The sequence below is a fragment of the Salvelinus alpinus genome, chromosome 15 (assembly GCF_045679555.1).
Source record: "Salvelinus alpinus chromosome 15, SLU_Salpinus.1, whole genome shotgun sequence".
Classification (NCBI taxonomy): domain Eukaryota; kingdom Metazoa; phylum Chordata; class Actinopteri; order Salmoniformes; family Salmonidae; genus Salvelinus; species Salvelinus alpinus.
Genome location: NC_092100.1, coordinates 58290642 through 58578999, shown reverse-complemented (window position 1 = coordinate 58578999; position 288358 = coordinate 58290642). Strand labels below are relative to the sequence as shown.

Below are 288358 nucleotides of genomic sequence, written 5' to 3'. Positions count from 1 at the left end.
AAAGCTATCCAGTCAGTTATTTTCCTCCATTTCTCTCCTAGGCCTCGACAGATAATACTTCCAGTAGCACAATTGCAGGTGAGCAGCTGTTCCTTTGAATCTGTCGGGTATGTATGGCTCTGTCTCAAAGTTTAAACCTTTCCACGTATCCTATCCTCTGCTGATTACTGATCTGGCAGAACATGGCAGGTGAAAGCAATATAGTGGAAACGAATCTTTTCACCTCTGTGTTCATGAAGGGAAGGATATGAGGAGAATAAGCCATTTTAGAGTACTGAGACAGCCTAAAGGGAATCTCAATCATGATTCCTTCCATCCTCTTTCTCATTCTCAAACACATTTGATAAAAAGGTTCTATGGGAGGCGGCGGCGAAGAATCAAGAGATACAATTTAAGATTTACGTCTTTACACACACACACACACATTATGTTCGGAAAGTATTCAGACCCCTGGACTTTTTCCACATTTTGTTGTTACAGCCTTATTCTAAAATGGCTTAAATAAATGTAAAAAAAGTCCTCATCAATCTACACACACTCCTAATGACAAAGCAAAAACAGGTTTAGACATTTTTGGAAAAAAAAATACCTTAATTTACCTAAGTATTCAGACCCTTTGCTATGAGACTTGAAATTGAGCTCGGGTGCATCCTGTTTCCATTGATCATCAAATCATATTTTGAGTCGCATGCCGAATGCAACCTTACAGTGAAACGCTTCCTTATGAGCACCTAACCAACAAAGCAGTTAAAATTATAATCTGGATAAGAAAAGTAACAAATGATTAAAGAGCAGCAGTAAAATAACAATAGCGAGACTATATACAGGGGGGTACCGGAACTGAGTCAGTATTAAAGTGACTATTAGAGGTCGACCGATTAATCGGAATGGCCGGTTTTAATTAGGGACGATTTCAAGTTTTCATAACAATCGGAAAACGGTATTTTTGGACATTTTGGATTTATTTAATCTTTATTTAACTTTATTTAACTAGGCAAGTCAGTTATTGTCAATGACGGCCTAGGAACGGTGAGTTAACTGCCTTGTTCAGGGGCAGAACGACAGATTTTTACCTTGTCAGCTCTGGGATTCAATCTTGCAACTTTGCGGTTAACTAGTCCAACGCTCTAACCACCTGCCTCTCATTGCGCTTCACGAGGAGCCTGCCTGTTACTCAAATGCAATAAGAAGCCAAGGTAAGTTGCTAGCTAGCATTAAACTTATCTTTATAAAAACAATCAATCAATCATAATCACTAGTTACCTACACATGGTTGATGATATTACTAGTTCATCTAGAGTGTCCTGCGTTGCATATAATCGATGCAGTGCGCATTCACAAAAAAGGACTGTCGTTGCTCCAAACGTGTACCCAACCATAAACATCAATGCCTTTCTTAAAATCAATACATAAGTAATATATTTTTAAACCTGCATATTTAGTTAATATTGTCTGCTAACATGCATTTCTTTTAACTATGGAAATTGTGGCACTTCTCTTGCAACAGAGTCAGGGTATATGCAGCAGTTTGGGCCGCCTGGCTCGTTGCGAACTGTGTGAAGACCTTTTCTTCCTAACAAAGACAGGCAACTTCGCCAAACGGGATGATTTAACAAAAGTGCATTTGCCAAAAAAGCACAATCGTTGCACGACTGTACCTAACCATAAACATCAATGCCTTTCTTAAAATCAACACAGAAGTATATATTTTTAAACATGCATATTTAGCTAAAAGAAATCCAGGTTAGCAGGCAATATTAACCAGGTGAAATTGTGTCACTTCTCTTGGGTTCATTGCACGCAGAGTCAGGGTATATGCAACAGTTTGGGCTGCTTGGCTCATTGCGAACTAATTTGCCAGAATTTTACTTAATTATGACATTGAAGGTTGTGCAATGTAACAGGAATATTTAGACTTATGGATGCCACCCGTTAGATAAAAAACGGAACGGTTCGTATTTCACTGAAAGAATAAACGTTTTGTTTTCGAAATGATAGTTTCCGGATTCGACCATATTAATGACCAAAGGCTCGGTATCGGCATCGCTTTTTTTGGTTCTCCAATCGGTATCGGCATTGAAAAATCATAATCGGTCGACCTCTACAATAGAGACTGCATTTTCTGTGGATCTTTTGGGGCGGTATGCAAATTGGAGTGGGTCTAGGGTTTCTGGGATAATGGTGTTGATGTGAGCCATGACCAACATTTCAAAGCACTTCATGTCTACAGACTTGAGTGCTACAGGTCGGTAGTCATTTAGGCAGGTTACCTTAGTGTTCTTGGGCACAGGCACTATGGTGTTCTGCTTAAAACATGTTGGTATTACAGACTTTGAAGAGGTTGAAAATGTCAGTGAAGACACTTGCTAGTTGCCCAGGGCATGCTCGCAGGACACGTCCTGGTAATCCGTCTGGCCCTGCAGCCTTTTGAATATTGAGCTGTTTAAAGGTCTTACTCGCATCGGCTGCGGAGAGCGTGATCTGTCTTCCCAGACCAGCTGGTGCTCATATGCATGTTTCAGTGTTATTTGCCTCACCGCGAGCATAGAAGTAGTTTAGCTCGGAACCGTTGTAGTACGATTCGATCTTAGTCCTGTATTGAAGCTTTGCCTGTTTGTTGGTTCGTCGGAGGTCATAGCGGGGTTTCTTGAAAAGCTTCCGGGTTAGAGTCCCGCTCCTTGAAAGCGGCAGCTCTAGCCTTTAGCTCAGTGCGGATGTTGCCTGTAATCCTTGTCTTCTGGTTGGGGTATGTACGTACAGTCACTGGGGACGACGTCATCGATGCACTTACTGATGAAGCCAATGACTGACATGGTGTACTCAATGCTCGCAAAACAGTCCTGTAGCTTAGCGTCTACTTCATCTAACCCCTTTTTTATTGACAGAGTCACTGGTGCTTCCTGCTTTAATTTTAGCTTGTAAGCAGGAATCGGGAGGATAGAATTATGGAGGGCGAGGGAGAGCTTTGTACGCGTCTGTGTGGAGTAAAGGTGGTCTAGAGTTTTTGTCCCTCTGGTTGCACAAATAACATGCTGATAGAAATTTGGTAAAATGGATTTAAGTTTCCCTGCGTTAAGAACCCTTTCCTAATATTAATTTGCACCCTCCTCTCCCCTTTTTGCCCTCAGAACAGCCTCAATTCGTAGGGGAATGGACTATACAAGGTGTCGAAAGCGTTCCACAGGGATACTGTCCCATGTTGGCTGGATGTCCCATGGGTGGTGACCCATTCTTGATACACACGGGAAACTGTTGAGCATGAAAAACACAGCAGTTCTTGACACAAACCGGTGCGCCTGGCACCTACTACCATACCCCGTTCAAAGGCATTTAAATAATTTGTTTTGGCTATTCACCCTCTGAATCGCACACATACACAATCCATGTGTCAATTGTCTCAAGGCTTAAAAATAATTCTTTAACTTGTCTTCTCCCCTTCATCTACACTGATTGCAGTGGATCTATCAAGTGACATCAATAATATATCAAGTGACATCAACTGTTCTGCCTGCGGATATGGAACCCTGACCTGTTCACCGGACGTGCTACCTGTCCCAGACCTGCTGTTTTCAACTCTCTAGAGACAGCAGGAGCGGTAGAGATACTCTTAATGATCGGCTATGAAAAGCCAACTGACATTTACTCCTGAGGTGCTGACTTGCTCCACCCTCGATAACTACTGTGATTATTATTATTTGACCATGCTGGTCATTTATGAACATTTGAACATCTTGGCCATGTTCTGTTATAATCTCCAACCGGCACAGCCAGAAGAGGACTGGCCACCCCTCATAGCCTAATTCCTCTCTAGGTTTCTTCCTAGGTTTTGGCCTTTCTAGGGAGTTTTTCCTAGCCACCGTGCTTCTACACCTGCATTGCTTGCTGTTTGGGGTTTTAGGCTGGGTTTCTGTACAGCACTTTGAGATATCAGCTGATGTACGAAGGGCTATATAAATACATTTGATTTGATAAGGGATCATAGCTTTCACCTGGATTCACATGGTCAGTCTATGTCATGGAAAGAGCAGGTGTTCTAATGATGTACACTCGGTGTATCTTTAAATGCAGTCATCTCAGGTTTCATTTGAAGCATCTTTTTATCCTTCGCTAGTTTGTGTCAGTTGCAAAGACATTGGCAATTTTGTATTTGTAGTCAACTTCATTGTGAAGTTATCGGCAGTCACAGAGAGACAGATAAACATTTGAAGTCTATGTAAAGCGGAGATCTTCTGTGTATAATGTGGGAATAACGCATCTAACGAGGCACTTAGCTGTTTTACGAGTGGTCTGAGGCAGTTGGTAAACAACAGTCGTTTTCAAGTGTAACTTTATTAACGATGGTTTAACGATGCTCCTACAAAGGTTCTACACTGCAAAAAGTGACATTTAAGTAAGCCTAAATATCTTATATTGAGCGATAATTCACTTAAAATGTGTTTTTCTTAACAAGCTAAATTGTCTAACTGGCAGATACTTTTGCTTATTTTTTACCTAAAGAAGGTTTAATACAAGTAATGTGTCTTATTTCATGATATTTTACCTTAATAAGACGATTAAGGTAAAATATATTGAAGAATATATTGAAATAAGGTAAACTACCTGTTGTTTTTCTTACCAAACTAAATGATCTAAAGACATTGGCAGATACTTTTGCTTATTTTAACCCAACGAAGGCTTAATACAAGTAATCGATCTTGTGTCAATATATTTTTAAGCGATATACAAGTACAGAGTGATATTGTTTCAGTTAAATGATCAACAGACATACAGTGGGGCAAAAAAGTATTTAGTCAGCCACCAATTGTGCAAGTTCTCCCACTTAAAAAGATGAGAGAGGCCTGTAATTTTCATCATAGGTACACTTCAACTATGACAGACAAAATGAGAAAAAAATTATCGAGAAAATCACATTGTAGGATTTTTAATGGATTTATTTGCAAATTATGGTGGAAAATAAGTATTAGGTCAATAACAAAAGTTTATCTCAATACTTTGTTATATACCCTTTGTTGGCAATGACAGAGGTTAAAAGTTTTCTGTAAGTCTTCACAAGGTTTTCACACACTGTTGCTGGTATTTTGGCCCATTCCTCCATGCAGATCTCCTCTAGAGCAGTGATGTTTTGGGGCTGTTGCTGGGCAACACGGACTTTCAACTCCCTCCAAAGATTTTCTATGGGGTTGAGATCTGGAGACTGGCTAGGCCACTCCAGGACCTTGAAATGCTTCTTACGAAGCCACTCCTTCGTTGCCCGGGCGGTGTGTTTGGGATCATTGTCATGCTGAAAGACCCAGCCACGTTTCATCTTCAATGCCCTTGCTGATGGAAGGAGGTTTTCACTCAAAATCTCACGATACATGGCCCCATTCATTCTTTCCTTTACACGGATCAGTCGTCCTGGTCCCTTTGCAGAAAAACAGCCCCAAAGCATGATGTTTCCACCCCCATGCTTCACAGTAGGTATGGTGTTCTTTGGATGCAACTCAGCATTCTTTGTCCTCCAAACACGACGAGTTGAGTTTTTACCAAAAAGTTATATTTTGGTTTCATCTGACCATATGACATTCTCCCAATCTTCTTCTGGATCATCCAAATGCTCTCTAGCAAACTTCAGACGGGCCTGGACATGTACTGGCTTAAGCAGGGGGACACGTCTGGCACTGCAGGATTTGAGTCCCTGGCGGCGTAGTGTGTTACTGATGGTAGGCTTTGTTACTTTGGTCCCAGCTCTCTGCAGGTCATTCACTAGGTCCCCCCGTGTGGTTCTGGGATTTTTGCTCACCGTTCTTGTGATCATTTTGACCCCACGGGGTGAGATCTTGCGTGGAGTCCCAGATCGAGGGAGATTATCAGTGGTCTTGTATGTCTTCCATTTCCTAATAATTGCTCCCACAGTTGATTTCTTCAAACCAAGCTGCTTACCTATTGCAGATTCAGTCTTCCCAGCCTGGTGCAGGTCTACAATTTTGTTTCTGGTGTCCTTTGACAGCTCTTTGGTCTTGGCCATAGTGGAGTTTGGAGTGTGACTGTTTGAGGTTGTGGACAGGTGTCTTTTATACTGATAACAAGTTCAAACAGGTGCCATTAATACAGGTAACGAGTGGAGGACAGAGGAGCCTCTCATAGAAGAAGTTACAGGTCTGTGAGAGCCAGAAATCTTGCTTGTTTGTAGGTGACCAAATACTTATTTTCCACCATCATTTGCAAATAAATTCATAAAAAATCCTACAATGTGATTTTCTGGATTTTTTTCTTCTCATTTTGTCTGTCATAGTTGAAGTGTACCTATGATGAACATTACAGGCCTCTCTCATCTTTTTAAGTGGGAGAACATGCACAATTGGTGGCAGACTAAATACTTTTTTGCCCCACTGTACATGTAGAGGACTATACAGTACTTTAGGGACTCATCATCTTTCAGCTTAAAGGGTGGTTAAACTTCCTGATTTGGACTTGTTTTTTGTCTTGCTATCAGGGATCCTTGGGATATCCTTACCCTAACCCTTACCTTAACCATTTGAAAGTTCAACTTCATTTTGGGTAACATCAGAATTGGGCAATTCTCAAAGTGGAGAAAGCTTTGGGGAGTCGCGAGTATGAAACTGAATGGGAAAAATACATATTTTTCATACATATTTTAAGTGGCTACATATGCTTACCACTTGTATTATATATTTATACCTTTGCCTAGTTGATCTGGTTTCGAACATAGGCTTACAATATTGCACCAAATTATTGTTTAATAAACATCTAATCTGTGCTTCAGAACCAAAAAGTTGCCTGTCTTGATTGTAGACCATTATAGTCTGGGTGGTTCGAGCCATGAATGCTGAGTGGCTGTCAGACATGGTATATCAGACCATATACCACAGGTATGACAAAACATTTGTTTTTACTGTCCCTACTTACGTTGGTAACCAGTTTATAATAGCAATAAGACACGTCGGGGGTTTGTGATACATGGCCAATATACCACGGCTAACCACGGAATCTTGTTTCTCATGGTCTGAGTCCTTTAGGTGCCTTTTGGCAAACTCCAAGCGGGCTGTCATGTGCCTTTTACAGAGGGGTGGCTTCAGTCTGGCCACTCTACCATAAAAACCTGATTGGTGGAGTGCTACAGAGATGGTTGTCCATCTGGAACGTTCTCCATTCTCCACAGAGGAACTCTGGAGCTCTGTCAGTGACCATCAGATTCTTGGTCACCTCCCTGACCAAGGTCCTATCTCCCGATGGCTCAGTTTGACCAGGCGGCCAGCTCTAGGAAGAGTCTTGGTTTTTCCAAACTTCTTCCATTTAAAAATGATGGAGGCCACTATTCTTCAGGACCTTCAATGCTTTCGAAATGTTTTGTCTCGGAGCTCTACGGACAATTCCTTTGACCTCATGGCTTGGTTTTTGCTGTTACATTATATAGACAGGTGTGTGCCGTTACAAATCATGTACAACCTTGTTGAAAGTAAATTTTGTGGAATTTCCTTTCTTTCTTAATGCATTTGAGCCAATCAGTTGTGCTGTGACAAGGTAGGGGTGCTATACAGAAGATAAAAGACCAAGTCCATATTATGGCAAGAACAGCTCAAATAAGAGAATTGACAATCCATCATTACTGTAAGACATGAATGTCCGTCAATACGGAAAATGTCAAGAACTTTGAACATTTCTTCAAGTGCAGTCGCAAAAACCATCAAGCGCTATGATAAAACTGCCTCTCATGAGGACTGCCACAGCTTTCCCACCTCATCCCTACCGCTATAGAAATAGATTTACTAGAAGGGACTACCCATCAACTAACTGTCAACACAGTAACTGAGGCATGGCTGTTCAGCTGGGTTTGTTTCTTTTTTCCCATCTCCAAGACCAAGTGGAACCCTTCTTTGATTAATGCAGTTGTCGTCAGAATCTGATTGGCTCGCTGCCTCTCCCCTTGTGGTCTGTCTCCTTTTATTTTGTTCGAGGCTTTAGTGGTTTGTCACAATTAATCTCCTCCCGCATCCTGTGTGGTCTCTCTCCCTCTCTCATCACTGGATGAAATGCCCCCCTTACCACATAGCCAGATATGGAAATAACTTGGGACTGTGTAGACTGGGTGTATTCGTGTGAGAGGTTGTTTGTGTGACAGAGTTGGTATGTGTGGGTATGCATCAGACAGACAATCAAACATTGGATTCTCATCTCTGTTGCTCTTAAGCCAATAGGGAGTCAGGCCCAAAAACAATGAGAGAAGAGCTCTGTTGCCAAGTGTACTGCAGAGCTTTCCAAGAATGTAACAAAGACTTTTAGTAGGGTTTACAGCAGTGGATCCTGGGCTCATTGTAATGGCTGGAATGAGATGACCGGGAACGGTATGAAACACATCAAACATGTGGAAACCATGTTTGACTGTTCCATTTATTCCGTTCCAGCCATTACATTGAGCCCATCCTCCTATAGCTCCCCCTACCAGCCTCCACTGGTTTAGACATGTAATGGCTAACCCGCCCATTAGCTTGTGTTCCAGTCCAATGTGTGTTTGTTTGTGTCTACCCAACAAGGCTTTTCCTAGAACGGAACAGCCAGCCATGACAGTGGTGTCCTTAAAAGATCAAACCATGATGTTCCCAAGAAGAAGACACCGAAATTATTTTAATCATTTTTAATCCTAAAGACTAACTCATAAATTCTAAACTATATTTCACTATGTGATCATTCTCTTCCTACCAGACATTGCTGATAGAATCCGGGCTTCTTCAAGCTTTAAATAAAAATGTATACAAGGGGCATGTTTTTTCTCATAAGAAATGGGGAACAGAATTCCACTCCCCTTTTGTATCTAATTTATACCTGTAGGGGATTACTGTTTGAGTTCTTGTTGACTTCCTGGTGACTGCTCAGAACCGAGGACATTAACTGACTGGTGTGTGAGGGTCAGATTACAGGGCTGTGATCAGAGCATAGAGATATCTGGTCTCACTCTGCCCTCTGAACACCGGACCACACCTAGCCACATGTCAAATACAGGCATTCTTTAACCCTGACATTCATAGTTAATGTTCAGAGGTGTACCAATTTGCTCTGCCACAGCTGAACGATCCCCAAGGTTATTTCCCATCCCTGAGTTGTTTGTTCAATAACTTGACCTAGTCAGTGATACTTATGCGTGCGCATCTGTCATGTAAGGCAATATGACAGCCTGTCAACCTGCCTCCCAAAAGACAGGCCAGGTGTTAAAGGGGGGGGGGGGGGGGTGATATAGTATGTACAGTGCAGAGATGTACTGCTGTTGTGCTATGGTGGAATATGACTGAGATGCCTCTCCTCTCTCTCCTGACTCTCCTGCCTCTTATCCCTCTCCTCACTCCTCTGGCCTGTAGATAATGAGTAGATGAGTGGAGTGAGCGAACTATCCCTCTGGAAGAGGACACACACACACACACACTGCAATAGTTAGTGCTGTTCAACAAGATCCTTTTACCTTCTTTGTTTTATTGGTGATATATTCCACTTTCAACATACAGAGTGAAATTTAAGTTCACAAGTCCTCATATGAATGTTGAACTGTATACATATACATGGTAAATAGGCTATAATAATAACACACTCATGAATTAGCCATGCCTTGGGGTTAAGGAGTTCTAGTTAACCCTAATGTAGTTAGTGGTCACAGGTGCTAGAAGGTTAGAGGTCATGCTTCAATGTACACGTCTGTATCGATCGGTTTCAACTAGTTACCACAGCCACAAAGTCTAAATTGGCTATATCGTAAAACTTAATGAAAACAAAAATGGGCTTTTTGGTCTTAATTTAAGGTTAGGGTATAATAGCAGTGTGGTAATGGTTAAGGTTAGGTTTAAAATCAAATTGTAAGGAGATAAATTGTAGAAATGGCCAGGGTTTATTACTTTGTGGCTGTGGTAACTAGTGAAGATAGTGTCTATCAAATTGTTGACAACAGCAAGAGAGCCCAAGAATAAGCACTGTCATGCAATAATGGGTAGCCTATACAAGTCATCATTTCCATTATCCCCATTTTATCATAATCATCGGAGACAATATGAACATTATATGGACTGATGATTTAATTTGACATCATTTCAACAATAATAGGTTACAAAAAGAGCTTTCACATTGAAACAATAATTACAGATTATGCTTCACAATAAACTACAGTATTTCATGGTATAAAAATAACTTACAAATCTGCAAAAAATATTTACAACAATGTCTACAAAAAATGCCGTATGTTACTTTCTACACAATTAAACTATTTCTTTACGCAGTTGTGTATAACAACCAAACCATAGTTTTAGTAGTACACTTAAAATCCTTTATACATGTTTTTCTTTTCAAGTTTAGCACTTAATATAAAACATTCATTACCTTTTAAAGAACAGAACCATTTTAAATGGTTAACCCACTTTCACTGCAGACTGATGCAGTGGTGAGTTTAAAAATACAGAGGAAAGCGGAAACATTCTCTACTCTACCCAGAAAAAGGATGTAACATCTCTCCTCTGTCCAGGGTCCCTTCTGCTCGTCTCCTCCTTTCAAGGAACGACAGACGTAGAGGCTCCCATATAGACCCACATCCTAAGAACAGGAGTTCTTCCCTTCTGTAGTCCTCTGTCCACAGAAGACTCCTTACAGACTGCAAATAAGGAAAAAGATGTGAGATTGTAGGCTGTAGGGACAATGAAAGGATCAGCTCTTGACATGTAATGCTTACCTTCGCTTCAGCTGCTTCTGTGGTAACGGTCTGAGGAGACATAACAGAGCGTATGTGAAGACATTTACATTTTAGTCATTTAGCAGACGCTCATATCCAGAGCGACTTACAGTAGAGAGTGCATACATTTTCATACTGGTTCCCAGTGGGAATCGAACCAACAACACCGGTTTTGCAAGTGCCATGCTCTACCAAGTGAGCCATACAGGGGAGGGAGGGAGAGAGTGTGTCAGATTGTCTTTATCAGGCACATTCATACTGAGTCAGACGACATTGTCCGGAAGTCTTTTTTTTCTGTCGCGCCATCATGCAAAGTTAAAATCATCAGTACCTGTCCCCTCTCTCCCTAAAATCGATGGGACAGGACTGGAGCCGTGCCTCTGTTGCGTGCCATATATCTCCTGATTTATGACCGTTTTGTTATTTTAGGCACATTGTTTCAGTAATCATTTTCAGTCTTTTATGGCAGGTCATAATCCTAACCTTATTTTCCATTACCTTGCCGTGGCTATGGAAGTACGGCGCATTGAAGGATAGCCCTGCCCTACACAGTGCTGCAGAGATCTTAATATAATGGATACTATGAGGGGGATTCAAGCTGCTAGCCTGGTCACTCTGAGGGGGCTATATTGCCTTCAGGTCTTAGCCAAAGCCACTTGACCATGCATTATCATGGTGAACCTTGCCCTTAGTTCTAATGGCAGTGTGCTTATACCTCACCTCATATTCCTCTCCAGCTTTAACTGCAGCCAATAGCATTGGAGAAGGCTGGGACAGCATTTATGAGCATAGGACACCTGCCTCTACACATACACAGAGAACACACATCTCACATGGGAAATGGCAGTTTCATTACCACTTCTCTTTTTTTAGGCTTGACATCATTTTGTTCTTGGTGAGTGGTGTGAATGTGAAGAGGCTCAATAATGGTCATTTTAATCCATAGAGACGTGAAGGAGAAGCTCGTCGGATGTTGATCTCTTTGCGACCTGGTTTTCTAGAGGGGAAGTCAAGGGTTGGCGCCACCTTGTGGGTAGCAGTAATGTGCAGAGAGATGGCACAGATCACGGACAGGGGCGCATCTTTGGCCACTCAGAGCTTATGGTATTAAGGCACTACATGGCCAAAAGTAGTACGCTCGTTGAACATCTCATTCCAAAATCTTGTGCATTAATATGGAGTTGATCCCCCCATTGCTGCTATAACAGCCATTTTTCTGGTAAGGCTTTCCACTAGATGATGGAATATTGCTGCAGGGACTTGCTTCCATTCAGCCACACGAGTATTAGTGAGGTCGGGCACTGATGTTGGGCGATTAGGCCTGGCTGGCAGTCGGCGTTCCAATTCATCCCAAATGTGTTCTATGGGGTTGAGGTCAGAGCTCTGGGCAGGCCAGTCAAGTTCTTCCACACCGATTTCGGAAAAAACTTTTCTATATGGACCTCGCTTTGTGCACGGGGGCATTGTCATGCTGAAACCAGTGGAGGCTGCTGAGTGGAGGACGGCTCATAATAATGACCTGAATGGAGTAAATGGAATGGTATCAAACAAATCAAAGACGTGGTTTCCATGTGGTTGATACCACTCCATTCCAGCCATTATGAGCCACCCTCCCCTCAGCAGCCTCCACGGGCTGAAACAGCAAAAGGCCTTCCCCAGATAGTGAAGCGTAGTTCATGACTCCAGAGAATGCGTTTCCACTGCTCCAGAGTCCAATGGCGCCGAGCTTTACACCACTCCAGCTGACGCTTGGCATTGCGCATGGTGATCTTAGGCTTGTGTACGGCCATGGAAACCAATTTCATGATTCTCCCGACGAACAGTTCTTGTGTTGACGTTGCTTCCAGAGGCAGTTTGGAACTTTGTAGTGCGTGTTGCAACTGAGAAAAGACGATTTTTACGCGCTATTCGCTTCAGCACTCGCGGTCCCGTTCTGTGAGCTTGTGTGGCCTACCACTTTGCGGCTGAGCCGCTGTTGCTCTTAGATGTTTCCACTTCACAATAACAGCCCTTACAGTTGACCGGAACAGCTCTAGCAGGGCAGAGATTTGACGAACTGACTTGTTGGAAAGTTGGCATCCTATGACGGTACCCCGTTGAAAGTCACTGAGCTCTTACGTATGGGCCATTCTACTGCCAATGTTTGTCTATGGAGATTGAATGGCTGTGTGTTCGATTTTATACACCTGTCAGCAACGGGTGTGGCTGAAAGAGCCGAATCCACTCAAATGGAGGGGAGTCCACATGCTTTTGGCCATGAAGTGTACTTTATTTTGGGGGCATCCAGATTTTACTGTGATCACAACTTATTGATCAACGCACGCACGCACACTGACCTGTAGATGTTGGGGTCTAGTAGCATAGCGGTGTCCTGTGGTAGCTGGGATAAGTGAACCACTTTAGTCTTCAGCTGAGAACGCTCCGTCTCGTTCACCCACACATCAGGCAGGCTGCAGGACGACACACAAACACAGAGGGAGAGAGACACAGAACATGTGGTCAGAGCATGGGCTTTGTTAGAACATGTGGTCGGAGAAAAAGAGAGAGAGGGGAGAAGGAGAGAAGGGGTGATAGATGGTAAGCAGGTAAGAGGAGGAGGAGAAATATGGCGGTGCAAAGGGGAAGGGAGAGTTGGCAAGAGACGATGGGAGGGGGGGGGGATCTCCACTAACCGAAGATAATTGTATGGATTTTCTTTCTAGAAATAATGTCAAATTAACAGCTGTACAGAAAGACTTGTGTGAAGGCCAAATTACAGAGGAGGAACTTCTTGATGCAATTAAAGCCTTTAAGTCTGGGAAAACTCCAGGACTGGATGGCATACCAGTGGAGGTATACCAAACCTTTTATGATATACTCAGAGGACCATTATTACATGTTTTAACCACTCCTATATCAATGGTAGATTATCTGACACTCAACAAGAAGATTGGATGTAATTATTACTGAAACAGGATACAAGTGGGAAATATAAAGATCCAGTCCTTTTATAAAATTGGAGGCCTCTTACATTTCAGTGTTGTGATTCAAAAATTCTAGCAAAATGCATAGCGCATAGAATTTAAAAGGTATTATCGGATATTATTCATCCATGTTTTTACATGGACGATACATTGGAGATAATATAAGACAAGTACTGGAAACATCAGAACATTATGAAACATCAAGTATGACTGGAGTTTATATATTTTCATTTATTTATTTATTTTACCTTTATTTAACCAGGCAGGCCAGTTGAGAAAAAGTTCTCATTTACAACTGTGACCTGGCCAAGATAAAGCAAAGCAATGTGAGAAAAACAACACAGAGTTACACATGGGATAAACAAACGTACAGTCAAAAACACAATAGAAAAATCTATATACAATGTGTGCATATGTAGTAAGATTAGGGAGGTATGGCAATGAATAGGCCATAGTGGCGAAATAATTACAATTTAGCAATTAAACACTGGAGTGATAGATGTGCAGAAGATTAATGTGCAAGTAGAGGTGGGGTGCAAAGGAGAAAAAATAAATAACAACATGGGGATGAGGTGGTTGGGTGGGCTATTTACAGATGGGCTGTGTACAGGCGCAATGATCGGTAAGCTGCTCTGACAGCTGATGCTTAAAGTTAGTGAGGGAGATATAAGACTCCAGCTTCAGTGATTTTTGCAATTCGTTCCAGTCATTGGCAGCAGAGAACTGGAAGGAAAGGCGGCCAAAGGAGGAGTTGGCTTTGGGGATGGTCAGTGAAATATACCTGCTGGAGTGCGTAGTACCGGTGGGTGCTGCTGTGGTGACCAGTGTTCTGAGATAAGGCGGGGCTTTACCTAGCGAAGACTTATAGATGACCTGGAACCAGTTGGTTTGGTGACAAATATGAAGCGAGGGCCAGCCAGCGAGAGCATACAGGTCGCAGTGGTGGGTAGTATATGGGGCTTTGGTGAAAAAACAGATGACACTGTGATAGACTGCATCCAATTTGCTGAGTAGAGTGTTGGAGGCTATTTTGTAAATGACATCGCCGAAGTCAAGTATCGGTAGGATAGTCAGTTTTACGAGGGTATCTTTGGCAGCATGAGTGAAGGACGCTTTGTTGCGAAATAGGAAGCCGATTCTAGATTACATTTTGGATTGGAGATGCTTAATCTGAGTCTGGAAGGAGAGTTTACAGTCTAACCAGACACCCAGGTATTTGTAGTTGTCTACGTATTCTAAGTCAGAACCGTCCAGAGTAGTGATGCTTGACAGGCGGGTGGGTGCGGGCAGCGATCGGTTGAAGAGCATGCATTTAGTTTTACTTGCATTTAAGAGCAGTTGGAGGCCACGGAAGGAGTGTTTTATGGCATTGAAGCTCATCTGGAGGTTTGTTAACACATTGTCCAAAGGGGGGCCAGAATTATACAGAACGGTGTCGTCTGCGTAGAGGTGGATCAGGGAATCACCAGCAGCAAGAGCGACATCGTTGATATATACAGAGAAAATAGTCGGCCCGAGAATTGAACCCTGTGGGACCCCCATAGAGACTGCCAGAGGTCCGGACAAACTGAACTCTATCTGAGAAGTAGTTAGTGAACCAGGCGAGGCAGACATTTGAGAAACCAAGGCTGTTGAGTCTGCCGATAAGAATGTGGAGATTGACAGAGTCGAAAGCCTTGGCCAGGTCGCTGAAGACGGCTGCACAGTATTGTCTTTTATTGATGGCGGTTATGATATCGTTTTGTACCTTGAGCGTGGCATGACCACCTCGGAAACCAGATTGCATTGCGGAAAAGGTACGGTGGAATTCAAAATGGTCGGTGATCTGTTTGTTAACATGGCTTTCGAAGACTTTAGAAAGGCATGGCAGGACGGATATAGAGCTGTAACAGTTTGGGTCTAGAGTGTCTCCCCCTTTGAAGAGGGGGATGACCGCGGCAGCTTTCCAATTTTTAGGGATCTCAGACGATACAAAAGAGAGGTTGAACAGGCTAGTAATAGAGGTTGCAACAATTGCAGCGGATAGTTTTAGAAAGAGAGGGTCCAGGTTGTCTAGCCGAGCTGATTTGTAGGGGCTCTTTCAGAATTTCTGAACATCAGCTATCTGGATTTGGGTGAAGGAGAAATGGGGGAGGCTTGGGCAAGTTGCTGTGGGGGGTGCAGAGCTGTTGACCGGTGTAGGGGTAGCCAGGTGGAAAGCACGGCCAGCCGTAGAAAAATGCTTATTGAAATTCTCGATTATTGTGGATTTATCGGTGGTGACAGTGTTTCCTAGCCTCAGTGCAGTGGGCAGCTGGGAGGAGGTGCTCTTATTCTCCATGGACTTTACAGTGTCGCAGAACTTTTTGGAGTTTGTGCTACAAGATGCAAATTTCTGTTTGAAAAAGCTAGCCTTTTCTTTCCTAACTGCCTGTGTATATTGGTTCCTAACTTCCCTGAAAAGTTGCATATCGCAGGAGCTATTCAATGCTAATGCAGTATGCCACAGGATGTTTTTGTGCTGGTCTAGGTCAGTCACGTCTGGAGTGAACCAAGGGCTATATCTGTTCTTAGTTCTGATTTTTTTTAATGGGGCATGCTTATTTAAGATGGTGAGGAAAGCACTTTTAAAGAATAACCAAGCATCCTCTACTGACGGAATGAGGTCAATATCCTTCCAGGATACATAAATGCCTGGAATATAAACATTTCAGAGAATCTCTTATAAAATGGGTTAAAGTTATGTATAGTAACCCTAGGTGTAAAATAGTAAATAATGGCTAATTCCCAGAATGTTTTAAACGGTCAAGAGGAAAGTAAAACAAGGTTGTCCACTATCGGCATATCTATTTATTATTGCCATCGAAATGTTAGCTGTTAAAATCATATCCAAAAATAACATCAAGTGGTTAGAAATCCAGGGCTTTAAAACAAAGATGTCATTGTATGCTGATTGATGTTTTCTTTTAAACCCACAATTTGGATCCCTCCACAGCCTCATAGAAGGACTAGATACATTTTCTAACTTCTCTGAATTACAACCAAATTATGATAAGTGTACAATATTACATATTGGATCACTAACAAATACAATTTTAACATTACTGTGTAGTTGACCAATAAAATGGTCTGACGGTTATGTGGACATACTCTGTATACATATCCCGAAAGAAAGACATTCTCAATCCAATACATTTGTATAAAAAGTTAGCAAAAATGAAAAGATTTTGCTACCATGGAAAGGAAAATACCAGTCTATTTGCGGAAAAATAACCCTGATTTACACTTTAGTCATATCCCGGATGACCTATTTGCTTATGGTCTTGCCTACACCTAGCAACCTGTTTTTAAAATTTATGAGCAAAACATTTTCATTTTATTTGGAATGGCAAGCCAGACACAATTAAAAGGGCCTATTTATATAAGGATTATGATTACTTACAAGCCCTTAACCAACAATGCAGTTCATAAAATATTTACTAAATAAAATAAAAGTAACACTAAAATGGCATATCAATAACGAGGCTATATACAGGGGTTACCGGCACTGAGTCAATGTGAGGGAGTACAGGTTAGTTGAGGTCATTTGTACATGTAGGTAGGGGTAAAGTGACTATACATAGATAATAAACAGCGAGTAGCAGCAGTGTAAAAACAAAGGTGGGGAATGTCCACCAGAGCTGTTGCCAGTTGGACAGTTCCCGAAGACAAACAATACACAACTAGCTTTATACTAAGTGAATCGTACATAGCTCGACGTGAGATCTTGGAGACAGAGGACCCATGTCTGTGACATGCTAGCCTCCCTGACATGTTGACCCCAGCTCTCCTGGGTGATGCCCATCCAGGATTTTAAAGGATAAGTTATTTTTTACAACCAAATCTCTATTTTTGATGTGAATGGAATGTCACAGAAAGGTCCACACACCTTTTTTGTTACTTCAATTGTTTTCGAGAAACATACCCAAAGCAAATCAATTCTTCATCCTTATTGTGTAATATGGGGGCCCTGAAAAAACATGAACATAGGCTTCAAAAACACCCAAATACGTCCTTTTGATAACGGCAAAGAAGGTCTTTAGATGTTGTACACATAAAATTGTATCATTGCTACCTTTATCCGCAACATCATATTCCATTTTGTTGCGACTAAAGCGATACCTCTCCATCCATTTTACAGGGAACTCCTAAAATAAAGGAAACACTTCAGTAAATGAGGGATACAAAGTACAGTGCATTCAGAAGGTATTCAGACCCCTTGACTTTTTCAACATTTTGTTACGTTACAGCCTTATTCTAAAATTGATTCAATAGATTTCCTCATCAATCTACACACAATACCCCATAATAATGAAGCGAAAAACAGGTTTTTAGACATTTTTACAAATGTATTACAAATAAAAAACACCAATACCAAAAATCTGTTTCCATTGATCATCCTTGAGATCAACTTGATTGGAGTCTGTGGTAAAATGTAAGATGGCGCCGGAAGAAATGGCAGTAATTTTACAGGCGCCCAACCAATTATGCTATTTTGTATTTTTTTCTCTCATTATTTGTAACTTATTTTGTACATAATGTTTCTGCAACCTTATCTTACGGCAAACAAGAGCTTCTGGATATCAGGACAGCGATCACTCACCTCGGATTAGACCCCAATTTTTTTTTTCAACAAGCAGGATGCACAGGACATTCTCCGAACACCCGACCAGGCCAACATCCCAGTTATTTGCAAGAGGAAGAGACGCAGGTACAGAGGACACAGAGCAGGATGCCTTGTAAGGATCCGCAGAAGGCGAGTGGAAAAGCTGCCGTTACTGTCAATATTTCTCGCCAGCGTGCAATCATTGGACAATAAATTAGATGAGGTACGATCACGAATATCCTACCAACGGGACATAAACTGTAATATCTTATGTTTCATGGAATCGTGGCTGAATGATGACATGAATATTCAGCTAGCGGGATATACGCTGCACCGGCAAGATAGAACAGCACACTCCGGTAAGACGAGGGGGGGGGGGGGGTCTGTGCATATTTGTAAACAACAGCTGGTGCACGAAATCTAAGGAAGTCTCTAGATTTTGCTCGCCTGAAGTAGAGGATCTTGCGATAAATTGCAGACCACACTACTTGCCTAGAGAGTTTTCAGCTATACTTTTTGTGGCTGTTTATTTACTGGCACTAAGACCGCATTTAGTCAGTTGTATAAGGAAATAAGCAAACAGGAAACCGCTCACCCAGACGCGGCGCTCCTAGTGGACGGAAATTTTAATGCAGGGAAACTTAAATCAGTTCTACCTAATTTCTATCAACATGTTAAATGTACAACCAGAGGGAAAACAATTCTAGATCACCTGTACTCCACACACAGAGGTGCGTACAAAGCTCTCCCACGCCCTCCATTTGGTAAATCCGACAACAATTCTATCCTCCTGATTCCTGCTTACAAGCAAAAATTAAAGCAGGAAGCAAACTGACTCGGTCTATAAAAAAAGTGGTCAGATGAAGCAGATGCTAAACTACAGGACTGTTTTGCTATCAAAGACTGGAACATGTTCCGGGATTTTTCCGATGGCATTGAGGAGTACAACACATCAGTCACTGGCTTTATCAATAAGTGCATCGAGGACGTCGTCCCCACAGTGACTGTATGTACATACCCCAACCAGAAGCCATGGATTACAGGCAATATTCGCACTGAGCTAAAGGATAGAGCTACCGCTTTCAAGGTGCGGGACTCTAACCCGGAAGCTTAAAAGAAATCATGCTATGCCCTCCGACGAACCATCAAACAGGCAAAGCGTCAATACAGGGCTAAGATTGAATCGTACTACACCGGCTCCGACGCTCGTCTTATGTGGCAGGGCTTGCAAACTATTACAGACTACAAAGGGAAGTACAGCCGCGAGCTGCCCAGTGACACGATCCTACCAGACGTGCTAAATCGCTTCGAGGCAAGCAACACTGAGGCATGCATGAGAGCATCAGATGTTCCGGATGACTGTGTGATCACGCTCTCCATAGCCGACGTGAGTAAGACCTTTAAACAGGTCAACATTCACAATCTCAATTGCACTCCACACTGCCCTTTCCCACCTGAACAAAAGGAACACCTATGTGAGAATGCTATTCATTGACTACAGCTCAGCGTTCAACACCATAGTACCCACAAAGCTCATCACTAAGCTAAGGATCCAGGGACTAAACACCTCCATCTGCAACTGGATCCTGGACTTCCTGACGGGCCGCCCCCAGGTGGTGAGGGTAGGTAGCAACACATATGTTCACCCATGACTGCATGGCCAGGCATGACTCCAACACCATCATTAAGTTTGCAGACGACACAACAGTGGTAGGCCTGATCACCGACAACGACAAGACAGTCTTCAGGGAGGTCAGAGACCTGGCCGGGTGGTGCCAGAACAACAACCTATCCCTCAACATAACCAAGACTAAGGAGATGATTGTGGACTACAGGCAAAGGAGGACCGAGCACACCCCCATTCTCATCGACGGGGCTGTAGTGGAGCAGGTTGAGAGCTTCAAGTTCCTTCGTGTCCACATCACCAACAAACTAGAATGGTCCAAACACACCAAGACAGTCGTGAAGAGGGCACTACAAAACCTAGAGGAGACTGAAAAGATTTGTCATGGGTCCTCGGATCCTCAAAAGGTTCTACAGCTGCACCACCGAGAGCATCCTGACTGGTTGCATCACTGCCTGGTATGGCAACTGCTTGGCCTTCGACAGCAAGTCACTACAGAGGGTAGTGCGAACGGCCCAGTACATCACTGGGGCCAAGCTTCCTGCCATCCAGGACCTCTATACCATGTGGTGTCAGAGGAATGCCCTAAAAATTGTCAAAGACTCGAGCCACCCTAGTCACTGTTCTCTCTGCTGTTGTTCTCTCCGGTACCGGAGCACCAAGTCTAGGTTCAAGAGACTTCTAAATAGCTTCTACCCCCAAGCCATAAGACTCCTGATCAAATGGCTACCCAGACTATTTGCTTTTCCCCCCCACACACACCCTCTCCCCCTCTTTTACACCGCTGCTAATCTCTGTTGTTATCATCTTTGCATAGCCACTTTAATTAACCTCTTGGTGCTACAGGGGGTGCTGTTTCAACTTGGACATTTATCGTTCCCAAATTAAACTGCCTCGTACTCAATTCTTGCTCGTACAATATGCATATTATTATTACTATTGGATAGAAAACACTCTCTAGTTTCTAAAACCGTTTGAATTATTTCTCTGAGTGAAACAGAACTCATTCTACAGCACACTTCCTGTCAAGAAGTGAGATTTCTGAAATTGAGGTCTCTGTTCCAGGGTCGGTTTATAAATTCCCTTAAAAGCTATGGGGCTACATGCACTGCATACGCCTTCCCCTAGATGTCAGTAAGCGGTGAGACTTTGAATGGAGCGGATAGCACCATCTGGGGGAGTATAAAACGTCTTGGAACGGAAGTACCGGCCTTTTCGACCGGGCGCCTGACGCAAGAAGTACATCGGCATGGCTTCTTCAAAAGCTTTCGGTTTAGCAGTTCTATATCTCCGGCTCTGATTTCATTTGTTTTTTGTCTTAAAAACTTCATAAGGTAATTAATTTAAACCGACTTATAGCAGTTTATAGCAGTTTATTGCGATTTTCCTGGATTTCTTTGTGATGCGCTTTCACGAGCTGGACACCTCTCCAGTGGGTGGCTAACGTTAGCGGCTATTTCGACAGGACAAGAGGACATCTTTCAACCCAAAGACGATTGTTCTGGAGAAAGGACACCTTGCCCAAGATTCTGATGGAAGCTCAGCTAATAGTAAGCCGTCTTTATGCTGTTAATTCGTACTTATGTTGACAAATGTCAAATAATAATTCCGCCATGAATTATGGTGCGGTCTCGCTTTAGCGCACGCTGTATTGCGCAGTAACGTTAATTTTCAAAATCTAACGCAGCGATTGCATTAAGAACTAATTTATCTTTCATTTGCTGTCCAACTTGTATTTTTTAGTCAAGTTTATGAATAGTTTTCGATTAGAATAGGTGCCTCTCCAAGATGGCGCCGGACAGATTGCCTGATGTTTTGGTCACTAATCACATTGTATAACCACGATTTGTGCCGCTAAATATGCACATTTTCGAACAAACTCTATATGCATTGTGTAATATGATGTTATAGGACTGTCATCTGAAGAATTCTGAGAAGGTTAGTGAAAAAATTAATATCTTTTGGTGGTTTATACGTTATCGCTATGTTCGGCTTGAATCAATGCTGTTGTGATGTTTGCTATTGTGGTAAGCTAATATAACGTTATATTGTGTTTTCGCTGTAAAACACTTAGAAAATCTGAAATATTGTCTGGATTCACAAGATCTGTGTCTTTCAATTGCTGTACGCTGTGTATTTTTAAGAAATGTTTTATGATGAGTAATTAGGTAATACACGTTGCTCTCTGTAGTTATTCTAGTCGCTTTGGTGAGAGTTGTGATGGTGGCTGCAATGGTAAACTATGATTTATACCTGAAATATGCAAAAAAAAATAACAAAACATATGCTATACAATAAATATGTTATCAGACTGTCATCTGATGAAGTTGTTTCTTGGTTAGTGGCTATTTATATCTTTATTTGGTCGAATTTGTGATAGCTACTGATGGAGTAAAAAAATGGTGGAGTAAAAAAAGTGGTGTCTTTTGCTAACGTGGTTAGCTAATAGATTTACATATTGTGTCTTCCCTGTAAAACATTTTAAAAATCAGAAATGATGGCTGGATTCACAAGATGTGTATCTTTCATCTGGTGTCTTGGACTTGTGATTTAATGATATTTAGATGCTAGTATTTACTTGTGACGCTATGCTAGGCTATGCTAGTCAGCTTTTTTACTGATGGGGGTGCTCCCGGATCCGGGTTTGGGAGGAATTAGAGGTTAACCTCTCTGGGATCGCGGGACGCTTGCGTCCCAACAGCCTGCTAAAATGTAGAGCGCCAGATTAAAAAAAAAATCAATAAAATCAAACTTTATTAAATTACACATATAAGATACCAAATTAAAGCTACACTCATTGTGAATCCAGCCAACATGTCAGATTTCAAAAAGGCTTTTCGGCGAAAGCATAAGATGCTATTATCTGATGATAGTCCAAAGGCTACACTCTCTTTGTTGACAATTTCAACCATGCCGGCGCTACTCAAAACGCAGAAATAAAATATAAAACATGCATTACCTTTGACGAGATTCTTTTGTTGGCACTCCAATATGTCCCATAAACATCACAAATGGTCCTTTAGTTCGATTAATTCCGTCCATATATATCCAAATTGTCCATTTATTTGGCGCCGTTGTACCAGGAAAAACAGCGTTCAATTTGCGCAAAATCACGACAAAATATCTAAAAAAATTACCTCTAAACTTTGCCAAAACATTTCAAAGTACTTTTGTAATACAACTTAAGGTATTTGTAAACGTTAATAATCGATCAAATTGAAGACGGGTCAAACTGTTTTCAATACAGGATATCAACAAACTCACGGTACTTTTCAAGTCTTGCTCAACTCTCAAACATAAACACACGACGTCACTCCACTTCCGGGTCAATATCTTTCTCAGTTCACTATTGAAAAACCTTAACCTTTTTCCATACAATGGCGACATCCAGTGGAAGCAGTAGAAACTTCGTGGATAGTGATTAGAATTCTGGTTTGCCCATGACAATCCATTGAACATACAGGAACTTAACAATAAAAAAGTTAGTCCTCAGGGTTTTGACTGCTATAAAAGTTCTGTTATACTTACAGATATGATTCAAACAGTTTTAGAAACTTCAGAGTGTTTTCTATCCAAATCTACTAATAATATGCATATCTTATATTCTGGGGATGAGTAGCACGATGTTGAAATTGGGCACGCTATTTTTCCCTAAGTGAAAACTCTGCACCCTATCCTCAAGAAGTTTTAATAACTCTACCTTCATGTATATAGTCTCACTATTGTAATTTTACTGCTGCTCTTTAATTACTTGTTACTTTTTCTTATTCATATGTTTTTTTTCTCCTGCATTGTTGTTTAGGGGCTTGTAAGTAAGCATTTCACTGTAAGGTTGTATTCGGGCGCAAGTGACTAATACAATTTGATTTGAAACAAACATGAAGTCAAACTTTTCCCTGAAAGCGACACGAACACACAAACACATTAACACCGTCCCCTACAGATCCACATTACTACAGTTCAGTAATAGATCCACTCACACTCCCAGAATGGACTGAAGATTATGCTGATCTAATATGGCCACCCTCTCTCACTTCTACCGTCTCAGTAAGTGATATCTCCTCCCTCTCAACTCTCCTCTATAGATAGACCGATAGACAGTGATAATTAATAATGCCAAATGCCACAGCACTATTACAGTACTGCTCTGCTGCTCAGAGAATGTATGACTCAATGTAGCGTCATTGACTCTCCTGCACAGTCAGAGTGAATTGGGACCTAGGTCCCTTTCCTAGGTCCCTGACCTCTATCCATCTGTAATTTCTCTCTCCATCTCTCTCACCTTCTATGCCATCTCTCTCTCTTGATCTCTCTCCATCTATTTCCAGATGAATCAGACGAAAGAGCTAGAGGGAGAAGGGTAGATACTGTATCGGAAGCTGTCAGTTACAATACTTCATATTAAATCATCCCGCCTCTTGCCCTCCTCTGGCCTCCCACTCCGTCTCCTCTCCTTCCATCTCCATCTCTCTTTCTGCTCCCTCTTTCTCCTTCAGTCCTATCCCCCTCAATCTCTCTGGACCTTCACTTGCTAGCTCCCCCTCTCATCTGTCTTGCTCCATCTGGCTCTTGTTACCTCACTACATCTTTCTCACTTTCTTCCCTGCCTCTGTCTCTCCATCTCTCTCTCTGTGAAACTCTTCAGAGTGTTACGCCTGCTCCCGCTCCCCCTCCCTGGCGCTCGAAGGCACCAGGCTACCCGTCATCATACACGCCTGTTACCAACATTACGCGCAGCTGCGCTCATTGGACTCACCTGGACCTCACCTGGACTCCTTCACTTTGTTGATTACCCCCTGTATATCTGTCTGTTCCGTGGTTGTGTTCCCTGTGTCCGCATTATTCCGTATTGTGTTTGTTATGTGTTCCTGTCCAGACACTGTTCCGTTTCATGTCCGTCAGCTAGTAAACCTTCACTTCCTGTACCTGCGTCGCTCCCTTACACAGAGAGGCAGGGTGAAGGCAGGGCAGTCCCTTCAATGGAGGTTCAGTCACTCAGAGGCACAGACGGAGTCAGAGGACAGAGTTCACCTCCCCAAGGCTACAGGCCTGTCCTGCTGTGGTTCACCATGTCACTGTTCAAGTAGACCTATCTCATTAACAATACAGCACAGTCCAATACAGAGCACCACCAATCTAGTTTAGTTTAACAACACAGCAGTACTGGCCTGGAATTAGTTGGCCAGGGCTGAGATGGGTTGCCACACTTTTAAGTCACTATTAGAAAGATTGTGAGAAAGACAGAAACCCAAATTTGTTTTCGTTGTACTGGACTGACAAGAGCCAACCGGATGCATGGGGAAAGGAGGCAGACTTACAGAGCGAGGTTTAGGACTATTCCAACTCTGCCTCTAAAAGGTGTCCGGCTGGGGTTCTGGGACTAGCTGGATTTTCAAGCAGACCACTGAGTGATGGCATTGACTGATTGTGGACTCCATTTCTCTTTCAGTGGAGAGACCAAGACAGGACTCAAAACTGTGACCAAAACACTCGCATTTGAGACCCTTTGAATTGGGTCTCATATTGGTTGCTAGAGTGCCAGTGAAAATAATGTAGCTGGTTACATTTAGTTTTTTAAAAGTATTATTATCAAGATGTATTCAAACAGCAACCAGTCTGCAACAATGGGTATGCAGACCAGGTAGCACATTCAAAAAGTTTGGTCGAAGTCTTGGTTGAATCTTTGTGATGTGCAATTCAGTAATCATGCACTGTTTGAATGAACATTTATTTTTTATTACTTTTCTTTTTTCTTTAATTGTTTTCTTCCCAATTTCGTGGTATCCAATTGGTAGTAGTTACAGTCTTGTCTCATCGCTGCAACTCCCGCACGGACTCGGGAGAGGCGAAGGTCGAGAGCCATGCGTCCTCCGAAACACAACCCAACCTAACCTAGGATGTGCATTGACACAATGCACACCCAACCCGGAAGCCAGCCGCACCAATGTGTCGGAGGAAACACCGTACACCTGGCGACCTGGTCAGCGTGCACTGCGCCCGGCACAGGAGTCGCTAGTGCGCGATGAGACAAGGATATCCCTGCCGGCCAAACACACCCTAACCCGGACAACGCTGGGCCAATTGTGCGCCGCCCCATGGGCCTCCCGGTCGCGGCCGGCTGCGACAGAGCCTGGGCTTGAACCCAGAATCTCCCAGTGAGGAGTTGCCAACTTGTTGTAGTATGGAGGAGGATGGAAAAGACATGCATAAAAACATCAGCAACAGATACAAACACACACAAACACCATTGCCTGCCCATCAACCAATTTCTTATGTTGCTTTATTGTGAATTTTTCTGATTTATTCAATGTGATGTTTTTATGGATGCCTCAAACAGCCAGGGCTGTTGCTAAGTGAACTCTCCTGGTTACACAAAGACAAATTGAATAGACCATAATACTCCCTTCAGAGTCAATTAGGGTGTCCAAGAGAGTCCATACTACTTACATGTCCTCTGGAGTCCAGTGGAGCAGCACCTTTACCTTCCCAGAGGCCTCTTTCCTCCTGGCTATCACCTGGTGAATGGAGAAGATGAGTCAGGAATGCTGTAATATTCATTAGATGATTAAAATAATACCAAAACCCAACACTGGTGGAGCAAAATGTTGACTGAGATAAATGACATTCAGCAGAGCTGGGGCACAGTGGAGAAGATGAGCAAAGACAGACGGAAGTCGAAAGTCTAATAGTTTGATAGGGATGAATGAGTGAAGTGAAGACATAACAGTTCTATTTTGGAATGGAATCTCTTCTACATTCCCCTTTCTGTGATGTACAGTACAGTAAGAAGCACATGGCATTCCACAATCCAGACAGACAGAAGCCAGAGATCTTGGAATATCTCAGGTATCCATTCCAGGGCTGATGCTAAAAGATTTCTTATCACATAGCTCCCATACCACGGTGCTAGAAACAGACGCAGGAATCTAGAGAGACAGTGAGCAGTTAGCCTCATAAAAAACTCTGAGGTTTGTGGAGAATCTCAGTCCTGTAGAGTAGATACTTCAAATGGGTTTGTGGGTTCAAATCCCACAGGGATCGCACACACATACTGTCCTGGGGTTAGGGACATTTGAATTTGGAAAATATAAATTGACTAATTCATCGTGTTTCAGCCTACTGAAGCCAGACGTCTATAGCTAGGAACGAGGTCTCTTTGAATTGTCTTGCCATCTCTGTTTGGTTTGGCATGACAATGACCAAAAAAAGTTGGCAAGACGCCACAAACAGATCTAAGACCAGGCTAAGAAATCCATCGTCCCCCCAAAAATACAGTCAATCATACGATTTGTTTGAACATTTGGCACATTTTTCTTTGTAAAAACACTAGATCAAAAGGACTCAAGTTTCCAGTAACAGTTCTGAAATCTGGAATTCACTCACCCAAACATTGTCAGTGGGGAGTAGGCTGGAGAGGGAGAGTAGAAGAACAACTAGAATTCTCAAAAATAGTTGCAGATATAAACTCTTGCGTCAAAGTGTTTTTTTTTTTATTCGGTTAAGTCTTTTTATAGTGTTGCTCATGTGAAGAACTTGTCCTAATCACGAGAATATTTGAAATGATTCTCCCCACCCCAGGGAATGGCTGAGGCATTCATGCAAACTGGTTGAAGGACAGGAGGGAGAGAGATATAAAGAGAGAGGGGGGAGTAGAGGGAGAGAGAGAAGAGAGAGGCCCAGAGAGAGAGAGAGGGGGAAGAGTGAAGAGTGAAGGAAAGGAACCTAGAATCTCTCTCTCCACACTCCTGTCTTCACATCTCTGCCCACCACAGAGTACCTTATCTTAGCTTCTCAATGTTTCCTTTTAACAACCATGTCCACCTCTTCCTGTTTTTTTTTCACTTCCTGCAACTCTCCCTCTCTCCGCCTCCCCACCTGGCTCTCACTTTCCCTCTCTTTCACAACGTCCTGTACACTTGTCTCCATCCCCCTCTCTAGCCTTGAGTGCCCAGACCAGACTCAGCAGCTCTCTCTGTGTGTAGTTCTGCATAAATTGAAGCCATAGCTCTCAGGAGGCCACAAGCCAACCTGAGGTCCTACTGTTTGCCTGTACAAAACCAAAGGTGGCTATCTTTTTCATGGTCCATTGAACTGGATAGGGACATTGCCTCCTCATTTATTTCTGTCAGGCTGCAGACTATCAAGCTCCTTCTAGAACGAACTGGAACGCTCCATTCATTAGGCTAAGCCTTCTATGTCTGGGTTGGAGTTTGGGACAGGGATAACCAGTTTGAGGAATGCCCTGTTTGCTGAAGGACTGCTACGGTGAGGGATAGAGGCACACTGAGAGAGACACTAGACACCACAGCCTGGAAGAGCACCATGCCAGGAAGTTTTGGAATTGGTTTGGGACGGTAATGAAGGAGGATTGCCCTGTTGGCTGGAAGATTGCTGGGAGACTGCTGCAGTGGGAACAGGGTGGCAGGAACCAAAGTGGCACACTGAGACTGACACCAACTAGGGTTGTGCAGTATCCAGATGTTCATATCATCATACCATCCTTCTCTCATCCCGGGATTTACGGTATTACCGGTTTAGTACACAAGGCACAAAAAAGCCTATTGGGCGTCTATTACCAGAATGCTAACAAAATTAGCACAAGTAATAACAATTTCCATGGAGTCTGCTAGCTAAATATGCTAACGAGTGCAAAAAAAATTATTGCAAAGACAGGCAGTCGCATTCATAAAGTTATATGGTTTTCATTGCAAGTTAAAGCGTACTGTTAGCTAGCTAGTGCACATTAGCTTGCTGGCTCGCTAGCTAATGTTACATGTATAATATGTGTAGTAATATTATTTGTATCAGAAAGCCATTTGCATTGCTAGTTATAGCCCAATGGTATCTATCTAGCTAACATTGAACCTAGTTGGTTAGCTTTAGCTACCTGCAGATTCATACTACAGGTATGACAATCAGTTTGCGTTAGTGGTAGTAGTATGAGTTGGGACTATGCCATTTTATTGTTTAGCTAGCTAGCTACATGTTGAAACAAAATACTCCACTTCTTCAGATGATTACATGACCCATCAAGTTAGCCAGGTTTGGCTGGGGGTGAGTACGGCCATCTATTGTATTTTACACGTGTAAATGTCTAGACAATAGTGACCCATTCACTTAGCTAGATGTGGCCGGGGGTGGTTACAGCATTTCTTTCACATGACCAATCAATTTAGACAAGTGTGTCTGGGAAAGCGTCATCAAATAATATTATATATTATATATTTTTATATTAATATTAATATATATATATTAATATTATATTATTATTATTATATATATTAATATTATATATATTATATTATATATATTATTATTATAATATATATTAATATTATATATATAATATATAATATTATATATATATAACATATTTTTATCTGGACACTTTCTGTTTTTGATATTGCTACTATGCAAATATGCAAGTAACTATTTTAAAGTACCGTTCACACCTTCCATACCCTGTGCATGTGACAAATAAACCTAGATTTTATTGATATAGTGTGTGTTTACCAGAGACTAATGTGAAGAACAACACGACCTGCACCAAAGTCAGATTAGGATATATGCCAAGGACTTGGTATTTTTACCTGGAGTTTTTCCTTATTGTAGGCTACTACTTTCACCACTTTTAGTCTTGAAATCTTTGGTTGTTTACTACACTACTCACTCTGTTTAGCACAGGGCCTCACAAATGAATCCTTAAAAGAGATGGGTGGGGCTAAGGATTAAGAGGGTGTGAACAAAGGCCAGTGATCTAAACTGTATCCATTTGAAATTCATGCTGTAACACTACAACATTTAGAAAAAGTCAAGGGGTGTGAATACTTTCTGAAGACACTGTAGATGGGACAAGATGGTGCCAATAGACATAGTCGCCTGTTACCTGGGCTCCTAAGCAACTTTGCAGTATTTTTATTTTGCTACATAGGACCGAATCCGTGTGGTGGGTCACATATTGCACAGCTCAATGCAGATATTTACTTAAAAAGTAGCAACAGATATTAAAATGTATATAAAAACTTTAAAAAAATAGTTTTAATGGTATAGAAAAAACATCCTGTGGGTATTTCCAAATACCCTGGTATACGGTATACTACCCAAGCATAATACCAACCAGACACCACAACCTGGCACAGGCCCATGCCATGGAAGACAGGTGTTGTGACGAGGGCCCACGAGGAGGACATTTAAAATGTCACATTCAAACAGGAACCAGGGTCACCCTTCCTACCATTGGGTTACAAGAGCTGGAATGTGCTTCATTATATGAAGGGGCCATAAAGGCCACCAAAGACCATAGCTCATCTGTACCCGCCCCTTCCTTCACGACCTTGCTCCCTGGAAAGGGCACAAGAAAAAATGCAGAGTCAAAAGGATCTCTTGTGAACAAAGAGAGAAAAGGGCACCATTAGTGGCAGAAAATATTAAACACATTTCTTATCAATGTATTAACTGAAAAACTCACATGTTTTGGAATGAACCCAATATGCATTTTGATCAGTGGCAGTCGGTGCCGTTTAAGATGAGGGAGGATGATAATTATTTTGTGAACATGGCCTTATTTCTATTACAGCATATTCTATGACCGTCAATCATGTTCCATTCACCCTGTTTAATGTCACTTTGATATGTTTAGGCTACTACAGTTGAGGTCGGAAGTTTACATACACTTAGGTTGAAGTCATTAAAACTCATTTTTCAACCACTCCACAAATTTCTTGTTTACAAACTATAGTTTTGGCAAGTCGGTTAGAACATCTACTTTGCTCATGACGAGTCATTTTTTTCAATAATTGTTTACAGACAGATTATTTCACTTATAATTCACTGTATCACAATTCCAGTGGGTCAGAAGTTCACATACACTAAGTTGACTGTGCCTTTAAACAGCTTTTAAAATTCCAAAAAATTATGTCATGGCTTTAGAAGCGTCTGATAGGCTAATTGACATACTTTGAGTCAATTGGAGGTGTACCTGTGGATGTATTTCAAGGCCTATCTTCAAACTCAGTGCCTCTTTGCTTGACATCATGGGAAAATCAAAAGAAATCAGCCAAGACCTCAGAAAAAAATGTAGACCTCCACAAGTCTGGTTCATCCTTGGGAGCAATTTCCAAACGCCTGAAGGTACCACGTTCATATGTACAAACAATAGTACGCAAGTATAAACACCATGGGACCACGCAGCCGTCATACCGCTCAGGAAGGAGACGCATTCTGTCTCCTAGAGATGAACGTACTTTTGTGAGAAAAGTGCAATTCAATTCCAGAACAACAGCAAGGGACCTTGTGAAGATGCTGGAGGAAACAGGTACAAATGTATCTATATCCACAGTAAAACGAGTAAAACGATCAATATAACCCGAAAGGCCCTCAGCAAGGAAGAAGCCACTGCTCCAAAACCACCATATATAAGCCACACTACGGTTTGCAACTGCACATGGGGACAAATATCGTACTTTTTGGAGAAACATCCTCTGGTCTGATGAAACAAAAATAGAACTGTTTGGCCATAATGACCAACGTTATATTTGTAGGAAAAAGCGGTCGCTTGCAAGCCGAAGAACACCATCCCAACCGTGAAGCACGGGGGTGGCAGCATCATGTTTTGGGGGTGCTTTGCTGCAGGAAGGACTGGTGCACTTCACAAAATAGATGGCATCATGAGGTAGGAAAATGATGTGGATATATTGAAGCAACATCTCAAGACATATGTCAGGAAGTTAAAGCTTGGTCGCAAATGGGTCTTCCAAATGGACAATGACCCCAAGCATACTTCCAAAGTTGTGGCAAAATGGCTTAAGGACAACAAAGTCAAGGTATTGGCGTGGCTATCACAAAGCCCTGACCAAAATCCGATAGAACCTTTGTGGGCAGAACTGAAAAAGCGTGTGCGAGCAAGGAGACCTACAGACCTGACTCAGTTACACCAGCTGTCAGGAGGAATGGGCTAAAATTCACCCAACTTATTGTGGGAAGCTTGTGGAAGGCTACCCGAAATGTTTGACCCAAGTAAAAAAAAATGTAAAGGCAATGCTACCAAATACTGTTTGAGTGTATGTAAACTTCTGACCCACTGGGAATGTGATGAAAGAAATAAAAGCTGAAATAAATAATTCTCTCTACTATTATTCTGACATTTCACATTCTTAAAATAAAGTGGTGATCCTAACTGACCTAAGACAGGGAATTTTTACTGGGATTAAATGTCAGGAATTGTGAAAAACTGAGTTTAAATGTATTTGGCTCAGGTGTATGTAAACTTCCGACTGTATATGATACTCACTGTATCCATCATGAGGTTGCTACAACCTAGCCTATGAATGAAAGTTTAAAACGTAGGTGCACAGGTCAAAATAATTTTGAGTAATCAAGTTGACAGACAGTAACACATTCAATACTGCCCTGCACAATCTTGCATGCATCTAGCTAATCATTAGTCCAACAGTTGCAAATTAGAGTTTCTATTAGACAAATTCAGGCATATTTATCCCCGTTTCATTCAGTTTGCTTCAGTTTAAGAAACAGAATCGGCGCAATGAATACACCCCTGATCACATACAAACACAGTTCACTTTCATACTGGACACATACTAAAAGTTTCTTGTATATATGCCGCGTTCAAACAACTGGGAACTCTGAAAAATATGAGGTCAAATCATGACGTCAGTGATCTTCAGGTCGGAAAGTCCAAGCTCTAGAAACAAGCCCATGTTCACGAGTAGGAATTCTGAGTTGGATGACCGTTCAAATCGATTTTCCCCAGTCGGAGATCATTTTCTTTCTGAGTTCCCAGTTGTTTTGAACGCACTGTTGTCGTAAGTCCGAGATTTTCAAGTTCCGTGTTGTTTTGAACACGGCAAGATAATTCCGTCTCACGTCTATCTATGCTCTCTCCTCCTCTCACCTTTTCCATCAGCTATCTGTGACCAGGCATAAAAAACTTTCCAAGCTAAACATTCATATCATGGCCGCTAACCGCTGCACAAATCAAATCAAATTGTATTTGTCACATGCGCCAAATACAACAGGTGTAGACCTTACAGTGAAATGCTTACTTACAATACTTACTTACTTAACCAACAATGCAGTTTTTAGAAAATAAGAGATAAGAATAACAAATAGAGAGCAGCAGTAAATAACAATAGCGGGGCTATATACAGGGGGTACTGGTACAGAGTCAATGTGTCAATGTGTGGCGGCACCGGTGTCGAGGTAATTATGTACATGTAGGTAGAGTTATTGAAGTGGCTATGCATAAATAATAACAGAGAGTAGTAGCAGCATGGGGGGGCGGGGGCAATGCAAATAGTCTGGGTAGCCAATTGATTAGCTGTTCAGGAGTCTAATGGCTTGGGGTTAGAAGCTGTTTAGAAGCCTCTTGGACCTAGACTTGGTGCTCTGGTACCGCTTGCCATGCGGTAGCAGAGAGAACAGTGACTAGGGTGGCTGGAGTCTTTGACAATTTTTAGGGCCTTCCTCTTACACCGCCTGGTATAGAGGTCCTGGAAGTCAGGAAGCTTGGCCCCAGTGATGTACTGGACCGTACACACTACCCTCTTTAGTGACTTGCGGCCGGAGGCCGAGCAGTTGCCAAACCAGGCAGTGATGCAACCCGTCATGATGCTCTCGATGGTGCAGCTGTAAATCTTTTTGAGGATCTGAGGACCCATGACAAATCTTTTTAGTTTCCTGAGGAGGAATAGGTTTTGTCGTGCCCACCTCATGACTGTCTTGGTGTGTTTGGACCATGTTAGTTTGTTAATGATGTGGACGCCAAGGAACTTGAAGCTCTCACAGCCTACATCAGCCTACATCATTGTCACGTCATCATCAACATAGCTACTACCTACAACTAACGTATTAGTAAACCCGCTACAATCATGCAGTACAATGTAGTCAGCAGCAATCAGTTTAGCAGTTACACCCGCGAGCCCCGGGGTCAATAAATTAATAACATCAAAAGCTTACCTTGACTTGGAAGAGTTCCAGTATTGGATAGCCATAGCTAGCAAGCTAACATAACATCCCTCTGTTAGAGTAGGCTGAACTAGCTGGCTGCATTTGACACTAGCTAAGTAGGTGAAAGTGAAAAAAATACACTATGAAATGTAGCTCTCTCACTCTCTTCCTTAATTTTGGAAGAAATTAATTTGTTCAAAACTGTCTCTCTCTGAGCCAACTACTCAACGCATTTTATGCACTGCAGTGCTAGCCAGGTTATGCTTTCAGTACTATATTAATTATCTGATCCTTTGCTTGGGTGGACAACATGTCAGTTCATGCTGCAAAAGCTCTGACAGGTTGGAGGACGTCCTCCGGAAGTTGTCATTATTACTGTGTAAGTCTATGGAAGGGGGTGAGAACTTTAAGCCTCCTAGGTTTTGTATGAAGTCAATGTACCCAGAGGCGGACAGAAGCTAGCTGTCCTCTGCCTACACCATGATGCTACCCTACAAAGTGCTGTTGAAGCTACTGTAGACCTTCATTGCAAAACAGTGTGTTATAGTCAATTATTTGGTGACGTGAATATACAGTAGTTCCTCCTTTAAAAGTTGCGAGCTTACACCGCAGACTTAGAGGTACCCAGCATCACGGCTTCATTGCTCCAGACCACCACAAGTGGGAGTTATAGCACTCATTATGCAATTGGGTCCCAAGGTTTTTATATGACCGATCGAGTGGTTCCAATGACGAATTTGACGCGGGCCACCCGTCCCTGGTGACTTCAGCAAAGATGGCTGACAAAACATTACGGGGAAGCAAATGTATGTAGTTGTAACGTCATAACGAGTCAAGCAAAAAATGTACAATTGAGAGGAATATGTTAGTTAATGTAGAGACAAACGATTGTGCATATTTTTTTGTCATAAAGTTAATTTGAAAAAATATCTATTTAGCAAGTTTTTTTTCAGCCATATTCAAAATCAAATCAAATCAAATGTATTTGTCACATACACATGGTTAGCAGATGTTGTTGTCCGGCACCGACAGATATGGCTTCGTGTTCTCAAGAAACTATGCAGTATTTAGTTTTTCTATGTATTATTTCTTACATTGTTACCGCAGGAAATATTACGTTTTATTACATACAGCCGGAGGAACTATTGGATATATGAGCAATGTCAACTTACCAACATTACGACCCGGGATGCGACTTTTCCGAAGCGGATCCTCTGTTTGGTCAACCACCCAGGACAATAGATCGAATCCCAGCTGGCGACCCGAAACAACGGCGCCGCAGGAGGGACAGAAGAAGCGGTCTTCTGGTCAGGCTCCGTAGACGGGCACATCGCGCAAAGCTCCCGAGTTTACTACTCGCCAACGTCCAGTCTCTTGACAACAAGGTAGACAAAATCCGAGCAAGGGTTGCCTTCCAGAGAGACATCAGAGATTGTAACGTTCTTTGTTTCACGGAAACGTGGCTCACTCGAGACACGCTATCGGAGTCGGTACAGCCACCTGGTTTCTTCACGCATCGCGCCGACAGAAACAAACATCTCTCTGGTAAGAAGAAAGGCGTATGCCTTATGATTAACGAGACGTGGTGTGATCATACAACATACAGGAACTCAACTCCTTTTGCTCACCTGACCTAGAATTCCTTACAATCAAATGTTGACCGCATTATTTTACCAAGAGAATTCTCTTCGATTATAACCCAGAATGAACTTCCTTGGACTCGATGTAAACTGGAAACCACATATCCTGAGGCTGCATTCATTGTAGTTGGGGATTTTAACAAGGCTAATCTGAAAACAAGACTCCCTAAATTTTATCAGCATATCGAATGTGCTACCCGGCCGGAAAAAATCCTGGACCATTGTTACTCTAACTTCCACGACACATACAAGTCCTGCCCCGCCCTCCTTTTGGAAAATCTGATCACGACTCCATTTTGTTGCTCCCAGCCTATAGACAAACTAAAACAGGAAACGCCCGTGCAAAAGTCTGTTCAATGCTGGTCCGACCAATCTGATTCCACGCTTCAAGATTGATGGCAGTATTCGTGCAAAGCTGAAAGCGTGAACCACTGCTTTTAAATCAGGGCAAGGCAACCGGAAACATGACTGAATACAAACAGTGTAGCTATTCCCTCCGAAAGGCAATCAAACAAGCTATGCGTCAGTATAGAGACAAAGTAGAGTCACAATTCAACGGCTCAGACATGAGAGGTATGTGGCAGGGTCTACAGTCAATCATGGACTATAAAAAGAAAACCAGCCCCGTCGCGGACCACGATGTCCTGCTCCCAGACAAACTAAACAACTTCTTTGCTCGCTTTGAGGACAATACAGTGCCAACGACAAGGCCCGCCACCAAAACCTGCAGGCTCTTCTTCACTGCAGTCAACGTGAGTAAAGCATTTAAATGTGTTAACCCTCGCAAGGCTGCCGGCCCAGACGGCATCCCTAGCCGCGTCCTCAGAGCATGCGCAGACCAGCTGGATGGTGTGTTTACGGACATATTCAATCAATCCTTATCCCAGTCTGCTGTTCCCACATTCAAGAGGGCCACCATTGTTCCAGTTCCCAAGAAAGCTAAGGTAACTGAGCTAAATGACTATCGCCCCGTAGCACTCACCTCCATCATCATGAAGTGCTTTGAGAGACTAGTCAAGGATCATATCACCTCCACCCTACTTGACACTCTAGACCCACTCCAATTTGCCTACCGCCCCAGTAGGTCCTCAGACGACGCAATCGCAATCACACTGCACACTGCCCTAACCCATCTGGACAAGAGGAATACCCATGTAAGAATGCTGTTCATCGACTACAGCTCAGCATTTAACACCACAGTACCCTCCAAACTCATCATTAAGCTCGAGACCCTGGGCCTCGACCATGCCCTGTGCAACTAGGTCCTGGACATCCTGACGGGCCCCCCCCCGGTGGTGAGGGTTGGAAACATCTCCACCCCGCTGATCCTAAACACTGGGGCCCCACAAGGGTGCGTTCTCAGCCCTCTCCTGTACTCCCTGTTCACCCATGACTGCGTGGTCATGCACGACTCCAACTCAATCATGAACAACACTACAGTGGTAGGCTTGATTACCAACAATGACGAGACGGCCTACAGGGAGAAGGTGAGGGCCCTCGGAGTGTGGTATCAGGAAAATAACCTCACACTCAACGTCAACAAAACAAAGGAGATGATCGTGGACTTCAGGAAACAGCAGAGGGAGCACCCCCCTATCCACATCGATGGGACAGTAGTGGAGAAGGTGGAAAGTTTTAAGTTCCTCGGCATAAACATCACGGATAAACTGAAATGATCCACCCACACAGACAGCGTGGTGATGAAGGTGCAACAGCGCCTCTCCAACCTCAGGAGGCTGAAGAAATGTGTCTTGTCATCGAAAACACTCAAACCTTTACAGATCGAGAGCATCCTGCAAGGCACTCCAGAGGGTAGTGGGTCTGCACAACGCATCACCGGGGACAAACTGCCTGCCCTCCAGGACACCTACACCACCCGATGTCACAGGAAGGCCAAAAAGATCATCAAGGACAACAACCACCCGAGCCACTGCCTGTTCACCCCGCTATCATCCAGAAAGCGAGGTCAGTACAGGTGCATCAAAGCTGGGACCGAGAGACTGAAAAACAGCTTCTATCTCAAGGCCATCAGACTGTTAAACAGCCTTCACTAACATTGAGTGGCTGCTGCCAACATACTGACTCAATCTCTAGTCACTTTAATAATAAAAAATTGGATGTAATAAATGTGTCACTTTAAACTATGCCACTTTATATAATGTTTACATACCCTACCCTACTCATCTCATATGTATAAACTGTACTCTATACCATCTACTGCATCTTGCCTGTGCCGTTCGGCCATCGCTCATCCATATATATATATTTGTATGTACATATTGTTATTCATTCCTTTACACTTGCGTGTATAAGGTAGATTACTTGTTAGATATTACTGCATGGTCGGAACTAGAAGCACAAGCACTTCACATGTGTATGTGACAAAAACAATTTGATTTGATGCGAGTGTACGAAATGCTTGTGCTTCTAGTTCCGACCATGCAGTAATATCTAACAAGTAATCTAACAATTCCACAACAACTACCTTATACACACAAGTTATCCACATTATGGAGACAAGTAATTGGTTCCCCATTAACCACGCCATCCCTTCACATGGTTTAAGAATAGGTAAAGACACATTCACATATGAAGACAATGTTCCCTCCTGTCCTCTTCCCTTTCTGATATTCTGCATAGCACCAGGGACATGTGAAAGACAAGCCTGACCTCTCCCCTCTCTGGGCCCCAGGTGACTGAGCCCCAGCTGAGGGAAGAAGTGCAACTGCCAACACCAGAGTCCGAAGGGATACATTCTAATAACAAGTATATCACATAAGCATTTTGTGCAGATAAGACATCTTAATTATCTATGTTACACAACTAATTCTGATTCTTCCGCAACAGGAGTAAGGACAGTGGATTTACCATTATCATGTTTGGTTTGTAAATAATACTTTGTGATTGCTGATTAAAATGTAGCATAATGAATGCTAACGAAATATACACTTTATTTTCCAGAAGAGGGGGTTTCATTATCTCTCGTTGGAATGTTTCCTGAGGCTATGGTCTTGGAAGAGGGGTTAGTAAAACACATTTTAGGTATAAAAGTATCCGGATTCACTGGTAAAGAGGAGTTACCAAATTAAATAAGGCCTGGCCCTTTTTGTTTGTTTTTGCCATATGGTTTACCACACACACACCAGTTATGAATATGCGTTACTGGTGTTAATACTGTGGGATTTATTTCGGATGGGGTCTTTTCAATTCAGTTTTAAATTTGGTATGCAGAAGGATGGAAATGTTTTGAAAGGTATTTAAATGTTTTCAGAAGGTCAGGGAAAGAAAAGGGAGAGGAAATATTTTAATAGGTGTCGAATGCCCTCTATCCTGACTTTCTGAGGCCTGATCATTCTCACTAGAAATGATCGAATACAGGTGGAATTGAATTATTAAATGAATGAGAAACACCAGTCTCTATTCAAATTGTACCATTCATTTATGAGACCTAGGGAGGCTCCAGAAACCTTATCTCTAAGTGTCCTCCTACAGGTTGTTTGTTAGAGAACTGGATGACAGCTTGGGTCAACCATTAAGTTTTTCGTTTTCTTTTGTTTTACGATGCCATCAGCATTTTAATGTTAAATCACATCGATACATAGATATGGCTGGTTGATACGGTACAATTAATTGCATACAAGGCTCATAGTCTGTGTTTTGCGATAACACCCAAGGATTAAGACGAAGGAGAAGGCATAGAGACCAGCATAACATGGGCATAGAATGTATCGTATGGACGTTTTATCCCCCTAGTTTTAGTCGCATCACTAAGTGGCATGAAGTTATTAAACATGTGTTTATTTAAAAAAAAAAATCTTTCCTTTTCAAGTCAATATGTTTTTAGGTTTCGTGGAACATAAGAGTGACCATTGTTCCAGAGGAGGGACTGATGTATATTGACTAACTGGTTTGAGAATGTTTTAGTATGTTTATAACTGTAGAAGTGCATTAGGAGTAGTGACTAGTGTGTTATGGGTTAGATGGAATGATATATGTGCAAATGTATCTGTAGCAGGAAGGGAGGTGTTTGAGACAGAATATTTACATAGGGCTGTTAAGTGGGATGGAATGTGACTGCAGTGGAGATCTGTGGGGGCTCATAAATTAAGGTTGTGGTGATGTGGTGAGAGAAGTGTCATTCCCAGAGACTATGTATATTGTTACAGGAGATAGCTCATAGGAGAGCTAACTGTGCACAATATAGGGAGTTAATAGAAAATGACACATACCCATAGCATGGTGAGGGTAAAATAGATAGTGGTGGCATTTCAGACACTATGGTAAACTTTCAAGAAACCTGTGACTCAGACTTTTGTTAAGTTAGATATTCTTCCAACTCATTAATCTCTTTCCCAATTTCTAACAGCCGGCGAACACTTGACAGATTACATGCAGGAGTTATTCTCACGGCAGTCGCTGTAGGGACCGTAATTGAGGCATAGGCATGGGCCATGTTAGTAGTAGCAGGGGTTATTTTAGTAGCATTGTTGGGATATCAGTTTATGAAGACTTCTGCCACATGGCTTGGTAACTGGGACACCGATGGGAGTACAGGGGGGGCTGTTATTTAAATATCACAAATTAGTGATCTTGCCATTGGAGGAGAGTCTATGTTATCAGGAAATGACCCATGTGTTGCAGTGTGTATAACCTCAGGTGAAAGCAGCACATAAGTAGCCAGAGATAACCAAGGGCATGGGCTGAATTCTGGAGATTGAGTGTACATCAAGATACACCAGGCGGGGGGTGTTGGGACAGCGTTGGTCTGGTCCACACACAGTAAACCTTACAGCACCTGCAGCGGTAAAGATCGTCATGTCTCTCCTCGGTGGGTGCATAGTTCTCACGAGAAGTAAGGTCCAGCTACATAATGGGTGAGTTTGAAATGAAAGAGGAAGCTGAGCTAAAGAGAGAGAGACTAGATTCCACTGTAGACATGCAGATGTGTTGGGTCTGGGAGCTACTTTAAACATCATAGTTGGGTTGGGTTAGCTGCTTTATTGGTTAATGCATCAGATGATAGAGGATAGATGTTGGGGTAATTGTACTCTAAACAACATTTTGAAGGCATTTATGTGAAAGCATATGCAGTGCCGAGTTACCTCAAGAGAATGTAGCGTTGATTAGGGATACGCACTTGCCTATCAGGTGACGTGCCTATCAGGTGGCAATGGAGGAGATGGGGAACAAAGTGACATGGCTTGGGAACACCTCTCGGAACCTGAGGCCGGAAAGGGGAAGACTGGTCGAAAGCATGAGGAGGCTTTTTAGGGCCTTCATTTGTGTGGGGTCCAGCATGAAAAGTATCCTGGAGGTATAGAGTCAGGTGAAGAGAGAGTGGGAATTGTCATGGTCTCAGTCTTTGGTTTTCATGCATATATAATTATGCATAGCTTACCACATTGTTAATACTGTTATGTTTTGTGTTTTTCGTTGCTTTCCAAGACTTATTATGCTACCAATCTCTTGGGAACCAGAAGGAGAAAGTGGAGAAACTAAAAGCAGCTCAGCTGAAAGGAAGGAAGTCACCAGCTTCAGCTGGAATGTCATTTTGTTGTGTGATGAGAGATGGAAATAAGATTGTCTGTGGTATAATCATAGAACAGAGGCCATAAGTCTCAGAGTTTGAAAACCTCACGGAAAAAAGGTGTGGTTCTGCGTCCGGTGATCCCAGGGGACCAGGTCTTCATCAGAGTGTTCCGGAGGAAGTGGAACGAGCCAAGGTGAGAGGGTCCCTACAAAGTGGTCCTAGCAACACCAACAGCCGTCCAGGTGACAGGAAGCACTACATGGTACCATTTAAACCACTGTACCAGAGTTCCCGGAGGGGATCGGCGAGCGACCATCGAGCCATGAGGAGGAAGAGGATGCTGATACACCAGGCAGGAGCTTGGAGGAAACAGAATGAGAAGAGGACCAAGGTGCATCTCCCAATAGCCAACAGACACTCTCTGTGACATGCCTGTTACTCCTGATGACATACCTACTCTGGCAGATATCCCCGACGGAGGCGCTGTCCAAGGGGACAGAGAAATAACAACAGGAGAATGGGAAGGAGACTTTCCTACCATCTACTTCTCTGCCCTCACATGGTCTTCCTAACAGACAGTGGAAACCAGGACAGATGAAGAACGATAGAATGGCCTTGACAGCAACAGCAGCAAACCTAGAGGAAATGGTAAAAACACCTCCCACTAGCACACCAACTAAGACAACGGCAACACCACAAGAAAGTGGGTTGCTACAGAAAATCTGGACATCTGGGGTAGCCACAATGAAGAAACTACCCCAGAATCAAACATTGACCCAAAATTGAGAAAAGCAACAAAAAATGGCTGGTATAAGTGGGCCAGCCCAAAAACATAGAATGGACAATTGTATACTGTGTAGCAAATCCCCCGTGACAGGTAATGTTTGAGGTTTGTGCAAATGGTGCAAACTAGATGATGTGAAACTTGGACATTTTCATCATGCGGACCCAATTTTCTGTGCCATGTGCCAAAAGGGGGACTGCCCCTTATGTTGGGATAAGGACTGTGTTTAAAGTATGCACATAGTATAACAGAATATAACCATGTACTCAATGTAACAGTTGCTGAATGATAAATTATGTTAGATCTTCTGAATATCTGTTCGCCTAGACATGTATGTGACATAGGGTTTTCCAGTTACAAGAGTCCACGGACCATGCCCTTAATTCTTTAACAGGTTTTTTCACTTATGACCAAACAGTTGTTAGAGAGGTGTCTGTGAGGGAGGGCCATATGTTTAGGTGTCATATTGAGAACAATGTTATAAGGGTTTATGAGGTTTAGTTTATTATTTTTTTATGTTGTTATTCTTATATTTTACATAACTGAGAACCTCGGGCAAGGCTAAAAAATGCATGCACATGCTTTTACACTGTATGTTAAAGAACAATTGGCTTGAGGGATCTTTTACTTCCTTCTAGCTATATGTGAAAGGAGATGTTTAAATAAAACAAGATCGTCAGCAATCGACACACAATTCCCCATAATAACAAAGTGAAAACAGGTTTTAAGAAATATCTTATTTAAGATTTCAGAACCTTTGCTATGAGACTCGAAATTGAGCTCAGGTGTATTCTGTTTCCATTGATCATCCTTGAGATGTTTCTGCAACTTGGAGTCCACATGTGGTAAATTCAATTGATTGGACATGATTTGGAAAGGTACACGCCTGTCTATATAAGGTCCCACAGTTGACAGTGCATGTCAGAGTAAAAACCAAGCCAGTAGAGCTCCAAGACAGGATGGTGTCAAGGCAAAGATCTGGGAAAGGGTACCGAAAAATGTCCTTAAAAACAGTGGCCTCCATCATTCTTAAATTAAATAAGTTTGGAACCACCAATACTTTTCCTAGAGCTGGCCGCCTGGCCAAACTGAGCAATCAGGTCAGAAGGGCCTTGGACAGGGAGGTGACCAAGAACCCAATGGTCACCCCGACAGAGCGCTAGAGTTCCTTTGTGGAGATGAGGGAACCTTCCAGAAGGACAACCATCTCTGCAGCACTCTACCAATCAGACCTAAATGGTAGAGTGGCCAGACGGAAGCCACTCCTCTGTAAAAGGCACATGACAGTCCGCTTGAGTTTGCCAAAAGGAGAAACAAGATTCTCCAGTCTGATGAAACCAAGATTGAACACTTTGGCCTGAATGCCAAACGACACAACTGGAAGAAACCTAGCACTATCCCTACAATGAAGCATTGTGGTGGTAGCATCATGCTGTGGGGATGTTTTTCAGAGGCAGGGACTGGGGTACTAGTAAGGATCAAGGTACAGAGAGATTCTTGAACACCTGCGCCAGAGAGCTCAGGACCTCAGAATGGGGCGAAGGTTCACCTTCCAACAGGACAATGACCCTAGGCACACAGCCAAACCAACACAGGAGTGGCTTCGGGACAAGTCTCTGAATGTCCTTGAGTGACCCAGCCAGAACCCGGACATGAACGCTACCGAACATCAATGGAGAGACCTGAAAATAGCTGTGCAGCGACGATCCCCATCCAAACTGCCAGAGCTTGAGAGGATCTGCAGAGAATAATGGGAGAAACTCCCCAAATACAGGTGTGCCAAGCTTGTAGCGTCATAACCAAGAAGACTTGATGCTGTAATTGCTGCCAAAGGTGCTTCAACAAAGTACTGAGTAAAGGGTCTGAATACTTATACCACAGTTCAAAAGTTTGAGGTCACTAAGAAATGTCCTTGTTTTTTTTTTAAAGAAAAGCACATTTTTTGTCCATTAAAATAACATCAAAATGATCAGAAATACAGTGTAGACATTGTTAATGTTGTAAATGACTATTGTAGCTGGAAACGGCTGATTTTGATCAGCAACCATCACTCCTGTGTTCCAATGGCATGTTGTGTAATCCTAGTTGATCATTTTAAAAAGCAAATTGATCATTAGAAAACCCTTTTGCAATTATGTTAGCACAGCTGAAAACTGTTGTTCTGATTAAAGAAGCAATATAACTGGCTTTCTTCATACTAGTTGACTATCTGGAGCATCAGCATTTGTGGGTTCAATTACAGCCTCAAAATGGCCAGAAACAAAGTACTTTCTTCTGAAACTCGTCAGTCTATTCTTGTTCTGAGAAATTAAGGCTATTCCATGCGAGAAATTGCCAAGAAACTGAAGATCTTGTACAACGTTGTGCACTACTCCCTTCACAGAACAGCGCAAACTGTTTCTAACCAGAAAATAAAGAGGACTGGGAGGTCCCGGAGCATAACTGAGCAAGTGGACAAGTACATTAGAGTGTCTAGTTTGAGAAAGAGGCGCCTCACAAGTCCTCAACTGGAAGCTTCATTAAATAGTACCCGCAAAACACCAGTCTCAACTTCAACAGTGAAGAGGCGACTCCGGGATGCTGGCTTTCTAGGCAGAGTTCCCCTGTCCAGTGTCTGTGTTATTTTGCCCATCTTAATCATTTATTTTTATTGGCCAGTCTGAAATATTGCTTTTTCTTTACTGTTGACGTTGAGACTGGTGTTTTGCGGGTACTACGTAATGAAGCGGCCAGTTGAGGACTTGTGAGGCGTCTGTTTCTCAAACTAGACACTCTAATGTGGTTGTCACTCTGGCCTTGGCCTAACACGCCTGAAACCAATACTGAATGTTTCACTCATCCTAAAGCTGAGTGGGGTGTGTTGGGTAGGGGCGCTGCAGGGAAGTGGACCCTAGGGCAGGCTGGGGCGATCCAGCTATTTTGTGTGCAAGTAGCACCTGAGCACCTGAGGTGCTGCACCCTCGACAACTACTGTGATTATTATTTACCATGCTGGTCATTTATGAACATTTGAACATCTTCTGTTATAAATTCCACCCGGCACAGCCAGAAGAGGACTGGCCACCCCTCATAGCCTGGTTCCTCTCTAGGTTTCTTCCTAGGTTCTGTCCTTTCTAGGGAGTTTTTCCTAGCCACCGTGCTTCTACACCTGCATTGCTTGCTGTTTGGGGTTTTAGGCTGGGTTTCTGTACAGCACTTTGAGATATTAGCTGATGTACGAAGGGCTATATAAATACATTTGAAGTAAAAAGAGCTACAGTGCTATTAGGCCTATGATATGAATTACAGCGCCCGCCGTAATTATTGGGACAGTGAAGCATTTTTTCTTATTTTGGTTCTATACTCCAAAAGTTTGGATTTGAAATCAAACAATGACTATGCAGTTAAAGTACAGACTATCAGCATTAATTTTAGGTTATTTTCATCCATATAGGGTAAACCGTTTACAAATAGCAGCACTTTTTGTACATAGTCCCCCCATTTTAGGGGACCAAAAGTATTATGTAAAATTCACATGTATGTGTATTAAAGTAGTAAAAAGTTAAGTATTTGATCCCACATTCATAGCACGCAATGGGTACATCAAGCTTGTGACTCTACACATTTGTTGGATGCATTTGCTGTTTGTTTTGGTTGTGTTTTAGATGATTTTGTGCCCAATAGAAATTAATGGTAAATAATGTTTGTTTCAGTTTGTTTAGAATGTTTCTTATGATGCTATCCATGATTACGTAAAATCCTGAATAAATCTTGAATAATTATGAGTGAGAAAGTTAGATGCACAAATATCACACATACAGTGGTTCCTCCTTCAAACGTTGCGAGTTTACGCCACGCGATTTAGAGGTAACTTGTGGTTCAGTACGGTACCCTGCATCACCACTTCATTGATCCAGACCAGCGTAAGGGGGAGTTAGAGCACTGATTATGCTTTTGGGTCCTACTGTGTCTATTACAATGAATGGGTGACATAAACCTAAATAGAAACGGATAATTGTGCACGACTTCAGTATTACTTACCAACACTGTTGTTACGCTAAGGTTTTTATTATTTTGTTAGGATTATTTTGCTCTTACTGTAGGCCACTCCTGACCGGTCACACTGTACAGTGCCTGAGTGGTGCAACGGTCTATGCTGGTTCAATACCCGTGCCGGCCTCGACTGGGAGACCCATGAGATGACTGTAGGTTTTTGGTTTTTCTCCCTCTAAAAACAGAAATAAATCTTTTGAAATAACAAACTGGCTTTATTTACAAATTAGTAACAATGTCTCACCCCATGTTCAAGAATGGCCTTTTACTTGCTCATTTTAAGTTATTTGAAAACAAAATCATCTCCAAAATATTATTTTTAAACAAAGCGATTACTGTCATTATTATCAATTTAGAATTATATAAAATCTCATTGGATATTCTCACAGATATATTATTAACCCTGTTATTAGCAGGACAATAAATATTGGTCATAGCTCCAGAGAGGCGTACAATGGGACTGCCTTGCAGTTCTCCAGCTGTATCCACTGAAAGCGCGCAAGGTTCAAGGCATGAGGGCAGGGGGCTCGGGATGGGCCGCAGAGCCGTGCAAAGAAGACCGACGGAGCCCATGGGGAAGGGAGGAGGAGGAGGTGGACCCCACCCCACTGGCAACACTTTAAGGGGCATTGCATTAATAAATGGCACTGACTAGAGAAATGTTCCCGTTGTTCTGTTCTTAGTGCCAGTCTGCACATTCAAACAAAAATAATGTAACTATGGCATCTTTATGCTTTCATTTATAAAATAATTATAAAATACTCTTTCAAAATGCCAATGTTTATTTAGTTATGGATCCCCAACAAATTACTATTGGAATAAATATCACTGAACTACAGAAATATCCTCCAACCCTCTATATGTAATTATTGGAAGAGAGTCACATCATATTTTTCTATATACTGTAGGCCTACAGTAGCCGACATGAGTCTCACTAGTGTTGAGTAATGTGCTGATAAAAGTGGTGCAGGTCTTATTTATTTAAAGAGCATATTGAAGTTAGAATCAATAGAATTTGAAGCAAAAGCCTACAACTATTTTAGCCCCGTTTCGCGCTGCTCTGAGACAAGCATGGGAACTGGTCTTGATATATCAATGAGATGTTTATTTTCACTGAATCTCCGTTTGGGTATTAGTTAGACTAGAATATTAGGGTGTAGAAATGTTACGCTCTTAGTGTAACCTTTATTTAACTCGGCAAGTCAGTTAAGAACAAATTATTTTTTACAAGGACAGCCTACTGCTTCCTCCCCATCTGGGAATTGAACCCTGGTCTCCCGCAGGACACTGGACTCTTTAGCTAAATAGCCCAGTACTGTACTCCCGACCGTCATGCTGAACAGCGCCATATTTTTAGTTTTCCTTGGAATAGAAACCCCATAATATCAAATTAATCCCAAACTCTAAAAGTAATTGGAAAGGTAGATACAAATAATTTGTGATGTTGTGGTTACAATGAAGAATGGAAAAAAAGAGTGTAAAATAAATTTTTATTGGTCACATACACATGGTTAACAGATGATAATGCGAGTGTAGGGAAATGCTTGTGCTTCTAGTTCCGACTATGCAGTAAAATCTAACAAGTAATCTAACAAATTCACAACAACTACCTTATACACACACATAGACACAAATGTAAAAGGGATGAATTAGAATATGTACATTTGAATATATGAATGAGCGATGGCGTGGGGCATAGGCAAGATGCAGTAGATGGTGTTAAATACAGTATATACATATGAGATGAGTAATGTAGGATATGTCAATATTTTTTAAGTGTCATTATTTAAAGTGACTATTGATACCTTTATTAAGTCAGTTTATTTAAGTGGCCAGAGAATTGAGTCTGTATGTTGGCAGCAGCCTCTCTATGTTTGTGATGGCTGTTTAACAGTCTGATGGCCTTGAGATAGAAGTTGTTTTTCAGCCTCTTGGTCCCAACTTTGATGCACCTGTACTGACCTCGCCTTCTGGATGATAGCGGGTGAACAGGCAGTGGCTCGGGTGGTTGTTGTCCTTGATGATCTTCCTGTGACATCGGGTGCTATAGGTGTCCTGGAGGGCAGGTAGTCTGGAGAGCCTTGTGATTGAGGGCGGTGCAATTGCCGTACCTGGCCGTGATACAGCCCGACAGGATGCTCTCGATTGTGCATCTGTATCTGTGTGGCTGGACCATTTCAGTTTATCCGTGATGTTTATGCCGAGGAACTTAAAACGTTCCACCTTCTCCACTACTGTCCCGTTGATGTGGATAGGGGAGTGCTCCCTGTTTCCTGAAGTCCACGATCATCTCCTTTGTTTTGTTGACGTTGAGAGAGAGGTTATTTTCCTGACACCTCACTCCGAGGGCCCTCACCTCCTCCCTGATGGCTGTCTCGTCGTTGTTGGTAACCAATCCTACCACTGTAGTGTCGTCTGCAAACTTGATGATTGAGTTGGAAGTGTGCATGGCCATGCAGTCATGGGTGAACAGGGAGTACAGCAGAGGGCTGAGAACGCACCCTTGTGGGGCCCCAGTGTTGAGGATCAGCAGGGTGGACATGTTGTTTCCTACCTTCACCACCTGGTGGCGGCCCGTCAGAAAGTCCAGGATTTGTCTGGGAGCAAGACGTCGGTGTTGACGGGGCTGGTTTTCTTTTTGTAAAATATTTTAAATGGTCACAGAGAAATGGTCACGACATCTCCGATGCACTTGCTAATAAACTCGCTCACTGAGTCAGCGTATACATCAATGTTATTGTCTGAGGCTATCTGGAACATATCCCAGTCCACATGTTCGAAGCAATCTTGGAGCGTGGAATCCGATTGGTCAGACCAGCGTTGTATTGACCTGAACGCAGGCGTTTCCTGTTTTAGATTCTGTCTATAGGCTGGGAGCAACAAAATGGAGTCATGGTCAGATTTGCCGAAGGCAGGGCGGGGGAGGGCTTTGTGTGCGTGGCAGAAGTTAGAGTAGCAATGATCCAGAAAGCTATCAGCTCCAGTCACGCATTCGATATGCTGATAGAATTTAGGAAGTATTGTTCTTAGGTTAGCTTTGTTAAAAACCCCAGCTACAATAAATGCAGCCTCAGGATGTATGGTCGACGAGGGATCTGCTTGGGGGGATATACACGGCTGTGACTATAATCGAAGAGAATTCTTTTGGAAGAAAATTGAGGCCGGCATTTGATTTTAAGAAATTCTAGGTCGGGTGAACAAAAGGACTTGAGTTCCTGTATGTTGTTGTGATTATATCATGAGTCGTTTATCATAAGGCATACACGCCCACCCTTCTTCTTACCAGAGAGATGTTTGTTTCTGTCGGCGCGATGCGTGAAGAAACCGGGTAGCTGTACCGACTCTGACAACATATCCCGAGTGAGCCATGTTTCCATGAAACAGAGAATGTTACAATCTCTGGTGTCCCTCTGGAAGGCAACTCGTCCCCTAATTTCGTCCAACCTTGTTATCTAGAGATTGGACATTGGCGAGTAAAATGCTCGGAAGCGGTGGATGGTGTGCTCGCCTTCTGAGTCTGACCAGTAGGCCGCTCTGTCTGCCTCTCCTGTGGTGACTGCGCTGTTTTGGGAAGGCCTCTGGGATAAGATCGCATGTCCAGGATGGAGGTCTGCTTCGGGAAAGTCGTAACTATGGTATGTTGACATCGCTTTTATTTCCAATAGTTCTTCCCAGCTGTATGTAATAATACCTTTCTGGGTTAACAATGTAAGAAATAATGTAAACAAGATGCTGTGTTTAATTTACAGTAGTGATGGACAGCTGGTGGGTTTTTAAAAACAGGTTTTCAAACACTTGTAGCCCGATTAGCAGGACAATAGACTCTTTATGGCTACTGTAGGCTACTACAGTAGCCTACTGTATGCTTAAGTACTCTTGTGATAATGTTGCGTTAGGAGGTAGGTGAAGGAGTCAGGCGCAGGAGAGCAGAGATGTCTGAGAAGCGTACTTTAAATTGGCAAGTCCACCAACACAGGTATGGCACAATCAAAAAAGTAAAACGCCCTTGACAACAGAGAACCCGCACAAACGCACGGAGGAACAAACAAAGCTCCGACAATAACACACTCTTATTAAATCCGTGAAAACAAGAAAATGGCATAACCTCATCGAGCAAATCACAATAAAATAATAATCCCGCACAAACCTAGGCAGGCAACAGGGTAAATATACACACACAGAAATGAAGGCAAATGAAACCAGGTGTGAAAAGAACCAAAGACTAAACAAACAGAAAAGGAAAAAGGGATTGGTGATGGCTAGTAGACCGGCGACGCCGAGCGCCACCCGAACAGGGAGAGGAACTACCTTCGGTGGAAGTCGTGACAACTCTGAAGTGTTACATTTCTAACTCAAAACAGCAGTACAGTATTTCTTCATCAACATCTTTATGCGTTTGTTAATAAAATAATTATAAAAATAACTCCTTCAAAATGCTGATGTTTATTTAGCTATGGATCCATAACGAATTACTATGAGAATAAATATCACTGAATTACAGAAATATTGGAACAAAGGTTTTTTTCCTTTTTTTTCTTAGATCAGGTAGATCAGCTGGATCATAGCTGATCATAGGTGGATCAGCTTAATATTGCGGAAAGAATGCTGCTTCCATCAATGTAATTGTCTGCATATAATATTGGAACAAAGTTGTCTAATGAAGATAAACTAATTGTTGCTTACTGTTCTTTCAAACACAAGGTCACGTTGTACAGCGCCATTATGGCTATTAGCAGGGCTATATTTTGGCCTTTATGGGCGGCGCACAATTGGCCCAGCATTTCTCTCCCTCTAAAAACAGAAATAAATGTTTTGGCCTTTACAAATATTATTATTTGGGCCTTTATTCAGATTACAATCGCTCTCTATCGTTTTTTTGAAGGCAAAATAACCTCCAAAATATCGTTATATATTATCAAGTTGATGACACATAAAGCTAAGTGACTCACTCATTCATGGCTATGGATCAAAATAAATAAGTACCAACATTCTTTCTGATAGTTTTAATAAAGAAATGTTTTGTTTACCCTGACCAGGACACCATGAACATTATTATAATAGCCATTTTCCTTCACAGAATATACATTAGTGCAACACATTCGGCAGAAAATAGCTTAATTTTCATCAGATGACAACAGAAGTGTAATGATATTTATTTGGAAAAACGCAGAATTCTGCATAAATGTGACCCCTGGGTGCCAGTACTCCTACTATTTTCTATTTGTCAAATGTCTTACTTTTTTAGTAAGCATTTCACAGTAAAGTCTACACCTGCACATTTGAGTACTGTAATGAGAGCATTACAAGAATTTCGCTACACCCGCAATAACATCTGCTAAACATGTGTATGTGACAAATACAATTTGATTTGGCTTGATTTGAGTGTGAGAGTGTGTGCAGGCAAACTCCCTGATACATGGGTGCCCTGTGATACTGCCCAGTGACAAGTGCCATTCCTCTGCAAACTAGGAATCACTCAGCTCCTGGTGAGCGATAAAATAGCACAGTTGATTGTGATACCCTTTGCTTTCCTCTGCTCTTAAAGGAAGAGACCAACCAATCTACAACAATTTTAATGAAGGGGACAAACTGCCCTCTAGTGATGCCCTACGATATTACAGACAGTCATTCACAAAACTCAGCCCACCATTCAGTATTCACACTGACAATCACTATTCAATATGCATCTATTAATACATGGCTGAAAAAGTCAACCAATCGCCACACAAGAGGAGAAAGCCTTAGTCAGCAAAACAGAAACAGCCTTATCTGGTAATTTTTTTTAAATAAGGAAATCAAAGAAGTGCCTAGGTGAGGTCGGTCCACTCAACTGCATCTCAAATGGCACCCTTTACCCTATATAGTACACTATTTTTTAACATAGCCATATGGGCCCTGGTCAAAAGTAGTGCACTATGTCGGGGATAGGGTGCCATTTGGAATGTAACCCTTGTCCCCCGGAGGCAGTAAAGTGCTAATGCAGTTATAACTCATTCATAATATATTACTTAGCAACAAGCATCAAATAACAAAACAGACCCATTGTCTCTCCTGTGTACCCAGCTAGGAATTCAAAAAGTATTGAATCAATCCTAGGGGCGTTCACAAGGTTCACTGCAAGTGCATGGAGAACATCTTCAGTGAGAACAGAGACACTTTTGTAAAATGTTGGTCTCTGACGTCCCCTAGGGCTAAAGTGAGAAAGACTGATCCATAAACAGCACAGACGGATGTGAGAACGCTTTCAGGATGAGAAAATCTCTACTAACTCTGAATCCCAAATCAACCATTAAACCCTAATGCCCAGACACTTGTGTAGATTTCCGAGGATTGGATATGTCTAAGTAATATGGTGGTAGCTCCATCTTGCCCTTGATAGTCCAAGTGGAACTGTTGCCATTTTGCAGATTCCTATCCAATCCTCTCAGATCTACACCAGTGCCAAGGGGGTAAGGACTAGGAGGTTCATTTGGGGTTATGTACCAGGCCTTGTGGCCAGGCCTTGTGGCCAGGACTGGTGTAGCAGGATCCCAAGGGTTAATAGACTAAACGTGCTGTTAAAGACCACACTGTGTCCGTTGCCGGTGCTCTCTGTGTGTGTGTGTGTGTGTGTGTGTGTGTGTGTGTGTGTGTGTGTGTGTGTGTGTGTGTGTGTGTGTGTGTGTGTGTGTGTGTGTGTGTGTGTGTGTGTGTGTGTGTGTGTGCGTCTGTATGCCCTTTACGGACTAACCGTGCTGTGGAACACCACACTGTGTCCATTGCCTGTGCTCTCCATGTGTGTGGCCAGGTTAAGGCAGATAGCCCGGTGTCTGATGGCGTCCATGGTCTGGGCATCGAAGAAGTCATGGGGCCTCGCTGGTGGGAGAGGAGACACTGGGATGAGAGCAGAGAGAGTCTGGGATGAGAGGTGAGGAGACACCATGTAGACAAGTGAGACAGCAGTGAGACCAGGCCAGCACCAACACTACCCTCTCCTCACAAAGATGATTACTATGAAACAGTGTGAAATAGGACAACTTGTTGAGTGGTTCCTTGCTGCTTTATTACTGTATTACTACTATGAGCTGAACATATTATTCTAGAGAGCAGGGATATAGTTGAGAGAGAATGTGTTGGCTGGCTGAAAATTAATCAAGGGCATTTTCATGTCAAAAGATATTTAGAAAAGTGTTGTCTGTCCTACTCTCACATTTCTCTCTCTCCTGACAAAGAGCCAGACACCATCCAAACTTCCTCCCAAGTGCTGTTCCGAGTGAGAAGTAATATTTTGACACATCTTGACTTTGTATGGCCCTTTATCAATCTTTGTTAGAAGTCTAGACGAGCTCAAAAAGCCTGTTTGCCCGAGAATGGCACATTCAAGCTGAAGGAGTTACCTGAAGTAACAAACCATTCCAACCCCTCAGTACCTAGGAAACCTGCCTGCCTGCCTGCCTGTCTGTCTGTCTGTCTGTCCAGTGCCTTCAGAAAGTATTCATACCTCTTGACTTACTCCACATTTAATTTTGTTGTGTTTCAGCCTGAATTCAAAATGGATTAAAAATAATGATAATTATCACCCATCTACACACAATACCCCATAATGATAACATGACAAATAATGTTTTTAGAAAGATTTGCTAATTTATACAGAAATATTTAATTTACATAATTATTCACACCTCAAAATCAATATTTTTGTAGAAGCACCATTGGCGGCGATTACAGCTTTGAGTCATCTTTGGTATGTCTGTATCAGATTTTCTTTCATTTTTCCTTGCAGATTTTCTCAAACTCTGATAAGTTTAAAGGGGAGTGATGGAGAACAGCAATCTTCAAGTCTTTCACAGATTCCCAATGGAACTCAAGTCTGGGTATTGGCTGGGCAATCAAGGACTTTCACATTCTTTTTCTGAAGCCATTCCAGCATTGCTTTGGCTGTATGCTTAGGGTCATTGTCCTGTTGGAACGGAAATCTTCACCCCAGTCTAAGGTTGTTTGCACTGTGAAGCAGGTTCCATCCAGGATTTACCTGTATTTGGATCCATTCATTGTTCCCTCTATCCTTACCAGTCTCCCAGTCCCTGCCACTGAAAAACATCTCCACAGCATGATGCCGCCACCCCCATGCTTCACGGTAGAGATGGTGTTAAACGGGTGATGAGCTGTGCCTGGTTCTCTCTAGACGTAGCACTTTGCACTCAGGTCAAATACTTACATTTTTGTCTCATCAGACGACAGAATATTTATCCATATGATCTGAGTCTTTCATGTGCCTATTGCAAACATGCATTTTTCTTAGGTGTGGCTTCTCTCTGGCCACTCTCCCATAAAGCCCAGATTGGTGAAGTGCTGTAGAGACTGTTTTCCTTCTGGCAGGTTCTCCCATCTTAGTCAAGGAACTCTGTAGTTCTGTCAGAGTGGTCATTGGGACATTCGGTTCTTGGTCACCAAGGTCCTTCTTGCCCGGTTGCTGAGTTCTGTCAGACGGCAAGCTCTACATAGAGTCTGGGTAGTTCCATATTTTTTCCATTTCCCAATGATGGAGACCACTGTGCTCGTGGAAACTTTCAACACTCTAGAAATTGTTTTCTACCCTTCCCCATATATATGACTCATCACAATTATATCTCAGAGATCTAAGGACAGTTCCTTGGACTTTATGGTATAGTTTCTGCTCCGACATGCACTGTCAACTGTGGGACTGTCACACCCTGATCTTCTTTCTAAATCAATTGAATTGGCCACAGGTGGACTCCAATCAAGTTGTAGTGACATTTCAAGGATGATCAAAGGAAGTTATTGACCTAGACCTACTGTGTTATTGACTTGTTTATTGTTTACTCCATGTGTAACTCTGTGTTGTTGTCTGTTCACACTGCTATGCTTTATCTTGGCCAGGTGGCAGTTGTAAATGAGAAGTTGTTCTCAACTAGCCTACCTGGTTAAATAAAGGTGAAATAAAAAAATTAAAAAGTTGGATGCACCTGAGCTCAATTTGGAGGGTCGGAGCAAAGGGGTGTGAATGCTAACTTCTGTATTTAATTTGCAATACTTTTGCAAAAAATTCATTTGGTCATTATAGATGGGTGAGAAAAACATACATTTCTTTGGCTAACCTGTACCCCCACACATTGACTCGGTACCGATACCCCATGTATAGGAGGAGGAACGGGTACAAAAAAAAGTTGTTTAGTTACGAGAACCAAGCTATCATAAGTGCTTTATATAGGCCTATTATGCATTTTGTTTAAACAAATAGAATATTTTATAATTCTGGTACAACAAAGGTAAACTATTTTTTTATTTTACTAACCTGTACCCCCGCACATTGACTCGATACCGGTACTCCATGTATATAGCCTCATTACTAACCTGTACCCCCACACATTGACTCGGTACCGGTACTCCATGTATATAGCCTCATTACTAACCTGTACCCCCACACATTGACTCGGTACCGGTACTCCATGTATATAGCCTCATTACTAACCTGTACCCCCACACATTGACTCGGTACCGGTACTCCATGTATATAGCCTCATTACTACCTCGTACCCCCACACATTGACTCGGTACCGGTACTCCATGTATATAGCCTCATTACTACCTCGTACCCCCACACATTGACTCGGTACCGGTACTCCATGTATATAGCCTCATTACTAACCTGTACCCCCACACATTGACTCGGTACCGGTACTCCATGTATATAGCCTCATTACTAACCTGTACCCCCACACATTGACTCGGTACCGGTACTCCATGTATATAGCCTCATTACTAACCTGTACCCCCGCACATTGACTCGATACCGGTACTCCATGTATATAGCCTCATTACTAACCTGTACCCCCACACATTTACTCGGTACCGGTACTCCATGTAATATAGCCTCATTACTAACCTGTACCCCCACACATTTACTCTGTACCGGTACTCCATGTATATAGCCTCGTTATTGTTATTTTATTGTTACTGTTTTATATTTCTTCTTAAAACGGCATTGTTGGTTAAGGGCATGTCAGTAAACATATCACAGTAAGTTCTAGACCTGTTGTATTCGGCGCATGTGACAAATACAATTTGATTTAATCCATTTTGAATTCAGGCTGTAACAGCATGTGGAATAAATTAAGGTGTATGAATGCCTTCTGAAGGCACTTTATGTGTGTATGTGCAGTCCAATTCTAACCTCTCTTCCCAGAGGACTAAAAGGAGGCTAAAACATCTCTTTTAGAGTGACACACACACAGCAACCACTTGCACACACAGCAACTACTCACACACACTAATAAATAAATAAGTCCACTGCTATTCCTTAATAAAGTTTACCATGTATTCTACTTCAATAAAATAGATCAAATATAAAGTAGGCTATAACTAGTTTTTAGAAAATGTACATGAAGGCATATTGTAGTAAAACATTTTCCAGAACACAAACACACACTGTAATGGGTACATACGTAGGGAGCGCCTGCGTTTGTTCATCAGGATTCGTTTCTTTCTCTTATTAAGCCCAGCCTTAGACGGTGACTCCTCCTTCAGTCTGCCCTGACTGGACAGCTTAGAGGAGCTCTGCTGGCTGAAGTGGGTTGGAACATGGCGCGCTAGCCCCCCCTGGGACGCGAAACTGGCATTGCAGCCCCCGACCACACACTACAGTGGGAGAGAGAGGAAGAGAGAAAGAGAGCAAGGGTCAGTGACAAGCAGGTCACCATTCAGTAAACCACCTGCCCACCATCTGGTAACAATGCTACAATTGCTGCAGGGATCGCATGCATATACAAAACACTATATGCATTCACTGTACTTTGGATAAAAGTGTCTGCCTAGTGGAATATATTATTACATTACCTTGAAGGGTTTGTCTCCGCTGTGTGTCAGCATGTGTCTCTGGAGCCAGCTCTGACTGGTGGAAGGGGTGTTGTACACCTTACAGCCCTTCCACAGACACACAAACACCTGGAGGAAGAGTGTGAGAAAGAGAGAAAGAGAGAGCGAGATGGCATGAGGAAGAGAGTTGAGAGAGAAGAGAGAGAGAGAGAAAAGAGAGGGAGAAAGAGTTGGATATGGTGGAGAGATAAAGATCAGACAAGCAACATTTTTCTTAGAAGAAGTCGCTTCTCCAGACAGCCGTTTGCTGGCTAACAAGTGGGTCCAAAGAGGAAGAGAGAGGGAGAGTGATCCCACAGAGACATACAAAGCTTAAATACTTGTAGCCTACAGAACAGCCTGTATTACCCTGGTTCTACCCACCCCTCCTCTTTGTCCATCGACATGCACGCCCCTGATGTGTTCAGCCAGGTCAGGGCTGCAGGTGAAGCAGAGGCCACACTGGTCCCAACAACAGGTATAGCCAACCGCCTGGCCCTTGGTAGTGGAGTGGCACTGGGCGGCACTGCCCTGTCCATTCATCATGGCTGGGGTGGAACGCCCGCTGGATACTGTGCTCTCCATGTCCATTAGGGTACTGCTGACACTGAGAGAGAGCAAGAGAATGAGAAAAATAGTGATTGAGAGGTTAAAGAGATGTTACAATTAATCACTGTAGCAAACTGTCCAGAGCAAAATAGTCCAGCAGTTCCAGTAGCCTCCATCTCTATATTAACTCTGTCTTTAGACTGTGATCCACTACTAAGAATTAAGAGTGCAAAAGAAGTAGACATCTGTATTCTATACAGGACAGTAAAGAACAGGTGTGTAAAGATTGACAGTAGGGTGGAGCATTGTTTCTAATGGAACAGATTGCCTGTGTCTGTGTGTACTCAAAGCTGTACATGCACCTGCTGCAGTGGCTGATCTGATACACATGCCATTTCTGGGGGTCTTAGACATGCATTATGGTCAGGGCATAACATGAAAACCCGCCACCCACCAAATGCGGGTAAATTTAGGTATTGGCTGTTAAGAACGTCCATTTCACAAACTGGGCTGGTGGTCAATTTTTAGGGCTCTACAGTGCGAGCATTACAATCATAAAAATGAAATAGAGTAAAAAGTAAAGTATGAGTTGTGATCAAGTATGAGCATACAGTGGGGCAAAAAAGTATTTAGTCAGCCACCAATTGTGCAAGTTCTCCCACTTAAAAAGATGAGAGAGGCCTGTAATTTTCATCATAGGTACACTTCAACTATGACAGAAAAAAATGAGTTAAAAAAATCCAGAAAATCACATTGTAGGAATTTTAATGAATTTATTTGCAAATTATGGTGGAAAATAAGTATTTGGTCAATAACAAAAGTTTCTCAATACTTTGTTATATACCCTTTGTTGGCAATGACAGAGGTCCAACGTTTTCACAAGGTTTTCCCACACTGTTGCTGGTATTTTGGCCCATTCCTCCATGCAGATCTCCTCTGGGTGAGATCTTTTCGTGGAGCCCCAGATCGAGGGAGATTATCAGTGGTCTTGTATGTCTTCCATTTCCTAATAATTGCTCCCAAAGTTGATTTCTTCAAACCAAGCTGCTTACCTATTGCAGATTCAGTCTTCCCAGCCTGGTGCAGGTCTACAATTTTGTTTCTGGTGTCCTTTGACAGCTCTTTGGTCTTGGCCATAGTGGAGTTTGGAGTGTGACTGTTTGAGGTTGTGGACAGGTGTCTTTTATACTGATAACAAGTTCAAACAGGTGCCATTAATACAGGTAACGAGTGGAGGACAGAGGAGCCTCTTAAAGAAGAAGTTACAGGTCTGTGAGAGCCAGAAATCTTGCTTGTTTGTAGGTGACCAAATACTTATTTTCCACCATAATTTGCAAATAAATTCATTAAAAATCCTACAATGTGATTTTCTGGGATTTTTTAAACTAATTTTGTCTGTCATAGTTGAAATGTACCTATGATGTAAATTACAGGCCTCTCTCATCTTTTTAAGTGGGAGAACTTGCACAATTGGTGGCTGACTAAATACTTTTTTGCCCCACTGTATATGTCCCATGATTTTCAAAAATGGTTACTCATTACCTTACAGCTCAAAAAAAATATATGTATATCTTGTGTGTGTGTGTGTGTGTATATGTATACTGCCTTGTTCAGGGGTAGAACAACAGATTTTTACCTTGTCAGCTCGGGGAATCCTTTACATGTTACGTGAGGGCAGCAAGAAGCCAAGGTAAGTTGCTAGCTAGCATTAAACTTATCTTATAAAAAACAATCAATCTTGACATAATCACAAGTTAACTACACATGGTTGATGATATTACTAGTTTATCTAGCGTGTCCTGCGTTGCATATAATCGATTCGCCTACTTCGACAAAACGGTGGTGATTTAACAAGCGCATTTGCGAAAAAAGCACTGTCGCTGCACCAATGTACCTAACCATACACATCAATGCCTTTCTTTAAAATCAATACACAAGTATATATTTTTTAAACCTGCATATTTAGTTAATATTGCCTGCTAACATGAATTTCTTATAATTAGGGAAATTGTGTCACTTCTCTTGCGTTCCGTGCAAGCAGTCAGGGTATATGCAGCAGTTTGGGCCGCCTGGCTCATTGCGAACGGTGTGAAGTCCATTTATTCCTAACAAAGGCCGTAATTAATTTGCCAGAATTGTACATAATTATGACATAACATTGAAGGTTGTACAATGTAACAGCAATATTTAGACTTAGGATGCCATCCGTTAGATAAAATACGGAACGGTTCCGTATTTCACTGAAAGAATAAACGTTTTGTTTTCGAAATGATAGTTTAGGTCCATGATTTGATAGAGCAGTCTGACTGAGCGATGGTAGGCAGCAGCAGGCTCGTAAGCATTCATTCAAACAGCACTTTTGTGCGTTAGCCAGCAGCTATTGCGTTGTTTATGACTTCAAGCCTATCAACTCCCGAGATTAGGCTGGTGTAACCGATGTGAAATGGCTAGCTAGTTAGCGGGGTGCACGCTAATAGCGTTTCAAACGTCACTCGCTCTGAGACTTGGAGTAGTTGTTCCCCTTGCTCTGCATGGGTAACGCTGTTGTCGATGTGTTCCTAGTTCGAGCCCAGGTAGGGGCGAGGAGAGGGACGGAAGCTATACTGTTACACTGGCAATACTAAAGTGCCTATAAGAACATCCAATAGTCAAAGGTATATGAAATACAAATCGTATAGAGAGAAATAGTTCTATAATTCCTATAATAACTACAACCTAAAACTTCTTACCTGGGAATATTGAAGACTCATGTCAAAAGGAACCACCAGCTTTCATATGTTCTCATGTTCTGAGCAAGGAACTTAAACGTTAGCTTTCTTACATGGCACATATTGCACTTTTACTTTCTTCTCCAACACTTTGTTTTTGCATTATTTAAACCAAATTGAACATGTTTCATTATTTATTTGAGGCTAAATTGATTTTATTGATGTATTATATTAAGTTAAAATAAGTGTTCATTCAGTATTGTTGTAATTGTCATTATTACAAATACATATACAGTGGGGAGAACAAGTATTTGATACACTGCCGATTTTGAAGGTTTTCCTACTTACAAAGCATGTAGAGGTCTGTAATTTTTATCATAGGTACACTTCAACTGTGAGAGACGGAATCTAAAACAAAAATCCAGAAAATCACATTGTATGATTTTTAAGTAATTAATTTGCATTTTATTGCATGACATAAGTATTTGATACATCAGAAAAGCAGAACTTAATATTTGGTACAGAAACCTTTGTTTGCAATTACAAAGATCATACGTTTCCTGTAGTTATTGACCAGGTTTGCACACACTGCAGCAGGGATTTTGGCCCACTCCTCCATACATACCTTCTCCAGATCCTTCAGGTTTCGGGGCTGTCGGTGGGCAATACGGACGTTCAGCTCCCTCCAAAGATTTTCTATTGGGTTCAGGTCTGGAGACTGGCTAGGCCACTCCAGGACCTTGAGATGCTTCTTACGGAGCCACTCCTTAGTTGCCCTGGCTGTGTGTTTCGGGTCGTTGTCATGCTGGAAGATCCAGCCACGACCCATCTTCAATGCTCTTACTGAGGGAAGGAGGTTTTTGGCCAAGATCTCGCGATACATGGCCCCATCCATCCTCCCCTCAATACGGTGCAGTCGTCCTGTCCCCTTTGCAGAAAAGCATCCCCAAAGAATTATGTTTCCACCTCCATGCTTCACGGTTGGGAGGGTGTTCTTGGGGTTGTACTCAACCTTCTTCTTCCTCCAAACACGGCGAGTGGAGTTTAGACCAAAAAGCTCTATTTTTGTCTCATCAGACCACATGACCTTCTCCCATTCCTCCTCTGGATCATCCAGATGGTCATTGGCAAACTTCAGACGGGCCTGGACATGCGCTGGCTTGAGCAGGGGGACCTTGCGTGCGCTGCAGGATTTCAATCCATGACAGCGTAGTGTGTTACTAATGGTTTTCTTTGAGACTGTGGTCCCAGCTCTCTTCAGGTCATTGACCAGGTCCTGCCGTGTAGTTCTGGGCTGATCCCTCACCTTCCTTATGATCATTGATGCCCCACGAGGTGAGATCTTGCATGGAGCCCCAGACCGAGGGTGATTGACCGTCATCTTGAACATCTTCCATTTTCTAATAATTGCGCCAACAGTTGTTGCCTTCTCACCAAGCTGCTTGCCTATTGTCCTGTAGCCCATCCCAGCCTTGTGCAGGTCTACAATTTTATCCCTGATGTCCTTACACAGCTCTCTGGTCTTGGCCATTGTGGAGAGATTGGAGTCTGTTTGATTGAGTGTGTGTACAGGTGTCTTTTATACAGGTAACAAGTTCAAACAGGTGCAGTTAATTCAGGTAATGAGTGGAGAAAGGAGGGCTTCTTAAAGAAAAACTAACAGGTCTGTGAGAGCCGGAATTCTTACTGGTTGGTAGGTGATCAAATACTTATGTCACGCAATAAAATGCAATTTAATTACTTAAAAATCATACAATGTGATTTTCTGGATTTTTGTTTTAGATTCCGTCTCTCACAGTTGAAGTGTACCTATGATAAAAATTACAGACGTCTACATGCTTTGGAAGTAGGAAAACCTTCAAAATCGGCAGTGTATCAAATACTTGTTCTCCCCACTGTATATATATATTTTTTTAAATCAGCCAATTAATCGGTTTCGGCTTTTTTTTGGTCCTCCAATAATCGGTATTGGTATCGGCGTTGAAAAATCATAAATCGGTCGACCTCCACAATAAAGTCCCGTGTGGCTCAGTTGGTAGAGCATGGCGCTTGCAACGCCAGGGTTGTGGGTTCATTCCCCACGGGGGGACCAGGATGAATATGTATGAACTTTCCAATTGTAAGTCGCTCTGGATAAGAGCGTCTGCTAAATGACTTAAATGTAAATGTAAAGATCTGTGAAATTATTTGGATTTTTCCCGAATTATCTTTGAAAGACAGATTTTTTTGTGCAATTTAGGGAAAATGGAATTTAAGCATCTAAGCATCACTCCAGTCAGAAGAGGCTCTGCAAAGGTTTGTTTCAATTAATTTGCTATGGCATCGCGCTAGTGTTCCAGCTCAGCCATTTTTCAGCCTTGGGTGAATTTTGACTTGTTCTATTGTCCAGCCTGAAGCAGGACTACTTTAACCTGGTGGAGAAGCAGTATGGGGTGCAGCCTAAAGCTCTGATGTGCAGGGCTAATGATTTGAAGGAGATCAGTGGTTGTGTCAAGCCACAGACTGGCAGCGATTGGGATCGCATCCTGACGAAGCCCCTGGGAAGAATTGCTGTCTTGGTTGCTCTGGGTGTTGTCTAGGTACTAGAGGGCTGGGGTCCAAGTCCATACGCTTTGATCACACCATTTTGCATTTTGGAACACCAGAATGACATTAATTTCCAATGAAACGCTGCTTTTGCCTTGCAACATTGTGTTGCAGTGCATTCGGTGTGGTGCATATGTTGGATTTATCGAACGAATGCGTCAAACTGTATGTGTAGACGGCTTGACAGAAATGGTAGCAGAAGGTGAATGTTGAACTTTTGTTGCATACTTATCCAGATGATGCTGCATACTATTTTGCGCAATGACGCCGTAGGCGTGTTCAAAGCGTTATTTCATCTCCTGAAGTTGTTTACACCTTTCGGCTCTTATTTACGCGTGTGTGTATAGACAGATGGATAACTCGATTCAGTCAAAGTAGAAAGATTGAAGGACTGCTAGCTAGATGGAGATGCGCTCTCCACCATATTCTGGTAAGTGAAGTTTTTGGGGCTTTAAAAAAAAGAATCCCCCCCCCCCTTGTGTGAACTACTGTGAATACCGTGTATCCCGGGATGACACAGGCACAGTATGAAGGTATGGAAATCTGGATAACACCCAACCCTACAGGACACAGACCTGATGAAGATCACCACTCAGGCAGAAAACCTCAGCAGCCTTAATCACACGATGGCACACACACCAAGCAGAACTTAAGAGGTTCCTAAGAGGGGCCCAGCCAATACATGTGTATTAATAATCCTATCAAATAAATCCAATGCATTTAATAGAGTAATATTCTTTCTCCTCTTATCTATTTTCCTGCCTCCTTGTCTTCTATGTGGTGATGTAAAGAACTTTACTAGTGATGGGAATTTCAAGTCAGCGTCAAACAGCTCTGGACTCAGACTGACATTTTGATAGTTCAATTACATGTCTTATAAAACTTGGGCCTCAAAATCCGCACCTGAATGAAGCCTACATAACCTGTTTAGCTTCACAAATCATTTATAAGTACATTTCTTTAGCACAAGATGTGACATGGGAGAGAGGGCACTGGATACAATGTACTGGATCATGAATGCGCCAGCGTATTCGCAGAAAAACTTTTCTTATAGTATTCGTAGCCGCCCATTCACTCAATATGATTAGGGCTCTAGTTGAGTGTGAAATCAAAACATATGCCGATGTTTGTCTAGACATCTTAGAAGAACCAACCTGTCCTCTGAATCCATCCGGCTGAGTGGCTCTCCGTCCGAGGATGACATTTCTACACTGGCTCTCCTCTTGTCCCCAACCGCAAGTTCCCCGCCTCCTGTGTTTGTTTTCTCTTCCGCAGACTCCGGGGCATCCTCACTGGTGGCTTTTCCTTTCACGCAACTCACTATAACAGGCAGCTGGCGCTCTTCTCTCGGCTCTTCTTCTGGTTTTATTTCTAATTCCTTTACCGTATCGTCAATAATATTATCACTAGTATCAACATCGTCCTCCGGGACCGGTCTATCTTCCTCTGATTTGGTAAGTTGGCATCCCACCACCACGTTATCATTCGCGTCCCTTGTTGCTGCTGCGACTGTTGTTGCCACTGTCACCACCACTACCGCTTCCGCAGCCGCTACCGCTCCGACAGCCACGGCCTCCTCCTCTGCAGCAGGTTTCGCATCCCCTACTTCTCCGTCTTGCACGCACTCCGCAACCGCTTCCGCAATTTTCAGCGGTGCATCTACACAGCTATCACCCGCCTCATCTTTCACTGCTTCTGGATCTTGCTGCTTTTCCTTTTCAGTCTTTTCTGTAAGCATTTCGCTGTTTTCCTCGCTCAATACGGGAGTCACCAACTCAGAAGCATCGGTAGCCATGTTTGCAGAACACCAATGGCTACGTTCACGATTTCCACAGCTATTGCTGTACTGCCCATCGTCATTTGTCGCACGACTGGCCTAGTGTAAACATTGGACAGAAGCGTAGCGGGGCGGGGATAAATAGTGACGTCATATTTTCGATCCTTGACAAATCACGTGTGTGAGAAATCACAACGGGATTGCAAGGCTGCCTGCAGATATTTGAGATTGAACGGATAGGTCAATCGCCGATACATTGCACAATTGTATCTCAGTTGCAAATGGTTATAATCACGGATCTAAAAATGGGTAGCAGCCTGCCAATCCAGAGCTGTTTTTATCTGTGACCACACGGGGGAGCCATTGCTCTAGTTTTAAACCCTCCGTTCTAGGTGTTTCCTTTGAACTTCACCTTACTATACCAGTGACATTCCACTGTTATATGCCTAGTGCAAAAACGACAAACATCTCATTTAAAGTCTTATGGAAGCACATGCAGATTGTGATCACTTTTAAGACCTTCATAATGGTCTCCTGTAGCAGTTTTACCTCTTAGGCCACAACGTCAGTGTTGGTTTGAGATCCATGCAGTTGTTTATGGATCATCCAAGATCACCTGTGCCTGAGTTTCTTATTGTTCTCCAAGCAACTGGAAAGTTTAAAAAAAAACACTATCTGTGTGTGAAGGACATAACGCTGCTTGTTTAGCGAGGACCACTTCATCCCGATTCGCCCTTACCTGGCGTGAACTTGGGACCTCTGCACAAACACATGACTGCTGTACACAAGCATCTTAGCTACCACGCCACCTCAAAAGATAGCTAACGAGGCGATGCAAGAGGGACACTTAAGGTTGAGAAGGAAGTTTCCAACATCCCCATGTGCATATTTTGTTCAATACTGTATTGTCTAACAGCCCTCAGTTAGGATAGTTAGGTGTCCATACTAATCATTTCCAATACAACTCTATATGACAGAATAGTAACCACCACCAAAACGACCACTGTGTATTATCAGAAACATTTAACATTATATAAAACAGATCATGTGCAAATGTTCATATTCCAACTAATAATAGCAGAAAGGATTCAGACCCATTCCCTTTTTCCACATTTTGTTACGTCACACCCTTTTTCTAAAATGAAAAAAATCTATTTAATCAATCTGCACACAATACCCTATAATGACCATGCCATTTTTTTTGCAAATGTATTAAAACTAAAAACATACCATACTTACATAAGTATTCAGACCCTTTGATATGAGACTCGGAATTGAGCTCAGGTGCATCCTGTTTCCATTGATCATCCATGAGATGTTTCTACAAATTGATTGGAGTCCACCTGTGGTAAATTCAATTGATTGGGCATGCTTTGGAAAGGCGCACACCTGTCTATATAAGATCCCACAGTTGACAGTGCATGTCAGAGCAAAAACCTAGCCATGAAGTCGAAGGAATTTGCTGTAGTGCTACGAGACAGGATTGTGTCGAGGCACAGATCTGGGACAGGGTACCAAAACATTTCTGCAGCACTGAAGGTCCCCAAGAACAGTGGCCTTCATAATTCTTAAATGGAAGAAGTTTGGAACCTCCAAGACCCTTCCTAGAGTTGGCCGCATGGCCAAACTGAGCAATCGGGGGAGAAGGGCCTTGGTCATGGAGGTGACCAAGAACCAATGGTCACTCTGACAGAGCTCCAGAGTTCCTCTTCGGAGATGGGAGAACCTTCCAGAAGGACAACCATCTATGCAGCGCTCCACCAATCAAGCCTTTATGGTAGAGTGGCCAGACGGAAGCCACTCCTCAGTAAAAGGCACATGACAGCCCGCTTGGAGTTTGCCAAAAGGCACCTAAAGGACTCTTAGTCTGATGGTGAAACCTAGATTGAACTCTTTGGCCTAAATGCAAAGCGTCACGTCTGGAGGAAACCTTACACCATCCCTACAGTGAAGCACGGTGGTGGCAGCATCATGCTGTGGGGATGTTTTTCAGCGGAAGGGACTGGAAGACTAGTCATGCTCGAGGGAAAGATGAACGGAGCAAAGCACAGCGAGATCCTTGATGAAAACCTGCTCCAGAGCACTCAGGACCAGGTTCACTTTCCACCAGGACAACGGCCCGAAGCACACAGCCAAGACAACGCAGGAGTGGCTTCGGGACAAGTCTCTGAATGTCCTTGAGTGGCCCAGCCAGAGGTCGGACTTGAACCCGATCGAACATCTCTGGAGAGACCTGAAAATAGCTGTGCAGCAAACGCTCCCCATCCAACATGACAGAGCTTGAGAGGATCTGCAGAGAAGAATGGGAGAAACTCTCCAAATACAGGTGTGCCAAGCTTGTAGCGTCATACCCAAGAAGACTCGAGACTGTAATCGCTGCCAAAGGTGCTTCAACAAAGTACTGAGTAAAGGGTCTGAATACTTATGTAAATGTGATATTTCCTTCTTTTTTTTTTACATTTGCAAACATTTCTAAAAACCTATTTTTGCTTTGTCAATATGCGGTATTGTGTGTAGATTGAGGGTAAAAACTATTTAATCCATTTTAGAATAAGGCTGTAACGTAACAAAATGTGGGAAAAGTAGAAAAAGTCAAGGGTTCTGAATACTTTTCCCGAATGCACTGCATACCCTACATCCTCTCATCTCATCCATCTGTGCCGTGTACCATAGTACAGTATATACACATAACTTCTTGGTAATTACATTTTGTAGACCAAAAAAAAGTGTATGCGTCTGAAATGGCACCTTATTCCCTACATAGTGTACTTCTTTTGACCAGTACCCATATGGGTCTGGTAAAAATATACATTCTCTTTTCTTCTCAGAAATAGAAAAACTAAACAAAGCATATTTTTAAAGCCAAAACATTTGTGCAAGTCGGCAACAACAGTACGACAGGGTGTTTGTCCCAAATGTCACCCTATTCTCTATATAGTGCATTACTTTTGACTAGACCCCATAGGACCAAGGTCAAAATTAGTGCACTTCATAGGGAATATTGTGCCATTTGGAACAGCCAGGGAATGGCAGAAAAACCGACATATAAATATAATTACACCCAACCAGAAAAAAAGTAGGAATAAACTGCAGTAGGAATAAAGTGGGACCTTCTTTGAATTATAAATCAAGTATATTTCTTTCTTCTTATATATTTATACTTTTACACATAAAACATAAATGGTTTGTGTTCTGGGATTGAACTAAAATGTAAACTCAATACAAACTAAAATATGAACTGAAATGCAATAAGAGTTAATAAAACAATGCTGAACAATGGAACTTTTAAACTATGAAAGAATCAATGGCATAACAGTGTGCCATCCTCATCACAGCAGGGTTCAGTCCATATATTCTTGACACACACATCAGCCATATTCAAACAAACTCCAAACAATATAAATAACGGCAATGAAACTACTCTAACAGCAACCAACAGTATCGATGTCTTATTATTGTGTTTTTGTTGCCAAGTTGTGATCCCATGGGGGAAGGGCGGGAGAGGGGAGGTTGTGGTGGTGATGACGTCAAAGGGTGATGACATCACAGGAAGTGACGCCATGGCACAGGAGGATGTGATGTCACAGTGAGGCATAGATTGAGCAGACAGCATATAAGGCCCAGCGCATGGCGTGGTCCAACTATCTGTCTGTCGGGTACAGTTCTCTTGGTCTACACTTTGTGCTGGGTGTATCATGTCCTTGTGTAGAGGTCTTCGTTACAGCAAACAGGAGCCTCCTCATCTCTCTGTGTCACATCTCTCACCTGTAGGTCTTCACTGAAGCCAGGGCCTGGGCTAAAACGAGAGGGAGAGAAGAAAAAAAAGAGCGAAATAAAAATTGTGTGAGAGAGGGAGAGAGAGAGACAGGTCAGACAGAGAGAGAGAAAAGTTGGAGAGATGTGTGTCAAAAATGTTGACAGCAATTGAAAGCCTGAGAGACGGCAAGTGTAAAGAGAGTCTGAAGAGAGAGGAGGGGCTGTGTAGAGATGGAGGCTCTTACGGGCAATCCTACACACAATTACTGATGCTACTCCTGTTACACACACATGAAGTGGGACCCATCAGTGAGCTGGGGTGGTGGCTGTGTGTTAGGAGGTGGAGACGAGGAAGGTTGGGGCTCAGGAAGAGGTGAGGAGGAGGACAAGCTGCGCACTGCAAACCACACAGGACCACACAGGAAGCACGTGGACCACACACACATGATCACACACGCACAATGGCAGAAACAAACAAGTTGCGGGAAGTTAATGAATGATAAAACAAGTAAAGAAAATACATTTGATCTAAATCAAATGAATACTGTTATAAGTAGGATGATCATGGATCGCTTATTATGAAAAGAACTGGACAGATTAAAGAGGATTGCAATCATTTGTGATTCAAAGGTCTAATCTCCACCATCTTTGTCACTTAGTTTAGTTGGTCCTGCTCTACCTCCTCCCATACTCCATACTGTCCTGTGCTGTGCTGTACCTGCGACCAGCTTGCTGCGTTTGGAAGCCTCGGCAGCCAGTTCATAGGAGATGTTGATCATCTTCTCCTGCTCTTGAGCTGTAGCCTCCTCCTCAGCCTCCTCCTCTGGGCTCAGCACCCCACTGGGAGGTGAGAGCACATTCTGCATACTGGGCAGACATATGGCATTTAGCAGACTGTTTTATCCAAGGCGACAAAGTATAGTGAGTACATGTGAGTTTGATCTCGGCAGGGATCGAACCCACAGCCACAACCTTCCCCATTTTACCAAGAACTGAGACACACAGGACCTTGTTTGTTACGCACACACACTTCAAATTGGTTAATTTCTTGTGTCTGACATTTAGAATGTGGAATGTAGAATGTAGCTAATGGAAATAGCATGGTTTTTCTATGCACTGATCTGCATAGAAAGACCAGGAAGGAAGCATGTGTGGTGGGGACTCATTTGAGCCTGCCTGTCCAGCTATTCCGGAGAGAGCACTCGTTACACAGAACTCTCTTTCTACACTGTATATAGTATTTGCTGTGGCCTGTGCACTGGTAAACATCAACCCTGACCAGCTGTAATAAATGACCTTACACAGGGTGATTCAGATACCTGGGAAAGATAAGTAGATGTGGTTGAGTCATAGGTCACTTTTCTTTACTACAGTAATACCCTTTTGAAACTACTGAGCCAAGCTGAGCCAAACTGTACTGTGTTGGTCTGAATGCACATCCACCATAGTACCTGCAACCAAACTGTCAAGGTCAAAGTGGAAAGTACCTGTTTTTGGCGATGAGGGCTTTAATACGGTCCACCTTCTTCTGTTTGTCAGCCTCCTGCTCTGGGCTGAGAGCCTCCTCTGGATCTGACTCTACATAACGCTCTGGAATCAACACCTTCTCAGGGACTGACAACTAGAGCGAGGGAGAGAGAGAGAAAATAGGATGGTGTTAGAGATCTGATACAGCAGATGATAATGACAGACACTACGCCCTGTTCAAATTTCCTCTCTGCCCCTTCCCCTTGGCCGTAACCCTTCAATAGAGGTAGATCTGTAAGGTTGAAGCGATATGGTGTAAGCTCCACCACTACACTGCTTATACCAATCCAGACCATTCAGATCTACAGATCTTAGAGCCAAGGGGAAGGGAATGATTTGGGACCAGGTGACAGACATTAATGCCCCCCCCCCCCTTTTCTACCTCTCTGTCCATGTTGTAGTGGTCAGTGTGCGAGGCCTCTTTGAGTCGTGCTATTTCCTCGGCAGGTGTCTCCTGCTCTCTGAACACTTCCGTGTCTCTGAGTGACGCCTCCAGCTCCAGGATGTCACTGCTCATCACCTCGTCACGCTGACGACGGTTCTGGAACACAACATATGCCTGTGAATTGTAAATTCTAATTATTACAGGATATTAAATGAGCCCTAGGTTCTTTTCATTAAAGCTCCACAGGATCGGTGCCCCCCCCCCCCCCCACGCGGGGGACGGTTGAGCTAACGTAGGCTAATATGATTAGCATGAGGTTGTAAATAACAAGAACATTTCCCAGAACATAGACATATCTGATATGGGCAGAAAGATAAAATTCTTGATAATCTAACTGCACTGTCCAATTTACAGTAGCTATTACAGTGAAATAATACCACACTATTGTTTGAGGAGAGTGCACAGTTACGAACTTGAACATTTATTAATAAACCAATTAGGCACATTTGGGCAGTCTTGAAACAACATTTCGAACAGAAATGCAATGGTTCATTGGTTCAGTCTAAAACTTTGCACATACACTGCTGTGGTCAAAATCTAAATTGGGCCTGGGCTGGAAAAAGACATTATTGTCACGCCCTGACCATAGGAAGCCTTTTTATTCTCTATGTTGGTTAGGTCGGGGTGTGACTAGGGTGGGTGATCTTGTGCATTTATTTCTATGTTGGCCTGGTATGGTTCCCAATCAGAGGCAGCTGTTTATCGTTGTCTGTGATCGGGGATCATATTTAGGCAGCCATTTCTCCACTGTGTTTTGTGGGATCTTGTTTCTGTGTAGTTGCCTGTGAGCACTGCTTGAGCTTCACGTATCGTTTATTCTTCTTTGTTGTTTTTGTGAGTTTCATTTGATTAAACATGTGGAACTCTACGTATGCTGCGCCTTGGTTCGTTCATTCAGACGATCGTGACAATTATGTCTTGTATTTCAAAATTGATGGTAAAAACAAATAACCCAAAACGTTTTTTTCTATGTATTATCTTTTACCAGATCTAATGTGTTATATTCTCCTACATTAATTTCACATTTGCACAAACTTCAAACTGTTTCCTTTCAAATGGTATCAATAATATGCATCTCCTCGCTTCAGGTCCTGAGCTACATGCAGTTAGATTTGGGTATGTCATTTTAGGCGAAAATTGAAAAAAAGGGTCCGATCCTCAAGGTACCCGTAGCAAACGGAAGATGAAAATGTCTTATTGGATAAGTTCAGAAATGTCTCTGTTTCAGATATATCGTTGTCTCAGTAAGTCTCTGTTTCTGAAAGTTTTCACCCGGAAACTTGGTGTGTGAACCAACCTTGGGCTCAGGTCAGATATGTATGCTTATATTGTGCATCCTTGTGCATCTACCTACCTGCAGGCTATGGAAGGGGTTCTCTTTGGTGAACGAGGTGCTTCGTGAGGGTGTTGGTGTGTTACTGTGACTGTGTGGATGGCTGTGTGTGTTGTCCTGCAGGCCTAGCTGCCCCTTCTTCTTCTCTCTTAGCGCCCCCTGTTGGTGTTTGCTGATTCTCTCCAGCTGCTCCTCTACACTCATCCTGGGCCTGCCACTCTCCTTCTCCACAGGCCCACCACACAGCTGGTCTACTGCACTGCGGGGACGCTCCTAGAGGGGAACAGGAAATTGGTTAGAAAGGGACACAACATACATGTAAGAAACTCACATGGACGCATATTATACGACACACAGCTGCTCTACCACACAGTAAGGTCGCTCCTTTGGGGAGTGAATAAAGAGGCACTCACAGTAGGACACAGCATATGGCACACATAGGCACGAGCGCACACACACATACACTAATGTGACATTAATGCCTGCCAACCCTATGTCACCAATGAGCGATGACCCAAGAGCACGACAAGATGCAGAACTTCATGGACACAGTGGATTTAAGTTCAACACTGTGAAGTGTATGCATGCATGCATGACTGTAAAATTGCTAAATGGCATTAGGAACACCGGCTCTTTCCATGACAGACTGACCAGGTGAATCCAGGTGAAAGCTATGATCTCTTATTAATGTCACCTGTTAAATCCACTTCAATCAGTGTAGGTAAAGGGGAGGAGACCAGTTAAAGAAGGATTTTTAAGCTCAGAGATAATTGAGACATGGATTGCGTATGTGTGCCATTCAGAGGGTGACATTCAGAGGGTGAATGGGCAAGACAAAATATTTAAGTGCCTTTCAACAGGGTATGTTAGAGGTGCAAGGTGCACCGGTTTGAGTATGTAAAGAACTGCAACGCTGCAGAGTTTTTCCCGCTCAACAGTTTTCCGTGTGAATGGCGCAGGAGGGGATAGCTGTCGTTTTACGGGCTCAAAACCAACTGTGCTATTTTGTTAGTTTTTACGCGTTGTTTGTAACTTATTTTTTTACTTATTTTGTGCATAATGTTGCTGCTACCGTCTCTTATGACCGAAAATAACTTCTGGACATCAGAACAGCGATTACTGGGTGAAGATTCTGTTCTTTAACTAGTCCGACGCGAAGGATATACTGTTTTCTCGGGAACGGGCCTGAACCACCTTCATTTGCGTGAAGAAAAGACCGAGAAAAAGGGGGAGGAGGTCGGGCTGCCTTCTGAGAATTCATAGGCAAGTGAGTAAACCTCCACTTCCATCCGTTCTATTGGCCAACGTGCAATCATTGGAAAATAAAATGGATGATATATGACTATCCTACCAACAGGACATCATTTTTTTTAAAATATATTATGTTTCACGAGTCGTGGCTGAACGACGACACGAATAATATAGAGCTGGTGGGATTTTTCATGCACCGGCAGGACAGACAAGCTACGTTTGGTAAGACGAGGGGCGGGGGTGTGTGTCTATTTGTCAAAAACAGCTGATGCACAATGTCTAATATTAAAGAAGTATTGATGTATTGCTCGCCTGAGAGAGTACCTTATGATAAGTTGTATGCCAAACTATCTACCAAGAAATGTCTCATCTACGTTATTCGTAGACGTCTATTTACCACCACAAACCAATGCTGGCACTAAGACCGCACTCAACGAGTTGTATTCCGCCATAAGCAAACAAGAAAATGCTCATCCAGAAGCGGCGCTCCTAGTGGCCAGGTACTTTAATGTAGGGAAACTTAAATCCGTTTTAACTCATTTCTACCAACATGTCACATGTGCAATCAGAGGAAAAAAACTCTCGACCACCTTTACGCCACACACAGATGCGCATACAAAGCTCTCCCTCGCCCTCCATTTGGCAAATCTGACCATAATTCTATCCTCCTGATTCCTGCTTAAAAGCAAAAACTAAATCAGGATATACAAGTGACTCCCTCAATACGGAAGTGGTGAGATGACGCGGATGCTACGCTACAGGACTGTTTTGCTAGCACAGACTGGAATATGTTCCGGGATTCATCCAATGGCATTGAGGAGTACACCACCTCAGTCATCGGCTTCATCAAAAAGTGCAACGACAATGTTGTACGTACATAATCCAACCAGAAGCCATGGATTACAGGCAACATCCACATTGAACTAAAGGCTAGAGCTGCCACTTTCAAGGAGCGGGACACTAATCCGGACGACTACAAGAAATCCCGCTACGCCCTTAGACGAACCATCAAACAGGCAAAGTGTCAGTATAAGATTAAGTTTAAATCCTACTACACCGGCTCTGATGCTCGTCGGATGTGACAGAGCTTGAAAACAATCACAGATTACAAAGGAAAACTCAGCTGCGAGATGCCCAGTGACGCGAGCCTACCAGATGAGCTAAATACCTTTTTTATGCTCGCTTCGAGGCAAGCAACACTGAAGCATGCATGAGAGCACCAGCGCTGTTCTGGATGACTGTGTAATAACGCTCTCAGTAGCCGATGTGAGCAAGACATTTAAACAGGTGAACATTCACAAAGCCGGGGGGCCAGACAGATTACCAGGACGTGTACTCCAAGCAAGCGCGGACCTACTGGCAAGTGTCAGTGACAACCTCTCCCTGACCAGCTCTGTAATACCTACATGTTTCAAGCAGATCACCATTGTCCCTGAGCCCAAGGAAGCGAAGGTAACTTGCCTAAATGATTACCGCCCATTAGCACTCACCTCGGTAGCCATGAAGTGCTTTGAAGGGCTGGTCATGGCTCACATCAACAGCATCATCCCGGATACCCTAGACGCACTCCAATTCGCATACCGCCCCAACATAACCACAGATGATGCAATCACACTCTACACTGCCCTTTCACACCTGGACAAAAGGAACACCTATGTGAGAAAGCTGTTCATTGACTACAGCTCAGCGTTCAACACCATAGTGCCCACAAAGCTCAACACTAAGCTAAGGATCCTGGGACTAAATATCTCCCTCAGCAACTGGATCCTTGACTTCCTGACAGGCCGCCCCCAGATGGTAAGGGTAGGCAACAACACATCTGCCAAGCTGATCCTCAACACTGGGGCCCCTCAGCGGTGCGTGCTTAGCCCCCTCCTTTTCTCCCTGTTCAGCCATGACTGTGTGGCCAAACACGACTCCAACACCATCATTAAATGTGTTGACGACACAATGGTGGTAGGCCTGATCACCGACAATGATGAGACACCCTATAGGGAGGAGGTCAAACACTGCCAGGACAACAACCTCTCCCTCAATGTGATCAAGACAAAGGAGCTGATTGTGGACTACAGGAAAAGGCGGGCCGACAGGCCCTCATTAACATCGACAGGGCTGTAGTGGAGCAGGTTGAGAGTTTCAAGTTCCTTGGTGTCCACATCACCAACGAACTTTCATGGTCCAAACACACCAAGATAGTCGTGAAGAAGGCACAGCAACACATTTTCCCCCTCAGGACACTGAAAAGATTTGGCATGGGTCCTCAGATCCTCAAAAAGTTATACAGCTGCACCATCGAGAGCATCCTGACCGGTTGCATCACCGCCTGGAATGGCAACTGCTCGGCATCTGACCGTAAGGCGCTACAGAGAGTAGTGCGTACGGCCCAGTACCTCACTGGGGCCAAGAGTTTCCTGCCATCCAGGACCTATATACTAGGCGGTGTCAGAGGAAAGCCTCAAAAATTGTCAAAGACAATCCAGTCCCCCAAGTCATAGACTGTTCTCTCTGTTACCGAACGGCAAGCTGTACCGGAGCGCCAAGTCTAGGACCAAAAGGCTCCTTAACAGCTTCTACCTCCAAGCCATAAGATTGATGGACAATTTACATTGACCCCCCATTTGTTTTTACACTGCTGCTACTCGCTGTTTATTATCTATGCATAGTCACTTTACCCCTACCTACATGTACAAATGACCTTGAATAACCTGTACCCCCGCACATTGACTCGGTACCGGTACCCCCTGTATATAGCCTTGTTAGTGTTATTTTAATGTGTTACTTTTTATAATTTTTTACTTAAGTTTATTTGGTCAATATTTTATTAACTCTTTCTTGAACTGCATTGTTGGTTAAGGGCATTTCAGTAAGCATTTCACGTTAAGGTCTACACCTGTTGTATTTGGCGCATGTGACAAATAAAGTTTGATTTGATTAAGAATGGTCCACAGCCAACTTGACACAACTGTGGGAAGCATTGGAGTCAACATGGATCAGCATCCCTGTGGAACGCATTCGATACCTTGTAGAGTCCTTGCCCTGACGAACTGAGGCTGTTCTGAGGGCAAAAGGGGGTGCAACTCAATATTAGGAAGGTGTTCCTAATGTTTAGTACATTATACAGTACCAGTCAAAGGTTTGGACACACCTACTCATTCAAGGCGTCAAAACTATGAAATAACACATATGGAATCATGTAGTAACCAAAAAAGTGCTAAACAAATCAATATATATTTTACATTTTGGCAAGTTATTACATTCACTGGGTTTATTACATTAGCAATAGAAAAGCAGTGTTATTACATTTACCATTGTTACAACCTGCTTTCCATGCAGAACCAGGCACATAATGACTAGCCATCTTTTAAATTAACATGCCCCTGCGGGGCTTGATATTCAGATAAATGTTCCAGTGGCACACCGGGAAAGTGAATAATGTGTGCATCATTTAAATGTTATCTTTCATTTGTGGGTTAAGCAAGTAGCCTATAATGACCTACTGTACCCTCCATACACAAATAATGATATTTTAACTTGACAATACCATATTTAGATTTTCTTCCCTCCAAACAATCAAACCTTTGCGCAATCTCAAAAAAGGCTGTTATTGTTAGCAATTTTGGACAGTCACTCTACAGTTGCAGATAAACTCAGTTTTATCTTTTGGTAAAAAAAAAAATGTTTTCTAGTTTTTTCAGGTTTTCACTCAATCACAAATTTTTATAGAAAAACTACAACAATTGGATGTTTTAAGTTCACAACAATGCTTAAAACACATAAGGAACAATAACAATTAGATATAATTTGGAGGGTATTGTTGCCCTTTAATTCAATTGCGCAGCTTGCAATATGGGTGTACTGTGTAGGGTACATGTGATGGCAGAGTTCGCAAAACAAATGCCCGGCAATTGATACAAGTCATGATGATATCATTCTGCCAGGTAGGTCTACTTTGCAGTCAACATTTAAATGTGAAGGTTTTTTTCGGAAAGCCTTTAGAAATCGTCATTGTGCATTGCAAAGATTCAACCAAAACTTCCGACTAAACTTTTTGAATACCTGGTTTGTATACCCATTGTTGCATACCCATTGCAGTTGTAACACATTTTTTTATATTTAAAAAATGTATTCATTTATTTTCACCCCTTTTTCTCCCCAATTTTGTGGTATCCAGTTGTTACTGTCTTGTCTCATCGCTACAACTCCCGTACGGGCTCAGGAGAGACGAAGGTCGAGAGCCATGCGTCCTCCGAAACACAACCCAACCAAGCCACACTGCTTCTTAACACAGCGCGCATCCAACCCGGAAGCCAGCCGCACCAATGTGTCGGAGGAAACACCGTACACCTAGATCAGCGTGCACTGCGCCCGGCCCGCCACAGGAGTCGCTAGTGTGCGATGAGACAAGGATATCCCTACCGGCCAAACCCTCCCTAACCCGGACGACGCTAGGCCAATTGTGCGTCGCCCCATGGACCTCCCGGTCGCGGCCGGCTGCGACAGAGCCTGGGCTCGAACCCAGAGTCTCTGGTGGCACAGATGCAGTGCCTTAGACCACTGCGCCACCCGGGAGGAGGTTGTAACACATTTTGATAAGAAAAAAAGCTAATTGTGAAGCAAAAACGAACATGACCAGCCCAACATTTTTTACTGATGTCACACTGCCAAGTAAAAGGGTAGCTTATGCGAGTAGTTTGGTAGCAGTTTTGAGCCCTGATACTAACACAGCTGGCACACCAGTGAAGTGGGCACACACTCCGCACAAAAGGTAGCCACAGCCATCCCTGACTATCCTAATAACATGGTGAGTCGTTTTAAGTGGAGTTGTGGAGGCCTTTGGTACTTATAACTGTGTGTATAAATCAAGGTTTGCTATATTTGATTCCAGTCCTGTAGGAAAGCATGAGTCACAGACCCACCCTAGCCACAGTGTGTGTGTCACACCCTAGACCACAATATTAGGGGCTCGCTCTGCACCCTGCCCTCCTCCACATCAACAAAAAACGACACAAACAAAGCCACTATGAAATGTTTCCACCACTGTAAAGGCTGTAGAGTAGATACTGAAGTCGTGGTGGCCATTTTGCCACTCTACACACTAATGATCCATCATGAATTACAATGGTTGTTATCACTAACAGGCTGCCTGCAGAGTGAGCAATGACATTGGGCCAAATAAACTATAGGCAGTGTATGTACAGCTGGAAGATATTGAATGGTTCTGGATTGTGGATTGTTAACCCTATGCCTAACCTTAACGCTTAGCCTAATATCACCCACTTAACCGATTTCACTTAAATTCTACTTAGATATGATCTAATATCCAACTCCTTAACTAGGTATATTGATTATGTCCATACATCTCAGATACACTCGCCATGCGTGGGTCTGGCCTACTGCCCTTCCTCTGGGTAACTACACTGATCATGCCATACACACACACACACACAGTGGCACTCACCATGTGTGGGTCTGGCCTCATGCCCTTCCTCAGGGTGACGCAGGACGCGATGGTGGAAGACTCTGGTATTATTGGAGATTTGGTTCTGGGGGGAACGATGCCAACAGGAGATTTGGTTCTGGGGGGAACGATGCCAACGGGGTATGACAATCCTGGAGGGAGAACAGAAATATTAAAGTTATGTAACACATCTGAGCTCATACAGCTTCTGAAAGGTGAAGCTAGTTCTGCTAATAGTTTAGTAATGCAGCTAACAGAGTAGCACCTCTATCCAGGGTCGTGTTCATTAGGGCATCCGGTAAATTTTTTAAATCTAATTGGACAAGGTAAAATAGTCCCTCCCGTTTTCATTCCATTTGGGAGTGTTTTCTACTGTGTACCTTTGGTGTCAGAGGGGTCTCTGTCAGACTGTTCAGATCTGTCCTCTCCGTTGGTCTCATCCACCTCAGCTACAGTGGTGAGCTCTGGTTCACTCTTATACAGCCTGTAGTCTGGACCCTACAGGGGGACGTGAGAGAGAGAGATCAGTCAGTACATAGAGATACATGACAGGTGAAAGATCAGTACACGCACTGACATCAGAAGAGATGGGTGAAGAAATGATTTATTCACAATAAAGACATGCTGACAAGCTCAAAATCAAAAGGATATATTGCCATGATCTGCTAAAGAAATGGACAATAATGTGTTCATAAATCACAAAGCTCAAAATGAGAAATGAGAGGACGACAAACCAACCAACCAAACAATATAAACAAAATCAGTGTAGTTAACTGAAATAACCTCCAAAACGACAAACTAATCAACAAAATAAAACAAAGAAATGTGAATGATTCACAAAGAAAGCTGATGAAGCCTCTTATGAAGAAAATAAAAAGAACCAAAAAATACATCCACATTTATGACGAGTAAAGTTTGAGGGAAAACTCAAAAGAATCCCAAAATAATAATAAGTCCACCAAAATAATATTTAAATAATGAAATGGAAAGAGGCGACATCTGGATGATTCACAAAGCAAGCAGATGAAGGAACTTCATAAACATATTGGTCCTTATGATGAGGAATATTGAAAATTATCAAAAAATAAGCACCAAAATGACACTGAAAAAAAACAAGAGCGGGATCAATGTGATCATGTCTGATGACAGCCCAGCATGGGTAATGACATAAGTCAGAGATCAACAGCTTACGCTGTGTGTTCCGTTCCTCTGGCCGGCTTTCCGTTCCCTATCCTCGGGACCCCGATGTGGTGGCTGTGACGGTCGCCAGATGGTGGTAACCGGAGAGGGCAGGGGGGGTAAAGCAGGGAGGTTGGGCTGGTTCGGCTCGTAGGCCTGGGGTAAGGGTGGCCACGGGGGAGCTGAGAGGTTCTCCACTTCCAACTCCTCCTCCTGGAGATGTTATTTAACCTTTATTTATACAGGATGTACTCATTTTTGTGTGATCAATTTTGTTATTGTTATGACAGGTACACATCATACACATGAACAAAAACCTGTGACAGGACTAACTTTTTCACTCCCACAGGACTTCCACAACCCATCGGTGTCAGAAGCTGACAGGCTGGACTCAAACCGGTTTGAGATATCTTGTTCACAAGAGAGAGCTGTTCAACATGGCAGCGCTCAGCAACATCACTTAAAATGATATAAATACACACAGTGCATTCGGAAAGTATTCAGACCCCTTCCCCTTTTCCACAATTTGTTAACGTTACAGCCTTATTCTAAAATATATATTTTTTTAATGTCCTCATCAATCTACACACGATACCCCATCATGACAAAGTGAAAATGTTTTTTGAAATACCTTATTTACATTACCCTTTGCTATGAGACTCGAAATTGAGCTCAGGTGCATCCTGTTTCCATTGATCATCCTTAAGATGTTTCTACAACTTGATTGGAGTCCACCTGTGGTAAATTCAATTGATTGGACATGAGTTGGAAAGGCACACACCTGTCTATATAAGGTCCCAGAGTTGTCAGAGCAAAAACCAAGCCATGAGGCCGAAGGAATTGCCCGGAGTCCGTAGAGCTCCGAGACAGGATTGTGTCAAGGCACACATCTGGGGAAGGGTACCAAAAAATGTCTGCAGCATTGAAGGTCCCCAAGAAAACAGTGGCCTCCATCATTCTTAAATGGAAGAAGTTTGGAACCACCAAGACTCTTCCTAGAGCTGGCCGCCGGACAAACTGAGCAATAGGGGGAGAAGGACCATGGCCAGGGAGATGACCAAGAACCTAATGGTCACTCTGACAGAGTTCTAGAGTTCCTCTGTGGAGATGGGAGAACATCCAGAAGAACAACCATATCTGCAACACTGCCAATTAGGCCTTTATGGTAGAGTTGCTGGTTTGGACAGGACCTCCGATCTCGTTATAAAGAGTCACAGTACATCACCCAAGGATAAGGTCACTGACTTACACTGCACATGACAGTGCAGTGTTGACATTTACACTGACATTTACACTAATGTGCATGTGTCAGCATATGGTCTCACAAGGGCTCTGAGGATCTCATCTCGGTACCTAATGGCAGTCAGGCTACCTCTGGTGAGCACATGGAGGGCTGTGCGGCCCCACAAAGAAATGCCACCCCACACCATGACTGACCCACCGCCAAACCGGTCATGCTGGAGGATGTTGCAGGCAGCAGAACGTTCTCCACGGCGTCTCCAGACTCTGTCACGTCTGTCACATGTGCTCAGTGTGAACCTGCTTTCATCTGTGAAGAACACAGGGCGCCAGTGGCGAATTTGCCAATCTTGGTGTTCTCTGGCAAATGCCAAACGTCGTGCACGGTGTTGGGCTGTAAGCATAACCCCCACCTGTGGACGTCGGGCCCTCATACCACCCTCATGGAGTCTGTTTCTGACCGTTTGAGCAGACACATGCACATTTGTGGCCTACTGGAGGTCATTTTGCAGGGCTCTGGCAGTGCTCCTTCTTGCACAAAGGAGGAGGTAGTGGTCCTGCTGCTGGGTTGTTGCCTCCTACGGCCTCCTCCACGTCTCCTGATGTATTGGCCTGTCTCCTGGTAGCGCCTCCATGCTCTGGACACTACGCTGACAGACACAGCAAACCTTCTTGCCACAGCTCGCATTGATGTGCCATCCTGGATGAGCTGCACTACCTGAGCCACTTGTGTGGGTTGTAGACTCCGTCTCATGCTACCACTAGAGTGAAAGCACCGCCAGCATTCAAAAGTGACCAAAACATCAGCCAGGAAGCATAGGAACTGAGAAGTGGTCTGTGGTCACCACCTGCAGAATCACTCCTTTATTGGGGGTGTCTTGCTAATTGCCTATAATTTCCACCTTTTGTCTATTCCATTTGCACAACAGCATGTGAAATTTATTGTCAATCAGTGTTGCTTCCTAAGTGGACAGTTTGATTTCACAGAAGTGTGATTGACTTCGAGTTACATTGTGTTGTTTAAGTGTTCCCTTTATTTTTTTGAGCAGTGTATGTTCCGGCCCCCCGATCATCAGCTCAATAAAAAAATTGTCTCGTGGCTGAATCTAGTTGATGATCCCTGCTCTACAAGGTGTCGAAAGCATTCCACAGAGATGTTAACTTCATTGCGTCCCACAGTTGTGTCAAGTTGGCTGGATGTCATTTGGGTGGTGGACCATTCTTTATACACACGGGAGACTGTTGACAGTGAAAAACCCAGCAGCGTTGCAGTTCTTGACACACTCAAACCGGTGTGCCTGGCACCTACTACCATACCCCGTTCAAAGGCACTTAAATCATTTTCTTGCCTATTCACCCTGGCACAAATACACAACCCATGCCTCATCCCATTTGTTGGAATCGGCTAAACTTTGAACATTGAGATATTAAATTAATGATAGGAAATGAAAGAAACTGGGTGTTATGTTAGAAGTTAATGGTTCTCTGAAGAAAGACAGAAGGCTTTGGAATGTGTTTGATGGAGGAGAGGAGAGCGAGGGGTTGATATAGGGAAGACAGATGGACATCTGTGTATTAAATGAAAGAGGGTTGAGGTCAGAAGGTGAGGACAGATTCTCTTAAGAGAGTAATACATGTTTGGAATCCTGTTACCCTCTTTATTAGCTTCCTGTAGAGCCATAAAATGTAAGGATTGGAGAGAAAGAGGAGTGTCTTAAGTGGGATGTATATAAATTGTGATGTCTGAAATGTTTTGCTGTCTGGTCACAGCTGTACAGAACCTTTGGGGATGATTAAACTTGGTTAACTTCTTGACGCTAGGGGCCAGAATTTTTATTTTATTTTTAATAACGTTCCCAACGTAAACGGACTATTTCTCAGGCCCAGATTGTAGAATATGCATATCATTTACAGATTAGGATAGAAAACACCCCAAAGTTTCCAAAACTGTCAAAATATTGTCTGAGTATAACAAAACTGATTCTGCAGGCGAAAACCTGAGGAAATCCAACCCGGAAGTGCTTCTTTTAAAAGAAATCTCTGTTCTGTTGCCTACCCCTCCTCCATTTAAAGGCGTATCAACCAGATTCATTTTCCAATGGCTTCCTCAGGCTGTGACCAGGCTTTAGACATAGTTTCAGGCTTTTATGTTGAAAATGAGCGAGATTTCTCAAAACGAGTCAGGTGTCCTTTGATTAGTTCCTGCGCGCGAGAGGGGTAGCTCGACATTTTTTTTCTCTCTTTTATTGAATAGGTTACCGTCCGGTTGAAATATTATCGATTATGTATGTTAAAAACAACCTGAGGATTGATTATAAAAAACGTTTGACATGTTTCTACGAACATTACGGATACTTTTTGGAATTTTCTTCTGCCTTTCAGGACCGGAACGAGCATGTGGTTTTCTGACCATAACGCGCAACCCAAATGGCGTTTTTTTTTTTATAAAACTAATATTTATCGAACAAAAATAACATTTATTGTGTAACTGGGAGTCTCGTGAGTGCAAACATCCGAAGATTATCAAAGGTAAGCGATTCATTTTATTTCTTTTCTGACTTTCGTGACCAAGCTAATATAAGGCTAACTGTTCTAGCATTGACTGATACACTCACAAACGCTTGGATTGCTTTCACTGTAAAGCATATTTTCAAAATCTGACACGATAGGTGGATTAACAACAACCTAAACTGTGTTTTGGTATATTTCCCTTGTGATTCCATGGTTATAAATATTTTTTGGATTATTTTTGAATTTGGCGCTCTGCAATTCAGTGGTTGTTTAGGAAAATTATCCCGGTAACGGGATCCGTAGCGCCAAGAAGTTAAAGCTTCTCTAGTGTCAGTTAGTCATTTACTCTGAAAAATAAGAACCTAACACATTAACGGGATTGCTGCCATAAGAAGTTAATCTACACTGATTTTAAGTGGATTTAATACATCTTCTTCAGGCTAGGGTCTATTTTTCTCCACAACCTGTCTGATAGACAAATCCAAAGTAAACTGCCTGTTACTCAGGCCCAGAAGCCAGGATATGCATATAATTGGTACCATTGGATAGAAAACACTTTGAAGTTCATAGAAATGTTAAAATAATGTATGAGACTATAACACAATAGATATGGTAGGAGAAAATCCAAAGGATTTTTTTTTTGAGAGCCCATGCTCTTATATTGAAAAGTAATTCCAACTCCCAGATTGCAATTCCTATGGCTTTTACTAGATGTCAACAGTCTTTGTTCAAGGTTTCAGGCTTGTTTCTTCAGAAAACGAGGAAAAATTTTGAGTTTTGGTACTGGGAGTCAGAGTTGGAAATCAGTCTGTGCACCCACGACGAAGAGGACATGCACCTGCTAATTTTACTTTCCTATTGAACATACTTCTTTCCGTATGAAATATTATAGTTTAATTACATTTTAGAGTACCTGAGGATTAAATAGAAACATATTTTGACGTGATTTAACAAAGTTTAGCTTTTAGGATTCCTTTCTTGAGCAAGTGGATTACTCAAAACGATGGCGCCAACTAAACAGACTTTTTGGGATATGAAGAAGGATTTTATCTAACAAAATGACCATGCATGTTGTAGCTGGGACCCTTTGAATTGTAAATCAGAGGAAGATTTTCAAAAAGTAAGTGAATATTTAATCGCTATTTGTGATTTTACGAAGCCTGTGCTGGTGGAATAACATTTTGATGTGGGGCGCCGTCCTCAAACAATCGCATGGCATGCTTTCGCTGTAAAGCCTATTGTAAATCGGACAATGTAGTTAGATTAACAAGAATGTAAGCTTTTAACTGATATAAGACACTTGTATGTACCTAGATGTTTAATATCCATCATTTGTATTATTATTTATTTGAATTGCCCGCCCTCCTATTTCACCGGAAGTTGTCGACAACTGTGCCGCTGGTGGGACGCCTAGCCCTAAGAATTAGCAGGTAACACCAATAAGGGATCACAGCTTTCACTTGGATTCACATGGTCAATCTATGTCATGGAAAGAGCAGGTGTTTTTTTATGTTTTGTACACACAGCACATGTGTGCTCCTCACTTCACTCTTGTGTTTGTTGGAGATGGGCGTGGAACCATAGTATCCCTGTGTGTCTGAGCTCCTCTGGGCCTTGTTCTTGCTGAGGGCTTCCATCACGTCCTGGATCCTCCACAGCTCCTTCTGGATGTGGACATGCTTCTGGCTGGGGGGCTCCGTCTGACAGAGAGAGAGATACATGTAAAAAGAGTGGCTCTGTCTGAACACACACACAGACTATAAAATAACTATAACAGTTGAACAGAAAGATAAACATAGTTTGAAATTAAAAGAATAGGAGATGATAAAAGTTAATGAGAGAGAGAGAGAGGGGAGAGAGTAAGGCTGACAATGCTCCTTAACAAGTGAGACCTTTTATTAGCCTTGTGGCTGAGGGATAAGAAAAGAGAGGAGCAGATAATGAGCCACTCCCTGCTGATGACATGCCTGTGTGTGTCTATGAAGGGCACTAAGGCTGTATTAATGAATCTGGGCTCTGGGCTCTGATTTACAGATTTATTTGTTATAACACTTCTATCAGCTACAGGATGGGGGAGAAATTGAGAGGGAGTGAGAGATTGAGAGGAGAGATTGAGAAGTCACACAGGGTGTGCCCCAGGGCTCTGTGCTGGGACCCCTACTCTTCATAATCTGCATACTCCCACAGAGTAAGGCAGAGTAATGCAGGGGTTAATGGTGGTTGTTGTTGTTGTTGTGTACCTGAGGGCTTCCCAGTGCCTTTAGTTGCTCCAGCAGGTTGTTCTTGGCCAATGAGACGTCTCTCTCCATCTTCTCATACTTCCTCCATGACCGCTCCAACTCCTGGGGAGAGGAAGAGAGGCAATGACATTGCTTAAAATCATACAGACTCTTCTCTCAGGCATGCAGTGTGTGTGTGTGTGTGTGTGTGTGTGTGCGCGCGCGCGTGCGTGTATCTGCATGTAGTGTATACATATACTCACAGTGTTAACTCTGAATAGCTCTCTACAGGTACTAAGCAGGCCACTCTGTAGCACTTCACTCTGCTGGATGACACCGTGTACAGTGGCTGGGTTTTCAAAGCTCATCTCTATCTCCTGACTGGCCGACAGCAGGGCCATCTCCAGGGTATGCTGTGGAGGGGACCCCCATTAGAGACAACAACACACAAAGCCTTTCCATCTCTACCAGAAGAAGGTTATTATTATCATCATCGCTAACGGCTACACAAAGTGTAGACATGCACACATGGCATACATACAGACGGGCATTCCTTTGCCGTTTCAGAAAGTTGCGGGAAAATACGAATCACTGAAAATTAAAGCATTTTCTAATCAGTTCAATACATTTAGTTGATTTCCTACTAAGTCCAATACATTTTTAAATATTGTTGAATTCCATTTCAATGTCTGGATTCTGTGATCCAATCCGCAACATGGATTTTACAGGGCCATAAAGTGTCAGGACACCTCTATAGTGGGCCCACTCCATGTGTTAGGCTTTGTTAAGTAAGTGGTGAGGAGACAGCACATCAGCAGGGTGTATTGTAGACAGATCCATTACCTTCTCTCTGTGTAGCTGCTGTAGCTTGTCCTCCTGCGTCCGGACAACCTTGTCCTGTTTCCACAACCTGCTCAGCTTGGCCTGAGGAGGAGAACAGAAACAATCAGATCAGATACTGTACACTGGCACCGCAATGAGAAGGCAGGTACAACTATGTGCTTAATCAACTGCATTGTCAGACTGTCAGGGCACCAACTATGTCTGGTGGTTGTTGTCCAACTGCCATCATACTTTTAAAAGGTCAGTCTGCAAATTCCAAAAACAATGGTATCCCTGCTACTTGGTTTGCCAAGTGTAACCGCTTATTTCTTTAAAGTCTAAGCCGTTATGAGTGAGGGGGGTTCTAAGCTGACATATGCAATTGTTTTAAGAAGGTCATCATTTAGCTATTTGATTTGGAATTTTAGGACAGCTCCTAAAGTATAAAAAAATATATACAGCAAATGATTTGATAAAATTCTGAATTTGGCCATTATTACTAAAGCCCATAAAAATTAATTGAATAAACCATTCACAAATGACAAAAAAAAGACAGTCAAAAAAATAATAATAAGGAAAAAGGTTTGGAAGTGTCTGTGCTATATCTAGGACATATAAGAAAGCTCTGGAAATATTTTTGTTTTTTTAACACACAGTATTTAACATAGGCGGATGCGAGAGATTGAGACGCAGCCCATGCAAAACTGATGTCTTTAGCTTAAATTGACTGATTTTGATGTTTTTTTGGATGGATTTGGAGGAGAACAGAAACAATCAGATGAGATACTGTACACTATATGAAAAAAGTAATGTGTTTGTCGAACATCTCATTCCAAAATCATTGGCATTAATATGGAGTCAGTCCCCCCTTTACTGCTATAACAGCCTCCACTCTTCTGGGAAGGCTCTACTAGATTTTGGCACCTTGCTGCGGGGACTTGCTTCCATTCAGCCACAAGAGCATTAGTGCGGTCGGGCACTGATGTTGGACGATTAGGTCTGGCTCGCAGTTGGCGTTCGAATTCATCCCAAAGGTGTTCGATTGGGCTGAGGTCAGGGCTCTGTGCAGGCCAAATTCTTCCACACCGATCTCGACAAACCATTTCCGTATGGACCTCGCTTTGTGCACGGGGGCATTGTCATGCTGAAACAGGAAAGGGCCATCCCCAAACTGTTGCCACAAAGTTTGAAGCACAGAATTGTCTAGAATGTCATTGTATGCTGTAGCGTTAAGATTTCCCTTCACAAGGGGCCTAGCCCTAACCATGAAAAACAGGCCCAGACCATTAATTCCTCCTCCACCAAACTTTACAACTTTACACCACTCCAGCTGACAATTGGCATTTCCCATGGTGATCTTTTTTAAATGTTTAATTTACCTTTATTTAACTAGGCAAGTCTGTTAAGAACAAATTATTATTTTCAATGAAGGCCTAGGAACAGTGGATTAACTGCCTTATTCAGGGGCCGAACGACAGATTTTTACCTTGTCAGCTCTGGGATTCAATCTTGCAACCTTTCAGTTACTAGTCCAACGCTCTAACCACTAGGCTATCTGCCACCCCATCTTAGGCTTGTGTGCGGCTGCTCGGCCATGGAAACCCATTTGATGAAGCTCCCGACAAACAGTTCTTGTGCTGAAGTTTCTTCCAGAGGCAGTTTGGAACTCTCTAGTGAGTGTTGCAACCGAGGACAGATGATTTCTACGCGCTACAAGCTTCAGCACTCGGCGTTCCCCTTCTGTGAGCTTGTGTGGCCTACCACTTTGCGTCTGTGCCGTTGTTGCTCCTAGACGATTCCACTTCAAAAACCAGCAGGGCAGAAATTTGACGAACTGACTTGTTGGAAAGGTGGCATTCTATGACGGTGCCACGTTGAAAGTAACTGAGCACTTCAGTAAGGCCATTCTACTGCCAATGTTTGTCTATGGAGATTGCATGTGTTGATGTTATACACCTGTCAGCAATGGGTGTGGCTGAAATAGCCAAATCCACTTATTTGAAGGGATGTCCACATACTTTTGTATATATTGTGTATATCTTTGCAGAGTCAACACAACACAGGGGAAAGGTCAGAACAGGCTGTACATGGTGTACATTATATAGTCCAGTTAACTATAGGAGATCCATATTTTTCTTGCTTACACCATACCTAAGACTATCATACCCAAGACAGTCCACAGTATTTCCCATAGGAAAATCTGTCACAGTAGCCATACATGAGTGTGTTGGACTTACATCAATGTCGACTTCCTCCGGCCTGCACATGCAGGAGTGTTCCCTGTATTCCTCTGGGCTCATCTGTAGAGAAGGACATGCTGTTACAGTAGAATCAGAACTAATGCAGCTTCATAAGGTCATATTATGACCTGTTGTATTAACTAAGTGTATGTTATTGTCTTTCAATCTGTATCCTATGCCTGCCAGAAATAATTGCACCTCTGGGATAAGTAAAGTTTATTGAATTCAATTGTGCTAATGGTTTGTCATTTCTCATTGAACCAGATACATCTACATTTACAAAACCACCAAACATAAGACGGATAGCTACCAGGACAACAGGCAGTCTAGTCTAAACAGCCTGTCTATTCTGAGGCTTCTGGTGCATTCAACACCCAGAGGGATGTGTCTTCCTCAGCAGAATACAGTGGTTATAGAGGGCACCGCAATGAGAAGGTAGGTACAACTATGTGCTTACTCAACTACATTGTCAGACTGTCAGGGCACCAACTATGTCTGGTGGTTGTTGTCCAACTACCATCATACTTTAAAAGGTCAGTCTGCAATTCCAAAAAATAATCCCCTGCTACTTGGCTTGCCAAGTGTAACCGCTTATTTCTTTAAAGTCTAAGCCGTTATGAGGGAGGGGGGTTCTAAGCTGACATATGCAATTGTTTTAAGAAGGTCATACCATGGATCATTTAGCTATTTGATTTGGAATTTTAGGACACCTCCTAAAGTATCAAAAACAAAATACAGCAAATGATTTGATAAAATAGGGCACATAAAGCACATAAAAATGAATTGAATAAACCATTCAGAAATGACCAAAAAAAGACAGTCAAAAAAATAATAATAAGGAAACAGGTTTGGAAGTGTCTGTGCTATATATAGGACATATAAGAAAGCTCTGGAAATATTTTTGTTTTTTTAACACACAGTATTTAACATAGGCGGATGCGAGGGATTGAGACGCAGCCCATGCAAAACTGATCTCTTTACCTTAAATTGACTGATTTTGATGTTTTTATTTATTTATTATGTTACTTAGATTAGGGGCGGCAGGTAGCCTAGTGGTTAGAGCTTTGGGCCAGTAACCGAAAGTTGCTAGATTGAATCCCTGAGATGACAAGGTAAAAATCAGTCTTTCTGCCCCTGAACAAGGCAGTTGACCCACTGTTCATAGGCCGTCATTGTAAATAAGAATTTGTTCTTAACTGACTTACCTAGTTAAATAAAGGTTAAATAAAAAATCGAATAAAAAAAGATTGAGACACTGGTGCGTCAATAGACTCTAGGGGATATTATAGGCATAAGTGATATGCATTTATGATATTCTTCTCGAATAAATAGGACAAACGGCATCTTTCATTCAAAATAACAGGGTGTGCACCAAGGCAATGTGCTGGGACCCCTACTCTTCATAATCTACATACTCGCACTCCTACTCCCAGGCATACCCCAGATTGGGCCTTTGCCACAGATAAAGTCTTCAGAGGAATCTGTTTGTCTAGTCTCTGTGGTCTTGGCTAGTGTTAGTGTTACAAAACAGAACAGATGAAACGTGTCCCAAACTGACACACAGACCACAGATTATATAGATAGAGAGCCAAATAGAGCTATAATATTAACAATGCTAAGAAAAATAAAATGCCCCAAACAGGATTGGTTTATTTGAGACAGTGACTGAAAATTGGGCCAATAGTTGACTTGACTTGTTCCTTTCCTTTTAGCTCCTAGTGAAGTAAAGAGTTTCATTGGGACAAAAGTTTGGCCTTAATAACAAGGGAAGAGGTCTGAGGAAAGGGTTTGAGGGTTGTCCCTCTGCTAATTAGTGTCACTAGTACCCCATCTACTTCACAACCCATAATGCATTGTACTGACAATTGCTTTTACTCCAATAGATTGAGCAAATTCTAAATAATTTTAAAGAAAAACTAATGTACTGACAATAGATTGAGCAAAATCAATCTAGGTCATTCCTTACAGAATACATTAACATAAGTCAGTCCATGTAATGGTCCTGTGTGTAGCTGGTGTAGAGAGTCAGGCGCAGGACAGCAGATATTAGTAATCAACGTACTTTACTCAAAATACACAAATACAAACCAATATAGCGAGCCCACAATAACGGACCGATTTACAACGAACAATCACTCACAAACAAACATGGGGGAACAGAGGGTTAAATAATGAACAAGTAATTGGGTGAGTGAAACCAGGTGTGTAAGACAAAGACAAAACAAATGGAAAATGAAAAGTGCATCGGCGATGGCTAGAAGGCCGGTGACGTCGACCGCCGAACGCCGCCCGAACAAGGAGAGGGACCAACTTCGGCGGAAGTTGTGACAGTCCAGACAAACAGCACTCTTTCTCCTTCTCTCTTACACACACACCACACACACACACACAGTTTTCTGTCAGCACCACACCACAGCACGCACACACACATACACAGTTTTCTGTTAGCACCACACCACAGCACAAAGAAAGCATGTGGACCAGGTGGTATGTTGGTGACATTCCACACGGAGCATGCAGGCTCTCTGAAATCACAGGGAGTTTTAGCCTGGGAGGGGGGGGTATTTTCTCTGACAGTCAGGTGTGGATAGTGGATATGCAGCAACCGCTGTACTGATATGGCGACAACATATGGGGACAGAGGAAGACAGCAGTAGTTTTACACTTTCCGAGGTGTTCACAAAAGTGGCAGAGAAGTGGTGTGCAGCGTCATGCAATCGTCACAAAAAAACAGCTTCTCCTGCAAATACCCACCTGCATAGTAATTTAGAAAGCATGAATACATAGGCCACTTTACACTCTCGAGGGAGCAAGCAAGGGAGGTCTAAAATAACAAATTAGTGTCAGCCCTAGTAGTTCATGCTATCAAAACAGAACAACAATGACATGTGACTTGTTTAAGGAAACTAGGCGTATGTCGCACATCACTAGGAGCAGCAACATAAACATTTATTTTTTATCAAAATGCTTTTTTTGGCAGAAATGTCTTCTGGAACATGTGAACTTTCATGTGCCTCAAAAACAAACCTGTATTCCATCCATAAATACAAATACAATTGTTAAATTACGAGCCAAGTTGGTTTAGCCATGGAAAAATCCAGGAACCTCCCCACTAGCCATGATTGGCTGAGATAAAATATGGGCTGGAATCCCGGGAGGAGTTTGGATTGGTCTGCCATGTAGCTCGCTTCTGTCTATAACGTGAGCTGTTCAGTATGTATTGACAGTCCTTTCTTGTCACGTATACTCCCTCTCCGGCGCTCTAGGTCACCAGGCTGCCCATTATGGCACACACCTGTCACCATCGTTACTCGCACCAGCGCATATTCAGAATCACCTGGATTCCATCACCTCCCTGATTACCTTCCCTATATATGTCACTCAATTTGGTTCATTCCCCAGGCGTTATTGTTTCAGTTTCATGTCTGTGTGTTGTTCGTGTTTCTTGTTTTGTATCATGTTTCATTCATTGATTAAATGATTCACACCCTGAACTTGCTTCCTGACTCCCAGCACACACGTTACATTTCTACCGCTCCGTTTTTGAGGTAACCAAAAAAAAGTGTTAAAAAAACAAAATATATTTTATGTTTGAGATTCTTCAAATAGCCATGCTTGCCTTGATGACAGCTTTGCACACTCTAGGCATTCTCTCAACCAGCTTCTCCTGGAATGCTTTTTCAACAGTCGTGAAAGAATTCCCACATGCTGAGCACTTGTTGGCTGCTTTGCCTTCACTCTGCGGTCCAACTCATCCCAAAATATCTCAATTTTGTTTAGGTCGGAGGAATGTGGAGGCCAGGTCATCTGATGCAGCACACCATCACTCTCCTTCTTGGTAAAATAGAACTTACACAGCCTGTAGGTGCGTTGGGTTATTGTCCTGTTGATCCCAAAACAGATGGGATGGGGCATATCGCTGCAGAATGCTGTGGTAGCCATGCTGGTTAAGTGTGCCTTGAATTCTAAATAAATCACAGACAGTGTCACCAGACAAGTACCCCCACAAAATAACACCACCTCCTCCATGCTTTACGGTGGGAAATACACATGCGGAGATCTGTTCACCCACATCGTGTCTCACAAAGACACGGCGGTTGGAACCAGAAATCTCATATTTGGACTCCAGACCAAAGGATAAATGTCCACCGGTCTAATGTCCATTGCTCACGTTTCTTGGCCCAAGCAAGCCTCTTCTTATTATTGGTGTCCTTTATTATTGGTTTCTTTGCTGCAATTCAACCATGAAGGCCTGATTCATACAGTCTCCTCTGAACAGTTGATGTTGAGATGTGTCTGTTACTTGAACTCTGTGAAGCATTTATTTGGGCTGTAATTTCTGAAGCTGGTAACTTCTCCTCTGCAGCAGAGGTAACTCTGGGTCTTCCCTTCCTGTAGCTGTCCTCATGAGAGCCAGTTTCATCCTAGCGCTTGATGGTTTTTGCAACATTAATTGAAGGAACTGAATTGACTGACCTTCATGTCTTAAAGTAATGATGGACTGTCATTTCTCTTTGCTTATTTGAGCTGTTCTTGTCATATGTAATATGGACTTGGTGTTTTACTCAATAGGGCTATCTTCTGTATACCACCCCTACCTTGTCACAAAACAACTGATTGGCTCAAATGCAATAAGAAGGAAAGAAATTCCACAAATTAACTTTTAAGGAGGCACACCTGTTAATTGAACTGCATTCCAGGTGACTACCTCATGAAGCTGGTTGAGAGAATGCTAAGAGTGTGCAAAGCTGTCATCAGGGCAAAGGGTGGCTATTTGAAGAACCTCAAATATAAAATATATTTTGATTTGTTGAACACCTTTTTGGTTACTACATGAATCCATATGTGTTATTAAGGCTTAAGAGGGTACCATTTTCTCAAAAGTCGGGTTACAAGTTGATCAACTTTCAAAGCAGAATTACTTCCACATTGTTCCTAAACTGTAGTGTATGATATACAATTTTTTAGCTCTGAGTCTCTACTTTTATCCAATGTAAAAAAAAACATTTCAAATTTTGCTACATAAGACCTAATCGAGGCGGTCGGTCACATATGTGGTTTCAAATAGTTAGTTTTAAGTGGGAATTCTCACTGCCCATACAGAGACTGGTGGAAACAGAGTTGTGTGCTCGGCCCATAACACTGGCAACACAACAATATAATATAAATTTACCTAGCAGCACACACATACACAGGTACACACACAGGTACACACACACACACGCACAAACACACCTGTCAATAGTGAAGGAGGGGTTTTAACCAGACAGTGGAGCATACAGTACACATCATACTAATGTATGTATGTAAACCATGCTCACATTAGTGGTATGACTTTCCAACAAATAGAGGAGACAGTAGAGTAAAAGCTGTATGAATGAGAAGTGCTACATTTACAAACAATACAGGGAGGAGGTATTGAGATGCCATGAAAGATTTTGCCACCAGAGGAGGATTGCAGGAGCAAGACGGACCAAAAACACAACTGTGGATGGATAGAAGAAATCAATGTTTAGCTGGCGTTGGCTGGCCAATACCTTACTCTTAAGTTGTGGTGGTACAGTTGAGGTCTGGGGGTGGGTTCTCTATCAACGTGTGATTCATCACGATTAAAGGCTAATTTTCCTTCATCTGTTCATTATGGAGGAAAGGAGGAGGATGGGAACACTATAGGAACAGTTTAGAAACAACACTGACTGTCAATGATGCTAGCTCCACCTTTTTAGATCATAATAGATCACACACAAAAACATACTCTCATCCAAAATGTCACACAACAAGGGAAAGCCCCAATTAAAGTTACACACACAAGCTAGTATTCACCGCATACTTTCAAACTTTTCAAATATTGACCTACATGAGATGACATCTCGAATGCAGCTTGGAAAAACAACTACTTTTAGACAGCATATCCATCCACAAAGACACACAGACGGAAACAGAGCAAGTCTGAAACTCGGTAGGTAGATTCGTCCCAAAATAAGAACCATGTGTTAGAGTTACCCCACCTGGTTATCCAGATACATGAGGTTCCTCTGGAGGTGATGAGACAAAATGGCATTCTAGCGTCGGTCAGCAGTGCAGAGGATAGCAAAGAGGAGAGGAAAGAGAGAAGGGAAAGGGAGCGAGGGCAACGGATAGTTAGGCATAAGAAAAAGACAGAAGGATGTACAGAAAGATAGAGAATGACAGAAAAAGACAGACAGACAGGGCAAACAAGTCAGATCTAAGAGATACATAGAATGACAAACTGTTGGAGATGAGAAGATGCATGTGAGTAAATGGAGGATAGAAAACCCCACTATTTTTCTTACTGTGTTGTATTGTATAATAGGTCATAGGCATGTCATGTGTTACACAACACTACTGACTGCGTGAATACCATGACGACTAGATGAAGAAAATCAATGTCACACCATTGACAAAAGTGTTACCATTATTCATGCAGTGGTGCCACTATTAACCCCTTGATCACAAACAACCGTTTCCCATCACAAGTTTGGGTGCCCTACATTACTTAAATCCCTGTCTGACGACTTAAAAGACACTTAAAAAAACAAAGTCCTGAATTCATTACTGTACACAACCCCACTAAGCCTACTTAGCTGGTCCACTTTTCAAGATCCCTAAGTTGGAGTTTCTAATTTCCGGGCAACATCTGCTGAGATTCTATTTAGGGAGTAAGCTGTGTGTGTCTCTTCGGCGTACGTTACTGCAATTAATTAGAAAATCTGTGAAACCAGGCTTTTGATAAAGTACGACTGGAGTTTATATACAAATGCCTGGAACATTTACAATTTGGAGAATTTCTTATAAAATGGGTTAAAGTCATGTATAGTAACCCTACTTCTCAGAAAGTTTTAAACTGTCAAGAGGGGTAAAACAAGGTTGTCCACTATCGGCATATCTATTTATTATGGCCATCGAAATGTTAGCTATTAAAATCAGATCCAACAATAATATCAAGGGGTTAGAAATCCAGGGATTAAAAACAAAGGTGTCATTGTACGCTGATGATTCATGTTTTCTTTTAAATCCACAATTAGAATCCCTCCACAGCCTCATAGAGGATCTAGACAATTGTTCTAACCTCTCTGGATTACAAGAAATTATGATGTGTACTATATTAGGTATTGGATAACTAAAAAATACAACTTTTACATTACCGTGTAGATTACCAATAAAATGGTCTGATGGTGATGTGGACATACTCAGTATACATATCCCTGAACAAATAAATTATCTGTTTCCAATAAATTTCAATTTAAAGTTAGCAAAAATAGATAAGATCTAGCTACCATGAAAAGGAAAATACCTGTCTATTTGTGGAAAAGTCTGATTAATCTCTTTAGTCATATCCCAGTTTACCTACTGTATTTGATTATGGTATTGCCCACACCTAGCGAACAGTTATTTAAATTATATGAGAAAAAAATATTCAATCTTATTTGGAATGGCAAGCCGTATAAGGAATATGAATTCGGAGGACAGAAATGATTAAATATTAAAGCATTAGATCTCTCACTTAAGGCTTCAGTCATACAAAAGTTATTCAGGTTTCAACACTTTCAGTTATTTGAAAAGGAAATATCGCTATTTTTAAACCAAGCCATAGAAAGTTGGTTGCAATTCCAATTTAATCCACCTGAGAGAAAAAAACAGAACAAATAATACAACAAATGTTATGGTTAAATACAAATACTAATAGATATAAAAACGTTAAAAAAAAATTGTTTTTAAGTATCATCTTTCTAAATGATATCATAATAGGACTGGTGTTGTTATGTCACACATGCAGCAAACAAACATTTATGGAAATGTCTGCTCTACCCAAAATTACAAGCAACTAATTGCAGGTTTACTGCAAAAATGGAAGTGGAAAGTGGAAAGGGGGGAAAGTAGGGAACTTGTCTGTCGGCCCTGCGTTAAAGACCATAATTGTTTAAAGAAAATGGTGATAAATATAAAGTACTGCCATATAGAGCTGCCATATAGATTGCAAAATAGTTGGGAAGAGCTTTTCGACGTACCGATTCCATGGCACATGGTTTATGAACTGATACGCAAAACGACACTGGGTTCAAAACTTCACATTTTCTTGCAACCAATAGAATGATATATAGTTGAAGTCGGAAGTTTACATACACTTAGGTTGGAGTCATTAAAACTCGTTATTCAACCACTCCACAAATTTCTTGTTAACAAACTATAGTTTTGGCAAATGTACTTTGTGCATGACACAAGTAATTTTTCCAACAATTGTTTACAGATAGATTATTTCACTTATAATTCACTGTTCCACAATTCCAGTGGGTCAGAAGTTTACACACACAAAGTTGACTGTCCCTTTAAACAGCTTGGAAAATTCCAGAAAATGATGTCATGGATTTAGAAGCTTCTGATAGGCTAATTGACATCGTTTCAGTCAATTGAAGGTGTAGCTGTGGATGTATTTCAAGGCCTACCTTGAAACCCAGTGCCTCTTTGCTTGACATCATGGGAAAATCAAAAGAAATCAGCCAAGACCTCAGAAAAAAAATTGTAGACCTCCACAAGTCTAGTTCATCCTTTGGAAGCAATTTCCAAATGCCTGAAGGTACCACGTTCATCTGTACAAAAAATAGTATGCAAGTATAAACACCATGGGACCACGCAGGTGACATACCGCTCAGGAAGGAGACGCGTTCTGTCTCCTAGACATGAAAGTACTTTGGTGCGAAAAGTGCAAATCAATCCCAGAACAACAGCAAAGGACCTTGTGAAGATGCTGCAGGAAACAGGTACAAAAGTATCTATATCCACAGTAAAACGAGTCCTATATCGACATAACCTGAAAGGCCGCTCAGCAAGGAAGAAGCTACTGCTCCAAAACCGCCATAAAAAAGCCAGACTACGGTTTGCAACTGCACATGGGGACACGAGAGATCATACTTTTTGGAGAAATGTCCTCTGGTAAGATGAAACAAAAATAGAACTGATTGGCCATAATGACCATCGTTATGTTTGGAGGAAAAAGGGGGAGACTTGCGAGCCGAAGAATACCATCCCAACCGTGTAGCACGGGGGTAGCAGCATCATGTTGTGGGGGTGCATTGCTGCAGGAGGGATTGGTGCACTTCACAAAATAGATGGCATCATGTGGCAGGAAAATTATGTGGATATATTGAAGCAACATCTCAACTTCAGTCAGGAAGTTAAAGCTTGGTTGCAAATGGGTCTTCCAAATGGACAATGACCCCAAGCATACTTCCAAAGTTGTGGCAAAATGGCTTAAGGACAACAAAGTCAAGGTATTGGAGTGCCTATCACAAAGCCCTGACCTCAATCCGATAGAACATTTGTGGGCAGAACTGATAAAGCGTGTAAGAGCAAGGAGGCCTATAAACCTGACTCAGTTACACCAGCTCTGTTAGGAGGGGCCAAAATTAACCCAACTTATTGTGGGAAACTTGTGGAAGGCTACCCGATACCTTTGACCTTAGGTAAACAATGTAAAGGCAATGCTACCAAATACTAATTGAGTGTATGTAAACTTCTGACCCACTGGGAATGTGATGAAATAAATAAAAGCAGAAATAAATAATTCCCTCTACTGTTATTCTGACATTTCACATTCTTAAAATAAAGTGGTGATCCTAATTGACCTAAGACAGGGAATTTGTACTTGGATTAAATGTCAGCAATTGTGAAAAACTGTATTTGGATAAGGTGTATGTAAACTTCTGACTTCAACTGTACTTGGATTTGGTGCATTTTTGTTTTGCACTGTGTTTGATTTATGAGCTTAAACTTGGTAGGCAGGCTTTTGTTAATCATTTAAAAAAGTAGGCCCTTTGACTAATGAATACGCTATTTGCCTTCATCAAAACAATGTTTTGGTTGCATATTTCATTCTGGAACCTGCCTAGGCACACTGTAGCTGCGTTTGCAAAAAGCCTAAAATAGATGAGACACATCTATTATTCCAAAACTGCAGCTAGTGCTTGGAAAACATACTGTATTTCCTTACTTTAATCAACCAATCCATTTTAAATGTTTTATTAGTGTTATAAGTAGACGATATATCACAGAAGTGAGCCTGACTGTGTATCAAGGCCAAGGGCAGGGTACAGTAGGCCAGACCAGACAAGAGGGAGGGAAAGAAGGAGAGAGGGAAGGGAACTGACTGTTTTGCCTTGCAGAGATTGGGCAGTGATGGTCTGGACAGGGATCCCAGCTGGCATTGGCCTCCTGTCAGGTGGGTAGGCATACTGGAGAAGAGGGAGAGAGGCAGGGTTGTATTCAATCAGGGGAATATTCAGCAAGCATACATTCCCATTGCTGGCCAGGGTTGTGTTCATTAGGCACCAAAAGGTTGAAAACAAACTGGACCATGGAGGAACTTCCTGCAATTGTTCAATAAGAATCGTTGATACTCATGTCACGTTGCAAAAATACTGAATACAGCCAGGTGTTAGAAGACCCAGGTCCATACTAGTCCTCTCACCTTATTGAGGTGGGATGTCCTGCTGTGTCTCCTGTCTATAGTGATATCCCCCTGGTATACAGGCAAGCCCACTTCTGACCTAGTGGAGCTGTGGTTGTAGGAGGAGCGGAGGGGCGAGTAGCCCCCGTACATGGACAAGGAGCCGTGGGAAGGCGAGGGGGGGATAGATTGTTGACTGTCACCCTGGTGCTCAGACAAGTTGATCATGGTCTTGGGGCTGGGCAGGGTCCCATACGGCCCGGGCGTGGACGACGTTGGCCTGGGGCTAGGTGTGACATTATACTGCTTAGGGTACATTTCATTTCAATTCCATCAATTCAGGAAGTCAATAGAAATTCCAATTCAGACCGCTGCAATTTGACTGGTGCACTCATGGGTACACTCAATATGGCTGACGGTCCAGCATTACAAAACATTAACTTGAATGGGAATTCCAAATCTAGAAATTATATTTCTAAAGTCTCATGCCTACCTGGGAGTGTAGCCCATTCTCTGCTGCCACTCGTACAGCTGCCACATGGTGTCGTCCCTCATGGAGCGCCTCTTGTCTGCAGGCGAGATCCCCAGTCCCAGCCCCATGCCTAGGGCCTGGTCGTATATGGTAGGGGACATGCTGGAGATACTGTCCGGCCGCGCCATGCTGTTCCTGGGTAAGGTACGGTAGCCAGGGTCCCCGCAGTGGGACATGCCTGGAGGTGCCCGGTGGCTGGGCATGTTCCTAGGCAGGGTCTGGTACGACATGATACTGAGAAGAGAAAGAGGAGGATCAGAGATGTGATCAAGACAAATCTGACCACAACTCCATTTTGTTGCTCCCAGCCTATAGACAGAAACTAAAACAGTAAACGCCCATGCTCAGGTCTGTTTAAATTTTTTTACCTTTATTTAACAAGGCAAGTCAGTTAAGAACAAATTCTTATTTTCAATGACTGCCTAGGAACAGTGGGTTAACTGCCTTGTTCAGTGGCAGAACGACAGATTTTTACCTTGTCAGCTCTGGGATTCAATCTTGCAACCTTTCAGTTACTAGTCCAACACTCTAACCACTAGGCTACCTGCCGCCCCAATGCTGGTCCGACCAATCATATTCTACGCTTCAAGATTGCTTTGATCACGTGGACTGGGATATGTTCCAGATAGCCTCAGACAACAACATTGATGTATATGCTGACTTGTTCAGCGAGTTTATTAGCAAGTGCATCAGTGATGTTGTACCCACGGTGACTATTAAAACCTTCCCTAACCAGAAACCGTGGATTGATGGCAGCATTTGCGCAAAACTGAAAGCCCGAACCACTGCTTTTAATCATGGCAAAGCGACCAGAAACATGACCTGACATGACATGACATGACATGACCGAATACAAATGCCAAAGGTGCTTCAAGAAAGTACTGAGTAAAGGGTCTGAATACTTATGTTCATGTGATTTCAGTTTTTTACTTTTAATACATTTGCAAACATTTAAAAAAAATCTGTTTTGCTTTGTCATTATGTGGTATTGTACATAGATTAAATGAGGGAAAAAACAATGTTATACATTTTAGAAGAAGGCTGTAAAGTAACAAAATGTGTGGAAAAAGTCAATGGGTCTGAATACTTTCCGAATGCACTGTATGCAGAGGATGAAGAAACCACATCCCTGGAGGATAAATACACTCAATGAAGAGTTACAGACTTCCTCTCCTTAGCAAACTCTGTATCTATGAAACTTTATAAACAAGCTAACAGCCAGCAGCTTCAATTGTAAAACTTCTCACCACTATCCTGGGGTTGTGAATCTAACAGAGTAACAGACTGCCAACATCACAGTCAGAGACGCATCTAACGGCAGTGATGCTCTGTTCCTGGAGCGAGTGCATACACACACTGTTAACGACACATTTTCCAAGCTGAAATCCAGATGACATTTTTTGTCCAACCTTGTGGTGAGTTCATCTGTGCTATGAACCATTAGCCACTGTTCATTTGAATAATTTGTCAGCTGCCATAACCCATGTGTGTGTGTGCAACAGATATGATAAACACACCATGGTGTTTGAGAAGTGTGAAGTGTGTGAGCATACGTGCGCGCACACCGACATGCTCGAAAGGAAAGAGAAGAAACACACTTAAGACAAATACGATTATTCTACCAAGCAAAAATATTTGCACAGGTCAGAGACAGTGCAGATAGAGACTGAGAGATAGCCAGAGACAGAAAAAAAAGATAGGCTGCTCTGGCTATTACCCTCACTTACAGATGCTGGATAACGCAACTAGAGACTGGAGACTGCTACTGAACTCAGGGGAAATGAAGCATCATGTGTGACTGCTGCGGTGGAACAGGGTGGGGTGAGGCATGGAGACCATTTATGCCCAGTAATGGTAAACAGAGCACGCACGCACGCACGCACACACACACACACACACACACACACACACACACACACACACACACACACACACACACACACACACACACACACACACACACACACACACACACACACACACACACACACACACACACACACACACACACACACACACACACACACACACACACAAACACAAACACACACTGCTGGAGAAGTAGGAGTTCAGATGGACCAAACAATTAAGTGGCTGCTGTCTAGATGGAGAAATCAGGCCATATCCCAAATTAAGATGAGGAGATGCTCTGAAGGATCTGGCTGGATGGGTCAAGCTGAGCATTCTTCCCCCCAATTAAGCGGGCAAGCCCTGGGTTGTGTTCAGTAAGGCACGGTAGCAAAACATTTTGACTCTGAAAATGTCTTTTTGTCTTATTAGACCAGATAATTCCTCCCTGTTTCAGTCCATTTTATTCCGTTTGGTGCCTAATGAACACAAACTTTACCCAGATGAGCATTCGGTTAGTCAGTCCATCTCTCGTCCTCTGCCCACTGTACTGTCATTGTTTACCTCTGCAGCTCTGTGGTTTACTGCATTACCATGAATGATTTATGAGTTCCTATCTGTTCTGTTTGGCTCGAGGTACAGATTTAACACAATACTGAAATCCAAACACCCAGCAATGATCTCATATTGCTGAATGACTATTCTCACTTTAATACGCAATTCAAACTGTAGAGTTTGCAAATGCTGCTGCCTGCTTGGTTTCGGGGAGATGTCATAGTTCATGCCAAATATGTGTGGCTTAAAATAATGGATGTCTACTGAAAGTAGATATAATAATTGTCATTCTTGTTTTGTAAAAAAGAGGTGCTTTAAACTGCAGTGTTTTGTAAAAATATAAAGCTTATTCAGACTGTGAACTGTGCTAAAGGCGCTGGTGAGGTTGCTAGCTAATGATGAGCGAGAGAAACAGGATCCCTGCTGACTGGCCACACACACACACACACATACACACGCGCGCGTTCTGTCACGAGATGCTGGTGCTGGGCTGCTGCATGATTCAGAATTTATAACAGGACTAAGAGAAGTTCACTTTCACCCCTCTCTTTCCTCTGCTGTCAGATGATACAGGCTATAAGATGAAGAATACTGTATTGATCCATTTTTCTTCCAGTCCAGAAAGAACAATACACAATTGACTGTCCTACAATAACCTCTACTGCACTGAAGACAGGAGCATACTCTCATACATACGGCATCAATGGTAGGCCTACCGTATGTCTTCTAGTCTGGTCAGTGTGACTGGAATCAAAAAGTAGGAAACTACAGAGGGCTTTACATTTCTAAAAGGGTTTGGATCAAAGAGAGGACACTGTCACACTATTTTGTGGGTCTGAAAAAGTACCAGAGAGGTCAGTGAACAATGTGTAAAAAATTAACACTACTTGTAGTGATCACAAATATGTAAAAACATTTTTTTAACTGCACCAGAACTGAAGGAACTGAGGCAGTTCATGCAGTCTTTTACTGTATAGGCTTCTGAATTGACTTTATATTCCGGAATTATTTGTTCAGTCCAGGAATACATACAACATTTCAAGGTCTCTGAGATAACATCTTGGGACACCAAGAAAATACCCACCCACCCACCTTCTAGTGTCGTCGTCCTGGTTGCGTACTCTCTGTGTGCGGACCCACTGTTCCAGCTGCTGCATGGAGCTGGTCCTGGTCAGGGCCCTGGGCTCAGGCTCTTGCTGGGGGTACTGGGGGGTAGGAGTCATGCTACCCAGGATGGAGGGAGTCTGGTTGGGCTCGGGGTGGGCCATCATCTCCTCTGGGCTCTGGTCCCCGGACCCGTTCACCTAGAGTTTGAAATTCAAAGATTATTCTCACATTGTAGAAATACCACAAGCTCTCCTTGAAATGGTTGACATTTACAATAAAAGACTGCAGCTGCAATTTACAATGAACAATGTTTCAACTAATAAAAATTACATAAAATAGAGTATACCAATAAAGGAAACAACAGCAATAGAATTTATATCATTAAGGGGACCTTCAGTTTTGGAGCAGTTTTACCAAACTCTGGTGCATTTACCCCCTTAGTTCGGTTAGTTTGGACTGGTGTGAATACACAATCCACACTCAGAAGAGCACCAAAAGTCGTACTGTGGTTCACTCAAAAAGAGTGGTCTCGGTCATTCTCCATTTGTACCATGGTAAGGTTCGTTGCAGGTGTGAACGCAGTCCGGACCAAACACAAGAAAAGAACGAGAGGCTTGCAGTAATATCAATTGTTTGACTGTGAGCATTTGATGACACATTATCACAACTTGATATCTTTGAAACATTTTGTGAGTAGCAGTGCCTTTATGAGTGCATAATTAGGGGTGGCAGGGGCAATACAGGGGACATAGGCTACTGAATATAGCCTAGGCCCTGCACGTCGCAGTTAGAGCGCCTATTGCACTGTTTTCCTCCAGAATGTTGTTGGAAAACCAAAGAGAATGTGAAACCAACTGGACCAAATGAAAATAATACAATGTAACAAATAATCTAACTCTGATTCGATCTATAGCGCAGAACTACACCACAAAAACCAAAAGTATGTGTACACCTGCTCGTCGAACATCTCGTTCCAAAATCATGGGCATTAATATGGTGTTGGTTCCCCCTTTGCTGCTATAACATCCTCCACTCTTCTTTGAAGGCTTTCCACTAGATGTTGGAACATTGCTGAGGGGACTTGTTTCCATTCAGCCACGAGCATTAGTGAGGTCGGGCACTGATGTTGGGCGATTAGGCCTGGCTCGCAGTTGGCGTTCCAATTCATCCCAAAGGTGTTTGATGTGGTTGAGATAAGGGCTCGGTGCAGGCCAGTCAAGTTTTTCCACACCAATCTCGACAAAGCATTTCTGTATGGACCTCGCTTTGTGCACAGGGGCATAGTCATGCTGAAACAGGAAAGGGCCTTTCCCAAAATGCTGCCACAAAGTTGGAAGCACAGAATCGTTTAGAATGTCATTATATGCTGTAGCGTTAAGATTTCCATTCACTGGAACTAAGGGGCCTAGCCCAAACCATTATAAACAGCCCCAGACCATTATTCATCCTACACCAAACTTTACAGTTGGCTCTATGCATTGGGGCAGGTATCGTTCTCCTGGCAACCGCCAAACCCAGATTCGGCCTTTAGACTGCCAGATGGTGAAGTGTGACTCATCACTTCAGGGAACGTGTTTCCACTGCTCCAGAGTCCAATGGCGGCGAGCTTTACACCACTCAAGCCGACGCATGGCATTGCGCATGGTGAACTTAAACCTTTGTGCAGCTGCTCGGCCATGGAAACCCATTTAATAACAAACAAATGAGGCACATTTGGGCAGTCTTGATACAACATTTTTAGTAGAAATGCAATGGTTCATTGCATCAGTCTACAACTTTGCACATACACCGCTGCCATCTAGTGGCCAAAATCTACATTGCACCTGGGCTGGAATAATACATTAAGGCCTTTCTCTTGCATTTCAAAGATGGTAAAAAAATAAAAATAATAACGGTTGGTTTTTTTCTTTGTATTATCTTTTACCAGATCTATTGTGTTATATTATCCTACATTTCTTTCACATTTCCACAAACTTCAAAGTGTTTCCTTTCAACTGGTACCAATAATATGCATATCCTTGCTTAAAGGGAAAACAAGGGGCGGATCCTTCAGAGTATAAAGCTCCTGATGAACAGTTATTGTGCTAACGTTGGTTCCAGAGGCAGTTTGGAACTCGGTAGTGAGTGTTGCAACCGAGGACAGACGATGTTTACGTGCTTATGTTCTTCAGCACTCTGCGGTCCCGTTCATCGCGGCTGAGTCGTTGAGCTTCTAGACGTTTCCACTTCACAATACCAGCACTTACAGTTGACCGGGGAAGCTCTAGCATGGCAGAAATTTAACAAACTGACTTGTTGGAAAGGTGGCATCCTATGACGGTGCCAAGTTGAAAGTCTCTGAGCTCTTCAGTAAGGCCATTCTACTGCCAATGTTTGTCTATAGAGATTGCCTGGCCGTTTTCTCGATTTTATACACCTGTCAGCAACGGGTCTGGCTGAAATAGCCAAATCCACTAATTTGAAGGGGGGTCCACAAACTTTTGTATATACAGTACCAGTCAAAAGTTTGGACACACCTACTCATTCAAGGGTTTTTCTTTATTTTTTAAAAATGTTCTACATTGTAGAATAATAGTGAAGACATCAAAACTATGAAATAACACATATGGAATCATGTAGAAACCAAAACAGTCTTGAAGGAGTTCCCACATATGCTGAGCACTTGTTGGCTGCTTTTCCTTCACTCTGCGGTCCAACTTATCTCAAACCATCTCAACTGGGTTGAGGTCGGGTGATTGTGGAGGCCAGGTCATCTGATGCAGCACTCCGTCACTTTCCTTCATGGTCAAATGCCCCTTACAAAGCCCGGAGGTGTGTTTTGGGTAATTTTCTTGTAGAAAAAAATGATAGTCCCACTAAGGGCAAACCAGATGGGATGGCATATCGCTGCAGAATGCTGTGGTAGCCATGCTGGTCAAGTGTGCCTTGAATTCTAAATAAATCACAGACAGTGTCACCAGCAAAGCATCCCCACACCATCACACCTCCTCCTCCATGCTTCACGGTGGGAATCACACATGCAGAGATCATCCATTCATGTACTCTGCGTCTCACAAAGACATGGCGGTTGGAACCAAAAATCTCAAATTTGGACTCATCAAACCAAAGGACAGATTTCCACCAGTCTAATGTCCATTGCTTGGCCCAAGCAAGTCTCTTCTTATTATTGGTGTACTTTAGTAGTGGTTTCTTTGCAACAATTCGACCATGAAGGCCTGATTCACGCAGTCTCCTCTGAACAGTTGATGTTGAAATGTGTCTGTTACTTGAATTCTGTGAAGTGCAATCTGAGGTGCAGTTAATTGACGATTTTTGAGGCTGGTAACTTTAATGAACTTATCATCTGCATCAGATGGATCTCTGGTTCTTCTGTTCCTGTGGCCGTCATCATAGCGCTTGATGGTTTTTGCGACTGCTCTTGAAGAAACGTTCAAAGTTCTTGAAATGTTTCGGATTGACTGGTTACTACATGATTCCTACATGGTTACTACATGATGTGTTATTCATAGTTTTGATGTCTTCACTGTTATTCTACAATGTAGAAAATAGTAAAAATAAAGAAAAACCCTGGAATGAGTAGGTGTGTCCAAGCTTTTGACTGGTACTGTATAGTGTATGTGTTGAAAATGCCATCAAGGACAGTCTTGATCATCAGCGACAGTCTTGATCATCAGCGACAGTCTTGATCAGTATCATAGAATAAATATCAGGGTCAGTCACAGCTTAAGTGTTCATTTAACAGTGTTGTTAAGTAGGTATGGCTGACTTCAAGCTAGTGCTCTGTTCTTATCAGTGGTGTAAAGTACTTAAGTAAAAAATATTTTAAAGTAATAATTAAGTCGTTTTTTGGGGTATCTGTACTTTACTATTTATATTTTTGACAACTTTTACTTTCACTACAGTCTTAAAGAAAATAATGTACTTTTAACTCCTTACATTTTCCCTGACACCCAAAAGTACTCGTTACATTTTGAATGCTTAGTGGGACAGAAAATGGTCCAATTCATACCCTTATCAACAGAACCTCCCCGGTCATCCTTACTGCCTCTGATCTGGCGGACTCACTAAACACAAATGCATCGTTTCTAATTTATGTCTGACTGTTAGAGTGTGCCCCTGGCTATCCATAAAAAAAAATGTTTTTAATTGTGCAGTCTGGTTTGCTTAATATAAGGAATTTTTAATTATTCATATTTTTACTTTTAATACTTAAGTATATTTAGACTTTTAGACTTTTACTCAAGTACTAACTTACTGTGTGAGTCACTTTTACTTGAGTAATTTTCTATTAAGGTATCTTTACTTTTACTCAAGTACTTTTTCCACCACTGGTTCTTATGTCCATTTGTATATCTTGTGTTCACCTGTGGGTATCTGTAGAGCCCGTCTGGTGTGTCTGCCTGTCGTGGGGATCCATCTCGGATGTTCGCAGCAACAGCTGCTGCCTGGTCCGGCTGTAGTTTGATGCTGTTGATCTTAGTAAGCGGACGGTCTCTCTCTGCCCCTTCTTTCTGGAAACCGTAGCGCTCCGCGTCACACTGCTTCCTGTTCCCCTTCTCCTCGGTGGAGGTTACCGTGGTTATGGCGGCAACGGTGTAAAGTTCCCGTTCCCGCTCAGCCTCAGCTTGGTTCCGCTCGTTGTTCTGGATCACTGGTCGGGTTAGGACTGGTCGGTGGTTCTGGGTAATGTGGTTACTGAAGTCCTGAGGACGGCACTGTTCTACTTTTAGTAACCTGCTGGAGAGATGGAAAGAGGGAGAGAGGATGGGAGGAGGAGGATGGGAGGAGGATGGGATAGAATGGGAGGAGGAGGAAGGGGAGGAGGAAGATTAGGGGAGGAGGAGGAAGATGAGGAGAGAGGGGTATGGAGAGAGGGAGGAATGAGAGAGAATAACAGGAGAGCAAAGTCAATGATCCAAGATACAAGATACAATCAAGATACCGTTGCACAGGAGAGTGAGAGAGAGTGTCAGCGTTGTCAGCATTTCCACAGATGCAATGATTGTGTCCTTTATCCAGTCAGAATATATCATAATAGAACCTTTCTCTCTGACACTCATAACAACCTTCCTCTCTGACACTCAGCCATACCTTAAAATATGTGGGCAGCAGCTCTGAGACAGACTTGGGTTCAAATAATATTTTTTATCTGGAATTGATTGAGCTTGCCTGGCACAATGGAACCAATAGAATAGTCATAGAAGTGCAAATTCCACCCAACTGGCATTGCAGACAGACTAAAGCAAACACTCAAAGGATTTGAAATATTTCAAAAATAATTTGAACCCGGATCCATCTCTGACACTCAGCCATGCTTTATACTGATATTGCTGCAGCTCTGAGACAAAGGGAAAGTGATCCTATGAGGGGCTAAGCTACAATAGATCCTGCAGCTGCCAGCCCAGTGCTGAGAGAGAGGAAACCAGAGAAGGCCTATAAACTATTGGCTCTGACTCCAGTCCAGACTGACAGGCCCGGAAGGTCCTGCCGCTCATTCAGACCTGCTGGCAACCCCTCCCTGACCTCTCTGGGGTCACACACTCATGCAGTTCCATATGAGTTCCACACATACACATGCAGGCGCGCACACATATCTGTTAAACAGGTTGGTGCCTTGGCTCTCTCAAGGTAATGGATACCATTGGTCCTTTGCCTTGTATGAGCTGAAGGTCACATCAACAAAGGCAATCCACCAGGAAGACACAGTGTGGGAATCTCAGTGTTAAGAGAGAGAGAGAGAGAGCGAAAAGTGAGAAGAGGGTGAGAGAGATAGAGAGTGCGATAGAGACACAGAGAAAAAGAGATAGAAAGAAAAGTAAGAGACCAATCTGTTTGACAGCCGTCCCAGTTTCTAAACTCAGGCTGTTGGCGTTTAATGGCAGTAGCCAGCAACATAATGTGTTTCCCTGCCCTCTGCCTGTCTGTGTCTCTTTCAGGATTATGGAAGTCACATAGGGCCCTATGAAAACCTTGTCTGCATGACCTCATCAGGCATGTTTCTGCTGCATTACACACCACTGACTGGCTGATCAGTATATTTAGCTGGAAGAAAGGCTGCGAGGTAGTTTTATTTTTGTATTTAAGGCTGTTTACTTCTGGGTGGTTTTATGAATGTATGAAAGGTTTTATGCTCAAACACCTAGAGTAGAGGTACAATGGGTACAAATAGAGTAAAGGTTATTATGCGTTCCAAGATAAAGCAACATATTGGGACGTTTTGGTCGAATTACAAGAGGCAGATTTTAAGAATGAACCACCGGGTTTTAAGAGTAAGAGAAGGTAAGGAAAAGGGCAAAAGCAGTAGAGGAGATGGTGCCATTTGCACCAGTCCCTACAGGGGGAAGGTTAGGGCCCTGGCAGAGTGGTGCCCGGAAAATAACCTCTCCCTCAACGTCAACAAAACGAAGGAGCTGATCGTGGACTTCAGGAGACAGCAGAGGAAGCACAACCCCATCCACATCGACAGGGCTGCAGTGAAGAGGTTGAAAAGCTTCAAGTTCCTAGGCGTGCACATCACTGACAACCTAAAATAGTCCATCCATCCACACAGACAGTGTGGTGAAGAAAGCAAAACAACGCCTCTTCAAACCTCAGGAGGCTGAAAAAATTTGTTTTGGCCCGTAAGACCCTCACAAACTTCTACAGATCAACCATTAAGAACATCCTTTCGGGCTGTATCACCGCTTAGTATGGCAACTGCACCATCCACAATCGCAGGGCTCTCCAGAGCCCAACGCATTAACAGGGGCACACTGCCTGCCCTCCAGGACATTGACAGCACCTGGTGTCACAGGAAGGACCTCAGCCACCCAAGCCATGGCCTGTTCACCCCAGTACCTAGAAGGTGGAGACAGTACAGCTGCATCAAAGCTGGGTCCGAGAGACTGAAAAACAGCTTCTATATCCAGACCATCAGACTGTAAAAGAGTCACCACTAGCTAGCCTCCGCCCAGTATCCTGACCTGAACTTTACTCACTGTTACTAGCCGGCTTCCACCTGGTACTCAACCCTGCACTTTATAGACTGATGCCCTGTGTAAACTGAAGAAAAACATAAACGCGACATGCAACAATGTTGAAGTATTGTTGGCGCAGGAGGAAGGCAGACGTATTGTGTTTTTTTGTTTGTTTATCTGCGTTGTAAAAACGTTTTTTTAAACTTATTTTGTACATAATGTTGCCCCTACTGTTTCTTATGACCGAAAATAATTTATAGACATCATGACTGCGATTAATCACCACGGACTAGCAGAATCCTTTTTTTCCTTACACGAATCTGACGAGCCCGACACGAAGGTTATACAGCTTCCTCGGGAACAGGCCCCGATCCCTGTGATCTGCATGAAGAGGCGGCGGAGAAAGAGGGGCCGAAGAGTGGGCTGCCTTCTAAGAATTCGTAGAATAAACCCCCACTTCCCTCCATTCTTCTAGCAAACGTGCAATCTTTGGAGAATAAAATCGTCGAGTTACACGGAAGATTAAACTACCAACGGGACATTAAAAACTGTAAAATCTTATGCTTCACAGAGTCGTGGCTGAACGACGACATTATCAACATACAGCTGGCTAGTTATACGATGTACTGGCAGGATAGAACAGAGGCGTCTGGTAAGACTAGGGGGAGTGGTCTATGTATTTTTGTAAATAACAGCTGGTGCACAATATCTAAGGAAGTCTCGAGCTATTGCTCGCCTGAGGTAGAATATCTCATGATAAGCTGTAGACCACACTACCTACCGAGAGAGTTTTCATCTGTATTCTTCGTAGCTGTTCTGCCATAAGCAAACAAGAAAACGCTTACCCAGAGACGGCGCTCCTAGTAGCCGAGGACGTTAATGCAGGGAAACTTAAATCTGTTTTACCAAATTTCTATCAGCATGTTAAATGCCAACCAGAGGAAAAAGAACTCTGGACCACCTATACTCCACACACAGAGACGCATACAAAGCTCTCCCTCGCCCTCCATTTGGCAAATCTGACCATAATTCTATCCTCCTGATTCCTGCTTACAATTCAAAATTTAAGCAGGAAGCACCAGTGACTAGATCAATACAAAAGTGGTCAGATGAAGCAGATGCTAAGCTACAGGACTGTTTTGCTAGCACAGACTGGAATATGTTCCGGGATTCCTCCGATGGCATTGAGGAGTACACCACATCAGTCATTGGCTTCATCAATAAGTGCATCGATAAAGTTTACAGGCAGCATCCACACTAAGCTAAAGACTAGATCTGCCGCTTTCAAGGAGTGGGACTCTAACCAGGAAGCTTATAAGAAATCCTGCAATGCCCTCCGACGAACTTTCAAACAGGCAAAGCATCAATACAGGACTAAGATCGAATCTTACTACACCGGATCCGACGCTCGTCGGATGTCGCAGGGCTTGCAAACCATTACAGACTACAAAGGGAAGCACAGCCGAGAGCTGCCCAGTGACACACGCCTCCCAGATGAGCTAAAGTGCTTCTATGCTCGCTTCGAGGCAAATAACATTGAAACATGCATGAGATTACCAGCTGTTCTGGAAGACTGTGTGATCAGGCTCTCCGTAGCCGAAGTGATTAAGGCCTTTAAACAGGTCAACATTCACAAGTCCGCAGGGCCAGATGGATTACCAGGACGTGTACTGCAAGCATGAGCTGACCAACTGGAAAGTCTCTTCACTGACATTTTCAACCTCTCCCTGTCCGAGTCTGTAATACCAACATGTTTAAAGCAGACCACCATAGTGCCTGTGCCCAAGAACAGTAAAGGTAACCTGCTTAAATGACTCCCGACCCGAAGCACTCACGTCTGTAGCCATGAAGTTCTTTGAAAGGCTGGTCATGGCTCACATCAACACCATCATCCCAGAAACCCTAGACCCACTCCAATTTGCATACCACCCCAAAAGATCCACAGATGATGCAATCTCTATTGCACTCCACACTGCCCTTTCCCACTTGGACAAAAGGAACACCTAAGTGAGACTGCTATTCACTGACTATAACTCATGCATTCAACACCATATAGCCCCCATAGCTCATCAATAAGCTAAGGACCCTGGGCCTAAACACCTCCCTCTACAACTGGATCCTGGACTTCCTGACGGGCTGCCCCCAAGTAGTAAGGGTAGGTAACAAAACATCCACCATGCTGATTCTCAACACAGGGGCCCCTCAGGGGTGTGTGCTCAGTCCCCTCCTGTACTCCCTGTTCACTCATGACTGCACGGTCAGGCACGACTCCAACACTATCATTAAGTTTGCTGATGACACAACAGTGGTAGGCCTGATCACAGACAACGATGAGACAGCCTATAGGGAGAAGGTCAGAGAACTGGCAGTGTGGTACCAGGACAACAACCTCTCCCTCAACGTGATCAAGACAAAGGAGATGATTGTGGACTACAGGAAAAAGAGGACCGAGCACGCCCTCATTTTCATCGATGGGGCTGCAGTAGAGCAGGTTGAGAGCTTCAAGTTCCTTGGTGTTCACATCACCAACAAACTAACATGGTCCAAGCACACCAAGACAGTCGTGAAGAGGGCACGACAAAACCTATTCCCTCTCAGGAGACTGAAAAGATTTAGCATGGGTCCTCAGATCCTCAAATCCTCAAAAGGTTCTACAGCTGCGCCATCTAGAGCATCCTGTCTGTTTGCATCACTGCCTGGTATGGCAACTGCTCGGCCTCCGACCGCAAGGCAATACCGAGGGTAGTGCGAACGGCCCAGTACATCACTGGGGCCAAGCTTCTTGCCATCCAGGACCTCTATACCAGGCAGTGTAAGAGGAAGGCCCTAAAAATTGTCAAAGACTTCAGCCATCCTTGTCATAGACTGTTCTCCCTGCTACTGCACGGCAAGCGGTATCGGAGCGCCAAGTCTAGGTCCAAGAGGCTTCTAAACAGCTTCTACCCCCAAGCTATGAGACTCCTGAACATCTAGTCAAATGAATGCCCAGACTATTTGCATTGCCCCCCCCCCCCTCTCTTTACACCACTGCTACTCTCTGTTGTCATCTATGCATAGTCACTTTAATAACTCTACCTACATGTACATACTACCTCAACTAACCGGTGCCCCCGCACATTGACTCTGTATCGGTACCCTCCTGAATATGGCCTCGATATTGTTATTTTACTTCTGCTCTTTAATTACTTGTAACTTTTATCTTTTTTTCTTATCCACATTTTTTTTTAAACTGCATTGTCGGTTAGGGGCTCGTAAGTAAGCATTTCACTGTAAGGTGAAATTGTCACGGCCGTCAAAAGGAGGAGACCAAAGCGCAGTGTGGTGAGCGTACATAATCCTTTTATTTAGAAATAAAGCAGACAAAAACAACAAACAATACAAAACAACCGTGAAGCATAAGGGCTATGTGCCATAAACAAACTTCCCACACTGAAAGGAGGGAAAAGGGCTACCTAAGTATGGTTCCCAATCAGAGACAACGATAGACAGCTGTCCCTGATTGAGAACCATACCCGGCCAAAACATAGAAATACAAAATCATAGAAAACAAAAACATAGAATGCCCACCCCAAATCACACCCTGACCAAACCAAATGTGGAAGGTTCTCCCATCTCCACAGAATAACTTCGGAGCTCTGTCAGAGTGGCTCTTGGTCACCTCCTTGACCAAGGCCCTTCTCCCCCGATTTCTCAGTTTGGCCGGAAGGCCAGCTCAAGGAAGAGTCTTGGTGTTTCCAAACTTCTTCCATTTAAGAATGATGGAGGCCACTGTGTTCTTGGGGACCTTCAACGCTGTCAACATTTTTGTGCACCCTTCCCCAGATCTATCGGAGCTCTATGGACAATTCCTTCAAATCAAATCAAATGTTATTTGTCACATGCGCCAATTACAACAGGTTTCACCTTACAGTGAAATGCTTACTTACAAGCCGTTAACCAACAACCAAGTAAAGAAAAATAAGTATTTTGTAAAAAAAAAGATAAGTAAAAATGTAAAATAAATGTAACAAATAATTAAACAGCAGTAGTAAAATAACAATAGCGTGGCTATATACAGGGGGAACCGGTACAGAGTCAATGTGCGGGGGCACCGGTTAGTTGAGGTAATTGAGGTAATATGTACATGTAGGTAGAGTTAATAAAGTGACTATGCATAGATAATAAACAGAGAGTAGCAGCAGCGTAAAAGAGGGGTCTGGCCCTTTGATTAGCTGTTCTGGAGTCTTATGTCTTGGGGGTAGAAGCTGTTAAGAAGCCTTGGACCTAGCCTTGGACCTAGACTTGGTGCTCCAGTACCGCTTTCCGTGTGGCAGCAGAGAGAACAGTCTATGACTAGGGTGGCTGGAGTCTTTGGCAATGTTTAGGGCCTTCCTCTGACACCTCCTGGTATAGAGGTCCTGGATAGCGGGAAGCTTGGCCCCAGTGATGTACAGGGCCGTACGCACTACCCTCTGTAGTGCATTGCGGTCGAAGGCCGAACAGTTGCCATACTAGGCAGTGATGCAACCAGTCAGGATGCTCTCGATGTGCAGCTGTAGAACCTGATGGCTTGGTTTTTGCTCTGACCTGCACTGTCAGCTGTGTGACCTTATATAGACAGGTTTGTACCTTTCCAAATCATGTCCAATCAATTGATTTTACCACAGCTGGACTTGTAGAAACATCTAAAGGATGATCAATGGAAACAGGATGCACCTGAGCTCAATTTCGAGTCTCACAGCAAAAGTTCTGAATACTTATGTAAATAAGGTATTTCTGTTTTTATTAGTAATAATTTGCTCAAATTTATAAAAACCTGTTTTCGCTGTCACGATGGGGTTTGTGTGTAGATTAATGAGGGGGAAAAACGACTTAATACATTTTAGAATAAGGCTGTAATGTAACAAAATGTTGAAAAAGTCATGAGGTCTGAATACTTTCCGAATGCACTGTATATTCCGGACTCTGACATTGATCGTTCTAATATTTCTATATTCTTTAATTCCTTCTTTTTATTTTGGGGATTTGAGTGTATTGTTTTGTATTGTTAAGAATTGCTGCACTGTTGGAGGTAGGAACATAAGCATTTCGCTACACCCGCGATAACATCTGCAAAATATGTGTATGCGACCATTTTTTATTTTTATTTTGAATTGGCAGCAGTGTTGTTCCGGTGTCACCTGCTCAATTAGTTATCGTATCTCCCTGAGGACTGCAGCCAGAGACACCATCACATCACTTCATTTAATTAAAAATCACTTCACTGTTCAGGCCTCCTCTTCACTCTGCCAGGTAGATGACACACACACACGCTGTTCTGCCGTGTAGAGAGGAGGAAGCGTTGTTGAGGAAGGTTGCCAGGTGACTGTTATTTCACTCTAAGTCCCCATAATCCCTTCACATGACGCCTCTATCACACACACACACACACACACACACAGTCAGTCAGTCAGTACAGTTTGTACTGTAGCTCATGCGTCCTTCACGCTAAACCTGCATTGTGCATCCAGGACACACACACACCCCTATCCTCTGACAATAGCCAGGTTATGCAACAGTGAAGAGCCCGCGTTTTCTGTATCACTCAGTCTCACTCTAGAGGACTGGAATATGTTGAGGTGGATGAGACTCTTCCCTAATCAACTACATGCTGAGGAAAGCAATTCAGAGAGCTCAAATAACAGTAAAACAGAACAGCTCCTTAATATTTATATTTAAGAGGTTACCACCGTTCAAACACTGTCTGAGATCCAATGAAACTATTCCTCCAAGTTCAGTAGCTAAATTGACTAAGACAATAGTCCAGTATAGACTGAGCCTCACAGCTCGACTGAATGGGAAATAGGATCTCTGTTTAGTTACTACTCAGTACTGACATCTCAACTGAATAGGAAACGAAGTGTCACTTATTGATTGAGTACAAACCTCTTGATAGGCTCTGAGTGCACCAGGGCAGCGTCTGTCATCACCTTCATCCATGACTCCATGTCTTTGGCTGCGTCTGTGCAAAAGTAGTACGTTCGCATGTTGGGATGTGTCGCCTGCCGGATCAGAGTCGAAGAGAAGAGACCTGGAAGGGAAGAGAGAAAGGGTAAGAAGCGGGTTAGTTGAGTCAACTGGGATGTGGTCTCTTTTACTCTGGCTTGATTTGAGTTCTAAAGCTAACACTGTATATGTGAACAGTCAGTCAGAATAGTTTGCAGCATCATCTCTTATCAATGATGGACATAACCATATCTCAGTTCTTTTGTTCTGACAGCATCATTGACTAGTTAAATTCTTCCTGCTGGTGTGAATGTTTTTTATAGGACACATAGAACGTATATTTTAGGACATAATATCATTCTGACATAATTTTATCCTGATATAATAAAATCCACACCACCATGTAGGCCAAACCCATCTAAACCCATGACTCATCGGATTTGTATACCACTACATTACGGAATCAGGACTCACCATGCAACACTTGGACTGGTAAACAGGCTGCTGATTCCCCTCACTCAAGATCCGCTCGCAGTAGACAAACAAAGGCATTGTTAGTGTGTGCACGGACGAAGGAGACAGCAGAGAGAGAAAGACAGACAAGAACACACTGAGTAATACCAATATTCTGTTGACCAGGGACTAAAGGCAGCCATTCCTGTGTCATCCAAAAATGTATTTGTAACAACAGTCAGTGAGGAATAAGGGGCTTATGAAACTGCCATGTTTGCCACAAGAGACAGGAATATGGAGAGTTTAAAATGATTGGCATAATGTTGAGTTAGCGTCATTCCATTTTCTTTGAGTTATGTAAAATATTGCTATTATTATTATTATTCCTAAGAACTACAGGGGTCATGCACAGCTCTGTTTTCTTCCTCCTCCCCCTTCATTTCCCTTCCTCCATGATCTGTCTCCCTCCATCCTTCTCTCTCTGAGGAGATGGAAACTGAGTATGTGTGTGGTTGGTTAGAAAGAACTTGGGAAGACTCCTAGCGTCATTCCATTTCCTTTGAGTTATGTAAAATATTGCTATTATTATTATTATTCCTAAGAACTACAGGGGTCATGCACAGCTCTGTTTTCTTCCTCCTCCCCCTTAATTTCCCTTCCTCCATCCTTCTCTCTCTGAGGAGATGGAAACTGAGTATGTGTGTGGTTGGTTAGAGAGAACTTGGGAAGACTCCTGGGCGTCTGTGTGGCTGTGCTGTTTGGCAGGGCTGAGCCGAACCCTCGTCTCTCTCTGTGGCTTTGGAAAGGAACCCGACCAGAGAGAAAGCCACAGCACCGAAAGAGATGCCATAAAATTAAATAGGACTGGCTTCCACTGGACTCTGAGGCTCTAGAGCTGAAGGCGGCTCCTGCTGCTTACTACCAATACTCTATAGCAGTAGCAGCAGATGCCAGATAAAACAGCCTTATTTTTCCTCTCTTTGACCAAGACTAAACTTAGCTTACTAACAATGCTTAGTAGTGGCAGCACACGCCAGAAAAAAACAGCATTTTCTCTTCCCTCTTAATCCTTGACTAAACTCACTCTTTTCTTCTTGTTCACATTTCTTTTTTTATATATCAAACAAACTTGAATTTTTCACCTAATGAATCTCTCACTCGTTTCCCCTTAACTCTGGAATCTCAGACACCAAATAAAAAGAATCAACCACTGTGGCCAAACGACAATTTGACAAAAGAATGAAAACAAGTACTGACCTTGAAGGCATATTTCCTGTTGATGTGGTCGTCGACAGACAGCATAGATATATGAAAGCTAGGCAGGAGGATGCTGCCGAGGATACCCTCCTCTTTCTCATCTGAAGGAAACAAAAACAAAGAGGAAACAAAGATGAGTTGTATTTCATCTGTAGGATAGATCCTTATTTTATCTTCTTCAGAAGTTTGTCTATGCAGTTATTGCTGCTGTGAAACAAATCACTCTTCCTCACCAGGATAATTATATAAAATCATATTAAGGAGGTTACCCAGTGATTTAAATTACAGGCAGGGAAAGAGATTAGCATATATCCATTGATTAAACTCCAGCAGAGAGATAACCTTTCGCTAAGCCGTATTACATCCAGCTGAGAGACCATACTGGGTGGAAGTGTGTGTGTGTGTGTGTGTGTGCGCGCGCACGTGTCTGCGTGTGTACTGCGAAGCGTGTGTGTGTGCTCTCTGTGGTAGGAAGTGGATGGAAACCGTTTGTCCTGGGGCTCTGACTGGGAGGCCTGGCTCCAGGATCGATCTGTGTCCTCCAGCCTGTTTTGTTCTCCATCCTTCTCTCACTCCCAGCCTCCCTCTCACCCTCCCTCCCTCCCTCCATAAGGCAGTAAAGTGCAGTAAATGAGATTTCACACTAACTGGGGGAAAAGTGTGAGACCAATCCGGCCCCGGAGGACTGGAGATGCCCATGACCTAGACTATGGCTGCGTCCCAAATTTCACCATATAGGGTGCCATTTCAGATGCAGCCATACTATATGTAAGCTATACCTGCTGTTCAAAGGGCTCTGTGTGTTTGATGTATCACTTACCATTTTCCTGTGGAATCACTGGTTTGTAATAAAACTGTTTCCGTTTCTCTCTTACTCTACCACTCACTGCTGCCCCCAAGCTAGCAATGAAACCGCTCTATTTGGTCGTCTGACCAAAGCACCAGTTTCAATCCAAGTGCCAATGCCGTTTAGCAAAGTCCAGCAGTTGACATTTGTTGTATGATATTGGCCACTTAAAGTACTTAAGTAAAAATACTTAAAAGTACTACTAGTACTTAAGTCGTTTTTGGGGGTATCTTGAATTTATTATTTCTATTTTTGACAACTTTTACTTTTAGTTCACTACATTCCTAAAGAAAATAATGTACTTTTTACTCCATAACACAAAATTACTCGTTACATTTCGAATGCTTAGCAGGACAAAAAATGGTCCAATTCACACACTTATCAAGAGGACATCCCTGGTCATCTCTACTGCCTCTGATCTGGCGGACTCTGTAACAAAAGTCATTTTCTTCCTCCTCCTCGGACGAGGAGAGGCGAGAAGGATCGGACCAATACGCAGAGTGGTTAGTTTCCATAGTGATTTAATATATAACAAAACAATATGCGATACAAAATAACAAAATAACTACCGTGACAGTCCCGTGAGGTACAAACACTGACACGGAAAACAAACACCCACAAAACACACGTGAAACCCCGGCTGCCTAAGTATGATTCTCAATCAGGGACAACGATTGACAGCTGCCTCTGATTGAGAATCATACCAGGCCGAACACACAAAAAACCCAAAATAAAAATCACACATCGACAACCCACCCAACTCACGCCCTGACCATACTAAATAAATACAAAAACAAGGGAAAACAGGTCAGGAACGTGACAGACTCACTAAACGCAAATCCTTATTTTGTAAATTATTGGAGCATTAAAGTGTGTTGGAGCGTGCCCCTAGCTAGCCGTAAATAAATAAAAACAAGAAAATGGTGCTGTCTGGTTTGCTTAATATAAGGAATTTTTTATTATTCATACTGTTACTTTTAATACTAAAGTATATTTTAGCAATTACATTTACCTTCGATACTTAAGTATATTTAAAACCAAATAAGACTTTTACTGAAATAGTATTTTACTGGGTGACTTGAGTCATTTTCTATTAAGTTATCTTTACTTTAACTCAAGTATGACAATTGGTTACTTTTTCCACCACTGCACACCAGTGGTGGGTTTGGCATCAAAATAAGAATTAATAACTTGCCTGGCTACCCAGACGCCTTGCACCGGCCAAACCGGCCCATGGACGTTAGTTTCTTCTGCGCAACGAGTCTGGATCAATGAGTCACTGGATGCAAACGCATTCGGGGCTGATTGATTGGTCCAGACACCGATGGGTTGGGCCTGAGCCAGAACACACATGGGTAAAGCGGCGGTTTGAAAACTTGTCATTGGCTTTGATACTGATTGGTTAGAGACAACCCTTATGACTTTTGTACAATGCCCCTAGTCACCACAAACCACAGTCTCAGACTAATGTATGTAGCGAACAACAGGGCAGCGGAAGAATTTAGTGTGTCGTCAGGCTAAAAAGATACCTATACCTACTGTAAAATATGGTGGTGGACCAGCTTCCACTGGTCTTGGGACCCTTGTTAAGGTCAACGGCATCATTAACTTTACCGAGTACCAGGACATTTTTAAAAACTTGGCTGCCTCTTCCAGGAGGCAGAAACTTAGCCACAAGTGGATATTCCAGCAAAACAATAACCCCTAGCACACACCGAAATCCACAAAGAAATTGTTAATTGGCCACAGAATCAACATTTTGCAATAGCCAATGCAATCTCCGGAAAATAGGCACAGAGCAAATTTCCGGTCTGCTGATCGCGCAAACTTGAACGTGCTTGAACTTCCAGCGCGCGTTTAATATGAATACTGAGGCTGTACCCGCTTCAAGTTACAGTTTAAACAGTGGCCAAGCAGGCTACTGTGGCTATTTGATCATAATCTAGGCCTACCAGAGTGGCCTACCATAAAAAAAACTATGGATACATTCATCCCATAACATTTTAACATGGAAATAGCTGTTCTATCATTCAGCCTACGGTTGCAACCAATGTGTGGTGTTCAATGTAGGCCTACATTTCATGAGACTTTTGAAAAAAAACATGCAGGGCTTGACATTAACCTGTTTCTCAACTTGTCCTTCAGACATGGAGGTGACTGGAAATGTTGTGTTGTTTGATGCAAGAAACCACTTTACAAAATAAAATGCATTATTATTCCCATACCATTATTACAGAGAAACAGACAAATTATTTTACCCTCTGCCTTTGGCTACTTAGCTTATTCAAGCCTGTCTCAAAATACAACACTGCCCCTTTAAGACAAAAAAAAGCTCTTTACCTGACTTGCTTTTCAAAGATGTCTAGAAATGTACATGTTTTGTGCTCTTGTAGGAAGCAATCACTCCATTATAGCTGACTACAAATTATTTATAACTTGGCCAATAACTCACTAACTATCAAAGGATATTAACAAAATGTGCACACGTGGCTACATACCGCCACCAACAAGACTGGTGTACAAATCCCTTATACATTGCTTGAAAAAATATATAAATAATAATAAATCAACAAATACCCTACCATCTGACCCTACACTCACTAAAAACCTACTCCACTATTTAAATCTACTTAATCCTACCTCAGGCCAACAGTCTGATAGGATGGGACACCACCACTTAACACACCCTGTAACTCTTCTGACATCAAGTCTCGCACACCCAAATACCTCTCTGCAGCTGCCAGGGACTGCTGCTCAGAATAAATATCAGCCCCTGGAGAGAAGCACCTCCATTTTCTGTGACTTACGTTTCATCCCTGCAGTACATTTGATAACCATTGCTTTAAATGCTAAAAATCCAATCTTACTGAAACATATATCACTTGTTGGCCGATCCCTCTACTGCTCACACCACTACTCTCATGATCCCTCCCCCTTGACCCGTCTTTCTCTAGTTTCTTCACTGCCTCAGTAAACGATAACTGCAGTACTCCAACCCTGGAAACCTCAACCTGCCTTTCTCGCACCAGACATTGCTGATCCCCAGCCCCATGTGCACCCCTACAATTAACACATACCACTACTTTCCCCAATGCTACACATTCCTTTGTCTCATGCCCTTCTGCACACTTCTCACACCTAGGAACCTCCCTCCTACACACTGCTGCCACATGCCCATAAGCTTGACACCTCTAACCACATCATGTACTCGGCACAAAAGCTTGTACGGGATAACTTACATATCCTAACATCACTTTGTCGGGCAAAGACTCAACATCAAAACTCAAAAGAACAGACAACGACTCTTCTGTTTCAACACTCACTCCACCCTGTCTGCGTCGCACCAAATGACGAGCATCACAAACACCGTGAATCTTCCCCTTCAGTTGGTCAACATTCACATTTACCCCTACCCCAGTAATCACACCTCTCAATGGCACCCTTGAGACTAAAACAATTGACCTCTATTTTCCCCATTTGTTTTCCAGTTCAAAGTAAATGGCTCAGATCCATATATGGCAATGGTCTATTTGCAAATAGGCCTATGGTAACGCCGTACCGGTCTGTGTAGAGTACGGGTTAGGGTTAGAGTCGTGTGTGTCAATGCAATAGAATCCTACTCCAATGCGTTCTGCCTACAACAAAATCTCTTGCATATCTAGTTTTGCATATCTAGTTTTGCATAGTTAATTTTGTTTCGGCATGTTGCATTGACTACGTTACTGACTACAATTTTGGACATGTAACTAGTAACTTTAACGGATTACATTTAGAAAGTAATCTACCCAACCCCTTGCATGAGTGTGTGCGTGCGTTATATACAGTAGATCTTGTATAAACACAGGGACATGGCTAAAAAAACGGAATCACAACCACAGAACCGCACACCAGTGAAGCCACTCAGCAGAGAAGGTCATACCCTAGGTGGCCATAGGCCTTGTTGTCTACCAGGTTATTAAACAGAGGTGCCTAGTTATTCTTCTGTTGTTGATATCAGGTAACGTGCAACCTAACCCTGGCCCTGATATGTCTCCCAACCCTCTCAGATTTTAAATCTAGATGTGGTTTTGGTATTTTTCATTTAGATGTGGGCAGCCTGTTGTCAAAAATTGATGGGGTTTGGATTTGGGCTAAATCAACTGATGTTGATGTAATTGTGTTTTCTGAAACCTGGCTCAGCAAGTCTGTTCTTGATAAGGATATTTGTATAAATGGTTACAATGTGTATCACACTGATTGAGTGGCTATATATGTAAAGACTAAATTCCTTGTAAGTGTGGCTATTTTTTGTAAACAGTTTCTTGCTTTGAATCGTGAGGTTTCAAAGGGTTTCTCTATAACTGCGATTGGCTGTTATAGACCCCTTATGTCTAAACTTCTTTACAGTGAAATTATCTTGATTGGTGATCTCAACTGGTGTTGGTTAAAGCCGGTGTCTGATGATTTTAAAATGTGTTGTAATTCTATGAATCTTACCCAGTTGATTAACTCACCCACCAGCCCAAATCTCAAATGTCCAGAGAAATCGACCCTAAATTGATTTGATATTGACAAATGTTCCACATAAATATTCTGCGGTTGGTGTTTTTTGTAATGATTTAAGTGACCATTGTGCAGATGTTGCTGTTAGAAATTCAAAGGTTCCTAAGACAAACCCATGCTTTATTCGTAAGATACATTTTAAGAGTTTTAATGAGCAGGCTTTCTTTGATGATTTGTTTTATTTTGACTGGAGCAAGATTGAGCTTATTCCTAATGTGGAAACTGCCTGGAAATTCTTTCATGTTGGTTTTTCCAAATAGTAAACAAACATGCCCCATTCCACAGGTTCAGAGTTAAAGGACGGGATAACCCATGGTTTTCTTCTGAGCTGTCTTGTATTATTATAGGCCAATCTCATAGGCCAATCTTATAGGCCAATCTCTAATTATAGGCCAATCTCAAAGCTGTCACCCCTGGCGAAAATACCTGAAACCCTTGTTGTGAACAGCTAAAATAGTTTTATATACTAACTCGATTTTATCAATGTACCAATCGGGCTTCAGGAAGAAGCATAGCACAATTACAGCAGCCATGAAGGTTTTATCACTGAAGCCCTTGACAAAAATCAGCACTGTGTCTGACTTTTTATTGACCTCTCTAAAGCTTTTGATGCAGTTGATCATGCTATACTGAGGCAGAGATTGTCGAGCGAACTGTAGGTCTTTCGGAGCATGCAGCTGCATGGTTTGCTAACAATCTGTCTGATAGAACTCAGTGCACTCAGTTTGATGGGCTCATGTCTGTTAAATTGTCTGTCTGTAATGGTGTGCCCCAGGGCTCTGTACTTGGTCCCCTCTTATTCACTATTTATATAAATAAGTTAGACACTTCTATGCTGATGATACTGTATGTAATGTTGTGGCTCTCACAAAAGCTTTCCAGAACTTGCAAACTGCTTTTTATACTGCTCAACATACCAATTGAAGCTTATCCTCAATCTGACAAAACTAAACTAATGGTGTTTTCTAAAGCAAGAAATAGACCTCTGAACCTTTCACCTATTACTACCTGTCGGGGCAATGAGATGTAGACAGTAACCTCATATAAATATCTTGGAATTTTAATTGATGACGGCCTTTCTTTTAAATTGCATATTCAACAACTTACAAAAAAATTTAAGCTGAAGTTGGGATTTTATTTTAGGAATAATGCCGGTTTTTCTTTTGAAGCCAGAAGGACGCTAGTATCAGCTACATTTATGCCTTTACTAGACTATGGGGATATTTTATATATGAATTCTTCGTTCAGTGTTTGAGATCAATTGACACCCTTTACCATGGAGCATTGATTTATTTTAAACTGCAAAACCCTTATGCACCACTGCACTTTATATACAAGGGTTGGCTGGCCTTCTCTAGTCAATCGTAGGCTCAGTCACTGGTATACTTTTATTTACAAAGCCATTTTGGGTTTACTACCATTTAATTTGGGAATTTTTATTGTTCAGAAATGTGGTGGGTACTCTCTTCGTTCCAAATACATTATCCTGCTAACTGTTCCAAATGTCCGAACTGAATTTGGTAAAAGGGCTTTTATGTACGCTGCGCCATCGGCTTGGAGCGCCTTATAAAATACTTTTAAACTGGAAGAACTTGTCCCGATTGGTGTTTTAAATCATTGATGAAGTATTTTGAGGCTGATTCTCTGACTTGTCAATGTTTTTAATTAGCTGTTTTATGATTTTGTTATACTCTTGTGAATTCTATGTTTTTTTACTAGATTACCTGTAGTTTTTCATGTTGTCTGTCTGTAATTGTGCAATGACTTGGTGTTGCCAATCTTGGCCAGGACACTCTTGAAAAATAGATTTCAAATCTCAATGAGTCCTTCCTGGTTAAATAAAGGTCAAACAAAATCAATAAATGTTTACTTCTGACCAGTTACAGCAAGAGATTCAAGACACCATGAACATCAAAATGGCATTTCTGTACCACACATTTGCAAATGTAGGCAATAGAATCCAGGATGAGGCTAGTATCGGTTGTGATATATTTATGCTTACTGTTTAGAAAAAAAATTCTTCATAGTGGACTCACCTCTGTAGTAGTACAGGCACATATCTGACAGCACAAACCACCTCTTCTTCCATAGCTTCATCCCCGTGCTGTCCTGAAACATAACGGAGGAACACAGAAACAGTCAGACCAAATTATGTCTCCTCAGCTCACCTTACAACTAGTCAAAGACTTGATAACGTAGCAGTTGAATAGATGTAATGGCTTTGGAACCCCAAGGAGAGGTTTGGGAAACTATCCCACCTTCTGTAGACAATAAATGTATTGATTCTGGTCATTTAACCCAACGAGTACAAAAAGAGAATAACTTAATTGTTATGATGTATTTCTGCTGAGTCACTCGTTCTAAGAGCTAGAAACAAGGATCATCAGACAATCTTCTGGTGTTCTGTTCAGACGTAGAATGTGGTTACTGGTTCTAAATAAAGAAGATCAAAAAAAGTCAGTTGTATACTCCAGATGTGATTAAAAAAAGTAAACAACCTTCCCCTAAGACAGGGTCATTGTTCTGTATTAAAATAAAGGTTCACACACACATAGTTCTGAGTTCTTTGTTGGATTTAGGTCCACCTCTACGCAGACGACACCATTCTGTATACATCTGGCCCTTCTTTGGACACTGTGTTAACTAACCTCCAAACGAGCTTCAATGCCATACAACACTCCTTTCGTGGCCTCCAACTGCTCTTAAACGCTAGCGAAACCAAATGCATGCTTTTCAACCGTTCGCTGCCCGCGCCCGACTAGCATCACTACTACTGGACAACTACAAATACTTAGGTGTCTGGCTAGACTGTAAACTCTCCTGCCAGACTCATATCAAACATCTCCAATCCAAAATCAAATCGAGAATCGGCTTTCTATATCGCAACAAAGCCTCCTTCACTCATGCCGTCAAACTTACCCTAGTAAAACTGACTATCCTTCCGATCCTCGACTTTGGCGATGTCATCTACAAAATAGCTTCCAATACTCTACTCAGCAAATTGGATGCAGTCTATCACAGTGCCATCCGTTTTGTTACCAAAGCGCCTTATACCACCCACCACTGCGACCTGTATGCTCTAATCGGCTGGCCCTCGCTACATATTCGTCGCCAGACCCACTGGCTCCAGGTCATCTACAAGTCTATGCTAGGTAAAGCTCCGCCTCATCTCAGCTCACTGGTCACGATAACAACACCCACCCGTAGCACTCGCTCCAGTATATCTCACTGGTCATCCCCAAAGCCAACACCCCCTTTGGCCGCCTTTCCTTCCAGTTCTCTGCTGCCAGTGACTGTAACGAATTGCAAAAATCGCTGAAGCCTTACATTTCCCTCACTAACTTTAAACATCAGCTATCTGAGCAGCTAACCGATCGCTGCAGCTGTATATAGTCCATCTGTAAATAGCCCACCCAATCTACCTACCTCATCCCCATATTGTTATTATTTACTTTGCTGCTCTTTTGCACACCAGTATCACTACTTGCACATCATCATCTGCCCATCTATCACTCCAGTGTTAATCTGCTAAATTGTAATTACTTTGCTACTTGTCACGACTTCGACCGAAGGTGGCCCCTCTCCCTGTTCGGGCGGTGCTCGGCAGTCGTCGTCACCGGTCTACTAGCTGCACCGATCCCTTTTTCCTTTCTGTTGGTTTTGTCTTGATTGTTTTCACCTGTTGCTCATTTTGGTTCATTATTTTGTCTATTTAAACTTCTAGTGCTCGCTTGCTATTGTGTGGGCTTATCCTTACTGTCAGTGGTGCTGTTGTCTTTTTCGCCTGCGTATTGTGTTGTATGTTCTTTCCTGTTTTGGAGACATACGTGTTCTATGGTCATTGCCTGTTTGTTTGGCTAGACCACGCGCAATAAACGCATTTCTTTGGAAGTTTGCTCTCTGCGCCTGACTCTACACCCACCACTCCTAGAAATACGTGACACTACTATGGCCTATTTGTTGCCTTACCTCCTCATGCCATTTGCACACACTGTATATAGACTTTCTTTTTTTTCTATTGTGTTATTGACTGTAGGTTGTTTATTCCATGTAACTCTGTGTTGTTGTTTGTGTTGCACTGCTTTGCTTTATATTGGCCAGGTCACAGTTGTAAATGAGAACTTGTTCTCAACTAGCCTACCTGGTTAAATAAAGGTGAAATAAAAAAATAAAAAAATGTGAATAATAAAGCCTCTCCACTGCAGTCCTTCTCCGGTATCACTGGATGCTGTGTTCAAAGGGTTTTTCAGGCTACTGTTTGTAACAGGAGGGGGTGAGGTAAGGGGTTGAAAGAGAGGGCAACAACTGCCTCGGTTCGGTTCTCTTTATTGGAAAACTAAGTGATGTTCTCCTTCTTGTTTAAACTCTAAACTCCTTAAAATAATCTAGGATTCCAGAACTACAATCTAGGACTCGATTCTGTAACCAGCACGGACCCAGAGTGATTTTAACTCACTCTCATTACCATTTAGTGGAAAATCCTCAGGCCACCAATGTTTATCCATCTGTAAACTTGCCTGGCATGTGGTTGGCTGGTTCTGGTGGCATTACACTACAATACATAGACATATGCTCCCAGTACATTTGCAGATCAGACATTTACAAACATTCCCGGGTGGTATATGCATTTGAACATGTGGCATTTTTTTTCTATGGCAGTATTGAGATGTATTGAAATATCTTTGTTCCAATAACAGAATCCACCACCAACCTGGCTCCCTTATGATTCTATTCCTGAATGTCATGACTGTGCTTTGCGTTCATGAATGAGGTACCATTCCATTCTCAAACCGTCATGTTTGTCAAATAGATCACACACGGCTAGTAATAGAGCTTGGGCTGGGCGGGAAGAGAATAATTAGGGATGTGTCTCAAATGGCTCCCTATTCCCTACATAGTGCACTACTTTAGACCAGAGCCCTATGGGCCCGGGCTCTGGTCAAAAGTATTACACTATGTAGGGAATAGGGTACCATTTGGAACACATGTTAGGCCTTCACAATGAATCAGTGTGACATTATGTGGTGCTCAGCCTGACTCAATTGAAGTAGTGCTGCAGCCCTTTTCAGCAGAGAACAGAACTTCAATAGATTGCACATTTGAATGAATGGAACCAGAAGAGAAGTGTAAATCCACATCTCTCCCTCTGAACTTGAACTACTACGATCACCCTGAATGAAGTCCCCTCGAAGAAAAAACATTAACAAACTTGCACACTCACACTTGCATGTGCATGCCCACACACCATCAGCTCAAATGGGGACCCCTTCCAAACATCTGCTGCCAGCTGTATGGAGTAAAAGCCCTGGGTCTTGGGTCAACTGTGCACCGTCGTAATCACAACTAAATGAGGAGGACTTACTTTGTGCAAGAGTGTAAAAGAATAAGAAGGACCCCTCTGGCTACCCGTCTCCCTTAGGCTCACCACTCTTCAACCTGGGGCTGCTATTCACAAATAGTCTCATCTCAGAGGAGTGCTGATCTACGATCAGTTATGCTTTTTGATCAATAATGAACACGATGAAATGTGCAGGGTGAACCTCATTCTAGATCAGCACTCCTACGCTTTATGAGTACAGGCCTTGGTGTATGTAACCATGGAACTGTGATTAAGGAAACTGCTATTTAAATATTGCTTTGCATTGCTTGACTGGCACACACACACACACTCTCTTTGACTGGCAGAGCAGAGCAGAAAGGCTAGAGGCTGTACAAGATCCTGTAAGACAATGGAAAGATTCCATTGTGCTGCCCATCTTTAGACTGTTGATCAAACTCTGACAGCACAGGGAGGGAACGTAAGCCCCTCTACATTATTCATAGAAGAGGAGGGAATGGCACAATAGGAGAGAACTTGAAAATAGTGTATATTTTGTGCTGTAGAGTGAAGATTTGAGGTACACTACATGACCAAAAGTACGTGGACACCTGCTCGACGAACATCTCATTCCAAAATCATGGGAATTAATATGGAGTTGGTCTCCCCTTTGCTGCTATAACAGCCTCCACCCTTCTGGGAAGGCTTTCCAAAAGATGTTGGAACATTGCTGCGGGGACTTGTTTCCATTCAACCACAAGAGCATTAGTGAGATCGGCCACTGATGTTGTGCGATTAGGCCTAGCTCGCAGTCAGCGTTCCAATTCACACCAAAGATGTTCGATGGGGTGGAGGTCAGGGTTCTGTGCAGGCCAGTCAAGTTCTTCCATACCGATCTCGACAAACCATTTCTGTATGGACCTCGCTTTGTGCATGGGGGCATTGTCATGCTGAAACTGTAAAGGGCCTTCCCGAAACTGTTGCCACAAAGTTGGAAGTACAGAATCGTCTAGAATGTCATTGTATGCTGTAGCATTAAGATTTCCCTTCATAGGTCCTCCCGAGTGGAGCAGCGGTCTAAGGCACTGCACTGCTTGAGGCGTCACTACAGATCTGGGTTCGATGCTGGGCTGTGTTGCAGCCAGCCAAGACCGGGAGACACATGACGAGACACACAATTGGCCCAGCGGATAGAGGAGGTTTTGGCCGGCCGGTATGTCCTTGTCCCATCGCGCTCTAGCGACTCCTGTGGTGGACCGGGAGCATGCACGTTGACACGGTCGCCAGTTGTACGGTGTTTCCTCCAACACGTTAGTGTGGCTGGCTTCCGGGTTAAGCGAGCAGTGTGTAAAGAAGCGGTGCGGCTTGGCAGGGTCGTGTTTTGGAGGACGCATGGGTCTCGACCTTCGCCTCTCACGAGTCCGTACGGGAATTTCAGCGATGGGACAAGACTAACTACCAATTGGATATCACGAAACTACGGAGAAAATGGGGTAAAAAACAAAAACCGTCCACAGACCATTATTCCTCCTCCACCAAACTTTACAGTTGGCACTGCTTTGGGGCAGGTAGCGTTCACCTGGAATCCGCTAAACCCAGATTCATCCGTTGGACTGCGGACGATCACTCCAGAAAATGCGTTTCCACTGCTCCAGAGTCTTATGGCAGCGAGCTTTACACCACTCCAGCCGACACTTGGAATTGGGCATGGTGATCTTAGGCTTGTGTGCGGTTGCTGGGCCATAGAAACCCATTGCTTCCAGAGGCAGTTTGGAACATGGTAGTGAGTGTTGCAACCGAGGACAGAAGATTTTTACACCCTACGCACTTCAGCACTCGGCGGTTCCGTTCTGTGGGCTTGTGTGGCCTATCACTTCGCGGCTAAGCCATTGTTGCTCCTAGACATTTTCACTTCACAATAACAGCACTTACAGTTGACCGGGGCAGCTCTAACAGGGCAGAAATTTTACGAACTGACTTGTTGGAAAGGTGGCATCCTATGATGGTGCAACATTGAAAGTCACTGAGCTCTTCAGTTAGGCCATTCTACTGCCAATGTTTGTTTGTGGAGATTGCATGGTTGTGTGCTCGATTTTATACACCTGCCAGGAATAGGTGTGGCTGAAATAGCCGAATCCACTAATTTGAAAACGTGTCCACATACTTTTGTGTAAATATAGTGTAGGTTGAGGTCAGTTATACCAGCTTTCCCAATAATCAAAAACAACAATTACGTAATTTCAAAAAGTACATGTCAAGACTCTGAGTGTTTCTCAATATGCATACTACCGTGCTCCACACTCTCATGCTCCGAGTGCATTCTCCGACGACGTTCTCCTGAGCATGTTCTTGTGAGGACGAGAGTGTGAAGAATGCATAAAGCATTAGAGAAGCACTTGCACTACTGTATTACCTTACACTTCACCTCCCTATTCACTTATCCTTCTTCCAGCCAGGACAATGGCAACAATAGACAAAACAAGATATACACAAAGCAAAAGTTTTACTTCATAATTATCAGCTAAATATGTGAATCGTAATAATCTAGCTAGCCAGCTAGTTAAACAGGAAAAAATGACCAGATTATGCAAGATAGATTCTTCGTGGCTATCAGGCTAGCTAACAGTAGTAGCTAGCCAGTTAGCCCTATTGACTTATTATGGGCTTGTGATCTAAGGTAAACATGCTAAAATTAGCACAGCATATATTTATTAACGTATCAAGATAAAATATTGTAGTCAGGCAACATATGAGATGTGAATAGGCAACATTTAATTCCAAAGTCGGAATGTATTTTCTCTCGCTTCAGCTCAAATAATGGCCGCCATTGATTTCAAGAAAAAAAAATGTATGCCTTGCATGCTCCGTTTCGCATACTTTGATTTGGACTCATACTCAGATCCTCCCGTTCTCCAATTTGCATGATCGGAGCATGGTAGTATGCATTTTGAGAAACACCCTTTGTCTCCCTGACTCATAGATTGATTCACTGTAGTGACTACTGTATACTGCTATACAAAGCCATCAACACACACACTCACCTGTTTGTAAAGCCAGTTACTCTTGATTTCCGCCGCATTGGGGTTCCTTCTTATCGAGTTAGATCTCTTCCCAAAGTTGTGAATTTTTTTTGAGGATCTTGAGGGCTGAAAATGAGTAAATTATACACTCACATTGATGTTAAGTTACTCTAGAATCTAGATCATTATAGTTTGTCCCTTCATGTGTGTGTTTGTGTGAGTGTGCGTGAGCATGCTTGTGTGTGAGTAATCAATATAACTCACTCTTGCTACGGGGCTACTGGGGTGAGTAGCGTAGTCTGAGCCGCCTGTGTAGTTGGAGGCCTCACTACTCATGGTGCTCATTGGGCACTCCTTCTCATTCGCTGGGGCTGGACCTACACAACAGGAAATAAAAGTGGTAGGAAATTATCACAGATGAGCTCACATAATTCCGTATTCTACATATTAGAGGCATGTTTGATCTACATGAGATACTTCTGAGCAAAACTTTCTCGAAGCCTCTCAGAGTCACTCATTCTTGGCCTACATCACTGCTGCATAAACTGTTGGAGCTCAATTTGTCAGCCAGACTTCTACAGCCCATTTAAAGTTGTTAGAGAGACAAGACAGGGAAATGTATGTGCAGTGACATGGACAGAGTAATTGGCTTGATTCAGAGGGGCCATGTTGAGCTTATTATAGCTGAGGGCTGAGGCTTTCAACTGCTGTTGACTGACTCCCTGAGCAGTGTAGATGTGTTAAGTGAGGTCAATTTGACTGATAAAAAAGTGCGTCTTGCTGAAAGGCTGGAAAGTTTTAAAAGTAAAGTTTAAAGAAAAAAAGGTTAAACGTCCATTTTAATATATACCCTTAGGGTTGATGGGACTCCTTGCAGTGAAATAACAGCAAGTGTTTTGTCCCATAGAGATGTTCTGTCTTAGCCTACAATCTGTAGCTATGGTACAATGTTGTGGTCTACAAGGAATGACACTATAAAAAGAGAATTGAACAAAAATACTGCAGTAAAAAAACAACAATGAATCTCTTGGATATATTGGGTTTCAGGTCAGTGAACAAGGACAGTCAGAAACCCTGGTTACAGCTGCACTGTGGGGCAGTCAACAACACCTCCTCATTCTAACTCAATTCAGCCATACAGTAGCCTAACCCATACCCGCACATATACTACCACCCAATACATCCACTCCTCTCTCCCTCAACTCATCCACCCTTTGTTCCCTCCCTCAATCCACCAATACATCCCTCCGTTTATCCATTAATGACCCTTCAGTGACCCTTTAATATCAAACTCAGATTTGAGTAGTAAGTCTGCATGCTTTTGCTCAACAGAACAGGTGTAGATAGGACAACAGGTAGGTTGGTAAACACAGAGGAGAGGGGTGAGCAACAGGAGGTTTACACCAACATACAATACTGGGAAGGTCATACTGCAGTAGCCTAGCCCCAGATCTACTTGTGCTGATACTGCCCTCCCAAGAAAAAAGGCAGTAACTGCTCATAGCGTGGAACTGAGAAAAATGTCTTGAAAGTTTTTTAATTGTCCAGCCAAATTAATTCTAGGGAGATCATTGGAGATGTAGTGTTCTGTTGCATTACTATGAGTAAATGTTTTATTCATGTTGACCCTGACATCTGACATGACCTTTGACCCTTAAAAATGGCAGTTCCTGCCTTCTTCCTTGCCATGATATGTTTCTACATTGCAGGGTAATACCAAAGCAAAGAGCAGTATATGCCATTTTAATTTGTTAGTTTACTATACTTCTCATTTATGCTATTAATAAAATAGCAGTGTAATTACTGACAGTGTAACAAAGTTGAAACGGCATCCTTTGTGTGTCTTCCACTAAGATACCGGTTGCATTAACAGTTGAAGTCAGAAATGTACGTACGCCTTAGCGAAATACATTTAAACTCAGTTTTTCACAATTCCTGACATTTAATCCTAGTAAGAATTCCCGGTCTTAGGCAATGCTACCAAATACTAATTGAGTGTATGTAAACTTCTGACCAACGGGGTATGTGATGACAGAAATAAAAGCTGAAAAATATATTTCTCTACTATTATTCAGACATTTCACATTCATAAAATAAAAAGTTTACCACTTTATTTTATGAATGTGAAATGTCAGAATAATAGTAGAGATAATGATATATTTCAGCTTTTTTTTATCACATACCCCGTGGGTCAGAAGTTTACATACACTCAATTAGTATTTGGTAGCATTGCCTTTAAATTGCTTAACTTGGGTCAAACGTTTTGGGTAGCCTTCCACAAGCATCCCCCAATAAGTTGGGTGAATTTTGGCCCATTCCTCCTGACAGAGCTGGTGTAACTAAGTCAGGTTGTAGGCCTCCTTGCTCGCACATGCTTTTTCATGTTTCATGTGCTAGCAAGGAGTTCTGCCCACAAATTTTATATAGTGTTAAGGTCAGAGCTTTGTGATGGCCACTCCAATACCTTGACTTTGTTGTCCTTAAGCCATTTTGCCACAACTTTGGAAGTATGCTTGGGGTCATTGTCCATTTGGAAGCCATTTGCGACCAAGCTTTAACTTCCTGACTGATGTCTTGAGATGTTGCTTCAATATATCCACATAATTTTCCTGCCTCATGATGCCATCTATTTTGTGAAGTGCACCAGTCCCTCCTGCAGCAAAGCACCCCCACAACATGATGCTGCCACCCCCGTGCTTCACGGTTGGGATGGTGTTCTTCGGCTTGCAAGCCTCCCCCTTTTTTCTCCAAACATAAAGATGGTTATTATGGCCAAACATTTCTATTTTTGTTTCATCAAACCCGAGGACATTTCTTCAAAAAGTACGATCTTGGTCCCCATGTGCAGTTGCAAACCGTAGTCTGGCTTTTTTATGGCGGTTTTGAAGCAGTGGCTTCTTCCTTGCTGAGTGGCCTTTCAGGTTACGTCAATATAGGACAAATTTTACTGTGGATATAGATACTTTTGTACCTGTTTCCTCCAGCATCTTCACAAGGTCCTTTGCTGTTGTTCTGAGATTGATTTGCGCTTTTCACACCAAAGTACGTTCATCTCAAGGAGACAGAATGCGTCTCCTTCTTGAGCGGCTGCGTGGTCCCATGGTGTTTACACTTGCGTACTATTGTTTGTACAGATGAACGTGGTACCTTCAGGCGTTTGGAAATTGCTCCTAAGGATGAACCAGACAATTGTCACGATCGTCTTGATAAGAGAGAGAGGACCAAAACGCAGCGTGTGAAAAATAAGACATCTTCTTTTTATTATAAGAAGGAAAACAAAACAAAACAACAAACAGACGAACGTGAAGCTATGAAAGAACTAGTGCACATGCAACATAGAACATAGACGGCTCTGGCGGATCCTGGCTGGACTGCTCATGGCTGGCGGACGGATCTGGCTGATCCTGGCTGGCGGAAGGCTCTGGCTGATCCTGTCTGGCGGAAGGCTCTGGCTGATCCTGTCTGGCGGAAGGCTCTGGCTGATCCTGTCTGGCGGAAGGCTCTGGCTGATCCTGTCTGGCGGAAGGCTCTGGCTGATCCTGTCTGGCGGAAGGCTCTGGCTGATCCTGTCTGGCGGAAGGCTCTGGCTGCTCCTGTCTGGCGGAAGGCTCTGGCTGCTCCTGTCTGGCGGACGGCTCTGGCTGCTCCTGTCTGGCGGACGGCTCTGAAGGCTCATGGCAGACGGGCGGCTTTGAAGGCTCATGGCAGACGGACAGTTCAGACGGCGTTGGGCAGACGGGCAGTACAGGCGCCGTTGGGCAGACGGGCAGTTCAGGCGCCGTTGGGCAGACGGGCAGTTCAGGCGCCGTTGGGCAGACGGGCAGTTCAGGCGCCGTTGGGCAGACGGGCAGTTCAGGCGCCGTTGGGCAGACGGGCAGTTCAGGCGCCGTTGGGCAGACGGGCAGTTCAGGCGCCGCTGGGCAGACGGGCAGTTCAGGCCGGCTGAGGCGCACTGTAGGCCTGGTGCGTGGTGCCGGAACTGGTGGTACCGGGCTGGGGACACGCACCTGAAGGCTAGTGCGGGGAGAAGGAACAGGGCATACTTGACCCTGGAGACGCACATTAGGCCTAGTGCGTGGTGCCGGAACTGATGGTACCGGACTGGGGACACGCATCTCAAGGCTAGTGCGGGGAAGAGGAACAGGGCTCTGGAGACGCACAGGAAGCCTGGTGCGTTGTGTAGGCACTGGTGGTACTGGGCTGGGGCGGGGAGGTGGCGCCGGAAATACCGGACCGTGCAGGCGTACTGGCTCCCTTGAGCACCGAGCCTGCCCAACCTTACCTGGTTGAATGCTCCCCGTCGCCCGACCAGTGCGGGGAGATGGAATAACCCGCACCGGGCTATGTAGGCGAACCGGGGACACCATGCGTAAGGCTGGTGCCATGTATGCCGGCCCGAGTAGACGCACTGGAGACCAGACGCGTTGAGCCGGCTTCATGGCACCTGGCTCAATGCCCAATCTAGCACTACCAGTGCGGGGAGGTGGAATAACCCGCACCGGGCTATGAACACGTACAGGAGACACCATGCGCTCTACTGCGTAACACGGTCTCTGCCCGTACTCTCGCTCTCCACGGTAAGTACAGGGAGTATGCGCAGGTCTCCTACCTGACTTCGCCACACTCCCTTTAAGCCCCCCCCCCAATAATTTTTTTGGGCTGACTCACAGGCTTCCTACCGCGTCGTTTTGCTGCCTCCATTCGCCGGTATCCCTCCTCGCACTGCGCCAGAGAATCCCAGGCGGGCTCCGGCATTCGCCCTGGGTCTATCGCCCACCTGTCGATCTCCTCCCACGTAGTGTAGTCCAGATTACGCTCCCATTGCCATTCCTCCTTGCGTTGCTCCTGTTGCCGCTGATCACGCTGCTTGATCCTTGTTTGGTGGGTAATTCTGTCACGATCGTCTTGATAAGAGAGAGAGGACCAAAACGCAGCGTGTGAAAAATAAGACGTCTTCTTTTTATTATAAGAAGGAAAACGAAACAAAACAAACAGACGAACGTGAAGCTATGAAAGAACTAGTGCACACATGCAACATAGAACATAGACAATTACCCACAAACACCTAAAGCCTATGGCTGCCTTAAATATGGCTCCCAATCAGAGACAACAATAAACAGCTGTCTCTGATTGAGAACCAAATCAGGCAACCATAGACTTTCCTAAACACCTACATTGAACACAACCCCATACATACTAAAAACCCCTTAAACAATACACACACCCTAAACTAGACAAAACACACAAAGACAACCCACCCCAACTCACGCCCTGACCAACTAAATAAATAAAAGAAAAAGGAACAATAGGTCAGGAACGTGACAACAATTTCTTTCCTGAGTTCTGAGTTCTTCCCATGATGTCAAGCAAAGAGGGACTGAGTTTGAAGGTAAGCCTTGAAATGACTCAAATTATGTCAATTATGTCACGTTCGCTGGAATAAATATCGGACCAAACTGCAGCGCGATATGGTTTCCACATAATATTTATTTGAAAACGCACAAAACAACAAAGAAAGAATGAAACAAACAACGAACAGTGACTACAGAGGTGCTACGTGCACTAACTCAAAACAATATCCTATAAAACACAGGTGGAAAAAATGCTACTTAAATATGATCACCAATTAGAGACAACGATAACCAGCTGCCTCTAATTGGGAACCATATCAAGCACACCAACCTAGAAATATGAAAACTAAAATACCCACATATAAATAATAAACTAGAATAAAACATAGACATACATATACTAAATCCCCCCCTAGTCACGCCCTGACCTACTATACCAAAGAGCAACAATGGTTCTCTATGGTCAGGGCGTGACAAATTAGCCTATCAGAAGCTTCTAAAGCCATGACATAATTTTCTGGAATTTTCCAAGCTGTTTAAAGGCACAGTCAACTTAGTGTATGTAAACTTCTGACCCACTGGAATTGTGATACAGTGAGTTATGAGTGAAATAATCTGTCTGTAAACAATTGTTGGAAAAATGACTTGTGTCATGCACAAAGTAGATGTCCTAACTGACTTGCCAAAACTATAGTTTGGTAGAAAAACTAGTTTTAATGACTCCAACCTAAGTGTATGTAAACTTCCGACTTCAACTGTATATCTGAAATGTTTTGTGAGTATGCATCGGATGCACTTAAAATGCGCTGCTACTCACAAAACATTTCAGATATACAGTTGAAGTCGGAAGTTTACATACACTTAGGTAAGTGTATGTAAACTTCCGACTTCAACTGTATATCTGAAATGTTTTGTGAGTAGCAGCGCATTTTAAGTGCATCCGATGCAGAGTTGCGTACTGTCTCCCATATACACTGCACGTCACAGTTGTTAAGTGAACGTATTATGAAGATTGGGACACACAAGTGATGCTCGATGATGATCATAGATTGATTTAATATGAGCATTATTCTGCCCTACAAAGGAAAAGTGCAGTAACTACGAATTTGGTAAAAAATATTTGATCTGTTGTAATAGCCAGGTATACACTGAGTATACACAACATTACAAGCACCTACTTTTTCCATGACATAGACTCACCAGGTCAATCCAGGTGAAATCTATGATCCCTTATTGATGTCATTTGTGAAATCCATTGGGGTTTTCACGCTCAACAGTTTCCCGTGTGTAATCATAAATGGTCCACCACCCAAAAGATATCCAGCCATTGGTGTCAGTATGGGTATTCCTTTGGATACTGCTTTCAATACCTTGCAGAGTCCATATACCGACACATTGAGGCTGTTCTGAGTGCAAAAGGGGGTGCAACTCAATATTAGGAAGGTGTTCCTAATGTTTTGTACACTCAGTGTATGTGGTGATAGCATAATTTCAAGTCACATTGCAGAGTGGAAAACAGTTTGCTTAAGTTAAAATACTCTTAACGAAATGGAGAAGCTATTACAGCTTCAATCTTTAAAAAATGAATTTGTGCTCACAAAGGGGGACCATGATGATTTCTATAGAGATGGCTGTTTGTCAGGCTGGTGGGGTTACAGAGCTGGGTTGTTGATAATGTGGTGGGACCATGTTAGGCAGGGGGTAAGCAGTGCTTGGGCTGTGTTAATGATTAAACATGGGTAAAGAGGATTAGCCTAGCTGAGGCTGACTGTGCTTTTTGAGGACAGGACAGAGGTTCTTCATGGTGAGTGATTTTTCATTATCATGATGAAAAATACAGCAACTCTTGGTTGGACATGGGGAAATGTCTTAAAAAATGAGTATTTATTGTTGAAATCAACACGTTTTGGGCCTTCGGCACTTGCCTTCATACAGCTTCTGGGTAAATTTGAGTGGCGCTTTATGCCCCAGTGCTGCAATGCCCACACACAGGGGAGACCACCAATTCCTTCCATCTCTCCTCCGGCACGAAGCTCTGCTGTGGTTGTCAACAAGGAACCCCACATGGCTAACTTCACAATTCTTCCAAGTCTTATTTTGGTCTTCTCCAATATTGCTTCCTCTGCTGCTCTGCTGTGGTTGTCAGCAAGTACACCGCACATGGCTTCACATGGTTTCCCTAGCTCTGTTTGTGGCCTCTTTCCATCAAGACTTCACTGTGTGAAGGAAGTTGGAAGGACAACTTGGTTGCTGATCGTCTCTCAAGGGTGGCCGGTCAGTGAGTTTTGTGCTTTGCCTTTAGCCAATGTGTTGCCCTGGCTCACAATTTATTTTGACTGCACATTATTATTATTATTATTAAGGAATACCTAGGATAGGATAAAGTAATCCTTCTAACCCCCCCCCCCCCTTAAAAGAGTTAGATGCACTATTGTAAAGTGGTTGTTCCACTGGATATCATAAGGTGAATGCACCAATTTGTAAGTTGCTCTGGATAAGAGCGTCTGCTAAATGACTTAAATGTAAATGTAAATGTGTGGGTTGGTGTATCACTCCTCTGTCACAACACTGTTCTACTCTGTCTGGCATAGTTAGATTATTATTCCGGATGTCAACAAGTACACCCCACATAGCTAACTTTACAATTCTTCCCTTGTTCTGGTTTAGTATTTCAGTCTTCTCCAATATTGCTTTCTTGTGTGGTTTGTTGCATAGCTGACTGGCTTACTCAGAATGTCAACAAGTACACCCCACATGGTTAACTTCACAATTCTTCCATTCTTCCCCTCTTTGTTTTTGTTTCGGGTCTCCTTGGTCTCCTTCTCCAATAATTCTTTATTTTGTGAGTTGGCACAACTCATCACAGCATTAGTCTTAAAATACATTTGGTAGTAAATAAGACCACAACCCACACTCCTCTAGTTGTGGCAGTCTACTACACGAGAAATGAGCGGAATTCCCTGCTGTACTGTAAGTCACAACGATTTACTTTGTCACAGCGACTGTGTCTCAGAGACTCAAATATACCGCATAGAGGAGCATAGCAGCAGGACACCTGACATTTTCACTTTTAATCACAAACGCTGTCACTCCAGTAGTTTAAGAGCCATGCTACAGCCAGTTGGTGTACTAGTTTTAATGTCAGGGCTGTACTCAGTTACACTGGACCAAGTATTACCCTGCGCTGCCCTCATGTAGAGGGAGGATGATGTGTATGCTCACACAAAATACTCCAGGCAGCGCCAACAAAGCCCCTGTATTAATTTGTGCACAAAAAGACAATCTCAGATGTGCAGATAGCCCCCCATGCTTGGCCCCTTGGTGCCGTGTGCGTGCGCATGTGAGTGCTCTTGTGGGTATGGAGGGATTACCCCGCCAGAAAAGCACATTGGGGACACACTGTCTGAGAATGCAGTTTAAAATGACCATGACAGCATTTCTAATGAAAAGGGGGAGACTGAGGGCTGCTTCGTTTAGGAGACATGCTTTGTGGTGAACCTGACCCTTCTTCAAGCTCATCATTTCATGACAAAATGGCAACTAGACAAGGGCCCGTATTCATAAAGTTAGATCACAACAGAAAGTGCAAGAGTGTACTTGTTGGGGGCCTCCCGAGTGGCGCATCGCAGTGCTAGCTGTGCCACTAGCGATCCTGGTTAGAGTCCAGGCTCTGTCACAGCCTGCCGACAACCGGGAGACCCATGGGGCAGCGCGCATTTGGCGACTCCTGTGGCGGGCTGGGCGCAATGCACGCTGACACGGTCACCAGGTGTACGGTGTTTCCTCCGACACATTGGTGCGGCTGGCTTCCGGGTTAAGCGGACATTGTGTCAAGAAGCAGTGCGGCTTGCACCGATGGGACAAGACTGTAACTACCAAGTGGACACCACGAAATTGGGGAGATAAAGGGGTAAAAAAAAAATCAAATAAAAGAGTGTACTTGTTGTTCACAAGGCAGATGACAGAACCAGGACTAAGTCATTATTATGCAGATGTTCTATCAGTTAGTTGTTTAATTTGATGATTTGGTTGAACATGGTTCAGACAAGAACAAACACCATACAGAACTAGCAGGACTTTGCAATATAAATACAGAATACAACATCCGGTAAAACACCAAGGGTTTGCTTTTAGTGTAGAACAACAAACAGATGGATGTAGGTGCAAATGCTTTACACAGAATAGACACTAACACAAAGGCATCCATTCGAATCTAGCAGTATATTACTGTACCCGCAGGCCTGGGCAACTCCAGTCCTCAGGGGCTTGATTGGTGTCACACTTTTGCCACAGCCCCAGCTAACACACCTGACTCCAATAATCAAATTATCATGACCTTCAGTTTGGAATGCAATTAGTTTAAATCAGCTGTGATGGGGGAAAAGTGTGACACAAATCAGAGGACTGGAATTGCCCAGGCCTGTAAGATGTTGGGAAAATCACTTTTACATAATTAAAGCTACAAAAGAGAAGGGGACACATTTTATTTCATATTGCAAAAGAGTGAGAAAATAAACAAGTCATGTCCACATTGTGTTGAACAGCATCAGAATTGCATCTTTCCAGCATGTTACACTCAACTAACATGTAATGGTGTTACCATTAGACCTATAAGAGATTGCCTAGTATAGAGACTGCATGTCAGTAGGGAAATTAACAGCTCCCAAACATGTCTTTAAATCGATGCTGTATGCTTAGTTAGGCCCTACGCCTATTGTTTGATGCATGACTCATGTGCACAACTCCTGTCAACATCACCACCCTCACCAAGACCCTTCTCCCCCGATTGTTCAGTTTGGCCAGGCAGCCAGCTATGGGAAGAGTGTTGGTGGTTCCAAATTTCTTCCATTTAAGAATGATGGAGGCCACTGTGTTCTTGGGGACTTTCAATGCTGCAGAAATGTCTTGGTACCCTTCCCCAGATCTGTGCCTCGACACAATCCTGTATCAGAGCTCAACCAACAATTCATTCAACCTCATGGCTTTCTTTTTGCTCTGACATGCACTGTCAACTGTGGAACCTTATATAGACAGGTGTGTGCCTATCCAAATCATGTCCAATCAATTTAATTTACCACAGGTGGACTCCAATCAAGTTGTAGAAACATCTCAAGGATGATCAATGCATACAGGATGCACCTGAGCTCAATTCCGAGTCTCATATCAAAGGGTCTGAAAACGTATGTAAATGAGGTATCTGTTTTTTATTTTAATACATTAGCCCCAAAAATTCTTGAATAACTGTTTTCGCTTTGTCATTATGGGGTATTGTGTGTAGATTGATGAGGAAAAAACATGTATTTCATTCATTTTAGAAAAAGTTCATGGGTCTGAATTCTTTCCAAATGCATTGTATAAGTCTGATGAAACAGCCACAGGGATCAATTTGAATAAACAAAGCCCATACAGAGCCTTGGAATTGTAAGAGTATTAGGCAGTACGTCCAACTGGCCTCACAACCGGAGACCACGTTTAGCCACGCCATCCCAGGACCTCCACATCTAGCTTCGTGGGGAAAACTCATTCTGATTGGTTAGGCCTGGCTCCCCAGTGGGTGGGCCTGGGTCCGAAGTCTATGCCTGGGAGGGCCTATGCCCCTCCCAGGCCCACCCATGGCTGCGCCCCTGCCCAGTCTTGTGAAATTCATAGATTAGGGCCTAATGAATTTATTTAAATTGACTGATCTCCTTATATGAACTGTAACTCAGTAAAATTGTTGAAATCATTGCCTGTATATTTTTGTTCAGTATAGATGTCCTGGATGGGTGGAAACATGGTGGGAACAGACTTCAAAACTAGGGACGTTGTGGCTAACTGAGGTAAGAAAGTAATTCTGCTCATAGATTATGCATGTACGAACTACACAATGACATATCCAGACCAAAACGGGAGGTTTATAAAATATTTCGTAGTCGCCAAAGTTCCGGAGCATGTATTTAAATTATTGTACTATAAACCGATGTATAATACAATACAAATATTACTGTATATAATGATTTACTCTAATGTATTTGTGCATTTATGTCTCGTCTAAAGAAACTTTTTCCAAAAGCAATACTTTAAGTGAGTTTAATTTCAAATGAAGTGTGAGGAGATCCTAGAGTCTTATAAAAATAGAATCAGGGTGTAATCCCAACTTCATTGCCTGGGTTTCCCAAGCCTCCCAATCTTACAATGTGACATTTCCAAGATCCAAACTAAGATGAGGTAATCTTTTTTCTGCCCATTTTCCTCCTGAGCGCCGGATTAAACAGTGATTTTCAGAAAGGTCTTTATCCAGGGGGTTGGAGGAGAGCGGAAATAATCTTCCTCAGCCTTTTCTCTACTGGTCCCGAGTGAAAGATTTACTCCTATTATTATTTTTTCTCCAATAATAGCCAGCCGATGAGATTTTGGCTTGATTATGCATAAACCAGCCTTATGCAACACATCTCCGTTGTTTAATACTTTTTAGTCCATGACTAGACTTCATCTGTGTCAAAGAAACCATCTCATAAAGTTTGGTTGCATTTTTCACTCCGTGAGGAGTAGAATGTGGGTGCAGGGTACAGTGGGTCAATCCTGGCAGAACAGATAACTTGTCACACTAGGCATTTTTTCTTTTACTGTACTACTTTATGTATTATCAGATTTTACCATTTCATTGTTGCTTTTTTGTATATTTTGGCGTTTTATATTGTGTTTTTATTATGAGAGCTCAGGTGATTAAGACTTTGCAATGTATAGTGTTAATTACACAAATAAACTTGAAAATGTTAACTTATTCCAGCTCTTTGCTAAACTGCTAATTCCAGCTAAACTGGATGAACTCAAATAAGGCCAGAGAGAAAAAAACACAAGCGACAGTTGGACTTACAATTTCATAACTAAATATGCGTAGAAACCACAAGACCACATAATGGTGTCACATCTGCTTCCACTACACCCATCCGGTGTCGTCCTAACTTGCAGTACTCCCCCTGTATACTCTCTCTCTCGCTCTCGCTCTGTGTGTGTGGTTGGAGACAGGTGTGCTGGACTCAGAGCAGATCCCTACCAGCTGCAAATCGTCCAAAAAAATCAAGACCTCTACATATACTCTTTCCTGCCACCTCCACGCTGCCAGATCGTAATCTCTGCTCATTACCTCTCTGGCTCCTGTCTCCTGTTCCACATCTCACCACCAACCACCTTGCTCTGGATATCACTCACCGCTATTACCTTGGATTCCCCTCAGGACCTGTTCCCCTGTTCTACTCAGCCAACTCCAACCTCACTCTACACTCCTGGTTTTTGCAACTCATCTGAGCTATCCCGGTTCTGCACTCCCCATTTCTCTGTGATCAATAAACCTTTTTGTGCATTCATCCCGGCTTCCTCTTCTGAGTCTGCTCTTGGGTTCCCCCACTTCGCTCATCGTAACAAATGGAAGTGCCTTTAATTGTTGTTTTTCACTTATGATGTATGATTGAGAGATTGTAGTTACAGTGGGGCAAAAAAGTATTTAGTCAGCCACCAATTGTGCAAGTTCTCCCACTTAAAAAGATGAGAGAGGCCTGTAATTTTCATCATAGGTACACTTCAACTATGACAGACAAAATGAGAAAAGAAAATCCAGAAAATCACATTGTAGGATTTTTAATGAATTTATTTGCAAATTATGGTGGAAAATAAGTATTTGGTCAATAACAAAAGTTTATCTCAATACTTTGTTATATACCCTTTGTTGGCAATGACAGAGGTCAAACGTTTTCTGTAAGTCTTCACAAGGTTTTCACACACTGTTGCTGGTATTTTGGCCCATTCTTCCATGCAGATCTCCTCTAGAGCAGTGATGTTTTGGGGCTGTTGCTGGGCAACACGGACTTTCAACTCCCTCCAAAGATTTTCTATGGGGTTGAGATCTGGAGACTAGCTAGGCCACTCCAGGACCTTGAAATGCTTCTTACAAAGCCACTCCTTCATTGCCCGGGCGGTGTGTTTGGGATCATTGTCATGCTGAAAGACCCAGCCACGTTTCATCTTCAATGCCCTTGCTGATGGAAGGAGGTTTTCACTCAAAATCTCACGATACATGGCCCCATTCATTCTTTCCTTTACACAGATCAGTCGTCCTGGTCCCTTTGCAGAAAAACAGCCCCAAAACATGATGTTTCCACCCCCATGCTTCACAGTAGGTATGGTGTTCTTTGGATGCAACTCAGCATTCTTTGTCCTCCAAACACGACGAGTTGAGTTTTTACCAAAAAGTTATATTTTGGTTTCATCTGACCATATGACATTCTCCCAATCTTCTTCTGGATCCTCGTGCTACTAGACCTTAGTGCTGCCTTTGACACCATCGATCACCATATTCTTTTGGAGAGACTGGAAACCCAAATTGGTCTACACGGACAAGTTCTGGCCTGGTTTAGATCTTACCTGTCGGAAAGATATCAGTTTGTCTCTGTGAATGGTCTGTCCTCTGACAAATCAACTGTACATTTCGGTGTTCCTCAAGGTTCCGTTTTAGGACCACTATTGTTTTCACTATATATTTTACCTCTTGGGGATGTTATTCGAAAACATAATGTTAACTTTCACTGCTATGCGGATGACACACAGCTGTACATTTCAATGAAACATGGTGAAGCCCCAAAATTGCCCTCGCTAGAAGCCTGTGTTTCAGACATAAGGAAGTGGATGGCTGACAACTTTCTACTTTTAAACTCGGACAAAACAGAGATGCTTGTTCTAGGTCCCAAGAAACAAAGAGATCTTCTGTTAAATCTGACAATTCATCTTGATGGTTGTAAAGTCGTCTCAAATAAAACTGTGAAGGACCTCGGCGTTACTCTTGACCCTGATCTCTCTTTTGACGAACACATCAAGACTGTTTCAAGGACAGCTTTTTTCCATCTACGTAACATTGCAAAAATTAGAAATTTTCTGTCCAAAAATGATGCAGAAAAATTAATCCATGCATTTGTTACTTCTAGGTTAGACTACTGCAATGCTCTACTTTCCGGCTACCCGGATAAAGCACTAAATAAACTTCAGTTAGTGCTAAATACGGCTGCTAGAATCCTGACTAGAACCAAGAAATTTGATCATATTACTCCAGTGCTAGCTTCCCTACACTGGCTTCCTGTTAAGGCAAGGGCTGATTTCAAGGTTTTACTGTTAACCTATAAAGCGTTACATGGGCTTGCTCCTACCTATCTTTCCGAGTTGGTCCTGCCGTACATACCAATACGTACGCTACGGTCACAAGACGCAGGCCTCCTAATTGTCCCTAGAATTTCTAAGCAAACAGCGGGAGGCAGGGCTTTCTCCTATAGATCTCCATTTTTATGGAACAGTCTGCCTACCCATGTGAGAGACGCAGACTCGGTCTCAACCTTTAAGTCTTTACTGAAGACTTATCTCTTCAGTAGGTCATATGGTTGAGTGTAGTCTGGCCCAGGAGTGTGAAGGTGAACGGAAAGGCTCTGGAGCAACGAACCGCCCTTGCTGTCTCTGCCAGGCCGGTTCCCCTCTCTCCACTGGGATTCTCTGCCTCTAACCCTGTTACAGGGGCTGGCTTGCTGGTGAGTCACTGGCTTGCTGGTGCTCTTTCATGCCGTCCCTAGGAGGGGTGCGTCACTTGAGTGGGTTGAGTTACTGACGTGATCTTCCTGTCTGGGTTGGCGCCCCCCCTTGGTTTGTGCTGTGGTGGAGACCTTTGTGGGTTATACTCGGCCTTGTCTCCGGATTGTAATGTTGGTGGTTGAGGATTTCCCTCTAGTGGTGCGGGGGCTGTGCTTTGGCAAAGTGGGTGGGGTTATATCCTTCCTGTTTGGCCCTGTCCGGGGGTTTCTTCGGATGGGGCCACAGTGTCTCCTGACCGCTCCTGTCTCAGCCTCCAGTATTTATGCTGCAGTAGTTTATGTGTCGGGGGGCTAGGGTCAGTTGGTTACCTGGAGTACTTCTCCTGTCTTATCCAGTGTCCTGTGTGAATTTAAGTATGCTCTCTCTAATTCTTTCGTTCTCTCTTTCTCTCTGAGAACCTGAGCCCTAGGACCATATGTCAGGACTACCGGGCATGATGACACCTTGCTGTCCCCAGTCCGCCTGGCCTTGCTGCTATTCCAGTTTCAACTGTTCTGCCTGCGGTTACGGAACCCCTACCTGTCCCAGACCTGCTGTTTTCAACTCTTAATGATCGGCTATGAAAAGCCAACTGAGATTTATTCCTGATTATTATTTGACCATGCTTGTCATTTATGAACATTTTGAAAATCTTGGCGCTCTCTAATTTTCTCCTTCTCTCTTTCTTTCTCTCGGAGGACCTGAGCCCTAGGACCATACGTCGGGACTACCGGCCGCGGTGACTCCTTGCTGTCCCCAGTCCGCCTGGCCTTGCTGCTATTCCAGTTTCAACTGTTCTGCCTGCGGTTATGGAACCCCTACCTGTCCCAGACCTGCTGTTTTCAACTCTTAATGATCGGCTATGAAAAGCCAACTGAGATTTATTCCTGATTATTATTTGACCATGCTTGTCATTTATGAACATTTTGAAAATCTTGGCTCTCTCTAATTTTCTCCTTCTCTCTTTCTTTCTCTCGGAGGACCTGGGCCCTAGGACCATGCGTCGGGACTGCCGCCCGTGGTGACTCCTTGCTGTCCCCAGTCCGCCTGGCCTTGCTGCTATTCCAGTTTCAGCTGTTCTGCCTGCGGTTATGGAACCGCCACCTGTCCCAGACCTGTTGTTTTTCAACTCTTGATGATCGGCTATGAAAAGCCAACTGAAAATTATTCATGATTATTATTTGACCATGCTTGTCACTTATGAACATTTTTGAACATCTTGGCATAGTTCTGTTATAATCTCCACCCGGCACAGCCAGAAGAGGACTGGCCACCCCTCATAGCCTGGTTCCTCTCTAGGTTTCTTCCTAGGTTTTGGCCTTTCTAGGGAGTTTTTCCTAGCCACCGTGCTTCTACACCTGCATTACTAGCTGTTTGGGTTTTTAGGCTGGGTGTCTGTACAGCACTTCGAGATATTAGCTGATGTACGAAGGGCTATATAAAATAAAATTGAATTGAAAAATTGAATTGGATCATCCAAATGCTCTCTAGCAAACTTCAGACGGGCCTGGACATGTACTGGCTTAAGCAGGGGGACACGTCTGGCACTGCAGGATTTGAGTCCCTGGCGGCGTAGTGTGTTACTGATGGTAGGCTTTGTTACTTTGGTCCCAGCTCTCTGCAGGTCATTCACTAGGTCCCCCCGTGTGGTTCTGGGATTTTTGCTCACCGTTCTTGTGATCATTTTGACCCCACGGGGTGAGATCTTGCGTGGAGCCCCAGATCGAGGGAGATTATCAGTGGTCTTGTATGTCTTCCATTTCCTAATAATTGCTCCCACAGTTGATTTCTTCAAACCAAGCTGCTTACCTATTGCAGATTCAGTCTTCCCAGCCTGGTGCAGGTCTAAAATTTTGTTTCTGGTGTCCTTTGACAGCTCTTTGGTCTTGGCCATAGTGGAGTTTGGAGTGTGACTGTTTGAGGTTGTGGACAGGTGTCTTTTATACTGATAACAAGTTCAAACAGGTGCCATTAATACAGGTAACGAGTGGAGGACAGAGGAGCCTCTTAAACAAGAAGTTACAGGTCTGTGAGAGCCAGAAATCTTGCTTGTTTGTAGGTGACCAAATACTTATTTTCCACCATAATTTGCAAATAAATTCATTAAAAATCCGACAATGTGATTTTCTGGATTTTTTTTCTCATTTTGTCTGTCATAGTTGAAGTGTACCTATGATGAAAATTACAGGCCTCTCTCATCTTTTTAAGTGGGAGAACTTGCACAATTGGTGGCTGACTAAATACTTTTTTGCCCCACTGTATATCACACTGAAAATTGGGCTATGGCCCTAGCAGTTCCATACTTACAGAGTGATTTTTATTGTTTTCAAGGAAGAAGTAGGAGGGGGAGATGCTATTTGTTATGGCATTGATTGAACTTGAACTCAAAAGACAAACAACTAGTTTGAACAGTTGCAACAAAAAATAATGGCCAGAATTCTGAAGGAAGTGAAAGAGACTTGAGTAAGACACCTTCTGCCAGATCAGGTTTTAAGATAGCACAGAAGTGTGAGTCTCTGGTAGTAAACAGCACAGTACGTATCATCCTCTTCTGCTACTTGTGGCAGTTATAAAAGTGAACATGTTCTAGGAGGGCTATCTATCAGGGGGGCGGGAATAGCTGGGGTTGGCAGGTAAAGTGAGCTCTGAAGGGAGCCAGTGCTCTAAAAAATGATTAAATAGTTTTCAGCAATATAGTAAATTACTTCACCTCTCATTGGATTATAGTCAGGGGCGTCAGTTCTACCTCAAGACCAAAAATTTAATGTAAACTACAGTCATTCCAATCCCGATAAAATTGCAAAAGCGGTTTAGCGTATTGATTGGCTGGCTTTAGGGCCATGCAGAGCATCGCTTGGAGAGCAGCTGCCAGCCCGCACACCTTTTCTCTCACTTTAAGAAAGCAGAGAGTGCCAGTTTGCTTTGCCAGTCAGCCGTTTAGGCAGTGCGCCGATTGCTTTGAATTTGATGTGGGCATTTTAACTCTGCCTTTTAAGCCTTGTTGTAATCTGACTGCCAGAGGTTAATTGAATTGGGAATTCGGAGGCGGGGGATCCCTCCTTTTCGGACACTATTCAAAAACGAAAGCTATTTAATTTCTATAAAAATATAGGTTGTGATAGCTGCAATTGATATTTTCATTTATTGGTCCAGTGGGCTAGTGCAATTTTAGTTTCATAGATAGCTATGAAAACAAACACAATTGAACAACTTGCCATTTAGAGCATTTCAACATCTATTTTGGCTTTAAAGACAATAACAATTGTAGGCCATAGGCTAACAGGTGTATTGTCATGCAGTGACAGAATGATAATTGAGATAATGCAAATCATTAATGAATACTTAGTTGGGCTAACTTTTTTTAACTTCTTGCTGTAGGCCTATATCTTCATCATTCCCTGCCTGCATGGCTAATCCCTATCTATATCATCTTGCTTATCCATTTTCCTGAATTAAAATGTGATATTGTAACAGATCAGTCTCGATGGCAATACGGCATTAAATATTGCTAAGTTATTTAGGCTAGCTATAGTGTGGATGTAGGGCTGTTTGTTTAACTATAATGAGTACACAGATAGTGCAACTGCAGGGTAGACCACACAATATCAGACAAGCTGGCCCGGGGAAAAATTTGCGAAAGCCGCCCCCTCTCATTGGCTACTATGTTGGACTATCAATATTCTCGTTATTTGTTACAATGCTTCAATATTTGCAGAATTCTTCAAATAATACAGAAAGGCAAATGCAAAAATAATACTATCTATACACTACCATTCAAAAGTTTGTGGTCACTTAGAAATGTTCTTGTTTTTGAAAGAAAAGATAATTTTTTGTCCATTAAAATAACATCAAATTGATCAGAAATACAGTGTAGACATTGTTAATGTTGAAAATGACTTTGTAACTAGAAACAGCAGATTTTTTATGGAATGTCTAAATAGGCGTACAGAGGCCTATTATCAGCAGCCATCACTCCTGTGTTCCAATGGCACGTTGTGTTAGCTAATCCAAGTTCATCATTTTAAAAGGCTAATTGATAACTAGAAAACCCTTTTGCAATTATATTAGCGCAGCTGAAAACTGCTGTACTGATTAAAACTTCTTATGGCTGCAGGGGCAGTATTGAGTAACTTGGATAAAGGTGCCCATTTCAAACGGCCTCGTACTCAATTCTTGCTCGTACAATATGCATATTATTATTACTATTGGATAGAAAACACTCTCTAGTTTCTAAAACCGTTTGAATTATTTCTCTGAGCGAAACAGAACTCATTCTGCAGCACACATCCTGTCAGGAAGTGAGATTTCTGAAATCGAGGTCTCTGTTCTAGGGCCTGCCTATAAATGGGCATGATACGTATTAGTATACATGCACGTCATACACCTTCCACTAGATGTCAAGCGGCAGTGAGAGAAGAAATGGGGTGATTATCTTGGTCTGAGGTGGAATAAATCCTCTTGGAATGACGTGTGACCCATTTCCTGTTTTCTGGAAAGCGCGAGGATGGACCTGGAATTGCCTTCTGGAAAGCTGTCGTTATAGGCGACTACTATCTCCGGCTTTGATTTTATTTGATACATGTCACAATATCATCGTAAAGTATGTTTTTTCAATATAGTTTTATTAGATTGACATTTTTTCGGGACGTTAGGCGTGTTGCTTTGTCTGCGTATGTTCAGGAAGGAGAGCTTCGCGCCACTTGGCTAGTGTGCTTGCTAATTCAAGAGGGACAAAGGACATTCTAAAACCAAACAACGACTGTTCTGGACAAAGGACCCCTTGTACAACATTCTGATGGAAGCTCATCAAAAGTAGGACCCATTTTATGATGCTATTTCATATATCTGTCGAACTGTGTACTATTAGTTTTGCGCCCAGGTTTTGGGCACTATCTCGCCATAACGTAAGCCTTATGTCTATATGAAGTTATTTTTAGAATTCTAACACTGCGATTGCATTAAGAACTAGTGTATCAATCATTTCCTATACAACATGTATTTTTTTGTCATGTTTATAAATAGTTATTTGGTCAGAATATGTGAGTGTCAGATAAATATCCGGACATTGTGGGAAAAAGATGCTACGTTAGCACAATGTATAACCACTGATTTCAGCTCTAAATATGCACATTTTCGAACAAAACATAAGTGTATGTATAACCTGATGTTATAGGACTGTCATCTGATGAAGTTTATCAAGGTTAGTCAAAAATTATATATCTTTTGCTGGTTTGTTACGATCGCTAACTTTTGCTGCTGGGAAATGGCTTGTGTTTCTGGCTATTGTGGTAAGCTAATATAATGCTATAATGCTATAATGTTTTTCGCTGTAAAACACTTAATAAATCGGAAATATTGGCTGGAATCACAAGATGCCTGTCTTTCATTTGCTGTACACCATGTATTTTTCAGAAATGTTTTATGATGAGTATTTAGGTATTTGACGTTGGTGTCTGTAATTACTCTGGCTGCTTCGGTGCTATTTCTGACGGTAGCTGTGATGGTAGCTGCAATGTAAAACTGATTTATACCTCAAATATGCACATTTTTCGAACAAAACATAGATTTATTGTGTAACATGTTATTGGACTGTCATCTGATGAAGTTGTTTCTTGGTTAGTTTGGTTGGATCTTGGTTAGTTAGGTTGGCTTTGTGCATGCTACCTGTGCTGTGAAAAATGTCTGTCCTTTTTTGTATTTGGTGGTGAGCTAACATAAATATACGTGGTGTTTTCGCTGTAAAACATTTTAAAAATCGGACATGTTGGCTGGATTCACAAGATGTTTATCTTTCAAATGCTGTATTGGACTTGTTAATGTGTGAAAGTTAAATATTTCTAAAAAATATATTTTGAATTTCGCGCCCTGCACTTGAGCTGGCTGTTGTCATAAGTGTACCGGCGTCGGGCTTGCAGCCTGAAGAAGTTAAAGAAGCAATATAACTGGCCTTCTTTGGACTAGTTGAGTATCTGAAGCATGAGACTTTGTGGGTTCGATTACAGGCTCAAAATGGGCAGAAACAAAGCACTTTCTTCTGAAACTCGTCAATCTATTATTGTTCTGAGAAATGAAGGCTATTCCATGCGAGAAATTGCAAAAAAACTGAAGATCTCGTACAAAGCTGTGTACTACTCCCTTCACAGAACAGCACAAACTGTCTCTAACCAGAATAGAAAGAGGAGTGGGAGGCCCCGGTGCACAACTGAGCAAGAGGACAAGTACATTAGAGTGTCTAGATTGAGAAACAGACTGTAACGGTTTTGACTTGAGGTTATTTATAGGGGTGCCAGGTAGGTTGTGCCTACCAGAGAAAGCATTGGTTTCTCCTTTTGGTTTGGGAGGGAATGCGTCCCACCTGGTCCGTCAAGTCACACCAATACAAAGGACTTATGTAAAAGTCAGGATGGAAATATACTTTTCATAAACCCCTTAAAACATTGGAAAGAACTTCAAACAAGTGTATTCTTTTGCGTGGTTGTATTAACAACATAAATGATCACACACACACACACACAACAATATAACAAATAATGCGCTCTTGTTCATTTAGAAATGTCCTGTACCTCGGGCATAAAAAGAGTCCAGCCCGGTAAATAAGTTCAGGGACTCCAGTGACCTTAGTCACGGAACGTTTGTCCTTAGCGTAAACCCAGTATATTCATACACTCAAAATAACACTTATTTTACAACACAACTATAAAGCGTATCAAAGACTAATCAAAGACTAATACGTCCTCACAACTACATAAATCACAGTATACATCACCCCAAAACAAATGAAATACCGTGTACAAAAAGTTTTAGTCAGTCGGTCAGTCAAACAATCCAATCCGCCAACATATCTCCAGCGGAGAAAAGGCCACTTTGAACAACGGAGAGGTGTAGTCCACAGACGCACAGAGTGGATCCAATCCTGGGTAAACTCGCTTTAAGGCTACAACACAAACTTTAAGGCAACAAAACAAACGGAATAGCGAAGCTTCATGAACTGAGGGTAGCACACAATCCTCATTCATGTCTCAATCACAACTTCACCTTCGCGCAGCTGAGGCTGGCTATTTAATGGGGAATTAAAGGGGAAGCGCCCTATTAGAAGGAGAAGCACTGAGACGGTTCAGAAAAATTCAGGACCGTCACACACCCCCTCCCCTGGAAAAAGCCGACCATTGCCCGGGAAGGCACATCTTGGTCGGGGAAACCAAGAAAGGTCTCCTCATCACTTTCCTCTATAAAAATATTCATTACTTTTTGGAACTCACGCTCCTCAGCTGAGGGGTCACAGGCATTAAGGCGTGAGACTTCTGGGTCTGGGAATCCGAGAAAAGTCTCCTCACTTTCCTCTTCAAAGATATCCAGGACCTTGCGGTGCTCAATCTCCTCCAATTCCTCAGCCGAGGGGTAACAGGCCTTAAGGCGTGAGACATGGACAACGCGCATATCTTCACGTGTCCTCTTTCACCACTCTGTAGTTCAAAGGGCCCATCTGTTCCACAATCCTATATGGTCCTTGCCATTTAGGAGCGAGCTTGGCCGAGAAGAATTGTTCAGCTTTCGAGTAAGGATGAGAGCAAAGCCACACCCGATCACGAAGCTGGAACTGCATTTCTCGTCTGTTCTTATCATAATTTCTCTTCTGCTTGAGTCGAGCCTGGATCATGTTCTTTGAGACAAGAGCTCTCAAGTCGTGGAGCTGGACTACCTGGTCATAGCAAGCAGCGTCTGGAGTAAGCTGCTGGGGCTGTAGCACCATATCCAAGGGTCCTCGGAGGGGACGACTTAGGTTCAGCTCTGCAGGTGTGACTACAGTGGACTCTTGCACAGCAGAATTCAGGGCAAATCGAAACTCGTGAAGGTGCTTGTCCCAGTGTTTGTGCTGGGTCCCTACATAGGAAGCAACCATTGTCTTCAAGGTTCGATTTACTCTCTCAGTGAGGTTGGTCTGTGGGTGATAGGCCGTGGTCAACTTCTGTCTCAGGTTCCATCTTTGGCAGGTCTCCTCAAAGAGATCAGAGACAAATTGGGAACCTCGATCAGACAGGATGTAGTCAGGCACTCCCCACCGAGTCAGGATCTCTTTCGTAAGGATGTTAGAGACGGTCCTTGCTGTGGCCTGACGCAGGGCAAAGAGCTCCACCCAATTGGAATAGTAATCAACAAAAACAAGCATGTACACATTCTGATTGGAGCTCCTAGGAAATGGACCCATCAAATCCACTCCTAACATTTCCCAAGGTCGGGTAACTACCGTTTGCTGCAACTTGCCAGCAGGTTTTCTACCTTCTGGTTTGTACATTTGACAAACCTGACAGTTTCGGATGTGTGACTTCACATCCATGCTCAGATGTGGCCAGTACAGTAATGCTTGCAAACGCTTGTAGGTTTTGAACCTGCCCAAATGACCAGCTAATGGGTCTTCATGGAAATGTTGAAGCAGTTGAAGGCGTAGAGTTTCAGGAATGTACATTTGGTAGAGTGTTCTGTGACGTAGTTGTACAACTCGGTAGACTTTGTCTTCAATGATGGTCAGCTTTGTGGTAGGGTTGACCATCTTTTCTCCATCTTCCAGGATAGTCTGGTACAAAGCCTGTATTTCTGGATCATCCTGTTGGGCTTTCCAAATGACCTCATCAGAGATGGGAAAGTCAGTTTTGGGTGAGCCTCGACTGCTAGACAGGACAGTAGCACATGTAAGATAAGGGCCACCATTACCACAAGCAGGAGCTCTGGATAAGGCATCTGGAACAGTGTTGTATTTTCCTTTCCTGTATTCTACTGCAAAGGTGAACTCTTGCAACCGTAGAGCCCATCTGATGAGCCTGGTGCTTGGTTTGTTGGTCTTGAACACCCACACAAGGGAGGAATAGTCAGTGACCACAGTGAAGTGTCTTCCCTCCAGGTAGTACCTCCACTTTTCCAAAGCCCAGACAACTGCAAGGCACTCTTGCTCGGTTGTGGAGTAGTTCCGTTCTGCTCCATTCAATGTCCGACTGGCGAACGCTAACACTTCTTCAGTGCCAAGTCCAGTCTGTTGGACTAGGACAGCACCAAGTCCAACATCACTTGCATCAGTGTAAACAACAAAAGGGCAATCAAAGTTGAGATGACCCAAAATGGGAGGTGTGACGAGGTGTCGTTTCAGGGTTTCATAGGAGGTCTGGCACTCTGCCGTCCATCGGAATTTCGCTCCTTTTCGCTTCAACGCGTTGAGGGGTTCTGCCACCTGGGAGAAGTTCCACACAAACCGATGGTACCATCCAGCCATCCCAAGGAACCGTTGAAGGGCCTTGAGTGTGGTTGGCACAGGGAAGTCTTGTACAGCCTTGGTCTTTTCAGGATCCACATGAATGCCGTCAAAAGACACAATATGGCCAAGGAACTTCAGGGAGGTTTGGCAGAAGTTGCTCTTCTTCATATTCAATGTCAGACCAGCTTCTCTTAGCTTGTCCAACACTGCTTGAAGATCTTGAAAGTGTTGTTCTCTGTTCTGGGAGTAGATAATTATATCGTCCAGGTAGACGAAACATATCTTCCCTTTGAGCTCACCTAACGCAATCTCCATGAGTCTTTGGAAAGTGGCAGGTGCATTGTTTAATCTAAAAGGCATCACCTTAAAGGAAAACAAGCCCTCAGCACAGACAAAAGCAGTCTTGTCCTTGCTTTCCTGGTCCATCTCAACCTGCCAATAGCCACTATTGAGGTCAAGGGTAGTGAACACAACAGTGCCAGACAATGACTCCAGGATCTCGTGGATGGTGGGAACTGGATAGGCATCAGTCTGGGAAACATTGTTGGTCTTCCTATAGTCCACACAAAATCTAAGACCACCGGTCTTTTTTGGAATGAGGACAACAGGAGCAGCCCAGGGAGAGGAGGAACGTTCTATTATATCTTGTGTCAACATATCATTAATGAGTCCCTTTTGGATGATTAGCTTCGCTGGGGACAAACGATATGGCTTTTGCTTGATCGGCATTTCCTATGTAAGGAATATTTTGTGCTTCAGGAGTCCGGTGCGTCCTAGCTTTGAAGTACATACATCAGCATTATTCTGCAGCTGTTCCAACAGCCTTAACTCCTCTGGCTGTTCCAGCTCAGCTCTTCTCACAGCCTGTAAAAGGAGATCATCAGAAGGATTACCCAGGGTTAGTGGTACCGGAGCAACGGCAGAGAAGACTGCCACACATCTTTCCAGATCCATTAGCGGATCAGGACTGTCATCCTTTTTCCCAAAGGTGGGAAATTGCAATTTAATGGGCATCGCTCCCACATGACGTCTACTCAAATCACCATGAACAAAAGAACTAGGAGGGATTGAGGAAGTAGAGGGTGAGGGAGTTATCGGACCATGAAAATGAACACCAGGATGCATGGTGGATTGCATCCTGCAAGGGGTGGCTGCAGCATGGCCTTGTCTTGACAGTTCTGAGGTGCCAGCTTGGCCCTCAGTGGTCTGAACAGAAGTGGACACAAGAGAAGCTCTGTGCAAGGAGTTGTGCCTAATGGAGGCCATGTCAACAGACACGTCATCCAACATTTTAACACAATTAGAGAGCGCTGTCTGCAAGTGGTCTACAGTGTTTACCAGGGGAGAAAAAACAGAATTGACGTCCTTGAGGACCTCAGTGTGATGATGTTGCAGGCGCCACTGGAGAGTGGCAGTGAGTTGGCTTTGTTGGTACTCAAACTGCCTGTCCATGGCACCAGTAACATCCCGTCTTCCACTCTCACTGAGCTCTGTCAGCGTGTGAGTTTCTGAATTCCATGGCACTCTGTTGTTGCTCTTCACTCAGACATTTTAATTTATGGTGGATTAGAGTTTGGAGGTGTTGTTGAGTCCGACGAATATCAAGGATGTCACCTTGAAGTTGTAAGACTACAACCTCTGGAGATAAACCAGACAATGGAGGAAGGTTGGGCGTCAGAGGGAGGGCTAGCTCAGTACTTCCACACAGATCCATGTCAATAAGTGAGTTACTAGTTAGACCTCCTGTGGCCTGTGGTCCAGACCGAGCATTCAGATTCCCATGGCTCTGGCCCAAATCAACTCCATTATTTGCATTCACATTATGATTTGTATTGTTGGCTTGGTGGCCAGAATGGCCCTGTGTATTCCCATTGACAGGTAGGATATGGATGAGCACATTTTCTTGGGGTGAATCCATTGTTTTAATTCCACACAAAAGATTTGCTTTGGTTAGTTCTCAATGTTGAGGTCCCATCTGGGGTGCCATTTTTTATGTAACGGTTTTGACTTGAGGTTATTTATAGGAGTGCCAGGTAGGTCCCAATGCGTCCCATCTGGTCCGTCACACCAATACAAAGGACTTATGTAAAAGTCAGGATGGAAATATACTTTTCATAAACCCCTTAAAACATTGGAAAGAACTTCAAACAAGTGTATTCTTTTGCGTGGTTGTATTAACAACATAAATGATCACACACACACACACACACACACACACACACACACACACACACACACACACACACACACACACACACACACACACACACAACAATATAACAAATAATGCGCTCTTGTTCATTTAGAAATGTCCTGTACCTCGGGCATAAAAAGAGTCCAGCCCGGTAAATAAGTTCAGGGACTCCAGTGACCTTAGTCACGGAACGTTTGTCCTTAGTGTAAACCCAGTATATTCATACACTCAAAATAACACTTATTTTACAACACAACTATAAAGCGTATCAAAGACTAATCAAAGACTAATACGTCCTCACAACTACATAAATCACAGTATACATCACCCCAAAACAAATGAAATACCGTGTACAAAAAGTTTTAGTCAGTCGGTGGTCAGTCAAACAATCCAATCCGCCAACATATCTCCAGCGGAGAAAAGGCCACTTTGAACAACGGAGAGGTGTAGTCCACAGACGCACAGAGTGGATCCAATCCTGGGTAAACTCGCTTTAAGGCTACAACACACACTTTAAGGCAACAAAACAAACGGAATAGCGAAGCTTCATGAACTGAGGGTAGCACACAATCCTCATTCATGTCTCAATCACAACTTCACCTTCGCGCAGCTGAGGCTGGCTATTTAATGGGGAATTAAAGGGGAAGCGCCCTATTAGAAGGAGAAGCACTGAGAAGGTTCAGAAAAATTCAGGACCGTCACAAGACGCTTCACAAGTCCTCAACTGACACCTTCATTAAATAGTACCCGCAAAACACCAGTCTCAACGTCAACAGTGAAGAAGCGACTCCGGGATGCTAGCCTTTTAGGCAGAGTTGCAAAGAAAAAGACATATCTCAGACTAGCCAATAAAAAGAAAAGATTAAGATGGCCAAAAGAACACAGACACTGGACAGAGGAAGATTGGAAAAAAGGGATATTGGCAGACGAATATAAGTTTGAGGTGTTCGGATCACAAAGAAGAACATTCGTGAGACACAGAAAAAATGAAAAGATGCAGGAGGAGTGCTTGACGCCATCTGTCAAGCATGGTGGGGTGGCAGGTAGCCTAGTGGTTAGAGCGTTGGACTAATAACCGAAAAGTTGCAAGATCGAATCCCTGAGCTGACAAGGTAAAAATCTGTCATTCTGCCCCAGTTAACCCACTCTTCCTAAGCCATCATTGAAAATAAGAATTTGTTCTTAACTGACATGCCTAGTTAAATAAATACAAATGATGTGATGGTTGGGAGGTACTTTTGTGGTGGTGAAGTTGGAGATTTGAACAGGCTAAAAGGGATCTTGAAGAAGGAAGGCAACTCCATTTTGCAACGCCATGCCATACCCTGTGGACGGCGCTTAATTTGAGCCAATTTCCTCCTAAAACAGGAGAATGACAGCTCCAAACTATGCAAGAACTATTTAGGGAAGAAGCAGTCAGCTCGTATTCTGTCTACAATGGAGTGGCCAGCACAGTCACCGGATCTCAACCCTATTGAACTGTTGTGAGAGCATCTTGACCGTATAGTAAGTGAGAAGTGCCCATCAAGCCAATCCAACTTGTGGGAGGTGCTTCATGAAGCATGGGGTGAAATCTCTTTAGATTACCTCAACAAATTGACAACTAGAATGCCAAATGTCTGCAAGGCTGCAACTGCTGCAAATGACGAAAGCAAAGTTTGAAGTACACATTTATTATTCCAATTAAAAATCCTTATTTATAACCTTGTCAACGTCTTGACTATATTTCCTTTTCATTTTGCAACTAATTTCATGTATGTTTTCATGGAAAACAAGGACATTTCTAGGTGACCCCAAACTTTTGAACGGTAGTGTGTAAGAATTATTAATAATACAGCGCATTCTAAAAGTATTCAGACCCCTTGTATTTTTCCACGTTTTGTTACGTTACAGCTTTATTATAAAATTGATTAAATTGTTTTTTTCCCTCGTCAATCTGCACACAATATCCAATGATGACAAAGCAAAAACAGGTTTGCAAATGTATTAAATATAAAAAACTGAAATATTACATTTACATAGAGTACCAGTCAAAAGTTTGGACACACCTACTCATTCAAGGGATATTCTTTATTTTTACTCTCTTCTACATTGTAGAATAATAGTGAATACATAAAAACTATGAAATAACGCACATGGAATCACGTAGTAACCAAAACCGTTTTAAACAAATCAAAATATATTTTTGATTTTAGACTCTTCAAAGTAGCCACCCTTTGCCTTGATGGATGCTTTGCACACTCTTGGCATTCTCTCAACCAGCTTCACCTGGAATGCTTTTCCAACCGTCTTGAAGGAGTTCCCACATATGCTGAGCACTTCCAGGCTGCTTTTCACTCTGCGGTACAACTCATCCCAAAACATCTCAATTGGGTCTTGGTCTGGTGATTGTGGAGGCCAGGGCATCTAATACAGAACTCAATCACTCTCATTCTTCGTCAAATAGCCCTTACACAGCCTGGAGTGTATTGGGTCATTGTCCTGTTGAAAAACAAATGTATGTCCCACTAAGCGCAAACCAGACGGGATGGCGTATCACTGCAGCCACTGTGGTAGCCATGCTGGTTAAGTGTGCCTTGAATTCTAAATAAATCACTGACAGTGTCACAAGCAAAGCACCCCCACACCATCACACCCCCTCCTCCATGCTTCACGGTGGGAACCACACATGCAGAGATCATCCGTTTACCTCCTCTGCGTCTCACAAAGACACGATGGTTGGAACAAAAATCTCAAATTTGGATTCCTCCGACCAAATGACCGATTTCCACCGGTCTAATGTCCATTGCTCGTGTTTCTTGGCCCAAGCAAGTCTCTTCTTCTTATTGGTGTCCTTTAGTAGTGCTTTTTTGCAGCAATTCGACCATGAAGGCCTGATTCACGCTGTCTCCTCTGAACAGTTGATGTTGAGACGTGTCTGTTACTTGAACTTTTATTTATTTGGGCTGCAAATTCTGAGGCTGGTAACTCTAATGAACTTATCCTCTGCAGCAGAGGTAACTCTAGGTCTTCCTTTCCTGTGTCGGTCCTCATGAGAGCCAGTTTCATCATAGCGCTTTATGGTTTTTGAGACTGTACTTGAGGAAACTTTCAAAGTTCTTGAAATGTTCCTTATTGACTGACCTTCATGTCTTAAAATTATGATGGACTGTCATTTCTCTTTGCTTATTCGAGCTGTTCTTGCCATAATATGAACTTTGTCTTTTACCAAATAGGGCTATCTTCTGTATAACGGGGTGGCTGTATACCTTGTCACAACACAACTGATTGGTTTAAATGCATTAAGGAGGGACATTCCACAAATTAACTATTAACAAGGCACACCTGTTAATTGAAATGCATTCCCGGTGACCACCTCATGAAGCTGGTTTAGAGAATGCCAAGAGTGTGCAAAGCTGTCATCAAGGCAAATGGTGGCTGCATTGAATAATATAAAATATTTAGATTTGTTTATCACGTTTTTGGTTACTACATGATTCTATGTGTGTTATCTCATAGTTTTAATGTGTTCACTATTATTCTACCCTTTACTCCCTTTACTCTTACTTTGGCAGCAATTACAGCCTTGTGTCTTCTTGGGTATGACACTACAAGCTTGGGACACCTGTATTTGGGGAGTTTCTCCCATTATTCTGTGCAGATCCTCTCAAGCTCTGTCAGGTTGGATGGGGAGCATCGCTGCACAGATATATTCAGGTATCTCCAGAGATATTTGATTGGGTTCAAGTCCGGACTCTGGCTGGGCCACTCAAGGACATTCAGAGACTTGTCCCGAAGCCAGTCCTGTGTTGTCTTGGCTGTGTGCTTAGGGTCCATGTCCTTTTGGAAGGTGAACCTTCCCCCAAGTCTGAGTTACCGAGCGCTCTGGAGAATGTTTTCATCAAGGATTTCTCTGTTCATCTTTCCCTCGATCCTTACCAGTCTCCGAGTCCCTGCCGCTGAAAAACATCCCCACAGCATGATAATGCCACCAACATCCTTCACCGTAGGGATAGTGTCAAGTCTCTTACAGACTTGACGCTTGGCATTCTGGCCAAAGAGTTCAATCTTGGTTTCATCAGGCCAGAAAATCTTGTATCTCATGGTCTGAGTCCTTTAGGTGCTTTTTGGCAAACTCCAAGCGGGCTATCATGTGCCTTTTACTGAGGAGTGGCTTCCATCTGGCTGCTCTACCATAACGAACTGATTGGTGCTGCAGAGATGGTTGTCCTTCTGGAAGTTCTCCCATCTCCACAGAGGAACTCTGGAGCTCTGTCAGAGTGACCATCGGGTTATTGGTACCCTTCACCAGATCTGTCCCTCTGTCCCTCGACACAATCCTGTTTCTTCGACCTCATGGCTTGGTTTTTGCTCTGACATGCACTGTCAACTGTTGGACCTTATATAGACAGGTGTGTGCCTTTCCAAATCATGTCCAATCAACTGCATTTACCACAATGATCAATGGAAACAGGATGCACCTGAGGATCTGAATACTTATGTAAATAAAAATGTCAAAAAAAAACTGTTTTCGCTTTATCATTATGGGGTATTGTGTGGAGACTGATTTTAAAAAAAAATCAATTTTACAATAAGGCTGTAACATAACAAAATGTGGAAAATGACAAGGGGTCTGAATACTGTTTGAATGCACTGTATGTATGAATTCCTTTTTTGAATATTATTGTTTATTTGTTTGAATATACTGTAGGCCTATCGACAACCTAATTCCAAAATTGTTTCTAGTTGTCCCCACCAATGAAATCAGGGAGGGGACCTTGGATCTGTTTCCGTCCATTCGTTTGTTTGTACGTATGTTTGTACACAAGTCACACACGATATCTCCGACAGCACTAGCCCGATTTCGATGAAACTTCGGTGAATGAGGCGTCTTGCCATAGGGATCCGGCATATACAAAATGAATTCACTGAAATTTCAAAGTCACACAATTGGCCCAAGGGGGGCGCAGCATCTTTCGTGTGGAAAGATGTTTACTGTTGCTGTTTATCTTTTATTTTATGCTCTTTGAGATTTTTCTTGTTATTCTTATACGCCTTTTATACCCCCCTTATGGGGACGAGTGGTAGAAGTGGTGTGAAGATGTGGGTGGGCGTCTATTTTAAAATATACATTGAGAATATACAACATCAAAAATAAATCCATTATTATTTTGTTTAGGCAGGTCCTAAGAATAGAATAGCAAATTTTGAGTTTAATTAGGTCTATGTTACGGGTCTGTGCAGCCATGGCTGCACCATCCAAATTAAATTAATAGTTTGTTATTTTATTAATTAAACTGACAAGACACACCTACCTGATCACATACACACTGACTATACCAAACAATTGGAACATCTCCATTATATTGAGTTGCACCCTCTTGTGGCTTCAGAACAGGCTCAATTCATCGGGGCATGGACTTGAATATAAGGTGTCAAAGGCGTTCCACAGGGATGCTGACTCCAATGCTTCCCACAGTTGTGTCAAGTTGTCTGGATGTCCTTTGATACACATGGGAAACTTGAGTGTGAAAAACCCAGCAGCGTTGCAGTTCTTGACACAAAACGGTGTGCCTGGCACCTACTACCATTACCATTCAAAGGCACTTAAATTCTTTGTCTTGCCCATTCACCCTCTGAATGGCACACATACACAATCCATGTCTCAAGTGTCTCAAATGATTTACTCCCCTTCAACTACACTGATTGAAGTGGATTTAAAAAGTGACATCAATAAGGGATCATCGCTTTAACCTGGATTCACCGTCAGTCTATGTCATGGAACGAAAAGGTGCTCTAAATTACATTTGACATTTTAGTCATTTAGCTCTTATGCAGAGCGACTTACAGTTAGTGCATTCACCTGATGGGTTCGGATTTCTAAACTTTAAATATTGTTAATCATCAATTATACTAGAGACATGAGGAGTGCCATAGTCTGGTTTATACACAACTCAGCAAAAAAAGAAACGTCCTCTCACTGTCAACTGCATTTATTTTCAGCAAACTTAATTAAAACGTCTTCAGGCTAGGGTCTATTTTTCTCAATATCCACCTGACTGACGTGCCCAAAGTAAACTGCATGTTGCTCAGGCCCTGAAGCAAGGATATGCATATAATTGGTACCATTGGACAGAAAAAACTCTGAAGTTTGTAGAAATGTAAAAAATAATATAGGAGACTATAACACAATAGGTATGGTAGGAGAAAATCCAATCAGAATTTCTTTCTTTTGAGAGCCCATGCTCGTCCAATGAAACGTATAGGGAAATAATTAAATCTAGCTCCCAGTATGCATTTCCTATGGCTTCCACTGGGTGGTCTTTGTTCAAGGTTTCAGGCATGTTTCTTCCAAAACGAGTAAGAAATATGAGTTTTACTACAGGGACACAGACTTGCATTTGTGTATGCGCGCGCGATGAAGAGGACGTGCACCTGCTAATATCGCTTTCCTATTGAACATACTTCTTTCCGTATTAAATATTATAGTTTAATTACATTTTAGGGTATCTGAGGATTGAATAGAAATGTATTTTTACTTTTTGAAACAAAGTTTAAGGGTACATTTTCGGATTCCTATCTTGGCATGTTGAACGAGTGGATTACTCAAATCGATGGAGCCAACTAAACTGACTTTTTGGGAAATAGAGAAGGATTTTATCTAACAAAATGACAATACATGTTATAGCTGGGACCCTTTGGATGACAAATCAGAGGAAGATTTTCAAAAAGTAAGTGAATATTTCATCGCTATTTGTGAATTTATTAAACCTGTGCCGGTGGAAAAATATTTTAATGTGGGGCGCCTTCCTCAAACAACCGCATGGCACGCTTTTGCTGTAAAGCCTACTGTAAATCGGACGGTGCAGTTAGATTAACAAGAATTTAAGCTTTTCACCAATATAAGACACTTGTTTGTACCTAAATGTTTAATATCCATAATTGTAATGATTATTTATTTGAATTGCGCGCCTTCCAGTTTCACAGGAAGTTGTCAAGCTAGCGGGATGCCTAGCCTTAAGAAGTTTTTAACATGTGTAAATATTTGTATGAACATAACAAGATTCAACAACTGAGACATAAGCTGAACAAGTTCCACAGACATGTGACTAACAGAAATGGAATAATGTGTCCCTGAATAAAGGGGGGGTCAAAATCAAAAGTAACAGTCAGTATCTGGTGTGGCCACCAGCTGCATTAAGTACTGCAGTTCATCTCCTCCTCATGGACTGCACCAGATTTGCCAGTTCTTGCTGTGAGATGTTACCCCACTCTTCCACCAAGGCACCTGCAAGTTCCCGGACAATTCTGGGGGGAATGGCCCTAGCCTTCACCCTCCGATCCAACAGGTCCCAGACGTGCTCAATGGGATTGAGATCCGGGCACTTCGCTGGCCATGGCAGAACACTGACATTCCTGTCTTGCAGGAAATCATGCACAGAACGAGCAGTATGTCTGGTGGCATTGGCATGCTGGAGGGTCATGTCAGGATGAGCCTGCAAGAAGGGTACCACACGAGGGAGGAGGATGCCTTCCCTGTAACGCACAGCATTGAGATTGCCTGCAATGACAACAAGCTCAGTCCGATGATGCTGTGACACACTGCCCCAGAACATGACGGACCCTCCACCTCCAAATCGATCCCGCTCCAGAGTACAGGCCTCGGTGTAACACTCATTCCTTCGACGATAAACGCGAATCCGACCATCACCCCTGGTGAGACAAAACCGCGACTCGTCAGTGAAGAGCACTTTTTGCCAGTCCTGTCTGGTCCAGCAACGGTGGGTTTGTGCCCATAGTCATTGCCGGTGATGTCAGGTGAGGACCTGCATACAACAGGCCTACAAGCCCTCAGGTGTTGTTACATGTGGTGTGCCACTGTGCGAGGACGATCAGCTGTCCGTCCTATCTCCCTGTAACGCTGTCTTCGGCTTCTCACAGTATGGACATCGCAATTTATTGCCCTGGCCACATCTGCAGTCCTCATGCCTCCTTGCAGCATGCCTAAGGCACATTCACGCAGATGAGCAGGGACCCTGGGGATCTTTCTTTTGGCTCTTTCAGAGTCAGTAGAAATGCCCCTTTAGTGTCCTAAATTTTCATTACTGTAACCTTAATTGCCTATCATTTGTAAGCTGTTAGTGTCTTAACGACCATTCCACAGGTGCATGTTCATTAATTGTTCATGGTTCATTGAACAAACATGGGAAACAGTGTTTAAACCTTTTACAATAAAGATCTGTGAAGTTATTTGGATTTTTACAAATTATCTTTGAAAGTCAGGGTCCTGAAAAATGAACGTTTCTTTTTTTGCTGAGTTTATATGGTGTGTCCATGAAGGTTGGATAGGAGCCAGGGGTCTTTGGGAGGTGCTGAGTAGAGGAGAGGCAATCACATGATTGCAGTCGCTGATTATGGTGGAGAGCTGTGGATTAGCGAGGAAGGGGGTCGAGGTCACGTCACATTAAGGAAGAAGGAACAGTTTGTTTCCCGCATTACTTAACTTCCTGCCTAGTAATAAAGATGTAATGTTTAGAGAGAAGGAGGAGACCACACAAATTGGGGTATATATACTACCACTGGTGGAAATATGTATTTGTCTTATGCAGCTGTATGACCCAATGGGTGAATAAACTTGGTTTAAGCTTTACTAATCGTCACTAGATTCATTGAGAACCTAACACATCTTAAGATAGCTAGCTGGGACAGCCTCATATCACAGGCATATCATTTGTTTTTATCCTCAATAAAGTAGCTATTAGTAGAGTCAGAGCTAGAAGGGTGGGTGGGGTGGGTCAAGTGCAAGTGCTGGTTAAGTGTTCTCTTTTTATTTATTTTAATTTTATTACATTTTGGGGGGGGAGGGTCGAAGTGAGGAGGAACATTATTTAAGATACTGTTTAAAGAGGTAGGGTTTCAGATGTTTTCAGAAAATGGGCAGGGACTTTGCTGTCTTAGTTTCAGGGGGAAACTGGTTCATCCATTGGGGTGCCAGGACAGAGAAGAGCTTGAACTGGGCTGAACGAGAGCTGCCCTACCCTATGGGTGGAAGGGCCAAGAGACCTGAGGAGGTAGAACGGAGTGCTCGGGTTGCGGTGTAGGGTTTGAGCATAGCCTGAAGGTAGGGAGAGTCAGTTCCTATTAATGTTCCTTAGGTAAGCCCCATGGTATTGTAGTGGATACGAGCTTCCACTGGAAGCCATTGGAATGTGCAGAGGAGCAAGGTAACATGAGAGATCTTGGGATGGTTGAAAACCAGGCGGGGTGCTGCGTACCTGCAAGAGCGGGTCACATCTTTGGTGTTTGAAGAGAACAACAGGGTGTTGTCCAGGGTCACGCAGCATTCTGGGAGGGCGACACTGTGGAGTTGTCAACTGTGATGGAGAGGACTTTGAGAAGGCAGGCTTTCCTAGGGAGGAGGAGCTGTTCCGTCTTGTCAAGATTGAGCTTGAGGTGGTGGGCCGACATCCAAGTTGAGATATCTGCCAGGCACGCAGAGATGCGTGTCACCACCTGTGTGTCAGAAAGGGGGAAAGAGAATAGTACTTCAGTGTCATCCGCATAGCAATGATAGGAGACACCATGTAAGGATATGACGGAGCTGAGTGATTTGGTGTATAGAGAAGATGAGAGGGCCTAGAACCGAGCCCTGGGGGACACCAGTAGTAGTAAGAATACGTGGTTCAGACACAGACCCTCTCCACGTCACCGGGTAGGATTGGCCTGCCAGGTAGGATGCAATCCAAGAGTGTGCATAGCCTGAGACGCCCGGCCCTGAGAGGGTGGAGAGGAGGATCTGATGGTTCACAGTGTCGAAGGTAGCGGATAGATCTAGGAGGAAAGTCAGCTTTGATAGTGCGGAGAGCCTCCGTGACACAAAGAAGAAGTCGGTTGAGTGACACGTCTTGAAGCTTGACTGATTACGGTCAAGAAGATCGTTCTGAGATAGATAATGAGAAAGTTGAAAGAGACACCACACGTCAGATGAGTCGAGTGTTGGTTTCTTGAGGAGGGGAGCAACTCGGGCCATTTTGAAGTCAGAGGGGACGCAGCCAGTGGTCAGGGATGAGTTGATGAGGGAAGTGAGGAATGGGAGAAGGTCTCCAGAGATGGTCTGGAGAAGGGATGAGGGGGTGGGGTTGAGCAGGCAGGTTGTTAGGCGGCCAGACCTCATTAGTCGCAGGATGTCATCTGGAGAGAGAGGTGAGAAAAAGGTCAAGGCGTAGGGTAGTTCTGTGTGAATGAGACCAGTGGACTGGTGATATACACTCAGAAAAGAGATGAAACCACTCCCCCTCCAATACAGCCACTGATTATCAAAACAAGTCATAAATTGCCCTGCCCCTTGATCCTGGTTGATGTGTCAACAACTATCTGCATAATTATGAGCAGTCAGCAGTTCACACAACAAGTAGGCCACTGGGAAGACAGGCAAAAGGACAGTACTAGACCACAACAGATAAAGAAAAGTAATACGTATTACTCCTGGAGATATCAGGAGTCCTCTAGCTATATAATGTTTTGTATATTATAGTAAGAATATAATGGAATATAACAGAATAAAATACAAATAATATTTTTCCCACACAGGAACGGGAACCACACAGGAACCGCTAAAAAAGTGATATTTTGAAACAGAGCCCAAGCCCATGCTTTTTTGATCCACATTTAATCTCTTCCCTGCCCCACTCTACTTTCTTAGGGAGCAGTTGTAGGGTCTTATCTTCACCAAAATCTATATTTTCAAAAGCATGTGAGTCTCATGTTCATATTTCACAACCTCCGCAGGCTTTTGGAGTTGCCTATACGTGATCGTGCAAAATAATCTTGATTTATGCTTTATTATTGCATGCTAAATGTTTCTGATCAATGATAGATGAGCAAACAAATATTTATAAAAAAATGTATTTAACCTTTATTTAACTAGGCAGGTCAGTTAAGAACAAATTCTTATTTAACAATGACGGCCTACTGGGGAAAAGTGGGTTAACTGCCTTGTTCAGTGGCAGAAAGACTGATTTTTACCTTGTCAGCTCAGGGATTCAATCCAGCAACCTTTTGGTTACTGGCCCAACACTCTAACCACTAGGCTACCTGCCGCCCCAAAATATATAATATATAAGCTATACCACCTCCACGTATTTGCCCAGCCAGAAACAGATTAACCAAATAGCCTATATGGACAGAGATTCAGAATAGCAAAATAATCCACTTGTTGAACCACATAACATGGCCAAGTGTTCTAATCAATGAGCCAACTAGAGAAGATGATCATGAGTAGCACTCACCTCAACTTAGCTAACATTTCCCCTGCCTATTTGCAGCCTAACCAATATCCAAACGGAGATACAGTGAAAAAGAAAATCTAACATTAATTGATTTATCTAGACGAGTCCCCACACTTGTCTCAGATCAGCGCGATGGCGCTGTCCCAATCAAAATGGTGCTGAAATGATCATCTAATTGACCACATGCGGGTAGGCTATTGCTTCAAATTTATTACAAGGATTGGATGACTGGGAGTTTCAGTAAGCAACAATTTCATACATGCCTTCAATTGCATTAGTCTGCTTTATTCCAATATTTTTGTCATTCAGTGATATTTATTCCCACAGTAATTATTTATGGATCCATCCAGTTGAGGTTAGTAAGTAAGAAAACAGTGCATGCTTAGTGGTGGGTTATGCAAAGAGATTGGTGAAGTGACATGCCCTGCAAAGTTTAGAAATGCCAGGACGATGTTAATAGGGCACTGCCTTACAACCATCAAGAGTTTAAAAGTGTAGTGGACTCCAATCAAGGATGATCAATGGAAACAGGATGCACCTGAGCTCAATTTCGAGTCTCATAGCAAAGGGGCTGAATACTTATGTAAATAAGGTATCTGTTTTGTTTTTTTTCAAATACATTGAAAACATTGTCATTATGGGTTATTGTTATTATGGGTTATTGTGATGAGGATTTTTTTTTTATTTAATCCATTTTAGAATAACTTAACAAAATGTGTAGAAAGTAAAGGGGTCTGAATACTTTACGAATGCACTGTATATCTGTTTAAAGTGATATTTCGTTTCCTGACACAGCAACAAGCCAATCTATCAGAATATATCAAGAAGTACCAGAAATTGCTTTTTGTCTAGACAGAAAAAGTCAGATTTTGCAGGATTTGTTTTTACATAGTTACTGCACTTTGCCTTTGTAGGGCAGTATTGTCCAAAAAAGGAATTACTTGCATTAACATGTGGTTTTGTATATGCATTTTAGTTAGTTTGGCATTTGGCAATGTGAAACCAGCCGGACCAAAAACATTTTAAATCTATGTAACAGATAATCTAACTCTCATTCGAAATATAGCAAACAAACTTGTGTGAAAATGCTTTAAGTCAAATGTAGAGCCTTTATCTTAAAATATTCCTTCTGAATTGTAGAACAATGGTACTGCTGGTGGCTATTTTCAAAGAAGTTTGCCACAGCCCCCAGGGGCCAAATCTATGGTGGCTCGATATCTAAATCATTTCAGGGTAGATAAATCTACCTCTGTGCCAAATTTGGTGTGTTTTTCTCTAAAAAGGCCTTCAGAACTTTAACATTGTATTACCAAAAGTGGCCATTGTGTAAGATGCTATGACCCCCAGGTAATATATCTGTGGTGGCTCCTAATTTAAGTCGTTTTAGGGTCCAAAATTCTCTCTGTGCCAAATTTGGAGCCTTAATCTTTAAAAAAAATGCTACCACACCCCCAGGGACCAAAGCTGGAGTGGTTCCAAATCAACATATTTTCAGGGTACATAAATCAACCAAATTTGGTGCTTTTATCACAAAATGAATGATTGTTTTGCTAAGCTGCCCCACTATAAAACATGCCCTCTTGGCATCCGTTTTTGCCACTTTACTGTACCCATCCTTGAGGTCAGGATTTAAAATGGGAGAGTTTGTGATTTATAGGATGCCGCAGACAGCCATTATAGGGTGATCAGATCACACACTGTACTGTGCTAGTCAGGGAATGTATCAGTGAGGTGAAAGCTCCACATCCACATTACCCTGGGTCACTCTGGCGCACACAAACACCAGCACGCACACGCACAGAAGCACACACACCAGGTGAGTTGGGGAATATAACATAACAGTAAAGCCTTTGTTATTAAACCCTGACCTGTCTGGACTTATAAAACAGAAAACTAAAACGAACAGAAAACAGACAAGAGAAAAGCTCTTGTAAACGTAGATTTGTAGCTTTATTATTTGTAAAGTTGAACACAATAGAAACATCCAGAGGGGTGAACAGGAGCAAACCACACACGCTCAAATACAGAATAGCATTCATTTCTTTAGCAGGCTAATCCATTCTCTTCAGAGTACCATTTGCCTCTCAAAAAAACCTAAGAAATCGAGGACAATGAAGGCAGTAAGAAGTAGCCTAGCCTACAGATGCAGTGCATAAATACAAAAGGTTGCAATGGATCACTGCGCAGGAGAAATTCTAGCACCACTAGACCCTCTTGAAGATCCCCTTTTAGCCCAAAGCAGTGCAGAGGACACATGTATGCAGTAAAGTGCATTACACACCTGGAGCAGTGTGTTGTAGTGAACTTCAACATCGTGATCCTCTTCCTTCTTCACCGGGCCATGCATGAAAACACACCAGTTCACATGCAGTAAGTATACTGACACTAGTGACTACCCTTTCCAGCTATCTTGCCGTAAGTATCCTCTATCTATCCGTAAGCTTCTGCCTCGCACTCCAATGTATCTGTGGAGCCTATAGCCTAGGCTACTCTCTCGGGCTCTAACTTCTGAGTGTGAACCTGTGAGAGGAACTCTCTCTGACCCCAGTCTCCAGCAGACTTTCCCTCTCTCCTGCCCTGCCTACCCTGCCAGCTCCGGTCATCCAGTCATGGCCTGATCACACGGACATGCAGGCTCCCAACCACCCACCCACCCTGCTGCTGATGGACCAATTAGAGTCCTCTCCACTACACAGAGTAGTCCCCATACAAATATAATTAGGCTACTTAATTCCATTGTCTTGAATGGGGATGTCCTGTAATTATATTTCTATGAAAGTCCCTTCTTTTTCTTCCTTTCCTTCCACACAAACATGATTGGCGCACCGCCGGTACATTGTAGGGAGAGAGCACCACACAGTGCAGGCAAAGGAGAGAAGGAGCACAGCCAAGGACAAGTCATCTTCAATTATCAGCAATTACAGAGAAACAGTCCAGTCTGATTCAGAGGGCCTGAGGGCTGGGTTGTTGTCCAGGGGAATCACTCATTATTACTGGTTCAGATGCTCCTCATTGTCAGCTGCTGCCTGTCATAAATCCAGACTTAATTTATATGACCGTAATTTGTATTGAAAGCAGTCTGTGAAAGTCCCTGTACAGTGAGTTAGCTCCTGGTTGAGAACCGGCTAAGTAACACCCTATCTGATAATGGCATTATTAAGACATTAGATTAAATAAATACATTAGATACATCATTTGATCTGAGTTACATCATCAGAGACAGGTTCCATCAGTACCTAACTCTATAGGGGGATGGCTTTGAGGCCATAGGCCTGACATTCCAGTAGCAATGTGTTTAGGAACACAAGTACGTGCTACTGAGAATAAAAAAATATATACCTTTATTGGCCAACACAGGATGGAAGTGTGGCACCCTGTGTGGTGTGGCCAGGGAGTGCCTGCTTTCTCCACCATCTGTGGCACGATCGATCACAGAAGATGGAGACAGAACATACTCTGAACTGTCTGTCTGAAAGGGTCAGAAGACGGGTCAAAATCTGCAAAACCACTTGAGCTGCTTTTAAATACAGGCCTAGTAGTCAGACAAAAACAGAAAACAGGCTAGCTCCAGTCCACAGTGATGCATGCAGGCCAAAAATAATACTGGCTTTAAACATAGGCTGACTTTAAACTCCATGTAGTGAAGTAGAGACAATGGTAAGTCTTGAAATAGGGGGTTTCAGTTTCAGTTTAGCCTGGAGTGAAGCCTTTGCCCTAGCTGCTAGTCTGTAATTATTGCAAGCATTGTTGGCAGGAGGAGCGTTGTGTGAGGTCTCAGGACAGATTAACGGCACCATTTGCCTCTGTCCCAAATGGGCCCAGTTCAAAAGTAGTACCCTAGAAAGGGAATAGGGTGGCATTTGAAATGCATAGCCTACTTTATCTTTCAGTATCCTTTCACACTTGTCTGGCTAGCTGTACACTGCTCCACACCTAGTGCTGCGATTGCAGTTAAAAGAAAAATCCACTCAAAAACTATCTTTTGGTATATTTTTTTTAAAGGTGTATTTTTCCATATACAGTATAGAGACATCCTACGTGTTTTAATCAAATCAACTATATGCACCGAGCTTGTCTGATGCTTTAAGTGCAATGTTTGATGAAATTATTAAGACACACAAATGAATGGAGGGAGTCCGACTGCAATTGATTTGATTGACAGACTTGCTGCGCTGTGTTAAAAAAAAATGACAGCAAGTGACTGTGTGACTAGCACCCGGTGTGTCTCTCTCTCCTCCCTGCTACAGAACATTAGTGTTTATCGTGCTGTCCGCGTTGCGGAAGCTGCAACATAATTACTGCCATTTCAAGCTGAAAAGTTACGTTACCGAAATCCCTCATTTGTTTAGGAAAAACATTCCCTATTCCCTCAACCCTTGCTCTTTTTACATGACACATGTATGCATCACATGCACGTGACCGATTGAGCCTGACCTACAGTATAATATATCATAATCACATCATTAAATTGGTTATAACAAACTCTGAACACTAACACATGACAGCAAGTACAAATAAACTTGAAATGGGGGAATGTTTAGTGGTTGCCCAGGAGGGAAAGGGGCAGTCAGATGTGTGGAATAAATTTGCCAAGTTGTGGAAAATACTGGAGATCAAAAAAAGTTCCTCTGTGGAGATGGGAGTAACTTCCAGAAGGTCAACCATCTCTGCAGCACTCCACCAATCAGGCCTTTATAGTAGTGTGGATAGACGGAAGACTATACTCAGTAAAAGAAACATGACAACCCGCTTGGAGTTTGCCAAAAGGCACTGAAAGGACTTTCAGACCATGAGAAACAAGATTCTCTGGTCTGATGAAACTAAGATTGAACTCTTCGGCCTGAATGCCAAGTGTCATGTTTGGAGGAAATCTGGCACCAGCCCTACGGTGAAGCATGATGGTGGCAGCATAATGCTGTGGGGATGTTTTCAGCGGCAGGTACTGGGAGACTAGTCAGGCACCCTCATAGATTTCATCCTGACCAACCTGCCCTCTAAATACATATCTGCTGTCTTCAACCAGGATCTCAGCGATCACTGCCTCATTGCCTGCATCCGTAATGGGTCTGCGGTCAAACGACCACCCCTCATCACTGTCAAACGCTTCCTAAAACACTTCAGCGAGCAGGCCTTTCTAATAGACCTGGCCCGGGTATCCTGGAAGGATATCGACCTCATTCCGTCAGTAGAGGATGCCTGGTTATTTTTTCAAATTAATTTCTTCACCATCTTAAATAAGCATGCCCCATTCAAAAAATGTAGAACCAGGAACAGATATAGCCCTTGGTTCACTCCAGCCTGACTGCCCTTGACCAGCGCAAAAGCATCCTGTGGCATACTGCATTAGCATCGAATAGCCCCCGCGATATGAAACTTATCAGGGAAGTTAGGAACCAATATATACAGGCAGTTAGGAAAGCAAAGGCTAGCTTTTTCAAACAGAAATTTGCATCCTGTAGCACAAACTCCCCAAAATTCTGGGACACTGTAAAGTCCATGGAGAGTAAGAGCACCTCCTCCCAGCTGCCCACTCCACTGAGGCTAGGAAACACTGTCACCACCGATAAATCCACAATAATTGAGAATTTCAATAAGCATTTTTCTACGGCTGGCCATGCTTTCCACCTGGCTACCCCTACCCCGGTCAACAGCCCTGCACCCCCCACAGCAACTTGCCCAAAACTCCCCCATTTTTCCTTCACCCAAATCCAGATAGCTGATGTTCTGAAAGAGTTGCAAAATCTGGACCCCTACAAATCAGCTGGGCTAGACAATCTGGACCCTCTCTTTCTAAAATCATCCGCCGCAATTGTTGCAACCCCTATTACTAGCCTGTTCAACCTCTCTTTAGTATCGTCTGAGATCCCCAAAGATTGGAAAGCTGCCGCGGTCATCCCCCTCTTCAAAGGGGGAGACACTCTAGACCCAAACTGTTACAGACCTATATCTATCCTACCCTGCCTTTCTAAGCTTTTCGAAAGCCAAGTTAACAAACAGATCACCGACCATTTCGTATCCCACCGTACCTTCTCCGCTATGCAATCTGGTTTCTGAGCTGGTCATGGGTGCACCTCAGCCACACTCAAGGTCCTAAACGATATCATAACCGCCATTGATAAAAGAAAAAACTGTGCAGCAGTCTTCATCGACCTGGCCAAGGCTTTCGACTCTGTCAATCACCACATTCTTATCGGCAGACTACACAGCCTTGGTTTCTAAATTGACTGCCTCGCCTGGTTCACCAACTACTTCTCAGACAGAGTTCAGGGTGTCAAATCAGATGCATATTTTGACTATAATTACACATAAAATGACACTTAAAATCAAAACAATACAAGATATTTTAAAAAAGCCTCTGTAAAAGTCTGACTATAAGACCTAAGAACCTGTGTGTGGAATAATGTGAATGAATTGGCACACCGGGAACATGTCATTTTTATAAAACGGCCAATAAAATAAGCTAATGTATTTAAAATGTACTTCCCATAAATATGACCATTTATGCCACATTAATTAAGCTAGTATTCATGTATCACTTCTAAACTGACAAATAAACATCAAATATACCTTTTACAAATACATTAGCATGTTTAATACATTTGTTTCAATTAATAGAGCATATGCTTTGAATACTGGTCTGTTGGGCAAATATGCAGTTTTGGGAAAATTCTCATATCACTTTTCTCTATTTGTCACATACAATGATTTTGTATGGCTGTTGAAATGTGCAAAACATTAATCAGCTATGCCTGCCCCATATGTAAGGCCCTCTTTGACTTTCTTGACTGTGTCATGGGACCTGCGCTCACACTTGGCACACTCCATTGAAGCAGCATCAGTTCTCACAACTCCTCTCTGATTGCTTCCAGTGTCACCAAAGTGCTGTCAAGCCACAATTTGTTCATCGCATTTGATACAGCAGCTCCCTCATTAAACGTGGCTACTGCCATACAGGCTGCACCGTCAATGCGGCTTTTGCCCACCAAGAAAGTTTTGGGGCATCGCGACCATATTACAGAGTTCAGACATTCATATGAATTCTGGGTTCCTCCGTGCTACATTATTTTGAGGAGGTTATCATTTGATATCCTATGATATACATGTACCATTTTCTGTGCAACCTCTCTATTAAAAAATGTATGGCCTCCGAGGTTTTATTGACAGGGTGGATCTTCACCATTTTCTATGGCTCGCTTGTACCAGCACCAATGCACACACCTATCCTGTAGTTGGAAGTGAATCCTCTCTTGTGCCATGTGCCATCGAAGGATACATTAATGTCTATGATGGCATCCTCATCCTCCTTCAGCAACTCTGCTATGTCTGGTTCTATATCTGCGTATGCTCTTCTAATTATCTTTGTAGCACTCTCCAGACTGTAGCCTTCTCTGAATCTCTGCAACTAAAGTGGGGGGGAAAAGTACTTATTATGTCTATCGACATTAGTCATAACTGCAGGACTAAATATCAGCATGTTACCCTTTGTAAATATTAGTATATCAGCATGTATTTACTTTATGTTAAGCTAATTTCTCAGTAATCACAGTAGGCTACAGCCCTATGACACTGTAGGCCTGTGTGACAGTCTCACTGTATAGTTATGTTTTCCTATCACTCTGTTTAATTAACTTTGAATACTTTTGCTGGAGCAAGGAAATAAATATTTTTTATACACATCAAGTCACCTGACAATAATGGGCCACTCTCTCCTTTTATTTACCTGTCACTCTCCTGCCATGTCTCTGATATGAGCTGAGACGCAAATCCCTTTGCTTATATTCTTTAGAGCTGCATAACCAAGTCCAAGTTCATGGGCTGGAGGAACCATCCAAACATTTATATCAAATGCCACATCTCCCCTGGAGCACTCCTGGAGGAAGTGTAAACACTCCTCCTAAATTCATCACGATCACCTTCACAGTCTGCACATTCTATCACGACAGAATTACAGAATCACTGGTTGGTGGGGTCTACGGTGATTTTCCGTCCAGTGTTTAGACACCTAGGGCAAATCAAATCATGTACAAGTTGGTTTATTTGTGACGCGGAATAAAAGCCACTGTTGGCTGGCTGCTGTCTGGTTGATCTCTGCTAGTTGTCATCTTCATCTTAACTAATTTGCTCCTCAATGTGCTGCTGCCGGCTACCTCCTTTTCCTCCTCTACCTGTACTGCCACTGCCTCAATCGGCTGATCAGGCAAATTTTTTATTTCATTCACTGCTTTTCTCGCATTGGCTAACTGAGATCGCCTATTTTTATTCACATACTGTAGGTATATTCTTAGAGATTGTCTCATTTTCACTCTCTTTACGTGGATTCTTCGCGGGAGATATTTTCAAAAAAGAAAGTGCTGTGCGGCACGAGGCATTTTAACCAATCAGGTTGCCGGAAGGGCCTTTAAATGCCAGTAACCAATTGGATGTCAGAAAATTACTCATATTTCAGCACGAAGCACTATGTCTACAAAGGATATAGCCATGTGTGGACTAGCTATCGATATGCTCCGGAAAACAAGCTTTTGAATGATATATGATTCAACATGGAGCATTTTAAAAATATTTATGGTATGGACATTTATGGTAGGTGTAGTTGACGGAGTTGGGATAAAATGATACAAATAAAGTATTTATATAAACTCAGCAAAAAAAGAAACGTCCTCTCACTGTCAACTGCGTTTATTTTCAGCAAACTTAACATGTGTAAATATTTGTGTGTAAATATTTGTATGAACATAACAAGATTCAACAACTGAGACATGAACTGAACAAGTTCCACAGACATGTGACTAACAGAAATGAAATAATGTGTCCCTGAACAAAATCAAAAGTAACAGTCAGTATCTGGTGTGGCCACCAGCTGCATTAAGTATTGCAGTGCATCTTCTCATGGACTGAACCAGATTTCCCAGTTCTTGCTGTGAGATGTTACCCCACTCTTCCACCAAGGCACCTGCAAGTTCCCGGACAATTCTGGGGGGAATGGCCCTAGCCCTCACCCTCCGATCCAATAGGTCCCAGGGGTGCTCAATGGGATTGAGATCCGGGCTCTTCGCTGGCCATGGCAGAACACTGACATTCCTGTCTTGCAGAAAATCATGCACAGAATGAGCAGTATGGCTGGTGGCATTGTCATGCTGGAGGGTCATGTCAGGATGAGCCTGCAGGAAGGGTACCACATGAGGGAGGAGGATGTCTTCCCTGTAACGCACAGCGTTGAGATTGCCTGCAATGACAACAAGCTCAGTCCAATGATGCTGTGACACACCGCCCCAGACCATGATGGACCCTCCAAATCGATCCCGCTCCAGAGTACAGGCCTCGGTGTAACGCTCATTCCTTCGACGATAAATGCGAATCCGACCATCACCCCTGGTGAGACAAAACCGTGACTTGTCAGTGAAGAGCACTTTTTGCCAGTCCTGTCTGGTCCAGCGACGGTGGGTTTGTGTCCATAGGTGACGTTGTTGCGGTGATGTCTGGTGAGGACCTGCCTTACAACGGACCTACAAGCCCTGAGTCCAGACTCTCTCAGCTTATTGCGGACAGTCTGAGCACTGATGGAGGGATTGTGCGTTCCTGGTGTAACTCGGCAGTTGTTGTTGCCATCCTGTACCTGTCCTGCAGGTGTGATGTTCGGATGTATCGATCCTGTGCAGGTGTTGTTACACGTGGTCTGCCACTGCGAGGATGATCAGCTGTTCGTCCTGTCTCCCTGTAGCGCTGTCTTAGGCGTCTCACATTGCAATTTATTGCCCTGGCCACATCTGCAGTCCTCATGCCTCCTTGCAGCATGCCTAAGGCACGTTCACGCAGATGAGCAGTGACCCTGGGCATCTTTCTTCTGGTGTTTTTCAGAGTCAGTAGAAAGGCCTCTTCAGTGTGCTAAGTTTTCAAAACTGTGACCTAATTGCCTACCGTCTGTAAGCTGGTGTCTTAACAACCGTTCTACAGGTGCATGTTCATTAATTGTTTATGGTTCATTGAACAAGCATGGGAAACAGTGTTGAAACCTTTTACAATGAAGATCAGTGAAGTTATTTGGATTTTTCGGAAGTATCTTTGAAAGACAGGGTCCTGAAAAAGAGTTTACATTATTGCCAATTTCTTTGTACATTATATGAAAGTATAGTTGAAAAATATCCCAAAATATGAAAATTGACAGATGGAAGCAAAATCTAAAAATGTTCCTGTGATGCCTGGGCTTAAGCTCCGAAGACTGAGCTGCCTCATGCTAGCCATGTGAAAAACAACAACATAGGACACGTTCTTAATGTTTTGGTATTTAGCCATGTTTTATCGATTCCAGGGCTGTAGCCAGTGAATTTCTGGTTGTTGTCACTTGAAAGGAAAAACATCAATCACAAATTCACCGTTGCCACAGCGCTACCTCTCGCCCCAAGCGCTTCCTCAGTGAACGGTCCTTGCTATTCGGGATCCTTGGGACGTCCCTACGCCATTGACATTTATAATGGTTAAGGTAAGTGTTACGGTTAGGGTTTAGAGTAGGGACATCCCAAGGATTCCGGATAGCCCTAACCCTCAATGAACAGCGTCAAGTACTCTTACACAGCTAGTTAGCTGGCCAGATGGGGGTGGCGAAACGTGAATTTGTACCAGTCCCTGAAAAGTGACAACCCATACATCAAAATGTAGCTACAAAGAGATACTTTGTAACTTGCTATATTTTTTGTGTCTCTGAAAACATTTGAATGACAGAGCTTGAAGAATAGCCTTCGCAAAGAGCAAATATAACAAACTGGATTTCAGGGTCTTCACTTAATGGCTGTAACGTTAACGTTACCACAGAGTTGAACATTCTTAGCACAGGACTTGCTTTACATTTGGACATAGCATCCACTGTGTCATGACACCCAACCATGAATATTCACGTAAACGTATATGTGACTCGTTTCAGGAAACGGTGCATATGTTGTGCATCACCACTTCACAGGAGAGCCATTTGAATGTAAACTTTGGCAGAAATGCCTTCTGGAACATGTGAACATTCATGTGCCTTAATAACAAACTTGTATGCCATATGCAAATACGAGCAAAATTGTTAAATTACGAGCCTAGTTGGTTTTGCCACAGAAAAAGTCAGCAACCTTCCAACTAGCCATTATTTGCTGAGATAATGAGTGGGCTGGACATGCTGAGAGATGAGTTCGGATTGGTCTGCCATGTAGCATGCTTCTGTCTGTAACATGAGCTTTTTTGAAAGATTTCACGTAGTAGAACTGTTGCTCTCCACTTTCTGGAGGACCGAGTTTTGAAATCAGTGGAATTAGAGTGTGATAGCTAAGGAAATTGGAAAAATTATGTCGTTTGATTGCAAATATGCAGATGGAGTCGAAAAGAAAACACACAGATGGCTGATATATAAAACACCTGTCTCCGGATTACATCTTCAAACTAAGGGCAAACATGGCATCCGTGACAGAGAGAGAGAAGCGTCCATCCATGTATATGGGTAAGCTAGTCTAGCAAGCTACATTTTCAGATATTACACATTTCTCATTTAGTCAGAATGTATTTTCATTTCAAATTAAAATGTACTGCTAGCTAGCAAACTAACATTAGCTGGCCGGCTCGCTAGCTAATGTTATGTGTATGATCTGTAAAGTTATATTATTTGTATCTCAGAGCCATTTGCATTGCTAGTTATAGCCTAATGTTAGCTAGCTAACATTGAACCTGGTTGGTTAGCTACCTGCAGATTCATGCAGGGTAGTAACGCTATTAGTTGGGATTATGGTTCATTGTTTAGCTAGCTAGCTACATGTCGAAACAAAAGACTCTGCTATGCAAGTAACCATTTAAATAGAATGTTCATGATGTCACTGCGACAACTGTCAATGGACGTAGCTGGTAAATTCTCTCTGGCTATCTACTCCGATTTCAGAGCACTCTCGTCTGAGTGTGCCAGAGCGCAGAATAATTGAAAAATGTTGCTCAACACCCGTTGAATATGGCCGGTGTCAGTAAACGTGGCAAAAAAATTGTTGCCAGCAGCACAGTTGCAGTCACCAATGCTCTGGATAACATAAAAACACTCAGTTAGTTCACAGTAGTTCACTCTCCTCTCCGACTGGTGTCGTTGTGTTGGGTGATAGTGTTTAGTCTTGCTGTAGAGCGCCAGGCAATGTAGATTATAGCCATGTAAAGTGAGCCTTATTCAAGATAAATAATTAAATATAGAAAAAACGTAATATTCTATGAAGAACGTATTATTATATCTTACATCTTATATCACTCCTTTTTGGTGGATTAAATGCGATATAAATAGCCTACATCAGTAAAAGGCTAATATCAGCCAATAATATCCGTCAACCGCTAAATCAGTCGGACTCTAATATACCGATAAATCAGTCGGGCTCTAATAGCAATTTATGATTCAAATAGTCATCGGGTTTCCAACTCTATATTTACAAAAACAAGTCATGGTCAAAAAGAAGGACACGGTCATGTAGTGGGTACACTCCTTCATATTAAAGCTATTTTAAACTATTTTAAGGAAAACTTGTGATAACACATCTGGCTAAATACACACACCCACACATGACCATGAGGAACTAGTTTCTCAACTATTGCCTCAAACGAAAACAGAGATTTGATGATCAACCAACCACATGTTGCTGACTGGCTGGGCAGAGAGATGGGGGGGGGGGAGAGAGAGAGAGGGCACTAGAACAGTCTGTAGCAGTCGGCCTCACTCTACTAGAATCTGAAGTCAAATGTCTACTGTTTGCTGATGATCTGGTGCTTCTGTCACCAACAAAGGAGGGTCTACAGCAGCACCTAGATCTTCTGCACAGATTCTGCCAGTCCTGGGCCCCGACACTAAATCTCAGTAAGACCAAAATAATGGTGTTCCAAAAAAGGTCCAGTCGCCAGGACCACAAATACAAATTCCATCTAGACACCGTTGCCATGGCTCACACAAAAAACTATACATAACTTGGCCTAAACATCAGCGCCACAGGTAACTTCCACAAAGCTGTGAACGATCTGAGAGACAAGGCAAGAAGGTCCTTCTATGCCATCAAAAGGAACATAAAATTCGACATACCAATTAGGATCTGGCAAAAAATACTTGAATCAGTTATAGAACCCTTTATAGTTGTGAGGTCTGGGATCCGCTCACCAACCAAGAATTCACAAAATGGAACAAACACCAAATTGAGACTCTGCATGCAGAATTCTGAAAAAATATCCTCTGTGTCTGTGTACAACGTAAAACACCAAATAATGCATGCAGAGCAGAATTAGGCCGATACCCGCTAATTATCAAAATCCAGAAAAGAGCTGTTAAATTCTACAACCACCGAAAAGGAAGCGATTCCCAAACCTTCCATAACAAAGCCATCACCTTAAGAGAAATTAACCTGGAGAAGAGTCCCCTAAGCAAGCTGGTCCTGGTACTCTGTTCACAAACAAACCACACAGAGCCCCAGGACAGCAACACAATTAGACCCAACCAAATCATGAGAAAACAAAAAGATAATTAATTGACACATTGGAAAGAATTCACATAAAACAGAGCAAACTATAATGCTAGTTGGCCCTAAACAGAGAGTACACAGTGGCAGAATACCTGACCACTGTGACTGACCCAAACGTAAGGAAAGCTTTGACTATGTACAGATTCAGTGAGCATAGCCTTGCTATTGAGAAAGGCTGCCGTATGTGCACACTGCCCACAAAATGAGGTGGTAACTGAGCTGCACTTCCAAACCTCCTGCCAAATGTATGATCATATTAGAGACACATATTTCCCTCAGATTACACAGATTTTTTTTAAGTTTGATAAACTCCCATATCTACTGGGGGAAATACCACAGTGTGCCATCACAGAAGCAAGATTTGTGACGTGTTGCCACAAGAAAATGACAACCAGTGAAGAACAAACACCATTGTAAATACAACCCATATTTATGTTTATTTATTTTCTCTTTTGTACTTTAACCATTTTCACATTATTACAACACTGTACAGTCGTGGCCAAACGTTTTGAGAATGACACAAATATTAATTTTCACAAAGTCTGCTGCCTCAGTTTGTATGATGGCAATTTGCATATATCCAGAATGTTATGAAGAGTGATCAGATGAATTGCAATTAATTGCAAAGTCCTTGGAATCATGGTTAACTTAAAAGAAACACGTGCCGTCATCATTGCTTTGCACAAAAAGGGCTTCACAGGCAAGGATATTGCTGCCTGTAAGATTGCACCTAAATCAACCATTTATCGGATCATCAAGAACTTCAAGGAGAGCTGTTCAATTTTTGTGAAGAAGGCTTCAGGGCGCCCAAGAAAGTCCAGCAAGCGCCAGAACCGTCTCCTAAAGTTGATTCCGCTGCGGGATCGGGGCACCACCAGTACAGAGCTTGCTCAGGAATGGCAGCATACAGGTGTGTGCATCTGCACGCACAGTGAGGTGAAGACTTTTGGAAGATGGCCTGGTGTCAAGAAGGGCAGCAAAGAAGCCACTTCTCTCCAGGAAAAACATCAGGGACAGACTGATTTCTGCAAAAGGTACAGGGATTGGACTGCTGAGGACTGGGGTAAAGTAATTTTCTCTGATGAATCCCCTTTCCGATTGTACGGGGCATCCGGATAAAAGCTTGTCCGGAGAAGACAAGGTGAGCGCTACCATCAGTCCTGTGTCATGCCAACAGTAAAGCATCCTGAGACCATTCATGTGTGGGGTTGCTTCTCAGCCAAGGGAGTGGGCTCACTCACAATTTTGCCTAAGAACACAGCCATGCATAAAGAATGGTACCAACACATCCTCCAAGAGCAACTTCTCCCAACCATCCAGGAACAGTTTGGTGACAAACAATGCTTTTTCCAGCATGATGGAGAACCTTGCCATAAGGCAAAAGTGATAACTAAGTGGCGAGGGGGAACAAAACATCGATATTTTGGGTCCATGGCCAGGAAACTCCCCAGACCTTAATCCCATTGAGAACTTGTGGTGAATCCTTAAAGAGGCGGGTGGACAAACTAAAACCCACAAATTCTGACAAACTCCAAGCATTGATTATGCAAGAATGGGCTGCCATCAGTCAGGATGTGGCCCAGTAGTTAATTGACAGCAAACCAGGGCAGATTGCAGAGGTCTTGAAAAAGAAGGGTCAAAACTGCAAATATTGACTCTTTGCATCAACTTCATGTAATTGTCAATAAAAGTCTTTGACACTTATGAAACACTTGTAATTATACTTCAGTATTCCATAGTAACATCTGACAAAAATATCTAAAGACACTGAAGCAGCAAACTTTGTGAAAATGTATATTTGTATCATTCTCAAAACTTTTGTCCACAACTGACATTTGAAATGTCTTTATTTATTATTTTTCTCACTTTTGTTCATTATCTACTTCACTTGCTTTGGCAATGGTAACATATGTTTCCCATGCCAATAAAGCCCCTTGAATTGAATTGACTGAGGGTGCAGCCATACTATTACAGAAGCCCTTTTCAGGTCATTGATCTGAGGCATAGATAGAGAGAGTGGGTGGGAAACTAACGCTGCAATTATGGCCAAATGGACAGTAAATAACTGACATCTTCCTGCTTTTCACAGAGAAAAACAAAAGAAAACATGATTAGGTCATAAAGCTTTGGAATGCAGTCTGGAAAAAGTAACTTTTCCCTGTATTCCAAGAGCTCTTGAAAACATATGCTCTATCCATCAATACACTGTAGGTCGAAAATGTTGACAATGGCACAGCAATAACAGCTTTGCTAATTTGTATTTGAGACACAATAATGACATCCCTAGGTAATAAAATACAAACAAAATGTAGAAGCAACAGTCACAACCATTCACCAATGGACTAAACACATTTTGCAACTGATATCAAGAGTTGAACAACACTCAACACATCGACAAAACATAATGCAAACTCTACGCAAACAAAGATAACAGGTTTTCAAACCTGCAGAGGTCTGGAGTGTTTTCTTATATTCGCGAGAAAACATCGTTTTTTGGGGGCATCTGTACTTTACTTTACAATTTATATTTTTAACAACTTCTACTTCACTACATTCCTAAATAAAATAATGTACTTTTTACTCCATACATTTTCCCTGACACCCAAAAGTAATCGTTACAGTTTGAATACAGGACAGAAAATGGTCCAATTCACACACTTATCAAGAGAACATCCCTGGTCATCCATTTTCCCTCTGATCCGGCGGACTAACTAAACACAAATGCTTAATTTGTAAATGATGTCTGTGTTGGAGTGTGCCCCTGGCGATCCGTAAATAAAACATAATCATATAAATGCCTTATATTGCTTAATATATATAATATAATCATTTGAAATGATTAATACTTTTACTTTTACGTTCGATACTTACGTTTATCTATAACCAAATACTTTTAAACTGTCACTCAAATAGTATTTTACTGGGTGACTTTCACTTTTACTTGAGTAATTTTCTATTAAGGTATCTTAACTTTCATCAAGTATGACACTGCCAATGCGTGAAAATGACAACATCAAAATCGCTATTACATAATGAACTCGCATCTTACGTCTATCACACACACAATTACGCGAATGTGCTATTCCTATCGAATGCAAACACAAACAGCGCCATAAATAGCCAAACCAGCATTGAAAAATGATACATCTACTTACAATGAAAAGCTTCCACACAAAAATCCAGACAGGTGGTGCAATAATATCTTCGGTAAGTGGGTAATCTATTAGCGAAGAGGAATCTTCTAAACCCTTATCCAGATGCGGAGCAGAACAACGGAACATCAGTTGTTGGTCGCAGGAGAGAAACAGCAGTGTAGAAGAGTTAAAGGAAAAATATAACAAGTGGAAAGATAGTTCGTTGCTATGAAGCGTCTCCTGTGAAGTGCACTACGATGGCACAGAGCTCGCGAGGAAATAAAGTGTCACAGCTGTCAAGATGCCTGGAGCCTTGCTCCCTGCCCACGTACCATGTGGTGTGGCTGCAGCCTGGAGTAAAAATGCTGCTGAAACCTGAGAGGCAGGGTGTGTGACGTCACGCTCCAGCTCCAGGCTGAGCTCTATTCAAACCAAAGTGGCCAGCGCTCTCTCTCTCTCTCTGTTCTCTCTCTCAGCACAAATCCAAACAAAGGGAAAAGAGAGAGGAGTCATAGAAAACAGTTACAACAGCATTTACTGTCTCTGTGTGTGCAGGAGCCAGTGAGGGGATGCACAACCTGCATTGAGATAACCACCCTCCTATTCTCTTTAGAATTAAAGCGCACTCTTCTGTATGTCAGTTGCTCCCAGTGGCTCGTGGTCAAACCAGGGTGAGATAAAACATTTTTGTACCTTTATTTAACTAGGCAAGTCAGTTAAGAGCACATTCTTATTTACAATGAAAGCCTAGGAACAGTGGGTTAACTGCCTTGTTCAGGAGCAGAACGACAGATATTTACCTTGTCCGCTCAGGGATTTAATCTAGCAAGCTTTTGGTTACTGGCCCAACACTCTAACCACTAGGCTACCCAGCGCCCTGATTGAGAGGAAGGTGTTACTGGAACGATGAGAGGAAGGTGTTGCTGGAATGTCAATGGAACAGAAAGATAGAGGTGTTAAAATAACCAGAATTTGAATCAGGAAAAGAGTTCTGATGAAAAATCTGCTCACAGCAATATTAGCAGGGAGGAGCCTCAATAATGACAAACTTCATAGCTGTGCTATCACCCCAACAAGTGAGTATAGAGGTTCAACTATCTAATATAATAGTGTGACTCTTTTGCATTGACATAAAATAGGTATGAACTATACTGGAAAAATATATAAATGGAACATGTAAAGTGTTGGTCCCATGTTTCATGAGCTTAAATAAAAGATCCCAGAAATGTTTCATATGCACAAAAAGCATATTTCGCTCAAATTTTGTGCAGAAATGTGTTTACATCCCTTTTAGTGAGCATTTCTCCTTTGCCAATATAATCCATCCACCTGAAGCTGATTAACAGCACAACACAATGCCACACAACACAATGCCACAGATGTCTCAAGTTTTGAGGGAGCGTGAAATTGGCATGCTGACTGAAGGAATGTCCATCAGAGCTGTTGCCAGTAAATTGAATGCTCATTTCTCTACCATAAGCCGCCTCCAAATCGAGGGTGCTGTTGAAGAGACACATCGCTGCAGCACTAGACATTTTTGCTAATGTATTAAAAAACAGAAATAACTTATTTACATACGTTTTCAGAACCTTTGCTATGAGACTCAAAATTGAGCTCAGGTGCATCCTGTTTCCATGGATCATCCTTGAGATGTTTCTACAACTTGACTGAAGTCCACCTGTGGTAAATTCAATTGATTGGACATGATTTGGAAAGCTGCACACTTGTATATATAAGGTCCCACTGTTGACAGTGCATGTCAGAGCAAAAACCAAGCCATGAGTTCGAAGGAATTGTCAGTATAGCTCCGAGACAGGATTGTGTTGAGGCACAGATCTGGGGAAGGGAAAAATAATTTCTGCAACATTGAAGGTCCCCAAGAACACAGTGGCCTCCATCATTCTTAAATGGAAGAAGTTTGAAACTACCAAGACTTTTCCTAGAGCTGGCCGACCAGCCAAACTGAGCAATCGGTGGAGAAGGGTCTTGGTCAGGGAGGTGACCAAGAACCCGATGGTCACTCGGACATAGCTCTAGAGTTCCTCTGTGAAGATGGGAGAACCTTCCAGAAGGACAACCATCTCTACAGTACTCCACCAATTAGGCTTTTATGGTAGAGTGACCAGACAGAAGCCACTCCACAGTAAAAGGCACATGACAGCCCACTTGGAGTTTGCCAAAAGGCACCTAAAGACTCTCAGACCATGAGAAACAAGATTCTCTGGTCTGATGAAACCTAGATTTAACTTTTTGGCCTGAATACCAAGCATCACGTCTGGAGGAAACCTGGTACCATCTCTACGGTGAGGCATGGTGGTGACAGCATCACACTGTGGGGATGTTTTTCAGCGGCAGGGACTGGGAGACTGGTCAAGATTGTGGCAAAGATGAACAGAGCAAAGTACAGAGAGATCCTTCTTGAAAACCTGCTCCAGAGCGCTCAGGACCTCAGACTGGGGTGAAGGTTCACCTTCCAACAGGACAATGACCCTAAGCACATAACTAAGACAACGCAGGAGTAGCTTCGGGACAAGTCTCTGAATGTCCTTGAGTGGCCCAGCCAGAGCCCGATCGAACGTCTCTGGAGGGACCTGAAAATAGCTGTGCAGCAACGCTCCCCATCCAACCTGACAGAGTTTGAGAGGGTCTGCAGAGAAGAATGGGAGAAACTCCCCTAATACAGGTATGCCAAGCTTGTAGCATCATACCCAAGAAGACTCAAGGCTGTAATCGCTGCCAAAGGTATGTCAACAAAGGGTCTGAATACTTATGTAAATGTGATATTTCCGTTTTTTTTATGAATTAGCAAAGAATTCTGAAAACCTGTTTCTCCTTTGTCATTATGGTGTATTGTGAGTAGATTGATGAGGGGGGAAAACAATTTAATACATTTTAGAATAAGGCTGTAACCTAACAAAGTGGAACAAAGTGGAAAAAGTCAAGTGGTCTGAATACTTCCCGAAGGCACTGTAAATCATGTAGCAGATAATCTTTGGTAGAAAGAGTAGGCTATGTAGCCTTTTCTGTAGCTTACAAGCTAATAATGAGATAGACAGCTTTTTCATAATGCACTTTACTTCGGTCAAATAGCCTGACCTAAATGGTGGCCAATCAAAGAAACATTTTTACCGACCACCTCGATTCGGTCTTATGTAGCAACATTTGAAATTGTGTTTTTTTCATTGGATAAAAGTAGAGACGCAGAGCTAGAAAATGGTATGTCATACACTGCAGTTGAAGAACAATAGGAAAGTAATTCTGCTTTGAAAGTTGATAAACTTGCAATCTCATTTATGAGAAACTGGCCCTTGGTACATACTGGGGAGCTCTTCTTTGTGTACACCCATTCAGCACCATTAACAAACTTTTAAGCTTTAGCCCCACTCAGTGTGTTTCACTCTCGGAGCGTTCAGAGCGCACATGGACGAAGAGTCGGGTTGATCTGAGCGTTCTGACTTAACAACATCAGTCAAGCACCTAAGCTAACTGGCTAACAAATGAGAGAACAGCTCACTCTGACCATTTTACTCACCCTAGCAGAGCTGTTCAGGCTGTTTTTATGTTATCCAGAGCATTGGTGACTGCAACTGTGCAGCTGGCAACAATTTAATTGTTTTTTACCAGCGTTTACCGACACCGGCCATTTTTAATGGGTGTTGAGCGTTCGTAAATTTGTCAGTTATTCTGCACTCTGGCACACTCAGACGAGAGTGCTCAGATATTGGAGTAGATTGCCAGAGCGAATTTGCCAGCTACGTGTATCAACACCTGTCGCAGTGACATCAAAACGTTCTATTGAAATAGTTGTCTAAACAAGAGTCTCTTGTTTAGACATGTAGCTAGCTAGCTAAATAATGAAATATAATCCCAACTCATAACATTACTTTCCTGCATGAATCTGCAGGACCAGGTTCAATGTTAGCTTGCTAAATTAGGTTAAAAACTAGCAAAGCAAATGGCTATGAGATATTAATAATATTACTACACAGATCATACACATAACTTTCGCTAGGTACCAGCCAGCTAACATTAGCTATCGAGCTAACAGTACACTTTAACTTGAAATAAAAACATCTTTCTGACAAAATTTGAAACGTGTAATATCTGAAAATGCAGCTAGCTAGACTATCTTGCCTGTGTACATGGATGAACGCTTCCCCCTGTCTGTCATGGATGCAGTGTTTGGCCTTAGTTTGAAGATGTAATCAGCCTTCTTTGTATTCCCTTTTCGACTCCCTCTGCATATTTGCAATCAAACGCCAGCATTTTCTCCTTCTTCTTAGCTATTATACTCTAGTTCCACTGATTTCAAAACTCGGTTCTCCAGAAAGTGGAGAGAAACACTTATGCAGTTCTACTAGGTGATATCTTTAAAAAGAAGCTGCGTTAGAAATGATTACCTACACATACTGACCAGCTCAGTATGGCAGACCAATTCGTACTCATCTCTCGGCATGTCCATTCCATTCATTATCTCAGTCAATATTGGCTTGTGGGAAGATTGCTGGCTTTTTCTGTGGCTAAACCAACTAGGCTCGTAATTTAACAATTGTATTCATATTTACAGATGACATACAAGTTTGTTATGAAAGTTTACATGTTCCAGAAGGCATTTCTGCCAAAAAATGTTGAAGATCCTGAGTGGCGCATCTGTCTAAGACACTGCATCTCAGTGAAAGAGGTGTCTCTACAGGGTCTGGTTCAAATCCAGGGTGCATCACATCTGGCTGTGATTGGGAGCCCCATAGGGCGGTGCACAATTGGCCCAGAGTTGCTGGGTTAGGCTGTCACTGTAAATAAGAATTTGTTCTTAACTGGCTTGCCAAGTTAAATAAAGGTAAAAATAAGTTAAAATGGCTCTCCCGTAAAGTAGAGACTTTTCCTGAAATGAGTCACACATGTGTTGACATGTTAACAAACACCATATCCCATCTCATGGGCTAAATTGTCATGATCAGTGGTTTCAAGTCAATTTATCTGTCAATTTTGGACTGGTTGATCATAGCAAAAAATAAAATACTTCTGCATTTCACGCAGTGTAACACATTGATTCTCATTGCAAATATGCTCAGGATAACTCCTGATAAAGTTGGGTAGCTGATATTCATAGCTTAAAACCTCTACAGGATTGGTGTCCCCCCTGTGGGTATTTGTAGTTGTCCACATATTCTAAGTCAGAACTGTCCAGAGTAGTGATGCTGGACAGGCGGGAACGTGCGGGCAGCGATCGGTTGAAGAGCATGCATTTAGTTTAACTTTCATTTAAGAGCAGTTGGAGGCCACGGAAGGAGAGTTGTATGGCATTGAAGCTTGTCTGGAGGTTTGTTAACACGGTGTCCAAAGGGCCAGAAGTATACAGAATGGTGTCGTCTGCGTAGAGGTGGATCAGAGAATCACCAGCAGCAAGAGCGACATCATTGATGTATACAGAGAAGAGAGACGGCCCAAGAATTGAACCCTGTGGCACCCCCATAGAGACTGCCAGAGGTCCGGACAACAGGCCCTCCGATTTGACACACTGAACTCTGTCTGAAAAGTAGTTGGTGAACCAGGCGAGGCAGTCATTTGAGAAACCAAGGCTGTTGAGTCTGCCGATAAGAATGTGGTGATTGACAGAGTCGAAAGCCTTGTCCAGAAAGATTAAATACAGCTGCACAGTATTGTCTCTTATCGATGGTGGTTATGATATCGTTTTGGACCTTGAGCGTGGCTGAGGTGCACCCATGACCAGCTCGGAAACCAGATTGTATAGCGGAGAAGGTACGGTGGGAATCAAAATGGTTTCTGATCTGTTTGTTAACTTGGCTTTCGAAGACCTTAGAAAGGCAGGGTAGGATAGATATAGGTATGCAGCAGTTTGGGTCCCCCTTTGAAGAGGGGGATGACCGTGGCAGCTTTCCAATCTTTGGGAATCTCAGACGATACGAAAGAGAGGTTGAACAGGCTAGTAATAGGGGTTGCAACAATTTCGGCGGATCATTTTAGAAAGAGAGGGTCCAGATTGTCTAGCCTGGCTAATTTGTAGGGGTCCAGATTTTGCAACTCTTTCAGAACATCAGCTATCTGGATTTGGGTGAAGGAGAAATGGGGAAGGCTTGGGCAAGTTGCTGTGGGGGGTGCTGTGGGGGGTGCGGGGCTGTTGACTGGGGTAGGGGAAGCCAGGTGGAAAGCATGGCCAGCCGTAGAAAAGCGCTTATTGAAATTCTCAGTTATCGTAGATTTATCAGTGGTGACAGTGTTTCCTAACCTCAGTGCAGTGGGCAGCTGGGAGGAGGTGCTCTTATTCTCCATGGACTTTACAGTGTCCCAGAATTTTTTAGAGTTTGTGCTACAGGATGCAAGTAACAAGACAATTTCCCAGGACATAGACATATCTGAAATGGGCAGAAAGCTTAAATTCTTGTTAATCTAACTGCACTGTCCAATTTACCGTAGCTATTAAAGTGAAAGAATACCATGCTGTTGTTTGAGAATACCATGCTGTTGTTTGTATTAATAAACCAATTAGGAACATTTGGCAGTCTTGATACAACATTTTGAACGAAATCTAATGGTTCATTGGATCAGTCTAAACTTTGCACATACACTGCTGCCATCTAGTGCTAAAATCTAAATTGCTTCTAACCTGGAATAGTACATTGTGACCTTTCCCTTGCATTTGAAAGATGATTGAACCCCCCAAAAAACAGAAAACGCATGTTTTTTTCTTTGTATTATCTTTTACCAGATCTAATGTGTTATATTATCCTACATTAATTTCACATTTCCACAAACTTCAAAGTGTTTCCTTTCAAATGGTATCAATAATATGCATATCCTTGCTTCAGCTCCTGAGCTACAGGCAGATAGATTTGGGTATGTCGTTTCAGTCAAAAATGTAATAAAGAATCCGATCCTTAGCCAAATTGATTAGTCACAGGAATCAGGACTAATAAATCCAATGCAACTGCCTGTCTTACAAATGGTAGGCCTACCACATGGATTGGCTTTCATAAAGTTCCATTGCAGCAGACACTGTAGGCTACACCCCAGTAAGCATGGACCAACGCCGACGTCTTTTGAAAAAAAAAATTGGACCAAATCTGAACCAATCATATATTTGGTCCAGTCTGGACAGGCTTTGATTTAGTCCAAACATAGATGTCTATAATTTACATGTTTTAAACCGAAAATTTACTTGATTTAAACAAACGGAAAATATGTAGATTCAATGTCCGGAATATACATATTTTCACCTTTCATTCAGAAACTACAATGAACTTAACTTCAACGTCTGGGAAAAATATATGTTAGTCATCTTTTCAACGTCATTTTTGCTTACTGGGACTATTCTAGTTTTGCTCGGGTATAATAGGAGGAGGGCTGCCTACAGCAGCAGAACAGCCAGGACTGGGCCTGAATCCACTACAGACCACTCCTCAACCTGCTGGTTGCAGTTAAATGTCAGTAGCCTAGTCAACTGCGCACTGTGGCCAGCTTCGCACACTGACAAAAGCGAGGTAAGGTGGCCTGTTCCTGATCCTGCACATCTGTGCAGAACCTTCAGCATTTTAAAATGGCTTGTGTGATAATAGGCTTTATTAGTTGAGTGACAACATGTGTAATTTTCTAGGCTATTGTTATCTATGCACTGTTGAAAATGGTGTTTTACTGGAATTAAAGTAAGTTACCAGAGATACTGGCTATACCTATAACTCATCTGGCTATACCTGCTGAACAGGGTTTTATATTGATTGTTCAGGTTCTCCATCCGCAATAGTTTTGGTAGTTTTGCTTTAAACAATCAGTGTATGGTCATTTTTAGGTATACAAGGTAAAGTTGATAATTTCATAACGAGAACATCAATCACTTTTGCGGGGCACACTGCATGGCCAAAGCAAGAGTAGAAGATCACTCCACAAAAACTTCCAAATGGTAAAAATATTTGGTTTTGAGATGGAGGTCAAATCCAAATGTTGGTTTATATATACATATACGTTACATATACATACCTAATTTGTAAACAATAAATATTGATACATTACCAGCTAAAACACTTAATCTGCAAAAATGACAAGTTAATTAGTGGGTGTTGGTGATTTCAGAACCAAAGTGGGTGGACAAAGAAATCGGATAGTGGTGGTGGGGTCTCCCTTATGTCTCAGCTCAGCTACCTTACAAGTCAAAAGTTTGGACACACCTACTCATTGAGTTTTCTAATATATTTTTTTTACTAGTTTCTCCATTTTAGAATAATAGTGAAATTTATTAAATAACATATGGAATCATGTACTAACCAAAAAAGTGTTAAGCAAATCAAAATATAATTTAGATTTTAGATTCTTCAAAGTAGACACACTTTGCCTTGATGACAGCTTTGCACACATATGCTAAGCACTTGTTGGCTACTTTTCCTTCACTCTTAGGTCCAACTCATCCCAAACCATCTCAATTGGGTTGCGGTCAGGAGATTGTGGAGGCCAGATCATCTGATGCAGGAGGTGTGTTGGGTCATTGTCCTGCTGAAACTTGTTTTATAGTCCCACTAAGCGCAAACCAAATGGGATGGCGTATCGCTGCAGAATGCTGTGGTAGTCATGCTGGTTAAGTGGAACTTGAATTCTAAGTAAATCACTGACATTGTCACCAGCAAAGCAACCCCACACCATCACACCACCTCCTCCATGCTTTACGGTGGGAACCACACATGCGGAGATCATCCGTTTACCTACTCTGCGTCTCACAAAGGCACGGCGGTTGGAACCAAAAATCTCAAACATGGACTCATCAGACCAAATGACCGATTTCCACCGGTCTAATGTCCATTGCGCGTGTTTCTTGGCCCAAGCAAGTCTCTTTTTCTTATTGGTGTCCTTTAGTAGTGGTTTCTTTACAGAAATTCGACCACGAAGGCCTGATTCATGCAGTCTCCTCTGAACAGTTGATGTTGTGATGTGGCTGTTACTTGAACTCTGTGAAGCATTTATTTGGGCTGCCATTTCTGAGGCTGGTATAACTCTAATGAACTTAGCCTCTGCAGCAGAGGTAACTCTGGGTCTTCCTTGCTTGTGGTGGTCCTCATGAGAGCCAGTTTCATCATAGCGCTTGATGGTTTTCGCAACTGCTCTTGAAGAAATGTTCAGTTCTTAAAATTGTCCAGATTGACTGACATTTATGTCTTAAAGTAATAATAAACTGTCATTTCTCTCTGCTTATTTGAGCTGTTTTTGCCATAATATGGACTTGGTCTTTTACCAAATAGGGCTATCTTCTGTATACCGCCCCTTATCTTGTCACAACATTAGGAAGGAAAGAAATTCCACAAATTAACTTTTAATAACAAGGCACATCTTTTAATTGAAATGCATTCCAGGTGACAACCTCATGAAGCTGGTTAAGAGAATGCCAAGAGTGTGCAAAGCTGTCATCAAGGCAAAGGGTGACTACTTTGAAGAATCTCAAATATAACATATTTTGATTTGTTTTAAGACTTTTTTGGTTACTACATGATTCCATGTGTTATTTCATAGTTCTGATGTCTTCACTATTATTCAACAATGTAGAAAATAGTAAAAATATCTGAAAAACCCTGGAATGAGTAGGTGTGTCCAAACTTTTGACAGGTAAGGTACATTGATTCGTTCTCTAATCAACCGAATTGCACCAAATCGTTTCAAACTAAAATGTATTGTGTCTGTATCAAATCAGAGCCCATGTATCTAGATATGTGTTGAATCATCTTGAAAGGGAAAGATGCACATCCCTAATAGGCCTACTTCAGCTCTCAGAAAAACCATGAATGAGGAGCAACTGTCAATGTTAAATCAAATGCATTTTTTTCAAAGTGAAAAGCACAAACTGTGTGTTACTAACAAGTGAGAACAACATTCGTAATATCCCAACCAGATTGAAACTGTCAAACTGTTATGTATATAAAAAAAATTAAAAAGCACAAACTTCATCCTACTAGCACTAACAACATTACTTAACCATCCAGACTAGTTCTTCATATTGCATAATAAATGAAGACCTTCAGCCAGGCTCTCCAGGGACCGTAACAGACTCATTGCTGCTGGAGCCTCCGAGCTAGGGGAGGTTCCCACCACTTGGGAAAAGACCACAGCAACGCCCCCCCTACCCCCGCCTCTGGAGCCTGGAGGAGAAATGACATACTGAACAACAATATAAACACAGCAAGCAACAATTTCAACTATTTTCCTGAGTTACAATTCATATTATAAAATCAATCAATTGAAATAAATTCATTAGGCCCTAATCTATGGATTTCACATGAATAGGCAGAGGCGCAGCCAGGCCTGGGAGGGCATAGGCCCAGCCAGTCAGAATTAGTTTTTCCAAAGAAAAGGTACTTTATTACAGACAGAAATACTCCTCAGTTCTATCAGCTATTCGGGTGGCTGGTATCAGACGAACCCGCAGGTGAAGAAGCCGGATGTGGAGGTTCTGGGCTGGCGTTGTTACACGTAGTCTGTGGTTGTGAGGACGGTTGGACTTGAGACATCTCAGCATCTCAACAACATGATCATGCTGTTTAATTAGCTTTTTGATGTGCCACACCTGTCAGGTGGATTGATTACCTTGGCAAAGGAGAAACAGGGATGCAAACATATTTATGCACACCATTTAAGAGAAATAAACTTTTTGTGCGTGTAACGGTCGTCGTGGTGAGAGATTGGACCAAGGCGCAGCATTGTGATAGGACATAGTAATTTATTTAACAAAACCAGACGAAGACGAAAAACTCTTGAATTGATACAAAACAACGTAGACTGACCTGAACATAAGAACTTACATAAAACCGAAGAACGCATGAAACAGGAACAGACCACAACAAACGAACGAACGAAAACACGAAACAGTCCCGTGTGGTGCATACAGACACAGACACAGGAAACAACCACCCACACCAAACAATGTGAAACCACCTACCTTAATATGGTTCTCAATCAGAGGAGATGAAAACCACCTGCCTCTAATTGAGAACCATATCAGGTCACCCATTAACCAACATAGAAACACATAACATAGAATGCCCACCCACACTCACGCCCTGACCGACATACACTCACGCCCTGACCGACATACAAAAACAACAGAAAACAGGTCAGGAACGTGACAGTGCGTATGAAACATTTCTGGGATCTTTTATTTCAGCTCATGGAACATGAGACAAACACTTTACATGTTGCATTTATATTTTTGTTAAGTACAGTAGTAGCTAACTGAAACGCACCAACTATGAAACCCTTCGGAAGAGCGCAAGTTTTTTTTTGTGCTATGACTGGTGACCTAAGCCATGTAAATTGTAGAGAGGAATCCATGGAGAATGGGAAGCTTGTGGTAGTCTAGGCTACCTAATAAACTGAGTAGTTTGGGTCCTGGATGCTGATTGGCTGAAAGCCGTGGTATATCAGACAATATTTACAACGGGTATGACATCAAATTACTTGTTTACTGTTCTAATTATGTTTATAAGCAGTTTTTAATAGGCAATAAGGCACATCTGGGGTTTGTGGTATATTACCAAGGCTAAGGGCTGTATCTGTCAGGCTGTGGGTAACTGGTGCATGGAATCAGGCGCAGGAGAGCAGAGATGAGTGTACAAGATAATTTATTCCACGAACAGCAACAGTATAAAACAAATACTAAAGGTGCGTGAAATTACCGGTCACTCGTAAATAACGGGCGTAATAACAAACCCGGCAAACAATTCCAGCCAACAAGTAACGACCTGAACATTATAAACAAACATGCACACAAACATGGGGGAAACAGAGGGTTAAATAATGAACATGTAATTGGGGAATAGAAACCAGGTTTGTAGAAAACAAAGACATAACAAATGGAAAATGAAAAATGGATCGGCGATGGCTAGAAAGCCGGTGACGTCGACCATCGAACGCCGCCCGAACAAGGAGAGGGACCGACTTCGGCGGATGTCGTGACAGTATCCAGAACATTAAAACACTTAAATAATTTCACTGTGCTCCTCTATTTAGTTGTGTAGTCCAAAATATCAACTTATGTACTCCTTAAAAAAAAGAAATCAGCGTTACAGCCCTGAACTAGAATAATAAATAAGCAAAATCATTCAGCATTTTTTGACAGGGCAGGCACATTGTTGATTCTTGATGTTCAGTTATAGAACTGTTTATCCGTTTTACTATTGTATCAAAATTATTTATTTGAACATAATAAAGTGCATTCGTTAAAAGATTCAGGTCACAACAATTACATTGCATTGAGCAAATCGCTAATTCGGAAAGTATTCAGACCCCTTGACTTTTTCCACATTTTGTTACGTTACAGCCTTATTCTAAAATGGAGTAAATTGTTTTTCCCCCTCATCAAACTACACACAATACCCCAGAATGACATAGCAAAAACAGATGTAGAAATGTTTCACATTTATTGAAAATATAAACAGAAATATGACATTTACATAAGTATTCAGACCCTTTAATCAGTACTTTGTTAATAGCACCTTTGGCAGCGATTACAGCTTCGAGTCGTCTTGGGTATGACGCTACAAGCTTGGCACACATGTATTTGGGCAGTTTCTCCCATTCTTCTCTGCAGATCCTCTCAAGCTCTGTCAGGTTGGATGGGGAGCGTCACTGCACAGCTATTTTCAGGTCTCTCTAGAGATGTTTGATCATGTTCAAGTCCAGGCTCTGGCGGGGCCACTCAGAGACTAGTCCCGAAGCCACTCCTGCATTGTCTTGGCTGTGTGCTTAGAGTCATTGTCAAGTTGGAAGGTGAACCTTTGCCCCAGTCTGAGGTCCTGAGCAGTCTGGAGCAGGTTTTCATTAAGGATCTCTCTGTACATTGCTCCGTTCATCTGTCCCTCGATCCTGACTAGTCTCCCAGTCCCTGCCTCTGAAAAACATCCCAACAGGATGATGGTACAACCACTATGCTTCACCGTAGGGATGGTGCCAAGTCCTCCAGGTGTGACACTTGGCATTCAGTCTAAAGAGTTCAATCTTGGTTTCATCAGAACAGAGAATATTGTTTCTAATGGTCTGAGAGTCCTTGAGGGGCTTTTTTGGCAAACTCTGTCGTGCCTTTTACTGAGGAGTGGCTTCCGTCTGGCTAACTCTAACATAAAAGGCCTGATTGGTGGAGTGCTGCAGAGATGGTTGTCCTTCTGAGAGGTTCTCCCATCTCCCATCAGCTCTGTCAGAGTGACCATCGGGTTCTTGGTCACCTCCTCTGACCAAGTCCCTTCTCCCCCGATTGCTCAGTTTGGACAGGCGGTACCAAACTTGGTGGTACCAAACTTCTTCCATTTAAGCATGATGGTGGCCACTGTGTTCTTGGACCTTCAATGCTGCTGACATTTTTTGGTACCCTTCACCAGATCTGTGCCTCGACACAATCCTTTCTCGGTGCTTTACGGACAATTCCTTCGACCTCATGGCTTGGTTTTTTCTCTGACATGCACTGTCAACTGTGGGACCTTATATAGACAGGTGTGTGCCTTTCCAATTCATGTCCAATCAATTGAATTTACCACAGGTGGACTCCAATCAAGTTGTAGAAACAGCTCAAGGATATTTTTATTTAACCTTTATTTAACTAGGCAAGTAAGTTAAGATCAAATTCTTATTTACAATGACTGCCTACAGTGGAAAAAAGTCTAACCTGAACGACACTGGGCCAATTGTGCACCGTTTTTCCTGGTAAGAAATCTGAGTGGCTGGCAGATTTTTTCTTCTACCTGCCACAGTGGCTGGTAAATGTTTTCATCTACAGTGGCAAGTAAAAGTATGTGAACCCTTTGGAAACACATGGATTTCTGCATAAATTGGTAATAAAATTTGATCTGATTTTCATCTAGGTCAAACACAGTCTGCTTAAACCTCTTGTTAATAGCGCGCTGTTTTCACTTTGGGAAAAAATCGTGCCCAAATTAAACGGCCTCGTACTCTGTTCTAGATCATACGATATGCATATTATTATTACTATTGAATAGAAAACACTGAAGTTTCTAAAACTGTTTGAATTATATCTGTGAGTAAAACAGAACTAATTTGGCAGCAAACGTCCAAACAGGAAGTGAAAATTCTGAAAATGGGTGTCTGTGTAAGGCCTTGCCTATTCAATTGCCTTATATTTATGGATCTGTATGCACTTCATACGTCTTCCACTAGATGTCAACAGGCAGTAGAATGTTGAATGGGGTGTCTAGCTTGATGTGAGACCGAATGAGAGCTTTTGAAGTGACAGGTCCGCCATATTGGCAGTATTTTGCTGCGCACCAGAGAGCACCATATTCTTTTCTGCAATGCGTTAGGTAGACACGACGAGTTACCCCCCCATTTGGACGTTATTGGATACATATGAGAAAAACACCATAAAGATGGATTTTCAACTGAGTTTGACCAGTTTATTCGACGTTTATTATGACTTTTGGAATTTTTCGTTCCATGCGCCAAGAGTTCATGGACATGTGCGCTCCACCATGCTAGCCAAAGTTGCTAATTCGACAGAAGAAATGGACATTCTAAAACAAAACAACAATTTATTGTGGAACTAGGACTCCTTGCACTGCATTCTGATGGAAGATCATCAAAGGTAACTGAATATTTATGATGTTATTTCGTATTTTTGTGGAATATGTTGGCTCCAACATGGCGGAGAATGGCTGGGCGCTGTCTCAGATTATTGCATGCTGTGCTTGTACTAAAGTTTTTTTTTTTTTATCTAACACAGCGGTTGCATTAAGAACAAGTGTATCTTTCATTTGCTGTACAACATGTATTTTTCAGCAAAGTTTATGATGAGTTTTTTGGTTAGATTACGTCGCTGTGTAAAATTTCTCCGGACAATTTGGTGTTATTTGTGACGATGGCTGCATTGTAAAACCCAGATTTGTAGCTATAAATATGCAAATTTTCGAACAAAACATAAATGTATTGTATAACATGATGTTATAAGACTGTCATCTGATGAAGTTGTTCAAAGGTTAGTGATTAATTTTATCTCTATTTGTGGGTTTTGTGAAAGCTATGTTTGCGGTGAAAAAATGGCGTTGTGTGTTTGGCTATTGTGGTAAGCTAACATAAATATATATTGTGTTTTCGCTGTAAAACACTTAAAAAATTGGAAATATTGGCTAGATTCACAAGATGTTTATCTTTCATTTGCTGTACAACATGTATTTTTCATAAATGTTTTATGATGAGTATTTTGGATTTCACGTTGCTCTCTGTAATTATTCTGGCTGTTTTGGTGCCATTTATGATCATGGCACCAATGTAAAACCAGGATTTGTAGCTATAAATATGCACATTTTCGAACAAAACATACATGTATTGTATAACATGATGTTATAAGACTGTCATCTGATGAAGTTGTTCAAAGGTTAGTGATTAATTTTATCTCTATTTGTGGGTTTTGTGAAAGCTATGTTTGCGGTGGAAACATGGCGTTGTGTGTTTGGCTATTGTGGTGAGCTAACATAAATATATATTGTGTTTTCGCTGTAAAACATAAAAAAAATCGGACATGTTGGCTGGATTCACAAGATGTTTATCTTTCATTTGCTGTATTGGACTTGTGATTTCATGAAATTATATTATATGAATATCCCTGTGGCGCTAGGCTAGGCTATGCTAATCAGCGTTTCTGATGAGGATGATCCCGGATCCGGGAGGGTGATTAAGTAGAGGTTTAATAAACTAATAACACACAAACAATTATACATTGTAATGTCTTTATTGAACACACCGTGTAAACATTCACAGTGCAGGGTGGAAAAAGTATGTGAACCCTTGGATTTAATAACTGGTTGACACTCTTTTGTCAGCAATAACCTCAACCAAACATTTTCTGTAGTTTCAAGGTCAAGGTCCTGGAGTGGCCTAGCCAGTCTCCAGATCTCAACCCCATAGAAAATCTTTGGAGGGAGTTGAAAGTCCGTGTTGTCCAGCAACAGCCCCAAAACATCACTGCTCTAGAGGAGATCTGCATGGAGGAATGGGACAAAATACCAGCAACAGTGTGTGAAAACCTTGTGAAGACTTACAGAAAACGTTTGACCTCTGTCATTGCCAACAAAGGGTATATAACAAAGTATTGAGATAAACTTTTGTTATTGACCAAATACTTATTTTCCACCATAATTGCAAATAAATTCATTAGAAATCCTACAATGTGATTTTCTGGATTATTTTTTCTCATTTTGTCTGTCATAGTTGAAGTGTACCTATGATGAAAATGACATGCCTCTCTCATCTTTTTAAGTGGGAGAACTTGCACAATTGGTGGCTGACTAAATACTTTTTTGCCCCACTGTATATCTCACTGGCCATCCCCAAAGCCAACACCTAATTTGGCCGCCTTTCCTTCCAGTTCTCTGCTGCCAATGACTGGAACGAATTGCAAAAATCACTGAAGCTGGAGACTTATATTTCCTTCACTAACTTTAAGCATCAGCTATCTGAGCAGCTAACCGATCGCTGCAGCTGTACATAGCCCATCTGTAAATAGCCCACCCAATCTACCTACCTCATTCCCATATTGTTTTTATTTACCTTTCTGCTCTTTTGCACACCAGTATTTATATTTGCACATCATCATCTGCTCATCTATCTATCATCTATCACTCCAGTGTTAATTTGCTAAATTGTAATTACTTTGCTACTATGGCCTATTTATTGCCTTACATCCTCACGCCTTTTGCACACACTGTATATAGACTTTCTTTTTTTTCTATTGTGTTATTGACTGTACACTTGTTTATTCCATGTGTAACTCTGTGTTGTTGTTTGTGTCACACTGCTTTGCTTTATCTTGGCCAGGTCGCAGTTGTAAATGAGAACTTGTTCTCAACTTGCCTACCTGGTTAAATAAAGGTGAAATAAAAAAAATAGAAAATCTTAGGTCTTCTGCGATCTCTTTTGTTCGAGGCATGGTTCACAGGCAATGCTTTTTGTGAATAGAAAACTTACATTTTGTGAGTGTTTTTTATAGGGCAAGGCAGCTTTAACCAACATCTCCAATCTCGTCTCATTGATTGGACTCCAGGTTAGCTGACTCCTGACTAAAATTAGCTTTTGGAGAAGTCATTAGCCTAGGGGTTCACAAACTTTTCCAACATACACTGTGAATGTTTAAATTATGTATTCAATATAGACAATAGAAATACAATAATTTGTGTGTTATTAGTTTAAGCACACTATGTTTGTCTATTGTTGTAACTTAGATGAAGATCATATCAAATTTGATCACCAATTTATGCAGAAATCCAGGTAATTACAAAGGGTTCACATACTTTTTCTTGCCACTGTACCTGCCACACCCTGCGCCCTTAGTCATGGTGTATTGGCCATTTACCACTCCTCCTCAGGCCTTATTGCTTAAGTATATACGCCCCCACAAGGAACAAGGGTCGGAGAGGGGAAAGTCTGAGTCGCAGCAAGCTGTTCAACCATCTGCACATAGGCAGTGTCGTGTTGTTGTCACAGCAAAGCAATAGGACTGGAGTGTACTGTACAACACTGATGTCGACAAAGAATTTTAGCACTCAATGTTGAAATCCTATTTGAAGACCTATTATAATAAGGACATTGCATTGAAAGGCAACCCTCATTATACAGACTAGTAGTATGTTGATGTCACAGAAAAACAACTCAACACTGGAGTGTACTGTACATTTACATTTACATTTAAGTCATTTAGCAGACGCTCTTATCCAGAGCGACTTACAAATTGGTGCATTCACCTTATGATATCCAGTGGAACAACCACTTTACAATAGTGCATCTAACTCTTTTAAGGGGGGGGGGGTGGTTAGAGGGATTACTTTATCCTATCCTAGGTATTCCTTAAAGAGGTGGGGTTTCAGGTGTCTCCGGAAGGTGGTGATTGACTCCGCTGACCTGGCGTCGTGAGGGAGTTTGTTCCACCATCGGGGTGCCAGAGCAGCGAACAGTTTTGACTGGGCTGAGCGGGAACACTGTACAACACTGTAGTTGACAAAACTAATACCACCCAAAGTGCTAATGAAAGCCATAAAGGAAGGCCTATTGTGACAAGGAAATTACATTGAAAGTCAATTGGCAAAACCCATTATGAAGACTTCAATAAAGCTCAGTTGAAAGGCAAACCCCAGTATAAAGACAAGTAGTAAAGCCTATAGTTGAAATGTTATATGATGGGTTGGGGGTAGAGTGGTCTCTCTAATGGAACTAGCAGAACACAGCGAGTTCACCCAATTCTACATCACTGAGACCGTGCAGAGACAGACAGACAGAGAAAAACAAACATTTCACTTCCTCCAACAAAGATCAAAACATTCCTGGCATCCCTATAAAATGCCATATAAAATGATAGCCAAGTTCTGTAATTGCTGTTGCATCTTCAGCCAGAGAATTTGAAATGAGTCTTCCACTGGAATCCACTCTGTCACTCAATACAGTGCATACGTTAAAGCCTTATTCTAAAATGGATTAAATTGTTTGTTTCCCTCATCAATCTACACACACCGCGTAATGAGTGAGCAAAAACAGGTTTCTATAAATGAGTGCAAATTTAAACTGAAATATCACATTTACATAACTATTCAGACCCTTCACTTAACTATTCAGACCCTTTACTAAATACTTTGTTGAAGCACCTTTGGCAGCGACTTTGTCATTATGGGGTATTATGTGTAGATTGACGAGGAACATTTTATTTATTCAATTTTAGAATAAGACTGTATAGTAAGAAAATGTGGAAAAAGTCAACTGGTCTAAACACTTTCTGAATGCACTGTATATGGATGTTATGCATCCAACAGAACAATGTTTCCTCTGTTTTCTGTATCTGACTTTGTGCAATGCATCTCATGAATGACTGATCACTCAGTAGGCCTACTGTATGAGAGTCAAGGTTCAGAAATAGGGTTTCCCCTTTTAGATTCTGCAAAGAATCTTCTGTCCCACTTCTCACAGTAATATAGTACACTGCCTGCCTCAGCCAGGTCAGCTTGCACCTGTTTGCTCTACTTCCTAGCTGGTGAAGTTGTCCCTTAAGCACTAGTCACTAGCCTCTCATGATAATGGTTGTCTTGCTTGATCATACTGTTCCCAGGTAAACCACTCACATTTTGTGTGATATGAACCCTCTAAAGTAAACTCACACAATACTTACAATTCAATGTTGGGTGTGGGGGGTCGAGGGGCTGGACAACAGGGAAGGGAGTTTGGAAATGAGTAGTGGTGCACCAGAACAACATCAAACAGCTTCAGGAGTGAGAGAAACTAAATGCTGCTTCAAGAATGCTTTTTAAAACCCTTTGACCAAAAGCACCTTCTTCAGCCCCATGGGTAGCCTCTCATGTCATAAATATTTGTAATAATTTAATCATTAATAAATATATATTTTTTTTTAACTGATTAAAATTCTGTGTTTCTATGTCAAATAGTTTTGTTATATTTCAGTCTTCTGTGATGTATATAAGGTGTAACATTGGGATGCAAACGCAAAATGTAATACATTTACATGGTACATGGTACATGGTACATGGTACATGGTACATGGTACATTGTTTCAAAGTAGATTTGTTTAAGACTACAAATAATCACCCTGATTAAGCCTACTGCAATATAAGGTTAATGGGATGGGGGGTTGGAGAGGTTTACCACACCAATGTCACACTCTCCCTGTGCCATCTTACCCCCATAACACACACACACAATCGTCCCCCACAACATGACTCAGGTCCACTCAGTGTCTAGATTGTCTACAGTTTTATGACCAATAGCTTGGTAATTACAAAGGGTTCAAGAATAGCTTATTCTTTCACTGTAATAGCTACTGTAAATTGGACTGTGTAGTTAGATTAACCAGAATTTAAGCTTTCTGCCCATATTAGATATGTCTATGTCCTGCGAAATGCCTTCTTACTTACAACCTCATGCTAATCACATTAGCCTATGATAGCTCAACCGTCCTGTGGGGGGGGACACCGATCCCGTTGAGGTTTTAATACCACTGTGCTGACATTCTCTGGGATACATTTACAGGTTAATGAGGCACACACATTTAGCTATCAACAGTTCTCTAACCTCAATTGAGTCAGCCAGCTGGTTAATCCTCAATAAATAGTTGATGTTTTTCCTATTTATTTACTTGAGGACCAGTAATACAGTTTGCCATTGCAGGCTCCAACCAATCCTTAGCTGGCAGATACAGAGGAAAAGCAGCTGGTCCCATTAACTTCCCACACAGTCAACAGGATAGACGGGAATTGATACACACACACACACACACACAGAGAGAGAGAGGACCCAGCATTAAGTGTTCACATGTTTATCTACTCTCCGAGGATTCTCTTCCGCCCACTCACACCAGGCTGCTGCCTTTTCTATGTCCCCCTCTCTCTTCCTCCATTTCTCCCCCACCCTCTGTCTCTCCCTCCTTCACTCCCCTATGTGCCCCTCTCCACCATCCTTACCCTCCCTCCCTCCTCCCCCTCTCCTAGTTATTACCTGTTAGTGAGTGAGTGTACGGTACTTGACTTTTCCCAGCAATAACAACAGCGGCCTTCTCTACTCTGGGCAGTAGCAGGTTCAGTGATGTGATCACAGTAACAGCAGTAGAGTGTAGCTTAATCAGACAGTGTTAGTGTTAGTGTGTGTGTGTGTGTGTGTGTGTGTGTGTGTGTGTGTGTGTGTGTGTGTGTGTGTGTGTGTGTGTGTGTGTGTGTGTGTGTGTGTGTGTGTGTGTGTGTTCTGCCCTGCCCTGCCCTGCCCTGCGTCATCTGTTCCTTCTGAGTGATGGTGAGGAGAGAACACTGCAGCATGAATACAGAGTTCCGTTATCACCGATAACTCAGAGAGAAGATGTCCACTCTTCAACTGGTTGAATCAACATTGTTTAAATTTTGACGTATTGTGACGTGGAATTTCAGTGGAAAATACATTGTTTTGATGATGAAATTTCAACCATATATGACAAACCGGCCCGATTCGGTCTAAAGTAGCAAAATTTGAAATTGTGTTTTTTACATTGGATAAAAGTGGAGACTCAGAGCTAGAAAATGGTATGTCATACATTACAGTTGAGGAACAATGGGAAAATAATTCTGCTTTGAAGGTTGATAAACTTGTAACCTCACTTTTGAGAAAATCTCCCTTGAATGTTTTGGAATCTACTAGAGAGCTCTTTTTTGTCTATACCCAATTTTTTTTATGTCCAAATGACCAGAGGCACCCTATTGGATGGGCACGGGTGGGGGGTGCTCCCTACCCAACCGTGGACCCCTTGCACCCCCCTAAAGGCATTAAAAACCATTAAAAAAATGTTGACATCTGTTGGGAGAAAGGACTGATTTACAGTTCATGAGGGTTGCCTAATCACACATATGAAGTTTTGAAAAGATCTGACCTTTTTAACCCTTCGAAACAGCCCCTATGAAACCATTTTAAGGCACTTCCGGTTGGCACAGGAAGCTGAAAGTGAACACATATCCTCCTTGGGGTAGGTTCTTACACAACTTTGAGTTTTAAGTATTTACGTTAAGAACTGACTTATTTACAGAGGGTTGAATGATTGAGTGTTATTTCCGAAAATCACCGAAAATCACAGAAATCACGTAGAGTTCCGAAACCCACCTTAACAGATTCGTCTGAACATGCCGCAACTGGATCTGTAATTTTTTTGGAGAAAAAAAACACATTTCTTTGAGCATCACCAATTGTACATTGTACGATTTCTCTTAGATTACGATAGATAAATGTCTGGTTCTTTTTTCCTGACACCATAGGTTCATGTACTTTGACGTGAAGCGGTCAAATTAGCGCTCTATTTTCGTTTTTGACCTTTAATCCCAGAAAAATGGCCTTAACTCAAAAAGTGTTGAGGCCTCGATGCCATCTTGTTCGGGGCTAACTGCCCATTATGCCAAACCTATGCTCACCAAGTTTCGTCTTCGAAGACTTTTCCATTTAGGAGAAACGGCCATGTCGTGATTGGTGAAGTTTTGTACATTTGCATTAAGATTCCATTCGCCATCTGCTGGAATTTACCGGGACAGCGGAAAAATGACAAAAATGTGAACATTTTGAAAAACGGAAACCGAATGTCCGAGGGACTTCGTTCGATGTCTTCCCGGAAGATCTCGCCCGGTGCACGGCCCGCCACCGTCGGCGAATTTTACAAACATTCGCGGACGTCTAGTAAGGGACCGTACATTTTCAATATGGAGTTTCTCAATAATTATACAGCAAATGCCGAAATGTGCCCTTCATGTATAAAAGAGCCTTCCCAAAACTGTTGCCTCAAAGTTGTAAGTACAGAATCGTCTAGAATGTCATTGCATTCTGTTGCGTTGATTTCCCTTCACTGGAACTAAGGGGCTTAGCTCAAACAAAGAAAAACTGCCCCAGACCATTATTCATCCTCCACCAAACTTTACAGTTGGCACTATGCATTGGGGCAGGTAGCTTTCTCCTGGCATCCACCAATCCCAGATTTGACTATTGTGACTGCCAGATTGTGAAGCATGATCACTCCAGAAAACGCGTTTCCAACGCTCCAGAATACAATGGCGGCGAGCCATTCCAGCCAACACTTGGCATTGCACATGGTGATCTTAGGGTTGTGTGTAGCTGCTCTACCATGGAAACCCATTTTATGAAGCTCTCGAAGAACAATTATTGTGCTGACATTGCTTCCAGAGGCAGTTTGGTTGTAAAACTCGGTAGTGAGTGTTACAACTGAGGACAGACGATTTTTACGCGCTATGCCTTTCAGCATTCGGTAGTCTCATTCTGTGAGCTTGTGTGGCCTACCACTTCGTAGCTGAGCCATTGTTGACCCTAGGCATTTCCGTTTCACAATCAGCATTTACAGTTGACAAGGGGTAGCTCTAGCAGGGCAGAAATTGTACGAACTGACTTGCTGGAAAGGTGGCATCCTATGACGGTGCCATGTTGAAAGTCACTGAGTTCTTCAGTACTTGCCATTCTACTGCCAATGTTTGTCTATGGAGATTGCATGGCTGTGTGTTCAATTGTATACACCTGTAGGCAATGGGTGTGGCTGAAATACGCAAAGGAGATGAGTGGAAGACAGCCTTTAATACAGCAAATGGACATTATGAGTATAAGGTCATGCCGTTTGGACTCACCAACACCCCTGCTGTTTTTCAGGCTCTGGTAAACGATGTGCTCCGGGACATGCTAAACCATTTTGTGTTCATTTACCTTGACGACATTCTGTTTTTTTCCCGGTCTGCCCAAGAACACGTTCTTCATGTCAGACAAGTCCTTCAGCGTCTCCTGGAGAACCAATTGTTTGTGAAGCCCGAGAAATGTGAGTTTCACCACTCAACAATCTCCTTTCTGGGATACGTCATCGCTGATGGAACGTCCAAATGGATCAGGAAAAAGTTAAAGCGTGGTGGAGTGGCCTCAACCTACAGCCAGGGTGCAGTTGCAACGTTTTCCGTTTCATTTGGGGTTACAGCACTCTGGCGGCCCACCACTCGGCACTCACCTCTCCCAAAGTACCGTTCACATTGTCTCCAGCGGTTGACAAAGCCTTTGTGGACCTGAAACTTCGGTTCACCACAGCACCCATCCTCGTCCATCCAGATCCATCTTGTCAATTTGTGGTAGAGGTTGATGCTTCTGATGTTGGAGTGGCAGCCATCCTGTCCCAGTGATCTACACAGGACTAGAAGCTCCATCCTTGTGCCTTCCTGTCTCATCGTCTCAGTCCCGCAGAGAGGAACTATGACGTTGGCAACAGAATTCCTGGCTGTCAAGTTGGTGCTGGAGGAGTGGAGGCATTGGCTGGAAGGAGCAGAACAGCCCTTCGCGGTCTGGACCGACCATAAAAAGGTGGAATATCTCCGTACAGCCAAGCGCCTTAACTCCAGGCAGGCCCGGTGGGCTTTATTGTTCACCATTTCCTACAGCACAGGATCCAAAAATGTGAAGCCGGATGCCCTCTCCCGCATATACAGTTCCTCTGCCACACCCTCGGTCTCCAAAACCATTCTCCCTACCTCATGCCTTGCTGCTTCAATGGATTGGGGTATTGAACCCTTGGTTCGCAAGGCCCAACGTTCCCAGCCTTAACCTGAAAGGGGCCTGGCTAACCGGTTATTTGTTCCTAACTCAGTCCGGTCCTGGGTCCTGGAATGGGCTCATTCCTCAAGGCTGACCTGTCATCCAGGTTCCTGCCGTACCCTAGCCTTCACCCGACAACATTTCTGTTGGCCCACAATGGTTCCTGACGTCTCTGCCTTCGTCACCGTGTGCACAGGGTGTGCTCAGAACATGACTCCACGGCAAGCTCTTTCTGGCCTTCTTCAGCCACTACCTGTCCCTGGTCCCCTATCTCTCTGGACTTTGTCACTGGGCTCCCTCCATCTGATGGCAACACTGTCATTCTGACGGTAGTCAACCGGTTCTCCAAGGCCGCCCATTTCATCCCTCTCCCAAAACTACTCTCTGCCAAGGAGATGGCCCAGCTTATGGTCTCTGACCGGGGTCCTCAGTTCTCATCTCAGTTCTAGAAGGCGTTCTGCACCCTTACTGGGTCGTCGGCCAGCCTGTCCTCCAGATTTCATCCCCAATCCAACGGCCAGTTGGAGCGAGCCATCCAAGACCTAGAAACCCCTCTGAGATACCTGGTCTCAACCAACCCCACTACCTGGGGCCGACAACTGGTCTGGGTGGAGTATGCCCGGAACATGTCCTTTTGAGTGCTTTGGGGTATCAACCTCCACTCTTCCAGGAACAAGAGCAGGAGGTCAGTGTACTCTCGGCCCAGATGTTTGTACGCCGCTGTCGACATACCTGGAGAAGAGCTCGGGCGTAAATTCTCAAGGGGTCTTAATTGTTTCCGAATACACCGTATCTTGATTTTAAAATAATGTTTTCTCTAACTAAGCTTTGTTGTACATCTAAAGGCCCTTTTTGTTATAAATTCAACCAGAACCATGTATGCATAGTGCACATTCACTAATAATGATTAACTTATTTTAGCAGGTCTCATAAACAAATCTCTCAAGCACAAGCTAATCTTTATATTTAAATTTTAGCCAACCTGGATCTATTTGCTAGCTAACTGGATCTATTTTCTAGCTAACTGGATCTATTTTCTAGCTAACTGGATCTATTTGCTAGCTAACTGGATCTATTTGCTAGCTAACTGGATCTATTTGCTAGCTAACTGGATCTATTTGCTAGCTAACTGGATCTATTTTCTAGCTAACTGGATCTATTTGCTAGCTAACTGGATCTATTTGCTAGCTAACTGGATCTATTTTCTAGCTAACTGGATCTATTTTCTAGCTTCTGTCCGTCTCCAACTGTTTGAACAGCATGCTCATCTGTCCACTTATTTCAGATGTTGAAATCACTTGACCTACCTTATTTCTCAGAATGAGAACGAGTTGCCAATTCAGTTTTTTGTACCGCAATGCGACAAACTGAGCATTCATTTTCCAGAATCAAATATTCAGAAGTCCTGTTTTAGTAGTGTCTGCTCTGCACCCAATTTAAGGAGTTGTGACATAATAAGGGTATGGTTAGAAAGGTTCACTGCTCCTATTACAGTACAATAATGTCTCAATGTCTTTCGATGTCCATATGATTGATTCTGTTGGACCAAACCTCAAATGCAAATAGTGAGTTAGAGATCTCTCATCTTTGTTGTTGTGATTGGCAGGGGGAGGGGCTTGGTGTGTGTGAATAAATGGGAAGAAGCACACGGCACAGAATGGAATGGAGATGAGACCAAAAAGACAACATGAGAACAAGTGGAAATAAACTCATAAATAAAAATACGTTAAAAAAAAAGTGATACTTTGTCACTTGTACTCCCTCTCCGGCCTCTAGTTCACCAGGCTGCTCGTGATGGCGCACACCTGTCACCCTCGTTACGCGCACCTGCACGTCAGCACTCACCTCCCTGATTACTCTTCCCTATTTATGTCACTCCCTTTGGTTCCTTCCCCAGGCGTTGTTTCTGTTTCAGTTCCATGTCTGTGCATTGTTATTGTTTCATTTTTTGTATTAAGTTATGTTTATTTATTAAAACACTCACTCCCTGAACTTGCTTCTCGACTCTCAGGGCATATCGTTACATACTTGCGATACAGGCATTTGGAATTTTGCGCTAAAACGTATACTCAAATGAATCCAGTGAATTCGATATATCGGCCAGCCCTACTTCAGATTTACTCATAGGCGGAAATCCCAGGGGGGACGGGGGGGGACACGATCCCCCCCATCCTGGGAAAAATTAGATTTGTCCCCTCCAATATATCACTGTAAACATAACTATGTAATTTCAATAATATTAATAATACGCAATGAAAGCACTTGTGCTGATTATAGACACTTAATAGCGTGTTTTTAAGTTTAAAAAGATTGCGAAACCCCGCCCTTTGCCTCACAATGGTTTGATCCACTGCCAGTTCCTTAGCTGGCAAGGTAACAGAGGGTTCGTATCTACTGTCTGAAAGGCACTCAATGCACGTAACTGACGTGAGGTTAATCCAGTCAATCGCGCCATAGCAATGTTTTATTTATGTTGGCAGGGTTCACACACACACAGCTGCATTTGCAGAGCTAGCCCGCGAACTAAAGCAAACATTAACTATCAAGCTAGCTAATACCTATTCCATTTATGTGGCGTCGTCAAAGATGGAATCTTTGCTATCGTCAGTTTATTCCAAGATCAGCATGCAGCTGTAGTGCTTCAAAGTCCCTGTGATAAGGTTAGCGATAAACTGAAGTCCAAACTGAACAGAACTACACTCTCTTCTACCATTGTCTTAAATATATTTAATGGTCTCGTTGCAAAAGCTAAATTGTCTCTAGGGAACTTTTTTAATAACATTTTATTTCACCTTTATTTAACCAGGTAGCAAAGATTATAGCAAACACCACAGAAAGGGAATTGGTGCTCGCTAGCTTTGCAAATTCAGCTATTGTTGGAAGCCAGCCAATATGAAACAAACTATATTACAATTACAAAAGGCTGCAGCATATGTTGTGTAAATGGTGAACTCATACAGCTGTCAACTCTTGTCACTGCAATCCGTTTCACATTTGCTAGCTACCTTTTAGATCGAAGCCCATATAGAAGGATAGAACATAAGATGATAGAAGCCCATCTCCTACTGTAAATAACCTACACACTTGTGTGTGTGTGTAGCCAACTAGCTAGCTAGCCAGCCAGCCAGCCAGGTAGAAAAATGGCAGGAAAAAAAGACAGACATCAGAGTATTTTTCAGTACACCAAAACGCAATGTAAGAACCCTAGTAGCCTAATATCTCAAAGACTAGTTGATAAAATGTTCATAAGAAAGAAGTGAAATGCTAATGGAAATGTTTCACAATGATGTCATTAGGCAGAGCAGGCAACAGATGGCACACAGACAGCAGAGTTGGGGACAGATATGCAGGGACAGACTGGCAGAGACAGGGAGTCTCAGGTAAGTTTGTTGAGTCTTTGTTTGGCAAAATTATATGATAGGGACATCATTGGAAAATGTCATGGATACCCCCACTCTCAACTTAAACTGGTGACTGAACTAAGATTTGTTTCAGGCAATGGTATTGCTGTTGTGATTAATTGTGTAGTTTTGTGTACCGGTAGTTAGGAGTACGACAAACACCTTATTTATTTTCTAGGAGACAGACTGAGTCAGTGAGGGTGGTGAAAGGGAAAGAGCCAGGGAGAGAGACTTCAGAGGACAGTGTCACAGCCACGGCAGGACCAGGTGTCAACCTTGTTGCCAGCAGCACCAGTATAGGAGACAGTGGCACAGCATTGTCCAGTTACCTCAGTGATGGCACAAAACCATATCAGCCAGACCCACAATTTATAGAACCGCAAACTCTTGCCAACAGAGTGTTGACGTTTCAAGAGAGATGGTTTCGCGATTTCCCCTGGCTACATTACAATCCGTCAATAAAAGGAATATTGTGTTTTCACTGTAGCCAAGGGTTTTCAAGCCAGCCATCTTTTGGCCAAAGAGCAGATGCTGCCTTCATTAGTGCAGGATTTAGGAACTGGAGAAAAGCCATTGAAAAATTCACAGCACATCAAAACTACCAAACCCACCGCCACTTTGTAACTGTGACAGCACACCAGCTAAATCCAATCAGTGTCCAGTTATCCAGCACGTGGGGTAAACAGCAGGAGGACGCAAGGCATTGCTTGATGAAATTGTTAGTGCGGTGCGGCATGTAGTAAGACAGGGACAAGCCTTTAGAGGCCACACGGATGACAGTGGGAATTTATACCAGCTTTTGAAACTTAGGGCAGAAGAGGATGATCCCATTTTACTGAAGTGGTTAACAGAGCGTACCACAATGTACACAGGCCCCAAAGCACAGAATTAAATTCTGAACATCATGGCCAATACATTGCAGCTGAGATTAGGTCTCTTCCGATTGTACAGTTTTCAGTAATTGTTGATGGTACTCAAGATGTCTCTGGTGCTGAACAGGAGAGTGTCTGTCTGCGTTACGTTGACCATGACCTTGTCCCTCACGAGGAGTTTATTGGGCTATACAGGGTGTCGGAGACAACAGGCGAGGGCATTGCGAAAGTGGCAACTGATGTGTTGTTGAGGCTCAATTTGCCCATGTCTGGCTTACGTGGGCAGAGTTACGATGGTGCCTCAAACATGGCAGGAAAATACACAGGTGCACAGGCAATTGTGAGGAGGCAGCAGCCATTAGCCCTCTATGTGCATTGTTGAGCACACGGTGTAAATCTGATTACACAGGCTTGCTGCTCAGCCTCCCACTGATCCGGGATTCCCTTTCTTGGGTCCATCAGTTAGGTGTCCTCTATGGCCAGTCAGGAAAGTTTAAGAGCATGTTTGAATCAATTGCTACGTCCAAAGATACAAATCTGACCACCCTGAAACCCCTATGTCCAACAAGGTGGACTGTGCAGAAATACTGCTATTAGAGCTGTGCTAGGGCAGTATGAGCGGGTACTAAGCAGCCTAGAGGAGATGGCAAAAACTGCATCCAAGACTTCTTCAACTGCCAGTGGCTTATTTGAGCACTTCGGCAAAGGCAAGACTGTTGGGCCTCACACTTGCCTCTGCTGTTCTTGGAGAGCTTGAATGTCTAAACATTTCACTGCAGAAGAAAACTCAGATTGTCTCTGGTATGCAGGCTGCAGTCGAGTGTGTGCGGTCATCTCTTAGGGGCGCGAGAAATTACGAAAGCTACCTTGCACTGTATGAGAAAGCAACAACATTGATTGACTCTATTGAATCCATTGAATCCATTGAGATGCACTTAAGACGATTTGCTGGCAAAGCAGTGGATCACTACAGGGCAGAATTTTTTTAAGTGTTGGATGGTGTGGAGGTTCAGTTTGGCTACCGTTTTGACCAGGACAGTGTAAACGTCCTGCAAAAGTTGGAAAGAGCGCTTCTCACGGGGGAGTTGGATGAGTCTCTAGATCAGTACCCAGAGCTGAACATAGATTCTCTTTCAGTGCAGATCCCTCTCTTTCACAACAAATACCCCTGTAGCAGCAGTGGAGAGGCAGCAGAGGTCCTCAGGAGGCTTCCAGTGGAGGTGCGGGGGTTGTTTGACCAAGTTGAGGTACTGATCAGAATTTTGTTTGTGGTGCCAGTGTCTTCATGTGAGGCTGAGAGGAGTTTCAGTGCACTCCGCAGGTTAAAGACTTGGCTACGGGCTAGCATGGGCCAAGAGAGACTGAATGGCATAGTTGTCTGTAATGTACATAAATACAGGCTGGACAGTCTCAAGAGGGACACCATGTTCATTGTATTTACGAAAACTGCACCCATACAGTGTACAGTACCATTGCCACCTACTGGCCTTTCTTGGTATTGCTGGTAGTAAGTACAAATACCTGAATACATACTGGACTGATAAGGAACACTGCTATAACTATTATTAGTAGTAGTATTATAATGATTTAAACATTTGAACAAGTTGGGACAACCCTTCAGTTAACTACTGTACCTATCAATTATCCAGTAGTAGTGATTATGGTTCCTCAATATACATTTAACATATTACAACGTAGGCTATGTGTTACAGCACTACTTTTGCTGTCCCCCTCAGGAATTGCTCTTGAGAAAATTTCATGTTATTGTCCCCTCCAAAGTTGATATCAGATTTTCGCCCCTGGATTTACTCAAGAGGTATACAACACAGCGTAAGCATAGCATATAGGCCTAGTGTTTACATTTTGTATTTATAATTTTTATGTACTCATTTGGGTTCACAGTGCAAACCGAACGAGGGCCCGTACTGAACAGTTAAAACATCACCAATACCCAATACAGCATTCAGTGTACATCGGCCCAACCCTGCACACCAGTGAGTACCAGAGCCAGATTTAGATGTAGAAGATCTTACTCTGACACTATCATGAGAAGAAGCAGAGCAGAGCAGGGACAGCCTATCCTGCTGCTGCAGGATAGGCTGCTCTACTTCCTCCAGGCCCCTAGGGCAGACTGAGTTAACCAATGCAGGCCATTGGCCTTGCCTGATAGAGAGACAGGGGAGCACTGCCTATCATGGTCATGCTCAGACAGAGTGCTGACTGATCGGAAGTAATGATGGGCAGGGCAGTAACTGGGTCATCAAGAGTGTATGGATGCGTGTGACAGAGGGAGAGAGAGAGCAGTAATGCGCCCTTCGCATGTGAATGTACAGGTGTACAATTGTTCTCCTCATTATATGATAAATTGCATCTGACACGCTCAATTAGGCTCTTCATTTGTTTCGTTTCATTGTTTGCAAACCAGGATCTTTTAGGCACTACATGAGCAAAATGTGTTGATCATGAATAATGTAGTGTGTTGTGGATCCTCAGGCGATGGCTCTGTATGGTCCTTCTCAGTAGCAGCATAGCAGCATTGAAGAGGCAGACTGCAACTAAGGGGAAGTGCATGCTCAGACATCAGCCTAGATCTGGCTAGATAGTCCTCAGCACATGCACAAACTTCCTTCATTCCAGAACATACCAATCAGCATTTCAGAATGTTCTGAAGGAAGACATTCCATTCAGTTGCAACAACCAAGCGCAACTAAAACCCAAACTGCCCTGATTTTATTTTCCCAAGATACTCTGCAGTAACGGTTAGTTAGCATCAGCCTCATTTAATGAAGGAAGATATGATTAGTATAATATCACTACATAGACTATTAAAACACTAACTAGAAGTCCACCACAGTGTCCCACATCCACATCAATGTTGATAGTATAATATCCTCTGAATCGACATGTAAATGATGCCAATCAATGTATGTAGCCTAACTCTACAACAAGAGAGAGGGGAGGGAGAGAGATAGAGACATAGAGCGAGACAGACAGACAGAGATCAAGGTAGTGAGGGAGAAAGAGAGAACTGGGAAAACGAGGCCAGCTTGCTTTCTAGAGCAGAACAGACATCTCAGCCTGAAAGGTAGACTGTCTGGCTAGATTGAGTTTGATGTGAAGTCATTGTTCATGTGAGTTTACTCCTGTCAGGTCTCATATTTCACTCTCAACATCATCCTATTTTGCAGGGTCCTAGCATCCTACTTTTTGCTGTATCCCTGTGGCACATAGGACACACACAGACTTGCGCATGCACACGCTGCTGGTTTTGCATTTGGTAGCCTATTGAGGCATCTGTCACAATGACATGTTGAAACAGTTGACTTATGTTGTTTTCTCCATCTAATCACAATGAAAAACAGAGGAGCTAGAAAGACAGTCTCCCCTGTCATAGCCACTACTGGGGGTGTTGTGCTACAAGCTTTCTCTGCTCTGTCAAGTATAAAGCAAATACACAATTGTTGATAGGTTTGGATAAATAACAGCTCTTTTTAGTACTGCTATGGTGTGTAGAGCATTCTACTTTTGCTAGTTTCTTCTGTCGGGCAATAGTGATTTAGCATCCTAGAGAGTACTATGACAACCATAGTTTTGACAGCCTCTTCAAAACACAGTACATCCTAATAAGCCCCCCTTTTACAGCTTCAGCCTCCAGTATTATAACAGTATAAACCGCAGACGTAAATAGACGTTGCGTAGATCAATAGCAATAACAGAGTAGGGCAGCACTGTTAACACAGTTGGAGGGGGATGACAGCTGATAAATAGGACCGTCATTCACCCAGCACAAGTGATCGATAGAGATAACAGAGGCTTCCAGTCCCAACCATTAGAAGGGTAAGCTTAGCTGTCAATCCAAAATAAAATAATCATGTACATTTACATCAATGGCCCGTTTCCTGGACACAAAATCAGCATGCTTTTTAGTCCAGGACCAAGCTTCAAAAGCTTCGGAAACCGGCCCCAGATGTGTTGGATAGTACAAACACTCAAGCTGGAAAAATGTATTGTAACTTACCTGAATGGTCAGAGAAGGGCAGCACAACAGGCCAGGGTAGGGAAAAGTGAAAGGCAGATGGAGAGAATTAGTGATTGCAATACATTTATCCAACACTGCCACCATGTGGTCGACTAACACAGGTACATCCCTACCACATTGCCTGAGTCTCAAAATACTTGTCTGTAGGACTTAAAACATGAGCTGCAGCAAACATCTGTAGCTAATAGTACTTAATTCACAAAGATAATGCTGCTTTGATGCCCTCTACCGGGTACAATTGACCACACAGTGTGTGTGCTGCAGACCCCAATGTACAGTAGTAGCATGTTAGCATGGCATGGCTACACCGCACAACCTGATCTGGGAACAGGTTAAATGTACAACAGTCAGCTGTCAGGATCTATTCAAGTGGTCGTTGTCATTTCACCACTTCTCAGTGCTCACATTCAGCTGAGTTACCTCTTCAAAATCAACAAATTACACTTAATTCAAGGAAAATACTTTTATATTTGAATCCCCATTGGTTGATGCCTTAGCAAGTGTAAACGACAACAACCCACAGGCCACACCCTATAGCATGGAGCGTAGTATTTAGTCCAAAGATGATCCTAAATAAATCTGTCACTCACTCACTGTCACTGTCATTTTAGAAAAGTCCTAAAGAGAGAGAGAGTCATCTGAGGGCACCAGCTGGAGCTTGGAAACAGCCCTGCTTATGGGACAGCAGCCAGGCACACACACACACACACACACACACACACACACACACACACACACACACACACACACACACACACACACACACACACACACACACACACACACACACACACACACACACACACACACACACACACACACACACACACACACAGTGACACAACACACTCTTTCTCAAATGAGATCACTGCCTCCACCTTTCTGCTCTCAGCTCAGTGAGACACACATACACACAGGCACAGGACAGTGACTCTCTTTCTCTCTCTCTCTCGCTCTCTCTCATTCACTCACTAGGGTTTGCATTAGCCCGGTAATTGCCAGCTTCTGGCCCGAAAAATAGATTGAAAGCCGATTTCGCTCTTCAGCACCATTCTCTCACATGCTCCTGCTGCTGAGGAATTGCAGGCTACTGTGCAATTCCCTATAGTCTACCACAGAGTTCTAATACCCATAAAACCTAGCGGTCAAACACGGTAATGGTTCCAATCGTTTTTCCACCATTCATTTTATCCATTGAGGATTTTAGAAACACTTCAAATAAGTGCTGTGTTTCATGTAGGCTTACCCTGGCGTGATGTTTTGATAACTGTGTAAATCTCTCTCAGACAAGGTATTCGCCTGTATTTACCCGCCAAAAATTAAACACTAACTAGCTGTTAATGTGGCTATCATACAGAACTACAAATGCCTGTCTCACTAGGGCCATGATGATCTGGATGAGACTGCCGAATCGAGGCAAAGACTGCCGAACCAACTCGTGTTTAGCTAGTTAACCAATTTAGCCTGGCAAGATGGCTACATTAGCCGTCTATTTGTCTAGCCATTTAAATGCAAAATAAATCAATAAAATACAAGTTTAGGTTTCTTTGGCTTTTATAAACAAACAGTCTAGCTTGCTAGTTAACTAGCTAGCTAACTTAGATGGTGAAGCTAGGGCTAGGCGTTATTTATAGTGTATGTTTGTGTCTGTGGGTGAAGGTTGGGTAGCCTACTTCAAGTACTATTTGACTTGTAGCTTCTCTAGCTAGCTGTATAATTTTAGTCTGGCTTTTTGAGAGGTTTCAGAGATTGACTGATTAGCATCCTCTCTTGGGTCAACAGTGTGCTTGCTTTAATGCAGGAAAACATTGATATGTTTGCTGTTACCCTCTGGACAGCAGATCATTAGTATAGCTAGTAGGCAAGGTTATGTAACCTTATCTAGTCCTACCTGCTATGGTGGGTTTTAAATTAATTGGTATTCACACGTTTGTTTTTGAGGTAGATTTACTGTCATATTGTTGATGCCAAATTGCAAACCTTATTTGCACCTCCTCAATTCCAGGACCAATGGGTGCGCCTGAGTCTTCATAACTAGGTAAGCTGTTTCAACCTGGAACACTATTCTCCTGCTATGGTCTGTTTCAGCCATTGCAGGAAGTGATGAAGAGCAGGAGTGTGTGTCGGGTTTTGTCCCAGCCCAGCTCTAACACCTGACTTAAATAATCAACGTACCAAATCACTGCGATAGGCTATGACTTGTAATCAGGTATGGGCTGGAACAAAAGCTTATGCACACTCCTGCCATTCAGATCTGCATCTGGGGCGGGGGTATTGATATATAACGCATGCTACAGTCAAGTTGAACTTAAACTTGTTGACTGATGCCATGGCGGTGGCTGCTAAGAAGAAAGGTGCAACTCCGAACCAGAAGACTACAGCTTAGGCAGCACTGGGTAGTATTGCATTACCACCAGCATACCACCCTGCATACCACTGCTGGCTTGCTTCTGAAGCTAAGCAGGGTTGGTCCTGGTCAGTCCCTGGATGGGAGACCAGGTGCTGCTGGAAGTGGTGTTGGAGGGCCAGTAGGAGGCACTCTTTCCTCTGGTCTAAACAAAGATCCCAATGCCCCAGGGCAGTGATTGGGGACACTGCTCTGTGTAGGGTGCTGTCTTTCGGATGGGACGTTAAACGGGTGTCCTGACTCTCTGAGGTCATTAAAGATCCCATGGCACTTATCGTAAGAGTAGGGGTTTTAACCCCGGTGTCCTGGCTAAATTCCCAATCTGGCCCTCAACCATCACGGTCACCTAATAATCCCCAGTTTACAATTGGCTCTTTCATCCCCCTCCTCTCCCCTGTAACTATTCCCCAGGTCGTTGCTGCAAATGAGAACGTGTTCTCAGTCAACTTACCTGGTAAAATAACGGTAAAATAAAAAAAAATTGGTTGGTGCGTTTAGGTTCCTTTTCCATGTGTAGGCTATTCTATTGGCCTGTGTGGTACTGTCTTTCATACAGTACCAGTCAAACGTTTGGACACACCTACTCATTCCAGGGTTTTTCTTTATTTTTTATATTTTATACATTGTATAACAAGAGTGAAGACATCACAGCTTAGAAATAACACACAAGGAATGTCGTAGTAACCTAAAAAGTGCGAAACAAATAAAATGATATGTTATATTTGAGATTCTTCAAATTAGCCACCGTTTGCCCTGATGACAGCTTTGCGCACTCTTGGACATCTCTCAACAAGCTTCATGAGGTAGACACCTGAAATGCATTTCAATTAAAAGTTGTGCCTTGTTAAAAGTTAATTTGTGGAAAATCTTTCCTTCTTAATGCGTTTGAGCCAATCAATTGTGTTGTGGCAAGGTAGGGGTGGTATACAGAATATAGCCCTGCCATATTATGGCAAGACAGCTCAAATTACCAAAGAGAAAGACAGCCCATCATTACTTTAAGACATGATGGTCAGTCAATCTGGAAAATGTCAAGAACTTTGAAAGTTTCTTCAAGTGCAGCCGCAAAAAACATCAAGAGCTATGATGAAACTGGCTGTCACAGGAAAGGAAGACCCAGTTACATCTGCTGCAGAGGATAAGTTCATTAGAGGTACCAGCCTCAGATATTGCAAACCAAATAAATGCTTCACAGAGTTCAAGTAACAGACACATCTTGACATCAACTGTTCAGAGGAGACTGTGTGAATCAGGCCTTCATGGTCGAATTGCTGAAAAAAAACTACTACAGCACACCAATAAGAAGAGACTTGCTTGGGCCAAGAAATACGAACAATGGACATTAGACCAGTAGAAATCTGTCCTTTGGTCTGATGTGTCCAAATTTGAGGTTTTTGGTTCCAACCGCTGTGTCTTTGTGAGACGCAGAGTAGGTGAACGGATGATCTCCGCATATGTGGTTCCCACACAAAAAAAAAGCATGGAGGAGGAGGTGTGATGGTGTGGGGGTGCTTTGCTGGTGACACTGTCTGTGATTTATTTAGAATTCAAGGCACACTTAACCAGCATGGCTCCCTCAGCATTCTGCATTCATATGCCATCCCATTTGGGTTGTGCTTAGTGGGACTATCATTTGTTTTTCAACAGGACAGTTACCCAACACACCTCCTGCATCAGATGACCTGGCCTCCACAATCACCTGACCTCAACCCAATTGAGATTGTTTGGGATGAGTTGGACCGCAGAGTGAAGGAAAAGCAGCCAAAAATTGCTCAGCGGATGTGGGAACTCCTTCAAGACTGTTGAAAAAGCAATCCAGGTGAAACTGGTTGAGAGAATGCCAAGAGTGTGCAAAGCTGTCATCAAGGCAATGGGTGGCTACTTGGAAGAATCTGACATGTAAAATATATTTGATTTGTTTAACACTTTTTTTGGGTTATTACATGATTCTGTAGGTGTTATTTCATAGTGTTGATGTCTTCACTGTTATTCTACAATGTAGAAAATAGTAAAAATATAGAAAAACCCTGGAATGAGTAGGTGTGTCCAAAGTTTTGACTGGTACTGTATGTGCATGTTTGTACTGTATGGATCAGGCTTGTCACTCACGTGTCTGCCAGGCTGTCCGTTAGGGGGTAGACGGCCCTTTTCCAACCCTGGGCAGGAAAGAAGACACTGGGCTGGGAGATCTGTCCTCCACAGCAGGGGTCAGCAGGGAGACACTGGGGCACTCTGGCAGTCCGACGGACAAATCTGGGTTTGGCAGATGCCAGGAGAACGCTACCTGCCCGAATGCATAGTTACAACTGTAAAGTTTGGTGAAGGAGATATAATGGGCTGGTGCTGTTTTTCATGGTTCAGGCTAGGCCCCTAATTCCAGTGAAGGGAAATCTTAATGCTACAGCACAGAATGACATTTTAGACGATTCTGTTCTTTCAACTTCGTGGCAACAGTTTGGAGAAGGCCCTTTCCTGTTTCAGCATGACAATTCCCCCGTACACAAAGCGAGGTCCATACAGAAATGTCTTGTCTAGATCAGTGTGGAAGAACTTTACTGTCCTGCACAGAGCCCTGACCTCAACCCTCAGAAACATTTACAGATGCACAATTGAGAGCATCCTGTCAGGCTGTATAACTGCCTGGTATGGCAACCGCACAGCCCGCAATCGCAGGGCTCTCCTGAGGGTGGTATGGTCTGCCCAACGCATCACCGGGGCCAAACTACCTGCCGTCCAGGACACCTTCAGCACCTGATTTCACAGGAAGGACAAAAATGTCAAGGACATCAACCACCCTAGCAACAGCCTGTTCACCCCACTATAATCTAGAAGGCGAGGACAGTACAGGTGCATCAAAGCTGGGACCGAGAGACTGAAAAACAGCTTCTATCTCAAGGCCATCAGACTGTTAAATAGCCATCACTAGCCGGCTACCACCCGGCTACTCAACCCTGCACCTTACAGGCTGTAAGTACATAGTACATAGACATGGAATCACTGGCCCCTTTAATAATGGAACACTAGTCACTTTAATAATGTTTACAAACTGCTTTTCCCATCTCATATGTATATACTATATTCTATTGTACTGTATTTAGTCAATGCCACTCTGACATTGCTCGTCCTAATATCTATATATTTCTTAATTCCATTATTTTACATTTAGATTTGTGTATTGTTGTGAATTGTTAGATACTACTGCGTTGTTGGAGCGTAAAAATACAACAATTTCGCGACACCCACAATGACATCTTCTAAATTTGTGTATGTGACCAATACATTTGATTTGATCAAACACCTTTGGGATGAATTGGAATGCCGCCTGTAAGCCAGGCCTAATCGCCCAACATCAGTGCCCGACCTCACTAATGCTCTTGTGGCTGAAAGGAAGGAAGTCCCCGCAGCAATGTTCCAACATCTAGTTGAAAGCAGCAAAGTGGGGACCAACTCCATATTAATGCCCATATTTTTGGAAAGAGATGTTCAATGAGCAGTTGTCCACATACTTTTACTCAAGTACAATTAGGTACTTTTTCCACCACTGCTGGTTAGTAAATTCTATTATTTATAGGGAGACTCACAGAAAGCAGGGTATAGCACCCGGGCCATGCCATTGAGACTGCCCAGTTGAATGTATTTATTTATTTATTTATTATTTAACCAGGAAAGTCAGTTAAGAACAAATTCTTATTTACAATGACGGCCTACTCCGGCCAAACCCAGACGACGCTGGGCCAATTGTGCGCCGCCCTATGGGACTCCCAATCACGGCCGGATGTGATACAGCCTGGACTCAAACCAGGGACTGTAGTGACGCCTCTTCATTGCTGCGCCTCTCAGGATCCCAAATGCAAGGAACAGTAAGGGAAGAGCAGGGTGTTCCTCTGTTAGAACACAGCAGTGTTCTAACAGGCCCCCTTATGTGGGTCGTCAGGGGGCTTGCTGACTATCTTTTAACATTCAGCAGACCATTCTGAGTCATAACAGGATGCTGAGCAGAGTGGTCTGTTTGTCTCGTGAAAGGCTTGAAAGGGCCGATGTCAATTACAGAATCTGTAAATCTTGGCATGGAATGACATGAGTTATCCACTCGTGGGCTCAATGACACAACCACGAAGGAAAATGTGTTTCTCTTGAGTGTTTCCATTGAGAAATTAAGACAAATTACATACAACTGTGCATTGCAGTGAGAAACTGACCTGGGCCTGGTGTCCCGATAGCGATGGAATTTAGGCTAATGCATCTTTCCTGCAACAGCCGAAGATGTAACATGCATTTCCCAAAAACACCACGCAGAGAGAACGTTCGCTGTGTATCGTTGAGGCCTGTGTTCACACTGATATAATTGAAAGAAAGTCAGCTCTGCTCTCGGATCAGTGTTCCATTCAAATCTTACCTTAACGTTAGAATTATTCCATGATAGTGATGACGGATCAGCTCCTAGAGAGAAATTATCACCTGCGGCTGCAAATATTGAGGCTTACCCTATAGTAATTCACTAAACCAAGATTTGGCACATCATTGCACACATTAGGCTACACATCAGGAAATGTATTGACAGTAGCCAAATAGCTAAATAAATCTATTAAATGTACATGAAATTGATTCCAATATCATTGAAATATATAGGCCTATGTAGCAAAGACATTGGCAACTTTGTATTTGTAGTCAACTCGTTGTGAAGTTAACGGTGGTCACAGTGAGACAGATAAACATATTGATTATATGTTTAACGGAGATCGTCTGTGTATAAAGTGACTCGGTAGGGGAAAAAAATGCATCTAACGACACACTTAGCTGTTCTATGACTGGTCTGAGGCAGTTGATAAATAACGAGTGTTTTCAAGTTCAACTTTGGTAATGATGGTTTTGGGAAACAACTCAGAGATTTAATAATGCTCCTACAAAGGTTCCAATGGTGAACTTAGCCTTAAGAAGCTTTTAAGGAAATGGGCCCTGTATGGCTCAGTTGGTAAAAAATGGCGCTTGCAACGTCTGGATAGTGGGTTTGATTCCTTGGGTCACCCATCAGATTTTGTTGCATGCATGACTCAGTCACTTTGGATTAAAGCATCTGCTAAATGCATATATTATTATGATGAGTATTGGGACCTGTACAAATAGTTAGACAAAGCATCCTTATTTCCTTGTCACTGATCTGTTATCAGCCCCAAGGAGTTCCCAGCTCTTATCGACCATCCTGTTTCTCCCTCTCCCTCTTGTCTCCTTTTGACGTTATGTGGGTAAAAAGTTGTTTTATAAATCTAGTAACACACTCACACACTGTACCAAGCAGCTATCTGAGGTTTGGACAGTTCTTTATTTCCCTTTTATAAGGCTGCTGGGTCTCCGCATAGTGGATATACATATACTGTATGTACAGGAGACTGCTATACTGGAGTTACACTGAGAGATAGGGCTGGGAGAGGGTCCACATTACACATTAGACTTCAAGAAACAACACTGATGGAGCCTCATCTCCAGGGAGCAGAATTTAGCAGAGAGAAAGAGAGAGATGCGGGTAACAGCACAAGAGAATGGGGGAGGGAAGGGAGAGGAGGGGGGCGGAGGGGGGGATGTTGCAGCCCGATAGCCTTGAGAGAGGCTGGATGACTGCCTAATAACTTAACACTAGAAAATAACATACAGATTTCACGCACAGTGCTTCTTTAAATAGGTTACGTGGAGAACCGCTTACCATAAATATCTGTATTTTCGGGAACCAACATATATAAAAATAATAAAATAAAAAAATCATTGTTCAGTCTTAAATTTGTTTTCTTTTTTGTCTTCTATTTTCTGTCTTTTGTTCCCCCCTTTTGCGATTTGTTCTTTCCTTCTTTCCTTTCTTCCGTCTGCCTCTGAGGAGACGGAACCGAGAAAAAACTAATCCAATCAAAAATAGCACAATATGAATTAGTAAAAAACGAATGAACGGAACACAACAGTCAAACCATCACGAAAAGAACACAGACACACTGAACAGAACAGCAAGAACACAGTACTTTTTTTTTAGCATCCTTATCACTGTTATGATCCTCATCTCCATCATCATCATCCTCCTCCTCAGGTACTGGCGCGAAGCAGAGGAATTTTCCTCCCTGCGGCTCAGTTGATCTTGGAAGCATCCAGCTAGCCCAGCTCCCTGGCATAGAGTTGGAAAGGGGGCTCACTCCCTGTCTTTTCCATTATCACTTCTGTGACAGTGTGCCCTCTATCCAACTCTATGCTACCTGGTCATTACTGATTTCTCGGAATAACTTCACAGTGTGGTAGTAGTAGGACTAGGAGGTGGGTAGGATGGGGTGACGGGGAAAGCCAGGGGATATCATCGTATCGCAACTGGAACAGGGAATCATCATATCATAATAACCATGTAGAGCAACGATTAGAAAACAACTAGAAACCCGAAAGTTAATGAAAAGTCAACAAAATGGTTGCCTTTGTTGCTCCGTCACGTCTCCTTACTTCCCATCATATGGGGGTGGGGAAGGCTTCTGACTGGCTACAGCGTACACTGATGGGATGGGCCCATGTCTGGCAGAGTGGGGATTGGAAGGTTGGAGAGGGAGGGAGTGTGGTCCAAGGCTGACTGGAATCCATTGGCTGGTGGGTGGGACTCAACAGGGTGATATGTCATCAGGAGAAAGGAATGTGGTTGGTTGGTAGGTCATATGTGTGATTGGCAGGTCGTAGGATGGATCCTCTTCTCAGAGGTTAGGCACGATGTTGTAGCAGTGCCCGCCTCTTCCGGCTGTAGTAGTGGCGTAGGCCGGTCTGTCTGGCAAAGTTCATCATATAGTTTTGTTTACGAGTGCTGTGAGGAGACAAAGACAGTGAGAGAGAGGAGAGAGAGAGAGTGGGAAGAAGAGAGGAAGAGCGGAGGGAGACCATTAGTGACCAGGAAGTGGTATTAACAGTATCCACACACTCACTCATGCAGACACCCTCTTACATGTACACACATACACTCTCATATGCAAGCTCACACACTTCTAGATCCATGCTGACATTTTCAGTTGGGTTTCACACATATCCTCTGACACTCAAAAACGATATTCGATTTAGCGGAAGGTGGACAGTTTTTTAAAGATGTGCATTACTTACTGAAATGTGTATGTGAACATCATCTTATAGGTGAACAATATTGTATGTATTGACATGTTCTCAATGGCAGTATCATAAGCAGACAGGTCAACAGGACAAGACATTGAACAACACAAAACTAGAGGACACAAGACTAGCTAGAGAGCTACAGACATGGTCACAGACATTAGCTACAGATGTGGCCGGGGTTCTGGGGTTTTCTAACTCTGACCACGGTTCTAAGGATCTAAGGAAGGAGAGTGTTTGAGGTCAGAGTTCGTAGAGTAACAGCCATGATATCACTTGGAAAAACAAATCAAAGTAATAAAGGTGCAGGGGATTGAGGGAGGGAGGAGATACATTGAAAGAGAAGGTAATTAGACTCAAAAAGAAGCTGTGATTGAAGATCGTGCTTCTTGCTTAGCCTGTCATTGCATCTTCTGTCCAGCGGGAGGTGCCAGTAAGCCTGGAGTGCATCCAGTGGCCTCTGCAAAGCTGGGGGGGGGTCGGGAGGTGTGTGGTGGAGGGGTGTGGTTGAAGGTCGGAGGGTGGCAGAAACGGGGATGGGGGTGAGGGTGTGTTGGGGTGCTTTGCTAACTAAAATGGGATGTCTGTCTGGCCGCTTCTGTTTTTTCTCTTTTTTTTCTCATTAACAAAAGCGAGGGACAGTATGGCGGGAGCTCCAAACTCAGAGAAGGTTGTGGTCCATGGACCGGCAGCCATGGAGGTGGGGGGGAGCTTTGCAACGGTGGATTTAAAAAGCCATGCAAGGACTTGGATGGAGGATGTTACTCTGATGATGATGATGATTGGGGCTGATGAGTTTTAGGTCTTTAGTGGTGTCTGACGATCTGAAGTTATGCCATTATGCTCTATATTCTAGTGTGTGTTGGGTTTAATTAATATGATGTTAGATGTTCAGGTTAGAATGAAGAGGTAAGTGTGTTACCCATATTACAGTGCCTGAACTGTGTAACTTGTGTGTGAACAGTGTCATCCTCAGACTGTGCTACGTGTCTAGGATCTGCACACATGTACCCACATTAAACAAAACCCATACTTAAAACACAATGGCTGCAAGAGCGCAACAGACATTGACATAGTGATGCATTATATCACACAAATACACATAAATATGAAGCAGACCAATTGAGATCTTCAGAAAAGCTATATATTTTACATTTTGAGAGACCTGCTTCCTCAAATTATTTATCTGTATTGTCTGAACTGTAGCTCTGTCTGTGTCATGGATGGGCCTTGAAAAGAGCCTGCACCTGGGTTATGATAGTGGGTGTCCTGTGCCTCTGTGGAGTATGGGGTGGGGGGGATTCCGGTGAAGGAGATGCTGACAGAAAAGGGGGTCAGGGGTGTAGCTGAAGGGTGAGGGGGTGTCACAGGAGGGGAGAGGCGGAAGACTTACCTGACTCTACAGCAATGCCACAGGGAGCAGAATACAGAAGAGAGCAGAGGTTAGAGCGCGAGAGGGGAGGAGGGGGTGGAGGGGGGTGCTGCAGGCTCGCAGAAAGGTCTGGGGGTGCAGGAACCCCGGCCGCCTGGGGAGGCGAAGGGGGCCAGGGAGGAGGGAGAGAGGGGGGGGGGGGTAGAGAAAGAAAGAGGGAGCAGGAAGAAGGCAGAGAGAGGTAGAGCAAGAGAGAAGAGAAGGAATAGGGGAGTAAGAGAGAAGCAAAAGAGACCAAGGATGTAGAGAGAAAGAGAGAGCGATAGACAATAACAGATGGAAATGGAGGAGTGAAAGATAAAGAGAGGACCAATCCGTCCATTATACACCAGAGAGAACGAGAGCGGGAGTAATAGGGACAAAAGGGATATTGGAAGGAAGAGGAAGGAGGAGATGGAGCCATGATAAGACATGAGGTAGCAGAATAGCATAAGCGCAGGCAGAGGAAGAAGCGTTGGAAAGGGAGGAGGTAGAGGAGGAGGAAAAGGAGGAGTATGGTCACACATGTTAGTGATTGAGGCCAGGGAGGAGAGGCACGGGATGACGAAAGAAACAATTGAAAAGGAGGAGAGGAGTGTGAGGGGTGGTGGTGGAACAGAGAGACAGAAATAAAAGAGAGAAGTGTGAGGATCGCGTACAGTTATTCTGTTCAGCAGACACTGTTGTTGAATGTTGAAAACCAGCCATGGGAGTGGGAGAGTGGGAGTGGAGGAGTGCAGGTCAAGGCCAAACGAAACCAGGGACAGCTCATGTAAGGACTGTATGTATTATGTACTGTACGTGTGTGCTTTGCCATGACGTAAGACAGATATCATATAAACCTAAACAGTGAATATTTGTACTATATTGGGTATATGTTGTTTGCCAACTGACGATACCAGCACTGACAGGACCAACTTAGTGAACAGCATGGTGGACATCAAGCCTATACATACACATTCTGTCACTTATGTGAAACATTTGCAATGCATTGGCCACTTAATGACAATCAATAGCATCTTATGCAGCCTGGTCTCATAGACTAGACGTAACATAGCAAAAGCAATTCCGACACTCAATGTGTTACGTTTGTTATGGTTACGTGAGACAGAAGGTTACTTATGGCAAAAAAGAACGTAGGGTGGTTGGTCAGGGTGGATGGGTAGCCATATAACACGAATGTTCAGCAACCCAAAGGTTTCGTGTTCAAATCTCATCATGGACAATTTTAGCTAATTAGCAACTACTTACTACATTTGAGCTACTTTGCAACTACTTAGCATGTTAGCTAACCCTTCCTCTAACCCTAACCTTCACATTTTAACCTAACTCCCAACCTTAACACTAACCTTAACGCCTAGACTTAGCGTTAGCCACCTAACCACCTAGCTAACGTTAGCCACAAAAAATGGGAATTCATAACATATCATACATTTTGCAAATTCGTAACATATTGTACAAATTGTAATGTATAACGTTTGTTTGAATTGCAATTCGTAACATTTCATATGAATTACACTGAGTGTACAAAACATTAGGAACACGACAGACTGGCAGATTGAGCCTAAAAACGGGGCGGTTTGGAGAACAGCCTGGGGGATTGTTTGGGGAATGAGGAATCAGGGGTTACTAGGATGGTTGGAGATACTCACAGAACTACTTCCACATGGTCCAGCGCCCACTGGTCATGTCCCACACCGTCGTGACGCGGCTGCCACCACCGCAGCTCCACCCCTTTAACTCTCGCCTCTCTGTGAAAGTTAGAGGTCAGAGATTAAGAATGGGTGTGGGTCTTTCTCAATTATTATTTCCTTGATCACTCATGTCCTCTCTACCTAGCTTAAAACAAATGTTCCCACAACTTTAGTGAATGTTCCCTTAAGCGTTATTAGGTCATATCTAACGTTTTCATAGGAATGTTCCAGTGACGTGCAATAACTGTTTCCAAGAGACCATTCCCTTAATGTCAAACAGAGTATACCCAGGACGTGGTTACCGTGTTCTCAGAATATTCAATAGTAATGTTCTAGACACGTTTTATGGGAACTTTGCAAGAACATTCCTGTGTCCAGTAAAAAAATTATCATTATACATGGCATTAGGAAAGTATTCAGACTCCTTCCCTTTTTCCACATTTTGTTCAATTACAGCCTTATTCTAAAATGGATTCAATTAAATGTTTTTCCTCATCAATCTTCAGTGACTGGGAGACTAGTCAGGATCGAGAGACCTGCAGAGAAGGATCTGCAGAGAAGAATGGGAGAAATGTTGTGTTAGCTAATCCAAGTTTATCAGCCTCAACGTCAACGGTGAAGAGGCGACTCCAGAATGCTAGCCTTCTAGGCAGAGTTGCAAAGAAAAAGCCATATCTCAGACTGGCCAATAATAAGAAAATATTAAGATGGGCAAAAGAACACAGACACTGGACAGAGGAACTCTGCCTAGAAGGTCAGCATCTCGGAGTCGCCTCCCCACTGTTGACGTTGAGACTGGTGTTTTGCGGGTACTATTTAATGAAGCTGCCAGTTGAAGATTTGTGAGGTGTCTGTTTATCAAACTAGACACTCTAATGTACTTGTCTTCTTGCTTAGTTGTGCACCGGGGCCTCCCACTCCTCTTTCTATTCTGGTTAGAGCCAGTTTGCACTGTTCTGTGAATGGATTAGTACACAGCGTTGTACGAGATATTCAGATTCTTGGCAATTTCTCAGATGGATTAGCCTTCATTTCTCAGAACAAGAAAAGACTGACAAGTTTCAGAAAAAAGTTTGTTGTTTCTGGCAATTTTTAGCCTGTAATCTAACCCACAAATGCTGATGCTCCAGATACTCAACTAGTCTAAAGAAGGACAGTTGTATTGCTTCTTTAATCAGAACAACAGTTTTCAGCTGTGTTAACATAATTGCAAAAGGGTTTTCTAATGATCAATTAGCCTTTTAAAATGATAAACTTGGATTAGCTAACACAACGTGCCATTGGAACACAGGAGTGATGGTTGCTGATAATGGGCCTCCGTACGCCTATGAAGATATTCCATAAATAATCTGCTGTTTCCAGCTACAAAAGTCATTTACAACATTAACAATGTCTACACTGTATTTCTGATCAATTTGATGTTATTTTAATGGACAAAAAATGTGCTTTGTTAAAAGTACACAGAAGAAAAACTATTTTATGGATCATAGAGATTCAGGAGTAACATTAGAACAGGGTAAAATGCCTCAGCAACATTAGAGCACTATACAGAAAGTCCTTGCTGAAATGAGTAAATCAAATCAATGATGAGAGAGTAGTCAGATTAAGTGATAACTGACACAGACATGGTGGCGTAGTAGAAATATTGGAATGCAGTGAAGCAAGAGGTTGTGAGTTCAAATCACAAGTGAGGACATGATGATTAATAATTACTGTATAAGTACTGTGTGTTTGCCAACAGAGAAAGAGCTGTGAATGGATCAGTGGTTCATTAATCAGAGCCAACGGTAACAAGGCGTGATGTGCAATGAGAATATTTCTTTGGGACCATCAGGTGACTTCCTGACAACTGATACACTGCAACGTTCCCATGAAACGTGTCTAGAACATTTAGAAATTGTATGTTTGATGGGGCGTTGATGGAATTTTGTCCTAACCCTCAGAAAACTAGACACAGGAATATTCATGAAACATTCCAATGAAACGTGTCTAGAACATTACTATTGGATATATTGGGGCGAGGACGTAAGGAACCACAGAAGGATGAACTGAGAAAGAGCTGTGTGTCAGTATTAATGTGTGCTTAGACAATTTACATCTAAATGAAATAAACCTTTATTGGAAGGAAAAACATCTCTGTATGTATAGGTTCACTCACAGTGGGATGTTGTAGGACACTCTCTGGGCCTTGATGAAGTCTTTGGGCTGGTGCTGGGCGATCACGTGCCAGCTAACTCCATTATTGACAGTATACTGTAGCAGCACAGCTCTGTCCACTGTGTCAGGCTGGTCCAGGGCTGTGTTACAACTGTCTGTCTGGGACACACTACCTATCTGCAGGACGAACATGATCTTACTGTGGGTGGAGGAGGGGAGAGCGAGAGAGAAGAAATTGTAAGATTGCCTTGGTATTTTTGTCCTACCAAATTTAGGCTCCAAGTTTTCCATCTTAGTCCTGCAGTATATTGACCTCTCATTGGCATTGGCTAGGATTAGCTAGGCTGGGCTATGCTAGGCTAGGCTAGGATGAGCCACAGATTTGTGCTATACGTTTTTTAAAATCTGTAATAATACTAGCCACAGCAATTTTATGAAGTTGGCTTTAGCTAGCCCAGATACGTTCCCAATCTCCCAACCTCATAGCCATCTACCAAGAATACATTTCAGGCTATCAATCAAGAGTAGCTAGCTTGTCACTAGGGTAGGGGGCACTATTTTCACCTCCGGATGAAGAACGTGCCCAAAGTAAACTGCCTGCTACTCAGGCCCAGAAGCTAGGATATGCATATAATTGGTAGATTTGGATAGAAAACGCTCTAAAGTTTCCAAAACTGTTAAAATAATGTCTGTGAGTAGTATAACAGAACTGATATTGCAGGCGAAAACCTGAGAAAAATCCATCCAGGAAGTGGGATTTTTTTATGTTTGTAGTTTTCTATTGAATGCCATTATAGTAGCCATTGATTTAGGACTCAAATTGCACTTCCTATGGCTTCCACTAGATGTCAACAGTCTTTAGAAATTGTTTCAGGCTTTTATTCTGAAAAATTAGGGAGTAAGACCACTTTGAATGAGTGGACACTGCAGTGTCCCAGAGGTTTTTCATGCGCACAAATGAGAGCACGCCTTTCTTGTTTTCCTTTTATATTGACAAAGCTATTGTCCGTTTGAAATGTTATTGATTAGTATGGCTAAAAACAACCTGAGGATTGATTATAAACATCATTTGGCATGTTTCTACGAACTTTACTGATACTTTTCGGATTTTTCATCTGTCTGTTGTGACTGCCTTTGAGCCTGTGGATTACTGAACAAAACGCGCAAACAAATCAGAGGTTTTTGGATATAAAGAGAGACTTTATCGAACAAAATTAACATTTATTGAATGGGAGTAAATGGGAGTCTTGTGAGTGCAACCATATGAAGATCATTAAAGGTAAGTGATTACTTTTATCACTATTTCTGACTTGTGTAACTCCTCTACTTGGCTGGTAACTGTAATGATTTGTCTGCTGGGCGCTGTTCTCAGATAATCGCATGGTATGCTTTCGCCGTAAAGCCTTTTTGAAATCTGACACTGTGGTTGGATTAACACGAAGTTAATCTTTAAACCGATGTATAACAGTTGTATGTTTTAGGATTTTTTTTAATGAGTATTTCTGTTTTTGAATTTGGCGCTCTGCAATTTCACTGGATGTTGGCCAGGTGGGACGGTAGTGTCCCACACCCCCTAGAGAGATTAAATGGCGTGCCTGCTGGCAAGGTCGGTAGACTTTAGAAAAGCAAGCAATAACAAAAAATTTTTTAAATAGTCAGTTGGATACAGACAGTTCAAGAGGTGTGCTTAGAGAAATGCAGAAAAATATACATATTTTTTACATAGAATTAAGCATAATGATTTTGGCTCTAGATTGCAGGAAAAAGCTGCTTCAGGTGTTTGAACAATACTAAATTCTCCACCGCCCAGCCATCCTCACGTACTTTGTGCCCCCTTTTTGGGGTGCATGACGCCCCTGTTCAGTACTTGTCTCATGCGAGGTCCAGAGGCTTGGTCTGGCCTCATTTTACAGCTACTGTACAGTATACAGCATACCAGCCCTACCTGGCTCGTGTCAGGTCGAGTGGCTTGGTGACAGCCTGCCTCATCTTACAGCCGTTGAAGTAGAGCGAGTCACCGTGGGCGTGGGGAGAGAGCTGACCACACCCACTTCCCACCCCGCCACCCTGGATGAGTTGCCAGCTCTCCTCTGACATGCTGCCTGACTCAAAGTTATCCTTTATGGAGCTGGGTAGGTCACTGCCAGACAGGGAGCAGTCATCACCTGGGAGATGGAGGAGAGAAAGAAAGGGTGGTTTGTTTAGATTGTGGTGCTGCAGAGTTGGGGTCCATTAAAGAATATATATATATGAAAAGCAATGAGGATTTTGAATTTTGAATTTCAGTTTACTTCGATAATTGACTGAATTGAAATGGAATTGACCCCAAACATGTTGCGCAACATTTTAGATGAGAGACAGTAGGAACACTCCTAACATTTGAATGCATAAAAAATAAAGTTTAACCAATATGAATGCTAGCTGTCAGTTAAAGGGAACATTGTACTGGCCCCTACGATTAGTGTTTGTGTTGTACTCAGTCAGACCCACCATGGTGTCCCTCGTCACAGATACAGACCACTCCGCTAGTACAGTAACCATGACCACTACACAGCCCTGGGCACGCCTCCCCAATATACATGTGGTCCACCCCCCAGCCGTGACGCTCGCCAACGCCCTCCTTCTGGATCCAACGGAACTGTGTGGCACTGCAGGAGAAGGGTGAGAGTGTGAGAGAGAAAAAGAGTTATAGAGCTGTGACAAGAAAGAGCGGAACTGAGAGAGATACCCTTTACAGACACAAATGTTCCTCATAGAAGCTCGTTGATAACAGCCTTGATCACCCTTCAGACACAGAAATAAAATGCTGGTTCAGAAGCTTCCCTTCTCTTTCGGAGAACTGTTCTGCTCCTGCATGGAATGCTCACATTTAGTTACCCACAACAAACGTCATTAGCCAGTTTGTTACCTTGCTAGCTTAGTGAGTGGCAAAAGGCTAATTTGCAAAAGCGGTCCTACCCTGAGGAGACGTGGTCAGGCAGCTGGACAGTGACTCTGGTCCAGGTAGAGCTGTTGACAGGACTGTAGATGGTAGATTCATGGAACATGAAGGGAGAGCAGCCCACGTTGTTCACAGAGGAGGGAAGACACTCTGACTGGACCAGCTGCCATGAGTCAGACCTGGAGAGAAGAGAGGGAAGAAAGAAAGAGGATTGTATTGTAAACTGCTCTAATCCTTAAATGTTGGAGGGGTGCCTTCCACCAAGGGCTGTCTCCAGCTCTCGCCATAGGTTATGGATGTGAATCAGATCTGGCCACTCCAAAAGAGTCCAGCATCTTTTTATGAACCGTTCCTGGGTGCTTTTAGATGTGGGTTTGGGGTCGTTGTCCTGCTGGAAGATCCACAATGTTCAATGGAGACCCTGTTTCTGGACACCGAGTTGAACATTGACTCAAAAACACCTGATAATCTGCTGATTTTATGATGCCTTGCACGTGTTCAAGGACTCCAGTACCAGAAGCAGCAAAGCAACCCCGCAGCATTACAAAACTTCCCCCATCTTCGATTGTAGGGAGGCTATTCTTTTCATTGAATGCTTCATTTGGTCGTCAGTAAACACAGCGTTGATCTATATTGCCAAATAACTCTAATTTTGTTTAATTGGTCCACGTAAATGTTTTCCCAGGATTTAGGCTTGTTCAGTTGAGTTTGAGAAGTTCACGCTCACACACTTTTTCACTCATCATTTGCTGCTGCTACTCTGTTCTTTATTTTACTCTTATTATTATCTATCCTGATGTCTAGTCAATTTACCCTGCCTTCATGTACATACAGTGATTACGGAAAATATTCAGACCCCTTGACTTTTTCCACATTTTGTTACCTTACAGCAAAAACACGTTTTTAGATTTTTTTGCAAATGTATTAAAAACAACAACTGAAATAGTACATTTACATAAGTATTCAGACCTTTTACTCAGTACTTTGTTGAAGCACCTTTGGCTGTGATTACAGCACATTGATCTGGTGCTGGTACTCCCTGTGTATAGCTACATTATTGTTTATTTTATTTTACTCGTTTTGTGTTTCTATTTTATTTTTAAACTATATATCGTTAGGAAAGGCTCGTAAGCATACATTTCACCGTATAGTCTACACCAGTTGTATTCGGTGCATATTACAAATACAATTTTATTCAATTTTTTTGATTTTATTTGAAAAACTGTAGCTCTGTTGAAGGTTGTGGGTCTGCATTCAGAACAACAACCCCAAACACTCATCAAAAGCACCCTGGAACGTTTCAAGAAACTGGAGTGGCCAGTGAAGAGTCCAGGTCTGAATCCCACCCATAACCTATGGCGAGAGCTGAAAACAGCAGTTGGTGGAGAGCACCCCTCCAACCTGGAAGGATTAGAGCAGATTCTGCACAAAAAAAGTGCTAGCTCCGAGGTGCCAATAATTATGTCCAAGCCGTTTGTCTTCATTTTCTAAATTAAAATTGTAAACTTAAATGTACAAAAATAAAATCCAATAACATGGTGTCCTATACAAATCCTATACAAATTTGAGAAGAAATAGGGAATTATTTAAGAAAATTTAAGGGTGCCAATATATTTGTCCCAGCACTGTAAGTTAGCACATAGGAAGAAATCTCTCCTACCTGGCATCCTTCCTGTACTGCAGCAGGACAGAATGGTGGTCTTCACAGCTGTCTGCCTCACAGCCCACCACAATCTACATACAGCGAGACAGAGAGAGCCACAAGTAAGTTGTGGGGTTCCACAGGGATCGATTCTTGGACCTCTATGTTTGTAGATTATGATAATGATTTTAAACTGCCAAATGTAGCCATGTTGTAAATGCTAAGAGGTAGCACCTTGAACTATAGAATTTAGCCAGTCTATAAGTGCTCGAACGATACCTTGAACTGTAGGATGTATCCAGGCTGTACTATAAGCTCTCGGGTGGCTAGGATGTTGTGTGTTTTGTCCTGGTTCTTGTTGGGCCAGTAGAGGTGGAAGGATGGGTTGCCACAAAATCCAGCCGTACGCACCGCGTTGGGATAGAAGCTCCAGTTCTCCTCATGGGACACACCCTCTGGGAGAGAGAGAGAGAGAGAGTAAAATGGCAAGCTTAAGACACCTTCACAATCAACAACAGGACAAAACAGAGCCCAGATTCATCTTTACACTTTTACCTCCCATTCCATGTCAGAGGTGTTTCAGCACAAACTATCTACCATCATCAAAGATGTCCAGCAGGGTGGAGGAATTGATGTTATGTTTTGTTATCCTATATTACGTTATGCTATGCTGTCTTTACCGTCATCGAAGGTGTCGAGCAGGGTGGAGGGGTTGATGTCAGACCCTCCCACCAGGATGTTGTCTACAGCCCACTGAGCACGCTCCAGCCCGGGTGATGCCAGACCGGAGGAGACAGAGAAGGGCTGCCACCACCGCAGCCGTGTGGTGTTAGAAAGCGCCCCCTCTGGTAAAACAATGTAATCACGCCTCACAGACACGTACTTCAGATAGTCCATCTCATGAAGCAGGGTCCAGGACACACCTGGGGGGGTATGAATGAAATCTCAGGGGGGGGAAAAATCCTCTATTTTTCATCAGTGTACTAAAGATTACATCTACTACAAACTAAACTTTCCATCAGTTTACTACTGTTTCGTACAGTTTATGACAGTTTACCTCCGTCTTTGGAGTAGTCCAGGAGCACTCCCTCTTTGCGACAGGTAGGGCGATGGCACATGGTCATGTTGTCTTCACTTCCTATCCTGGCCCAGTACTCTACAAACCTGATCATAAACCACAGTTCATACAGCCATTAACAGTGGAACACTGATGGCGGGACTCAAACACAGTGTGTGTGAAGCATTTCCAGCGATAGTGATCTTAGCGAACATATGGGAAAAACGATATATCTTATGAAAAGTTTGAGTGGTAGTAGGAACCGAAAGGGAATGTTATAACAAAACCCTGTGTCGTTGACAGACTTTTGATCAGTAGAGGTACTTACTTGGCTCCTCTGAGGTCGAGGTCAGCGGTGATGGCCTGCCTGGCGTCTGCTCCTGCAAAGTACAAAGCGGTCCCCTCCACCAGAACCCCACAATCAGTGCAGGGGCGACCCCCCTCCAACACCTGCCACTGAGGGCCTGGCGGCCCCTCCCAGTCAAAACGCTCCTTCAGAGATGTCTGGGGAAATAGAATAGAATAGATACTTTATTGTCCATAGTATGGACATTTGTCTTCTGCCCTTTTCCCAACACCCCCTGACACACACAAACGTTCCGAGCCAGATAATCTGCCATGGTGCAGAATCCCTAGGGGGAGGGCAACGTAATCACATTTTGAATTGCATTGTTTTTGCTATGTGTACAAAATAAATGGTCCTTCAAGCTGGATAGGGACACTTTGTACGTCATTGTATGAAATGTGCTACATAAATAAAGATTGATTAACTGATTGATACCTTGAGTGCAGTGCTGGCGTAGCAGCTGGGTCCGGTGAAGCCTGGTTCACAGATACATCGCTGGTCCAGACACTCTCCATGTCCCCCACAATGGCTGTCACACGCTGGCCCAATGTAGAAGTTCTCCACAGCCCACTGGGTATCACTGTGCTGCTGGTAGAACCGGAAACGCACCGCCCTGCAGAACATAACACATAATGTAGGTTAAGAACCGATGTAGAAGTTCTCCACAGCCCACTGGATATCAGAGTGCTGAACCCAAAAAATGCACCGCCATACACACAATGCACACAGGATGGTCATAAAGATTAAGTGAGGCAAGACTTTTAAATTATCTTCCCGAGGCTGTTTTTAAGGACATTCGGACTGTAACTTGAGACCAAAATAAATTATTGGAGGAAGCAAGGAGAGAGTGTGCCAGCCAGGTTGAGTATATGTGTGTTTGTGTGTGCATGCTTGCTTACGTGCACTACCAGTCAAAAGTTTGGACACATCTACTCATTCAAGGGTTTTTCTTAATTTTTACTATTTTCAACATTGTAAAATAATAGTGAAGACATCAAAACTATGAAATAACACATATGGAATCATGTAGTAAGCAAAAAAGTGTTAAAGAAATCAAAATATGTTTTATATTTGAGATTCTTCAAAGTAGCCACCCTTTGCCTTGATGACAGCTTTGCACACTCTTGGCATTCTCTTAACCAGCTTCATGAGGTAGTCATCTATAATGCATTTCAATTAACAGGTGTACCTTGTTAAAAGTTAATTTGTGGAATTTCTTTCCTTCTTAATGCATCTGAGCCAATCAGTTGTGTTGTGACAAGGTATGGGTGGTATACAGAAGGTAGCCCTATTTGGCACAAGTCCATGTTATGGCAAGAACAGCTCAAATAAGCAAAGAGAAACGACAGTCCATCATTACTTTAAAACACGGCCAGTCAATCCGTAAAATGTCAAGATCTTTAAAAGTTTCTTCAAGTGCAGTTGCAAAAACCATCAAGATCTATGATGAAACTGGCTCTCATGAGGCCCACCACAGGAAAGGTAACTCTGTAGTTACCTCTCCTGCAGAGGATAAGTTGATTAGAGTTACCAGCCTCAGAAATTGCAGCCCAAATAAATGCTTCACAGAGTTCAAGTAAGAGACACATCTCAACACTGTTCAGAGGAGGTGACACGCCATCCCATCTGGTTTGCGCTTAGTGTGACTATCATTTGTTTTTCAACAGGACAGTTACCCAACACACCTCCAGGCTGTGTAAGGGCTATTTGACCAAGAAGGAGAGTGATGGAGTGCTGTATCAGATGTCCTGGCCTCCACAATCACCTGACCTCAACCCAGTTGAGATGGTTTGGGATTAGTTGGACCGCAGAGTGAAGGAAAAGCAGCCAAAAAGTGCTCAGCAGATGTGGGAACTCCTTCAAGACTGTTGGAAAAGCATTCCAGGTGAAGCTGGTTGAGAGAATGCCAAGAGTGTGCAAAGCTGTCATCAAGGCAAAGGGTGGCTACTTCGAGGAATCTAAAATCTAAAATATATGTTGATTTGTTTAACACTTTTTTGCTTACTACATGATTCCATATGTGTTATTCCATTGTTTTGATGTCTTCACTATTATTCTACAATGTAGAAAATTGTACAAATAAAGAAAAATCCTGGAATGAGTAGATGTGTCCAAAGTTTTGACTGGTACTGTATGTGCATGTTGGTACCGTATGGATCAGGCTTGTCACTCACGTGTCTGCCAGGCTGTCCTTTAGGGGGTAGACGGCCCTTTTCCAACCCTGGGCAGGGAAGAAGACACTGGGCTGGGAGATCTGTCCTCCACAGCAGGGGTCAGCAGGGAGACACTGGGGCACCAGGTACCTCCAGGAGACACCGAAGTCCACAGAATACTGGACATGGACCTGATGCTCGGCATGGCGCTCCGGCACACTGCAGCCCACCACAATCTGTAGAGACACATGGACTTGCAAAAACATTACTTGTACATACACACATATCCTGTACTTTTGATCACAACATACACAAACACACCCAACCCCCCAAAAGACACACACACACACACACACACACACACACACACACACACACACACACACACACACACACACACACACACACACACACACACACACACACACACACACACACACACACACACACACACACACACACACACACACACACACACACACACACACCTAGCGGTTAATCTCAGAAGTGTCTAGGGAAGCAGGGGTGTTCAATGTCAGTCCTGGAGGGCCAAAACACTTCTGGCTTTCATCCTCTCCTAATCAGGAACTGATTCAGACCTGGGATACCAGGTGAGAGCAATTAACTAATAGGTAGAAACAAAAAAGAGAAGTGTTTCGGAATTGAACATCCCTGGTCTAGGGGGTAGGAACAGGGATTGATTTTCGACAGGGCCACACACTCAACCATTTCCACTGTTTTGTACACCATTGTTGTTACCTTGAACTGCATGACCCAGCCTTTGTCCGGGACGATGTCATGTGTGACTGCATACACCTCTCTGCCGTCATCATTACCACACACCATGACTCCGTCTGGAGAGCTACAGAACCTCTGAACCGCACAGTCCTCACTGAACAGCCAGTGATCACTCACTGAGAGAGCGGGAAGCAGGGGAGAGGGGTCAGAGAAAGGAAGAGGGAGAGAGAAAGTAAGCATCCATCTCATCAAACAAAATACCTTTTTTCAAATACCTTATTCGTTTTTTTCAAATACCTAGATTCAATAAATGTTCCTTCTGAAAGCAGTTGTATTTGATGCGGTCATTGCTTATTAGGATGAAACCTAATATGAGATGCGCAAACTCAACTCAACAATCAGACATGGGCAGTCAAGTCAGAATTGAGGCCTGTATGACTGAAAGATCCTCCCCCAACTGTGTATGTACCTGTAGTTGTGTATGTACCTGTGGTGGTGTATGTTGTGGTCTCGTCCAGATCCCCTGTGTATATACCTGAGGTGCTCTCCTCCTCTCCCTCATTCAACAGGCCTATCCTGCCCGTGGGGGTACCATCAGCGGGCGCTCTCTCGTGGTTAGGCAGCGCCACCCCTCCGAAGGTGTCAGAGATCTGTGCCCGCGGGTCGGAACCAGCGATTAGGACGTTATCCAGTGCCCAGTCACTGTGGTCGGACCCCTCGTGGGTCGGTTGCCACCAGCGCACACGCACACCCTCCTGACGGGCCGCATGGGGCAGCAGTACATTGACGAATCTACACATGACACACAGGTTAGGATTGGGAACATCTGATGTGAAAGAAGTGGACAGGTTAAAGCCAATTCCCAGTTACTGTATATCCTATTTTACTGTACTTCATTACTTGTAAGTCTATAAATACTCCTATTTTTTCATGTGTGTTAAGCCTGACGAAGACCTTTGGGTAGAACATAAACCGTGGGAGCAATCAACAAAGTGTGCGTGTATCTATTTTTCATAAAAAAGGCCCACCCAGGCTTTCTGTACAGGTCGTAAAAGATCTCTGTCAACAGGATCCAGTTGATTCCACCATTCAGACTGAACTCCAGTAGTACACACTGGTTACGGTTGCTCGGCGGGGTCATGCAGCCATACATAAAGTAGAACTGGATGAACTCTGCGTTGGTCAGGTTCAGATCCACCGTCACCAGCTGACGACTACAACTCTGTTGGAGAGAGAGACAGATACAAGAGAAAACATGGAGGTTAAAGAGAAAGACATATTAGATGAAGAGAGAGACACACCAGGTTTGGGCTCAATTAAATTTATGTATTAAAATGACAATTTAAATATTTTTAATTGAGGTGATAAAGAGAAAATCAAATTATAAAAAAAAAAATAGCAGTTTATTTGCAATAAGGAATTTTCTGTTATTAAATTGTAGTGTCAGCTCACTTCCCAAATTGAATTGTAATAAATTCTAACCCTGATAACAACAGAGAGGAGGGGGAAATGCAAATAATCTGGGTAGCCATTTGATTAGGTGTTCAGGAGTCATATGGCTTGGGGGTAGAAGCTGTTTAGAAGCCTCTTGGACCTAGACTTGGCACTCCGGTACCGCTTGCCGTGCAGTAGCAGAGAGAACAGTCTATGACTAGGGTGGCTGGAGTCTTTGACAATTTGTAGGGCCTTGCTCTGACCGCCTGGTATAGAGGTCCTGGATGGCAGGAAGCTACCCTCTGAAGTGCCTTGCGGTCAGAGGCCGAGCAGTTGCCATACCAGGCAGTGATGCAACCAGTCAGGATGTTCTCGATGGTGCAGCTGTAGAACCTTTTGAGGATCTGAGGCCCCATGCAAAATCTTTTCAGTCTCCTGAGGGGGAATAGGTTTTGTCGTGCCCTCTTCACGACTGTCTTGGTGTGCTTGGACCATGTTAGTTTGTTGTTGATGTGGACACCAAGGAACTTGAAGTTCTCAACCTGCTCCAGTGCTGCCCTGTCGATGAGATTGGGGTCGTGCTCGGTCCTTTTTTTCCTGTAGTCCACAATCATCTCCTTTGCCTCCTTTGGCAGTAGTCAATGAATAGCATTCTCACATAGGTGTTCCTTTTGTCCAGCTGGGAAAGGGCAGTGTGGAGTGCAATAGAGATTGTATCATCTGTGGATCTGTTGGGGCGGTATGCAACTTGGAATGGATCTAGGGTTTCTGGGATAATGGTGTTGATGGGAGCCATGACCAGCCTTTCAAAGCACTTCATGGCTACAGACGTGAGTGCTATGGGTCGGTAGTTGTTTAGGCAGGTTACCTTAGTGTTCTTGGGCACAGGGACTATGGTGGTCTGCTTAAAACATGTTGGTTTTACAGACTCGGACAGGGAGAGGTTGAAAATGTCAGTGAAGACACTTGCCAGTTGGTCAGCGCATGCTCGCTCACAGTCTTCCAGAACAGCTGGTTTCAGTGTTATTTGCCTCGAAGCGAGTTAAGCTCGTCTGGTAGGCTCGTGTCACTGGGCAGCTCTCGGCTGTGCTTCCCTTTGTAGTCTGTAATGGTTTGCAAGACCTGCCACATCCGACGAGCATCAGAGCCGGTGTAGTACGATTCGATCTTAGTCCTGTATTGATGCTTTGCCTGTTTGATGGTTCATCGGAGGGCATAGCGGGATTTCTTATAAGCTTCCTGGTTAGAGTCCGAGTCCCGCTCCTTGAAAGCGGCAGCTCTAGCCTTTAGGTCAGTGTGGATGTTGCCTGTAATCCATGGCTTCTGGTTTGGGTATGTACATACAGTCACTGTTGGGATGACGTCATCAATGCAGTTAGTGATTAAGCCAATGACTAATGTGGTGTACTCCTCAATGCCATCCTAGGAATCCCTGAAATTATTCCAATCTGTGCTAGCTAAACAGTCCTGTAGCTTAGCATCTGCTTCATCTGACCACTTTTCTATTGATCTAGTCACTGATGCTTCCTGCTTTAATTTTTGCTTGTAAGCAGGAATCAGGAGGATAGAATTATGGTCAGATTTGCCAAAATGAGGGCGAGGGAGAGCTTTGTATGCATCTCCATGTGTGGAGTCAAGGTGGTCCAGAGTTTTTTCCCCCTCTGGTTGCACATGTAACATGCTGATAGAAATTTGGTAAAACGGATTTAAGTTTCCCTGCATTAAAGTTCCCGGCAACTAGGAGCTCCGCTTATGGGTGAGCGTTTTCTTGTTTGCTTATGCCGGAATACAGCTCATTCAATGCTGTCTTACTGTAGTGCTAGCCTCTATCTGTGGTGGTATGTAAACAGCTACGAAGAATACAGATGAAAACTCTCTCTGTAGGTAGTGTGGTCTACAGGCACAATGGATTGATAGATTGATAGGCACTGACCCCGCTGAAGTGCAGTGCAGCCCCAGATGCCACGGCCCCACACACAGTGCTGAGCTTTCCCCCGGTTACCAGGTGCCAGTGGCTAAGAGAGGGGGCCCGGCTGAAACTGTCCTTCAGCTGGGAGGGCAGGGGGGCCACAGGCTCATCACAGTACTCGCCTTCCCACTCTTGGTCACACCTACATGGCGGGACGAGAGGTGAGAGAAAGGGGTAAGGAGGTTTTTGAATGGCCTCTCAGGTTGCTGTGTGTGACATTGTTGTTACGGATGTCGGGACTACTACTTCAACATGGCAATGGAACACCACATTCGTGTCTGTGATTATTCTTTCATGCTGGTGTGTTATTAAAATATCAGTCACTCACACACAGGAGCTCTGCTGGCAGCGTCCATGTCCGGAGCACATGTCGGAGCAGCCGTCTCCGATGTAGAGGTTGTCCAGAGCCCAGGTCTGCTGCTTGTCAAATGGAGCCTGCTGGAACCAACGGAACCGCGTAGCTGGAGACCTGCAGATACATTTTAATGACATAATACAACTCGTACCAACATTTAAAGCTGTTCAAATGTTTAGACAGTGATTTTGAAGAATAACAACCTCGGTTTGGTTTGGCAGTCAAACAACGTGTAACTGACCTGGCGTAGGTGGGAATGGGCAGAGTGACTCGGCCCCACTTGTTGTATATGTCTGCCACCAGCAGTCTCTGTAGGGTGTAGGAGGAGCAGTCTTGACTGGTGGGGAGACAGTCACGCACCAGAGGCTGCCAGTGCAGACCCAGGTCCAGAGAATACTCAAGCTCAATGGCTGTGATGGACAAGGGTACAGAAAGACGCATAAATCAAATCTAATGTTATTAGTCGCATACACATGTGTAACCTTTATTTAACTAGGCAAGTCAGTTAAGAACAAATTCTTCTTTACAATGACAGTCTACACCGGCCAAACCTGGACGACACTGGAAAAATTGTGTTCCGCCCTATGGGACTACAAATCACGGCCGGTTGTGATACAGCCTGTATTCGAACCAGGGTGTCTGTAGTGACGCCTCAAGCCCGGAGATGCAGTGCCTTAGTCCGCTGTGCCAAACAGGAGCAGCGGAAAATATTCATTCCCTTCTTCCACATTTTGTTATTTTGCAGCCTTATTCTAAACTTGTATTAAAAACATTTTTACCCTCATCAATCTACACAATACCCCATAATGACAAACTGAAAACAGGTTTTTAGAAATGTTTTAAAATGTATAAAAAAATTTAAACAGATATCTTGTTTGCATAAGTATTCAGACCCTTCTCTATGAGACTCAAAATTGAGCTCAGGTGCATCCTGTTTCCATTGATCATCCCTGAAGAGTTTCTACAACTTGATTGGAGTCCGCCTGTGGTAAATTAAATTGATTGGAGATCATTTGGAAAAGCACACACCTGTCTATATAAGGTCCCACAGTTGACAGTGCATGTCATAGCAACAACCAAGCCATGAGGTGGAAGGAATTGTCGGTTAATCTCCGAGACAGGATTGTATCGAGGCACAGATCTGGGGAAGGGTACCAAAAAATGTCTGCAGCATTGAAGGTCCACAAGAACACAGTGGTCTCCATCACTCTTAAATGGAAGGAGTTTGGAACCACCAAAATTCTTCCTAGAGCTGACTGCCCGGCCAAACTGAGCAATCGGGGTGAAGGGTTTTGGTCAGGGACGTGACCAAGAACGCGATGGTGACTCTGATAGTGCTCCAGAGTTCCTCTGTGGAGACGGGAGAACTTTCCTGGAGGACAACTATCTTTGCAGCACTCCATCAATCAGGCCTTTATGGTAGAGTGGCCAGACAGAAACCACTCCTCAGTAAAAGGAATATGACAGCCCGCTTGGAGTTTGCTAAAAGGCACCTAAAGGACCATTTGAAACAAGATTCTCTGATTAAACCAACATTGAACTCTTTGGCCTGAATGCCAAGCGTCACGTCTGGAGGAAACCTGGCACCCATCCCTACGGTGAAGCATGGTGGTGGTGGCAGCATCATGCTGTAGGGATGTTTTTCAGTGGCAGGGACTGGGAGATTAGTCAGGATCGAGGGAAAGATGAACCGAGCAAAGTACAGAGAGATCCTTTTATGAAAAATCCTTGGAAGATGAAAATCTTCTCCAGAGCACTCAGGACCTCAGAATGGAAGGTTTACCTTCCAACAGGACAGCGAACCTACGCACACAGCGAAGATAATGCAGGAGTGGCTTTGGGACAAGTCTTGAGTTGCCGAGCCAGAGCCCAGTCTTGAACCCTATCAAACATTTCTGGAGAGACCTGAAAATAGCTGTGTAGCAAAGCTCCCCATCCAACCTGACAGAGCTTGAGAGGATCTGCAGAGAAGAATGGAAATAAACTCCACAAATACAGGTGTGCCAAGCTTGTAGCGTCACACCCAAGAAGACTTGAGGCTGTAATCGATGCCAAAGGTGCTTCAACAAAGTATAGTATAGGTCTGAATAGTTTTGTAAATGTGATTTCTTATTTTTTAAATAATTTTTTACAATTCCCCAAACATTTTAAAACCTGTTTTTACTTTGTCTTTATGGGGTATTATGTGTAGATTGATCGGGGGGGGAACAATTTAATCCATTTCAGAATAAGGTTGTAACATAACAAAACATGGAAAAAGTCAAGGGGTCTGAATACTTTTGACGAAGTTACCATGGGCATAGGTAACAGCTAATGTTCCTAGCTCCAACAGTTTGGTAAAACATAAGAGGTCTGGTAAAGGTATACTATATATATATATATACACACTACCGTTTAAAAGTTTGGGGTCACTTAGAAATGTCCTTGTTTTTGAAAGAAAAGCTAATTTCTTGTCCATTTAAATAACATCAAATTGATCAGAAATACAGTGTAGACATTGATAATTGATGAACTTTTTGACTTTTCATCTGCTCGCGCGTCATGAATTTGGATTTGTGATCTCAAGGCGCAAACAAAAAGGAGGTATTTGGAAATAAATGATGATCTTTATCGAACAAATCAAACATTTATTGTGGATCTGGGATTGCTGGGAGTGCATTCTGATGAAGATCATCAAAGGTAAGTGAATATTTATAATGCTATTTCTGAATTCTGTTGACTACACAACATGGCGGATATCTGTTTGGCTTGTTTTGGTCTCTGAGCGTTGTACTCAGATTATTGCATGGTGTACTTTTTCGGTAAAGCTTTTATTAAATCTGAATCAGCGGTTGCATTAAGGAGAAGTTTATCTAAAGTTCCATGTATAACACTTGTATTTTCATCATTTATGATGAGTATTTCTGTACATTGATGTGGCTCTGCAAAATCACCAGATGTTTTTGGAACTACTGAACATAACGCGCCAATGTATAACAAAACATACATGTATTGTGTAACATGAAGTCCTATGAGTGTCATCTGATGAAGATCATCAAAGGTTAGTGACTCATTTTATCTCTATTTCTGCTTTTTGTGACTCCTCTTTTTGGCTGGAAAAATGGCTGTGTTTTTCTGTGACTTGGCGCTGACCTAACAATCGTTTGTGGTGCTTTCGGTATGTAAAAACTTGACTGGCCTAGACAGAGCCCTGACCTCAACCCCATTGAACACCTTTGGGATGAATTGGAAAGACAACTGCGAGGCAGGCCTAATCACCCAACATCAGTGCCCGACCTCACTTACCTAGACAGCATAGCCAGGGAACATTAATAAAAGCGAAAACAGCAATCAACAACAATCCTGAATGCTCACATTTTTACCTACTTTTCTTATAAAACTTCTATTCTCTGACTACCTTGACAAAATAAATGTAACATATTCTGACTTACATTGACAACCTGTCAAATATATATATTTTGTGGCTCACCGTAGCAGGAGTTTGTGACAGAGCATGAAGCTGAGAAATCAAACTGTATGAAAGCATCCTGTCCCAGGCTGATGTCTGTGGTGACAGCGTAGCGCGTGTTGGACTTCTCTATGAAAGCGAAGGCTGCCCCGTCAGAACCACACACGGGCATGCGGGTACCCCCGGGGTGGAGCAGCCAGGAACGCCCGTCCATAGAGGAGAAGTCGTCTTCTAAAGGACCCCAGCCACTGGCACTGCCACCCACCACCACCTGGCAGAGTAGAGAGACATAGGTTTGTGTCATATGCGTGATACTGTATTTGATAAAGATGGACAGATTGAAGGATGGATGAATAAGTGGATGAACATATATTTTTATTTATTTATATATATATATATATATATATATTTTTTTTTCACCTTTATTTAACCAGGTAAGCTACTTGAGAAAAAGTTCTCATTTACAACTGCGACCTGGCCAAGATAAAGCAAAGCAGTGCGACACAAACAACAACACAGAGTTACACATGGAATAAACAAGCGTACATTCAATAACACAATAGAAAAAAAAGACAGTGTATATACAGTGTGTGCAAATGGCATGAGGTAAGGCAATAAATAGGCCATAGTAGCGAAGTAATTACAATTTAGCAAATTAGCACTGGAGTGATAGATAGATGTAGGTAAGGTGTTTCACCTGGTCAATAACCCATGGACTATAGAAGTGTCCATTCTCAGAGGGCTGCCACCAGCGTAGGCGCGTGGAGGAGGTACGGGCACGCAGAGGGATCTCCAGGGCCACAAGGCGAGCCTGGTTACTGCTGTTGAAGAAGAGGAAGTTGATGATGATTATGATGAAGGTAATGATTTATTGTATGCATTAGTAAATCATTTTTGCGTCATTAAGCATGTCAGTATAACACAAAACAACATTTACAGGACAGTGATGTGTCACGTCCTTATCTGTTTCACCTGTCTTTGTGATTATCTCCACCCCCCTCCAGGTATCGCCCATCTTCCCCATTATCCCCATTGTCCCCTGTGTAGTTATACCTGTGTTTTCTGTTTGTCTGTTGGTCTTGTTTGTCAAGCTTAACAGCGTTTGTCCTGTCAGCTCCTGTCTTTTCCCAGCCTCTCTTTTTCTCGACACGGTCTGCATCTGGGTCTTACCTTATCCTGATATGATGTACAGTGAGAGTTATGCTAACCTGTTGGAGAAGAAGAAGTCCTGCAGCAGGCCCCAGGTCAGAGCCCCGTCTACAGAGAACTGGAGCAGGACAGGCTGGGAGCGGGGGTCTGGGGAGGCCTTACCACAGCCCAGACGCAGGAAGAACTGAATAAATCTACAAAATATATACAGTTGAAGTCGGAAGTTTACATACATACATACATACATACATACATACATACATACATACATACATACATACATACACTTTGGAGTCATTAAAACTTGTTTTCAACCACTCCACAAAGTTCTTGTTAACGAACTATAGTTTTGGCAAGTCTGTTAGGACATCTACTTTCTGCATGACACAAGTAATTTTTCCAACAATAGTTACAGACAGATTATTTCACTTATATTTCAAAGTATCACAATTCCAGTGGGTCAGAAGTTTACAGACATTAAGTTGACTGTGCCTTTAAACAGCTTGGAAAATTCCAGAAAATTATGTCATGGCTTTAGAAGCTTCTGATAGGCTAATTGACATCATTTGAGCCAATTGGAGGTGTACCTGTGGATGTATTTCAAGGCCTACCTTCAGTGCCTCTTTGCTTGATATCATGGGAAAATCAAAAGAAATCAGCCAAAACCTCAGAAAAAAAATTGTAGACCTCCACACGTCTAGTTCATCCTTGGGAGCAATTTCCAAACGCCTGAAGGTACCACGCTCATCTGTACAAACAATAGTACGCAAGTATAAACACCATGGGACCACGCAGCCGTCATACCGCTCAGGAAGGAGACGCGTTTTGTCTCCTAGAGATGAACGTACTTTGGTGCGAAAAGTGCAAATCAATCCCAGAACAACAGCAAAGGACCTTGTGAAAATGCTAGAGGAAACAGGTATATAAGTATCTATATCCACAGTAAAACAAGTCCTATATCGACATAACCTGAAAGGCCGCTCAGCAAGGAAGAGGCCACTGCTCCAAAACCGCCATTAAAAAGCCAGACTACGCTTTGCAACTGCACATGGGGACAAAGATCGTACTTTTTGGAGAAATGTTCTCTGGTCTGATGAAACAAATTTAGAACTGTTTGGCCATAATGACCATCGTTACGTTTGGAGGAATAAGGGTGAGGCTTGCAAGCCCGAAGAACACCATCCCAACCGTGAAGCACGGGGGTGGTAGCATCATGTTGTGGGGGTGCTTTGCTGCAGGAGGGGCTGGTGCACTTCACAAAATAGATGGCATCATGAGGCAGGAAAATTATGTGGATATATTGAAGCAACATCCCAAGACATCAGTCAGGAAGTTAAAGCTTGTTCGCAAATGGGTCTTCCAAATGGACAATGACCCCAAGCATACTTCCAAAGTTGTGGCAAAATGGTTTAAGGACAACAAAGTCAAGGTATTGGAGTGGCCATCACAAAGCCCTGACCTCAATCCCATAGAAAACATGTGGGCAGAACTGAAAAAGCATGTGCCAGCAAGGAGGCCTACAAACCTGACTCAGTTACACCAGCTCTGTCAGGAGGAATTGGCCAAAATTCACGCAACTTATTGTGGGATGCTTGTGGAAGGCTACCCGGAACATTTGACCCAAGTTAAACAATTTAAAGGCAATAATACCAAATACTAATTGAGTGTATGTAAACTTCTGACCCACTGGGAATGTGATGAAAGAAATAAAAGCTGAAATAAATTATTCTCTCTACTATTATTCTGACATTTCATTTTCTTAAAATAAAGTGGTGATCGTAACTGACCTAAGACAGGGCATCTTTTACTAGGATTAATTGTCAGGAATTGTGAAAAACTGAGTTTAAATGTACTTGGCTAAGGTGTATGTAAACTTCCGACTTCAACTGCATATATAATTATAATGCACATTGATAAATGTATGTACATAAATCAATGTGTGTGTGTATGTGTGTGTGTGTGTGTAAGTGTGTCTTGAGAAAATACACCTCTTTCTCTTTTCGTCTGAATTCAAATGGTTATACTTAGCTCACACATACACATTTTACTATCAATGTGAGAACCATTCCACTTAAGAAGTGAGGACCAGGTTTAAATACATTATGACACCTCAACTCACCACTAGAGGGCCTCAGAAGTTAACAGTAAACAACCTTCAAACACACACACACCACACGGTACCTTGCGTTGGAAAGGTCCATGTCGTTGGTGACCAGCATGCGAAGGCCGTCCTCGCTGAAGAACAGGTGGTTCCCACTGGACATGATGCCACATTTCCTGCTAGGTTTCCCTCCACTCAGCAGCCTAAACCGGTCAGCATCCACCGCCCCTCCTGTACACACACACACACAAGGGCAAGCAGGCATGCACACAAGCACGCACGACAAACACACACAAACGCACACACAGGCATACAAATTAACATTTTTCATTGGTAGCACTGGTGCTCTCAACTTTAAAAAGTTAGGAGCATCACATGAAATTTAGAAGCACCAGAAAGGAATAATTTTTTAATTGATTGAGATAACAGCCTATAATGGGATTTATGAATTCTAGCTACTTTTACAGCACATGTTGTGCCCAAGAAACTAATATAACACTGTTAACTAATTAGTTTATTATAAAAGCAAGTTAAAAGTTAAAAGGTGGCATGCATTGAAAACGTGTGGCTTTCTAGTGGCTTTTTCTTCTGCAAAATAACTATGAATTGTCAGACTTATTTTCAAGTAAATGTCAACATATAGCAGTACATTAAGGTGTGAGACATTCACTGTTTTACAAGGAACAATAGCAGGTCTATTTCAACTCCAGTAGCTCGAATATTCTGTAAATTCATCATTCACCTGTGGGAACATGGCAGCTCTCAATACCCAACAATAGAACGATTTAGCCAATACTATCTGAGAGATTGTTTGTGAGGAAATTACCTTTGCCCTCGACTTGCAATTAAAACCGATAAATTAACCGCTTACACTGCTCACTTCTGAAGTGGATTCCTCCTCAACTAAAGTGTAAAAGTTTGAGACAGTGGACAATGTGACAGAGGGCTGACTCCAAAAAGCGCGAACTAAGCTAGAAGGGGAAATCAATCTCCTAAAAAAGAAAACAGAATCACTCCCTGTGGGTCCTGCTTTTGGTTTCACATCCACGGGCCTATTAAAACTAAAGATAACAATTACATCATTAATAGTACATTATTTAATTAAAAATTATGGCAATGCTAGCTATTCTCTCTTGGAATTTGAAAGCGTAAACTCTCCTATTAAATGGTCCAGCTGTCTTGATATCTTATCAAGAAACCATACTGATATACTGTAGCAATCTTCCAAGAAACACAAAAAGGATACACAAATAGGTTGCTTTTTCATCAACCCCAAATAAAACTAAAGGTGTAATCATAATGATACATAAGAAACTCAAAATTACCATCTTGGATAAAAGTGAAGACCAAAAAGGCAGAATCACTATCCTTCAATGTTTCCATAATGGAAAGAAAATGGCCTTTTTTAATGTGTATGCTCCAAATTCATATGAACCCAGGTTTTTCAATTCTCTGAACAGCATATTGTTAGAAATAACTGAATTCCGTCTTGTTATTGGGACAGACGGGCATGCAGGAAAATATTGAATTAGACCAACTACTATCCATACGCAACCAAAGCTTTCCACGATATACTCTCTGAGGCCTGGCGAGCACACAATCCTAAAGCAAAAGAGTACACTTCCGATTTCATACATTATTTACACCTCTGTCTTCTTTAATCAAGAACATAGAAATTCAACATAATAAGCTTGTCTTACCACCACGCTTACTACTGCCAACTTAAAATGTCAGAATCTCCTAAGAGACAAAAGATGGCATTTCAACTGTTCCTTGTTACAAAATCCTACATTCTGTAATCGATTTGAAAATCAAATTAATTAATTAATGATGATCAATACAAAGTCAGTCGATGTTAACTGTGTTAGTGTTCCCATCAAACACATTTTTCAGACCAGGTAGCTGTTACTCTTTCCAAAGTCAAGACAGAATTCAATTTATTGATTAGACAGAAAGCAGAATGTACCATCCATCGAGTAAGACTCAACCTTTTCTTCCATGGTAATTGTCCCAGTCGTTTACTGGCCAACATTCTATGCAGTAATTATCAATTTGCTCTCGAGTGGTGCAGCGGTCTAATGTTGAGCAGGTAATATGGGTCAGATCTTTTGACCTGGTGGGGTTAAACTTCTTACGGCTGCAATCCCGTTAACGGGATGATATGACCACAGCCAGTGAAAGTGCAGGGCGCCAAATTCAAACAACAGAAATCTCATAATTAAAATTCCTCAAACATACATGTATCTTATACCATTTTTAAGGAAATCTTGTTGTTAATCCCACCAAAGTGTCCGATTTCAAATAGGCTTTTCAGCGAAAGCACCACAACCGATTATGTTAGGTCACTGCAAAATCACAGACACAGTCATTTTCCAGCCAAAGACAGGAGTCACAAAAAGCAGAAATAGAGATAAAATGAATCACTAACCTTTGATGATCTTCATCAGATGACACTCATAGGACTTCATGTTACACAATACATATATGTTTTGTTCGATAAAGTTAATATTTATATCCAAAAACCTCAGTTTACATTGGCGCCATGTTCAGAAATGTCTCCAAAATATCCGGAGAAATTGCAGAGAGCCACATCAAATAACATAAATACTCATCATAAACTTTGATGAAAGATACATGTTTTACATAGAATTAAAGATACACTTGTTCTTAATGCAACCGCTGCGTCAGATTTAAAAAAGCTTTACGGCAAAAGCACAATATTCAATAATCTGAGAACAGCGTTCAGCCACAAAAGCAAGCCATACAGTTACCCGCCAAATTGTGCAGTGAACAAAACTCATAAAAAGCATTATAAATCTTCACTTAACTTTGTTGATCTTCGTCGGAATGCACTCCCAGGACTCCCACTTCCACAAGAAATGTTCGTTTTGTTGGGTAATGTCCATCATTTATGTCCAAATAGCTATTTTTGTTAGTGTATTTGGTAAACAAATCCAAAGTCAGAAAGCGCGTTCACTAAAAGCAGACAAAATGTCCAAAAGTTCTGTAACAGTCAGTAGAAACATGTCAAACGATGTATTGAATCAATCTTTAGAATGTTTTTAACATAAATCTTGAATAACGTTCCAACCGGAGAATTACATTGACTTCAGATGTGCGATGGAACATAGCTCCCTCATGTGAACGCGCATGGTCAGAGCATGGTCAGGTCATAATAGACCTGACTAATTCCTGTCTCCTTCTGCCCCACTTTACAGTAGAGGCATCAGACAAGGTTCTACAGACTGTTGACATCTAGTGGAAGCCGTAGGAAGTGAATACAAACTCATCCATATCTCACTGTGAATTCAATAGGGTATTGGTTGAAAATCGACCAGCCTCAGAATTCCCACGTCCTGTTTGGATTTTTCCCAGGTTTTGCCTGCCATATGAGTTATGTTATACTCACAGACATCATTCAAACAGTTTTAGAAACGTCAGAGTGTTTTCTATCCAATACGAATAATACTATGCATGTATTAGCATCTGGGACTGAGGAGCAGGCAGTTTACTATGGGCACCTCTGGTTACCTTTCATTCAAGCTACTTAATACTGCCTCTGCAGCCATAAGAAGTTAAAAACAAGCCGTTTTTGCTGCAGTAATGGTGTAACCATGACGCTAATGAATCTGTGCTTGATTGTTTCTCTAGGGCACTCAGAAACAATGGTACAGCGAACCCTTATCATTACAACAATTATTATCTGCTGCCAAAATAAAACTCCTGGTCGCACAACAACTAATTTCATCACACTTAGGCGCCCTTTCTACCACAAGTGTATTAATCACATCCATTCATACAGTTCTCAAAAGATCATCTGATCAATATCAGTATTGATGGCTAAACTCTCAATATCTGAACACTGTGTTTGGACATCACAGATACAGTGACTGTCTACTAGTCTCTCACACACACACACACACACACACACACACACACACACACACACACACACACACACACACACACTTTGGCACATACTCCCTCTGCGTTTGTGCGGGTATCTGCGTTTTCTTGCACATTCAAGGAAATGTATTCAACAAGCAAGGTTAGGGTAATTGTGTGTTAAGTGTTAAGATCAGGCAGGGTTAATGGAGCCATTATCCGAAACCATACAATATCTACCAGTTCTATACCCACTGCCTACCTTCAAAGTCTTCCTTGAGGAAGTCAGGGTTGGATGTGTCAGGTTGGGAGCAGTCTGGTCCTGAGTATCCCGAGTCACACACACAGTGTGTACCCCTCACACATGACCCGTGTCCGTTACACATGTCCTGGCACTGGGGGCCAATGTACACACTGTCCAAAGCCCAGGTAGGGGGGGATGAACCGCTGGAGTAGAAGCCCTGGTACCAACGGAACCGGATGGATCTGAGAGGAGAGAGAAGAAAAAGAAGATGAAGAAGAAGAGAGAGATGGCGAGAAAGGGATCTATACACTGAGTATACAAAACATTAGGAACACCTGCTCTTTCCATGACAGACTAACCAGGTGAAAGCTATGATCCCTTATTGATGTCACTAATTAAATCCACTTCAATCAGTGTAGATGAAGGGGAGGAAACAGGTAAAAAAAATGTTTAAGCCTTGAGCAAATTGAGACATGGATTGTGTATCTTTGCCAATCAGAGACTGAATGGGCAAGACCAAATATTTAAGTGCCCTTGAATAGGGTATGGTAGTAGGTGCCAGGTTCACCGGTTTGAGAGTGTCAGGAACTGCAACGCTGCTGGGTTTTTCCTGCTCAACATTTTGCCGTGTGTATCAAGAATGGTCCACCACCCAAAGGACATCCAGCCAACTTGACACAAATGTGGGAAGCATTGGAGTCAACATGGGCCAGCATCCCTGTGGAATGCTTTTGACAAATAATGGCTGTTCAACCTAATATTAGGAATGTGTTTCTCATGTTTGGTACAATCAGTGAATATATACTGTATATATATATATATACAGTCATGGCCAAAAGTTTTGAGAATGACACATACATTTTCACAAAGTCTGCTGCCTCAGTTTGTATGATGACAATTTTCATCTACTCCAGAATGTTAAGAAGAGTGATCAGATGAATTGCAATTAATTGCAAAGTCCCTCTTTGCCATGCAAATGAACTGAATCCCCAAAAAACATTTCCCCTACATTTTAGCCTGTCAGAAAAGGACCAGCTGACATCATGTCAGTGATTCTCTCGTTAACACAGGTGTGAGTGTTGACGAGGACAAGGCTGGAGATCACTCTGTCATGCTGATTGAGTTCGAATAACAGAAGCTTCAAAAGAGGGTGGTGCTTGGAATCATTGTTCTTCCTCTGTCAGCCTTGGTTACCTGCAAGGAAACACGTGCCGCCATCATTGCTTTGCACAAAAAGGGCTTCACAGGCAAGGATATTACTGCCAGTAAGATTGCACCTAAATCAACCATTTATCGGATCATCAAGAACTTCAAGGAGAGCGGTTCAATTGTTGTGAAGAACACTTCAGGGTGCCCAAGAAAGTCCAGCAAGCGCCATGACCGTCTCCTAAAGTTGATTCAGCTGCTGGATCAGGGCACCACCAGTACAGAGCTTGCTCAGGAATGGCAGCAGGCAGGTGTGAGTGCATCTGCACGCACAGTGAGTGAAAGACTTTTGGAGGATGATCTGGTGTCAAGACGGGCAGAAAAGAAGCCACTTCTCTCCAGGAAAAATATCAGGGACAGACTGATATTCTGCAAAAGGTACAGGGATTGGACTGCTGAGGACTGGGGAAAAGTCATTTTCTCTGATGAATCCCCTTTCTGATTGTTTGGGGCATCCGGAAAAAAAGCTTGTCCGGAGAAGACAAGGTGAGCGCTACCATCAGTCCTGTGTCATGCAAACAGTAAAGCATCCTGAGACCATTCATGTGCGGGGTTGCTTCTCAGCCAAGGGAGTGGGCTCACTCACAATTTTGCCTAAGAACACAGCCATGAATAAAGAATGGTACCAACACATCCTCTGAGAGCAACTTCTCCCAACCATCCAGGAACAGTTTGGTGACAAACAATACCTTTTCCAGCATAATGGAGCACCTTGCCATAAGGCAAAAGTGATAACTAAGTGGCTCGGGGAACAAAACATCGATATTTTGGGTCCATGGCCAGAAAACTCCCCAGACCTTAATCCCGTTGAGAACTTGTGGTCAATCCTCAAGAGGCTGGTGGACAAACAAAAACCCACAAATTCTGACAAACTCCAAGCATTGATTATGCAAAAATGGGCTGCCCTCAGTCAGGATGTTGCCCAGAAGTTAATTGACAGCATGCCAGGGCGGATTGCAGAGGTCTTGAAAAAGAAGGGTCAACACTGGAAATATGACTCTTTACATCAACTTCATGTAATTGTCAATAAAAGCCTTTGACACTTATGAAATGCTTGTAATTATACTTCAGTATTCCATAGTAACATCTGACAAAAATATCTAAAGACACTGAAACTGGGACTAAACACCTCCCTCTGCAACTGGATCCTGGACTTCTTGACGGGCCGCCCCCAGGTGGTGAGGGAAGGTAGCAACACATCTGCCACGCTGATCCACAACACTGGAGCTCCCCAGGGATGCGTGCTCAGTCCCCTCCTGTACTCCCTGTTCACCCACGACTGCATGGCCAGGCACGACTCCAACACCATCATTAAGTTTGCAGATGACACAACAGTGGTAGGCCTGATCACCGACAACGACGAGACAGCCTATAGGGAGGAGGTCAGAGACCTGGCCAGGTGGTGCCAGAATAACAACCTATCCCTCAACGTAACCAAGACTAAGTAGATGATTGTAGACTACAGGAAAAGGAGGAACGAGCACGCTCCCATTCTCATCGACGGGGCTGTAGTGGAGCCGGTTGAGAGCTTCAAGTTCCTTGGTGTCCACATCAACAACAAACTAGAAAGGTCCAAGACAGTCGTGAAGAGGGCACGACAAGCCTATTCCCCCTGAGGAAACTAAAAAGATTTGGCATGGGTCCTGAGATCCTCAAAAGTTTCTACAGCTGCAACATCGAGCGCATCCTGACCGGCTGCATCACTGCATGGTACGGAAATTGCTCAGCCTCCGATCGCAAGGCACTTCAGAGGGTAGTGCGTACGGCCCAGTACATCACTGAGGCAAAGCTGCCTGCCATCCAGGACTTCTACACCAGGCAGTGTCAGAGGAAGGCCCTAAAAATTGTCAAAGACCCCAGCCACCCCAGTCATAGACTGTTCTCTCTACTACCGCATGGCAAGCGGTACCGGAGTGCCAAGTATAGGACAAAAAGGCTTCTCAACAGTTTTTACCCCCAAGCCATAAGACTCCTGAACAGGTAAACATGGTTACCCGGACTAATTTCGACCAAGCTTTAACTTCCTGACTGATGTCTTCAGATGTTGCTTCATAATTTTCCTGCCTCATGATGCCATCTATTTTGTGAAGTTGACCAGTCTCTCCTGTAGCAAAGCACCCCCACAACATGATGCTGCCACCCCCGTGCTTGGGATGGTGTTCTTCGGCTTGCAAGCCACCCCCTTTTTTCTCCAAACATAAGGATGGTCATTATGGCCAAACAATTCTATTTTTGTTTCATCAGACCAGAGGACATTTCTCCAAAAAGTACGATCTTTGTCCCCATGTGCAGTTGCAAACCGTAGTCTGGCTTTTTTATGGCGGTTTTGGAGCAGTGGCTTCTTCCTTGCTGAGCGGCCTTTAGTATTCAATTAGTATTTGGTAGCATTGCCTTGAAATTGTTGACCTTGGGTCAAACGTTTTGGGTAGCTTTCCGCAAGCTTCTCACAATAAGTTGGGTGAATTTTGGCCCATTCCTATACATATATATATATATATGTTACCTGGCCATTTGAGAAGTTTCAATGGGATGGTTTTCATATTAGTTAGGCTCTCTTCTATGTCCTGTAGTCTCTCACCCGCAGAGTCTGAGCTTGCCGAAGTGGATGACCTCCCTCCTCCAGCCCTGTGTTGTCCCGGGGTAGTAGACGCTGGCGGGGTGCAGCTCTGTGGAGCATAGGGATGAGGGCTGAGGGCCCCCCGAACACAGGGGCACCAGGAGATGCCATGTAGCCCCAAAGTCCCTGGAGAACTCCAGTCTCACTGGGTTAGAGGAGGAAGAATCTGCCGTGCAGCCCACGTTGATCTGAGAACGAATGAATACATTATTACTGCTATGTTATTGTCATTATCATTATAAAGACCACATCTGAAACACAACACAGGAAAAATAAACAGGACAAATGTTTAAATTATAAACATAATATCAATCTAATTCTTAGTTGTTATATTATAAAATATTACTAGTATAATTATGAACATTATGCAGTATTATATTCATTAATGTTCTTGCTTCAGCAAGATCACTGTAGTTATTTGATATACTACTTACTTATTAGTATTAGTGTGTTTGCATCAACAAGACCACTAGACCACATCAACAAGACCACAAGACCACATATTCAATATACTTCTGTTCATGTTTTCTATTTCACATAATTATGTTGTGATGAATTATTATAAAATAATTATGATCCTTATACAGCCCGCATTCATTTGTATCACAGAGAATCGTAATTATAATAACTTGTTATGAATATGAATCATTCATATAAATCAGTCATTATCTTTATGAAAACCCTTTGCTCTGCCCTCCACTTTTAAATTAGGATACATTTTCTCATTCTTTATCCTCTTATCTTTTCCGTCAGTATTTCTCTTTCCAACTCAATTTCTCTGTCTCTGTTCCGCTTCCCTCTTTCCTCATTCCTTTCCTCTTATACTTCCCTCATTTTCTTTCCCGCTCTGTTTCCCAACCAATCAGTCTGTTCTCTCTCTTGTCTTCATACCTCAAACTGTATGATGGTGTTTTCATTGACATCAATGTCTCTGGTGGTAATGGAATGTTCTCCCAACTCGCTGGAGACAAACACCATGGCAGACTCATCGTCCTCCCTGTACACGCACATGCATTAGACAAAGTCTGTAATCTACAGTCCTTTACAGTAGGGTTGGGGTCAAGTCCAACTCAATTGAATCAAATTCAGGAATTAAACAGACATGTTACGTTAAAAGGAGACAATGCAGCAGTTAAAAAAAAATCTCAATATCAAAAACATATTGGGTAACAATTAAGTAACTTTCCGCGATTGATTTCAATTAAAATGGACAAAAAATAACAAAAATAGCTTCTTAGCAAAGAGCAATTTCTGAAGTAAGAATGTTGCTTGTACTGTCTGGGAGTCATCCGAGTGGGGAGGAGAAAACTGAAAATTAGCTGTTATTGGCAGAGAGGTTTGGAACTCTCTTTCTGATTTACTGCCTGGTGACCAGTCAGGCCAAAACTCCATCCCACCAAAACAGTCTCAAATTTCAGTCTGTCTTTTCAAGCAGATCTTATACTAAAAGGGCATTATCATAATTTTCACAATTTCTAAGTATTATTCCAACCTCATAGTGTGGAAATATATATAAAACATAGGAAAATCACATGTTTTGACTGCACTGGGCCTTTATGAATATGTAAACTAAATTGGTAGTTAACTTCTTGAATTTACTGAATTAAAGTGGCATTGACGCACATATGTTGAATTTACATCTTAGAGGCACACAGAGATGAAGGGTTGTAGGTACAAGGTTCAGTGTGTTCACAGTGCACTAAAGGGTTGTACAACCAGTAGGTCTACTCACAGGCCACTCTTCTGGTAGGGGCAGTAGAGTCCAGTGTTGCCTCCTGGGTAGAAGAGCCAGTTGTAATCCTGGGGTCCGCCCTCGAAGCTGTCAGAGACTACAGGAGGGTTGTTGAGCGAGCTGCCATCGATGATCAGGTCATCAATCACCCACACCTCCTCTTTTTTACCTATAAGACAGAACACATATAGCCAGTCAGACATACAACGTGTCTTCATACAGTATGTCATTATTTTGAGATGTGTGTATACTGTAAGTATGAGTGTATTTGCACTTTGTCTTTGGTTGTGATTCGATTCGCTACTCTTCACCCAAAAATGTACACTCTCATTGCATTAAAAGCATTGGATTGGATGAAGTTTCCACCGTTTCCTTACACCAGTCCATTCCTTTAAAATCCATGAAGTGGAGTGTACAAGCACACACTTCTTATGTAGATAAACGGACCACAGACTCACTGTGTGTGTTCACTACTCACCGCTGTTGTAGGGCTGCCAGAGCCTGAAGCGGGTAGCGTTGGTCTGGGCACTGGTGGGCAGAGGAAGGTGGATGAACAGCGTATCGGTGGAAGTAGGGAAGTAAAACTCATCTAACAACAGCCAACTGATCCCCCCGTTCACAGAGTACTGTAGTAGCACCGAGTGGGGGCGCTCTGGGACACCTGGGAACAGAACACAGAGTTAACGCAACCCACACATAGTTAACAGTATAACATATCTACAAAACACTGACACAAAGTAAAGATTATAAGTAGTTTTGCAGACATAAGTGGTAGGAGAACTGTAAGCAGATATAGCCAGAATGTACTGTATGTGAAAATTAGACCTACCCTTAGTGATGAACTTGAAGGAGAACTGGATGTAGAGAGTGCTGGTGCAGTCCATGTCCCTTGACACCAACATACGCAGACCTTCCTACAAATCAAGCAAAACGGAAACAGAAATCAACATCATAAACTCAGCAAAAAAAGAAACTTCCCTTTTTCAGGACCCTGTCTTTCAAAGATAATTCGTAAAAATCCAAATAACTTCACAGACCGTCATTGTAAAGGGTTTAAACACTGTTTCCCATGATTGTTCAATGAACCATAAACAGTTAATGATCATGCACCTGTGGAACGGTCATTAGCTTCTTATGGCTGAAGGGGCAGTATTGAGTAGCTTGGATGAAAGGTGCCCATATCAAACGGCCTGCTCCTCAGTCATAGTTGCTAATATTTGTATATTATTATTAGTATTGGATAGGAAACACTCAAAAGTTTCTAAAACTGTTTGAATTATGTCTGTGAGATTAACAGAACTCATATTGGCAGGCAAAATCCTGAGTTGAAATCAAAACAGGAAGTCAGAAATCTGAGCTTGTCTGTATTCACCAGAGTCCCTTAAGAAATCCAATTGAGTTATGAATGATGTTGCACTGCCTAGGGGTTCCACTAGATGTCAACCATCAATAGAAATTCCAATGAGACTTCTATGATGTTGTGGGAGAGAATGAGAGCAGAATCAGTCAAGTGTTCATCAAGCAGCCATTTCCTGATCATGCCTTTTCTTCATGCAAGACACTGACGTTCCATTGCTCACGCAGACAAGAACGAATACTCCGGTTGGAACTTTATTGAAGCTATATGTTAAAAACATCCTAATGATTGATTCAGTACTTAGTTTGAAATGTTTCTTCGACCGGTAATATCACATTTTTAAGTTTTTGTCCGATATAACGCTGACCAGAATTAGCGTTTGGATATGTAAACCAGACGCGCTAACAAAAGAAGGTATTTGGACATAAATAACGGATTTTTTCAAACAAAACAAACATTTATTGTGGACCTGGGATTCCTGGTGTGCTTTCTGATCTAGATCATCAAAGGTAATGGAATATTTATCATGTATTTTATTGTTTATAGTGACGCCATCTTTGCAGCTGTGGTATGCTGTTTTTGAGCACTGTCTCAGATTATAGCGTGCAATTCTTTTTCCGTAAAGTTTTTTTGAAATCTGACATAGCGGTTGCATTAAGGAGAGGTATATCTATAATTCAATGTGTATAACTTGTATTATCATTTATATTTATGATGAGTATTTCTGTTGAAACGATGGGCTATGCAAAGTCACTTGATGTTTTTGCATTTAGTGAATCTTGTAGCCTCAATGTAAACTCAGATTTTTTTATATAAATATGAATTTAATCAAACAAAACATGCATGTATTGTGTAACATGAAGTCCTATGAGTGTCATCTGATGAAAATAATCGAAGGTTAGTGATTCATTTTATCTCTATTCTGGTTTTTGTGAAGCTATCTTTAGCTGGGAAAAATGGCTGTAATTATTGTCGTTTTGTGGTGACCTAACATAATCGTTTGTAGTGCTTTCGCTGAAAAGCCGATTTGAAATCGGACACTTTGGTGGGATTAACACCAAGATTACCTTTAAAATTATATAATTCTGCTAAATGACTAAAATGTAAATGTAAATATAAGACACATGAATGTCTGAGGAATTTTAATTATGAGATTTCTGGTTTTTGAATTTGGCGCCCTGCACTTGGACTGACTGTTGCCATATCGGTCCCGTTACCGGGACTGCAGCCATAAGAAGTTTTAAGACACTAACAGCTTACAGACGGTAGGCCTTAAGGTCACAGCTATGAAAATGTAGGACACTAAAGAGGCCTTTCTACTGACTCTGAAAAACACCAAAAGAAAGATGCCCAGGGTCCCTTCTCATCTGCGTGAACGTGCCTTAGGCATGCTGCAAGGAGGCAGGAGGACAGCAGATATGGCCAGGGCAATAAATTGCAATGTCCGTACTGTGAGACGCCTAAGACAGCGCTACAAGTAGACAAGACGGACAGCTGATCGTCCTCACAGCGGCAGACCACGTGTAACAACACCTGCACAGGATCGGTACATACGAACATCACACATGCGGGACAGGTTTAGGATGGCAACAACAACTGCCCGAGTTACACCAGGAACGCACAATCCCTCCATCAGTGCTCAGACTGTCCGCAATAGGCTGAGAGTGGCTGGACTGAGGGCTTGTAGGTCTGTTGTAAGGCAGGTCCTCACCAGACATCACTAGCAACAACGTCGCCTGTGAGCACAAACCCGCCGTCGCTGGATCAGACAGGACTGGGCAAAAGTGCTCTTCACTGACGAGTCGCGGTTTTGTCCAGGGGTGATGGTCGGATTCACATTAATCGTCGAAGGAATGAGCGTTACACTGAGGCCTGTACTCTAGAGCGGGATTGATTTGGAGGTGGAGGGTCCGTCATGGTCTGAGGCGGTGTATCACAGCATTATCGGACTGAGCTTGTTGTCATTGCAGGCAATCTCAACGCTGTGCGTTACAGGGAAGACATCCTCCTCCCTCATCCCACCCTTCCTGCAGGCTTATCCTGACATAACCCTCCAGCATGACAATGCCACCCGCCATACTGCTCGTTCTGTGAGTGATTTCCTGCAAGACAGGAATGTCAGTGTTCTGTCATGGCCAGCGAGGAGCCCGGATCTCAAGCCCATTGAGCACGTCTGGAACCTGTTGGATCGGAGGGTGAGGGCTAGGGCCATTCCCTCCAGGATTGTCCGGGAAATTGCAGGTGCCTTGGTGGAATAGTTGGGTAACATCTCACAGCAAGAATTGGCAAATCTGGTGCAGTCCATGAGGAGGAGATGCACTGTAGTACTTAATGCAGCTGGTGGCCACACCAGATACTGACTGTTACTTTTGAAATCCCCTTTGCTCAGGGACACATTATTCAATTTCTGTCTGTCACATGTCTGTGGAACTTGTTCAGTTTATGTCTCAGTTGTTGAATTTTGTTATGTTCATACAAATATTTACACATGTTAAGTTTGCTGAAAATAAACGCAGTTGACATTGAGAGGATATTTCTGTTTATGATCAATGATAAAGTACACTTACTAAGTCTGCTAGGCAGATAATGTGTGAGTTTTTGTGTTTGTGTGTGTGCACAAGTGTGTGTGTGCATGCGTGCGTCTTCTCTATCTGCCCTCTAGGTCTTTTTCACATAAATGTGTGTACAGTATAGGTCACACTAAACAATAGAACCCATACCCCTTTGAAGATTAGTGCGGTGCCAGATTTGAGGGGCTCCCCACTGAGAGTCCCCCTCTCAGCCCCGTACACCTCAGGCCACTGCTCCGCCGCCAGGTTCTCGTTGAAGTCGTCTCTCAGAATGGAGGGGAGGGGGGCCAAGGGCACGCAGTGGGCCCCACCATAACCCCGGTCACACCTGTTGGAGAGGGTGGGGGTTACAGGTGAGGTGACTGTTTATTTCATATCCATAGTAAGGGTTGTTAGTCCAGGCATAGGCTAAATCTGGTACCCGAACCAAAATTCCATGTCTGAACATATTTGGTGACTCCGGGATGCTGGCCTAGGCAGAGTTCCACTGTCCAGTGTCTGTGTTCTTTTGCCCATCTTTTAGTAATCTTTTATTTTTATTGGCGAGTCTGAGATATGGCTTTTTCTTTGCAACTCTGCCTAGAAGGCCAGCATCCCATAGTCGCCTCTTCACCGTTGACGTTGAGACTGATAAACTTGGATTAGCTAACACAACATTTCTCCCATTCTTCTCTGCAGATCCTTCTCTGCAGGTCTCTCGATCCTGACTAGTCTCCCAGTTGCTGGAGATTGATGAGGAAAACATTTCATTGAATCCATTTTAGAATAAGGCTGTAACGTAACAAAATGTGGATAAAGGGAAGACGTCTGAATACTTTCCTAATGCTCTGTATAATGATGAAAAAAGAACGTCCTTGCAACGTTCCCATGAAATGTGTTTTGCGGGTACTATTTAATGAAGCTGCTGTTTCTTAAACTAGACACTCTAATGTACTTGTCCTCTTGCGCAGTTGTGCACCGGGGCCTCCCATTCCTCTTTCTATTCTGGTTAGATACAGTTTGCTCTGTTCTGTGAAGGGAGTAGTACACAGCGTTGTTCGAGATCTTCAGTGTCTTGACAATTTCTCGCATGGAATAGCATTCATTTCTCATAACAAGAATAGACTGACGAGTTTCAGAAGAAAGTGCTTTGTTTCTGGCCATTTTGAGCCTGTTATCGAACCCACAATGCTCCAGATACTCTGATGCTGATGCTCCAGATACTCAACTACTCTAAAGAAAGCCAGTTTTATTGCTTCCTTAATTAGCACGACAGTTTTCAGCTGTGCTAACAAAATTGCAACGGGTTTTCTAATGATCAATTAGCCTTTTAAAATGATAAACTTGGATTAGCTAACACAACGTGCCATTGGAACACAGGAGTGATGGTTGCTGATAATGGGCCTCTGTACGATTATGTAGATTTTCCATAAAAAATCATCCGTTTCCAGCTACAATAGTCATTTAGAACATTAACAATGTCTACACTGTATTGTCTTTAAAAAACAATTATATTTCTAAGTGACCCCACACTTTTGAACGGTAGTGTATATATATATATATATATATATATATATATATATATATATATATATATATATATATAAATAACCCCCAGCACCCCCTATGGTTTTCACATATAATATAACACAGTTCCAGTAAATTCCATACAAAAATTCTGAGCTCAACATTAAATACTGTGCGACAGTGTGTGTGTCTATGTTTGTGTAACTCACAAACAGCATCCGTTGTCACAGAGTCCGTGTCCAGAGCACATCCAGGGGCAGCCAGGGGCCAGCAGCACGTTGTCCAAGGCCCAACCGTCCGCCCCAGGGATGAAGTGGGGCTGGATCCACCTGAACCGAGTCCTGGGAGAACTACAACCACAGAATAGAACACATGCTATGAATCTTTATGAAATGTTTATGGCATTATTATAAAGGATTATGTTATAAAGGATAGTTCACATGAAGTGTTACTATATTACAAAGCTTAAATAGTGTTATTTTGTTTATGACTGGAATATTCAAATCACAAGGATACATTTTAGAGAGACAAGCTCTGATGTGCCACTAAGCAAACAAATAATATACACATACACACACAAGCATGCACAAACACGCACGCACACACCACACACACATACTTGGCAGCGCTGGGCAGGTACACCGTAACCCTCCTCCAGCGGTTGTACTGTGTAGCGGTGTAGACTGAGCTCATGGTGTAGCCGGCACAGCCGATGGCAGGTGGAACACACTCTGGGGTAAGCAGGGCCCAGTGGCGCCCACAGTCTGTGGGGTGGTAATAAGTTCAAATAACTTCCATGTATAAACATTAGGAACCATTTTTTAACTTTTCAGTAATTATTTGAAAACATGTCTAACCATTTATAATAATTATAATTCATGAGCATTTTTATAATTTATAACCATGTAAAAAATAATTTATAAATATTTATAAGCATGTATAATAATTTAAAAACAATAAAAACCGCACACCAGAAATGGCTGCCCTGTTGTTTCCTAATAATAGTTGTTCCCGCCAAAACCAGCACCTGGATCTAGACGCGCTGCTGTGCACAGAGTTTTCTCTTGATTTTTCTGTAATGTATAATCATTTATAAAGGATCATCCATGACGGTTATTAGAGTTCGTTACCCGTGGAGTACTCCAGCCTGACACCGTGGGATGAGGTGGCAACCTTGCTGCAGCCCATAGACAGTTCAAACTGCAGGAAGGAGGAGCCGGACACCTCAAAGTCCCAGCTCTCTGCATACCGCGGCTTCTCTGCAGGGAGAGAGACAGTGACATGGTCAAATAAAATAAAAGACAATTTTACTGGTCACATACGCATGGTTAGAAGATGTCAATGCGAGTGTAGCGAAATGCTTGTGCTTCTAGTTCCGACAGTGCAGTAACATCTAACAAGTAATCTGACAAGATTGGATGTAATGTCATATTTGCACAAAGTAAATCCGCTCACAGCTTGATGCACACATAAATAACAACCAGGATGTGAAATCAACGTTGCTGCCATTAACAATTCAGAAGCCATATGGTGTAAATGGCAAAATGGCTGATTCAATGCAGCCTGGGTTGTTTGTAATGTAGGAGTTGACCGTGTCATGTGCGTGTCTGCGTGCAGTAGTAGGACGCACTGTCTGTGGCATCAGAGGGCCGTGTCTAGAGACAGACATACAACTGTGACATCTCCCCCTTCTCTGTGTGTGTGTGTGTGCTGTAGTTTAACTCACTGTCAGTGGTGTCGCTGCTGAAGGACAGAGCTGTGTCCAGAGACAGACAGTCTACAGTGATCTCTCCCCCCTGTATGCGGTACCAGTTGTGTCTCAGAGGAGACGTCCCGTCAAACTTATCATGGAAGCCAGTCCTGGAACTGTCATTTATACCGATCAGAACATCATCCAGAGCCCACTGGGCTGAGTGTTTACCTAGAGGGGTAGAGAGAGAGAGGTGGGGGAGAGAGAGAAGAGGAGAAAAAGAGGGAGAGATAGATAGTATGGCTCATCCTTTTTGAAGGATACACTCCGTGTGACCGCTGCTTTATACACATTCTTTACATGGGTCCCTGCAAGTACTGTATGGATGGCTCAATGACTGTATGGTGTGTGCTTGTGATCCATGTAGGGGTTGGGGGCCTCACCCTGCTGTGGCTGCCACCAGCGGAACACAGTGTAGGGAGTCTTGGCGGGTGGAGGCAGCTCGATGGTGACCACCTGGGAATCCAGGAAGGAACCAAAGTCCAGCTCACGTAGGAACTGCCACTGAACCCCGTTGTTGGTGGAGAACTGGACTATCACTCCTGGAAAAGAGGAGACGAGGGAGGTCATAGAGTAGAGGAGAGGAAGCAGCCAGAAAATCATTGTAACAGCAACAGCATGCATGCAATGTCGAAGGGCCACCACGCAGAGGCAGAAGAGAGCCTTATTGAGGTCTACAAACTTGAGTCTGTCAGAGCTTGAATTGGAGGTTTTCAGTAGAGATGGAGAGTCACCTTCGTTGCGGGAGCGAGGTCTGGTGCAGGTGGGTCCAACATTCTTCCCTCCAATACGGATGTAGAACTGGACAAGCCTGCAGGGACACAGACAGACAGACAGGACAGACAGACAGGACAGACAGGACAGACAGGACAGACAGGACAGACAGGACAGACAGGACAGACAGGACAGACAGGACAGACAGGACAGACAGACAGACAGACAGACAGACAGAGGGGGTGTCGAATATAATTAGCTGCATCAATTAAATATGTTAACACTGGAGGTTTAGAGCAAATTTCCTCTGGAAGTTGCCTAAAGCTGCTCTACAAGACAGGCGAGGTATGCATACTTTCAATTCTATTCAATACAGCAGTGTGATCATACTAACCGTGTGTTCGTCGTATCCATAGGTACAGTGCGTGCCTCTCTCTTCCCAGAGCTGCTGAAGTACAGAGCCTTTCCCTCGCTGATGGTGCCACAGCCCCCTCCAACCTGCCCCCCACTCAGGGTCTGCCAAACCGGGCTCAGCTTGCTCTCAAAGCCCTCTGCCAGCTCTGTGGGGCTGGCCACCGCTGGCACGCAGCTGTCCTGCTCAACTGGAGTACACACAAGGATTTAATTGGTTAACAACTGATCATTAGGTGAGTGTCTTTTTTAGACACCTCTCCACTTTTTTAGAAGCCTCCCCTTTTCACTCTTCCTATAGAACTGCTAGAACTCCCCACGCTCTCTCTTTCTCTCTCCCTCTGTCTTTCTTTCTGCTTACTTCTTCCCACCCTCAGTACGTGTGTATCCCATGTCACAAAAGCAGACCCCAGAGATGCAGACCCCATGTCCCCATACGCTCCCTACCTCATCCTTCATCCCTCTCTCTCTCTCTGTCTGTCCGCCTGTCTCTCTCTCTTTCCCCCCTCATCCTCTCTACAATCATTATGTATCATTATTTACCTGTGTATCCCATGTCACAAAAGCAGACCCCAGAGATGCAGTCTCCGTGTCCTCCACAGTGGTTGGGGCAGGCCTCAGAGATATAGACTCCATCTAGGGCAAAGGCTGGAGCGTCCCTGTACACACTACTCTCCTGGAACCACCGGAACCTTGTTTTACTGAAGTGGAGAGTGTGTGTGTGGGGGGAGGAGAGAGAGAGAGAGAGAGAGAGAGAGAGAGAGAGAGAGAGAGAGAGAGAGAGAGAGAGAGAGAGAGAGAGAGAGAGAGAGAGAGAGAGAGAGAGAGAGAGAGAGAGAGAGAGAGAGAGAGAGAGAGAGAGAGAGAGAGAGAGAGAGAGAGAGAGAGAGAGAGAGAGAGAGAGAGAGAGAGAGAGAGAGAGAGAGAGAGAGAGAGAGAGAGAGAGAGAGAGAGAGAGAGAGAGAGAGAGAGAGAGAGAGAGAGAGAGAGAGAGAGAGAGAGAGAGAGAGAGAGAGAGAGAGAGAGAGAGAGAGAGAGAGAGAGAGAGAGAGAGAGAGAGAGAGAGAGAGAGAGAGAGAGAGAGAGAGAGAGAGAGAGAGAGAGAGAGAGAGAGAGAGAGAGAGAGAGAGAGAGAGAGAGAGAGAGAGAGAGAGAGAGAGAGAGAGAGAGAGAGAGAGAGAGAGAGAGAGAGAGAGAGAGAGAGAGAGAGAGAGAGAGAGAGAGAGAGAGAGAGAGAGAGAGAGAGAGAGAGAGAGAGAGAGAGAGAGAGAGAGAGAGAGAGAGAGAGAGAGAGAGAGAGAGAGAGAGAGAGAGAGAGAGAGAGAGAGAGAGAGAGAGAGAGAGAGAGAGAGAGAGAGAGAGAGAGAGAGAGAGAGAGAGAGAGAGAGAGAGAGAGAGAGAGAGAGAGAGAGAGAGAGAGAGAGAGAGAGAGAGAGAGAGAGAGAGAGAGAGAGAGAGAGAGAGAGAGAGAGAGAGAGAGAGAGAGAGAGAGAGAGAGAGAGAGAGAGAGAGAGAGAGAGAGAGAGAGAGAGAGAGAGAGAGAGAGAGAGAGAGAGAGAGAGAGAGAGAGTTTGAAATAATCTTTATTGGGTCTGGGAGCCCACCACACAATAAATACTCATACAAAACCACAGTTACACATCAATTAGAAACACAACTCCAACTCCTCCTCCACAGTAACTAAACACAACAGCCTCTGAATACCCCATATACTCAAAAACAGATCAATATTGTTGACAAGTTTATAATAGGCAAACTCAACCCTTAGTCTCGCTGCCAACATTCCCTCCAGCATTCCCACCACATCCACAGACCCTTGTCCCCGAATACTGTTCTTTCGGGTCTTCCATATCGCTAATTTTGCTGCCCCTAACACAAAATTAAGCAACACAACGACACCCTTTTGACTGAACCTGTACTTTGGCCCAAATATATACAGTTGGGAAGAGAAAACCTCTCCCAACGTTGAGAACCAGTCAGTGATCAGGTCAATCATCCCGACCAACCTGGGACACAGTAAAAACAGGTGTGCCAGAGTTTCAGACTCTGCACAGAATGGACACCCCTCCCCAACAGTAGGGTCCAGGTGTACCAGATGCATGTTGGTGGCTATAGCTCCATGTATGATCCTCCATTGGAGGTCAGCTGTCCTCTTATCAATCGGCAGTTTGTATAATGATCGCCAACAGCCTTTTGGGGAAGCACCTGGACCAAGCACACCCGCCCACCTCGTCGATTTTACCCCTTCCAGGGAAGAGGCATGGGACACCTTTACACATATTCTGTACATGGCCTTCTTTCCCACCTCCTTGAAATCCCCCAGCTCCGGGGTATCGAAGGAAAGCAGCATCCCCACGTCCTCGTCAAATGCCCCCACCGCAGCACTAACAATCAGTGCAGGGAACACATAATCCAGACCCTCCTTCCACCGATCAGAATTGGAAATGTCAGTCACATACTGACGATGAAGCACTGGCAAGGAGTCACAGACCTCAGCGACGACCTTCCTCAGTAGGCGAGATGATCGGATCCCCGCTCTTTCTCCCAGCTCCTCCAACGATCTGCTCCTGCTCTGCATCAGATGACCCAGCTTGGTGCACCCGACACCTAACAGGCATGAACGCAGGCTGGCTGAACCCAGAGCACTGGACTGGATGGCAGTGTTATAAAAAAGAGGCTCTTCAAAAAGCCACATCCCTGGTAGCGTGCCGGCCTTACGGGACTTGACCAGAATCCTCCAAGCCTGCATAACAGACTCATAGAATGGAGTCAGGCCATTCAACTCACCCCCCTCCAGCTTTAAGAGGAAAAGGTGCTTGTCTAAGCCCAAACAGCCTGCTCTCCTCATCAGTGCGTAGGCTGTGTCGACCCAGCTAGAACCGTCACTGTACAACAGTCTCTGGGCTGCTTGAAGCCGGAAAGCCATGATCCTAGAGGAAATGTCCACCAGGCCTTGCCCCCCCTCGTGCAGTGGCAGGTACAAAGCTGCAGCTTTGATCCAGTGTTGTCCAGACCAGAAGAAATTGACAAGGGTCCTCTGAAGCTCTTGTATCAGACCCTTTGGTGGCTGCAAAATCATTAGTCTGTGCCACAGGGTAGAGGCAGCAAGATTATTAATTACCAGTACCCTTCCCCTATAAGACAACTGGGGTAGCACCCATTTCCATCTTGACAGTCTGGCACACACTTTCTCCACTACACCCTCCCAGTTCTTTTTCTGAAAGACATCAGAGCCTAGAAAAACACCCAATGTCTTCATCCCATCTCTGCCCCACTGAAGCCCCCCTGGTAACCGTGGAGCGGACCCTATCTGAAGCTGACCTGCCCACAGCGCTTCACTCTTTCCCCAATTGACTCTAGCTGAGGAGGCACCCTCATACACCATTAAAGCGTCTGAGAGAACCTTAACATCCTCAGCCCCTGTAATAAAAACTGTCACATCATCTGCATACGCAGACAGTGCTATCGTGGGACCCTTCATTACACCTGGCACAGAGAAACCAGTAAGCTTCGCTCTTAAAAAACAAAGCATTGGTTCAATCGCCAGACTATATAACTGCCCTGAAATTGGGCATCCCTGCCTGATACCCCTTTGGACAGGGATGGGGCAACTCAAACCACCCCCCACCTTCACCATACACGAGGCCCCAGCATACAGTAAATTCATCCAAGACAAAAAAACATCCCCAAACCCAAAGGCTTTCATCGTTTTGAACAAATACTGGTGGTCCACGCGGTCAAAAGCCTTCTCCTGATCCAAAGAAAGTAAACCCACATTTACATCAGACAGTTTACAAATGTCTAGAACATCTCTTATCAGAAACAAGTTGTCAACAATTGAGCGATCAGGTACACAGTAGGACTGGTCCTTGTGGACCAACAATCCCAGATACTCTTTCAACCTGTTTGAGAGACATTTTGAAACTATTTTATATTCTGCACACAGCAAAGCAACAGGTCTCCAATTTTTTATGAGAGCCAAATCCCCCTTTTTTGGCAACAGTGAAAGCACCGCACGTTGACAGGATACAGGAAGAGAACCCTCATGAAAAGATTCACACACCACTTCATAAAAATCCTCCCCAATAGACCCCCAAAAGTGCTTATAGAACTCAGATGGTAAACCATCAATGCCAGGGGCTCGGCCTGTTGAGAGCTGCATAACTGCTGTGGACAGCTCTTGCAGTGTAATGTCAGAGTCCAATGCGACTCTCTGTTCAGGTCCCAAATTAGGAAGACCATGTAACAACTGTTCAGTACACAGAGAGTCACAATCCTCCGCCTTATAGAGGGCAGAGTAGAAATCCACGGCATGTTGACGCATTTCACTGTCATCCGTGGTCACCTTCCCATCAGGGAGACGAAGGCAGACCATCTGTTTACGTTGTAATGTCGACTGTCCAAGGTTAAAAAAAAAGGCACTAGGAGCATCCATATCCTTGAGGGAAGCGAAACGAGACCTAATCAAGGCACCTTTCACTCTTTCATGCAGAAACGACCTCAGTTCATGTCTCTTGTCCTGTAAGTTCATGACTAGTCCAGGGTCATTCTGAGTGAGCAGCTTCAATTCAATTGATTTGATGTCCTGTTCAAGGGCATTGATAGTCTCTTTAACTTCAATTTGAGACAAAGCAGTATACTGTTGACAAAATACTCGTATTTGGGCCTTCCCAACATCCCACCATTGTCTCAAGGACTCAAAATTCCCTTTTGTAACCCTCCATTTTTCCCAAAACAACAAAAACCTTTCACAAAACTTGACATCATGTAACAATTTAACATTAAAATACCAGTAAGGTGATGACCTTCGTGGACAGGACAAGTGAATATCAACAGTTATAATGTGATGATCAGAGAAACCCACAGGAGTAATGGCACACCTTCCAACCCTACTACAGTATTGATCAGATACGTACAACCTATCTAACCTTGCTGCACTGACACGACCTTCATTCACTTTCAACCATGTGTATTGCCTAACTTTTGCATTCTTTACTCTCCACACATCACAAAGCTCTAACTCAGTTAGTAAGCCAGACAGGAAAGTGGCTGACCGCAGGTGAGGTTCTTCAGCGTTGCGATCAACAGTAAAATCCACAGTACAGTTCCAGTCCCCCCCTACAACCATACACCCCTCTTGGTCACACTGTCTTAAGGTTTCTTTTATTTTATCAAACACAACAAGACGCTCGGTACCCTCATTAGGAGCATAAACATTCAAAAAAAGAAACAAAAACCCCATAACATCCACCTTGACCAATAAAACCCGACCCTTGACAATCTCTGTTGTAGATATCACAGTCACCCCTAAACCTGAGGAAAACAAGATGGCCACCCCAGCACTGAAATTAGTACCATGACTGAGTATATGCTGCCCCTCCCACCACATACCCCAGTCAACCTCATTAGCCTCATCACTATGTGTCTCCTGTAGGAAAACTACATTAAGCCTTTTCTGTTTTATTTCTTCTAAAACCCAAGCCCTCTTATTTCTGTCCCTTCCCCCATTAATATTGAGAGAACCTACCCTTAGTACCTCCATGTAGAAAAGAGAAAAGAAAAGCAGAATAAACCACAGAGAAACCAAAGAGAAAAAAGACACCCTATGAAGCATGATCATCATCATTATTTAAATCTTTTCTTATTAACCTGACCACGTTTCCCACCACCTTTTGCTGCTGTAACAGCAGTAACAAATTTCCTCAAGCGAAACCGCTTCTTCTCACTCAACTGGTCTAACCCCACCGTCTTCTGTAACATCACAGCTGACCTCACAAACTTATCAACATCAAAATATTCTGCCAATTTTACAGATTTCCCAAAAGTCTGATCCAGAAACCCATTTACCTCCTCTAGATCATAAATTGAGTCCTCACCAGCTGCTGTCATATCAGAAGAGATATCCATATCCTTCTCCTGATCCTCCTCAGCTGAGGCCACAGACCACTGACTCCCCTCTACCACATCCCTTTCAACACTCCCCACTTGCACCCCATCACTTGTACCAGGCATCTCCTCCACTACCTGGGAGACTAGCCCCACCTGAACCCCATTACCCGTGGTGGGCATCTCCTCCACTACATGAGAGCCCAGCTCCACATGAACCCCCTCCTGTACCCCATTACTCGTAGTGGGCATTTCCTCTACTACCTGGGAGCCTAACTCCACATGAAACCCCTCCTGTACTCCATTACTCGTAGTGGGCATCTCCTCCACTCCCTTGGAGTCTAGCTCCACATGAACCCCCTCCTGTACTCCATTACTCGTAGTGGGCATCTCCTCCACTACCTGTGAGATTAGCTCCACATGAACCCCCTCCTGTACTCCATTACTCGTAGTGGGCATCTCCTCCACTACCTTTGAGATTAACTCCATATGAACCCCCTCCTGTGCCCCAGTACTCGTACTGGGCACCTCCTCACCAGTCTGAGGAACTGGCTCTTCAACACGGATAACTTGTTCCTCGGCAACAGGTGCTTGTGGCTGCTCAACCACTGTCAGCCCACCTCTCCCTACATCAGTGGGCCCAGGCGTTACGATGACCACCTGCGCCCCTCCCTCTGCCTTCTCCCTTTTCGGGCAAGCATGTCGCTTATGGCCAACATCCCCACACTCAAAACACCGTTGACTACCCGTACTAGCATACGCCATATACATTCTATTGTCATACTTGACTTTAAACGATATCTCTAAAGTCTGCTCCGGTGAGTCCAAAAACATAAACACCTGTCGCCGAAACGACATAACCTGTTTCAACGCCGGGTGTTTGCAACCCAACGGAACAACCTTAATTGAGCTTGCAAACTTCCCAAAGCGCAATAACTCGCGCTCCAATAGCTCATTTGGAATAAACGGTGGTACATTTGAAATCGTTACCCTTGTTGACGGAGAAAAAAGCGGGGTAACTTGAATAAACATTCCCTTAAGAAGTACGCCCTGCTCAACCATACGATCAACAAGGCGCTCTTCCTTAAGAAATACCACCACCGCTTTATTCATCCGTGACGCATACGCAACATTATCGTATCCTACCTTCTCTCCTACGGCGACCAGAAACTCCTCCACCGTGACAGTAGCTTCAGTGACACACCTAAAGCCGTGCCGAAGTGACAGGGACGGCATTCCAATTCTGGAAGCCATCCCCGCCAAAATCAAGGTAATTTCGATACGAAAAAACCTAAATACTTAATTCTACCACACAACAAAAAAAAAATATATAATAATCTTAATCATGCACAGAAGAAACCAAAGAATGCCACCAAGAAAGAAAAAACCGAAGGAAAGTTCTGAATATCTTACTCTACACAACACACGCACTCACTCAATCAATCATTCAATTCCCAGCATGCACCAAACACTCCCAGCATGCAGAGAGAGAGAGAGAGAGAGAGAGAGAGAGAGAGAGAGTTAAAAAATACTTAATTGGGTCTGGGAACCCACAACACAATAAACCCTGACCTGTTCACCGGGTCAGTCTATGTAACTCTGACCTGTTCAACTGACGTGCTACCTTGTCCCAGACTTGCTGTTTTCAACTCTCTAGAGACAGAAGGTGCGGTAAAGATACTCTGAGTGATAGCTATGAAAAGACAACCGACATTTACTCCTAAGGTGCTGACCTGTTGCACCCTCTACAACCCACTGTGATTATTATTATTATCTACACTGCTGTTCATCTATGAACATTTGAATATCTTAGTCATGTTCTGTTATAATCCCCACCCGGCACAGCCAGAAGAGGACTGGCCACCCCTCATAGACTGGTTCTTCTCTAGGTTTCTTCCTAGGTCCAGGCCTTTCTAGGGAGTTTTTCCTAGCCACCGTGCTTCTATACCTGCATTGCTTGCTGTTTGGGGTTTTAGCCTGGGTTTCTGTACAACACTTTGTGACATCAGCTGATGTAAGAAGGGCTTTATAAATACATTTGATTGAATTTGATTGATGAGGCATGATAATCGTTGTTTTAATTTGCTGCCATGACAGCAGTAACAAGCGGAAACGCTTCTTCACACCTCACAACTTATCAACATAAAAAAAAAATCGGCCAATTTACCAGATTTCCCAAAAGTCTGGTCCAGGAACCCATTTACCTCATCTAGATTGTAAATTGAGTCGTTGCCAGCAGCTATCATATCAATAGGAATATCAAAAATGTCCATATCCATATCCTCCTCAACAGGGGCCACAAACCCCTGACTCCCCTCCGCCACATCCCTCTCAACACTCTCCACTTGCATCCCATCACTCGTACCGGGCACCTCCTCCACTGCCTGGGAGACAGGCCCCACCTGAACGCACCTCCTGTACCACATTATTCGTAATTGACATCTTCTCCACTACCTGGGAGACTAGATCAACCTGAACCCGCTCCTGTACCCCTTCACTCGTACTGGGCATCTCCTTACCAGTCTGGGGAAATGGCTCCCCAGATCCATCCTTACCTCCTACGACAATATTTTTCTGCTGCACATCAGACACTATGTTCCCCTCTGGTACAAGCTGCAACTCAGTACCCTAAACACAAGCAACTTGTTCCTCAGCAACAGGTGCTTGTGGCTGCTCTACCACTGTCAGCCACATCTCCCTACATCAGTGGGCCTAGGCATTACGAGGACCACCTGCGTCCCTCCCTCCGCCTTCTCCCTTTTCGGGCAAGCATGGCGCTTATGGCCAACATCTTCACACTGACAACACTGTTGACTACCCGTACTAGCATAAGCCATATACAGTCTGTTGTCATACTTGACTTTAAATGATAACTCCAAAGTCCGCTCCGGTGACTCCGGTGACTCCAATATACTGATATTGGTATATTCCGTGGCGGAGGGATACAAGTGAGGTAAGGATTTACAGATTTACTCCTTTGTACACATAACCGTGGTTACATACGTAACCGTCATTATGTTTCACTATATTGGATCACTCCAATATATTGGTATACCCGTATCAGATTTAGTCGGTGCTACAGGGACCTGGCCAGCCAGCGACGAAGTCCCAGCGCGGGACCGAGACGCAGGGACCAATGTTGGAAGGGGGTCCCGGGAAAGTCGGCACAGTCCCCGGAAAGGGAGGCGATGCCCAGGACTGCTGAACCAATGGCAGAGGGAAGTACCACATTTACCCGATAGTACCTAGCAAAGGTGCAAGAGGAAGCCCAGCTGGCCGCAACACAGATATCAGTGAGGGGCCCAGGATGCAGCCACACCTCGTGTACAATGTGCCACCACAGATCCCAGCACTGGTCTGCCAGCCAGGTGACATGCTGTCGTATTCGTGTCCACAATCCAATGAGAGAGTGTCTGCTTTGATAGCCCAACTCCCAGGACTCTCTCACCATAGCAGCATAGCAGGCTGATCTGTTGTTCTCACTGACCATATCTGCTCCACATAGGCAGCCAGTGCCCGCACAGGGCACAGCATGCCGGAGGGAGATCCAGACTCCCCCACCACTGCCGAGGGGGTTGTAAGCAGACAGGATAAAAGGGATGTTCACATGCCTGTCTAACAGACCCTTCGGGACGTATGAAGAATTGGGGCGGAGAGACATATTTCTCCCACTGGGGTCCATCTGGTAGCATGAAGCTACCGGATGGTAGCTCATCCACCCTTCTTAATGGAAGTAATCACTACCAAGAAAGCCACCTTCATAAAGAGGTGTTTCAGGGAGGCAGACTCCAACGGTTCGAAAGCTGCCAAGACCACATCCAGATCCCAGGTTGCCATTGAGCGGGTCCTAGCTGGACGCATGCGACAAACTCCCTTCAGAAACCTGGATACCAATGGATGGCACCCCACTGGCCTGTCCATCCACCCTACAAGACAGGCAAATATCAGTATAGGGGCTGCCAAGCCCTCATCAAAGTGAAACTGAAGGTATTGGAGGACATACTGCACCCCGCATGACTCGGGCACAACCTCAATACCAGTACACCAAGAGCAGAACAACCGCCAGCGCAACTGTTATGCAGGGGTTGTAGCAGATGCCCTTACACTCCGCATTGTGTTCATTACGCCCTCCTGTAGTCCTAACATGGACCATTGGTGCCTTTCAGTGGCCAAGCCCACAGACTAGGGCGGTGCGGTCTCGGATGCCAAAGAGCTCCCCCGGCCTGAGACAGCAGGTCTGGTCTCAGGGGCAGTTGCCAAGGTGTCCCAGACAATAGGGACAGGAGAAGGCTGAACCAGGGTCGTCTGGGCCAGTATGGGGCAACCAGCAGCAGATGATGCTCTGCCATCCTGGTTCTGTCCAGCACAGCCTGGATCAGGGGAAAAGGAGGGAATGCGTAAAGCTCCAGCCCTGGCCAATCGTGAGCCAGAGCATCCAAGCCCAGAGGCCATGGTGGCTCCGACATGGAGTACCACAGGGGGCAGTGTTCATTGTCCAGGGAGGAAACAGGTCCACCTCCGCCCTCCCGAACTTGTCCCACAGGTGCTGCACCACCTGGGGATGTAGGCTCCAGTCCCAAGGTCGCGGGCCCTCCCTCGAGAGCATATCCGCTGTCACATTCAGGATGCCAGGTACAAGCCCAGAGATGGAGCTCCTGTGCCATAAGATGGAGGCGGTGGAACCTCATTCCACCCTGATGGTTGATGTAAGCCACCACTGCGATGTTGTCCATTCTCACCAGGACATGTCTTCACTTCAGATGTGGAAGGAAAGACCGCAGGGCCAGTAGTACAGCTCGGAGCTCTAGTGTATTGACGTGCCTGCCGCTCCAAGGGGGTAGCCAACAGCCATTGGCCAACCTGCTCTTGGTCACACTCCCCAGCCGATCTGGGAGGCATCTGTGCTGACCAGCTCCTGGCGGCACATCCTCAGCATCTCCACCCCACCTGAGAGAAAGGAGCGACAGCTCCACCTCAATAATGCCCTGAGGCACTGTGCGGTCACCTGCAGCTGGCGGTGACAGTGGCGCTTCGGGTGCAGCCGGTGGGAGTTGAACCACAGTTGAAGAGGCCGGAGATGGAGCAGGCCCAGGGGAATCAGCAATGAGGCCGCCGTCAGCAAGCCAAACAAGCGTTGGCAGTTCAGGACAAATACCACCCGCCTCTGCCGAAAGTGGAAGAGGCAAGTTAAGATCACCTGAACCATTCTGGTGGGATGGCATGCTCTCATGAGGAGTCCAGTTCCATGCCAATGAAGGCCACGCTCTGGGTGGGTGTCAGATGACTCTTCTTGTCATTTTTCAGTAATGCCCAGCTTGCCGATGTGGGTCAGGAGCATGTCTATGTCTGACAGGACCTGGGTCCTGGTCGGGGCACAAATCAGCCAATCGTCCAGGTAATTGAGGATCAACAATCCTCGGGACATGAAAGGTGCCAGGACAGCGACCATGCACTTTGTGAAAGTGTTGGGGTGCCAAGGAAAGGCCGAAGGGAAGAACCATGAATTCGTAAGACGTCCATTCGAAAGCAAATCGGAGGTACTGCCAATGAGCTGGGTGAACAGGAACATGGAAGTACGCATCCCTCAGGTCCAGCATCACAAACCACTTGTTCCTGGACATGGCCTGCCCCAGGATCTCCAGCCGCAGGGTTTTCTTCTTCAGGGGGTTGGCCACCGTGGTGACACGAAGGCCCCTGAAGGACAGAGGCCGGCATCGCTACCCGTCGAGCATTGTGGACCACACCCAGGGGGACTCCACACCCTCCTCCCACTTTGCCCTATGAGACCAGGAGAAGCGGCCGAGGCCGGGGAAGGGTATATAAGGTGTCCTGCCAGGGCCCGCCTATCCCCTGGCACCCTGGGTCCCCCAGGCACGTCCCTATGGCGGTGACGGTTGACTGGTTGTTACTCCACCGCACGCTGTGCCCCACCCCGCTGTCGTCCCTCAGCACAAGGCGATGGGGCAGCAGAGGGACCTCACCGTTGCTCGGGTGCAGGTGGGTGGTGACGGTCCATCTGCCTTGGACCGGGGGCCTGAGGAGGCGGCATGAACCGTCTCAGGGTCTCACGGTCCCTACGAACTTTATCGGTCTGCTCCAGAATGTCATCAACCCCTGGGCCAAACGTCAGCCCTGGGGTGATGGGAGGAGTGGCAAATGTGCTCTAGAGAGCAGATGGCAGACGGGATTGGGCCAGCCAGAGATGGCACTGGGAGGTAACCACATCCTTCTGGAGCAGGGAAAGCAGGCGAGACACCTCCATCGCTTCCCGGAGGAGCTCCTCTGTGTCCTCCTGCAGCCGGAGCAACAGAGTCTGCAGGTAGGCCTCATAGCCTCATAGCCATGTGACAATAGCCAATAGTCGGCGGGCCAGAGCATTATAAGTATATAATATTAGCACAATTAATTGGCCTACACTACACATTTAACATGTTTAACACATACAGTGGGGAGAACAAGTATTTGATACACTGCCGATTTTGAAGGTTTTCCTACTTACAAAGCATGTAGAGGTCTGTAATTTTTATCATAGGTACACTTCAACTGTGAGAGACGGAATCTAAAAAAAATCCAGAAAATCACATTGTATGATTTTTAAGTAATAAATTTGCATTTTATTGCATGACATAAGTATTTGATACATCAGAAAAGCAGAACTTAATATTTGGTACAGAAACCTTTGTTTGCAATTACAAAGATCATACGTTTCCTGTAGTTATTGACCAGGTTTGCACACACTGCAGCAGGGATTTTGGCCCACTCCTCCATACATACCATCTCCAGATCCTTCAGGTTTCGGGGCTGTCGCTGGGCAATACGGACGTTCAGCTCCCTCCAAAGATTTTCTATTGGGTTCAGGTCTGGAGACTGGCTAGGCCACTCCAGGACCTTGAGATGCTTCTTACGGAGCCACTCCTTAGTTGCCCTGGCTGTGTGTTTCGGGTCGTTGTCATGCTGGAAGATCAAGCCACGACCCATCTTCAATGCTCTTACTGAGGGAAGGAGGTTTTTGGCCAAGATCTCGCGATACATGGCCCCATCCATCCTCCCCTCAATACGGTGCAGTCGTCCTGTCCCCTTTGCAGAAAAGCATCCCCAAAGAATGATGTTTCCACCTCCATGCTTCACGGTTGGGATGGTGTTCTTGGGGTTGTACTCAACCTTCTTCTTCCTCCAAACACGGCGAGTGGAGTTTAGACCAAAAAGCTCTATTTTTGTCTCATCAGACCACATGACCTTCTCCCATTCCTCCTCTGGATCATCCAGATGGTCATTGGCAAACTTCAGACGGGCCTGGACATGCACTGGCTTGAGCAGGGGGACCTTGCGTGCGCTGCAGGATTTCAATCCATGACAGCGTAGTGTGTTACTAATGGTTTTCTTTGAGACTGTGGTCCCAGCTCTCTTCAGGTCATTGACCAGGTCCTGCCGTGTAGTTCTGGGCTGATCCCTCACCTTCCTTATGATCATTGATGCCCCACGAGGTGAGATCTTGCATGGAGCCCCAGACCGAGGGTGATTGACCGTCATCTTGAACTTCTTCCATTTTCTAATAATTGCGCCAACAGTTGTTGCCTTCTCACCAAGCTGCTTGCCTATTGTCCTGTAGCCCATCCCAGCCTTGTGCAGGTCTACAATTTTATCCCTGATGTCCTTACACAGCTCTCTGGTCTTGGCCATTGTGGAGAGGTTGGAGTCTGTTTGATTGAGTGGGTGGACAGGTGTCTTTTATACAGGTAACGAGTTCAAACAGGTGCAGTTAATACAGGTAATGAGTGGAGAACAGGAGGGCTTCTTAAAGAAAAACTAACAGGTCTGTGAGAGCCGGAATTCTTACTGGTTGGTAGGTGATCAAATACTTATGTCATGCAATAAAATGCGAATTAATTACTTAAAAATCATACAATGTGATTTTCTGGATTTTTGTTTTAAATTCCGTCTCTCACAGTTGAAGTGTACCTATGATAAAAATTACAGACCTCTACATGCTTTGTAAGTAGGAAAACCTTCAAAATCGGCAGTGTATCAAATACTTGTTCTCCCCACTGTATGCTTAGCACATAATAAATTCACTGGCAATAAGATACGATTTTTGATCTGATAAAATCCCTGTCTCTATTCAATTATTATTTTTGTCTATTTCTCTGTGCGTTGATTGGTGAGGAAAAACAGGTCTACAGTACGTAGCCTACTGTAGGCTACACTACTTTTTTTTAAAGTCAACATTAGTTCAGAATAATTTGCTTGATAGCAAGATAAAATGTCACTCTCAAAAAGTATCAAGAAGAAAGGTAGATAATGAAAATCGAAGTTTAAGAGAAGAATGTACAGAGAGATATGCCTTCATCTCTCCATCTTTTCCTAATGCCAAACCAGTGTGTCTTATTTGCAATTAAAATATCGCTGTTTGCAAATAATTAAATCTCAGACGTGATTATGAATCTAAGCATCGAACGTTTAATGGTATTCCTGCCCCATAAGGAGGCCCGATGCAGAAACATTGAATCGTTAACTGCAAGCTGCACACACAGCTTTTTTTGCGGACAAATTCTGTAACTTAGACGTGTTAAATCTGCAGTTACAAGGAAGAGGGAAACAGTCGTGGACATGATGGAGAAATTTGAGGCCTTTACTAGGAAACTTGAGTTGTTCAATTTGGACCAGACCACAGCATTAACACAGGGGTGATGGATGATTTCATCAAGCAGCTGAGGGACAACTTCTCCACCAGATTTGAAGACCACAGCATGCCCAAGGATTTCATTGCGTTTGTACGCGATCCTCTCACAGTCCGCCCAGGTGGAGAATACTCCTCCCTTGCTAAGAAAACTATACCCTCGCCGGATGAGGCCTCAATTCAAACTGAGCTGATTGAATTCCAGACATCGAGACAAATCAGGGATGCGCTCAGGAGTGCCGAGTCCCTGTGTGCATTTTGGGTGGCATGCTCAGAGGAATACAGCACAGTAAAGAAACTAGCATTTTATGTGCTAACAATGTTTGGATCGACATGAGTCCTCATTTTCCTCTATCAGCGCAATATAGAGTCGCGACAGGAACCGGCTTTCACACAAGTCAATCGAGGACTGCCTGCACATCAAAATCACATCCATCCATCAAACCAGACATCCACAAGATTGTGTCTGAGGGGAAATACAACTTTTCTCATTGAATAAGTAGCTTAGTGGCCTGTATGACTTTATTTAATCAATTCTAATATTATTGTTTGAGGTTATCCAGGGATATTTACATCTCAAGCTGACAGTATGTTCTGTTTATTCTGTCGTTACAAGAGCAGGCTATCCCGACACAGACAGCCTTTTGTTCTTTAAATTATTGTTTTATGTAGGATGCTACTTTTTTTTACCATTTGCAATTGTAAGTAGGCCTAATAAAACAAATCCTACTTCTATTAGGCTGTTAAGGCTGTTAAGCCTCATAGCCTACCTCAGCCAGTTAAGTTATTTTATATAGGTCTAGGCTCCGAAGAAATAGACTATAATTAAGCCCTCTTGTTGTTTGTAAAGTCAAATTAAAATGAAGATTATTGTTGAAATAAATTGCTCGAATGGTGTAGGTTTTCTCCATCTGTTGGTTTTGGACAAGGAAATCCTGGCCGGCCAAACCCTTCCCTATCCCGGACAACGCTGGGCCAATTGTGCGTTGCCCCATAGATCTCCCGGTCGCGGCTGGCATGGGTATCGAACCAGCATCTGTAGCAACGCAGATAATTACTTTGACTGTTAGGGCTTTCAGGAGAAACAGAACATTGCATGTCAATTCATAAACCATGTGCCATGGAATCACTTCCCAACTATTTTGTAATCTATATGGCTCTCCATCAATAATAAAATGTAGACGAATGGGGTGGGGTGAGGAGTACTTGGAAAGGTGTGACTTTCAGGTTACAATAGGCTATAAGTATACAGCAGATCACCGATATTCCTCACTTTGATTATGCTGTAACAACATACTGCAGTACCATGACCAGGACCTCTATTCATTTAAGTGAGCAGATTAGGGCTTTCAGGAGGAATGGAAAATCTACTGGACATTTAAAAAATCATGGTAGACTTGGGGATTTTGGTCACGGACAGTGCTATTCGCAAACACTATCATCAGATGCCTGTGTTATGCCGAACGCGAAAGCCCAGGAAAATGAACAGGTACAGTAGGCGACAATACTGTAAAGTAGGCCTAATAATGCCGGTCTTTACTGTATGCTGCACATTTTTACATTGTATTCCATTTCCAGCGAGACTATTCAAGCCATCGACTCACTGATGAATGAAGAAGATGAGCGATCGGCAAAGGCCATCTGTAATCTGCTGGTATCACGGCACAACATCAACATCGCTCTAATCACTGTCAGAAGACAGTTGAAGAAACTTGCGTGGACTTATGGAAAGGATTGTTCCCCCTTCCTTCCCCATCCCCCTTCCTTCCCCATGGGCTATGTCCATTTTCTGTGCGCTCTTCTGTGGTCCGTCCCGTGCCCCCTGCCCTCGTGCCTTGAACTTCGTGCGCCCATCGCTATCTCAGCTGAAGAACTGCAAGGATATCCCATTGTGCACCATTCGGGAGCCATGACCAATATGACCAATATATACTGTATTGTCCTGCTAATGGCCCATCCTAGAAACCTTGTTTGCAGAATTTACAGCCTGCTACGCTTGTGACAAACAGGATTAATAATATATATCTGTGAGAATATCTATTTTATTTTTTTATATAGTTCAAAATTAATTAATAATAATAATCGCTTTGTGTAGATTATTAGGTTTTCAAATAACGTAAAGTGATCGAGATAAAGGGCCATTCTTGAACATGGGGTGAGACATTCTTACTAATTTGTAAATAAAGCTTTGTTATTTAGAATTATATTTCTGTTTTTAGAGGGAGAAACCAAAAGCCTACCATCGCCTCACGGGTCTCCCGGTCACAGCCAGCATTTGTAGCAATGTAGTTTGCACTGAGACGCATTGTCTTAGACCACTGCGCCACTCAGGCACTATACAATGTTACCGGTTGGGAGTAGGCTACAGTGCTGCAGTAAGAGCAAAATAATCCTAACATTTCCACACCTAATTGTAGTCTAAGTTTCTCTTAGAATAAAACGCTTCGAGTAACAACAGTTTTAGTAAGAAATGCTGAAGTCGTGCACCATTATCAGTTTCTATTTGGTTTATGTCGCCCATTCATTGTCAGTTAGAGACACAGTAGCGCCATGGGACCCAAAAGCATAATCAGTGTTCTAACTCCCCCTTACGCTGGTCTGGAGCAATGAAGCAGTGACGCAGAGTACTGTACTAAAGCACAAATTACTTCTAAGTCCTGCAGCATAATCACAAAACTTTTAGATGAGCAACCACTGTAACTTGAATAAACATACCTTTAAGAAGTACACCATGCTCAAACATACAATCAACAAGATGCTCTTCTTTAAGAAAAAACACCACCGTTTTATTCATCCGTGACGAATAAGCAACATTTTCATAGCCTACCTTCTCTCCTACGGCGACCAGAAAGTCCTCCTCAGTGACAGAATCTTCAGTAATACACCTGAAGCCGTGCCGAAGTGACAGGGATGGCATCCCCATGTGTGCCGCCATCCCCGCCAAAACCAGGGCAATTCCAACATGAAATACAATATACCTAATTCTACCACTGAAAGTTTGTAAGTCTTCATAAGTTGGATTACTAAATCAAATCCAGCTTGAATGACCAATATTGAATGAACTGAACATGAACCTATACCATCCCACAATCTTTCGTGCATGTAATTGTGTCTTTGTTATTGATCTCAGTGTCAAAGACCCCACCCCATAATATTCCCCTACCTGGCGGCCACGTTACGCGGAATGACAATGGTAACCCTGGTCCAGCTTTCGTAGTCTCCCGTGGCATAGACAGTGGGTTCCCTGAGCTCCCGCACACTGCCCTCACAGCCGCCCGCCCCAGAGGATCCTAGGTAACAGCCCTCCTTCACCAGCGCCCAGGTACGGCCAGCATCATGGGAGTACTGCAGCAGGACTGAGGCCGATGCACTGAACTGAGACTCGCAACCGATGTTCAACTGAAGAAGGAGGAGGGGGGATGATGGGGAAGGGGGGGATGATGGGGAAGGGGGGAGAGAGACAGAGAGAGAGAGAAAGACAGACAAGAAAGAGAGAGTGTGTGTAATGTTTACTGTTAATTTCTGATTGCTTATTTCACTTGTTAATTTTTTTCACTTACTTTGGCAATGTAAACATATGTTTCCCATTCAATAAAGACCTTTTGAACTGAATTGAGAGGGACATTTTATTTTAGATCCACTTTTTGGCATCAGTAATAAACATTACACAAACACATAAAAAAACATTTAAAAAAGTAATTGCCTTATGTACAAACCTGTAAAAGTGTTAGAAGGTCAACTTAAAACTTCCTGAGAGAAAGACAGAAGGAGGGAGAGATGAGAGAAAGAGAAAGGAGGGAAAAGGAAACAGAGAGAAGAGCGAAAGAGATAGGGAGAGAG

The 288358-nt window shown here is 43.1% G+C and overlaps 3 protein-coding genes across 14 annotated transcripts in view; all 3 read right to left on the bottom strand.

Moving 5' to 3' along the window:
• Window positions 1-9426: 9426 nt before the first annotated feature.
• Window positions 9427-64459, bottom strand: LOC139540432 (zinc finger protein aebp2-like). Of its 4 annotated transcripts, none has more exons than XM_071344244.1 (9): window positions 63719-64459; window positions 57091-57328; window positions 56704-56811; window positions 56313-56505; window positions 52598-52740; window positions 26364-26431; window positions 13042-13155; window positions 10706-10735; window positions 9427-10627 (listed from the first exon to the last, which is right to left on the bottom strand). In XM_071344244.1, the coding sequence occupies exons 1-9, from the start codon at window positions 64357-64359 to the stop codon at window positions 10621-10623; spliced, it is 1542 nt and encodes a 513-aa protein (XP_071200345.1). In that variant the 5' UTR covers window positions 64360-64459; the 3' UTR covers window positions 9427-10620. The 4 variants fall into 4 exon arrangements, with proteins under 4 accessions (XP_071200345.1, XP_071200347.1, XP_071200346.1 ...); XM_071344246.1 differs by having other exon boundaries at window positions 52598-52722; XM_071344245.1 differs by having other exon boundaries at window positions 57106-57328.
• A 2996-nt stretch (window positions 64460-67455) lies between these two features.
• LOC139540430 (pleckstrin homology domain-containing family A member 5-like) lies at window positions 67456-185803 on the bottom strand. Of its 8 annotated transcripts, none has more exons than XM_071344236.1 (26): window positions 185486-185803; window positions 131449-131561; window positions 131206-131310; window positions 124884-124956; window positions 117459-117559; window positions 115689-115804; window positions 107193-107565; window positions 102814-103025; window positions 99280-99552; window positions 98808-99072; window positions 98488-98571; window positions 94330-94383; window positions 88319-88381; window positions 86103-86183; window positions 85523-85672; window positions 85281-85382; window positions 84585-84740; window positions 79303-79503; window positions 78492-78609; window positions 78112-78263; window positions 71424-71675; window positions 70007-70183; window positions 69585-69718; window positions 68816-68964; window positions 68343-68494; window positions 67456-68137 (listed from the first exon to the last, which is right to left on the bottom strand). In XM_071344236.1, the coding sequence occupies exons 2-25, from the start codon at window positions 131527-131529 to the stop codon at window positions 68379-68381; spliced, it is 3588 nt and encodes a 1195-aa protein (XP_071200337.1). In that variant the 5' UTR covers window positions 131530-131561; window positions 185486-185803; the 3' UTR covers window positions 67456-68137; window positions 68343-68378. The 8 variants fall into 8 exon arrangements, with proteins under 8 accessions (XP_071200337.1, XP_071200338.1, XP_071200339.1 ...); XM_071344237.1 differs by having other exon boundaries at window positions 67456-68132; XM_071344238.1 differs by having other exon boundaries at window positions 70007-70165.
• Window positions 185804-225556: 39753 nt separating this feature from the next.
• The window catches only part of LOC139540428 (reelin-like), a 261766-nt gene continuing 198964 nt past the window's right edge, over window positions 225557-288358 (bottom strand). Inside the window, exons 29-68 of one of the 2 annotated variants that reach the window (XM_071344234.1) lie at window positions 287682-287917; window positions 270499-270656; window positions 269939-270146; window positions 269565-269641; window positions 269214-269372; window positions 268807-269001; window positions 268211-268339; window positions 267700-267844; window positions 267290-267430; window positions 265725-265902; window positions 262477-262561; window positions 262126-262308; window positions 261648-261816; window positions 260807-260912; window positions 259877-260103; window positions 256111-256334; window positions 252044-252194; window positions 249922-250056; window positions 249411-249534; window positions 248735-248984; window positions 245507-245675; window positions 245239-245379; window positions 244875-245052; window positions 242536-242729; window positions 241995-242299; window positions 241529-241683; window positions 240791-241005; window positions 239052-239229; window positions 238599-238774; window positions 238271-238377; window positions 237894-238136; window positions 237493-237668; window positions 237232-237305; window positions 235589-235750; window positions 235121-235278; window positions 234576-234795; window positions 232632-232829; window positions 230432-230530; window positions 228762-228894; window positions 225557-227072 (exon numbers count right to left, since the gene is read on the bottom strand). In XM_071344234.1, the coding sequence (XP_071200335.1) occupies window positions 228768-228894; window positions 230432-230530; window positions 232632-232829; window positions 234576-234795; window positions 235121-235278; window positions 235589-235750; window positions 237232-237305; window positions 237493-237668; window positions 237894-238136; window positions 238271-238377; window positions 238599-238774; window positions 239052-239229; window positions 240791-241005; window positions 241529-241683; window positions 241995-242299; window positions 242536-242729; window positions 244875-245052; window positions 245239-245379; window positions 245507-245675; window positions 248735-248984; window positions 249411-249534; window positions 249922-250056; window positions 252044-252194; window positions 256111-256334; window positions 259877-260103; window positions 260807-260912; window positions 261648-261816; window positions 262126-262308; window positions 262477-262561; window positions 265725-265902; window positions 267290-267430; window positions 267700-267844; window positions 268211-268339; window positions 268807-269001; window positions 269214-269372; window positions 269565-269641; window positions 269939-270146; window positions 270499-270656; window positions 287682-287917 (6555 nt within the window). In that variant the 3' untranslated portion in view covers window positions 225557-227072; window positions 228762-228767. The remainder of the gene's footprint in view (window positions 227073-228761; window positions 228895-230431; window positions 230531-232631; window positions 232830-234575; window positions 234796-235120; window positions 235279-235588; window positions 235751-237231; window positions 237306-237492; window positions 237669-237893; window positions 238137-238270; window positions 238378-238598; window positions 238775-239051; window positions 239230-240790; window positions 241006-241528; window positions 241684-241994; window positions 242300-242535; window positions 242730-244874; window positions 245053-245238; window positions 245380-245506; window positions 245676-248734; window positions 248985-249410; window positions 249535-249921; window positions 250057-252043; window positions 252195-256110; window positions 256335-259876; window positions 260104-260806; window positions 260913-261647; window positions 261817-262125; window positions 262309-262476; window positions 262562-265724; window positions 265903-267289; window positions 267431-267699; window positions 267845-268210; window positions 268340-268806; window positions 269002-269213; window positions 269373-269564; window positions 269642-269938; window positions 270147-270498; window positions 270657-287681; window positions 287918-288358) is intronic. The other variant, XM_071344235.1, reaches the window with a different exon arrangement.

What these genes read in the sequence shown, in the direction of transcription:
- LOC139540430 (XM_071344236.1), bottom strand. Translation starts at nt 131,529, where the DNA reads ATGAGCACCATGAGTAGTGAGGCCTCCAACTACACAGGCGGCTCAGAC. An exon ending in CCAGTAGCCCCGTAGCAAGA is followed by an intron (nt 131,311 to 131,448) that starts GTGAGTTATATT and finishes ACTCATTTTCAG; the next exon opens with CCCTCAAGATCCTCAAAAAA. An exon ending in CCAACAAACACAAGAGTGAA is followed by an intron (nt 79,504 to 84,584) that starts GTGAGGAGCACA and finishes TAACATCTCCAG; the next exon opens with GAGGAGGAGTTGGAAGTGGA.
- LOC139540432 (XM_071344244.1), bottom strand. Translation starts at nt 64,359, where the DNA reads ATGGCTACCGATGCTTCTGAGTTGGTGACTCCCGTATTGAGCGAGGAA. An exon ending in CGGATGGATTCAGAGGACAG is followed by an intron (nt 57,329 to 63,718) that starts GTTGGTTCTTCT and finishes GCTCTCTCTCAG; the next exon opens with TGTCAGCAGTACCCTAATGG. An exon ending in GAGGGGTGGGTAGAACCAGG is followed by an intron (nt 56,812 to 57,090) that starts GTAATACAGGCT and finishes CTCTTCCTCCAG; the next exon opens with GTGTTTGTGTGTCTGTGGAA.